Here is a 275,885-nt window from a genome sequence, read left to right on the forward strand (position 1 = left end):
CTCTAAACTGTGACTCTCAACCCTTCTCCCATACTGGTCATTCGTTTGACTAAAGGTTATTAAGCACTGAGCTAGTCTGGGGCAGGTATGAAGGACTCAGTGGGGAATGAGCAGTCCAGACCCTCAGAACTTACTCACTGAGTACAGCCTGCTACTCTCAGCTCTGCACTTTTACTCAAGACCTGCACTGTCCCTGTCTCTTAGTACTTTTTACCCCATCTAACTCGTAGCCAGCCTTCAATGCCCAGCTCAAAGCCTGCCTTCTCCTCAAACCTACCCACAGCCCCATGACCCTTAGGATGGGGCACCTCCCACCTGGCATCCTGGTTCACCTCACTTCAGGTACCTGAGTCGGCCTCACCCTATCTGCAAGCTCTCTGCAGGCAGGCTCTGACCCTTTACTTCTTTGTGCCCTTGTTAACCCCCACCTACACATTTCAGGTTCATTAAAGGCTTGAAATAATGACTTTTTATTAAAGCAGACACAAGTAGGCTTCAAGAGCATTTAAATTCCCAACTTGGTCTTGAGTACAAAGAAACTGAGACCTCACTCTGATTCCTTCACCTGACACCCAAGCACTAATAAGATTCCTACTTCTTAGCTTTTATTTAATTTTTTTCCTCTCCTAGGGCACGCACGGAGACATGAAAGTTGAAGATGAGGGGTCTGCTGCCCGAGGGCCCCTGGGGCACAGGAATGTCCAACTCCAGGGGATGGCCATGGTCCATATCCCTAGTCCCTGCAGAGATTCTGCTTTTCATCCTGCTAGGATGCCCACCCCCAGGACAGCATGAAAAGTCTTCCCGTCTCCAGCAGATGTCTCTGGGGGAGTGTGTTGGGGGCTCTTCTTGACTCCCGCTGTCTGGCAGGGCAGGGGTTAACGGTAAATTGCAACATATCTCTGGGCTGAGTCACCTCCCACTGCCACTCCCCCCAGTTCTCCTCCCCTGAAGTTTTTATAAAGAGGACCAGGGACTGGAGAGTGAGAAGAACTGGAGGTAAGAGCCCCCCACTAGCCCTGCTCCCCCAGCTCCTGGACACCTCAGGGCAGAGGGCACAGACAGCCTCTGAAGCTCCTGCCTGGTGGGATCATGAACTGGCAGCCACTGTGGCTGGGCTTCCTACTCCCCATGACAGTCTCAGGCCGGGCCCTGGGGACTGCAGAGAAGGAGGCAGCAGTGGTGAGTCCCCTGGGAAAGAGGGACCCAGGCCAGGGGAAGGTTGGGGGTACTGCTCCACAGTCCAGTCCAAGCCTCCCTCCTGACCTTCAACCTTCCTGCCTTTCCCTTCCTTCCTCTATTCCTTGATCTACCCCTGCCCATCTCCCACTCCTTCCCCTTCCTCCACCTGAGCCCCTTCCCTAAGGTGCCTCTCTTTTAGTCCTCCCATGTCTGTCCCCTCCTATCCTCACGGGTCTGTCAGGGCTCTTAGAAGCTTTACCCTGAGACTAACCCCCTTCTTATTCTGCTTACCCCTACCACCATCATAGGATTACCTATTGCAATATGGGTACCTACAGAAGACTCTAGAAGGAACTGATGACTTCAGGCCAGAAGATATCATGGAGGCTCTGAGGTGAGAGGTCAGAAGGTGTATGTCTTCAGGGTCAAGGTTGCAAAGTCTTCTTTCCCTCTTCTCATCCCTTCTCTCCCCAGGCCCACCTCTGCCTGACTCAAATCCATGTTGGGGATCTAGGGAAAGGGTAGTATTTAGTCATATCCCACATGAAGTATAATTTATATGTAAAACTATGGGTTGAGTTGTGAACATGATGCCTTTTATAGACATTTAATTCAACATTTATTTCTATTTTGAAGTTTTCTTTTCATATTTTGGATCTAATGGATCATTTTTCTTTCTGCTCTCAGATACGTTCACAGTCCCTTGAAAATCCACAGTGCCTGCAGTACCTGATGGATGAAACTGCCCCAGAGCAGGCTGGGCTGGGAGGGGGGTCCAGCCACCAGGGAGAAGGCTGAGGGAGGACAGGCCCTCAGGTTGGAGCAGTGGTGGGAGAGTCTCCAGAGCATGGGGGGTGGGACACTTCCCCAGAGCAGGAGAAGGTTAGAAATTGCAGTAGGGGAAGAAGGCTACACCTGAGGGGAACCTTACCTAAATACGAGATTGAAGATGGGGGGGGGGGTGACGTTGGAGTATCGCCATTTCTGCAGAACAGAAGAGAAAGTCCCAATTATAAGGATTGGATACTGGAGTGACCCCAACAGCTTCAGAGATTCTATGCCATTCTCAGCTACCACCCTGGGCAGCAGGGGGCCAAAGAGCTATTGCCAGTTGCCAGTCATTCCATATTCCCCTGCCCTGCTGGATCCATCCGTCTCCCTCTTTTCAGAGCTTTTCAGGAAGCATCTGAGCTGCCAGTCTCAGGTCAGCTGGATGACGCCACAAGGGTGCGCATGAGGCAACCCCGTTGTGGCCTAGAGGACCCCTTCAACAAGAGGACTCTTAAATACCTGCTGCTGGGTAAGGACTGAGCCTGGGAAAGGGAGGGAGACGAGGAGGTGGCATGGCACTAGAGTACGGGTGGCATTGGGACAGCCTGGACCAGCTCAGTGTTGATGGATGATCACCTGGTGATTATCTGATTGTCATTTGCCCAGAGGGGTTGTTACATAGCTTTGCTGATTGAGTGCCAGACTCAGGGGAGCTTGCTGGGCTTGGCAGAAGGATCTGTGTTTCTAATCTATTTTCTGGTCTGATAATCAGGTCGCTGGAGAAAGAAGCACCTGAAATTCCGCATCTTGAACTTGCCCTCCACAATCCCATCCCAGACAGCCCGGGCAGCCCTGCTTCAAGCCTTCCAATACTGGAGCAATGTGACCCCGCTGACCTTCCAGGAGGTGCAGGCTGGCTGGGCTGACATCCACCTCTCCTTTCACGGCCGCCGAAGCCTGTACTGCTCCAAAGGCTTTGATGGGCCTGGTAGGCATAAGCTCTCTGCTCACATCTCACAGACCTGAGATTATCTCTGTCCCCTTGAGCCAGTGACTCTGGAACCTTAATGTTCAGGCTGTCCCCTATGTCCAACTGTCTCTAACCACCTTCTAAAATTCCCTTGAGGAGCAGTTGGTCACCTCCCTGGGCCTTACCTAGCCTCCCTTTTGAAGCTCATGCCTTCCTTGTCGGTTTAAGTCCCCTACTGCAGGCGCACCTCAGAGAGGACTGGGCCAGAGAGGAGAGAATGGCTGGGAGGTAAAGGGATAGAGTAATGGGCATCCCCGAGAGAACGTGGGTGATGACAAGGGAATCTGAAAGGAGAGAGAGAGACATCCAAGAGACAGTGAATATACATGGGGGAATTTCAAGGGATTGGAGTAATTGGAGTTTATAACAGGCAGGGGATGGTCCAGCCTAGGAGACTCTGACCTCCCTCCTGTCCACCTTTGCCTCTGTCCAGGGAAGGTCCTGGCCCATGCTGACATCCCAGAGCTGGGCAGCGTGCACTTTGATGAAGATGAGCTCTGGACTGAGAGGACCTACCGGGGGGTTAACCTGCGCATCATTGCAGCCCATGAACTGGGCCACGCCCTGGGGCTTGGGCACTCCCGATACACCCAGGCCCTCATGGCCCCTGTCTACACTGGCTACCGGCCCCACTTCAAACTGCACCCAGATGATGTGGCAGGGATCCAGGCTCTCTATGGTCAGTCCTTTCCGCTAGTGATCACGAGGGTCTTTCTGACCAGCATCTCTTCAGGCTTGAAGAGACAGATCTGACCTCCATGGAGGGAAATGGCTTGGTTTCTTTCGCTTCCTCCTGCCCAGCTGTTCAGGCTTCTTCATTTTCAGGAGCTGTTTTTCTGACACTTTTATGTCTAATCTTCCTTCCAGTCCTCCCTCCCCTGCCATCCACTCTTGGGGATGAAGAATGAACATTCCAGCAAACCTCCTTCCCCCTCTCAAAACTAAAACGTGTCTCCTGCTGATGCCAATATGATCGTGCCTCCCAAGAAGGGAATGTCTCCAGAATTCCCCCTCTCCTCTCCCCAGGGGGCCTCTGAGCCCAACTTACAGAAGACTGGGGAGGCCAGGTGCTCTGAGTTCTCTTCCTGAGCAGCATTACGTTACCTTACAGGCAAGAAGACCCCAGACACAGGGGATGAGGAAGAAGAGACGGAGCTCCCCACTGTACCCCAAGTGCCCACAGAACCCAGTCCCATGCCGGACCCCTGCAGTGGAGAACTGGATGCCATGATGCTGGGTAAGGCCCTTCCCCTCCAGGTTGTAGGCAGGCAGTGAGGGCAGCCCGCTGACCTTGATTGAGACCTGGACAAATGGGAGTGACATGGGACCTTAGCATGAGCAATGGAAGTTAGACACCAGGCAGGGGTTAGTGGGCATGGAAGGAGGCATGTGGCATGGGTTGGGAGGGTTCAGAGCCAAATTAAAGGTGGGCCAGGCAGGCATTTATCTTGGTTGCCACCTTATAGGAGCCACTAAAACACATCTGGAAATACAGCAAGATGGAGAAAACAACATTAACTGGAATGTTTATTAGAGAGGGTATTGTAACTGCATGGAAGGACAACTTGGAAGCCACTCGGGGTGGAAAGTGGGGCCCCCAAGGGGGAGCAGCTATCTGCAGGGCTTTTGTTTTGTTGAGTGGCCCAGAGCTGAAGTGCTCTTAACAATCAAGGAGAACACTGGATCCTCCTTCTCTGCCCTTAATCTTCTCCTTGAATTAAAGTTGAGTGAATTTTTGAGGAATCAGCCTGCCTGAGATACCCACAAGTCTTTATTTGACCCCTGTCTTTTTGACTTGTTGACACACTTTTGCTCTCAGGGCCCCGTGGAAAGACCTATGCCTTCAAGGGGAACTACGTGTGGACTGTGACAGATTCAGGGCTGGGTCCCTTGTTCCGAGTGTCTGCCCTTTGGGAGGGGCTCCCAGGAAATCTGGATGCTGCTGTCTACTCTCCTCGAACACAATGGATTCACTTCTTTAAGGGTAAGGGGACTAGTTTACAGTGTATTACCTGAGGAGGGCCTACCATCAAAGAAGCCATAAAAGTAGAGGGATAGTTGAGAAGTTTCTGACAGGGTAGAATGGAGGAAACAAAAGCTACCACCTGAGGACAGAGGTGACTTGTTCTTTCCTTACACGCTCTCAGGAGACAAGGTGTGGCGCTACATTAATTTCAGGCTGTATCCTGGCTTCCCCAAGATTCTGAATAGAGTAGAACCCAACCTGGATGCAGCTCTCTATTGGCCTCTCAACCAAAAGGTGTTCCTCTTTAAGGTACGAAGTTCAAGAAGGGCAAATCTCTTCTTATTTGGGACGGGATACCTCACACTGAGAAGCAGAGACTTGCTCTTGAAGGGAGACCTCCTGCAGCTGCAGTGGGCTGGAGGTGGACCTCTGGGGGTCCCTAAGCTCTCTCCTCATCCTCCTCTTCTCCCTATCCACCCCACGCCTAGGGCTCCGGGTACTGGCAGTGGGATGAGCTGGCCCGAAACGACTTGAGCCGCTACCCCAAACCAATCAAGGGGTTGTTTACGGGAGTGCCAGACCAGCCCTCAGCTGCTATGAGTTGGCGAGATGGCCGTGTCTACTTCTTCAAGGGCAAACAGTACTGGGCCCTCAACCGGCAGCTTCGAGTAGAGAAAGGCTATCCCAGAGATATTGCCCACAACTGGATGCACTGTCGTCCCCAGACCCCACACACGACCCCATCCGGTGAGGACACCACTCCCTCAGCCACAGGCACTGACCACTGAGCCACAGGAACAATCTTGGATACCACTTCCTCAGCCATAGATACCTTCTTGAACACTGACCCCTCACCCAGAGACACAATCTTGGACATTACCCGCTCAGCCACAGGCCCCACTACCCTTTCATTTCCTGGTAATGTCACCCTCCAGAGGCCTAAGACCTGAATCACATGCCTGCTCACGAGACTGCAGGCGCTGCAGCAGGGGCATGAACCACACAGACCTCAGGCCTCTACATGTCCCAGCCCTAGCCACCACTCCCCTGTGCTCTTCCCCTCCTGAGCAGTGACTCCCTAGCTCTGGGTCAGCCCCCAACTCCATCCACTTCTTCCCTGTCCTAGAGAGCACTTCCAACTGTGTTATCTACTCTCTGGAGGACAGCGGTAGAGGGAAGGCATCAATCAGGCCGTTAGTGGACAGGAGGCAACAGCTGGGAAGCTGGATGCCTGGGCCCTGTTCTTCCTGGATAAAGTGCGAGAGAACAGCATGGCCAGTAAAATGAGCAGGAGCTTTGGAATCCTTGAGAATCACATTTACTTGCTTATGACTTTGGGCAAGTTAATTAACCTTATCTAGCCTTGGATTTCCCATTTGTAAAATGCTAATACCAATCCTTCAGGGTTGTTGCATTAAATGAAATACTGTATGTGAGGTGCCTGGCACACTGTCTGGCACATTTGTGCTTAATAAAAGCTAACTCCATGTTCAAAAGAGAGGACCGAACAGCTCTTCCTCTGGCTGTGTGTGTGTGTACAGCAGTCCAGTCTGATAAGGGTACCTTTATCAGATCTTTAGGGGACAGAGGACTTGTCAGTCTGGCTAACTTTGTTTTGGGGTGCAAAGACAGAAAAGAGTGGCAACAGTAGAGGCCAGACTCCCTGGTTCAGTGTTCAATACCATTTTATTCACATGCTCCCATGTTCTTCCTCCCTCCCGTCATAGCCTCACTGCCCAGGGGAGAGACAGAGCTTCTTTCAGGCTGTCTAGGGAACCAGGGAACAGACTTTGGGCAGGAGAATCAGAGTGGAGAGAGTTAGAACGGTTAGTGGCTGGGACAAAGTTCTGGTTGAGGAAGAGATTTGCATCATCTCCAATGCGCAGCAGAGAAGGCACTTGTCTCTCACGCAGCCCCAAAGACCAGGCTCCTTTGAGCAAAAGGGCAAGACTCTGGCATGTTGGTCAATGCTCTCTCCCTGGAGCAAGAAGCCAGTCTTTGGGGTAGGTGGTGCTGAGCCAGGCACTATCCCGTGGTCTTCTTCACGTTAAGAAGGAGAGAAAGAGAAGCACCACGGAGGACAGACCCCCAACTGAGGTAGCAGAAGGGGGCTTGAGCCTATCAGGTCCGGGGGAAAGGCTGGCCAGGAACCCAACTACCCCCTAATGAGGGGCCTGGGGATTAGGGGGTCCTGGAGCTCCTCTGTGCCCTTCTCCCCAACAAAAAGCTATTAAGTGCTTTAGGAGGCTTCCTGATTTTATATACATCGTACAAAAACAAAACCCCGTATTTTACCATTGTGAGGCACACTGAGGCAGGCATATAAAAGGCTATTTGGGTAAGGGCCTCCTTGGTTTGGAGGGAATTAGGGAGTCAGTTGCTTCAGGGACCAGGGCACCTCTGTTATGGGACAGAGGTAAGTACTCATACTTCCATTCTTCTCCCCTACCCACAAGATTCCTCTCTGTCTTCCCTGAAACATATCCCTACAGGGCTGGTCTGGGTTGAAGCACAGATTCTATCTCCAATCCAAGAGGTGAGGAAGTTTGTGTGTGGGTCCTGTGGGCTCAGACCCTGCCCACCTAGTATTCCCAGGCCCTTGCTAGGGGTGGGGGCATCACTGGAGGTTTAGGTTCAGGTCTGGGTGGAACCAGGTGTGGTGAGGGGTACAGTGGAACCACAGTCAGAATCCAGGTCCAGGATGGTGTGGGGGGCTGTGGCCTGGGTGCCTGGTCCTAGTTGGCGCTCTCGAAGGCTCTGGAGATAACTCTGCAGGGGCACAGGGCAGAGAGGGCAAAGGGAAGGGCCTGGGTCAGAGCCCCCTCCCACCCTGACCATCCCCATGGGCCCTCTGCCCCATCCCCCAGAGTACCCTCTTCCCCCTAACTCACTGGAGCCAGACTGTCAGCAGGGCTCCGGGCATTGTGGGGGAGCTGGCGCCGGTAGCTGCCTTCACAGAGCCCCACCCCAGGGGAGGTCCGGTGCCACTTGGCCTCTTGCTGATGGATCCGAAGGAGTTGGAGATGCCTTCGCTGGTGGCTCAAGACCACTGCTCGGGAGGGGGCAATACAGATTCAGGGAGGCCTCTTTAGACCCTGAACACCACGCCTAAACACACTCACACTCTGGAGAAACCCACTCCATCTCCCTGTTCTGACTCTCTCAAGCCTCACAGTCCCACGAATTATTCCAAAAGAAAGTCTTCTTTGGAATCTTCCTACACTTTCCTCCTGGACTTCCCTGAGATCTTCCTTTCCTTCTATAACAGTCCCCAATAACTCTTTCTTGCTCCTTCTGACAATTTCTCTTCTCATTCTTACCTAGACCTTTGGCTCCTCCAACTCCAACTTTCTTTCAATGCTCCGGCCCATTCACCTTAGACACCTCCGCCCTCCTCCCTCAAGTGTATTTTCCCCCTTCTCCTCAAGTCTGGGAAGTGGGGACATGAGAAGGCACAGGTTGGCTGCTTCTGTCCCATAGCACTAACTCACCATTGGCGTGGCCTCCATGTTCCTCGTCCATGAGCTTCCACTGGGCCAGGGCCCCAAGGGCTCCCAGGGCTGGCCAGGTCCCCAGCAAGACCCAGCTATACCAGCAGAGAGGAGGCAAGGCTGGAAGTGCCTGCAAGCGTTGGCCTAGCCGACTGCCCAGTGCCAGCCCCTCCAGGAAGTAGTCAGCACAGGCGACCAGCACCGCAGCACCCAGCAGGGCTGTGCCCAGAACTGTGAATGGACGTGGCCATCGAAGCGTGAGCAGGGCTCCCAGCAACGCCAGCCCCACCAGCCCCCCGGCCGGCACCCAGGCTGAAGGTGGTTGGTAGACGGGCTCGGTGCTCAGCAGGACCCCGGCGCCCAGAGTTAGGCCTAGCAGGAGACCAGTCAGGAAGAGCCCAACACTGCGAACCAACATGGTGACCAGGCCGCAGAGGAGTCCGATGCCCAGCGCAATGCCCGCGCTCACCTCCAGGCTCAGCTGTGTCTCTAGCACTCGCTCCTTGTGGCACAGCAGGAAGATCACCAGAGCTCCTGACAGCAGGCCCGAGAGAAACATCACTGCCTTGAAGCAGCGGTAGCCTGGGAGGGGAGACAGGAGGAACTGAGAGACAGAAAGGGGGTGTCTATCGGGATGGCTCTGATGAATTAGAAGGAAGAGGACTGGATAACCAGAGGAGCAGAAGACAGGAGCAGCACACCCAGGGACCTCAAGGCAAGGGCAGAAAGGGATCATCTCAGGGAGGGCAGGGACTTTTCAGGAACTATGAGGGGACGGGAGGGAAACTCAGGAGGTAAGATGGATGCATTGAGGGGAGTAGGTATAGAAAGAAGGTTTAGTCCTTCCAGGGATGGTAGCTGGGAAGAAATCAGCACAGACTGATTCAGGTTATTGGGGAAGGGTGAAGAAGCCGTAAGCATGGAGGATAATCTGGGAATGGAGTTTTGAGGTACGAGGGAGGGAGAAGGCAAGTTGAATAGTTGTTGGGGCTGGAGGGTGGTGATGGGGGGGATGGGCGGGTGTCAGAGCTGGAGAGCACGGGTGTGGGAGATGGACAAGAAGAGCTGGCAAGAGCAGCATGGGTCACACTGAAGGTAGACAGTCCCTGATAGAGGAGTAGAGGTGGCCCAGGAGCAATGGAGAAAGTTAGCATCATCCTTGAGGGTGACAGTCTTGGGCAGCTGCCCCCCGGAACCCTGGCCCTGCCCTCACCGAAGCAGCAGTAGATGATTCCAAAGCAGCAGCAAAGAGCACACACCAGGGCAGGTGCCAATTCAGGATTGTCCTGGGGCTCCAAGACACATCTTGGATCTGGAGGCTCTGGGAGTTGTTGATTAAAGGACCTGGGGTCAGAGGTCATGGCCAGGGGCAGCAAGACTTCCTCCATGGCCGAAGAGAAGATGGTCACAGAGGGGGAGGTCAGTATCAGCTCCTCTCATCCATCCATGAATGTCTTGAGGGGGTTGGAAACCTGCAAGGGGGTAGGGAGCAGGAACTCAAGTGCCCATCAATCTTAAGGACTCTGTACGTCTATTTCTTTTGAAGAATGGCCAATTTCAGGAGGGAGCATGGCCCTGCCAGGGTAACTGAAGAAATCTACAGGATTGGACTGAGGGGAGCCAGCTGTATCGTTATCATCCTCTGAAATAAGGACACTAAGTAAAACTTTAACAAAAATCTTATAAGGTAATGAGACTTTGTCTACCCCCTAGCTTTCCAGGGTGGGATGGGAGAAGTAGAAGTCCTAGTTCTGTGGAGGGAGGGGCCTAGGGGCACTAGTGGAACTGGGGGCTAAAGGCCCAGCAGGCTATTCCAGCTGAAAAAAAGCTTGCCCCATCTGCTGCTGGGACTCAATACCACCCCACTGGACTGGGAAGGGTGGGGTCAATGGAGCGGGGAGAAGGAGGAGAAAGAGGAGAGAATGAGTCATGGTGGGATCTCTCCCCAGCTGCTCCAACCCCAGGGAAGGAAGAGAGGAAAAAAACCAGACACCAAAAGAGTTTGGGACAAGGACTCAATTAGAGACAGTCACCCACGCTGTCAGGGTTTTGACGCTTTGGCTTCACGCAGAGATGGAGTTGTTGAGAATACGGGTATCCAGCCACACTCCAGCTCCCACAGCCCCTCATGGACTAAGCAGGCACTTTGCCCACAGACATCTCACATCCTGGTAGCCTCTTGCTCCTCCCCTCAGGACACTGGTGGGACTTTTCCTTCCCCTCTCTTTCCTCAGGGATGTCAGGGCTGCCAGTGGGATTTCAATTCAGTTCCTGAGAGGAGGAGAACACCAAGAGGGGGCTGGCATTGGGGCACTGTGGGAGTGGGGTAGGATGGATGCAGGCACCTTCCTTCAGCTGTCTTTTGGACATCAAGGTCCTAACAGGCTGGAGGGTTGGCTTGGGAAATCCCTGGGGCTCCTCTTCTCAATCCGCTTGGAAGTCTGGGGACCCTAAACAAGGAGAGGTTGGGGAGGGGGTGTTAACTACTCACCACCCTGCCAGGGCTGAGGAGAGGAGGGGGTAGAAGTGCTTCCCTAGACCCCCAGCTGCATCCCTGCCCACAGGTCCTAGGCGTTGGGGCGGCTGTCGGGCGTGGGCACCCCCAGGGCCACTCTGTTCGTTGCCCCCTAAACTCTTGCAAGTTGTAGCCCAAGGCCCGTGAGGTAAATGCAACCAGCTTGGGGGGTGGAGGAAGGGGACAGGGTTGGGGGGGTGACATCACGGGGCGGGCCCCTCCAACTCTTTCCCCTGTGTGTGGGGGTATCCAGTTTGCCTACTGTTCTACCCTGGGACCAGAGACCCCCCAACCATAGCAGAGAAGGGTTTTGGGGGCACCGCAACAGGTTTGGGGTAAAAGTCTCTGAATACTTAGGCGATGACTCGACAACTCGAAGCTCTCAAAGCCCGGACTGGGGTCCCTCCGCACCCCTAGCTCCGGCTTGGTTTCTTCCACTTCCCAGAGAATTGGAGTATTGTCTTCTGGAGAACCTGGTGGTCGGGATCGGGGACCCAGGGAAGGGGCTCTTACTGGTCTGGGGGCGCCGGCGAAGGGTTCATGGGTGCAAAAACTTGCGGAGCAAGACGGGGTCTGGAAGGGGGACTAACAACAGAGAAGTGTGTCGAGGAGGGGACCGACAGAGAGGAAACCCAAGCCTGGTCTGCGTGGGGGCGGGGGCGTGTGTAGACGTCGACTGAACAGCTCGGTATGCAAATAAGATGCAAAGCAGCACGCAGATAAGTGCAGGGCTTTTTGGCGCTCCGCTCCGGTGCTGAGCCCAGCGGAGCTACCCTCCCAGTCCCTCATCCCGGCTCCGTAACGGGGCCTGGGAGCTGCGTCCAGAGGGCAGATCCGGGCCGTGGGAGCTGCAGTTTTACGGGGCAATTCGCCAGCTGGGTCAGGCGCTGGGAAGGCCGAGGGTTGCTGGGAAAGAAAGGGCAACGCAGGAGAGCCAGGGCGGGGGCTGGCCCGGGGCGTCCTCCCCTCCGCATGATACAAAAGGGCCTCTGTCCTCGCTACAGCCAGCAGGGAAGGGATCAGGGCGGTGGCTTCTCTACGCTCCCTGGTTCTGTCTGCAAGGGAAACAGACTGTGGCTCGGTGGCTGTCGTCTATCTTCCAGTCTCGGCAAAACCCAAGAATACAGCCAGAGGAAGCCTGAGAATCTGCCCCCAGTCCGCAGGCGCTGCTGCAGCGCCCACTTGCTTCGCTTTCAGCGGTGCAACTTGGCGGGGATCCTACTCCCGCACGCGGAGGCCGGCGGCAGAGGGCCCTTTAAGGGGCGGGGCCAGTGCTTCCTCAGGACTGCCTCCTTTGATTTGACTCAGCGCTTGCTGGACTGGCTCGCGCCTCCGCCAACCGCTTTTTCTTTTCCTTCCCGTCTCTTCTCTGGTGACCCCGGAAGTGGAAGGGCGTAGATCGGCGGCCGCGGCGGGCACGGAAGACGGAAGCAGAGCGTGAGCGGGAGGCGGAGCCGGGGGAGCTGCTCTCGTAGCTCCCCCTGGCCCTAGGCCCAGCTGCTCGAGGGGGAGGAGTTACCGCCGCTCTTCGGTACGTTACCTTCGCCCCCTCTACCCAGCCCGAGGGTTCCCTGCTAGTCTCTCTAGGGGCAAACCCCAAGCTCCGCCCCCAGGTTTTCCTTAAGGGCTGCACGGTCCCCACCCTTTTCTGGCGGCGTGCGGCCCCCTTTTCCGGCCGTCTTCCCCTTTTTCCCAAGAGTGACCCCAGGACCACGCCCTTTGCGGTACCTCTCTCTTTCCTTGATTCAAGATTATAGCTTTCTGGGGAAAGAAGAAAAACTAAGGGGCTTTGGAGGCGGCGCGGGGGGAGGGGGTGGTGTTGGGGAAGGGAGTGGGGGAGGGATCAGGGTTGTGGTTAATGTAGTATTGGCTTATTGTTAGGGGTAATAAGCCAACAAGGGAGGTGGGTGTATTACATATATCCTCAATTTAAGATTATTTAGCTCTTCTCTTGATCATCCCCACCATGATACCTTTGTTACAGGCATCAGAACTTACCAGGATGGCTGTGACCTAAAATCCTCAGGAAGCCCCCGGGGTCATGGCCCAGAAGCACCCCGGAGAAAGAGGGTTGTGTGGAGCCCACCACAGCGGTGGTGCCTCCCTCAGGACTTTAGGACCCTCTGTGGACCCTGAAATACTTTCATTCTCAGGACTCAGGGACTCAGCGAAGCCTGCTTCTAATGGTACCCGCTGCCTCACAGAGGACTCTAGTCCTAAGTACACACAGCCCCCAAATCCAGCCCACTGGTCGGATCCAAGCCATGGCCCCCCAAGGGGTCCAGGACCCCCTAGGGATGGCGAAGACCCTGATCAGAGTGAGGCATCTTCAGAAGAAGAGTCAGGAGTGGACCAGGAACTCTCAAAAGAGAATGAGGTTGGGTACCAGGAGGATGGGAACCCTTCTTTTCTTTCCATTCCATCTGCTTGCAACTGCCAGGGAACCCCTGGAATCTCTGAAGGGCCTTACTCTCAGGGAGGAGAGAGCTCTTCTAGCAACTTTTGCCACCATTGTACCTCTTCAGCTTTGGGGGAAGATGAAGAATTGGAAGAGGAATATGATGATGAAGAACCTCTTAAATTTACCAGTGATTTTTCACGTGTGCCCAGTGGAAAGAAACCTCCACCCCGGAGACAGCGGCACCGCATTCAGGCCAAGGAGGATACTCGGGAGGGTGGACGCAGAGATCCCAGGACCCCTGGTCGACATCGGCTGGGCCGGAAACGAAGTCAGGCAGATAAGCGCAGAGGCCTGGGGTTGTGGGGAGCAGAGGAACTGTGTCAGCTTGGACAGGCAGGCTTCTGGTGGCTGATCGAACTGCTGGTATTGGTGGGAGAGTATGTGGAAACTTGTGGCCATCTCATCTATGCATGCAGGCAGTTGAAAGGCAGTGATCTGGACCTTTTTCGAGTCTGGGTGGGAGTCTGGGCAGGGCGGCTTGGGGGCTGGGCCCAGGTGATGTTCCAATTTCTGAGCCAAGGTTTATGCTGTGGGACAGGGCTGTTCACCCGTTTTCTTAGGCTACTGGGTGCTTTGCTGCTCCTGGCTCTGGCCCTCTTGTTGGGCTGTCTGCAGTTGGGCTGGCGGTTTCTGGTGGGACTGGGCGACCGGTTGGGCTGGAGGGGTAAAGCCACCTGGCTCTTCTCTTGGCTGGATTCTCCCACCCTGCAGCATTGCCTGGTTCTGCTGAGAGACAGCAGGCCATGGCAGCAGCTGGTAAGAATAGTTCAGTGGGGTTGGCTGGAGTTACCTTGGCTCAAGCAGAGGACTAATAGGCAGGGGAATGCACCGGTAGCAGGTGGGCGCTACTGCCAGCCTGAAGAGGAAGTGGCTCGACTCTTGACCATGGCTGGGGTTCCTGAGGATGAGCTAAACCCTTTCCATGTGTTGGGGGTTGAAGCCACAGCATCAGATGTTGAACTGAAGAAGGCCTATAGGCAGCTGGCAGTGATGGTGAGTACCTTTTCCCTCTGTTTCCTGTTCATCTTTTTTTTTTTTTTAATTTAATTTTATTTATTTTTTTTTTGTGAGGAGATCAGCCCTGTGCTAGCATCTGCCAATCCTCCTCTTTTTTTGCTGAGGAAGACTGGCCCTGGGCTAACATCGATGCCCATCTTCCTCCACTTTATATGGGACGCTGCCACAGCATGGCTTGCCAAACAGTGCGTCGGTGCACACCCGGGATCTGAACCTGCAAACCCCGGGCCGCTGCAGCGGAGCGCGCACACTTAACAGCTTGCGCCACCAGGCCGGCCCCTCCTGTTCATCTTTTGTTCGCATCTTTTATTTTCTGTTCCAATTTTAGGGAGAGTAGAATAAAGGAAAGGCAGAATAGAAAGTCAACCTGAGGCCAAAGAGTAACTTTAATTCTTAGGAAAAAGTCATAAAGACTTTCCCTCCTCTACTATGGAATCTGACTTTCCCTTCATTTTAAGTTTTTTGTCATGAGATTCTTTTTCTTTTTCTTTTTTGTGTGTGTGGGGAAGATCAGCCCTGAGCTAACATCCATGCTAATCCTCCTCTTTTTGCTGAGGAAGACCGGCTCTGAGCTAACATCTATTGCCAATCTTCCTCCTTTTATTCCCCAAAGCCCCAGTAGATAGCTGTATGTCATAGTTGCACATCCTTCTAGTTGCTGTATGTGGGATGTGGCCTCAGCATGGCCGGAGAAGCAGTGCGTCGGTGTGCGCCCAGGATCCGAACCCCGGCCACCAGTAGCAGAGCGCGCGCACTTAACTGCTAAGCCACGGGGCCGGCCCGAGATTCTTTTTCTTAACAAAAAGAAATGAACCTGGTATGTCTAGCAGTGTTGGACTCACTCACCAGGGAATATCCAGGTGAAGTCCCTCTGACTAGGGTGGAGAAGAGGCCTCGTCAGAAGGCCTGGCACTTCCTCTCCTCTGAACAAATGAGGGTTTTTTGAACACGGGGAAATCCATCTATCTGTCCCAGAGAGGCAAGTGTGGACCTAGTGTGGGAACGTTCAGGGAGTGTATGTGATTATTCCAGGACCAGATGCAAGAAAACAAGCTATTTCAAGACCAGCAACCCAGAGTGAGAAAGGGAAGGAGAATGGAACATAAATCATAGAGAGTCATGGTGTATGTGTGTCACACATGAAAATATGGTTGCTTTTATTGATAAAGGGGGGTACAGGTGGGAATTGTGACACACCATATGCTTGAGGGAAATGGTTTAGTACAAGCATGCAATCAAATTGCTATTAGAAGTAGATATTAGGTTGCTATTTTTATGTATGATTGTTATTTCTGTACAAGTAAAACTATATTATGAATATAAGTAATGTGTGTAAATTGCACGGGGGGCCTATTTGACCGAGTTTATGGAACTGGAATGGTAAAATATCAGTGTGCAAATTACCTGAGCGGTTGCATGATACCAAAGAGGAATGAGCAACGGGGTTTCCGAAAATTAACCATTCAAGGCACACTAAAGTACCAGGCCTATACCTTACCAGAGGACTAAATGAGTGCTCGCTTCGGCAGCACATATACTAAAACAGGACTAAATGAATTTGGTGGGAAATGCATGCCCCTTAGTGGATAGCGTGGGATATTCTTAGAGTGGGGAACAACTGCTTACCCTCAAATTGTTACTAATAGTAGAGCTCTTTTCTCACCTTCATGTCTTTCAGCAGACATCCTCTCGTGGGGAATATCATTCTTACAAAAATTCTCATTTTCAACTTGCTTTCTTGGATAGAGATGTGGTTAAGTTCCCTGATCCTCAACACATCTGCCCCACACCCCAAAGTTCTCCCTTGTTCTGGGCCAGAGTGTATCTGTGAGCTTTTTTTTTTTTTTTTTTTTTTGGTGAGGAAGATCAGCCCTGAGCTAACATCCATGCCAATCCTCCTTTTTTTTTTTTTACTGAGGAAGACTGGCCCTGAGCTAACATCTATTGCCACTCCTCCTCCCTTTTTTCCTGTTTTTCTCCCCAAAGCCCCAGTAGATAGCCGTATGTCATAGTTGCACATCCTTCTTAGTTGCTGTACATGGGACGCCACCCCAGCATGGCTGGACAAGCGGTGCGTTGGTGCGCGCCAGGACCCGAACCCCGGCCGCCAGTAGCGGAGCGCGCGCACTCAACCGCTAAGCGACGGGGCCGGCCCCAAGTGGGCTGCTTTTATAGAACCTCTCACTGCCTTTATTAGGCCCCAGAGTGACCATGACTAAAAGGCTGTTCTATAAGCTTGGGAATGTGGGAGATTTAATAGCATTCTGTTTATCTGGCATCAGTCAGGAGACTAGCTTTTTCTTTGCATTTTTGGGGAATGAGGATGGGACCAATCAGGAAGCGAGGATATTATCTGTCTTGGAGAAAAGGCTGAAAAGTGGATAAAAAGCCCGTGAGGATCATAATATGCTATTTCATTTCTGGGACAGAAAGGCAAACTATTGTAGGAAGTTTTGAGTAGATATAAGAATTTTCTAGTTAGAAAATAATGAGTTTGAGGATGTCATATCTTTGGAACTCTTATTTATGATTGACAATAAAGTTAAAACGTGAGGGCTCAGTATGCATGTGCCAGGTAGGGTGACCAATCATCACATTTGCCTGGGATAGAGGGGTTCCTGAGATATGAACTAGCAGAGCTAAAAGTGGGACAATCCCAAGTACACTGGAATGGCGGATCACCTTAGTGCCAGATTCTGTGCTATATATACTTCACAAATATTCTCCTTTAATACTCCCAACAATCCATGATATAGAAAATATTTTATATATATATAAAAGATGTAGCTAATAAGTAACAGAGCTGGGACTTGAACCCAGATCTATCTGCAGAGCCAGAGCAGTTAATCATTAAGCTATACTGGCTCTCTAAAAGGAAGGTGAAAGAGAACCTTTTGATATGAGGTTATTTTGACCCAAGATGGGGAGAGGCTTGGAATGGTTTGTCATAAAATCTTTCTCTTGGTAGGTTCATCCTGACAAAAATCGTCATCCCAGGGCTGAGGAGGCCTTCAAGGTTTTGCGGGCAGCTTGGGACATTGTCAGTAACCCTGAAAGGCGGAAGGAATATGAAATGTAAGTTGGAGATGTGAAATTATCAGGTGGGGTAAATGAATAATCTTCAATAGCAGAGGTTCCTGGACTTGTGGGTGGAGGCCTTCTGAAGTGGAGAGAGCTGAGGTTGCTTGTCTTTCTAGCTGACCAGGCACCTCAAGAGGCCAAAAGATCTGTCTCCCTTTGTCCCTCTGTCAATACCCTCTGACTTACAAAGCCTTTCTTCTCTTAGGAAACGAATGGCAGAGAATGAGCTGAGCCGGTCAGTGAATGAGTTTCTGTCGAAGCTGCAGGATGACCTCAAAGAGGCAATGAATACTATGATGTGCAGCCGATGCCAGGGAAAGCATAGGTATGAAATATGACAGGAATGGGGTAGCCACAGCTTAGGGATCAGGTAGCCAAAGACTTTCCTTGTAAGTATTATTGGTAGTTGTGGGATACAGATGGTGAATGAAAAGACCCTGAGGTTTCTACTTTTGCTATATTGTCAAGAGATTAGGGATTTGAATTAGTAGTAAGAAAAAAAAATTTTAGCTTTAAGATGGAAGGTTGAGGGCAGGGTGTATGTAGGCATATGTAACAACTGAGTGGAGATAATTTTAGATGTTTCATCCATGTTTGTCAGTAACAATGAGACTACAGCAATGCTCTAGGCTTCACAAATTATTAAGGAATTGTCCTTTTTTTGGGTTGCAGGAGGTTTGAAATGGACCGGGAACCTAAGAGTGCCAGATACTGTGCTGAGTGTAATAGGCTGCATCCTGCTGAGGAAGGAGACTTTTGGGCAGAGTCAAGCATGTTGGGCCTCAAGATCACCTACTTTGCGCTGATGGATGGAAAAGTGTATGACATCACAGGTACGCATCTGTCCCCTAGACATATGGGCTCATAAATGCTCAAAACTGTGATGTTTTGGCTAATTATTTCTCATGCTTGCAGAGTGGGCTGGATGCCAGCGTGTGGGAATCTCCCCAGATACTCACAGAGTCCCCTATCACATCTCATTTGGTTCTCGGATTCCAGGCACCAGTGGGCGGCAGAGGTAGGTGGTATTTCTTTCAATAATCTATCTACTATTCTAGTTCTGAATATGGTTTCAGATAACATGCTGTTTAGGACACCTAGATGTCTCACCCTTTAAGAAGTTTGGCAACTAACCCAGTAGATCTTTAACTTAGGTATAAATAGATAACATAGGAAACCATATGACTCTTAATATCTCGTCTCATTATTCTTTCTGTTTTCCTCTCAGAGCCACCCCAGATGCCCCTCCTGCTGACCTTCAGGATTTCTTGAGCCGGATCTTTCAAGTACCCCCAGGCCAGATGTCTAACGGAAACTTCTTTGCAGCTCCTCAGCCTGGCCCTGGGGCCACTGCAGCCTCCAAGCCCAACAGCACAGTACCCAAGGGAGAAGCCAAACCGAAGCGGCGGAAGAAAGTGAGGAGGCCCTTCCAACGTTGACACCCCGTCTCTTCTTTCCTCAGATCAATGTCAGGGAGTCAAAAGGGCTGTGTACAGCACAGGATGGAGTTTGATTTGTTTATTTTTAAATATTTAAAAAAGGGAAAATTTTAAGCTCAAATTGTTCACTCAGTACTTGTAGGAAGCCCTGGAACCACTCTCCCTCCTCCACCAGCACCCAGGAACTGAATCTTGTCTTCTGACAATACCAAAGAAATAGGGGGTGTCTAGAGCAAAGAATCGAGGGCCTGGGCCTGGGCTGGACAGTATTCCCCATAGTGGTGTGGGAACCGGGTATTTCCCTAGGGTCTGTATGCCTTTGTCTTGTCTTTTGCTTCCAGAGCAGATGACTTTTTCTCCTCTTTTTAAACTATCTTAGTTCTTGACCCATTTCAGAAGGGAGCCCCCTCCTTTACTCCAGTATACTAGATAAAAGACAGAACAAGAAAGCATGTAGCCCTAATTATAGGAGATATTTAGAGTTCAGAGAGTGGGAACTCTGAATTTTTCCTCTGACTTTCACCATTGTGGGTCATCACCCAACTTCATGCTTGTTGCTGCAGGGATGGCCAAAACTAGTAATTTTTAAAAAGCGACTCATGCCCTTTGCCCTTGGGTGAGGGGGAAGGATAAAGGGGCTCCCAGCGGCACCCTTATGATCCAAGGGTTTGTATTTTTTTAAGTTTGTTCATATTTGTATGTACATATCTATTTAAAGCCAGGGGATTATCTTTCTATAAATATATAACTGGCAACCTGTATCTTCCCTCTCTTCTTTGCCCATATAGCTGGAGCCCTTTTTCTCATTTGAGAATCCTTTCTCTACTAAGTGTTAGCTGCGCGTGAAGGGCACCTCCTACTGGACCAAGGGAGAGGGGATAAAAAAATACCTTAAAGAAGTTTTGTACAGTAAATCACTGTTCCATCTTTCTTCCCCAGCCTCATGAGGACATCTTCCTACCCTTCCTGCTGACCAAACTGTAGCCATATCTGAAAAAAAATGATCTTTATTATAAGGAACATACATAGCAGAACAGAGCTAGAAGGTAGTGGGGGTGGAAGCTATGGAAAAACTTAATTACCAAACAAAGCTGCCCAAACATGGCTTCCTGCTGTGGATGAGAATGATTTGGTCCTTACCTCACCTGCCTTTCCTGATTCAAAGAAACCTGTTCCTACCAGGGCTTGGCCCAGGGAGCTGCATTTTCCAATCTATTCTCTTCTTGGGAGTTTGGGAAAGGTTGTATAGTTCTGAGGCTTTCAAGACATAGAAGACAGTATGGAGAAGGGAAGGATGTCGCAGTCCTTTGTTCCAACGTCGTCCCCAGCCCCATCCCTCAGTATTTGTTGATGCCAAAGAGACGAACCCCATGGAACTGGGGCAACTTAGGCAGCAGTACGCTGAGCAATGAGGCTGTGTTGATGAGGAAGTGAACAGCATCATGCGTGGTGTAGAAGCTGGCCAGGAGGTAGCTGGGGAGAGAAGAAATAGGTTGAGTGAAGTTGGCCTCCCCTATCCATATTCATGCCTTTCCAGTGACTTTCTCTTCTATTTTAAATGAAATAGTCCTAGGATGTCTGAAATAGTCCAGCTCTAGTAACAGTATTTACTTTGGGGTTGGGGAGATAATCAAATAGCACCTTTAACTGGAGATTTATAAGTTAGTTTGTGTGTGTTTTAATTGTTAATGACATGTGGCAAATGACAGCTGAAGCAGTTTTAGCCTATATGACTGTTAGAGTCCTCTTTGCTTCCACTCCCCACTGTTAGTTTTTACAGATTTACATCAGTTCTACCTTTATTTATTCACTTCTTTTGGAAGTGTAAAATTATTTGGTTTTACTTGGTATTTTATCTTTTCTCAGTCCCCTACCACTAAGGAGGCAGCAAGGGATGCTTGAGTACTGTATTCTACTTTTTACTACTCTCTCTAGATTTAGACCTAGTATACCATAATATCTTCAAAGGGTCTGAATGAGTAGTCTGCTTTTCTAAAGCTTCCCTGTGGGCCTTTGTACCTGGCTCTTGGAGCATCTCCCATATCTCCCCCTGGACTCACAGTACAATAGGAGAGATGCTGAGGAATTTGCGGGAAGAGGTAAATTGGAGCCCGTAGTCCATCTGTTCCCAGTATGTCAGTAGCCGAGCCTTTCCTTGGTCAGGAGTTTCAAAGGGTGTCCCTTTCACAGTATGTAGGAAGATATACATAGCCTGGGAGGAGGGAAGGGGGCAGTGTGAGGGGGCAGAAAGTAGTCCTTCAGCCAAAGAATTATGCTAAGATCCCAAAAGGAAGACATAAATCCCCAAATAATTGATGATTTTATTGTTTTTGGTTTGGAAAGGCCTGGGGTGGGTAAAAGGGCATGGTTTAGTGCTCACCAAGTTATGGATGACGTTGGTCAGGGTCCAGACAACAGGAATGCTGAAGAAAGGGATGCTGAGTAGAACCACATGCAGCAGTCCTACCAAGATGATGTAGGCCAGCCAGATGCCCCGGCTATTCATCACTCGAGTGTTGGGGTTTACTTCGCTGTGTGCCACCCCCACATTCATCCTACCACAGTAGGGGATCAGACAGGAGTCCAACTCAATTTCCTCTCAACCCCTCTTTGAGTTTGTTCCCGAAGTTGTCTTCTGAATAGCCAAAATCCCTTGAACTCTATTAGAATGAAAGAACTTCCCCATCATGCACAAAGGAAAAACTGAAGACTTGGGGGAAAAAACTTAAAAGGCACGAAGAGTCCTCTCTGCATTTTAGAGACATATAATGGTAATTTTTACTCTGATCCTTACACTTCAACTGTAACTTGAAGGAGTAAGCCTAAGCTTGGGGCACCTGCTTCAAGGAGCAAGGGAAACATTAGTATCTCACTTTACTTTCCTGAAGACGTTAATAAGAAATCATGAGAGGTTACATACACCCAGAATTCCAGAAGAGGGTCATGGGAAACAATGAATCATTACGGAGGAGAAAGAAGGGTAAAGCTACTTCTAATCCCCACCTTTTCCTCAGGGGCTTGCCGGTTCTGTCAACCTCTTGGCACGTAAGCAGCCAGCACCCCAATTCCTTCTCTCAAGCCTGGGGCGCTGCCAGACTTTGACCAAGGCTTTTGGATAGGATGAGACCTAAGCTCAGCGTCTCGAGAGATGGAGCCCTAGCCCCGACTTCAGGGGCGGCTCTGGTCGTCTGAACTTGGCCCGTTGATGATGCCTAGTAAGAAGCAGCTCTTATCCGCCCCTCTCTACCTGAAATTCCCTGAATCCTAGTATTGAACCCGCCCTGTGCTCCTCCCAGCTTCCCTCTCTCGTTCGTTGGCTCCCCTCCGGGCTCTCTTCAGCGCTCTTCTCTCGGTATTTAACTCGCCGCCGCTCCACTCACCGCCCCCTCCCCTTTTGCCTCCCACCGTTTTTCTCGGCACCCCGTTCCAGTCTCCCGGCAGCCCCTACCTGCCTGCTTCAGAAGCCCGTCCAGCCTGGGGCGCAGGGCTCGCTTCCACACCTGCGATCTCCAGGAAGCAGCCGCCCTCGCCCATCTGCACTCTCCCGATTGGTGGAGCAGAATCAGCGCTGCTGCCACCCATTGGCTGGCGGTCTGCATTGGAGACGCACAATTGGTCGCCACTTAAGTCGTTCAGAAAGTGCAGAAGCCGCCCTCCACCCTGTCCCACCTTCAGAGACAGGAGGGGAGAGCTGCTTAGAGGAGTGAGAGCGACGCCAGCTGTTGACTAACGGGGAGAGTTGATGGTCCGAGGTGGGAGTAAGAGTGGCAGCGATTGGTCGGCCGTGGCTGGCTGCGCCCAGGCGGGAGCTCCGGGAGGCGGAGGCAGCGGGTGGGGGCCTGGCGGAGTGGAGGGGTAACAAGATGGCGACGGAGACGGTGGAGCTGCACAAGCTAAAGGTAGCGGGAACGGGGAAGGGCTGAGCTGGGCTCTCTGGGGACTGAATTCTGCTGGTGGCTTGCGCCTTTTCCTACATGTTCTCTTTACCGGCTTTTCCACTTCGTTTGCCGGCTCCCCTCGTAGTTCTTTTCTTTTGTGCCTCCTATCTTTCCCATACGCCTTGCCTAATTTCCCATTTCTTCTCACGGCTGTCTGGCGTTATTCCGGCTCCCTTCCTCATCGTTGTGTCGTCCGTTTCCTTTCCCCACCGGCTGGTGTAAGCGCCTTCAACCTGTTATCCTTCCTCCTCGTTTCTCCTCGAAGCTGCATTACGTCAGTGGTCCGCTCCTCTTCGCCCCACGCCGGACCTAGCACCCCTTTTTCTTCCCTGGCTTGATGCTCCCCTGTCTGTCGTCCGAAGCTGAGATTCCCGTTAGCAGGTGGTGGCACCTTTGTGTTTTCCGTCTGTCTAGGTCTCAAACGTGATCCAGAAAATGCTTCCACTCCTTTTTTTAGGTGGGGTTACGCCCCCGGGGCGAACTTTGAAACCTGAGGAGAAGCCTCCGAAGATAGGCCTCCGCGTGGAAGCCTGGGTTTCGGAGACCTTAGAGTTAGTGAAGGCACGGATCCCGCAGACCGAAAAGTTTTCGCGTTCTCTCACGCGGTTCTCTTCCCGCCAGCCTCCCCCCGCCCCCGCCCCCGCATCCCCTACCCGAGGGACAACTCGCTCAGAGCTGGGATGTTTTGGAAAAGCACTTCCGAGGTTAGGGTTATCTCTGTCCCGTTTCATATCGGGGATGGACCTTGCCTCTGTTCGTGTCTCCGCTGGGTGCCACTCTCCACCACAGAAGCTGTTTTAAGTTGTGTCTTTTGGGAATCTTGGTAGTTTTCTCACATTTAGTTGATTATTTTCCTGGAAGAAAAGAGTAGTTTCTTTTAGGGTGAATTGAGAATATCTTGATTAGTTGTCCATTTGTGGTTTCACAAGTAGTTTTCCCATCAGGTGTTTTGGTCACATCGTTCTGGGAACCTTGGATAAACCAGGCTGATTTAGCGGAATCCGAAAACTGATCCTTTAAAAAAAAAAAAAGTGTGAGAGTAAGGATAGGGAGAGCTTCTTTTAGTCACTTATTGGTTGACACCAATTAGCCTTTCTGTGAAAGCTAATGGATTTCTTATGCTTGGATTCTAAAGTATACTAGTGGGTTTTTGTGTTATCCTGGAGTTACTGTCAATTTAGCGGTACTGAAATGTGTAGATTATATCGGTAGTGTCGTAATATCACGATAAGTAAAAAAAATTGAGCAGTCACCTCCATTATATGTATAGTACTTACTTATATAAATTATGTACTGCCATACTGTTATGTATGTTATGAAAGATGTACAGAAAAGGAATTTTTGAATGAATGAGATAAAAAGGAAATATGAATAGAAGATCTAATGTTTTCTTCCGATTAGTCCCATTTTTGAAGCTCCTGAAGTTAAGTCATCAGCCTTGTGACTTGCGTTTGTGGATTTTTGTATTGGTTTATGGAGTTCCTTCTTCCATGAAACCTGTGTTTGTCAGGTCTATATTAAATTTGATTTTGGTTGGATAATGTCCTTTGACCTGATTTCAGGTATTATAGACTGAAAGAGCATGAGGCACTCCTGACAGCCTGAAAAGGATTCACTCTTTTAATCACATTTGCTTGTCTTTGCTTTTTCTCTAGAACACTTCTTAACCTTTTGGAGGTCACAGATATCTTTGAAACTCTGATGAAAGGTATGGACCCTCTGCCCAGAAAAAAGCATGTACACATACTTTGCATGCGATTTGAGGGGCTTCATAAAACTACCTTATAGCCCTGAGGAGTCCATGGACCTCCGGTTAAGAACCCATGCCTTTCATTCTAACTTCCAGGACAGTTAATGTTTGGTTCCACTGTTGATCTTGATGGAGTGATCCTGACTTTTGGGTTGACTTAGGGTTTTATCTCTTTTTTAAAAAGTCTTTCCATTTTTACTAGGAGAATTTGGGGCTTTAGTAGGGTTCTCAGAGGAAAGGAACAAGCTTTGAAGTAGGAAGGAAAAATATTTTCTATCTGAATTGATATGTAAGTTCACGTCAACTGCAAATTTCTGATGATTCTGTAGAAATGCAGTCGTTCTAACACAGTTGGAAAGAGACTGAATTGTGGGTGAAAATTCCTTGAACTGCAATAGTACCAGATCTCCAGTCAATGGTGAGCAAAGGGGCTACTGCAGGGGCTGGCCCCATGGTGTAGTGGTTAAGATCACCTGCTTTGGCGGCCTGGGCACGGACCTGCACAACACCACTCATCAAGCCATGCTGTGGCAGCCTCCCATGTACAAAATAGAGGAGGATTGGCACAGATGTTAGCTCAGGGACAATCTTCCTCAAGCAGAAAGAGGAAGATTGGCAATGGATGTTAGCTCAGGGCCAATCTCCCTCACCAAAAAAAAAAAAGAAGAAGAAAAGGACTACTGCAAGGAGAGAACGACAAGGTCAAAGTGTCAGAACTAGTGTCAGAGTGTTTAGAACAATGAGACATTTGTAATATTGAAGCGTAACGCGTATATGTTACTGGTTGAAGATGGAAAGGAAAGTCGGTGAACTGTGTGACTATAAAGGTAGATTGGAGTGATATTGAAAAGGGCCCTTTAAGTTGTGTAAGGTGTTTAGTGTTTGTCATGTAGGCAGAAGATGGGGAGCCTTTGGAAATTTGAAAGGAGGAGCTGATATGATCAGTTTTGTGTTCTTTTGGCAGTACCGAGAATGGGGTCTGGAGAGGGAGAGATTTCACCGGTTAGATTTTTTTTTTTTTTTAATTTTATTTATTTATTTTTTTCCCCCAAAGCCCCCGTAGATAGTTGCATGTCATAGATGCACATCCCTCCTGCTGCTGTATGTGGGACGCGGCCTCAGCATGGCCGGAGAAGCGGTGCGTCTGCGCGCGCCCGGGATCCGAACCCGGGCCGCCAGCATCGGAGCGCGCGCACTCAACCACCAAGCCATGGGGCCGGCCCTCACCGGTTAGATTTTTATTGTAGTACTCACTCCCCTGCTTAAAACCTTGTAATTATATCCTGCCAATCTTTCCAGCTTATTTTCTCACACTCCAACCACAGTGGCTTTATTTTATTTCATTCCTTAGAATAGCTCTGTTCGTTAATTGCTAACACTTACATAGCATTAACTATATGGCAAACACTGGTCAAAGCTATTTACATAATTAACTGATTTAATTCTCACAATAACCCTATAAGATAAACGCCTCTGTTATCCTCATTTCAAAATTAGAAAAACAGAAGTTCAGAGAGATTAATTAACTTGCCCTAGGTCGCACAGCTAGTAAGTGGTGGCTCAGATCCGGGCAATCTGTCTCCAAAATTTATGTTCTTAGTCACTGTGTACTACTGCCTCTCCTTACTTCAGAACCTAGAACTTTTAACCCATACTTTTGGCTGCAGTGCTCGTGTCACCCCCGTCCGCCATACTTTTGTCAACTTAACTACTGGTTGCCTTTCAGATATCATTTACCCAAGAAACCCTTAGGTAGGAAAGGTTCTCCCTGTCTATGCACATGGTGAGACCACTTTTCTAGGAACCTGTACTTTTTTTTTTTTCGGTTAAACATTATGTGTATGATCATTGATTGCCTTGTTTCTCTACTAGAGTATAAGCTTCATGTGGGCAGAAACTCTTTTTGTTTTGCTTATGATTATTTCCCTGTATCTAAGATAATGCTTGACACGCGGTGAGTACTCAATAATTATTTGTCAAGTGAAACTGGACAGCAGTTTTTTTTTTATTTTTTTCTTACACTTAGTAAGACCTGAAATAAGGTCGTTCCTGTTAGAATGAGAATGAATTTGAAAGAAATTTGGGATATAGAGTTGTAAGTATTTATAGATCAATTGGATGTGGGAGGAATAAAAGATGACTCTAAGGTTTGAGTAGTGATATCTTTAGTCTAGGTTGGGAGGAGGAGAAGCCAGTTTTGTGGAGGAGAGAAGATAAGTTCACTTTTGGGCTTAAGTGTGTTTGAGACATGCTCTTGGAGATATCTAGTAGTCAGTTGGAAATGTGGGTCTCCTGCTCAGGGGCTGAGAGCTAATAACAAAGATTTGAGACTTTTTCAAAAAATATTTATGGAATGCCTGCTATGTGCCGGCTACCATAGGTGCTGGGGATACAGCAATGAACAAAGCAGACAAAATTCTTGCTGTCATGGAGCTTATACTTTACTGGGGGGAAGGCACAATAAGTAAGTAAAATTTATAGTATGTCAAATAGTGTCTGTAGAGAAAAATAGGAAGAGGGGGATAGGGAGTACAGTGGGAAGAAGGGTATTGTAATTTTAAATAGGGTGACTAGGGAAGGCCTCATTGAGAAGGTGATGTTTAAGCAGAGACCTGAAGGAGTGAGCCTTGTGCAAAGTGTTTTAAGAGGACTTTATGGGTGATCATTAGGACTTGGGCTTTTTACCCTTATTGAGATAGGAAACCAATGAAGGATTTTTTAATAGAAGAATGACATGTTCTGACTTAAATTTACAAAAAATCACTTGACTACCTTGTTGAGAGGGAGAGTGAGCGAGCATGAGAGCGGTGTTAGCATCTTGGTAATTAAGATTAGGCTTAAATCAGAGAGACCTGAGCTGGCATATTGACTGCACTCTTTTCTTGCTGTGTGATTTTTTTTAAGCAAATTATTGAATCTCTTTAAGCCTCATTTTCGTAATTTATAAAATGGGATCATAATACCAACCACATAGGCTTGGTGTAAGGATTAAATGAGGAAGTAACATTCAGAGTACTTAGCCCTTTGCCTGGCATGTGTTAATACTTGAAAATAAAGTTGAGTTCCTATTGTATGAAATGTTATAAATGATATAAAACGTCTCTGCCCTTAAAGAGTTTACCGACCAGATCGAGAGATAACAGATGAAAAAGATTTGAATAAAAATTCAAGATTAGTAACCTAGAAGAAATCACAGGGCAATGACTAATTAATGTCAAATGTATTATGTGGTCAGTTGATTAGTCCTTTCTCTGTAGGTTTGATTGGTAGAATGGAAAATGCCTTATTGATACTGAAAAATAAGATTTTTTTGAGTAGGTAATTCATACACAAGTTCACAATTCTAAAGGTACAAGATGGTGTCTGGTAAAAAGTTGCCCTCCTACACTTGTCCTCGACAGCCTTCTTGCCAGATTCAACCTTATCTGTTTCTTGTCTAGGCATCTTGTGTATATACATCATGTGGGGTGGGGGGTGGGGTGTGTGTGTGAGTGCACATTATTTTTTACAGTAATGTCAGTATTTTGTATATAATGTTCTGTAATTTGGTTTTTTTATAATTTTTATTTTTTTAATTTTTTCCCCCAAAGCCCCAGTAGATAGTTGTATATCATAGCTGCACATCCTTCCAGTTGCTGTATGTGGGACGCAGCCTCAGCATGGCTGGAGAAGCGGTGTGTTGGTGCGCGCCTGGGATCCGAACCCGGGCCGCCAGCAGCGGAGCGTGCACACTTAACCGTTAAGCCACGGGGCCAGCCCTATAATTTAGTTTTTTGAAATAGCCTTATGGAGATATAATTCACACAATATACCTTGCTTTTTAAATATCTTCTTTTAAAATATTTTAAAGTCAAATGCATATAAAAATGGGTAAGGTTTGATATTACGTTAGTTCTTATTTGAGGCTTTAAAAGGTTTTTGTTCTGTTAACATAATTGTATCGAAGTGAAAAGTGCGAAAAGAAATGACTTCATTTTCAGCTATTTTGTTTTTACTCCTCTATTTCCCTTTTTTTTTTTTTGAGGAAGATCAACCCTGAGCTAACATCCATGCCAATCCTCCTCTTTTTGCTGAGGAAGACCGGCCCTGAGCTAACATCTATTGCCAATCCTCCTTCTTTTTTTCCCTTTTTCTCCCCAAGGCCCCAGTTGATAGTTGTATGTCATAGTTGCACATCCTTAGTTGCTGTATGTGGGATGCCACCTCAGCACGACCAGACAAGCGGTGTGTCAGTACGCTCCCGGGATCTGAACCCAGGCCACCAGTAGTGGAGCGCACGCACTTAACCACTAAGCCACAGGGCCGGCCCCTCTATTTCCCTTTTGAAATAATGTCCAAGTATATGAGCAGAACCCCTAATATAATAACTGAAGTAATACAACATTATGTAAAAACTATATGTGACATTCTCATTTGACCAGAGAGGGGACATGGAGGTGCTGAGAAGACTGCTAAATGAGCCAGAGACCTAAGGTTAGGGACTAGAGCCCATGGGGGCTGAGATATGCGTGACCAAAGGCAATGGCAAGGTCAGTGGTCAGCAGTGATGAATGCTATCCACGCTAAACAACCAATTAATCCAATCAGTCAGCTCCAAGTCTAGATCAGACTGTACCAGATCAGCATCCTATGCAAAAACCATCACTGACTGTCCATTACTCTGTCATCTGGAAATTTTTGTAAACTTTTGCCTATATCTAGGTGCAATTTTGGGAAGGAAGGAGAAGGGAGGAACAACTCTATTAGAAAGTTGAACTTTAGGGCCGGCCCCGTGGCGTAGTGGTTAAGTGCTTGTGCTCTGCTGCTGGCGGCCTGGGTTCGGCTCCTGGGCGTGCACTGATGCACCACTTGTCAGGCCATGCTGTGGCAGTGTCCCATATAAAGTGGAGGAAGATAGGCACAGATGTTAGCCCAGGGCCAGTCTTCCTCAGCAAAAAGAGGAGGATTGGCATGGATGTTAGCTCAGTGCTGATCTTCCTCACAAAAAAAGAAAAAAAAGAAAGTTGAACTTTGAACTTTGAATTGCCTGAATATTGACCAGAAGATGTTGCTTAAACCAGAGGGAGGGGGGAAGGAATGGAGACTTCTGAGGGAGATTAGGAATTACAGGAAATAAAGAAGCTGTACTGCTTTGTAAAGAAACAGCCGACACCCTCTAAACACACACACACCCACACCCACACCCACACCCACCCACCCACCCACCCAATGATATATTTAAAATGTTAGATGATCTCTTAGTGCATAAGACTTATTTTCCTCTATACTTTTCAGAATTTTTAAACTGTTCTACAGTGAACATGATACTTTTATAACAAACCAACAGAAGTTTTAAAGTGTAACTAAAATCAAAAGACTTATTCTCCAGGAAGCTGAAAGAAAATAAAGAAAAAATAAAGAAATAAAGTACCAACATGGGAAAGATTGAGATTCTGACTTAAGAAATAGACTTTAGGATCACTTAGAGTTTGGATTGCAGATTAATACTATTCAAGGTATGGTCCACAGGCCAGTGCTGGTCCATGAACCAGCTGTTTGTTACTGGTTAGTGATGAGATAAGTAAAAACAATTGAGTAAGCTTTTAGAAACTTATAACAATTTGACATCACTGCTACGTCCAAGTGTATCACCATTTTTCTAGTGACTGGTTTTTATTGTTTTTTACAAAAGTATCAGTCCATGACCTGGTTGGAATATTGTAAAAAGTTGGCAGCTCTGTCAGCCTGCATATTTAAAAATATATTGATCTGTGAAATTCAGAAATATAAGAAGAAAAGATTTTGTCTAATCTTGTCTAATCCTTCAGGCAGTGTCTAACACTTATAAAGTACTTACTAGCTGCCGAGCACTATTCTAAATGCTTTACAAATATTTGCTGGTTTAATCTTCATAACAACACTATGGTATAGGTATTGTTGCATTATCCCCATTTCATAGGAAACTGAGGCACAGAGAGGTTAAATTACTCACCCAAGATTACACAGCCATAAGTGGTATAGCTGGAATTTGAACCCAGGTAGTCTGACTTCAGAGGCCATGTTATGCTATGCAGCCACTCCATACTTTTAGTAGGTTTACTTACCATGTTTCTCAATAGAGGGTGCTGTTGGCTTGTCGAGTAAGACAGTTCTCCACACAGTATCCCTACCTGCCTGCCCCACTCACAGAATATTCCACCTGCCCAATCATTGTAGGACAAAAAGACTCCCCTCTCCATTTCCAAATGCTCCCTTGATTGAAAACCTTTTAGAGATGCCCAGCATATTCCCTTAAAAGTTGTAAAGTTCTTTCTTCTATAGGAATAAGCTTTCTGACTTCTTCTACTGGTTGGTCTTAGATCTGTACTTCAAAACCAGTATTCTTTCAGGCCAAACATCTGCTTGTGTACTGGTCTGCATATAGGGTTTCTGGAGCCTTTTTTTTTTCCTGCTTGTTTTCCTTGGATCAGCATGTCATTATGCTTCTTAAAATAAGAACATAGAGCCCAGTAAGACTGTTACATCATTTAATATAGACTCTATTTTTCAGTTACCCATAAACTAGAATTACCTTGGTGGCAAATCATACTGTTAACCCTCTTTGCACTTGTAATCATCAAAAACCCTCAGGTCTTTGTTCTTTGAATTACTCTTGAGCTAGATCTTGCTCATCTGGTTTTTGAACGATTTAAATTGTTTTGAATATAAGCGTGGTACTTTATAGGTATACCTTATTCTTTCTAAACTGAATCTTCATTTTGGCTCATTGTTCTCCCTGAAGAGCCTCCCCCACCAGCTTAATTCTGTCAGTAATCTATCAATTCTTCCTCTTTCTATTGTCTGCAAAGTTGGTAAGCATACCTGTTATATCTTTAGTCAAATTACTGATTTAAAAATCTTCAACAGAACTCTGTGGTGTGCCATTAGATATTTTTTTCCATTTTGACATAGATCCTTAGTTAATTCGTTGTTGACATTAAGCTAGCCAACACATTACCTAATTCTACAGTGGTCAGACTTGTCTGCATGTATATAGTAGATTGCAATAAAGGATCTGGGAAAATAGATGGTAAGAATAATCTTCTTTTAGATAATTGGATTTTCTACTTAAAGATTCATTCTTTCCATATACTAGCTGATACAGTAATTTTTCAGGAAAAAAACCTTTTTTCCCTCAGAAATAGCTAACAATTTGTAATAATAAGTAGTTGCATGAATAGATCAGAATTTTACTAAAATAGGATATTTATTCTTCACCGTCTGTTAGAAAAGTCCTCTTGCATATTGAATATTGTTAGGGGGCAGTGGACCATCTTTGAGGACCCAGAGGCTTGGTGGGATTAAGAGCAGTAGTTTGGGATTGAACTTTCTTTTCTTTTCCTTTCTTGGGAGAACTACCTCTCCCGCAACCCCCCTCCCACCAGCTCCCCCTAGGTTCATTCTGTTAACTAAGGAAAAGCTTTATTCTGTTTTCTCAGCTTGCTGAACTAAAGCAGGAATGTCTTGCTCGTGGTTTGGAGACCAAGGGAATAAAACAAGATCTCATCAACAGGCTCCAGGCATATCTTGAAGAGCATGGTGAGTGCTTTGTGGAGGCAAAGAGTGATGTGAGTGAGGGGATTAATTTTTAGGCTCTGCCATATGGAAGATTTCTTCTTTTCCGTTAGGTTGTTGGTGATGTACTGTAAGCTCCTAATTAACTGTATCAAGAAAACTCTTGGTCATCCAAAATAGTGGTTATAATGGAAAGAAATACTCCCTCCCCCCTTTTTTTAAGATGTAATTTTATTTCAGGAAATTGGTTAAAAGGAAGTATGATAAAACAGGTATCATTAGACTGAAAATTGGAAGGTTTGGATTCTAATTCCTCTTATGCCAGAAATTTACTAGGTAACTTTGGACAGTCACTGTTTACATGGCTAAGTGTTCTGATTTATGAAATGAGACAGGTGTCTCCACCCTTGAAATCCGTAAACCTAGGTAATCTCTTGTCCCTTCTAGCTCAGACATTCTCTAATTTTGCCTTTTTAAAAACAAAATGAAAACAACTTCTTTTGAGGCGTACTCTTGTTCCAGGTTGTACAAGTCTCCTCTCTAATTTTTATTTGTTTATTCCCTTTTCTTCCCATTCCTTTCCCCCCATCTCCCTCAGGCAGCCATTCTAATGTGATACATATTTTTTGTCTTTGTCCTTGTAAACCATGTAGTGTTGTTTGGTGTACAATATTTTTATATACTTGTCAATGAGGCCATATCCTTACTTTATTTCTTACTTTTTTCTCTAATGTTTTTTTAAAGATGTATTCATGTGGCCTGTGGCTGTGTGGTCATCTAGTTTATTGATTCCAATTTCTGCATACTGTTCTAAGATGTATGGAATCTACCACATTTTACTTAATTCACCCAGTGACAGGCACCTATTTTCCCTCCTGAATTATTTCTTTCATGTTCCTTTATCTTCCCATATGAGAGTCTTTCGGGGACATATACCCAGGAATGGGATTGCTAATTAATATCTAGTCATAAATGTATACTTAATATGACTAAGCATTGCCTAATTGTTTTCTAGAATTGCTCTGTAACTTACACTCTCATCATCAGTGCATGAGGGTTCTTCTGTCTCCTCCACAAACCTAAACTTGACGTTATGGTATCAAGTGGCCTAATTTTTGCTAATCTGTTGGTTGTTTCAGTTTGCATTCCTCTAATTATTAAAAAGTTTAAACACTTATGATGTCCATAGCTCTTTGAGTTTCTCCTTTGTCCATTTTTCTGTTGGAGTTCCGATAACCTGCTTGTTAGTTTGCAGGCATTTCTTATATATTCTAGTAACTATTCCCTTGTTGGTTTTAGACACAAATATCTTCTTTGTCATTTGTTTCTTCTATGGTGTCCTTCCTTAGTTTTGAAAAATCTGCGATATTTTGCATATTACTTTTGCCTCTGGGTTTTTTTTAGAAATCCTTACCCACCACTAAATCTTACAGATATTCTCCCACATTACTTTTTATTAATGTTATAGTTTGACCTCATCACATTTAGTTCTTCAGTCCAACTGGAATTCAACTTTGCATTAATGTTAGGTAGAGAATACACTTTTATCTTCTCCATGTGGAGCAAATTTTATGAACATCAGTTTTGCCTTCATGATTGAATTTTATTTTGGGAAAGCAAAATGATTATAATTTTAGCCTAAGTACAGTGATCAGGATGGTGGTGTAGCAGGGCTTGACCTGAATATTTTAATATTCTTTAGCTGAAGAGGAGGCAAATGAAGAAGATGTACTGGGAGATGAAACAGAGGTGAGTTGGAGAGAGTGAGGTTTGTCATTCGCCTGGCAATGTGCCGCTACCTTGGCCACATTACTTAACATCAGTCATTAGAGGGCTTAAATGCTAATTCGTTAGAGGAGCATAGAGTGGGAATGAAAGTTCTGAAAGAAGGGTTCATTTTGGAGTTTTCATATTCTTGACGAGTATTTACTCTTGATTCATGTTAACCATCTTGTTTCATTGGTTTTAGGAAGAAGAACCAAAGCCCATAGAACTGCCTGTCAAAGAGGAAGAACCCCCTGAAAAAACTGTTGATGTGTAACTATCCCTTTTTTATAATCTGAATACAGAGCAGACAGTTCTGGGTTTTGGGGGGTTTAATGTTTCACTCTGTTTACCTCTTATACATTCCCGTTGGCTTTGTCATTTCCCATTAGATCATACATTTTCAGAAGTGTCTACTTCATTCCAAGTACATGGTCCTAGTCAAGCAAAGTAGTTTGTCTCTGGGTTAGTAATAGATAATTAGGACCAGGAGACTTTTCAAGTACAGACAAAGTTTAGTTCTCCTAGCCTTTGTTGTATCACCATAATAGATGAGTCTCGTTCTGTATAGAGAATCATACAGATTCTCTGCATGTAAGGAATTTTGTAAAGAAGGAGGGTGCTGAGCAAAGGATATGTCTCTTGGGTAACACTGTGTTCTCTATTCCTTTTTGATTGACAGTGGAGGAGGGGAGGACAAAGTACTAGAGTAGAAAGTGGATCTTTTATTATTTATTTATTTTCTTTTTGGTGAAGAGGATCAGCCCTGAGCTAACATCTGATGCCAATCCTCCTCTTTTTTGCTGAGGAAGATTGGTCCTGAGCTAACATCCGTGCCCATCTTCCTCCACTTTATATGGGATGCTGCCACAGCATGGCTTGACAAGCGGTGCATCAGAGTCTGCCCGGGATCCAAACCTGTGAACCCCAGGCCACGGAGTGCACGCACTTAACAGCTGCACCACTGGGCTGGCCCTGAAAGTGGATCTTGATTTATTTAAACCATCCCACAAGGTTGATCATAAACATCTTTTATTTGGGGCTTTTTCCACAAATGTCTGGCTGTCTTATACTCCAGCACATTAAGAACAGATGAGTCCTTTTTAACATTTTTGTTCCTCATAGCTGTATTAATGCCCTTAATTATAAAAGACAATATGCGTACTGGTAAAAAGTTAAACAGTACAGACAGGAGTATATAAATTGAAAATTTAATACCCCTTGTCTCCACCCTCATCTGATTTCTCAGAGATTTTCAATATACTTTATTGGAATATTTTATGTGGTGTGTGTGTTTATGTGTATATAGATACATACACACTGCATATTGTTGGTTTCTTGATTTTTTTCACATCTAGAGATCTTTCTGTATCATCATATAGTAATGTCCTTATTTAAATGTTAATTATATACTAGGCAGGGTTCTAAGTGTTTTACATGTATTCTCAATTTAATCCTCACATCAACCCTATGAAATAGAGATAATTATCCTAGTAAGTGATAGGTCTCTTTTTTTAGATTGTTATTATGGGAAATTGCATGTATATTCAAAAGTTATGAAAGTAGTATAATAGACCCCCATGTACCCATCACCCAGATTTAGTAGTTATCAACTTAGAACCTCATTCTTTCTAGTAGCTAATAGTACTTTATTCTATGGATGAACAATAATTTCACCAGTCTCCTGTTGATGGACATTTAGGTTATTCATAATAGCAAAAAATACAATGCTGCATGTCCTTATGCAACTATTTTTATACTTCTGTAGGTATGTCCATAAGATAAATTCCTAGTAGTGGATTTACTACATTACAGGGAATGTGCATTTAATGTTTTATTAGATTTCGTCAAGTATAATTGCTTTCTAAAGCTTTTTTTAGTTGTCTTCCATCATAGGAGGTTTACGTGCTTTGAGAAAATGGCTTATGGGATAGCTTTAAAATAAAGATATTTTGGGGACTTCTGGGGCAAGAAGAAAGATCTGATAAATACAGTGGTAATTGGCTTGTGTGGGTTAAAAATAATGAAGTTTGAAAATTTGTAGAAGTTCATTATCCTTAGAATATATAAAATTTGTAATTCTCCTGTTTCGAGGGCTTTAATTTTATTAATGAATTTCTAAACAAGGAGATTGAAAGTATGTGGGGGTGATGATTCTGCTTTTTAGAGGGATAGTAGTAGTTAAACTCAAGTATGTACAGAAAGGTTCTGGGTCCCTATAGTTTGGAGAATGTTTTGTATGTGACTGTGGGTAGGAGAGAAATTTCTCAGTGAAGAGAGGAAATTTCCCGTGAGTCCCAGAATGTGATATTTATTACTTGAGCTTAATTGTATTTGAGGGAGTTGGAACATAGCAGAAGGGAACTTCCTCTCTGGGCTTCCTTTTCTGCCATGAGGTGTACTACAATGATGGTGCTTCAAGATGGGAATGTGGAGGAAGTTATTAGCCTGGGGTTGGTGGAGAGGACAGCTTTCTTAATGGCATTGGACTTCAGGTAAAACATTAAACTTCATTGTCCCTTTCTGCTAGAACAAGACAGAGGGTTGAGGGAAGGATGGCCCAAAAGTGGGGAGAATTCAGAAATGTCTTTAGAAGTCAGAATATTCAGTGCAATTTAGGTCCCTTGAACGTTCAAAAGGGGATCCTCTTGCTTCCTCTTTGGCTTGAGGTTCTCCAAAAACATAGCTCTGTGTCTGGTTGGATTTTTTTTTTTAATTTTCTCCATCCCAGGCAGTTAAATATTGTAAGACTTAGTTACGGTCAGCAGGGGGAACCCATTGCTTATCTGTCAGTCCATGGACCTCCAACAAAAGGATGGAGGAGAGAGTAAGTTCCTGTTCCAGAATTGCTTCCTCTGAAAATGCCATTAAACCATTACTGCCTTTCAGGGCATCAAATGGGAAAAGTGTCCAGGATATTGGAACAAAAGCTGCCCATGTCTCTAAATGAGGGACCTTAATGAGACTGGTTATGACCCACAGTTTTATGGGAGCTGTTTGGTGGAAGGTTAATGCCCTTCCATTTATCCTGGGTACTTCCGAATTTGTCTCCCGCCCCTATGGTCCCCCGTCTTTTGTTTTCTCTTAAACCTTTTGACTAGTAACTTACCATGTTTTCCTAATTCAAACTTCCCTTAGCCTTTTTTCTTCTGATTCCCTTTGGCATTTTTATTTGTCCCACTTTGACTATTACAGCTGGAGCTACAGTCCCTGTGGGAGAAATAAGAGATTTATAAAAGAAGGAAACCAGAGCTTGTAGAGCACTCATTAATTGTTGTTGTGGTGCAAGTTGAGAGCTGGTATTTAAATGAGGGTTGGAGGAATAGTCGTTAGTCCAGAAATAAAGTTCCTAAAAGTAAATGAAATGTTTTCCGGTGTCGTTTGACTATTTCCCTTCAGCCCCAATGTATTTAACCAGACCTCTTTCCCGATTACTTTCTTATACTTGAGCAAAGTAGACTAGTCTGTTATTTGAACTCTGATCAGTAGATGATAGTTCAGGGAACTGAAGTTCTAATGGGCTTCATGTGTTTATGGACTAAGGCGGAGTGGAGAGATTTGGGATAGGACATGATGCAGATGAATTTGTATAGAATTCTAAGGTTTCAGTTTAGAGTATTAGTTTTCTGATTTTTAAAATCTTTCTTGGGCCAGCCCCGTGGCTTAGCAGTTAAGTGCGCGCGCTCCGCTGCTGGTGGCCCGGGTTCGGATCCTGGGTGCGCACCAACGCACCACTTGTCCGGCCATGCTGAGGCCGCGTCCCACGTACAGCAACTGGAAGGATGTGCAACTATGACGTACAACTATCTACTGGGGCTTTGGGGGATAAATAAATAAATAAATTTAAAAATCTTTCTTTTCCAGGGCAGCAGAGAAGAAAGTGGTAAAAATTACATCTGAAATACCACAGACTGAGGTAGGTATTCTGCTCCCTAGTAGAAGAGCAGTCTCTCTATATATCTTTCTGTTTCTTACCCTTTATTCTATCTGTATCATCACTTTAAAAAATTTACTCATGGGCAGAAAATTAGTATTGACAGATTTTGGTATTGACACATTTTTCCACCAGCTACATTTGGGAAAATATTTGGGCTGACATATTCACCTTTGAAGAAGCCCAAGTCTTTTTGTATAAGGTCTTATTCTTAGTGGTAACTCTCTAAGATGTTTACAAACTAAGATTAGAGTTTGGGAGGATTGTACCTTGGAAGAGATGAAAAGTAACAGGGAAAGATGTCACTCTCAAGTTACTGCTTGCTAGCTGGTGAGATTAAAATTTCTCTGGATTCTGTTTCATGGTCTCAGAAACTAGATTCTAGTTGAGATCTGTGTTCTTTTCAAGTAGAGATGGTATAGGACAACACAGCCTCATTTCTGACTGAAAGAGTACCACTAGTGTTAGAACCAAGCTGTTCCTTTGATCCCTTTTCAAAGGTCAACCAAACACAGCTTTTGTCTTCTTGGCTTCGTGCTGAATGTGGGTTTTATTTTATTCCTTCCCTTTTGTTTTTGAGGACATGAATGTAATAGTAGTCTTTTTGTGTTTGCTTTCTGGAAATGGTTGTTGAGTTAAACCCTAGGATGGATACAACCTGATATCCTCTAGGATTGTCAGTATTCTCAATTTAGACCTTAAAAAATTACTCCTGATGTTCTAAAGATACACACCTCTAAACAGCTTTTCTCTTAAAAGAAGGAAACCAGAAATTAAATTTTTCTCTTCCTCTTTTTTTGTCTATTATCACTTAGAGAATGCAGAAGAGAGCTGAACGATTCAATGTACCTGTGAGCCTGGAGAGTAAGAAAGCTGCTCGGGCGGCTAGGTGAGTGTCCCCAGCCTTTTAGACCTGAGATAGTGATAGTATGAGGGTATGGGGGTGTGATCGTGGGTTTTAACTATAATTGTTGATTTTAAGTAGAATAGAGGCCTTGCTGAAAAGAAACACTCCTTTGGCTCCATTCAGAGCATCCCTGCTGATTTAGATGTTATAGCTATAGATTGGGTTTTATCAAGCAAGGTTTTTGTAATAGGTAAAAGTCAGGAATTAACTGCTACTCCCAATTCTGATAAGGCTTCCTTTTAGCTTATTCTCTGGACTCTTGGTGAGAAAAAGGGTAAACTGAACCTCTTTCATGGAGTTGTTAGAATTAGCTAATGATTGCAAGGCCTGAGATCACAAGCAAGAAGTGCCATATATACACTTGACACGGAGACAGACAAGCAGGGGTGTGAACAGCTTCCTAAAATTTAGGTTGTTTTTCTTTCTACAGATTTGGGATTTCTTCAGTTCCATCAAAAGGTAAGAATACAGAGACTCTTCTAAGAAAGTTATCTTTATATTCTTTCTTTTGTATCACAGCAGATTTCATTTCTCCAAATGAAGATAAACTTGTTACTCTAGAAGCTTTTAAGAGGTTATAACATTCACTTCTTTGCTTTGGGTAAAATGATACTTAAGCCATCCTGGGCAATTTAGAGAAGGTACTGAAGTTAATGAGAGAATGGGAGGAAGTGCCAACATTTGTTTTCTGTTTCTTGGACGTCTTCAGAGAAGTTTCTGGTACCTAGCTTACTTATTCTGGTGTCTCAAATTAGCATGTAATTATTGTGTACCTGTCCAGTGTTATACTGCCTAGTGTGAGTGGTAAAAGAAAAGAGTATCTTTTACCTCAGCAATCTTACTTCTAGGAATTTACAAGGAAATAATCTTGGATATGCTTAAATATTTAGCCACAATGATTATCACAGCATATTTATAATGATCAGTAACTGGAAACAATATAGTATACAGTAGAGAATTGGTTAAATAAATCTGTACCATAGTATAGTAGAAGACCATGCAGATGTTAAAAATGATGTTGAAGAATATTGGTGAGAAAGATATTAAGTGAAAAAAGCAATTTATAAAATCATTATTATTATTATTTTTTTAAAGTTTTATTTATTCCCCCAAAGCCCCAGTAGATAGTTGTATGTCACAGCTGCACATCCTTCTAGTTGCTGTATGTGGGACGCGGCCTCAGCATGGCCGGAGAAGCGGTGCTTCGGTGCGCGCCCGGGATATGAACCCGGGTCGCCAGCAGCAGAGCGCGCGCACTTAACCGCTAAGCCACGGGGCCGGCCCGCAAGTTATAAAATTATATTAGCAGTACGTTCCCATTTTAGTAATAAAAATGCATATACGGATGGGGAAAAAAGATTAGAAAGATATATACTAAATTGTTAATACTCTTTATCTCTGGAATTTTGAGTGACTTCTTTTTGCTTATCTGTGTTTTTAAAATTTCTACAATGATGGGCCGGCCCCGTGACTTAGCGGTTAAGTGCGTGCGCTCCGCTACTGGCGGCCCGGGTTCGGATCCCGGGCGCGCACCAACGCACCGCTTCTCTGGCCATACTGAGGCCGCGTCCCACATACAGCAACTAGAAGGATGTGCAACTATGACATACAACTATCTACTGGGGCTTTGGGGGAAAAAAATAAAATAAATAAAAAAAAATTAAAAAAAAATTTCTACAATGAATACGTATTTTGTAATAAATTAGGAAAAAAGGTTATTATTTTTAAAAAGAACATAGATATTCCATGTTGTCAGAGACTTAAAATTTGAATGTAGTCTCCTAATCCAATCTAGTCTTCCTAGTGACCTGTCAGGAGTTTCAAGTGTGTTAAGAAAATGTCCCCCAGGGCCGGCCCTGTGGTGCAAGCGGTTAAGTGCGCGCGCTCCACTGCTGTGGCCCGGGGTTCGCCGGTTCAGATCCTGGGCGTGCACCGACGCACCGCTTGTCAAGCCATGCTGTGGCGGCGTCCCATATAAGGTGGAGGAAGATGGGCATGGATGTTAGCCCAGGGCCAACCTTCCTCAAAAAATAAATAAATAAATAAAATGTCCTCCAAAGATCTTGTAGTGTTTTGCTGTGCTTTTTTTTTTTTTTTTGGTGAGGAAGATCAGCCCTGAGCTAACATCCGTGCCAATCCTCCTCTTTTTGCTTAGGAAGACTGGCCCTGAGCTAACATCCGTGCCCATCTTCCTCTACTTTACATGGGACGCCACCACAGCGTGGCCTGAGAAGTGATGCGTTGGTGTGTGCCCGGGATCCGAACCCAGGTCGCCAGCAGCAGAGCGTGTGCACTTAACTACTATGCCACGGGGCCGGCCCCTGCTGTGCTTTTTAAAAGAGCAGCAGAATTCTGGCCACTAATACTACATGTTTTAGAAACAAGATATTTTCTGACTTTTACTTATATTAAGAGAGAGATAATAGGATTGGTGATAATACAGCAAAAATTGTTAAAGACATTAGATGGTGCTCTTTGAGGAAAGACAGAAGTTAAAATTAATACTTAGTCTGAAAAGGAAACCTGATCAATAAAATAATGTATAGGTAACATTTGCCGTATTATTCATATAATTCTAACATCCTAGAACTACAGAGTAGCTCTTGAATGATGGAATTTGACAACATTTAAAAGGAAGTAGTCATTCCTCAGTTTCCTGGGGGGTTGGTTCCAGGAACCCCCAGGAATACCAAAATTCCTGGATGCTCAAGTCCCTTATGTAAAATGGCATAGTCTGTACAGTGAATACATTTGGCCCTCCACGGCCCTCCATATCCGTGAGTAGGAGACCCTCTGATATGGAGGGCTGACTGTGTTGTTATATGAATGAGAACATGAAACACCTAACAGTTCCTAGCACATAAGTTGTGGTAAAAGTTGAATCCATACCTGTATGTTTACAGTGGAGAGTTAGGGAACCAATTACAAGATTGAGATTGCTTAAGATAAAATTCTGAGAAGTTTTAAGTAAATAATTATCGACTAGATTAGAGTTGGAAACTACAGGCCAATTTACTACTTGCTGCTTAGTGATAATTTCAGGACAGAACATTGGCTTTAAGAGGGCATAATTTTAACTCATTTTGATACTAGCTCTGCTCTTTTGTCCAGATGTGATATCTTTCTTTCTCTTTTGTTTTAACAGCTTTATTGAGATATAATTCATATACCATACAATTCATCCATTCAAAGTATAAAATTCAATGTTTTTTAAAGATTTTATTTATTTATTTTTTTCCCCCAAAGCCCCAGTAGATAGTTGTATGTCATAGCTGCACATCTTCTAGTTGCTGTATGTGGGACTCGGCCTCAGGATGGCCGGAGAAGTGGTGCCTCGGTGCGCGCCCGGGATCTGAACCCGGGCCACCAGCATCGGAGTGTGCGCACTTAACCGCCAAACCACGGGGCCGGCCCTCAGTGTTTTTTAAATATATTCACAGGGTTGTGCAACCGTCATCACAGTCTAAATTTAGGACATATTCATTACCCCAAAAAGAAACCTTGTACCCATTAGCAGTTATTTTCCATTCCCTCCCTCCAGCCCCCCCAAGCAGCCACTAATTTTTTCTATATGTATAAATTTGCTTTCATATAAATGGAATAATACAATTCGTGATCTTTTGTGACTGACTTCTTCCACTTAGCGTAATGTATTCAGGGTTCATCCGTGTTGTTATTGGTACTTCATTTCTTTTTATTGTTGGATAATATAATATTCTACTATATGGATATACCACATGTTATCTGTCTCTGTCAGTTGATGGACATTTGAGTTTTTTTCACTTTTGGCTGCTATGGATAATGCTACTGTGAACATTCCTATACAAGTTTTTGGGTGGATGTATGTTTTCATTTCTCTTGGGTATATACCTAGGAGTGGAGTGGAATTGCTATGGTAATTATGTGATCACCATTATATGGTAACTCAGTGTTTAACTTTTTTGTTTTTCTTTTTGTTTTTTTTGAGGGTATTACTTAACAGATTTAAAAGGCACAGCTAAAATATACCAAAGACAGCTGTAAAATAATGTACTCTTGAAGTCTTGTTAAAAGGAAGAAGCCTTTATTATGTGTTTAACTTTTTGAGGAACTGCCAAACTATTTTCCAAAGTGGCTCCACCATTTTATGTTCCCATCAGCAGTGAGTGCAGACATGATCTCTAGATGTAGTCTCTGCTTTTTCTTTCTCATCATTGGATAGAGGACATTTCTCCTATATACTATTTCTGTGCTGTCTAATTCGATTTGAAGACTGTCAGCTTCCTTTATGACTTTTAAAAATAGTAAATAAAACTTTTTTATTTGCTTCTTTAGGCCTGTCATCTGACACCAAACCTATGGTAAGAAATGTTGTTTTATATCTTGAGAGCCAAATCTTAACTCTGGACGGTTAGTTTTAAAGTTAGAGACGACTCCTTCTCCCCAGATCAGAGGAGACTCTGAGATCATATGAGTCTGGTCACTGTTTGTTTTCAGTACAGTGTATTTTGTCCTGAATAAAAAGAATTGTTTGGGGTACTGAGAGATCAGGAAAATTGCCACATCTTCAAAGAAACTATAGACATCTTCCTTCCTACTACTACTCTTGAAAAAATGAATAGATTTTGTTAGCTAGAGGGCAATCCATGTAACTCTTTGTTTTATGGTACTCGAGTTTTAGGCCTTGACCACTGGCTTTGGATAATGTTTAATTCTTAATTACCACAAAAGAATTTGTGGAAGCGACTTATGAGTTCTATTTGTAGATACTGGTCTTTTTCAAGACCTTTTAAATATAATATCAGAGAATAAAGACTAGTAGAATAAGATATAAGAATAAGTAATAAGATTGGGCCAGCCCCATGGCTTAGCGGTTAAGTGAGTGCGCTCCGCTGCTGGCGGCCCGGGTTCGGATCCCGGGCGCGCACCGACACGCCGCTTCTCCGGCCATGCTGAGGCCGCGTCCCACATACAGCAACTAGAAGGACGTGCAGCTATGACATACAACTATCTACTGGGGCTTTGGGGGAAAAATAAATAAATAAATGAAATTATAAAGAATAAGTAATAAGAATAAGGATAAGTAATAAGAATATTACTACCTATTTTTTTTTTAATATTTTTTTGATTTTATTTATTTATTTTTTTCCCCCAAAGCCCCAGTAGATAGTTGTATGTCACAGCTGCACATCCTTCTAGTTGCTGTATGTGGAACGCAGCCTCAGCATGGCCGGAGAAGCGGCGCGCCGGTGCACGCCCGGGATCCGAACCCGGGCCGCCAGCAGCGGAGCGCGTGCACTTAACCGCTAAGCCAAGGGGCCGGCCCTACTACCTATTAAATATAATATCAGAGAATAAAGACTAGTAGAGTAAGACGCTTTCTGGACCATTGTGACTAGTCGGCATGTTTAGAAAATGGAGACAAATGTAGTGAAATATGTTCAGCTTTATGAAATCCTGCTCTTGTGGTTACCGTTCAGTATTGTAAGGGAAAGTGAAATGTTAGTAGTAGTAGTAGTAATGAAAATGTCCCAAATATTCTTATAATAATAAGTGTTACATATCAAGACTTCTGAGAAGAAGGAAGGGAGAAAATTAAGTTGGGTACTCGTGGCAGATGTGTCTTCTGAAGAAAGGAGAGCCGCAGTGATAGTTTCGCTTTGGTAGGAGATAGAGTTAAGAACCACTTAACGGAGACTACATATAGGAATTAATGATTTTGAGCTGTGAATGATGGATGTGTTTGGAGGTGATGATTTAGACATTTGTTTGCTTTTTCAGTGTTTGGCCCACTTTGATCTTAAACCCTCTTTAGGCTCTTGCCACCTTTGATGAATGAAGGAGGCAGGGCTGAATCTTGCACTGCATTCCAGAAGGAGCCTTTTAATAATTAGTGGCATGAATGGGTGCTGCTTAGTTTCCTAATTTGGCACATAGGGTATCTTTGATGTTGATGTTGTAGGCTTATTTGAACTCTTAGCTTTGGTCCATAGTTTCTGTCTTGACTGTATGTTCTGTTTTGATTTTTTTTTTAATATGGGTTTTTTTTCCCCCTGTGTTTTTATAGGTTAACCTGGATAAGCTAAAGGAAAGAGCTCAAAGATTTGGTTTGAATGTCTCTTCAATCTCCAGAAAGGTAAGGTACTGTTTTTGTAACATTAGAGTAGCTTGGGGCCTACATAGGCTGGAAATGACTGTCCTGAGTATATAGCTGGCTACTCAGCACTTCATTTCACACAATCCTTTGACTATCACCCCTCTCACTGACTACTGATTACATTATAGGAATTGTTTCACAAAGCTAATTGTTTTTTTCCACAGATTGTTTTCATAGTTTCCACCCAGGCTGTTAGAGCATGATCTATATTTCTCTTGATTAAGTTGTTGAATTCAGTGATGCTAAAACTTATTACATCTGCTTTAACTTCCAATATAGGCATAATGGAAGTTAAATAATCTGGAGAAGACAATCCTGTCTTTAGGTCAAAGGTACTTAGAAACAAAATTTGCAAGAACAAAAGTGAGAAAATTTTTTCATTCTTTCTGCCTCTCTGCTAACTTATACTGTTTAGTTTATTAAGCAAGATGACTTTGTTGACACCGTGCTATGTGGGCTGATCAGTTCTGCGGGGCATTGTTATGTTTGGAGTTTTGCTAGGCACATTGGAGAAAATGCTAAGGACTCTCCTGTTTGCCTAGAGCAGATAGTTTCTGAATCTTTGTTCTCTGAGAATGAGAACATGTTTTTTTGGTTGTTGAAGTGGTGGCAGGGTTAAGGAAGACTATTTCAAACCAGAAAAACACATCATTTAAAAAAAATCATTATTTCCCACTTGAGTGTAGCTCTCTAGAAATCCATTGTAAAAAACTGAATTGACAGTGGTTATATTTCTCCTCAGGGAAAAAACTCAGCACTAAAAAGTACCCACTTGTTGTGACCCTATGGGACTCACAGCCTTGCACACAACCGTGCTCCATCTTCTTTCCTTTCAGGTTACATTTTTGATGTTTACCAGAAATATAACATCAGGTCTGTGTCCCAGCTTGATGCTAAGACCATAGGTGTTCAGTAGGAGTATTTCCTGGTTTATGTGAAATTTAAGAAAAATTAAGGGTTGAGAGGTAGGCAAAGTATGTGATTCTTAAACCATATGCCACTTAATTGGGAAGAATTATTATAAGCCAAAAGTCATTTATGTTTTGCTAGATGGCCAAGGGGAAGGGTGCCTTGGATCTGGCCCTGGTTCTCATCTATCTCCGTCTTTTGTATATGAGGGCTAGGTGTCTAAGGATGTTAGCAATAACTTCACTCCTCTAGGGAATTGTATGTGTTTGTGTGTTCCATCAAAAATTAAATGTGTTTGTGTGTTCCATCAAAATTAACAAAATTGAATACAATATCTCTTCCTACTTAGCTCATAGGGACACATTCCTGAGAAGAATTTGTCCCTCACTGTATACCGTCCACCTGAGTTATTTTGAGAGCATTTCATTACAGGGATATCAGCCTTTTCTCTTCCCTTCTCTAGAATCTTTCTCCATATTTGACTTGTTTTCATTTTTAGTCCACAGGAGGCTGAGTAAAACACAAAGAGATACATTTATTAACTTGATGACTTTGAGCAAATTGTTTTTACTAAACTTCTTTGGTTCCCATCTGTAAAACCTAACGCTTTGTTTGTGAAGAGTAAATAATTGTATATTTGAAATTACCTAACATAGTGACACTTTGACCCTCAATAAATGTTAGTTTTCTTCCTTCTTTATAGTTCTGTTGGCTAGCTGGCTTTATGACTTTGAGTCAGTTAACTTCTGTGTTTTAGTTGATCATTGATAAGATTTCAGTCCACATTTTAAATCGCTGAAGAGTCGTAATCAGATAGTGGTAATTTGCAGAACTCTGACTATATGAGCTCTGTTCTCTAATAACATTCATTGTCACACATAGGTTTTAGAGTACTGCTTCTCAAATTCTATGGCAAAGAACTGGTTTGTAAAAATTTCCAATTCATTGCAAAGTGGTACTTTCGCAAAATACAATAAAAATGTCACATCAGTGTTAAATTACTCTGCAAGTTTCTAAACACTTTCAATTTCTGGATTTACTGCAGACTGGTAATGAACAGTTTGGGGATGAGCACTAAGAGGCAGACTACATTTTGAGTAGCACTGTACTAGAGTATGTATGATTTCTTCCAGGGATCACTTTGCTTGGAGGGTTGTGACTTTTTGAGATGTCCTCTTTGAGTATAGGTTCCATTTACGTTGATCATAAATCCTGCTTTTCAGAATCATCCTAATTTCAACAGTTTGCTCTAATTTGCCCCATAAACCATTAGAGTGTCACAGAAATGCTGACATTTTGCTGTCTAGACCACCACTGTCCAATAGAACTTTCTATGATGATGGAAATATTCTATAGAATATTATTCTATTGAATAATATGTATTATCTAATACAGTAGTCAAAAGCCACATGTGGGGCCAGCCCAGTGGCGTAGCGGTTAAGTGCGCACGCTCTGCTTTGGCGGCCCGAGGGTTCGCAGGTTCGGGTCCCAGGCGCGCACCAATGCACCACTTGGCAAGCCATGCTGTGGTGGCGTCCCATATAAAGTGGAGGAAAATGGGCACAGATGTTAGCCCAGGGCCAAGCTTCCTCGGCAAAAAGTGGAGGATTGGCATTGGATGTTAGCTCAGGGCTAATCTTCCTCACACACAGACACACACACACACACACACACACACACACACAAGCCACATGTGGTTATTTGATCACTTGAAGTGTAGCTGTGTGACTGAGGAACTGAATTTTTAATTAATTTAAATTTAATAACAACAATAAACAAACACATAGGGACAGAGATTGGATTGGTGGTTACCAGAGGGGAGAGGGGGAGGGAGGAGGGTGAAAGGGATAATTCGGTACATGTGTGTGGTGATGGGTTGTAATTAGTATTTTGGTGGTGAACATGATGTAATCTATGCAGAAATAGAAGTACAATGATGTACACCTGAAATTTTTACAATGTTATAAACCAATGTTACTGCAATAAACAAAAAATTTAAAAAAAAAAAGTAAAAAAAAAAATCTAAATAGCCACATACGTATTGGACAACTCAAGTCTAGCTTATATCTCCCACAGTTGAAAGTAGCATAGAAATCAGACTGTGTATTTGGATTACTGTTTCTGTAGCCCAGAATTTTTTAGTACTTATAGAATTAAGCAGTTTCGGAGTGAATCTGTGGAAGGAGAGAAATTTGAGAAAAGAGAGTAAGAGATAAGAAAAGGAAGTATTCTTTTTTTCTTTTTCTTTTTTTTTTTTTTTTTTTGGCTGAGGAAGATTTGCCCTGAGCTAAGATTTGCCCTGTGGTGGGTCACCACCACAGCATAGCCACCACCGAGTGGTGTAGGTGGGAACTGAACCCGTGCCACCGAAGCGGAGTGCACCAAACTTAACCACCAAGCCACAGGGGTGGCCCCTTTTTTTCTCAAGTAACTTTTTTTTTTAGAACTTGGTGCTCTGGACCCAAATCCTGAAATTATGCTGCTATGTTCTCAGTAAGAGTGGCCTAGTTCAGAGTCTTGTGTTTAACTGTTCTCTATCACCAGAGATGATTTGCTACCTAGTATTTGGTTGGCCAACGTTAGTGGCATGATTAAGTTTGTATTTATGGAACAGCCAGATCAGCACACTTCCCTTCCCCTCATCCTGTGGTCCTGGGTTCCAGTATAGCCTCCTTCTATATAATTTGGTCACCTGTCTTTAAGTTTTACAATTCTCTAGGCACAGATCTCATTCAGTTACATATGATGCAAATAGTGGAGGTTAGCAGGTGTTGTGGAGATACCTCTTCTTTATCCTAGTATCCTAAAAAGGGCAATGAGAAACCCACCTCCTGTCACCTCCATCGTACAGGGTTTGTGTTTGCTTGATCCAGCTTAAGGCCCTAATTGCTTGCTGATTTCTCTTCAGTAGATTCTGCTGCAGCCCAGTGTATATGATAAAGAGAGAAAGTGTGTGAGAGGAAGTGAGCCATGGATCAATAGTGTTTATGACTAATTTTTTTAACTGTCACAATCAGATCATCTCCTCTTCATATTTTAGATTTATGGCTTGAGCATATTACGAATTTGAGGATACCAAATCTCTGCTATTCTTCCTAGGCTGACTTTTGCACGACTGCTCATATATTTTAGTTTTGAGCTCCGCTAGTGTACTGTACACATTAGGCAGTATACAGAAACTTAAAGAAATCTGGCTTCCCTCCCCCCTTAATCATCTTCCCCCTTTCCCCCTGCCCAAGAAAGGCTTGTCCGTTCATGTTTCCAGCTCAAGTCTTAGTGAATAGAATCCTGTTGGTTTAGGATAATGGGAAGTGACAGGGCAAAGAATAGCACTGGCATTTATAGACATTTTTTACACAAGAGGCTGTAAATTGTCCCCTCCAACTCTTTGGACTTTTTGAGGATAGAATGGCATGCCTTTTCTCATATAAGCCTCATGGTGACTATGGGCTGAGAAACCTCCCACCCCCTCAAACAAAACAAAACCCAGATAAATAACCTCTGCCTGGTTGGTTCTGATTGATCACCAGCTCGGTTTTCAGTCTTGTGTTTGACTGGTTGTTTTTTTCTCTGTCAGTTAGTTTTCCATGCCTCCCAAGAGAAGTAGTGTTTGGGTCAGTCCTGTTGGTAAAGACAGGACTTGGCTTGGAACATAGGAAACTGATGTCTGAAAGGAATGAGAGGTGGATAGAAGGACTAGATGGGAAGCCAGCTCAGTTAATATGTGATAGCTGTAGGACATTAGTTTTGGTAAAATACTAAGTCTGGGCTTAGAGTTGTAGTGTTAACTAATGTAGTTTATTTGAGTGGATTCCCCCCCCCCCAAACATTGGCACATTGGGGAAAGTGAAACTTGATACTTTAGGAAATTACAGAAAATACAGCTAGGTTAAGTAAGAAAAAAGAAAAAAAAAAAAACCCAGGCACTAAGCAGAAAACTAGGTGTGGTTTATACTCTTCTCCCTCCCCGAGAATGTGAGGGGCATGTGTTAGTGCTTCTTGAATCTTGATTAGTAGTAGAAAATACAGGCTTTTGTATCCCTGTTGACCTTAGTACATCTTCCTTACTTCTCTACTAGAATATCACTGGGTTTTCCCTACCTGTAGCTTTTCGTATAAGTAACTGTCCTAATGAGTTATCTTAAGGCCTATAATCCCTGAAGGCTACTTTTCCCAGGTTCTTAATTTTTGCCAGTTTTCTTCCCTGATGATTCTCTGTTATAGTGTCAGATTATAAAAAGGTTGAAAACAGAGCCAGCCCTGATGGCTTAGTGGTTAAAAGTTTGGCACTCTCCACTTTGGTGGCCCAGGTTCGGTTCCTGGGGTTCCTGGGCACGGAACCACACCACTTGCCTGTTGGTAGCCATGCTGTGGTGGCGGCTCACATAGAAGAAGTAGAAGGACTTACAACTGGAGTATACAACTATGTACTGGGGCTTTGGGGAGGAAAAAAAAAGAGAGAGAGAGGAAGATTGGCAGCAGATATTAGCTCAGGGCAAATCTTTCCCAGCAAAAAAAAAAAAAAAGGAAAGATTGAAAACAAACTAAATATTCCTCCACTGACCATCTTCTTGTTGTTGAGGCTGGTAGCTAGAAGATTCTTGGGTGGCTGCAGTGCTTAGTTTCATAAGCCTTTCGTATAATTGTAAATTTTTGCTCACCATCGATTAGGCATCAACCACTTCAGAATGAGAGAGATATCGGACTTGCCTTGTTTTTGAGGAGCTTGTCGATGAAATGTGTTCAGATATCAAAAAGGAAACTGGGACAAAAAGTCAGTTCCAAGCACAGCAGGGCACCAGTGTCTCCTAGCATACAGATTTCATTGTGGCTAACTGATGGCAGGCTGGTCTCCATTCAGTCCGTTCTGGAAGGCCTATTTGATTCTATCTAGATTCCCTTCCACCATCTGAAGTAAATGAAGAAATATTTGTTTGTTCCTTTCCTTCAGCAGTGGGTTTTGGTATAAAGGTTAGCCATTGGAACGTGGAGAGAAGGAAGTTCATGCTGTGGATTTAGAAGTTGGTCACCAGCCTTCTCACAAGGTCTATAATGGGGATTTGTTAGAGAGTTTAGGTATGTGTATACAAACCTTTTCCAAAGGAAGAACTGTGGGGCCATGCATAGGACATGGCCAACATGGAACTGTAAGAACCTGAAGAACCATAAGCTATGGTGGAGAGTTTGTTAGAATATTTTTTAACGGGTAGTTGTAGAAGATATACATCCCAGGGTAAGTTGGAAAAGTAGCTTGCTGAGTAGGTTTGGGTTCTTTTCCATCTACATATACTCAAGCAGCAATACCTAGGCCAAGTGCAACACTTAATTCTCTATTCCCCTTTCTCATGGTGCCCCATGAGACTAAGAAAAATGCAGATGGTAGGATTGTAGATGGAAAAAAACTTCAGTGTAGATCCTCTTAGTCATTGCGTTTCATTGATCAAGGGCTTTTGGTGGAATTTCCCCCACTTCATTCTAGATTGTCATTTTTCCCCAAAATGCTTCTTCCACTTTAAAAATTATATTCTTTTACCTTACATTAACTAACAAGAAAAGAAGATAAAAATGGGTTATATATGCAGTAGAGAGAGATAGCAAGTGAGAGTGGCTATCAGAGAGTACGAATTTCAGGAAAAGCCAAAACCCAGCCCCACATAGTCTTCAGCATTTCCTGGAGCATTTAAGGGCCCAAACAAAATTTACCCATTCCTTTAAATCCCCTTCTAATTCAGAATAATTTGAAAATAAATATTTGGCATTTTTTTCTTCTGCCTCCCCCCTTCCAAAAAAATACGTATACTGCTGTTCCTCCACCCGCCCATTGGAACAAACCTTGAGGGAGTGGTGAAGGAGCTGTTTAAAGAGGAAACAATATCTGACCTCAGTTTATCCCCTCATCTGGTTCTTCATTTGTCCCTGCTGAGGAACAGAACTTGTCTTTTGTCTGTAACACAAATACATCTTCACCTCCCTCCCTTCCCACTTTCCCCCACCCGCTCTTCTCACTCCCTTCTATTATGGTTCCAATCAATGATGTCATTATGTGTGCCATTCAACTGCTGTTGAACCACTTGGCTATAGGAATTTGGAAGAGCAAAGAGGCAGAATGGAATTTTTTTCTCTCTTGCCCAGGGCTCTTGAAAATGTATTCTAATTTTAACTAGAGAAATAGGAGTCAGGTGTTCTTTGCTCAACTTCCTCTTCTATCTTTCCACTATGCCCTAACCCTCAAACACACTTTTTATGTAGCTGTGTATGAGGAAAAAATTGGACAGGAAATGTTAGGGATGTAAACTGAACGCTTTAAGAAGTAAAGGTTTAAAAATTGAGGGAAGCAAGATGAAATTTTTGATGCTGTGTCAGCACTTATGCTGGCGTTTTGCCCTGTTTACCGTAAATTGGATCTTTGAGAAGTTTCTGATAGATACTTCTGATACTTCCCTAAAGTACATGATTAAGACCACTAGGATCTTGTACCTTTTCATTTTGTTTTTCTCTCTCTGATTTCATTCATTGAGTTTGAACCCAAACAACCTAGAGGTAAGAAAATTTGTAGTAAGAAAAAAACTCACTCTTTTCTCTCTCTCCTGCTCGATACCCTGCCCCCACCAATGTCGTTGCATTCCTGCTTCTGACATGTCAGAACTGATGACTTTGATAAAAAACAAGTTTTATACCTCTCTGGTCTCCCTGTAGTCTTTGCCCCAAGAGTAAACACAGCTTGGAAAAGGAGGGGAATGCTGGATTCTGTTGAGTATGTTTTACTTTTAAATACCTTCAGTTGTTTTTGCCAGCCAAGTTCTTGGGGTGGGACCATTCTCTGAGTGTCAGTTTAAAAAAAAAAAAAGTGCCACTCTTAGTACATAAGGTAAATATTTTTTAAAACCCACCTGTAAAACACATTATATCTGATTGTATGTCTAGTTTTATGCCTGATTTTGGGGTGACCAGTAGCTGCCCTGGCTTTTCTAAGCAGAGCAGTGTCTGTCTGATCACTCCCAGATACTCTCCCTGGCTGTGGTGAAATGTGAGCTAACCATCTGAATCTAAGTCTACCCATCCTTCACAATCTATACAGGAGGAAAAAGTGTTGAGTGTTTTTTGTTTTGGTTTGTTTTTTTTTGGTGTGTTGTTAGTTTTTTGGAGTGGGGGCAAATTTTGGTATTTGAAGGCTCCTCATGACGTGAGAGCTGTAGCAGTATAGAAATGTTTGAGATGTATTTTAATACTGCTTGAGAGGCTACCACTTGAGTAATACTGTTCTTTGGGCTGACATTAATAAGGAGAGGTAGGGGCCGGCCCCATGACGTAGCGGTTAAGTGCGCACACTCCGCTGCTGGCGGCCCGGGTTCAGATCCCGGGCATGCACTGATGCACCGCCTGTCAGGCCATGCTGTGGCGGCATCCCACATGAAGTGGAGGAAGATGGGCATGGATGTTAGCCCAGGGCCAGTCTTCCTTAGCAAAAAAAGAGGAGGATTGGCATGGATGTTAGCTCAGGGCTGATTTTCCTCAGGGAAAAAAAAAAAAAAGGAGAGGTAACATTTTATTTTAAAAAATACATATGGGTTCAATTTAAGTAAGATTTAATGATTACATAATAATAGTTCATTTTCTTATGTACTCACCAAAATAGCAAAGTTGCTTTTCATGCCTTGATAGCTGAAGCAGGTCTGATAAAATTCTATAGTATTTTGGAGATGGAGAGGGGGATGAAGTATAGGGGGACACTTGGTGATGATGTTTGCAAACTAGCAAAGGCCCTGTTTTTAATAAAATCTGAGGTCCCTTGTTAAAATCTAGAAAATATGAACTCCTTTCCTCCCCAACCTGTCCTTCGCTACTCTTTTCTCTCATTTTAAAAATAGTATTTTAACTAAATCTTGCCTTCTCATCCCCAGAACAGATCTTAGGGCAGAAATAGAAATATATTTTCAGGGTGTGCCAGATTTGGAGTTCATATCAAATTTTTTTTTTAATTTTATTTATTGATTTATTTTTCCCCCAAAGCCCCAGTAGATAGTTGTGTGTCATAGCTGCACATCTGTCTAGTTGCTGTGTGTAGGACGCGGCCTCAGCATGGCCGGAGAAGCGGTGCATTGGTGCGCGCCCGGGATCTGAACCCAGGCCGCCAGCAGCGGAGCACGCGCACTTAACCGCTAAGCCACGGGGCCGGCCCTCAAATATTGATTTTTTTTATTTTTTTTTGAGGAAGATTAGCCATGAGCTAACATCTGTTGCTAGTCTTCCTCCTTTTTTCCTTTTTTTCTCCCCAAAGCCCCAGTAGATAGTTGTATGTCATAGTTGTGCATCCTTCTAGTTGCTGTATGTGGGATGCCGCCTCAGCATGGCTTGATGAGCAGTGATTAGGTCCTCGCCCAGGATCCGAACTGGAGAACCCTGGGCCACCGAAGTGGAGCGTGCTAACTTAACTGCTGCACCACCGGGCCAGCTCCAAAATACTGAATTTTTAAATCCCTAGCAGTGAAGAAGTTACCGAGAAGGAGGTTATGTCTGAAATGCTTGGTGTCTGGATTTTAGAAAGTATTTATTGAGTGAGGTGTTTATTGAGGTATAGAGTAGAGGAGGCAGTTATAAGGTTTTCACTTCATGCTCATGCTGAGGTATAAGATGGTTGAGGAGGAAGAGCAACTGGAAATGAACAGAGCTATGAGATGAGAGGCCTTGTATGATGGGCCTTTTTAGTGCTTTAAAATGAACAAGCAAAATACATGAGCCTTTAGACAAAACTTATCTCTTCTCCTGTCTGTTCTTCACCTCGTTGATATTCCCCCTCTTCATCTGTATCAGTTCTCTAGAAGAAAATACCTTTGTATGCTTGAACCTGTAGCCTCCCTCTTTCCCCCACATACCTGAGGGTGTTCCCTGATCTTGTTTTGGCATGTTCTTCCTGTATTGAACTCCTTTGGTGAGTCTCTCTGTTCCTCTGTTTGAATTCTAAGAAGGCAGCAAGACAGGTGTGCTCCTTAGAGCCAGCTGTGATTCCTTCATAGCTTTCTTTTTTCCTTAACGTCCTTTCAGCTGAGATGTCCTGTTTGTAGGAAGTATAAACCTTTTTGGAAGGCCTCTAATTCTTTTGGGGGGAAATTGGAGTGGAGTAGCAGCCTTATTGGGACTTGATGAGAAAATTGGGGGGGAGGGGCTGTACTTTTTTCAAAGCTATTTGCAGTAGTTCTCAACTATAGCTGCATGTAAGGGTTGCCAGGGGACTCTTTTTCTTTCTTTCTGTTTTTCTTTTTTTTTTGTTTTTTGTTTTTTGTTTTTTTGCTGAGGAAGACTGGCCCTGAGCTAACATCTGTTGCTAATCTTCGTCTATTTTGTATGTGGGTTGCTGCCACAGCATGGCTGATGAGTGGTGTAGGTCCGTGCCCAGGACCGAAACCCACGAACCTGGGCCGCCGAAGCGGAGTACACCAAACTTTAACCACTACGCCACGGGGCCGGCCCTAACCCTTTTTAAAATACAGCTCCCCAGGCTGTTCCTTGTGAGATTCAGATTTCTTAGGTTAGGGTAAAGCCAGAAATATGCATTTTAAAATATTATAGGTGAAAAGAATCTGTTTTCCTAGTGCTCATTGTAAATTTTGATTGCTTGGGTAACTTGTCCTTCATTCTCTATATATTTTGGCTAAGATAGCATTCACCTCCCCTCAAAAGTTTTTAGCTTCCCTCTACTGACTTCTTGACATTTCTGCCAAGCTCTGCATCGCTTATCCTTAAAAGCAGCAGCTTCCTGGCTTTTAAGGGAGGGAGGTGGGGACTTTTAATAGAAACTTGGTTTCCGGGGGTCTCAAGTGTGAAGCCTTCATTTCCTCCACCTGCCTTGCTTTGTCCTACAATCAGCTAGAGCAAGACCGAAACGACCTCCTCTGGGGTTGGAGAGGAGGGGGGGTTGGGGAAAGAGCTCAATTTGGACAAGAGAAAGAAAAAGTGATGGGAACTAGTGACTCAGAAGAGTGTTTGGTTCTGAGCTGGGTTTTGGGGCTTCAAATCCTGTAAGGATAGGAGGAGGTACAGTTTCTGGTGGTCTCTCTTTCTGGTGTAGCTTCAAAGTTCCTGGCACCTTTCTGGCCCTAGAAAATTGATTCTGTTCTCACAGTTGACAGATTGTTGAGTATAGGTAAGATGGTTGTATTGGGAGGTGTATTATGTGTATGTGTGGGGAGTGTTGGAGTATCTCTACTATGTATATGCTAAGATTGTATCCCCTCTGCTGGTCCAGTCCTTCGCCGTTAGTCCTGCCTAAGCTCTGTGCGTTGGTTTTTAAGACCACCCCATGTTCTGTGGCCTGGTTGGCATAAAGACTCAGGAATAAACATGTTCAGATGACTTTCAGAAACTGGGGCGAGGAGGTGACAGCTGTGTGTTTAAGCATTGAAGTGTTTCTGAGAGAAAAACCATCAGTTGCTGTCATTCACCCTGGGAGTATGAAATTGGAAGCCCACTTACCCTGGAGTGTTTCATAACCTTTACCTCTGGGAAGTCAAGGCCATGTCATTATTAATCTACCATCGCCTGAAAGCCCCCAGGCTCTGCTTTTCATCCTGCCGTCAGTCACGTGGCAGTGAGAGTCAGGAAAGTGACCGTAATGCTCCCTCTTTTCCATTTTGCCTATTACCTTACATTCCCTTGGAAAATCGGATTGGGCTGAGAACTATTAACATCTTAGTATGGTAATTCATTTACAAAAAGGGACAGTTGTTTGTTATTTTTGCAAAATGTGACCATCTTAGCTCAGTATCAGCCTCTCTTCTGTCACTCCGACAAGACTTCTGAGAAAATAACTGTTGAAGTGGGATAAATAAAGTGGCAGGGTTTAGGTCCTAATGGGAATATATATGAGACTTTTACATTGTACAGTGTTGGATGTGAACAATAGCTCAGTCATTAAAACAGCTATAGGAGATTGGCCAGCTCCAACTCAACAGCAGTACCTGAGCTTCCCTGAAGTGCCCCTTACTAACTTGTAAGGATATCTCTGACTGAATAGATTGGAATTTCTGCTTCTCATACATGGTGGAAGGAGGGGTGATGAGTGAGTGAGCTTGTTGCACTGACCAGGAAAAATGCCTGGCTTGGTTCATTCTTTTGGTCTCTGAAAATAGTGAGGATATCTCTTATTTGAATTCAGTAAATACTCTAGCTTTGTGTTTTGGGAATTACTGAGTTCAGATTCCCTAAATAAGCCTGGGTTACATTTGGGTCACTGTTTTTGTTTCTCCTAGTTTCTCTTTATGATCCAGAGTGGGGCTGGTAATAAGATTGAAGAGGTGAATGCTTTTAACACACACAGCCCATGGGGCGCTAATTAAATCAAAGCGGGCTCCTTTTGGCAAAGCAAATGACCCCAGCACACTAAGCTTGGAGCGGTATACTTTATTGTATTCAGGGTAAAATTGGTAAGTTTTGAAAAATATTCTCTTGAATTTGAATCTTGAGGACAAGTTGAGTTTGGAAGATAACAAAGCTAGAACTCCATTTTAGGTAAAGATCTTATACTTGATAACTACTCTTTGCCATAAAAAAAGGAAGTCACTTTAGAAAGCATCTATGATATTCAGGCTGCCAGTTGTTGCAGCTGATCTTCCATTTGGGACTTAATTCTTGGGTACAGTGTATGTGCCATGGAAACCATTGACAAGAGCCCTTAATTTAAAATTTCTAGTTATAACCTGGTACCTCCTGCCCCTCTCTTTTTCTTTCTTGGGGAATTGAGGTATTTTTTAATTAATCGCATTATATTTAGAGAGAAATAAGTTCTTAAGGGACTGGAAGCAACCCTGTAACTAACTGCACTTTATCTTGTCTTCTAAGCTTCTACCTCAGGATCTGGGTCTTGGATCTCCATCTCTGGATCTTATGTTTCTCTCTCACCTCAGTACTTCTGGCCTCTCCTTTCTAATAGAAATATTTTCAAAACCATTTGTCAGAGATAGGCCACACATTTGGATCCCAACTTCATAGCAGCCAGTAGAAAGAGGAAAACACAGTTGTGCTATTTACAGTGATTCACAGGGTTCAGAAGATAAAAACTAACGAGTTGCTCAGCAAAAGCATAATTATTTTGGGTCTGGGGACCAGAAAGAAAATTTCCCCATGGGTTCTCATAATACAGTAATGTAATGAACAGTGGCATACATCTTTATAGTAACTCAATTGTGAATTCATAATCCCCGTGAGGTTAAGGATCTTTGTCTTATTCATCTCTCTATTCCCAGTGCCAGAACAGTGCCTGACCCAAAGTAGATACTCAGTGGATATTTGAATGACTAGTGGATGAATGGATTAATCATATGGTTTCAATGTTATTGAAAATGTTGATAGAAACTGATGTCACATAATTCAGTGAAAGCAATTCCTCGAGGGCCTTTAGAGTAGTTGGGATTGGTCTACAGAGTTAGAGGCTGGATCCTTGCTCAGTTCCCTCAGATATTACCTTGTATAAGGATCTTTTTTTGAGTCATTAATTATTAGGGATGATGAAATCAGTAAAGCCTGGCAGCATAGATTTTTTTAGGGTCCCAGAAAGAGAAGATGGTTAATAGTAGCTAGTGGAGAAGACTATGGTTTTGTCTTGTTACTATTCTGCCACACTTTAGCCCTAAATTTAGTCATCTGTCCAAATACTCATTTGCCTTGCAGCTAAAGGGAATTTTCTCATTGCCTTGGTAATGGGTCTGATTCTTACCAACTTCTGATGACTTCACTTCTAATGTAGAAGAACAAATGGCATTGTTAGCTTCAGAATTTTGTTGGTAGTCTCAGACTTTGTTTTAAGGACCTGAAGAAATGTTGCAATAAAAATAATAGCTAATATTTATTGACTACCTCTATACGATAGTTCCTATGTACTAAACACTTTCACACATGTAATTTGTACCTGGGGGAGCCTTGAATGTCCCAGTCTTCTCCCTCAGCAGGTATCATTTTCTTTACATTGCCTGAGGATTTTCCAAATATGAAAGGGAAACAAGGAGAAAAGTGAATTTTAAAAAGTTGAAGATGTCTTCTGAAGGGCTCAGTTTGGAACTATCTTATTCCATAATGGAAAATGCAGTGATAGTGATTCATGGGGATATTTGGCTTTATTAAATATACTTCATGCTTTCTGTCTTGTGTTTTTTGTGTGGGCTCTCTCCTCTTCTGCACAATTCTCTTTCTCATTTTTATCAATGCGCTTTTAAAAAAGAAAAACAAGGCAGTTATTGAGAGATACGAAGAATACGTATGCTGAAATTATTGGCGTCAGTCAGTTGGCTTGCTGTTTAAATCTCGAGTGAGAGGATGGGGTGAGTGAAGTATATGGATCAATCCGAACATCCAGTGCCTGTGTTTAGTTAGTGAGGACAGGTTTCTCCTCTGATTTTGGATGTAAGTTGTATGTTTTTGGGAGTTTTCACTTGATAGGAAATAAGAGCGTTTCAGATTCCTGCACTGTTCTTCCTATACAGGAGCATGCCTGGGAAAAAGAAAGATTTGTTAGTGGTTGAGAGTTTGCGGGAGGGAAGTCGGGGAGGGATGAAGAAGGGAAAGGTTTGCAAATGCATATGACACTGAGCTAGAGGGGTCAGTGCTGCCTGCAGATGCACAGCCCCATTTGTGCACTTGAGCATGGCCTGGGGGAGCATTGGCCTGATGAATGCAGAGAGAGATGCGTTTTGATCGAGGTAATTTTCCTCAGATGGGTCTCACCATCCCATGAATCAAAACCTGTCAGCAAGGAGCTAAAGATGGAGTGAAGTTTATTGTACGTTTGTTTCCATGCGACACCGTCACGCTAGAAGGGTCAAGTGAGAGAGATCATTAGAACTGTGTTGATTTACTGGGCCTGTTGTGCACTTTCCCTGCAGGGCAAGGAGAGAGGCTTTAGGAGGGGAGCTGAGGAGTGCTGGGTGGGGAGGGAAGGGCAGGCATTCACAAAGTGAATAAAACCCTCTGCGAGTCTCTGTGGGTGAGGGGTGGGCAGGCTGTGTAGGGAGTGTGAGGTGGGGGATCTGTATGGTTTTTTTTCCCCTAGAGCCCCTGGTAGATTTGGAGCAGATGCTCTGCCTGGATCTCCGGGAGAGGCACCAGAGATCTAATTTAAAAAGGAAGCTCATGGGGAAATCTCTGATACTAGCCTTAGTAGCTAGAGAAGTACATCCCCCTCCCTTTTTTTCCTCCCTCATTCTTTCCTCACCTTTGAGCTCGAAAGGAAACACAGGAAATTTAAATTAGAATTCAGACTCCTCATTTCAAGATGTAGCAAAATAGAGAACCAGAGGAAAGGCTGTCACACATTCCAAATGGATGTAGGCTTTGTGATGACATTTCTGAAGGGAGCAGCCCTAGGGTTTGTGCTGAGAGAACGGCTGGGTTTTAGGAGTAGCATCTCCCTCTCTGTGATTCGAACTTGAAGTACCCAAGGCACTGAATGGAATGAAAAAAAGTACGTAGTGGTAGTTCAGCAAGATATGGTATTGTCCTCTCTCTACTCAGGAAGGAAATGGGATGCTCCTTTTATTCCCCCTAAAACTTTTTCTTGCTTGGCCTTTTTGAGACTTAGCAAAATGGAGATTTCATCTAGAATATTCTATAGAGGTTCTTATTTTGAAATCTCCATTTATATCCCTTATTCATTTTTATCGTAGTGGTAGTAGACAAAATCAAGAAAACTTTTCCTAATGACTTTGGTAAGGAAAAATATAGTGAGGCCTGTGTTCCTTGGAAACCCTCCTAATTCTTTTATTACAGTTCAACAGATGGAATAGCCAGTTAGCCAAAATTAGAAACAAATTCAGTCGAGAAAATCTTTAGTATAAGATTACTAACTGGAGTTCTTTCCCTAGATCTCTACTTAGTTACAAAGTTGGAGCTATATGGTATGGTAGAAAGGGGATGGGATCCTAGCATTGACCCAAGTTATTGAGTGATGTGGAAGTGGTTGAAGTAGTTCACAACTACTTTTAGCTAAAGGTGTAAGTTCTTCCCTTGGCAAAGTACTTTTTCCATTCTGCTGCTATTCTTCCAAAGAAATGCTTATGTGAGGTACCTGAGGAGATGGTAAAGTTAGGAAAGTGGGTTCTTGAGTAAAATGTCCTGGGTTCCATTCCTGGCTCTGCCACTTACTGTTTGTGTGCGACTTTGGGCAAGTTACTTAATCTCTCTAAGCCTCAGTTTTCTTATCTATGAAATGAATTTTGTTATAGTACCTACTATGTTTAAGATTGTTATAAGAAGTAAATGAGATATTGCATGTAAAGAACTTCATACAGTATTTGGCACATAGTAAGCACTCAAATGTTAGTGGCTGTAATATTATCATCATTATTTTATGATTATTAAAGACAAGAATACTTTTTTTCTTGGAACCTGGCTCAATGTTTTACAGTAGTTTAGTTTACATTAATTATGTGCCCACTATGGATTTGCTGATGGGTATGAAAAAGGCAGAAAAACTATGTAGGCGATATTCTGTTCTAGTAATATACTATGAATAAGTGATAACTCATGTGTAGGAGTTCTTCAGTCCTTCACAACTACCAGCCTTTCTTACTCCCTAGAAGTCAGATGCGGCAAAAGGGAGAAAATGAACATGTTTCTCAGTCTGAAAGAGCCAAAGTAAGACCAAGAAGGTTCTGCCTACTGTGTTCAGAGAGCTGGGCTAGTTAAACAAATTGAACACAGAAAGCTGGATAGCTGCCCTGCTTTCGGCCGAAGAGGTGGCTCCTGTGGTCGTAGGAGCAAAGGCAACTCCTTGGTTGAGGTTGAGAGCAGAAGTATTAAAAAATTCCTCTGTTTCTGTAGGTCTCTTGATTGCCTTTCCTTTTGACTCTGTGGTTTTTGAGACACCCAGAGACACAGATTGCAGGAATATGAACTCTGTGGGGTATAAAAAAAATCCAGGGGCTGGCCCCGTGGCGTAGCGGTTAAGTGCGCGTGCTCTGCTGCTGGCGGCCCGGGTTCGGATCCCGGGCTTGCATCGAGGCACTGCTTGTCAGGCCGTGCTGTGGCGGCATCCCGTATAAGTGGAGAAAGATGAGCACAGATGTTAGCCCAGGGCCAGTCGTCCTCAGCGAAAAAAGAGGAGGATTGACATGGATGTTAGCTCAGGGCTGATCTTCCTCACACAAAAAATAAATAAATAAAAATTACAATTAAAAATTAAAAAAATCCAGCTCAGGAGCACCACACAAAAGTTTGTTCAAAAGTTTGTTTGAGGGGCCGGCCCTGTGGTGTAGTGGTTAAGTGCTTGCGCTCCACTGCTGGCAGCCCGGGTTCGGATCCCGGGCGCACACAGACGCACTGCTTGTCAGGCCATGCTGTGGCGGCGTCCCACATAAAGTGGAGGAAGATGGGCACGATGTTAGCTCAGGGCCAGTCTTCCTCAGCAAAAAGAAGGAAGATTGGCATGAATGTTAGCTCAGGGCTAGTCTTCTTCACACACAAAAAAAAATAATAAAAAAAAAAAAAGGTTTGTTTAAACTCTTTTGACCTGACCTTATGTTGATTACCTTTTGTAAATAAAGTGAGAAAAAACTGTCATGGCCCATGGTGAGGGTGGTTATGTGTGTATGGCGTTGAGGGTCTCTTGAGATATATGAGAGGATAGGATCTTTGTCTAGATGTGCCAAGTTGTAGAAAAATCCTTCTGGGGGAAAAAAACACCCATGGAGCCCACCTGATTGTAAATGTTTACTAATCCTAGGGCTGGGCTTTTGATTACTGGTGACAGGGTATACGGGGAAGATGGAAAAGAAGAAAATAACTGTTAAAGTGGGATAAATAAAGTGGCAGAGTTTAGGTCCTGATGGGAATATATATGAGACTTTTACATTGAACAGTGTTGGGTGCTAACAGTAGCTCAGTCTTTAAAACAGCTATAGGAGAATGGCCAGCTCCAACTCACAGTAAGCTGAAACGTTCTCTCCAGTTTCCAGTTCTCTCCAACCTTCTCTCTGCAGGTGTTATTCAGCAAAGCCTCAGTTTTCCTTGTCTCTGAGCTACAAAAATTTCTTCAGCACAAAAATTTGTTTTATGGATATTTCTTACTGTTTTTTTGACTCTACTTGTCTTATGAGTATTGAGGCCTGACTTAAAATTAAATTTTTAGTCATTCTAGGGACAACATGCTATGGGCTAGCTAGTCTCTTGGATGCTTGGAAAAGATCCAGAGCATCTCTCTCTTAGAGAGTTGACTGCAGCTGTTTACTGGACTCACTTTATTCTCTTTTTTTTGCTGGGAAAGTTCGCCCTGAGCCAACATCTGTTGCCAATCTTCCTCTCTCTCTCTTTTTTTTTTTCCCTCCCTAAAGCCCCAGTACATAGTTGTATAGTCTAATTGTAGGTCCTTCTAGTTCTTCTATGTGAGCCACCACCACAACATGGCTACTGACAGATGAGTGGTGTGGTTCCGCGCCTAGGAACTGAATCGGGGTTGCTGAAGTGGAGTGTGCCGAATTTTAACCACTAGGCCATCAGGGCTGGCTTGACTCACCTTATTCTTTTTTTTTTTTTTTTTTTTTGGTTGGGAAGATTGGCCCTGAGCTAACATCCGTGCCCATCATCCTCCATTTTGTCTGTGGGATGCCGCCACAGCATGGCTTGATGAGCGGTGCATTGGTCTGCACCGGGATTCGAACCTGCGAACCCCAGGCCACTGAAGTGGAGCGTGCGAACTTAACCACTATGCCACTGAGCCAGCCCCTTGACTCACCTTATTCTTATTTCAGAATCATTTCAAACCATTCAGAGCCTTCTATGACTTTGCTTGGGTGTTCATAACACTTGGCTTTCTGTGTAAGTTCTTCAGAAACAGCTCTCTGGCCCCCTTCCCCTTCCCTTCCTTGGCAAGTAAATGGAACTTATAAGTAGTGTTCAACTAGTAGTTTGGGTGCCTTCTACCAACCTGCTCTCTGCAGGTATTATTCAGCAAAGCCTCAGTATTCCTTATCTCTGAACTACAAAAATTTTTCAGCACAAAAATTTGTTTTATGGGTATTTCTTACTATTTTTTTGACTCTACTTGTCTTATGAGTATTGAGGCCTGACTTAAAATTAAGTTTTTAGTCATTCTAGGGACAACATGCTATGGGCTAGCTTATTCAGTTTCCTATCTGTTTTTTCTGTTTCTGTGATCCTTAGTTCTTGGCACAAGGTTGGTTGGCATATCATGACCAATAAGTTATAATTTCATTCCCATTTACCTTGTGAATGGAGGCTAGCTTGTTTCAACCATTTTTTTTGTCCATGAACAGTCTGAAGATGATGAGAAACTGAAAAAGAGGAAGGAGCGATTTGGGATTGTTACAAGTTCAGCTGGAACAGGAACCACAGAAGATACAGAGGTAAAATATATACCCAGAATGCTTCATAGAGCCCTTGAAGTGAAATAAGGGTGAATGAACTAAGTAGAGAAACACTGTTATTTCCCTGGCTTACTTCTTAAAATTTTTTTTTTTTTTTTTTGGTGAGGAAGATCGGCCCTGGACTAACATCTGCCTATCTTCTTTTTGCTGAGGAAGACTGGCCCTGGGCTAACATCCGTGCCCATCTTCCTCCACTTTATGTGGGATGCCGCCACAGCATGGCTTGACAAGCGGTGCGTCAGTGCCTGCCCGGGATTTGAACCCGGCCCGCCAGCAGCGGAGCACACACACTTAACCGCTATGCCACCAGGCGGGCCCCCTCCCTGGCTTACTTCTTAAATGCCCAAATGACAAGATCTTTTGTCCTTTGCTTGATATCTCTTTTCTGGATAAAGTGGCCACACTGAATTCCATCAGTATACTTAATTCAGTGTTAGAACAGGTTAGCCTAGTAAGGAAGAGCGCAAGATTTGGAATCAGATAAGCTTGGATTTGAAAAGTGGCTCTGCCAGGTAGTATTACCATATTACTTACAAGTTATGGTACTTTTCTGAGCCTCAGTTTCATCATCTGGGAAGTGGAGATAATAATACCTACCTCGAAGTGGTATTTTAAGCATGAAATGATTGTATGTAAAAAAGGATGATTCTGTGTAAAATGCTTGACACAATGCCTGTCATAAGTATTCAGTAAGTAGCAATGTCTCTGATTATCTGCTGGGCATATTTCTTAGATCATTTAATGAAGGCCATGTCCAACCCAACACAACTATAGTTGTTCCTAACTCTCCTCTGGAATAGGACAATGGACTCAAATGAGATTTCTTGTTCTTACCACTTTATTTACAAATAGCGGCTTTTTTTTGGTCTTTTTCTTGTAAGGCTTATGTTCATCTATATCCCAGCTTTGCCTGGAGTAACTCACATTCACTGAGACTGAGCCTTGGCAGACTGCTTAAACCACTAACAGACAATATTGGTTTGCTGATTTGAGAGTATTTATAATAGAGACCAAATGTCACCTGAGGTGTACATAAAGAATAGTTGAAATAATGAATATGTTTAGAATTATAGAAACTTCTTGGGTTGCGAGAAATTTGGATTGTTCTTTCTTCAATTTAATCCAGATTTACTTCTTTCCATCTACCTCTGGAGATGACGTCTGAAAAACTATTACCTCACACATTCTCAAAATCTTATAAAGTCTCTTTTTGAATAAATATCAGAGTCATTCTTGTAAATAAACCCTGAAAATTTGAGAATCTGATCAGTTTACACTCTCTACTAGGGGGAAACTAGAAGAGTTTGTATTCTTTGTGCTACTAAATCAGAATGAAGCATTACCTGTTGTAAGTAAATATTGCTGACTGACTTGTCAGGATGAGCTAGAAATAAACTTAGGCTTGTTTTAATTCTAGTTAAAATTACTCCCTCTTTGTCAAGGAAACTGTTGTTAAACCAGCCGTGCTCACTAAGTTCGTACGTTTGGCCTCTCCAAGATAAGGCAGATGAGAATTTTGTTGGGTGGCAGGAAATAGTGGCTTTTTAAAGGAGAGTCAGTGTATGTAAGGGAGTAGTAACTTCTGGGCCTGGTGGAGTTTACATGAACCAGATGACTTTTATTTGATTCCAAAGAATTGTGTTAGTAATCCAGGTAGAGTGGGCTGGGTTTGTATGCACTCAGCTTTTCTTTTTAATCTAAATTAAACCTCCTGTGTGAATGGAATCAAAAAGTCCCTTCTTTGCCCAGGGCAGTGGTTGGAGTGAGGATAAAGGACTCAGTGCTGTTTTGTGAGTCATTCCCAGAACAAAATGGTCTTCCTCTCCCCTCTCCCCATTTTGTGCCCTCTCTCCAGTGCTGCCTCCCTTTAGAGATTCATGTTGGAGAGTACCCTCGCTCCATTTATTTTGTTGGCATTGAAGATTTATATGCCTCTCTGGATTTGGAGGCCTATTAATAGCTGCGGCTTGGGCCTGACTGCCCAGAGGGCATCCCCCTCACCTTCTCTATGAAATAGCATTGGTCAACCCTTTGTCCTCTGAAATCTCCCATCTCTCCACTGACTGGAAGACTTTCCTCAGCCTGTTCAGAGTCTGTTGTTTCCAGGCTAACTTGCTGTAAGGCTGAGTGGCCCTGTCTCCTTCAGGAATCTTTCCATTTTCTACCACTATTCTCCTGTTTCTCTTCCCATCACCTCCACTCTGCACAGTCTTCTCCCCTCCTCACCCTCTTTTTCCACCAAACCTCCTCAGTTCTAACTGGATAACTAGAGAGATTCAGGAATGAAATCTCTGGCTGCCAAGCTAAAGCCTGGGCCTTCCCTCCTTCTTGGACCTTGTGACAGTCCATGTGAGTTTCGATTAAATCAGCCCGCAACCCAGGCCACTGTTGTCTTGCAATCTAATTTTTTTCTTCTTGCTTCTTCTTGACAGGCAAAGAAGAGGAAAAGAGCAGAGCGCTTTGGGATTGCCTAATGAAAAGCTGTTGATGCTTTCCGTTCTCCAGTGGTTTCCATCTCTCTGACTCTTCTTGGTCACATATATACCTAAATGCACAGTCATGTGCCTAGGTCCTGCCTCGAAATGAGGGAGCATGTACCCCAGGTACATCCATGAACTCCAGCAGCAATTTGACATATTGCTGTTCAACTTTAAAGTTGTTGTTGTTGTGTTGTTGTTTTTTAATTATTATTTTGCTTGTTAATAAAAAAAATAGAAAAGAGAACAGTTTGTTTTATTAGGTGCTTGTTTGAGTTCTTAGAGCCAGATTAGACCAGATAAGGGGAGCTTCAGGGGCAGATATTACAAGGAATTAGTCATAATGCCTGTATCCTTTAGAAGAGAGAACAAGGAAAAAGATTGAGTTTATCCCTTTAAGCCTATGTAGTCCCTTCTCTCATACTCACAGGCGTCCTTTTACCTCTACCCTCCATGTAGGGGCCAAATGTCACCCTGAGTCTTTGCTTCAGAAGGTTGACGTGACCCACTGGGATAAAATAGGAAGAACACTGGGTTTTAGGAGGTGCAAAGGATATAAATACAAGGGCTAATGACTGGTAGTATGCTATGGAATGGAGTCCAGAGTCCCTATTCTGGAGTCCAGAAGGGCCCTATTTTTAAGAGTGACCCCGGGGGGCAGCCCCGTGGCGTAGCGGTTAAGTGCGCGTGTTCTGCTGCTGGTGGCCTGGGTTCATACTCCGGGCGCGCACCGACGCGCCGCTTGTCAGGCCATGCTGTGGCGGCGTCCCACATAAAGTGGAGGAAGATGGGCGTGGATGTTAGCCCAGGGCCAGTCTTCCTCAGCAAAAAAGAGGAGGATTGGCATGGATGTTAGCTCAGGGCCGATCTTCCTCACAAAAAAAAAAAAGTGATCTGGTGTGATATTGTTTCGTTTCAGCTTGAAGCCCATGTGTGGGGCCCTGTTGGTTATGCAGTTCAGGAAAGGAGATGAGTTGGGTACCCCTCAGAGCTAGAAGAAAGTGTGGAGATTCAAAGCATGACAGGATGTCAGAGATGTTAAGCATTGTTACCTAGATCATTGGGAGCATAAACAGTGGACTGGAGGCTTCTACTTTCTAATCAAGCCCTGTGCTAATTTGTCTTCTGTTGCAGAAGTATGCTATTGCAGTTTTAGTGGCAATGTTTCTTAAATATTACTAAAATCCATTTTTCTTGCTAAACCTCCTACTTAGAAAAGCTTGGCTTTCCCTAAGCAGGCTGCTTGTTTGCATTTGAAGTTTCACGTAGATGTGAGACCTGCTACTTAATCTTTTTGGATGTATTAGTATAGGGTTTCTCCTCTTAATCTTTGTTTCTGGACATCTATATAAGGTTGGTTTTTGTTTGTTTTTTTGGTAGTAAAACTTAAGAGTCTGGCACCCTAAGTCTTTGGTACCATGATCAGATTCTGTGTTGCTGTGGTGTAATTTCTTGTTCCCATCTCTACTAAAACCTTCTGCCTGGTTTTGTGATTAATGGAGGGGTAATGGTTTGATCCCCTTCCTAACAAGAATCTCTTTCCACAAAGTGTCTTTGGTTGCCGAGGAGGGCAGCAACTTAAGTTTAGGTGCTTTAGGAAAACTGTGCCTTGGAGAGCAGATCCAACGATTGCCTATTTGTTGTGATTTTACACCATTCTAAGACTGTGAGAAGTGAACACAAGGGAACTCTGGTTAAACTTTTCCTTCCCTCTGGCCTCTTCTGTTTGCCTTCCTTTTCTTTTTTCCAGGCCCTGATCTTGAGGCTAGCTATTCCCCTCTCTACTCTATCTGAAAACAGAACGAGAGAGAATTAGTTCTGTTTTGTAGCTTGAGAGAGGTTGTAGATTCAGTAAGGGTTTTCTACCCAAGGATGGTGAAAATAAGAAATAGGTAAAGGAGTAGAGCAGATGCTGATAATGGAGTGGCAGCACTGGGTCTTTCAGAAGTTTTCTTCACTCTATCTCCTTGTCCTCTGTAACCTTTCAGAAAAGTATTCAGCCTTGCCTCCAGGATTCTCTTCCTGAAGCCTCATCATTCTTTGCCCCACTCAACTCACTTTCCCTAAAACTTTGATACAATGTTTCTCAATTTGTGTGAGTTTTTTACTAACTTTTTTCATCCCATTGCAGCAGCTCTTTTTATGTTGGTCAGAAGTCTCTCACCTCCAAGCCTGATCACCAGATCCTCTTCTTCCTGTCTCATTGTGGTCATTCCACACATAACTTTTTGAGCATGAATAGTTCAGGATGCCTATGTCTTTTTAACTAATTCAGTCTTAAAATAGTAAGTCCCTTTAAAGGGAGAACAGGCATCCAGGCTTGCAATTCTTTATCTGGGATCCAAGTACCCTTCCTTCCTATCCCCCAGTCTCCCTAGTGTAGCTAATCAAGATCCAAATGTGTTTAGCTGACTCATGTCTTTTCCCTGTCCTGAAGCTGTGACATTCTCTGCATACCTGGGAGCTCTTAATGAGGGAGTCTATAAAAGATATGGAGGGAACTAGCTTCCTCAGCTGTAAATCGGCACCTTTTTATGGTTCTCTAGGATCATTCTTTTTTTTCCACCATCACTCTAAACGGCCCTTCCCCCCACCTAACTTCTGGGAACTTCTGAAGGTAAAGGCTAAAAGCCTCTGTGGGGTGAGGGCTATAGGGAGGAAGATGTGAATAAGAGCAGGACTTCTTGGTGCTGTGTCCTGTTGCCATGTCTGACATGAGAAACAGATGAGGGGAAGGAAGGATAAGGGCGAATAACTGTTTTTCCCTGTACTTTTCTCTGAGGGCCTCTGACAGGCAATGTCACTTCCCTCTGATTATGGAAATCCACCGGAATCTAACCTCCCCCTCTCTTGCTACATGTCCACACTCTTCTTGGTTTTCCCTCCCAAGGGACTGAAAAATAATGGCAAGTTTCACACCTTTGCAGATTCTTTGAGCCCAGGTGCTCCCAGCTTTATTTCTTTTCCTTTCTCAGTTGTTCCTGCCTTTAGTTTTTCCACCTCTCAGATCACTATTAATAGATTAGAATGGAATATTGTGTAGCAACTACTTAGGTGTAATTCCTTGTTCTACCACACCAGCTCTACTGGCTCCAAGACCCAGGGCAAATTAATCATTCTATGACTCTTTCCAGACTCTGTACCAGTAGCAACCCTATTGCTGTGAGACTTGATACTATCATATTAGATACTCAGCACAATTTGCTTACCATAGTTAGCAAGGTAATCATTCAATAAATATTAGCTCTTAATTTTACTAGGTGATTTACAGTGGAAATACTTTCTTTCCCTGAGCAGGTTCCAGCTAGAGGGTAGGGGGTGCTGAGTGGACTAGTTTGAGTATGCATATGTATGTGCACACCACATATGGAAGTGCATTTGTGGGTTCAGAGAGTGGGAAGAGGTGCGAGGAGTCCCAGTTGCTCCCTTACCCCAGCTCACTGGCAGGAAAGCTGACGTTGTGGCCTGGGGCATTGACTTACCTGCTTCTGCCTCACTAGACCAGAAGCTGTAAATGTCACAGCCTGCTGGTTGTTAGCTTGGGGCCCCTGACATCCAAAAAATGGGCAAAGACAGAGTATAGGATAGCTACTCATGCATTGGGTTGGAGGATGTTTGGGGATAAAAGTCATTTTGCATGGGGCCGGCCCAGTGGCGTAGTGGTTAAGTTCGTGCGTTCCACTTCTGCAGTCCAGGGTTTGCCGGTTCAGATCCTGGGCGCAGACCTACTCACCACTCATCAAACCATGCTGAAGTGGTGTCCCACATAGAAGAACTAGAGGGACCTACAACTAGGATATACAACTATGTACTGGGGCTTTGGGGAGAGAAAAAGAAAAGAAGATTGGCAACAGATGTTAGCTCAGGGCCAATCTTCCTCATAAAAAAAAAAAAGTCATCTTGCAGTCTCATTGGGTGTCCTCTCAACATAGGAAACAATGAACAGTGAGAAAACCTATTTTTAGCCCAGGCCAAAACTAGGGGTAGGTGTGGATAAAGCAGTTCCTTGGGAAGATACAACGTTTAGTACTTTTGTCTTCCCTCAACCTCAGTCTTCTAGTTGGTCTGAGGTGGGGTCACTCTGCTGATAGAACTGATGGGACAGGGACAGCATGGTGGCACACTGAACCCTCAGGGGCCTTGTCCCCCATTTTGGATCAGGTTAATGTCACAAGAGCTTTCCTTCCTTTCTGTAAAATATGAGTTAGGCAAGATACCTTTGCTACCCCCTAACTCTTACACTCTGGGAAGTGTGCTTTAGGCACATGGGAGAAATTTTTATGGTGGAATCCAAGAATATTTGACATGCTTAACCACTCTTGGTACACTGGCAAGTCGATTGGCTATGTTGGTTTGGTTTGTGGATTTGGTGAAACTTTGTTGAGGAAACCTAGGATCAGGGAACTGCAGAATAGGATAGACAGTGGCTGGATCATCTCAAGAGAACTTTTAGATCTTCTGTTCTGTGGAGAGAATTTTTGTAATCTTTGGGACTGTTTTGGATCAAGCTCTCCAGAGAAAATTTGTTCTAGGTGTCCTCCCTCTCCTCTCCTCTGCCCATCCTCCCTTGGGCTGCATGTCCCAGCCTTCATCCCAAATGCCCCTCATGTTTTTCCATCGCTCCACACATCCTATCTTAGTCCTTGAGCACAAGGTTTCATCCTCTGTCAGATCCTCTTCTGTTCCTGGTGTCTGAGGTGTAAATGTGGTGCTTGATTAGGGAGAAGAGCTCATCACTGAATTCTAAACTCTTTGACTGCTTTTATTTTTCTTTTTTCAGGTTCAAGTGCTGGATTGTGTCATGTGACTATCCCAAAACTCAGAGCACCCCATGGCCATCTTTGCCCTCTGTCACATAACTTGAAAACTGCCTGATGGCCTTTTTGCAATGGTTCCCTCCAGGAGGCCTTGATCTCAGTGAAGAAGTCCTTTCCCGGCATTCCAGTGCCCGTCAGCCCCCTACTCCTCAGACACCCTTAACAAACAAAGGCAGTCACACACACGGTGTAACAAATACACAAAGTAAATAATAATTACACTAATTATGATCGGGGAGCACTGGCCAGGTCCACACACATCATAAGGTGGGAGAGGGGGATGCTAGTTCCCACTAGGTCGCTGGGCTATGCCCCTAAGCCTCTTCACCCCATGCCTCTTTGGGGGTGGGTAGGACCAGGGTAATGAGACTTCAACTCATAGATTTATGTTCATAAGAGAAAGACCCCTCCACCAAAGGTCTTTATTTGGTGGTGGTAAAGGGGCATATTGTAAGTGTCCCCCAAGTCTAATGCCCCAGCTCTCTAGAATTTGGGGAAGTCACCTGAGGCCTATTACCCAACCCCTGCCCTGTGCCAAGATCAAGAGACATGGGCATTTGACCTTGGAGGAGCATCTTCTGTTTTTCACTTCTCTGTTCCTCTCCTTCCACCGAGGAAATGTGAAGGATGTTGATGGTCAGGTGTATCTTGTTCTCCAAGATTGGGGCAGAAGGAATGATGAACAGGGCCAGAGAGGAGAGGCTGGGGGTTAGCATTGCTGCTATATGGGAGGAGGCGAGTTAACAGCCCCTGCCCATTTCTGTACCGATAAACCTCATCTCACTTGTTCACTGTGGGAATGGGAATAAGATGCCAAAGCTCACCGTCACCTTCCCAAGGGTGGTCACATACCTTTGCCCCTTCCACTGGCTGGGCCAGGCGGGAGAGTCATGCTCTTGGGAAGAACAAGCCTTCCAGGTCAGCTCTCCAGCTTGGGCTTTACTTTAGTTCAGTACTGTTTGCATCAGACCTATAACTGCTGGCTCTACTTAGAGTGACAATTTTGCTGAAGCTTCTTTCTCCCTCCTCTCCTGACATCCTCTAGGCTCTTGCCTGGAGCCAAGAGGTCTGGTGGTGAGGTTTGGATAGGGTATGGATCAGGAGATTCTCAACTCCTTGGCTTCAGGCACTGTCCAGCCGGGAGGCAGAGGGAAACTTGTACTCTGAAGCCTGCGACTCCTCTAAGCCTCACATCTCTTCGCCACTACTCTGGTGCCCTGGTTATCTGTCCCACAGCGAGAGGTATTTTATGTCCATAAAGTGCCCGTGGTAAGTGCTCAGAATTCATCTCTTGGCTGTGGCGGGTGCTGCTATTTCTCATTCCATCGAGGGGAAGAAACTGAGGCACAGTGAGTCCAGAGGAGGGTGGGTCAGGATTGTAGGAGGAATGAATAGGCCCAGCTAGTGACGTGGAGTGGCAACCCGTCCCTGCCTTCCAAACCAGCGAGTCTCCATCCTTCCCATCCTCTGCTCTAACTGTCCTTGTCAGATGCTTTTCCCTACTGTTTTGTCCCCTCCCTGCTGCCAGGTACTGCTAGATTCCAAAAATAAAAGATAAAAATAATTATAGACACTCTGCTCCCTTGTTCTCCCCCCTTCCACCCTGAGCTTTGGGGTTGGGGGACTAAAATGTCCCCCTTCCAGAATCCCTTCCACCTTGGTCTACTGGCTCTATTCCCTAGCCCAGAGCAGTGATTTGGATTCAAACGCCCTGTAACCTTCAGCCTCCTTTCTTGACTCCTAACCCTTCCCAGATCTGAGGACTCTGGGATTTCTATACTCTTCTTTTATTGACCTGAAGATAGAGGCTGGGAGCAGGGGCATTCCACAGGCTCTTTGGTCTCTCTCTTGGCTGGGGGGAATTTGGGCTTAAGCAGGACACACCCTCTTGCTAAATAACTCAATACTATGAGGGTGGACCCGAGACTTAGTTTAGTGGCTCTCATATAGATCCTGGATGTTGAAGGCTCTCCCCTCAAACCCCCCAGCTTCTAAACCCTAACCTCTTACTGTTTCCGTGAGCGCTGGAATTCAGTTCAACCCGTTTGGCTCAGGAAGGTTAAGTAGGGTGATTATGGATGGGAAACTTCCATGTGTCAGCCCTCTTGCCTTCTACTCCCAATTCCCAACCCTGGAGGCTTTATACAAGTGCTTAAGTAGGTGGGTATTGAGGGAGAACAGGGTTTGGGGAAAAAGGGACAAATGGGGCACAGTGGGCAGGGGCCCTTCTATTTCAGTAAAGCCAAATACCAAAAAATGAAAAGTTACAATAAATAAATAAATAAAATTCCCAAATCCTTGCTTTTGCCCCTGCCCTCACTTCCCTTCCCCCAGCCACTGCTGGAGGGAGAAAGGGAAGAAGCTCCGAATGGACTTCTGATTTCTTCTACTGAGAATGGTAGTCAGGGGATCTCCTCAAACCATACCAAGCCCCTCACCTTGCCAGTGGAAGAAAGGAGGCTTGGTATGGGGCTTTCTCTTACTCCATTTCGATCTCTTTCTCATTGTTTATCTCTGCCTAGTCTCTGTCTCTTCTGCCTCTCTATCCCTTTGCCTTCTCACCGCTGCTCTTTTTGTTCCTCTGTCTCTATCCCTCTGCTCTACCTCTGTCTCTATGTCTTTCTGTCTTCTTGCCAAACCTTCTTATCTGCAAACCTCAAACACTCCCCACCTGACCATGCCCCCTCCTCTTCTCCCTTTCCCCCAAACCCGTCACCCCTCAATCCCCACCTGCCTCCCTCTGTTGTATTGCACACTGCTTGGGCAGGGAACAAGGTGTGATGTTCGTGGGAAGAGGTGGAGGGAGCACTAGGGCCTGGGGGAATGGGGGTCAGGGCTGGGGGTCTAAGGGTAGGATCTGTGGGGGAGGCATACTCTGTCCCCCACCTTAGGAGCAGCCACAGCGATCCACCACCATGCCAGGGATCTTGCCGTAGATAATTTGCTGCTTGTCATTGAAGTAGAGCATGTTGATTGGGGACATCTTGGTGGGGGTACAGCAGGGTCCCGCAGAGCCTCTTGGATTAGCCTGTTGCACCAAGTGGGTGTGCGGATACTTTTGCATGAACATGTACTCGCACTGGCCAGAGCAGTAGTTGGCCTTGTAGCGTTTAGGCGCAATGATCCAGTCCCAGCCGAAAGCCTCAAAGTCCACTGTGAGGGGATATCGGCAGCAGCGGGACTCACTTGAGTGCTCATCACAGTCCAGGCCCAGGTTCCGCCGGGACCGTTTTGTGTTCTCTAGGACTCGAAGCTCCATGAAAGGATGCTGAGGGTGAGGGAGAGGAGAAAGAGATGTGATACAGCCCTGAAGAGCTCCTACTCCCTGTTCCTTTCTCACCTGTCCCTCAACAGGGACATCAGAACAGAGACCATTGACCTCTCAGCTTTTCCACTGCTCCCATCCCCAGCCCATATCTTCTACCCACTTTTCTTGCCAGCTAGCCATCTTTCCTTCAGCTCACCTTCCCTCATTCTCCCTCTCCTGGCAACCTGACCTTCATCAGCCTCGTGGCCCAAGGCCTCATCAACAGCCCATTTTTGAGTTCCCACGGATCTCCCATTAACTCACACCTTCACCCCAAATTCAGTTTCCAGCTGTTGCCTGGCCTGGATCTTCAAAAAGTGATAAGTGCTACTCCCCGTCCCTCCTGAACTCCTCCTCTAGAATCAGCTCCTGGTCCCAGAGAAATAATGCTGGTTCCCAATGCCTTCACATTCCTGGTCTACTTTTTCCAATATCCCACATCCTCAGGGCGAGGTTACACATATCTGCCACCATCTCAGGCTCCCTGCTCACCAGCCCCTCAGCTCCTGGCCCCAGAGAGGTGACAGCCAGGTCTGTGCCACTGGGATCAAAGGCGTTGATCTCGATGCCCCAGTTGCTCTGTGGCTGGCGGAACCAGCTGTGTAACACTTGCTTGAAGTCGATGCTCTGCCAGTGGCCCGAGCGCGAGTGTAGCTCAATCTTGAGTGAGCGGATACGGATGTGACGCCGGCCTCCACCCCCTCCTCCTGCAGTCCCTTCCCCAGTTAGGGGTTTCAGTCGCAAGATTTGCAGGTAGACTGTGGCTGGGCGCGGCACAGGCCGTAGATACACCCAAAGCTGGGCCTTCAGTACCTTTGTGAACATCACCTTGGGGCTGAAGTGGAAATGGCAGCAGAGAGGACTGCCATCTGTCTGCACCGCAGGGTCCGCTGATAAGAGAGAAGGGGGCACAGCATCAGCAAAGGGTTTTTGTGGAGGGGGTCAGCAGCCCTGGGTAACGTTGGCAACTTGGACTCCTCAGCCTGAGTTTTCCAGTTCTTTACCCTTCTCCTGTGCCTGTCTTATTGACGTCCATGTCACTGCTATCCAGAACAGTGCCTCCTCTCTTTCCTGTAGGATGATGGCTCTATCAGGCCTTCCTGATCTGCACCCATTCCCTAATGTATTTGCCTTAATGCATAGGTTCCTCTCTACCAGATAAACTGCAAAGATAGTTATTAGGGAATTCTTCTTCCATCTGCATGCAGCCTTCCCTTCCTCCAACTTTCCCCAGCATGTAGGGCTCCAACTTTTTCTGAACCTTTGATGCTCTTCATAGAAGCCAAACCTCATGTCACACCTGCTATCCTCAGGTCACCTTGCCTCCTTTCTGCTCTGTTTTGTCTGGTGGCCAGGTGGAGCCTGGCACAGCACCCCAAAACAGATGGCCTCAGAGAGTGGATAACCCAGGGTCCAGATAGGGAGCATGGGCTAAATTTATTCCATGAAGTAAACCAGAATTCAGATCTAGGCTGCTTGCATCATTCCCACTAGAAGTAACACACCCAGAAGAATGGAACTACTCAAGCACTTTCTGTGCATCTGACTCCCCAGTCCCCTGACCCTGAGAACAAGTTTCCTCAGCTGCTTCCTCCTCCTCTTCACCATTACCGCCTCAGCTTTTGAGGAAGGGAAAAACCACCTCCATGTTGTTTCCTCCTACTTGCCCAAAGCATCATAAATAATGTTCAACACACCAGATCAACTGTAATCAGTCTTCTTTTCCCCCCTGAGCTTCCTTTGGTTTCTCAGTCCAGTGCCAGTAAGTCTTTACAAAGGTTTAACATCCCAACTTTACATTTTGGCCCATTTCCCCTTGTTCTGGACCATAAATTGACCCTTCTGGGGTCTAAAGGGTGATTCTCAATATCTGCCTCTGCTTCCATTTCAGCTCTTCTCAGTTCCCTTTTCTAATCTCTTAAAATCAGTTGGGAATGCCCTAAATCATGCTTCCATTGGACAGGAATATCCATTCTCACTATAAATAGACTGAGAGAGGAAGAATCAGGAAGGAGCTTCCAGAGCCATGTACATATGATCAGGAAGTCCAGGCCCTTATGTATCGTGCCCAGGTCTGCACAACTTGAGGGGACTTGGCATGTGTGGTCTCCCATCAGCACTCCCCCACCCCCACCCCAGGAGAAGGAGGATCCTCCAAGTGAGATGGGGAGGGAAGTGCTTAATGATCTTCATATATGTAGGACAGGAGACACAAAGTGCCTCTGCAGCTTCCTTTCCTTGGTTCTTCTCTGAGGTCCCAGGGCACTGGTGGTCCTCCCAGCTATCCTCTTGCTGGAGCTGCAGTGATAGTGCAATGGGGTAGGATTTGAGAGTGAGTAGAGATTCAGAGGTTAGGAGAGTCGCTGGGGCAGGGGAGCTGCTGGTGAGACAAAGAGTGACAAGCAACAATCCCAAATAGCATGCTATGTCTAATTTCAGCATAGGGATTTTATTTTCCTGCCGGTCTTCACCATTAGGTACTAATCTCCATAAGGGTGGGCAGTGTGTTGATACTGTCTTTTGCTCACCATTGTAGCTTTAGTGCCTCCCATAGTATCATGCAGTGCTGAATAAACGCATGCTGAATGAACTCCCTAAACTCATGATTTTAAATTATACAGGCAAGTGCCTGAAAGTTCTTTCTGGCATCTAAATACTGGTCTTTGACTACAATTGAAGTGGGTTTAGTCACTGCCTGACTCCTCACTAATCAATATCTGACCTTACCCACCAAACTTCTCAGTGATACAGGTAATAATCCTTGCTTCATAGGAGTGCTGAGCATTAAATAAAGAATGTGAAAATAGTAGTAGCTTCTCAATAGATGTTGGTTTATTGTTTTCTAAGCTCTAAACATACTCCTCTACCTAAGCTGACTCAAGGCTTAGAGATGGGGCACTGGGCACCAGGGCCCCATCTCTAAGTTTTTGGTTCCTTCAGGCAGAGTCCCCCATCCCCACCCCAGGAAATCACCATACACATCTCCCCCACTGGATATGGAGACAGTGGCTACTACAAGGCGGCAGGACGAAGAGGTATGGAGAAGAGAAAGGGGAAGAGAGGAAGAGACTGCAGATGGTAAGGTATATAAGAATAGAGAGGAGACTGTTAGGATGAAGGTAGGGTAGAAGAGAGGCAGAGAAATGGAGGAGAGAAGGAAGAGAGAGGGGAAGATCATGGTGGGAGGAGAAGAAATAAGTTTGGGAGTTGGAAAACACTGGAAGAGAAGAAGGGATGCAAAAGGAGGGAGATAGCTAAGCCTAGTGGGGTAAAGAGAAAGGATAGAAGGATACAGAGGGAGGAACAAAGGAGAAGCAGGTAGAGCCTCAGAGGGAAACAAGGGGCTTGAGAGAGTCCCCAACACACACATAGGCCCAGTTCCCAAGGGGAGGGGAAGGAGCCACATCTGTGTTGGATTGATCGGGCTGGTGGCAGGCAGCAGGTCAGGTTTAGTAGGCGGCGCTGGTCTGGAGAGGTCATTGCACTATTTTCAGCAAAAGCCCAGCCCCCTCCCTGCTCACCCCCCCACCCCCCCACCCCCCTTACACACTCTCCTCACCCTGGCTGGAAGGCCTAGGGGCAGGAGGTTGGGCAGGGAGGGCAGGGGCCTCTTGGTGTAGGGAGGAGAGAGAAACTGAGGGGCTGGGCTTGGCTCCCAGAAGGGCAAGGGGGCTGGGTTCCCAGGAAGAAGGCTGGGGTGGGAGAGCCTGAGAGGGTGGAGGGAACTAGGGCAGGCACTGCAGCCTAGGAGAGGTGGGGGCTGGGGTCCAGGGTTGAGGGCTGGGGGAGGGGAGGAAGGGGGAGGGGAGCGGAGGCCATCTCTGCTGACAAACACCTCCCCCGATTAGCAGAGCACAAGTCTCTTATTAAAGCGGGTCCCTGGGGATTAGACTATAAAAGTCTCTTTTTCCTTTTCCCCTCTCTCCCTCCCCTCCCCTTCGCTCCCCCTCCCTCCCTTAAGAGCTCAGCTTGGCTCTTAAAGGGGACGTACAACACCTGGCTGGAGACCCAGTTCCCTAGTTATCTAAGTCCTGGGGAGGCATGAGGGCACAAGTTAGGGTGGAACCCCACCTGCTGGTGTCCCTCCTCCTCCAACCCCCCAGCCTAACCTGCACTTCTCAATCTGTGCACGCAGAGTCTGTTCACTCCCTGCATCCTCATACCAGGGCTAACTTGGCTCAGGCCCCTCGGTTAAAGGACGCTAGGGGTAGAAAGGGGCAAGGGGAGGTCCACAGCTCCATCACCCATTCTGGAAATCCTCACACACACTACACCACAGAGACCAGAGTATATTTTCTCTTGGTACCCTTCATCTTCTTCCAGCAAACTCTTCCTCAGAATTCCTCTACAACTGTTGCCTAGAATCCCCACCCCCACCCCTGCCCTCAGTCTCAGACTGACCCTAGCTTCTAGAAAGCAGAAGCCTTAAGAACAGTAGGGAAACTGAGGAACCCATGACCAGATCCCAGGCCTTCATGCCCCCAACCCCCGGTTAGTTTCCTAGTCCTTTGAGTTCTCTTTTCTTTACAGCGCTAAGTATTGTGCAGTTAGGGTCTGCAGAAAAACTGGCCGAAGTATGAGGCACTCAGCCTCCAGAAGCACACCTGGGTTCCTGAGCCTCTCCCATGGGGGTGGGCCACTAGGACTCCCCTCAGCTCCCAGCTTTTTATGACCCATCTGCCAATAAACCAGTCTCTCCCCTCTTCTGTTCAGAGCCATAAAACCAAACAGTTGGGCAGGGGGGACTTGGCCAAACCACCAGGGAGTAAGAGAAGGCCTGGTTCCTGGAGTTGGAGGTTGGGGGAAACCTCAGTGGGGGAGGGGAAAAGGGAGTCATCTGACCCTAGGGAGAGCTGGAGGGTTGCAGGAGGGAGTGTTGGCCTGGATTTTCCAGGCCATAAAATTTCAAAGCAGCTCAAGTCTATTAACATGTTCATCTTCCGTTTGGCCAGGGGCTTGGATGCCTGGGTTCCCCCTCCCTCTCCATCTATTTCTTTCTTTTTCTCCCTAGGTCTTCTCTTTCCTCAAGTCCGGTAGTGGGTAGGGGCTGGTGAATAAGGGATGGAACGCTAAGGGTTGAGCAGCCAAATGAGTGCCCTTAGCCCCAGAGCAATGGAGTTGAGTTCTCTGAGCTCGGTCAGTACTGAGAAGGCACAGCGTTTCCAGCCCCTTGGGAGACCGGGTGTCAGAAGGGCTCCGGGTGGAATGGGTGCCAGCTGGGCTGCTGGGAGAGACACAGGGCTCTGGGATCTTATTCCTGGGAGAGGGAGAGGAGCAGCCAGTTCTCTGAAGCCCGGTGGGCGCGTTGCGGAGCCCACGGGGGAAGGGTGGAGAGTTGGTGCCAGGCCACTGGGAGGTGGAGAGCGCTGCAGCCCGGCTGGGACTGCGGGGGTCCCGAAGCCTCCCGATTCTGTTCTCCATCACAGCCCTTCAGGATGGAGTTGCTGCCCCTTCCCGTCCGCTGCGGGCGGCCCCCAGCTTCCCCAGACTGCCCCAACACCGGTCTTTTTCGCACACCCGGGGTAGGAGGCGGTATCTCTCAACTCTCTCCGTCCGCACCCCCACCTCCGGGGACGGGGCGTGCACACAACTCCACAGCCCATCTCTACCGCTCGAAAAACTTCTGTGGAGCAGCCCCCGCCCCTCAATCCGTCAAGTTTTCGCAGAAAAGGCTTCCGGGCAGGAGCAGCCGGGGGAGCGCACCGCCTCCGAGCGAGAGGCGCTCACTTTCCCGGAGCCCGAGCCCGCACCCCAGCGCTCGCGCCCTGCCGCCCACTTACTCTCCTGGGCCATGCTAATGACAGTCTCGGTGGTGGCGTGGTACTCGTCCTCCTCCAGGAAGTCCTCGGGCTGCAGCGCGTCGCCCTGGAAGTCGTGCAGGTCCAGGATCTGCTGCAGCGGCGGCGCCTTGGGCAGCAGCTGCTTCACCACCTCGCGGCTGATGTTGGGCGCCTCCTTGAGCCGCAGTTTGCTCAGGATCTGCGACTTGATGCTCTCCAGGCGCAGCTCGCGGCTGTGCTGCCGCCACACGCACACGGGGCAGCCGTCGGGCTCGGGCGCCACGGACGGGGCCGGCCGGCTCGAGCGCTCCCCCCCGGCCCCCGCCGCCGCCGCCGCCGCCGCCGCCGCCGCCGCGGGGCCCTCGGCCGCCTCCCCCCGGGGCCGCAGCTCCAGGGCGAGGAGCAGGAAGCCCAGCAGCAGCGGGGCCGCGAGCACCATGCTGGAGGGGAGGGGAGGGAGGACTGGGGGGCGGGGACGCCGGAGTCCCGCGGGGAGGGGGCGGAGGGAGGAGGGAGGGAGGAGGAGGGGGTCCGGGCGGCGCGGGATTGGGGGCTGCCCGGCCGAGGGGGGGCCGGGGGGGCCGGGGGCGGCGGGCGCGCGGGCGGGGCGGGCGGGCGGCCGGGGCGGGCGGCTGGGGGGGCCCGAGCCCGGGCCAGGCCCTTTATAGCCCCGGCCCCCGTGTCGTCAGCGGCCGCGATTGGCTGCGGAGCCAACAAAAGAGGCAGCGCTGTCATCCGAGGCGAGAGAGGGAGCCGGAGAGAGCCGAGGAAAAGAGAGAGAGAGAGGGAGGGAGCGAGGGCCCAGAGAGAGATGAAGAGACAGAGATATTGGGGTGGGAAGAGGGGGGAGAGACGGAGAGAGAAAGTCAGAGTTGGAGAGACCAAGGAGAGACAGAGAGAGAAAGGGGGAAGAGACAGATCAGAGACGCAGAGATAGGAACAGCAGGAGGAAGAGGAGAGAGACAAAGGGGAGATGAGAGAGTCAGAGAGGGGAAGACACAGACAGGAGAGACTCAGCTGGAGAGACAGAGATGGAGCAGGAAAGAGGCATAACTACGGAGGAGTTGGAGTGGGGAGAGTCAGAGACAAAGATAGGCAGAGACCCGAGGGAGGAAAGAAGTATGGCTAGACAAGGGGAGGGATGGAGAGGACAGGGGTGCATAGACATGGGAACAGAGGCAGAGGAACTGATGGGACAGAGACCAGAACCCTGGGAAAAAGAGAGAGGGAGTGAAATCAAGAGTGGGGAGGGAGAGAGACAGAGACTGGGAGATACCAAGGAGGCTACTGAGGAAGCAGACCCAGAGGATCAGGGGAGGCAGAGATGGAAAGACAGAGACTCCTGAGGGAAGGAGAGACAGCACAGCAAGGAGTCAGCCTTGGCAGGAGCTCAGAGAGCCAGAGGGGGAGGAGGTGAAAAATTTGAGCCCAGAGGAGCCCCAGCTACCAGAGGTGGCCCAAAGAAGATGTTTCAAGAAGCCATGGAGGGGAGCATCAGGCTGGGCTCATCAGGGATGTCAGGAAGAGGAGGATGGAAGGATTGGACACGGGGGTTAGCCAGGGAGACCAGGACAGGAGGACGCCAGGAACAATCTGAGAGGGTGGAGAGGTGGTGGGAAGCCCTGAGACCAGACGAGGACTTAGATCTGGGAAGAGTGTGAGCTTGAAATTGAGGCTTGAAAGGGATAAGTGAGCCAGCAGGCTGGAAAAGGCAGGAACTGAGGACCACTGGGTGAGGAGTGGGAGGAAGCAGGGCCGGAGACTACTATGCTTGCAAAGGAATCTGGACCTCTGGATTCCTAGCTATACTTTTGGATCTGCAGAGTCTTAGAAATCTGAGAAGGGGCTTGTAGTTGTAGGGGTGAGGATGAGAGAGAGGTCTACCCTCAGATGCCTGAGTTGGAGACAACAGTTGCAAGGGGAGAAACCCAGATGTGGGACTAGCCCTAGACTTCAGGTGTGACCCTGGGTACAGCTAGAAGGCAGAGTAGAAGATTGCCAAGGTACTAAAATGCTCCTGAAGTGCTTCACTTCTGGTTCTGGATACCTCTTCCCAGACCTCAGTTTCTCCAGGCATATTTCCTGTCTAAAGCCCTGGAGGACAATAGACAAATGACCAATAGATTGAAAATGTTTGAGGGGATCAGATCTTGCTCGTTTCCTGGCACACACAATGTTTATTGAATAAATGGATGAACATTATTTGACTTCTCAGGCAGAACAGAGGGACACTGGTTTCCTCTCTGGATTAGAGCCCAATACAGTGTCTTAAAGCTGGCTTGATGGAGCACGAGGCATAAGGACAGAGTTGGGCTGGGGAGCTGGAGTGGAATGAGGAAAGAAAATGGGGTCCAGGTGTGAGGGAGGAAGGTTGGGCTGGGATTAGGAGGACCAAGCTGGGGAACTTTCCGTAGAGATCAGGATCTCTAGGATCCTAGATCCATTTCCGTAGAGAACAGGAACTAAGACCAGAGCAGAATGGGAAAAAAATTTAGACAGCTGATTTCCTCCCTTGCTTTGGTCCAAGACATGGACATCTCAACATTTCATCAAGTTTCTTTATCTATAAAATGAGGATCCCGCTGCCTACTTTCAACTAGTTGTGAGGGTTACATAGTAATCAATCAAGACTGGCCTTCATGGGCTCCTTCATCATGACTCTTTTTCTTTCCTTTCTCATCTCCCAGAGCAGTGATTGCCTTTACAACACATTCTGGCACATCCTTTTCTCCAAAATGTTTCTCTGATGTCACTTCCTCAGCAAAATTGCAAATTCCTTCACAGCAGAGGTGGTGTCACCTTCTCGTTCCTCAGAGGAGGTGACCCAGCCTTCACTCCTCCACCAAACATGTATCTAGTGGTAGGTCTATGAGAGATGCAAAGATAAATAAGACTCAGCCTCTTTCCTCAGGGAACATACAGACTAGACAAGACACTAGGTAAACAGGACCAGCCAAAACTCCAGGCCAGATGCCTCCTTGATATCTCCATCCTGATGTCCTCAGGTACCTCAAACATCACGGGTTAAATAGGATAGATAGAGAACTTCTTCTCTCCCCCTAAATTGTGCCCCCATCTTGCTGTTTTTCATTTTAGTGAATGACACTCAATCATCCAGGCCAGAAACCTGATGTAGCCATTACTCTCTTTCTCTTGATCATCTCTGAATCTTTGCACAAGTCTTTTCCTCTTCCTAGAACAACTCTCCCTCCTATCTCCACTTCCTGCCCTGCTCCTTGGCCAAATTTACTCTTTCTTCAGGTCTTGGTATAGATGAGATTTTAGACATGTCTTCCAGGAGCCCATTCCTGACTCCCAATTCTATGGTAGATGCTCCTCCGAGCCATAGCTGTGCCATTCTGTGGGGTATGGAGGTTAATCACACAGCTTCTAGACTAGGCTGCCTGGGTTCAAGTCTCTTTTTTGGCAGTATGAACTTGGCTCTCTGCCTCAATGTGAGATGGAGATAACAGTATTGTACCTATTTCATAAGGTTATGAGGGTTAACTGCCTGGTGCACAGTTCTAAATGAGTTAATTAGTCATTACTATTACCCCAACTTAGCGCCCTCACATTGTGAGTGAGACCCAAAAGAGCAGCAACTTTTTTCACCAAACTATTACTTAGCTGCCTTGAATAAAGAATGAATGAACCCCGCTAACTGAATCTGGTCAGAGCCAGGTTGGAGAGAGAAAACTGTGTATTTATGGCTATGAGGAGTTGTGAATACCTGCCAAATACCAGAAAGCAAGAGTTGGGGACACCTTATGAGACGGAAAAGATTTCTGCCTCCTGGCTTCCTCCTGATGGGCTCCAGGACTGCGCTTAATCCAATGAGTGGGCAAGACTGCCATCTGGTGGTAGAATATGGAATTTCCACTTCTTGGAAGTGGGAGTAAAACCACATTTTTGTTTTGCATACTTTGCATATTTTCACTTTAGATTTCTACTCCAACAAGTTCTATATTATGATGCATTAAGCCTTGTTCTTGTCTCCAGCCCATCCTAGATCTTGCCTCTTTCCTTGAGTTCCCTCATGCTAGGTACAGTTGGGTTCCCCTGAGTTGCAGGAACTAACCCCTAGGAGGTCTCTTTCAGGAGTTTCAGACTTCCAGCTGCCCTAGACCCGTCCCAAGGAGGAGGTCCTGCTGGCTTTATGGAAAAGGAGTTGGGAGAGATCTGGACATTTATCTCTTTCCTCATCCCAATACAGGCTAACCAGGTTTTGGGGCCCCGCCCACTGTCCTGGTCTCCCTGGCAACTGTCTTTCTGCCAGGGGTGCCCCTCTCCAGGCGTTACCCAGGCAACCTTCAGGCCCGCCTCCTTCAAGGTCCTGACTGTTTCATCGCAAATGTGGGTCGGGGCCTAACGGAGGCATTGAGGTTTGTAGGGTGTGCACTACCGGGAGAGAAGCAGGTGGTGTCCCAGGGGCAGGGGATGAGGTTTCAGGAGCTGCTGGAGGAAAGATGTGCTAGTGTAGCCTTGGGTAGAGGGTCCCTTACATCCTCAGGAAGAGGAACTGCACGTCCTGGGAGCTGGTCACCAGGGTTCCAGGCCAGAGACACCTGGGCCACTCTCAGAGCTGCTGACCCCAGAATGGGCCCCACTGCAAGGAAGAGGGACGGCTGCTGTCCTGCACCCCTACCACACAGGACCCCCCACACCCAAAATGCCTTGTCCATCAGAGCAGGCTCAGTGGGCGGTAACTCAGGATCTCTAACCCCTCTCTTCTCGCTTTTTCCTCCTAAAGTCCCTATTTTTAGGGTCAGTAGACTCATTCCTTGGCATCGTAGGTCTTTCCAAGGAGGGGAAGGGCTGAGTCATTGAGAAGCAGCTGAGGCGACGGGGGGCTTCCCTACGAGGCTTGCTTCCCCCCTCCCAGCAGGAGCCTCTGGAAATGTGGTGTAGGGAGGCTATTCTGGGCTGGGAGTGGTATGTTGGTGGACTGGACCCCTCCCGGGTCTCTGTCCACAAACCCTAAAGCCCCCAGAGAGGACATCACTGTGTAATTACCATCCTCTCCCACACCATGTTCTAAACCCTATAATCATCCTGCCTGGATCACCAGGCAGCCCTGTTAACCTCTTTAACCCCAAGGCCCTGTAAGAGAAGTTGGAGGTTAAGAGGAGGGAGCCAAAGAATTCGTGTTTCGGGGGAGGGGGTAGAGGTGGGACACATATGGGGAGCTCTGAGAATCCTTTGGAGTCACGTCTTCCTTTGCCCCTGGCCTCGCAGAAGACACCCCCACCCCCACCCCCATATCCCCTTATCCTCCAAGGGTAGGCCCAGCCCCCCAACTCCTTGGGTGCACCCTCTTTCCCACCTTCACTCTTGGTCCCCCAGGCCTCCCCACTTCTTCCTGTCTTTCTCACCTATAGTTCCCTCTCCAGGCCCTTGGTGGGGTCCTCCTGGGTGCAGCGGCCAAGGCTGGCCCATTGCCGAGCTATGCTGGAAAGAGGCACCACTATTCCAGATGCTGGTCAAAGAAAAGGAGGGGTCTGAGTGCAAAGTCTGCTTCTCCAGGGACTTCAGCTGGCGGATGTGCTGACCCAGGAGGTGACAAAGCATGATCTAGGCCGCCAGGTGAGGGGAGCTGGTGGGAAGCAGAGGGCAACTGGAGGCAGGAGTGGTCAGAGGGAATCTAATCTCCAGAGAGAGCACAGGGCAGTGAAGGTCAAACTTGTTGCCAGATGAGGGATGTGTGTGTGCCTGTGTGTGTATGGCAATGGTGGGGGTGTGTGAACGGCCAGAAGGTCTGGCTGGGGTCCAGGAGTGGGAACCAGAAATTAGAGATGTGAGGGCAGGACACAGTGGTCTGGGCTCTGCCTGGGGGTGCCAGCGATCCCCACCCATTCAAACTCTGCCTGGTCTTCTCACCCCTAGTTCCCTGAGGTGCAAGACCACACCCATGGGGAGGAATCCCACAGTTGAGCACAGCCTGGGTGAATGTCCCCAAGGCCTTCAATGCTCTGCTGCACCCCCAGCCTGTGCCAGGTGGCCCCCAGCATCCAGGGCTTCTCTTTGCCGTAGCCCTCACCACACTGTATCACAGATTGTGATCACCTTGAAGGCAGAGTCATGTCTTACTCATCTCCATATAGTCCCAGTGCCTGGCATGTTTAGGCTTTCAATACAAAGAAGGATGAACGAATGAATGAATTCTTCCTCAGCCCCTGCCTAGGCCTCTGGGCCTCTCAGCCCCAAGGAACAGACACCTGAGCTCACCACCCCACTGCAGCATTGCCTCTGTCTCATTTCTCGCATGTTCATGTCTGCTCCATCCCGGGAGAAACCGTAGGTGTGTGGGTCTGTGACTCTCAGGTGGAGGCTGCTGCACTCCTGAGCTGGTTCTGGACCAGAACCACACAGCAGCCGGGCTCCTGGCCCAGGCAATGCCCGAGGAGTGGGCTGCCCGCCCTACCCACTCACCAGCTGGACATCTAGATTGACCCTGTTGGTAATAGTGACACCGGCTGGGAGGAGGCTGGGACAAGACCAGGCAAGGGTAGGAAGAACAAGGGGCCAGAAGTCAGGGGCTGGAGGCCCAAGGAGTAGGGAAAGAAATGGGTAAGAACAGAGGAAGAGCCCTGAGGACGGAGCTTGGCAGTGGGGAGTGGGGCAGGGTGGGGTTGGAACAGAGCTGGGCGGTGGGGCTTGAACTGGAGCTCTGGGCCAAGGCCAAAGTGGGTAGGAGGGGCCAAGGGAAGCTGGGTTGTCCCTCCCAACCCTTTCCTTGGCCACCCCAAGTGAGGTGGAGTCCAGATATTTCTCAAAGCAAAATCATTTTAATTCCTGTAAGTCTACAAACAGGGTACGATAAAGCCCTTATCATCTATTTTGTGTGTGTGTGTAAGGAAGATTAGCCCTGAGGTAATATCCGATGCCAATCCCCCTGTTTTTGCCGAGGAAGACCGGCCCTGGGCTAACATCCATCCCCATCTTCCTCTACTTTATATGGGGTGCCGCCACAGCATGGCTTGACAAGTGGTGCGTACCCGGGATCCGAACCTGCGAACCTCGGGCCGCTGAAGTGAAGCGCGCACACTTAACTGCTACACCACTGGCAGGCCACAAGCCTTTATCATCTTAAGGTAACAAAACAGATCCCCTTCATTTCTTCTGTGGGCCTCACAGGCGCCCTGTGGGGCCAGAAAGGGAATAGTTTTCTTCCTGCCTAGCTGGGTGGAAGTCGAGCCTCAGGAAGGTGAGAGTTTAGCCAAAGTCACCCCACCTATGTGTGCTCTCGCACAAGGGCTTCTGACCTCAGGGCACTTGTTGCAGGTGGCAGGCGTGGTGCACCCAGCCCTGGAGTGGGTGTGTCAAGACCCTAGGTCTCACCTGTAGGCTGCCCCTGAGTGGGTGGCTTCGTCTCTCTGAGTTTCCCTTTCCTCGCAGTGAGGATGTAAGGTGACTTTCGCAATGATGATGTTCTCCTGGGCACCACAGTGCGGTGACCTAGCCTTGCCCAGACAGGTTGGGGAGTCAGAGCTGGCCACCACAGTGACTGGAGACCTTTCTCTACGCCCCAGACCCCGCCAGTGCATCTCTAACCCCCTTGATATATCCCTGCAATCTGGGCGCGGTCATCAAGCACCCATGCCTCCCTCATATCCAGAGCTGGGGCCTCTGGATTTAAATCTCAGGCCCCCAGTTCAGATCCAATCCCTTGACCTTAAATTCCAGCCACCACCCTTCCTACCCTCTCCAGCGAAGAGATGGCCTTGATGCTGATGGCTCTTCATTTCCTTTCTCTCTCCCATCCGGGTCTCCTCCTCTTCCTTCTCCCCACCCCTCTCCCTCATGTCTGTTTTCCCTTCTCATCTCCCCGAGCCTCTCCGTCTTTCACCCTCTTCTGTTCCCTCCTGTCTCTCCTCTCCTCTCTCCCAACTCTCCTCTTCCCTCCTCTCCTTCCCCATGTCTCCTCACTCCTTTCTCATGCTCCCCCACCCCCCCTGCAGGTGGCAGTTTCGAGTTCACAGAGGCCTCTCCTTCCAGGGCACCTGAGCCTCATCTCTGAGCCAGCCCCCTGCCGGTGGGGCATGGGCAGGGGGCCTGGTGGCCCTGCTGAGTTGGGGGACAAGGTGTCTGTTCAGCAGGCACTGGGCTCCCTGTCTCCATCTGGCCTTCAGGAGGCTTCGGGCTCTGGCTACAAGCTGCCGTGTGTTGCACTGGGTCTGGCCGATGCCTATGTGCTCTCAGATGGCACCACCTTCGCTTGGGATACTTGTGGCCCCCAAGCCCGGCTGCTGGCGCTGGGTGGAGGCGTGGTGGAGCTGGAGAGAGCCTGGCTCTGCTCTGTGGGGAAGGGCAAGGGTGCCTACCCCAGCTCACCTACCACCAACCAGTGCCAGGCACCCAAGGGACAGTGGCCTGAGCTAATCGGGTGGCTTGGTGGCATGTCTGGATGCCAGGCATTTGGAGCAGGTGCTGGAGGCTCTGAAGGATGTGATGTGAAGGGCCAGATCTGAGGCCAGCTGCCTCCCCTCTCAGAGGCCCTTCCTGGAGCCCAGCAGGCACACAGGGCTCTATGTCAGCTTTCCAGGCTAGGGGAGTGGGTGATTCTTTTTTTTGAAATTGTGTTAAAATATACATAACATTTACCATTTTCTTTTTTTTTTGTGGGGAAGATCAGCTCTGAGCTAACATCCATGCCAATCCTCCTCTTTTTGCTGAGGAAGACTGGCCCTGAGCTAACATCTATTGCCCATCCTCCTCGTTTTTTTTCCCTTTTTCTCCCCAAAGCCCCAGTAGATAGTTGTACGTCGTAGTTGCACACCCTTCTAGTTGCTGTATGTGGGCCGCCGCCTCAGCATGGCCGGAGAAGCAGTGCGTAGGTGCGCGCCCAGATCCGAACTCAGGCCGCCAGGAGTGGAGCACGTGCACTTAACCGCTAAGCCACAGGGCCGGCCCTGCATTTTAATCATTTTTAAGTGCAGTTCAGCGGCACTAAGCACATTCACATTGTTGTGCAACCACAACCATCACCCATCTCTAGAACTTTTTCATCTTCCCAAACTGAAACTGCACCCCCACTGAACTAACTCTCCCTTCCTCCCTCCCCCAGCCTCTGGCCCCCACCATTCTACTCTTGGCTCTACAAATTTGATTAGGAACGTGCCTTTCTTACCCCTCACTTCCAACTCCACACAGGCTTGTTCTCCGGGGTCTCCCTGGCCCTGTCCTTTCCTGTCTCCCCTGGCACCGTTCTTTCTCTCCCATGGCTTGACCAGGCTGCTGCCACCACTCTGCACCTGCTCCTTCTCCTGGTGTTCCTCTCAGACGGCCCCATTCTCCTGACCTTCACCTCAGCTCTGCCCCAGCCCACTTGGATGTCCCCCCTCCCGGGGCCCTGCAGGTGCTCTGGATCCTGCCCTGACACTGCTCTGGAGATGGCCACCCCATCCCATGGCGTTCTCTTGCTTTTCATCCAAATTGACCGTTCTATACTATTGGACGCTTCTGGCCACTGTCGTGAAGTTCTCTTTTCTCTTGGCCTCTGAGAGAGAGGGGAAAAAGCTTGGGCTTTGCAACCCCCAGAGATCTGGGTTCAAATCCTAACACTGCCCGTTCCCAGCTTGGGCTCTGGGCACATCTCTCCCTGTCTCCAAGCCTCAGTTTCCTTATCCCTAAAACAGGACAAGTCATACGGACCTCACAGGGTTGTGGTGAGGATTAAATGAGTAATGGGTATAAGTGCCCAGCACCGTGCCAACGGAGTGCAGGGGTCCAGCTCTGCAACTTCCTTTCCCTCTCACCTCTTCTGCTGGCTGCTCACTCCTCCCCATGTTCCTTAAACAGAAGGCTCTGTCCCCCTCTGTTTTCTTTGTTCTGGCCCTCACCATCTATAGGTTTAGACATCACTTTTTATCTCTGGTCGGACTGCTCTTCTCTCCTCAGTTTCACATCCCCAATTCCTGGGGGGACGTCTCCACCCAGGTGCCCCTTGGGGGACCACCACCTCTTCCCAGGGGGCCCAGGTTGGGAAGCTCTGAGTCGTCTCAGACTCTTGCACTTCCTCGCCCCCTCCCACAGGTAAGCGGTGCTGCAGTCCTTCCGTGTGCCCTCGGAAATGCCTCTGCGACTTCCCTACTCTCCGTGGTTCTGGCCTTCATCGGCTCTTCCTTGGACTGTGGCAGTGATATCCCAGCTATCCTCCAGGTCAGCTGACATTCATTCCTCCTCATTTCAGTATAGCCAATCCCAAGATGGTTCACCATCTCAGTAATGTCCACACTCCCATCACCTTAGAACATTCCCAACACAGCCTTCCAGGTTCTCAACAGTCCTATCACCTAGACTGTCTTCTTTTTGCTTCATATTGTTTTGTAAAGTATTCCAAAGCAATTACAGAAATGACATTTCACCCTTAAATATTTTAGTATGCATCTTTAAAAAATAGAGTACTTTTCCTATATAATCGAATACTATCATCATAGCTAACAAAATTACTTTCTCATGTTGAATTCTCAGCCCATATTCAAATTTCCCCAATTGTTCCCCAAATGTCTTTCACAGTTGGTTTGTTCAAAGATTCAGTCCAAGACCAAGCGTTACACTTGGTTGTTATGCATCTAAAGTTTCTCAATCTTGACTTCAGACCACCTTCCCTCCCGTCCATGTTTTACCACATCCTTCCTGAGCCCTTTGAGCCAGCCAACCCCAACCTACAGGGACTTGTTAAACTACTCCTTTTTTACACTTGGCCCTTTTCTTGTCCCTGGAACTGACAGCTTGCCCCTTTATTCTCTAAGGTCACCTTGGAAATCACCACCCACCTCTGTGAAATCCACTCTTTTTCTTTTTACTTCGGGCAGAGGCACCACCTGTCCCTCCCTCTGAGCTGGTCCAGCTGCCACCAGGGGTTCTGCCTCTGTTCACAGGGTAAGCTTGGTTCTGCCTGGCAGAGGGCAGGGCCTCTGTCTTCCTTGCCCTCCTGGCCCCATGCCTAGCACATGTCTGGCATCTAGGGGCAGCACGATAAAGAAACTGATGAATACTCCTTTTTCCAGCATCTTCACTCCTCCTCCACAGCCTGCCTGCTGTGATAACTGGGGAGCAAGGGCTTGGTGTGTCTTGCTGGAAGGTTGTAATCCCTTCCTGAGAACCCTGAAACTGGTTCTCAGTCCAGCCCAGATCTCCTTCCTTTTGCTCTTACAGTTTCTTTCCTTCTTCGTGTACACACACCAAGACTCCGAAAGTGGTTCTTGAGGCAGGACCATAAGAACCTAAGGGCTGGGGTCCAGGCTGGCAGGGTGGGGCTGGTTCTGTCCCTGGCATGTTTATTCAGCTCCTTCTGGGGACCACCATGGCACACACGGGAGAGAGGCAGCTTGAGCTGCCACACCCCCCTTCCAGCCCTCACCTGGCTTTGCGCTAGGGCATGAGACGGTCTGTCAGCTAGGATGGGATGGGGGAAATCCAGGGATATATGCCATGCCTGCCTTAGTGCCCTCCCCCACGGCTGCACCAAGAAGGACTGAGCCAGGAGAGGTGGGAGCACGGACCTTGTCAATCCTCCCCCATAGGGAAGGACTGGATTCTGATGTGTCATGATTGACTGGGTGGGATGGCCCTGAGAAGGGCTTCCTCCCCTCCTCAGCCCACTACTCAGGAGCTCTAGAAAATGGAGAAGGGACTAAATGAGAGGGGACAGGAACACCCACTCTAGAATGTTGAGGGACTCCCAGGATGTGAGGCCAGGGACTTTCTGGAAGTGTTTATTCTGGCCCCACCCGATCCGAGGGAGCCTAAGGCGCCCTCTGCGGACTGGGGGATGGGGGTGGGGGCTCGAACAGAGATGGAGCCAGAGGCAGGGAGTGGGCTCCGGGTGGGGGACGAGGAGGCCTCTGGCAGACCATCTTGTCACCTTGCCTCAGCTCTGCCTGGCCCGTGCGCTCAGAGGGTAGCTCTGGGCCGCTCGTCTCTCCTTTGGCTCCTTCACGCCTCTTCCGCTTCCCTGAACCGGAGAGAACAAGGCGGCACTCGGTCCGGCTCCTGCCCCGAGTGGGCTGCGGGCGCCAGCAGGGCCCCAGGCGCCCTGAGGTCCTGCCCCGGACACTCCCTGTGCGGGTTGGGGCGCTGTCTTCCCGATAGGGGCCACGTGGCCCTGGCCGGGCGGGGGGCTCCGCCCTCCCCTCGCCGGCCGGGTGACTCAGGCCGCAGCTGTTCCCGCGTCACATGAGGGAGGCTGCCGGCCACTGGGCGGGGGAGGCGGCCGGGGCCCGGGGCGGGGCCGCGGGCGGGGGGCGGGGCCGGAGCGGGGGGCGCCGCTAGAGAGCCCCGGATCGCGGCGGGAGAGGAGCGAGCCTCGGGGAGCCCAGGTGAGGCGCGGCCCCGGCCGGCGCGGCGCGGCGCGGGGCGGGGGCGGCCCGGCAGCTCCCTCCTGCGGGGCTCGCCCGGCCTCCGGAGACCCGCCTGCCCTCCGGCCGCTCCCGAGGCCCTCGCGACTTCGCAACTTTGAAAAGTTCCAGAGCCCGGGCGGGCGGGGCGGGGTGGGGTGGTGGCCGCACTTATTTGGGGGTGGTCAGAGCCCAGGGGACGGTGGCCGGGGGCCGGGCTGGGGCTGAGGACCGATTTTCGGGGCTGGTTGGTGGGGAGGGGGTGTTTGACGCCGGCGGGCCGAGGGTGGGCGTCAGGCCGGGCCCCGGGGGCGCCCTCCGATCGGTCCCGGGCCCCGAGGCGGCGGGGCGGGGTCCGGGCTTCGCGGCGGTCGCCCCCACCTCTCTCCGGCCAGGAAGAGGGGGCTGGGAGACGTGGATCCGACCGCGGGTTTCCGGGTGGGAGGGGCTGGGGATGGGGGCCGGGCAGGGAAGGCCTCGAGGGCCGGCGGGGAGCCCGGAGACCGACGTCCCCCCTCGGCCGGCTCTAATCCTCCTGTTCTCCCCTCGGCCCAGGTCCGGCAGCCATGGCGGTGGAAGGAGGAATGAAATGTGTCAAGTTCTTGCTCTACGTTCTTCTGCTGGCCTTTTGCGTGAGTGGGGAGGGGGCCGGTGCGGGCGCGCTGGCAGGGTGCGGGGAGACCTGGCTCCGGAGTGCTGAGGGCCGAGGGACCAGGAATGAAGGCAGCTGGAGACCAGATGTGGAAGGAAAGCCCAGGAACGGGCCGCAGACAGCACGGCCACCCCCCTCCTCCAGCTTTCAGGGACCTCCGAGGCTGGTTTGGTCCAGAATGGCCAGTCTGGGTGCGCAGCGCCCTCCCCCAAGCCCCTTCTGGCCCTTCCTGTCTGGTGACCCAACCTCTTGTGATAAGGGCAGTGGGGCAACCAGCCAACGCCAACGGCCTGATGCTATCGCCGCGGGGCTTCCCTGCGTTCCCCATCCTCTTCTCTCCAATCTCCCCTGTCCACCCCTCATTCCTCTCCATTCCCTCATCCCTCTTCACCCCTCCAGCTGCTCGGGGGTGGGGAAGCGCTCTGCCTACCTCACTTTGCTCCTGCCCTGGGCTCTTGGCTTGAGAGGCTGCTGTTTGTCCTGGGAGAGCACCCTACTCTTGCCCCCTTTTCCTCCTTTCTTCTCCTCGCTGGCGTCGCTGGCCTGAGGAACCCTAGTCTCAGCTGATGAGGATGGGGCGGGCCTCAGAGGATAGCGCGAGGGCAGTTCTGGGAGCCCTAGAGGGAGCACTGCTCTAGGTTAGGATCATATGCCCTGGGGTCAAGGCTTTCTGGAACTTCTCTTTTTGTATTTGATCAAACTATGGGGCAAGGATGGATCATCCCCCTTGCCCACAGTCAAAAGTTTCCTGGAAGTGTGACAATCTGTTCCCCAGGGATGGGGTTAAGTCTGTGTCCTGGGTGCACCCGCTGCCCTCCAGCATGGGGGGCTGATGGGTTGTGGGTCTGGCCTAACCCTGATGTGCCCTCTGCGCAGGCCTGTGCAGTGGGACTGATCGTTGTGGGTGTAATGGCTCAGATCATCTTGAATCAGGCCAATATCCAGGATGCCACCCCTGGCTGTCTGGTGCCTGTGGTCATCATCGCAGTGGGTGCCTTCCTCTTCCTGGTGGCCTTTGTGGGCTGCTGTGGGGCCTGCAAGGAGAACTACTGTCTTATGATCACAGTGAGTGGGTTATAACGGGGCTGGCGTGGCTGCCTGGGATTGCTGGAGGGCATTTCTATGGAGGGGGCTCACGAGGGTGGGTGAAGTGAGGTGGGTGGGTGAGGAAAACCTTTGTGAGTGTTCCAGAGACTGGTTGGGCCACAGCACGCCCCTCTCACCCAGACTCCAAACCTGATTCCCTCCCTTTGCGCCTGTAGTTTGCCATCTTCCTGTCTCTTATCACGCTGGTGGAGGTGGCTGCAGCCATTGCTGGCTATGTCTTTAGAGAGCAGGTAAGTGGGGACTGAGGGGAGGACCCTGCCCCACAGGCCTGGCTGCTCTGGGGCCCAGGTGCTCAGAGTTCTGACCTGAACAGTGCTCCTCCCTACTGCCAGGTGATGTCAGAATTTAATAAGAAGTTCAAGCAGCAGATGCAGAGTTATCCGCACGACAACCAAACGGCTTTAGTCCTGGACAAGTTGCAGGAGGAAGTGAGTGGGGTTGCTGGGAGCAGGGGTAGTGGGGGAAGAAGAGTCTCATCTCCATATTGAAGGTGGAGGTCCACTCAACAGCCTTCTTCCCCATCTCTCTCCTCTCCTTCAGTTTAAGTGCTGCGGGGCGGCTAATTACACTGACTGGGAGATCATCCCTCTCAAGGTCAATGGCTCAGTCCCTGACTCCTGCTGTGTCAATGTCACTCAGGGCTGCGGGACTAAGCCCACCGAGAAGAGTATCCATACCGAGGTAGGGAGGAGGCTGAGACAGCAGGGGATTTGGGGAACCTGGTGAGAGGGACCAGGGGTGGAGTTGGAGAGGGCTGGGGCTCTGGAAGTTGTGGTCAGGGTTGGGGAGGGGATCTAGGCGTGCTGGGGGTGGAGTGAAAGGTACAGAGGGAGGTGGGTGGGAAGTTTCTGATGGTATTCTTGCCTTATGTGCCTGTCACCCTTCAGGGCTGTGTGGAGAAGATTGGAGGCTGGCTGAGGAAAAATGTGCTGGTGGTGGCTGCCGCAGCCCTGGGTATTGCCTTTGTGGAGGTGAGAGGCGCCCTTGGGACTCAGTCCAGGGCATCTGGGTGGGAGGGGCAGCGGGGAGGAGGGTGCTGAGCAGGAGGTACTGGCCTGGGGAGGGGAGCCCTGGTTGTGTTTGGGGTCTCTTGGGCGGGTCCTGGGTTCCTCACCCTTCTGACCGCTCTCCACGCCCCCTCTATCTTTCCCTCTAGGTCCTGGGAATCGTCTTTGCCTGCTGCCTCGTGAAGAGTATCCGAAGTGGCTATGAGGTGATGTAGGGGGTCTGGTCTCTTCAGCCCCCTCATCTAGGGGAATGGAGTCCTATACTCCAGGTTTTTCAATTAAACGGATTATTTTTCCAGACCGAGAAGAGAGGGAGTCTCAGTTTGTCTTCAGGAGTGATACTTCATCCCTTTTCTCTCCTCATCCATGTTCCCGTCCTCTGGGACCTTGTTCTGTTTGCGCCCCTGGGAAAGGGGGCCTATTTTGGGGGGTGTTGGGAAAGGAGGATTTTGCTGAAGGCGTTTGTTGGGCTGGCAGTGGAAGCGGGGATCTGGAGGCTGTGGCCCCCTGCCCTCCCTGTCTCTTAGTCGTGTGCTGCCAGGCTCAGTGCTGAAGCGTTCCTGAAGCCATCTCCTGCAGAAGTCAAAGGGACTCCCCACAAAGGTCCTCCACGGGAAGAGACCTGCCCACGTCTATCGTGGACATCTTCTCCTTGGTCCTCTGCTCACTTCACAGGGCCCAGCAACTCCCTCCTGCACCCAGCAGGCCTGGCTCCTTTCAGGGTGGTGACCTGTGTGGCCAGTGTCCATCTGTCTTGACTTTGATTAGATGATAGAATTTAGTGGGTATTGTGTTTCTTCCATGGAAACCACCCAGCCTGGCCCCTACCCCTTTTCACCACCTTCCCTCCTGCCTTCAAGAAAAACAGATAATGACCATTTCCACTCCAAACACTGAATTGTGACCTTATTCCACATAGAAAATAAAGGAGACGTCCAACAGTGCCCTCTGGTAGCCATTCCTCCAGGTGCAGCTTCAAAGATGTGATAGTCCCCTTGCGCCCCCTAGTGGGTGCTAGGTGTTTTGCAGGCACTAAACAGGCCAGAGACCCTGGGCAGTAAGTCAGCCGAAGGTAGTTAGCACTTAAATGGGGTCAGTTTCCCACTGGGCACTTCCATTTCTGCCCACCTACGGTGTTTTTTTAATACTCAATAACATTTATTGAGTGCCTATTTTGTGCCAGGCACCCGGCAGTACCAGGGTGGGGACAGAAATAAATCAGTCTTTGTCCTGGAAGAAAAACGTCTTGCTGGAGGGCTGGACTCAGTAGACGGCATGGGCAGGCTTGGGAAGGACCCAGGTGAGCACAGCATCCACCAGGCTGGCTGGGAGGTAGGAGGCTGGCAGCCAGAGCAGCTTGGCGTCCCAGCCTGGGCTGTAGCGGGTCCTGGGGTGACGAGCAGTCAGGGCATGCTCCAGGCACTTGCTCACCTTGGTCAGGTCCGGGTCACAGATCAGGTTCATGATGCGCTGCTGTACTTTCAGGTCTGCAGCCCAAAGGGTGTTATAATCAGTGTCCCTCTCCCACTCCAGCCCATGTCAGGCCCTGTCTTCTGGGTCCTGGGGCTGGTGGCCCAGCAGAGGTGAGAAGGATCCTTAGTCCCCTCCCCAGGTTGGGAGTAGGCAGGTCGCACACGGCCTGCTGTCCTGTGGCATCCCGTCACCCTCACCCCTCCTACCTCCTCCCAGCGGCTGGTGCAAGACAGGCCTTTCTGGCTCTCATTTCCCTTCATTCGTCCCTACGTGGGCTACTCACACTTGGTAAGGAAGGCCTCCCCATAGTGGGCCCTTGTGGCTGGAGGGAGCCGTGCCCAGCAGGCCTGCAGGGCGTCCTCCAGACTCTCCAGGTTTGTCACAGGGGTTTGGAAGAAGCCAGGCTCCACGATGGAGACTCGGATGCCAAAAGAAGCCACGTCCCGCCTGCAGTGGGGGCAGAGGGAGGCTTCTGGGTTCTTGCCCTTCTAGAGAGGAGATCTTTAGGGACCTGGGTGGGGGTGCTGAGATGGGGAAGTTATCACAGACCAGGGACAGGGATCCTGACAGGGAGATCCTTGCTGCCCTGGGGTGAGGGGGGTGTGGGGCACAGGGAGGGAGGTATTCTTAAAAGTTTGTTTTCCTTTATATCCTATGATCTAGAGCAGGGATGGCAAACTTCTTAAAGGGCCATTGCAGACCTAAAAATTAATGATGTTATGTAGGTACTTAAAATGTAAAAAGCAGTATTAGCCGTAGGCGGCTGGCCACATCTGGTCTGAGAACAAGTTGGCCAACTCCTGACCTAGAAGAACCCCATTCCATAGCTCCCAAACACAGCGTTGAGTCCTGAGTGCTGGATATGAAGGGTGTAGACTTGGTATTTGCTGGGGGCAAAGTGGGGCTACCTCCAGCTGCCCTGGCACAGATGCAGAAATCCCAGCATGTGTTCGATGATGCTGACTGGAAAATTAAAAGACTGAGGGAGGGGGATGAACGTAGGTATTGAAATTATTTGCTGAGTGATGGTGACGAAGGCAGGCTTCCTTCAGAATGCAGGCTCGGGGCCGGCCCTGTGGCTTAGCAGTTAAGTGCGCGAGCTCAGCTGCTGGCTGCCCAGGTTCAGATCCCGGGCGCGCACCGACACGCTGCTTCTCCAGCCATGCTGAGGCCGCGTCCCACATACAGCAACTAGAAGGATGTGTAGTTATGACATACAACTATCTACTGGGGCTTTGGGGTAAAAAAAATAAATAAAAATTAAAAAAAAAAGAATGCAGGCTCAGCCCAGGGGACTTGTACTCTTGCTCAAAACTCAGGCCCTGCTCCCGTGCTGTCCTCGTGCTTCTTGGTGCTCTCACGGGGCTTTGAACATGAGAACACTGTCTAAAGATGAGGGCAGGAGAAGATACCGAGGCGCCGCCACAGGCACGCAGACCCGGGGCCAGTCCCAGCGCTTCCACCAACTGGTCGTGTGGTCTTGAGTAAGTCATGTTACTCTAAGGGTACTAATACCTATCCTTATCTCTAAGGGTATTAATACCTGTCCTCATAGGGTTGTTGGGAGAATTAAATGAGAAAATGGTATGTAAAGGTACCAGCTCATCACAAGTAGTAGTTGTTAATAATGATGATAGCAGGCTTTTTGGGAGCATTTTCCCTCTGCCAGGCAGCACTGTTGGGGCCTTACATCTACCTCATTTCACTCCCAACACCTCTGAGGCAAGTCTCCTCACCCCAACTGAACAGATGAGGAATGAACTGGGGTGAAGAGAAGTAACCTATTACGGTCACAAAGCTCGCATGAGAGAAGGCTGGGATCTGGGCCCATGCGGCCGAGCCGTCACTGGCTCCTCAAGGATTCCACTGCGCGGTGCTGTAATCATCTCTGCAGGGCAGACACTGCTTTGGCGAGTGGGAGCCGGGGCCCATAGCCCTCACCTCAGGCTGTCCGAGAAGGCCTCCAGGCCAAACTTGGAGACACAGTAGCCCCCACCATTGGCTGCCAGGCGACCCAGGACACTGGTGATGTTGATCACTCGGCCCCGGGCCTGCTGCAACAGGGGCAGAAGGGCGAGTGTGACCCCGATGGGCCCCAGTGTGTTCACATCCAGCACCCGATGGAAATCATCCCGCGTCAGCCATGGTGTTGGCCCAATGACACCAGCCACACCAGCATTATTCACAAGACCAAAAAGCCCTGTGGGGAGAGGAGACAGATGCTGGGAGCAGGTGAGGCAGTCCAACGGCCCCTCCTTCCCCACAGTCCCTCTGGCTTCCTGCAGCCCTGAAAGTGCACGGCCTACACCGTGTTCCTGGTGGCCCAGCCATACTCACCTGCGTCCCCGACACATGTCTCCACCCACTTGGCTGCCCGCTGGACACTCTGGGGGTCAGTGACATCCAGCAGGGTGGTGTGCAGGCGGGAGGAGGCCACCCGCTGTAGGTCCTCTGCCCCTGAGGGGGTCAGGCAGCTGGCCAGGACTCGGAAGCCTTTCTGGTCCAGTCTCAGTGCCAGGAGCCGCCCGAAGCCTGAGTCACAGCCCGTGATGAAGACGAAGGCATCGCTGGCGGGCAGGCTCTGCCGGTCCCTGAGCAGCCACAGCGCCGCCCAGAGCAAGGCTCCCAGCAACAGAGGCAGCCACATGGCCGGAGCCCCAGTGACCTGCAGGTGGCAGCTGAGGCCGGGCAGGAAGACTTGTTTAGTCTACTCTGGCCCTCAAGCCTTTGCCCCTAATGTCCCCCCAGCTGGAAGTCTCAGGTCCGAGCAGATTGAGAAATTATTTGCTTGGCAGATAATTGGCAAACTGTGGCTCATCTAAGCAAAGCAAAGGTGTGGGCGGACCCTACATTTGTAGCTAACTTAGCGAAAACCTCGAGCCCCGTGTGCAGACGTGCTGCATGAGAGCAGACGGATCTTGTCTGCCATCTTTGCTCCTGCTAAACTAGGGACACCTGAACTGTCAGCCAGGGCTTGTTTTTGGAGACACATACGAGACAAAGAGCCCTGCATTTTAGTCCTTGTGGCCCCCAACCTGCTGTGACGCTGAGCATCTCAGTGCATCTCTGAACCTGTCTTCTCATCTACCAAGTGTGGCTAACACCCACCACGCCCACCTGGGAGTTGGGGAGGACCAAAGGGGTTAATATGTGAGGAAGCATGTTAACAGCTTAAAGCTCTGAGTTATCAAATACTTGCTAGTCTTGTAGTGGCACCCCGCCCCCAGCACCCTGCTTACCTCCTCTGGGGAAAGCTGGCAGCTACTATAAGGCCTGAAACAACTTCTTTTGCTTTGTTTGCGAGACGCTGCTCCCAGTCTTTCAAGCTCCCACACTAGCTACAGCTAAGGCCCAAGTCCACAGCGGGCGGCCCGGATGCCAGAAGTATTAAGTGTGGGTGGGGGAGGGCTTGGGGGAGGGGCCAGGGCTGCTGGGGCTTGGCCCAGGCCAGCGTGCCCAGGCCCTCTTCTTGGCTGTCTTTTTCCCGCTGGGGTTCCTGACCACCTCTGTCATAGACTTCCAGGAGGAGGCGTCTGTCAAGGATGGCAGCTGCCCCTCTGTTGGTGACCTTGGACCTGTCATTCCTCCCCCTTCTCAGTCCCGAAGTGCCCCCACGCCCAAGACTTAATCTCCCACCTGGTCCAGACTCATGACACTGCTTAGCACCAGGCTGGGAGAGGCCACGAGCACGTGGAGAGGCAGAGAGCCAGAGCTGGGACCAGGCCTGCCCTCTCTTATTTCTCCTCTCAGGAAACTGAAGGCCTGAGTTAGGAAGCTTGCAACAGGGCCCACTGACCTTCACAGTTTCCCACCTGCTTCCTCGAAAGGCACCTGCACCAGGCCCGAGGAGGAAAAGCAAGCTGGGATGGTAAGAGGAAGCTGGTTCCACCCTCTATCCAAAAGGTGTCTGTCCCTCAGGGAAAGAGACTTTGAACTTTCCACTCACCCCCACGTGGAGCTAGTAGCTCCTTGAAATGAACCACAGGAAGTGGAGGCTTGTGTTTTATTCATGGCCTGTCAGCCTCCCTCCTACCCTGTGGGGAGGCAGGAGGGGTAGGGGAGAGGGCGAGGGGAGAGGGGCTAGGAGGAGGCAGACTGCAGCTGCCCCTTATAGACGTATTCCAGTGCGGTGGCAATGGTGCGCATGTCCAGTTCGATGCTCCGAGCCCAGTTCTCCACATCCCCAATTTCCTGGGAGGGGAAAGGGGTGGAAACCCGGCAATCAGGGTGGGGAGAGTGTGGTCCCAGGCGATGAGTGGGGGCACTTTCCACCCATCCCCTAGAAAGGGCTTAGCTTGGACCCACCAACTGCTTTTACCTGTTTTTCTAGCTTCTCTGACACTGGGGCCATAGATGGGGTTTCTGGGACCATCCCCACTTCCTCCTTAACCCCAGACCTGAGGTGACCCGACTGGAGGCAACAATGGAGGCCCAGGATGGGGCTGGCGATGTAGGGAGTGGGGCCTACCTTGAGTGCCTGGTTGAAGTTCTCCACCATCCCGATCCACTGGCCTGTCTGCTTGGCAAACTGGGCAGCCTGGATCTGTAGGGTCTTCACCTCATGGTCCAGCTTTCTCTGGTTCACGTAGGCCTGGGCCACACTAGAGGTTGGAGGAGGGAGGAGGTCAACTCACCCAACTGGTGGGGAGTGGTCTCCAAGACTACTATCCCAACGCAAGCGTGGGAGGCCAGCCAGCAGTCAGGCTGAGAAAACCTCGTGAGTTTGGCCATTCTTGGATGTGACGCAAATGAATATCAGAACATGTAAATGAGCCCAGTTCCTTCCTCCCAAGCCCAGGATTCCCAGGACAGCCTAGCTGGGAGCTAAACAAAAACATACCATCTCCTACCCCCAAAGGGGTCCCTGGAGCTGGGTGGGGGAAGGGAGGGTTAACCTGGGGGGACATCCCTCAGGAGGAAGCTGGGTGGGAAAAGGGGGCGTGGGGAAGCTGGGAAAATCCAGCAGCAGGGAAACATCTGGCAGTGATTGGAAGCCCAGAGATCTGTGCAAGAAGTTGGGAAGCGAAATTGGGCCCCTCCCTGAATCTGGGGTGGGATGCAAGAGCAACCCCCCCCCCCCCAGGAACTCCGGGTCAAGAGAAGATCTCCCAGGGGCTGCCCGGCTCTCAGTCTCTCTCCCAACCCTTCTCCTTTCGCCCACACAGAGGAGCGAACACACACACACTCGCTCCCCCTTCCTTCTGCTCTAGGCAACAGTTTTCTTTTCTCTTCAATCACAGTTGGCTGTAGTCACCATTCCTGCCATGAGGTTGGTGTCCCCAACACTCTGCCCACTCCCTCCCACCCCCACCCCCCGCAATAACTGCGCAATAATTGTTCTCCTTTTATTGGCTGGTGAATCTTTCACTCCCCACCCCAAAGCTCTAGGTCAGCCGGGAGACTCCACATCCGGGGCCCCCACCCACTGGAATCTGTGGGGGCTGGAGGGGCAAAGAGTTGGGGGGGTCGAGAGAGTGGGAAGGACACCTGACAGGGGCTGGGATAGATGGGGCCTTTGTTTTCCTTTCCAGGGAATGAGAGGAGCTGTGGGCAGCGACACAAAACCCTTTCTAATCTGGCTTTGGCTTAGCTGCCCTCTAAGCTGAAAGTGGGGTGGCCTCTAGCAAAGGAAGAGAAGAGGGAGAGGCCTGGGCCAGCCTCACAGCACAGCCCAGCAGGCGCCACTGGGGGAGGGAGGAAAGAGGGCAGACCGTGTCCCTTCTCTTTGGGAGACAGCTGGGCCACGGGAAGGAGCTCAGACAGTCATAGCAGGGGGCTCCCAATGCTTCGAGAGATTCCCCTGGGAGGCCCTAAAATCCCAGTTTTTCCTGTTGCCCCTCTGCCTTCTATTATTCACCCCGAGTGAAGGGAGAGGCCTGGAGGGGAGGGAGACCAGAGGCCCCAACCACAGCCTTCTCTTCCCCTAATCTTCCCCAGAGATGAGTAATGAAGATGACAGCCCCCTGGGTGACTCAGTCTCTGGATTCACAAGGAGGCTATTCTACTTGCCCTGTGGTGGAGGCATTATACTGCCTCCTTTCTTCCAACAGTCGGCCTATCAAGTCATCGTCTCTGCACTCTCTGGGTCAATCGGGGTCAAGAGACAATAGTCTTTGCTCCTTCCCAAGGTGGTTGGGAACCACCCTTGGTGGTTACTGGCACTCTCATTTAGGGCTGGAGCAGGGGGTGGTCTCTGGAGACCCAGAAGGAAGGGAAGAGACAGCCTGGCTCTGCTGTAGCTCCTGGCAGAGGTTCTGCCCTCACCCTCACCAGCTGTGCCATCTCTTTCCTGCCAGCTGCTCCCTGGGCCTGCCAAAAGGTGGGAGGTGGAGAAGGAGAGGGTGGTAAGCTGTGGTGAAGGAGGGCGCTCTCCCTCCCACTGAAGTGACAGCTGGACTCGGAGCGGTGAAGGGAGGTGGGCAGATGGCATCAAGTTGTGAGCACCAGAGAAGTTACTGCGGGGAGGGAGCGGGGGAATCTGGCTGCTACCCCAGCCAATGCAGCTGTTCCTCCCTGCCCAATGTTAGGGTCAGGGCTGACGGAGCCTCTCTCCATAAAGCTAAGCTGGGGGGAGGTGGAGGGGGATGACTGGAACATCTCATCGCCTCAAGAGCAGTCTGAGGGCTGGACCTTGCCCGTGCCTTAACTTGGAGGGTCGGGGCGGGAGGTGGTGTTGACGGGAAGAAGTTCCTACCCCACATTGAGGTGATCCACCAAGGCTTCCGTCAGGCAGGTCGCCGCAGTGATAGCCTCTCGCCTCCTCTTCTCTGGGGGAGGGGAGAAAAGGGATTGGAGCAGAGACTTTGTTTTCTGAGGGGTGTTGCCTAAGGTTCCCACTCGTTCATTACTGTTCCGCTAGTTGCAGGAACATCTCAACTGATCTCCGAGTGCCACAGCTGAAAAGGGTTTTGCAAAATATAAAGAGAGCCCTTTCACTTTAGAGGGGAGGACCCTGGGACCCTGAGAGGGGAGGCTACTTGCCCAGGGACGCTAACGAGGCAGTGGCAGCGCCGACTCCAGACTCCCGGGCACTCTTTTCTCACTATCGCGGACTAAGGGCTGGCAGCTTCGGGGTTCCCAGGCCGGACTCAGGAAACCAGGGCCCCACCCCCGTTTCGGTGGTTTCAGGCCTCCAAGAATCCCATCTCTGTCCGGTCCCCAACACCCTCCTCCCCTCAGGAGCGTCCCTTCCCCCCCAGGATGAGAGGCTCCCTGGACCAATCGGCACAGCGTCCCACGAGCAGGGGCGGGACTAAGACGCCAGACACCGAGCGTGGGGACGTCACCGAGGGGGACACGAGTCTTGCCAAAGGGACCAAAGCCCGTTGGCCAGGGAACGGAATCTCCAAAAAGGCTCCCCAGTTCCCTCTCCCCACGCCCGTGCCCCACAGCCCGCGCCCTTCGCCGGATCCGGGCCGTTACTCGAGGTCCCGGCGCCGGCTGCGGCTAGGCCGCGGCGGCGGAGGGGACGGCCGGCTCACCCTGCAGCTCTTTGCGCTCGTTCTGCTTGGCCTGGTGTTCCTTCAGCAGCCGGGACAGCATGGTAGCGTCGGTCTGGAGCTGGGCCGCCCGGCCCCTCCCGCTCCGGAGCTGGGCCGCGCTCCTGGCTCCCGCGGGGCCCGGGTCACGTGACCGTGGTGTCACGTGAGGCCGGGGACCGCCCCTTTTCCGAGATGCCGGGCGGTAGGTGGTGGCGCTCCCGGCTAGCGAGGGAATAGCAGAGGGCTGGCGGCAGGTGAGCTCTTGTCTGTATTGGGGCTCGCTTTTCGGGGAGTGTTGGAAGGACTTTCTTTAGTACCCATATGGCAGAGCCAGGTTGAACATCTCCTCTGGGTCTCAGGCTCCCAGGAGGGTTGGTGTTGCCAGGCTGTCCATCACGCTGCGGTTGGTGCGGGAGCAGAGGCTTCCTGGACTCATTGGAATTCTTTTCCTTCCCTCGCCTTTCCCTCCTGGCAGCTCTGGCCTGTTCTCAGTTGATTCTCAGCTCCCTCCTTCGGGGAGGGAAAGCTTTTCTCTCTTTTCCAGCCCTCTCTCTTCTCGCCTTCCGGCCAAGGTCCCTCCGCTCTGGGTGATCATTGTTGAGAAGAAGCATTTTAGGCACTTCAAGCGGCCTCCTAGATAGCTTTGCTAATTTGGCTGACTACGTGTGGTGAATGTACAATTCCATCTCTGTCCTTTTGTGGTCAGGGAATGCGAACCCATTTCAGTCTTACCAGAAGAGCAAGTGCCGCTGCCAAAGTAAAAGGTAAATTATATAACCCCTCTCTGAACGAAAGAAAAATGCTTCTGGGATTAACTCCAACAAGGAAAAAATTATAAACATCATCAACATATTTTTGCTATTGCAACAACTCTCTGGTGCACCACGCACTAACATGCTGGGTGTCTTTGGGCAAGTTGCTTACCCATTCTGGATTTTGGTTTTCTCCTTAGGAGAATAAGGGATTGGATTAAATGAGTGGTTCTCAACCCTGGCTAAACCTTAGAATTATCTGGGGAAGTTTTAAAAAACGCCTTGGCCCCAGACTAATTAGATCTCTGAGGGGTGGAGCCCAGGCATAAGTATTTTTAAAAAAGTTGTCCAGGTGAATCTGATGTGCATCTGAGGTTGAGAATTACTGGACTAAACCATAAGTAAGGCTATTTCCAACTTTGGCATTCTCTCATTTTGTGATTCAGCTGCATAGGTGAAAACTGATTTCATTGTGTAGGGGGAGGAGAAATGGGTGCTGGTTGAGTTAGAATAAAACATTCTTGAATTTTCTGAGAAAGAGTTGTGGATAACTGATGGATTCATTCAGCTCTCTGCAGAGTAGCATCATAAATCCTGGGAGATGTGCAACCATCAGAGGATTAATGAGTGAAATGGTTGAGTGGCAGCATAAAGCAGAACGTTAAGTGCCAAAATAAAGATTCTGAATAAAAATGTTGGATACTGTGTACGTATGTGTCTATGCTTGTGTGTGTATTATAACTTCTTTTTCCAATATTTCCTGAGTACTTACCATGGGCCAAGCACTTTACATGTATTAATCCTTTTAATCCCTCGAATTTTTAATCCCATCAGAATCCTCTGATGTATTATTATTGTCATCCCCAATTTGTAGATGAAGAATCTGAGGTGCAGAGCGTTAAGTAATAGAGCTCATAAGTGGTAGAGCTGGGATACAAAGCCAGGCCATCTGACTCCAGAGCCTGAGTGTAACCACTGTACTATACTGCAGACACCGTGGGAGGAACCCCAGGAGAGGAGCCCTGTCTCTTGTCACTGTGCCCTTCCAGCTTGTGGGGCATCAGTTGATGGGAATCCTGGCAGGGGAGGAGTGTTTGGGAAGAGGCTTCGCTCCAGAGAGAGGATGATCAATAGAAGCGAGAAGAGTGAGAGCATCGCAGGGCAGCCTGGCCCAGTCCCCAGCCCACTAGCTCCAGCTTCCAACTGCAGTGAGCAAGCAGAATAGAGGCAGATTGGAAGATGCCTGGTGCCTCACTCCCAGAGCTGTGGGGCCTGGGAGAGAAGGGCGGGGTTGGAAGTGGTGCCAGAGGATAGTGACTTGAGGGATGTGAAACAGAGTGCAGGGGCTAATGAGGGGGGTTGGTGTTGGGGGTTTCTGCTGTGAGCCTGTGAATGTTAAGATCAGGCTGATTCAGGGAGACTGTCAGGCCCATCTTGTGTTACCCTCACCCCCTTGGCACAGCCACCTGACATTTTCACAATCAGTATAGAGATGCCAGGAGGCTGCAGACATCAGCTCCACCCTCTTCTCCCACACGCTGGCTATTCCTTTGCCCTAGAGCTGGGCAGAGGACGTGGGAACCTGTATCTGGGGACGCCAGCTGGTCTCTCCAGAGTCATCCTCCATCTGCTCCTTTTCTGGGCCCTTGTTGCTCTCTGTCTAACCTCAGTTTCTGCTGCGGTTGAAGCTCAGCTCCACCTGCCTCTGGTAGAGACCGACACAGCTGCATGCATATCTGGAGAATGACTCTTGAAATTTGAAATCTCTTTCTGCCCACTTCTCTTTACAATTTCCCACCCAGATTATTCTTCCTTTGGATGAATACAACTCCACGCTCCTTTTCTCCACTTATTTCCCTGTTCTTTTGAGGTCTCTTTCAGAGTTAGCTTTAATTACCAAGCTCCAAATTGATTGGCTAGGCCGAACATTAGGGCGGGAAGCTGCTGAGTTAGAGGTTGGGTGAGGACTGAGGGAGGATGTGGAGTGAGTGGAGAAGGCTTCTCACATGGGGAAATCTGGCTGGACTTCAAGAGGGGGGGCCATTGGTGGTGTGGCCAAGTTCTAAATGTTGGCCTGAAGCCAGTGCTCAAAGAAAAGGGGCCCTCAAGACAGTTTAAATGGTTCCCTGTGGGAAGCGACCTCTCAGTCCTTCTCCCCAAGATGCAAAGGTTTCCCTTGGATCCTCAGAGACCAGAGCAGTCAAGTCATTTCCCTAATGTCTCCTCTCAATCACGTCTATATTCTTTCTTTCCCAGCCACTCCCATAGTTCGAGCTTTGGCTACAGCCAGAATTCAGAGGCAGGCAGGAGGATTCCAGTGCTGGAGAGGTGGGTGGGGTGAGAAAGTCCTCATGTTGTGCGTGTTGGGGAGGAAGAGGCTGACCCTGGGACATATGCTCCAAGGCTCTGCTGCCAGATGAGGTGGAGGGAGAAGTTAATGCTGCAGTGTGTGTTCTGGAAGCGTTTGCTTGTAAGCTAGAGACAGCAGCTGGAAAATGTGTGCTCTGGGGGAGCTGAAAAATAGGGCTCCCAGATGGAGGGGAAGAAGGTTGTTGGAGGGGGAAGGGGCTGGAGAAAGCCTTGACTTCCACTCAGACAAGGGCCAAAGTCTTTGCTGGGTTTGGACATTTATCAGTTTTTAAAATGTTTTGAAATTATTTTGAAATCGTTATAGACTCAGGAAGTTGCAAAAATAGTACATGAAGTCCTGTGTACCCTTCACCCAGCTTCCCCCAGTGGTGACAGCTTGTAGAACTGTAGCACAATATTAAAACCAGGAAGGTGACAGAGGTACAGCACTGTTAACTAGCCTACAGGCCTTACTCAATTTTCACCATTGTTTTACATGCATTCATTTGTGTGTGTGTGTGTATGTGTGTGCGTGTGCACGTAGCTCTATGCAGTTTTTTCCCATGTATAGATTCAAATAACCACCACCAAAATCAAGACACAGAGCTCTTCATGACCACGGAGGAACTCCCTGTGCTGTCCTTTACACTCACACCCCCCATCCTTGTCCCCTGGCAATCACTAATCTGTTCTTCTTCTCTATAGTTTTGTCACTTTGAGAATGTTATGTGAGTGGAATTGTACAGTATCAGCATTGGCTTTAATTTAATAAATTCCCAAACTCTTGATTCGAATACAAGAAGTTCTCTGGCAGGTCGTTTATTCTAATGATGAGCTTCCTCCATTCTCTGGATTGCTCTAGCTTCTTCGTTCCCCCCTTCACCTACAGTATTGCTCTCCACCCCAACAACCTGGTCTCATTTCTCTTTCAGGGAAAAATCTATGTGTCTAAACTTACTAGGCTGGTCTAGGGCTCTTGCATGTTCCCTGCCCCCCTTGCCCCACTATTTATAGCCTGGCTAATTTTGGGCAGCCTCTCTCTCTCTTCTTTCCTGCTCCTTCCTCCTGTGGCGGGTGAGGTGACTTCTCAAATATTTGGGCAGAGGAGGTCAGGAGCAGATTCTTGGCATCTGATTTCAGCCTTGGATTTAGCAGGAGCCAGTGGAGTGGAGATGGAGGGAGGCAGAAGCTGCAGGTGCAGAGAGGAAGGCAGCTGGGGCTCTAAAGGCGTTTTGGCTCTGGGTGGAGGTCTGGGCTGAGAATGAGGAGTCCCAACTTCTATCCTGATTTTACTACTTTGTTCTCATACAGCTCTTCTCTATTGTCTGGGGCTGGGAGATAGGAAAGGGATGGAGAAGGCATATCTGGGGGATAACAGAAGTAGGATTCTGGTGCCAGGCTGCTGGCAGCACATGTATTTCTTTGATCACACCTGATTAGAGGGGCTCTAGGCCCCGGGAGGGGATGTCTACAGGTGTAGCGTTGCAGGAGGGAGGCCCAAACCTTCAAATGTACAGGAACTTACCCAGGGCAAGGATGGTCCCAGGGTCAGCAGAGAGAGAGCCTACCTGTTTGTTTGTTAAAGTATAATCCTGGACAAAGAAGTAAGAGAGACAAAGGAACATGGGAAGAGGAATTAGGTAGGACACATGTTGGGGCTTTTAAGAAAGGAAGGGAGAAGAGAGAGAATCTTAATATGATGGTGTGAGGGGCAGAGACAACATTAGAGACATTGAGAAATAGTCTGAGAAAGACTCCTAGTGACAGAGACAAGAAGGGGAACAAAAATAGAGTTTGGGATGAGACAAAACCAGATAGTGAGAGAGAGAAGGGAAAGATGGACGGATGGATACACACAAGACCAACGCCCAGTAAGACAGAGAACCAGGAAGAAGAGGTGGGAGCACGCGGGGGTTCTAGTTGTGCCAAATTATTTCCTATCTCTCCTCCTGGCCCCATTTCTGGATTGGAGTTATAAATAGCAGAGAGTTGGAAAATATGCCCCCTCCCTTTGTTTCAGTCTCAGCCCGGGGGGAAGGGAGAGGAAGAGGGACAGGCCCGCGGGTCCCTGTAGAGATCCCTGCGAAGCCAAAGCCGCACCCAGATACTGCCCCGGTCAGCCCGGGACTCCGCCCCTCCCCCTCTCCCCTTTGGCGAGTGGGAAATGCACAGTGCTGGGAAGGGCCCTGGAGCTGCAGCCGTCCTTCCCATCCCTCTGCCTCTTGGGTCCAATCTCTTTCGTCTTTGCCCTTCGGTGACACCCTACTTTTTTCCTAGCTTAACCTCCTCTTCCTGTGTCACCCTCAATCCTTTTCTTGTTCTCTCCCTTCACTCCATCCCTCGTGGACCAATTCTTGCCCTTCCTTCTCCATCTCTTTCTCTTTCTGTTTCCCTTCTACCTGCCTCCTTTGCTCCCCTCCCCAGACCTGCTGGTTTTTCCCTCTCTTGCCTCTGGCTGTCCTCTGCTCCCCTGAAGGCTAACCACGTGGCTAGCACAGCCGTGCCACAGCCGGGCTCTGGGGGGTGGGATGGGACCGGGTGGGAAGTAGTTTGATTCGAGCAGACTGCGGGATGTTGTATGTGACCACATGGGGAGAAGGGAGCACCAAGCGACCTCCCGGACCCGGGCCGAGACCGCTTCCCTTTCATCTTCTCTCTTTCTGTCTGCCTGTCTCTTCCCAGACTGTCCTTGCCTCATCCACCTTTCATCTCTCTCTTTTCTCTTTTTTGGCCCTTTTCTGTCTGGACTTCTCTGTCCCTCCCTATTCCGACCCGCGGGCTTGGGCATGAGTGGGGAGATGGGGAGGAGGGTGCAGGTGGGGGCGGCGGGAGCGAGGCCGGTTCCCGCCCAGAGCCGCCGGCCGGGCATCCCTTTGCGACGCCGGCGGCCTCCACCTGCCGGGAGCGCGGGGCGGGGCGGGGCGGGGCGGGGCGGGGCGGCCCTGGGGGCGGAGGCGGGAGCCGGAGTGGACGCCCGGCCTGCGGCTGCTGCAGTCGTCCTGGCGGGCGCTGCGGCGGCGGAGCGGCGGCGGAGGGGCGGCGAGGCGAAAGATTGGGAGACCCCTGAAACACCCGAAAGACAGCGGAGACCCGCCTGGGGAGACCTGCGGGCGCGAGCGAGTTTCCTTGCGCTCTTGGGGAGCGCGCGCGGTGTTCGCCCCATGGCCGGGACTCCGGGCCGCGATCCTTGGGGGGCCCCCGGGATTTGTTACCTTCTTGGCTCCCTGCTCGCCGGACTGCTCTCCCCAGGGGCTGTCGCCTTCAATCTGGACGTGATGGGCGCCTTGCGCAAGGAGGGCGAGCCGGGTAGCCTCTTCGGCTTCTCCGTGGCTTTGCACCGGCAGTTGCAGCCCCGACCCCAGAGCTGGTGAGTCACCGCACCCGCCCAGAGTCCCCGAACCCAAGCCACAGATCCCCCCACCCCTACGTTATCTCTGGATCTTCTAACCCCATCAAGACTCAGGCTGTCCACAGATATCCCACACCCCAGCCTTGCCTGGTCTGTCTTGGGTCTGGAGGCGCACCCTCAGGCCCTGAGACCCAGGGTCTTGTTTTGGGGGTGAGCTGGAGAGCAAGGTTCTTGTCTGGGCAGGGAACTGTCTCCGTTTGCCTTTCCCCTCAAGCTGGTACCCTTGCTCTGGTCCCAGGATCTGTGGCTCCCCTCCTTCTTCAGAGGGCTGAATTCCCTCAGGGGGGCCACTGAGCATTTTGTCTCTGCTTATGCAGGAGGAGAGGGAGAGGACAGAGAGGTGGAAGGTGCCATGAGAGGGATGGAGGGTAGACTCCAGAAATAACTTCCTGCCAGAGCATTGTCATGGCATGGGATGAGGGCGGCAGGACACTGGAGGCCAGGAGAGACCTGCCATTCTTGTGCTCAAGATCACAGCGGCGTTGGGAACCGACCTGGGAGGGTCTGGCAACCTGCCAGACCAGGTGGTGTAGTGATAGAGAGTGAAAAACAGAACAGAGACCCCAGAAGTTGTAGCAGCAGCAGCAGCAGTGAAAGAGATCCAGGAAGGATGCTGGCCAGGCGGTTCCCCTTCTTCCTCCTCAGGAAATTTCCAGCTCCAGGAATCTCAGCACTGGGGGAAGGCAGGGAGGAGTGAGGGGCAGAGGACAGTTCTAGTGATTTTCTAATCAGTTCAGGATCCATGGGAGATGGACGCACTTGTGTGCGGGGTCTGTAACTGTCATGCTTCCTGTACCATTGGCTCCAGCTACATGTACAGTTTTAAAAAGAGAAACAAGGGGAAGAAAGCGTCCCACCCCCTCCTGCCAGGGGGCTTCTCTCTCCTAGGCCGGTGCCTAAGCCACACTAAGTGTCCATTACTGGGATCAATGCTGTCCGCAGAGACTGTCTTCTCCCTGCTGCAGTTGGCCTGGGGCAGAGGGTAGGGACAGAGCTCATTTCTCTTCCTGCACTCAGGGAGCAGGGGCTAGCTCTAATCTTTCTTCTTCCATTATCCCTGTCATTAGGGAGCAGGGTCGGTGGTACCCCAGCTTTGGGAGAGATAAAAAGCAACTGACTTCATCTCTTCTTCAGCCTTCTACTCGCTTCCTCCCTCATCTCTGTCTCCCTCCCTCCTTCCTTCCACCATCCGCCAGAGTTCCAGGACTGGAGGCCTTTTTAGGACATGCTGAACTCTCTGAGCTATTTCCAGGCAAATTCTAGGTTATTTTTAATAGCTTGGTCTCTTGTTATTTCCCCCTCTTCTCTGAAGGTGGCCCCTGATTCTGTCTCCCAGAGCCAAGCTGGGGGCATTCCCAGAGGGGCCTGACTGCCTAACCCCCTTTTGCTGCAGCAGGGGGCACTCTGCTGCCTGGTGGCATGTGAGGGTCCAGGTGCCTTGCTCAGTCCCTAGCTTTCAAGCTGCAAGTTGCCTTCCTCAGCGCTTACTGATTGCAAGACCTCACCTGTTTTGATGTCTTTCAGTCTTGCCCCCGGATGAGACTTTGAAGTCTAACCTTCTTTGCTCTGTGGTTTCAGCCTCATTTATGTCCTTCAACTATGAAATGGAGATAAACAATAGTACTACCATACTGAGTTGTTGTGGGGATTAAAAGTTCTTAATATAGTATAGGTAAAACCCTTAGAATAGCTCAAAGCCCATAGTGAGTGCTCTGCAAGTGTTAGTACTATTATTCCTATACCGCGAGCCACAGAGCTGGAGAATAGCTTTAGGTCCTTACAGCGAGCCTGGATCCAAAGGCTTGGCTAGAGCACCCCCAGGCCGAGCCAGCCTTCAGGCCAAGCACCCTCCCCAGAGGGCCACCCAGACTGAGAGAGTCAGAGAGGCTGGACTTGGGAAGGAGCCCTGGAGCGTGTGGAGAATTGAGAGGTTCAGGGGTAGTGGATGACTCCTTCACCTCCGCTTAGCCAGGCTCCCAGGGGTCCCTCTGCCCCCAGCTGCCAACAGGTTTTTGCTTTGCTCTCTGCTGTAGCTGCAGCTGTGGCTACTGTTCTGTCCAGAGGCCTGGGGTGGCTGGGGATTGTGGGATGAAGCCAGGAAAGAATGTGTGGCTGGGGCAGAGGTAGAGGGACTGGAGAGGCTGCCTGTGGGGAGCTTTTGTTCCAGGAGGATGGTCTGTTCTCCACCAAGAATGGGGCTGGGCGTATCTCTGCGTTCAGCTTCTTTCCTCCATGTGGACGCCTCTCCTCCTGCTTACCCTCTAATCTTGACCTCCAGGGGAGATGCGAGCATCGAACACTTACTGTTAGCTTTTCCCCGTGCTTAGCTATGCGCTGACCAGCTGAGGCACTGGGCATCTCTGTGAGTCCACATAAAGTGTGGGTTCGGCAAAGGCATCCAGATGCCTCCTATGGGGCAAGCACAAGGATGAATAAGACAGGCCTGGTCCTCTGAGAGATGGCCATTTCTGTGTCTGGAGGTGGGGGCACTGTGGACTTGTCTGAGTTGGCCATGCCACCCAGTTTCTTTTTCTGCCCTGGGGTACCCTCCCCTCCCCTTCCTCCTCTTCATTTTCTGGAGTGGTCTCACTGTTCTGGAGATGGCCGGTTGTTGGGTGTGGTGGAGAAGGCATGGGTACTGGAGTCAGGCAGATGTGGATTTGAATTCCAGCATACTACTTAATGTCTCTGAGTGAGTTACCTCTTCTGAAAGCCAAGAAAAGAAGCCTTACAGAGGATCATTGTGAAGATTAAGTGAGATAACACATGTAACTTGCCTAGCCTGGTGCCTGGCCATCAGTGGAGAGTGGTAAACGTTCCTCGCATCCTGGCATCTAGCCTGGGGCCTGACCCATAGCAGGTGCTGAATCAATATCACTTCCCTGTCTCACCAGTGCCTGATGCAGGCTCAGCAGCTGATAGGTTCTCAGTAAGCGGTTGTTAGCGAATGGTGTCAAATGTATGCCCTCTTCCCTGCCACTCCCCACCCCCCACCTCTTGACATTGGCTCTGATGAGGGATGACAGCTGCTAAGAGATGAGGAGGAGTTGTGGGAAGGGAGAGTGGCTCTGTGCCCTCCCCTCCTCCTGCCCCGTCAGAACTGGCACAGGTGCCTGTCTGCAGTGCGGCCCCCCGCAGCTTTGGGCCTCGCTCCCCAGCAAGGGAGGGAGGAAGAGAGTGTGGGAGAGAGGCCTCGAGGTTTGTCCTGCTGCCGCTTTTGAGTCTCTCCTTCTGCGAGGATCCTTGGGGCCAGCTGGGTGCCCATCACCTCACCTCACCCCTCCTTCACTCCTGGCCTGGGGGTTCAGCCCCAGGGGACCTGGCAGCCTCCATTCCCGGCACAGTCCTCCCCCGGGGAAGAAGCCTTGGCTGTGATCGTGGAAAATTGTCCTGCCAAGAAAGTTGTAGCTGGGAAAGCGTCTGAGGGGGAGGTAGGAGAGAAGACTGGGTGGGGGCAGGCAGGGGTGGGAAGAATGGGGAAAATCATGGCTGTGGGAGGAGAAGGAAGGATGGGGAAGGGGATTCAGGAGATGGGGGTAGGATTGGAGAGAGAATGAGAAACTTTCCCCCACCACCATGCCAGCCGGAGTGATGACACAGTCCTGGGCTGGCAGGGTTGCTGGGGGCGGGGTGCGTCTTTGATGGGTCGCTGATGAGGGGGTGGGGGAGGCATGCCCATATCTGACCTCTTGCTTGGCCTCCGATGCTGGTCTCTGGGCCATCTCGTGGTGCCAGTCTGGGCCCCTGTTGCCTTTGCTCCCAGCATTCTTGGCATTTCTGGGAGGCTTTCAACTGGACCGGGGTTGGAGAGGAGGGCAGAGCTCGGGGATGGGGCCAGGGGGTGGGGAGGGAAGGCCTGGTCAGGAGCAGGTGCTGGGGACAGGCGGTTCTTTCAAACTAGCAGTGCTGGCCAGGCTGCTTGGGTTGGCGTGTGTGTGTGTGTGTGTGTGTGTGTGTGTGTGTGTGTGTGTGTGTATCGACTGTGCTTGCTGGTTCCTCATCCAGATAGTATGTGCAGACGTAATGTGATGATTGCATGGCCAAGTATACTAATTTGCCCTTGGGACTTGGGAAAACTGACTTTTGGCCCTCTTAGTCCTTCAACAGTCTGCTTGGTACTGAGGGGTTGGGCCTGGGCAGCTCTGGGGAGGTGGAGCCCTCTGGCCGCTAACTCCTGCCCCTGCCCCATCATGCAGGCTGCTGGTGGGCGCTCCCCAGGCCCTGGCTCTGCCTGGGCAGCAAGCGAATCGCACTGGAGGCCTCTTCGCTTGCCCTCTGAGCCTGGAGGAGACTGACTGCTACAGAGTGGACATCGACCGGGGAGGTGCGGGCCCTGTGGGGGTGGAGTGGGGGGAGCATATGAGGAGGGGAGGAGAGGACTTGGCCTCCTCTTCCCTCCCCTAATTCCCAGTGTCCTGCCTCCAGCCGATGTGCAGAAGGAGAGCAAGGAGAACCAGTGGTTGGGAGTCAGTGTTCGGAGCCAGGGGCCTGGGGGCAAGATCGTCGTGAGTACCGCTTTTTGTGACTGTATGCAAGAGTGGTGTGTGTGTGTGTGCACTCTTGAGTGTATGGCGCGTGCATGTCCATAGATGTCTTTACAGGTTGGGCATGTGGTATGATGGTCTGATTCCTAGGCCCTCAGAGAGATATAAAAAAGTGTAAGACATGGTTTGTGTCCTTATAAATTTAAAACCATCTAAACATTCATCCATCTAGCCATTTGCCAACTCTCACTGAGAGCCTTTTAAGCATCAGGCGTTGTGCTCGTTACTGAGAGAAGATGTATACAGACAGGGACGGGCCTGGCCCATGCCTCAAATAGGCTACTGCATGCAATGGAAATTCTCATTCTCTGTTCCTCTGTGTCTGGTTCTCTCTGTATCATCACTAACATGCACAAACACACAATCAATTATACAAGTCACTACAGGGCAGAATATGGCTAATATTAGGTGAATGGCACAGTACCCAGTCTGTAAAAGTCCGAAGAACTCCTGCAGGTGGGGGTGATTTGAGCCAGGCTGTCGAGAATGAGTGGTACCTGGAGAGTAGAGAGGGAGGAAGTTCTTTGCACATGAGGTGGTGGCACGTACAAAGGTCCAGAGACAGGACCAAGCTCGGCATGTTGGGGACGGTCACATTTAGCGTGATCAAGGAGGCACAAGTTGTGTGTGCTGGCTTAGTTGTGCCTGTGGGTGCCCGGGCAGACTGTGGAACAAGGGCTTCTTCCTGCCAGGGCTAGGAAATGGATGCAGACGGGATAGTGGGTTATGTGCATACCTGCCCAACACTGGGCTGGATGGTGGCACTCAAGTGATGCCTGCAAAGGTGTGTGTGCGTGTGTGTGTGTGTGCGTGCGCACGCGTGCACAAACCAGTGTCTGCCAAATGTCTGCGTGTGGGCACATGGCTTGGGCAGGTCCCTGGCCACACAGTGGGATGACCGCTCACCCCTTCCTCCCGCAGACCTGTGCACACCGATATGAGGCGCGGCAGCGCGTAGACCAGATCCTGGAGACGAGGGATGTGATCGGCCGCTGCTTTGTGCTGAGCCAGGACCTGGCCGTCAGGGACGAGTTGGATGGCGGGGAGTGGAAGTTCTGTGAGGGGCGCCCCCAGGGCCATGAACAATTCGGGTTCTGCCAGCAGGGCACAGCCGCTGCCTTCTCCCCCGACAGCCACTACCTCCTCTTTGGGGCCCCAGGAACCTATAACTGGAAGGGTGAGTCACTTCTTGGGAAGGGGAGGAGGCAACCAAAATGTCCTCTTACCTCAGAGACGGGATTGGGGGCAGCACGTGGCCAAGCTTGCCCAAGTTCACTGCCGGGGAGCTCAGGGCACTGCCACGCCTTCACCCCCATCGTGCTCGCGCACACATGGAGGGGTTGTCCCCTCTCCTTGGAATGGCCGAGTGTTCCTCAACACGCTGGCTCGAGCCCCCACATTGCACGGCTGGGCCTGCCTACCCAGCGGGGGCCTGCATGCTCCAACACAGCAGCCCACACCTCATCACCCCCATTCCCGTCTCTGCACACTGCCACTGGCTGAGCTGACACTCGGTGAGTGTGGTGCCGAGTCTGGGGGACCCCAGGAAGCTCGCACTGGGAAGGGGGTGGACATAGGGCTGGAAAGGAGAGGGGGTCCCCATGTGCCTGTCTAACTCAGTGTCCAGCCTGAGGGGTACTCCTCGCTCCCCGCCCTGGCACTAACAGGTCTGTCCTTGCAGGCACCGCCAGGGTGGAGCTCTGTGCGCAGGGCTCAGCGGACCTGGCGCACCTGGACGACGGGCCCTACGAGGCGGGGGGTGAGAAGGAGCAGGACCCCCGCCTCATCCCGGTCCCTGCCAACAGCTACTTTGGTAGGGACCCCTCCTGGCCCAGAGCTGCTCTAACCCTCTGCTCCTCTCTCCTGCCCTCCCACTCCATGCTCCCCTCCTTCCGTCTCCGTCTCTGTCTCTGATTCTTGTCTCTGTGGTCTCTGTGTCGCTCTCATTTTCTTTCTCCACCTCGTCCCTCTTTTACCTTCTTCTTGCCTTTCTGTCCTGCTCTGTCTCCACACCCTGTGGCCCCTCCCCTGGATGTCCCTTCCTGGTGTCCCCCCCCCGGCCCCTGCAGGGTTGCTCTTTGTGACCAGCATTGATAGCTCAGACCCTGACCAGTTGGTGTATAAAACTTTGGACCCTGCTGACCGGCTCCCAGGACCAGCCGGAGACTTGGCCCTGAATAGCTACTTAGGTTTGTAAGCTCCCACCCACGTCCTTCTGGGCCCTAGGGGCTTGGCCTAGCCTCCCCTCCTCTCCTGCCCTCCCCTCCCCGTCAAACACACACCCAGGGAAACACACGTTGGGCCCAAAATACAGAGAAGAGCTGGCCGCAGTGACCAGGGCCAAGAAGAAGAGACCCCAAGGGTGATAGCCTAAGGGGCTGTGAACGGGGGTCTCCATGGAAGAAGAACCAGGTGGGATGAGGGGGACAGGGCTGAGACTGTACTGGGAAGGAAGGAAGCTAGACCTCTGTGGGGACTTTCTCTGTGGAATGGATGGTGGGCACATGCCGGAGAAAGGTCTAGCCATGTTGGTAAGTCCCTCTCATTGTCTCATCGCATCCCTCTGCAGAAGAGGATGAAACAAGGCCTGGGAGATGTTTGGGTGAATCAAGCTCTTCCCCACACCCCCTTGTCTCCCGCCATCCATGTGAAGACTTCCTCTCCCTGCCAGGATGGTGGGAGTGGGGGCAAAGAAGGTGCATTGGATGGATTGGGGCCTCCTGGGTGTGCAGAGGGGAGAGCAGTTCCCTGGGCATTGTGTGGGGGTGCCCTTCCCAGCTCCTGCCAGTGCACTCAGCCTCCTGGCCAGTCATCTGGCCTTCTCAGCCCTTGTGTTTCCCTTTCCTCCCCAGTCCCTAAGGCAGACCTCAAGGCACTTCTTGTGCCAAACTCCAGTCTCTGGGTGTGGGAAGGCTGCCAGGCCCCTGGAGCGGGAGGGAGAGCTGTCCAGCTGTGGGCATGATAACTTGGAGGACACCTCCACCTTTTGGCTCTGGACCTGTGAGGAGGGGCAGGGTAGGGGTGTGACACTGTGACACACCAGTTGTGACACACTCTGGCTCCTGAGTCTTTTGGGAAGTGCTAATTGGTAAGTCACCCCCACCCAGGTTTCTCCATCGACTCGGGGAAGGGTCTGATGCGTGCAGAGGAGCTGAGCTTTGTGGCAGGGGCCCCCCGTGCCAACCACAAGGGTGCTGTGGTCATTCTGCGCAAAGACAGCGCCAGTCGCCTGGTGCCTGAAGTTATGCTGTCCGGGGAGCGCCTGACCTCCGGCTTTGGCTACTCGCTGGCTGTGGCTGACCTGAACAATGATGGGTGAGAGTGGGAGATGGGATGGAGCCTGGGGAGGCTGGGTCCCCGAGGTATGAGGGGCCTCTGGCATCTCCTCCTGACTCCCCTGGCTGGGGAGGATCCCCGCTGACTGTCTCCCTCTCTCCATAGCTGGACAGACCTGGTAGTGGGTGCCCCCTACTTCTTTGAGCGCCAAGAAGAGCTGGGGGGTGCTGTCTATGTGTACATGAACCAGGGCGGTCACTGGGCTGAGGTCACCCCTCTCCGGCTCTGCGGCTCCCCTGACTCTATGTTCGGGATCAGCCTGGCTGTCTTGGGTGACCTCAACCAAGATGGCTTCCCAGGTGTGATGGGGAGCCGGAAAGGCTCAGGGGAGGGAGGGGCAGGGACAGGGGTGGGGACATGCCTCAGAGGTCCAGGGGGGTCTTCTGAGGGCTCAGGGAGAGAAGCAACCTGGGCTCACATCCATTTACCAGGTTTGTGACCTTGGGCATGTACTCAACCTTTCTGAGCTAGTCGTATCTGCAGAGTGGCTGAGAGGATTAAAAATGAAGTATGTAAGGTGCCCAGGATTTAGTAGCCTCTCAATAAAATAGAAAACATGACATGGAACTGAGCGACTGAGGGAAAGCTGGGGTTTGGACCTTGTCACCCCCTAGTCTGTTCACCTTTTTCCCACGCCCACAGACATCGCCGTGGGGGCTCCCTTTGATGGGGATGGGAAAGTCTTCATCTACCACGGGAGCAGCCTGGGGGTTGTCGTCAAACCTTCCCAGGTGAGGGGAGTGGTTGGGATGAGGGAATGGGTTGGGTGGGGTAAGGGGGCATGGCAGCAGCAAGCAGGGGAGGCAGAGGCCTGGGGGTGATGGGCTGGGGGCAGCTGACAGTCTGGTCCTGCAGGTGCTGAAGGGCGAGGCTGTCGGCATAAAGAGCTTCGGCTACTCTCTGTCCGGCAGCCTGGATGTGGATGGGAACCATTACCCTGACCTGCTGGTGGGTTCCCTGGCCGACACGGCCGTGCTCTTCAGGTGAGCCCCTCCCGCTCCTCTGCCTTCTCCCTCCTGAGGCCATGAGCCCCACTACAGTGCCAAATCTGGTGCTGAAGAGTCCGCCCACCTCCCCTCTTTCCCAGCCTCATGTTCTCAAGTTTCTTGTGCCCTTGACTCCCCACTCCCCAGGGCCAGACCTGTCCTCCATGTCTCCCATGAGGTCTTCATTGCTCCACGAACCATTGACCTAGAACAGCCCAACTGTGCTGGTGGCCACTCGGTCTGGTGAGGTGGGATCTAGGGGGAGAGTGGAGTGGGCTCTGGGGTCCAGATTCCCCCTGTTCTCCCTCTCTCTGCCCGGTTTGGGGCTGGGGCATGTGGGGCAGGGTGGAGGTGGGGCCTTGGCCCGTGAGCCTTGCTGGCTCAGGAGCTGCCCTTTGCCCCCACAGTGTGGATCTCAGGGTCTGTTTCAGCTACATTGCAGCACCCAGCAGCTACAGCCCTATTGTGGGTGAGTCAGGTCCCCTTCCCACCTCCCACCCCATTGGGTTTCAGGGTGGGTAACTCTGAGGTGGAGAGAAGGCCGCCCTGGAGACAGGGGCAGACTGGAGCAGGTCCCCAGCTCACTGGCTCCTCTCCCCGCATGCCACAGCCCTGGATTACGTGTTAGACGGGGACACAGACCGCAGGCTCCGGGGCCAGGTCCCCCGTGTGACCTTCCTGAGCCGTGGCCTAGATGACCCCAAGCACCAGGCCTCGGGCACCGTGTGGCTGAAACACCAGCATGACCGAGTCTGTGGAGACACCATGTTCCAGCTACAGGTGAACACTGACCCCTTGGCCTCTGAGGGTCATTGTCATTGCACGATCTCTTTTCCTTGATTCCTCTTCGCTTCTTCCCTAACACATCACACCTCATTCTAAGATCTTGACTTTTGGGAAGCCTCCCTTGTGGGCTGACCTCCTCCTCACCTGCTGCCTTCTTGCATCTCCTTCAAGTTCTACACTCCCTGGAGATGGAGATGGCAGGTTCCCTTCTCACATCTGGTCCTCAAAGCCCTAAATCCTGGATCTCCTCCCCTTTCTACCCCAGTGGCTCTCCTTCCTCCTTGCTCAGTGCTCCACCTCTCTCCTTCAGCTCCATAAGCTTCTCGCCAAGTTTCAGGATCTGTCCTATGTCTGGCTGGGGCTTTGGGCAGGGCTGGGGCCTGGGGAGTGTTCTAGTGTCCACGTCTCTCTTTCCCCTTCCCAGGAGAATGTCAAAGACAAGCTTCGGGCCATTGTGGTGACCCTGTCCTACAGTCTCCAGACCCCTCGGCTCCGGCGACAGGCTCCTGGCCAGGGGCTGCCCCCAGTGGCCCCCATCCTCAATGCCCACCAGCCCAGCACCCAGCGGGTAGAGGTGAGCGTGGGCTCTGGTTGAGCCTGGGAAAAGGAGCTGGGAGGGGCAGTGATCATGGCTCTCACTAGTGGCACTCACTCATGGCTTGCAAAGCTCTTTCACATGTTACTCTAGTAGTTCCTCAGATCTCTAGATGCTGTAACAAGTAGACCTCAGATGTAAAATGGCCCAAACGATCAGCGTTCCTAGTCAGAGGGGACAGTGTTCCTCCATTCCAACAGTCATTCAGGGGCCCGGGCTGGTGGGGGTCTGTCATCTTCAAACGTGGCCCCCAGGGTCCTTGGGTTGTCTCTATCCCTGTCAGCTGGAAGGGAGAGTATGAAGCTCCTTGCATGGTTCCCACGGCCAGCCCGGAAGTGGTGCTCTTCACTTCTCTTCACATTCTAGACCTGGAACTCAGTTACATGCAAAGAAGGCTGGGGAAATGGGGTCTCGCTGTGGACTAGTCTGCTAGTCTCTACCATGGCCTCGTAACACTCCCATCATTTTACTGATGAGGACACAGCTCAGAGAGGTTAAGTGACCAGCTCAACATCACACAGTTAGAAGCAGCAGATCTCAGAGGAGAACCCAGTTGTTAAATCCTGTGATACTTTACCCCACCATACACCTTGGCAACACGTTTGCTCCCCAGGAATGACCCTCAAATCTCTCCCCAGATCCACTTCCTGAAGCAAGGCTGTGGTGAAGACAAGATCTGCCAGAGCAATCTGCAGCTGGTCCACGCCCACTTCTGTGCCCGGGTCAGCGACACGGAGTTCCAGCCTCTGCCCATGTGAGCAGGAGCGAGGGAGTAGGTGGGGTGGGAAGGCAAGAGTTCAGGGGATGGAAGGAAGCCCCCTGGGAGGGCCAGGCAGAGGGGCTGAGCCTGCAGAGGGAGGGCGGAAGGCTGGGAGGACCTGCTGATAATGCAGAGGGCTGCAGGGTAAGGGTCAGTGATGGGGCCACAGGGACTTCCCGGGCAAGGAGTAATGATCCTTCACAATCCATGTGCAAATATTCAGTTTACACACATTTCACTGTTTAGTCTTCACAACCCTGGGAGGTAGGAATTATTATCAGTCCCACTTTATAGATGGAGAATGGAGGCCTAGAGAGGTTAAGTTTCCTGACCCCGGTGAGTAAGTGGTGGAGCTGGGACCAGAATGGAGGTGCCCTGACTCCCAGGCTGGTTCTCTTGAGCGAGCATGGGAAGACCTGAGGCTTGGACGTGTGCGTGAGGAGATTTGGAGGACCCAGGTGGGAGGAGAGCTCAGGGATGGCAGGCAGGCAGTGTGTACTAGGGGAAGGTGGTCAGATCTTAGAGTGAGTGGGATCTGACCCTCCAGGGATGTGGATGGGACAACAGCCCTGTTTGCACTGAGTGGGCAGCCAGTCATCGGCCTAGAGCTGAAGGTCACCAATCTGCCCTCGGACCCAGCCCAGCCCCAGGCTGATGGGGATGATGCCCACGAAGCCCAGCTCCTGGTCACCCTCCCTGCCTCTCTGCACTACTCAGGAGTCCGGGCCCTGGACCCTGTGGTGAGGACCTGGGGCCTGGTGGGGTGGGGTTCTGGGGGGACTCCAGGAGCCCAAGCTGACCTCTCCTTCTCTCCGCACTCCAGGAGAAGCCTCTGTGCCTGTCCAATGAGAACGCCTCCCATGTTGAGTGTGAGCTGGGGAACCCCATGAAGAGGGGTGCCCAGGTTGGCAGATCTGCTCTTATCCACATCTGAGTGGCTCCCTAACCCCTCACCCCTCCGCAAGCCCCTAGTATTTCCTGACTCGAATCTTGCTCCACCCTTGACCCAGGTCACCTTCTACCTCATCCTTAGCACCTCAGGGATCACCATTGAGACCACAGAGCTGGAGGTGGAGCTGCTGTTGGCCACGTGAGCCTGGGGGCCAGGGTGGGGTGATGGTGGGGGCCATTAGATTGATGTCCCCCTGGAAAGAGCTCTGCTGTCCTCATCTGACCCCTTGGGGTGGTGCCTGGGCCCACTGCCCACACCTGCCCTGCCCACAAACCAGGATCAGCGAGCAGGAGCTGCATCCAGTCTCTGCCCGAGCCCGCGTCTTCCTTGAGCTGCCGCTGTCCATCACAGGGTAAGCCAGCCCTGTGGGCACCACCACAGAGGGGCGGACAGTGCCACTCCCAAACCCAGGCCTGGCTCTACCCAGGCCCTCCTGGCTCTCCTGACCCTGCTGGCCCTCCATCAGCCCCGTTTTGGTCCCTCTTTGCCAGGGTGGCCACTCCTCAGCAGCTCTTCTTCTCTGGCGTGGTGCAGGGCGAGAGCGCCATGCGGTCTGAGCGGGATGTGGGCAGCAAGGTCAAGTATGAGGTCACGGTAAGTGTCCTGGTATGTGACCCCTCACGGTCTCCCTCCTTTCTTGGCACAGAGGAGAGGCCGAGACATGTCCCCAGTTCTGGGGCTCTTCTGCCGCATGGCAGCATGGTGGTCCAGCGAGTTCAAGGCCTCCTCCAGCTCCTGGCCCTGGGCTGGGGGCAGGTGTTTGTGCTGGGGCCTCAGTCAGCCAGTTCCTGGTCATCCCTGACTGGACATCTCACCTGTTGGTCTGGGGAGGCCATGATGGCCAGGGATGCTTTTGTGCTGGGGCCCTCAGCTGGGGGATGGGGACATAAGGGGAAAGCTGATGTCTTTCCCCAGACTCTGCTCTTGCTTGGCTGGGCCTCCCCACACCTCCCAGTGACAACTCCAGGTTTTGCTGGGTTTGGGGTGGACAGAGAATGGTGCCTGGCAGGGTCTAGGATCTTGAATCTCTGTTGAAACTATGCTTCCTGAGGCCGTCCCCTCAGCCCTTGTCTCTGTGGATTTAGGGCCCGCTCAGAGCCAAGCTCCCTCCTCCACACTCCCTTGTGCCCACAGGTCTCCAACCAAGGCCAGTCGCTCAACACCCTGGGCTCTGCCTTCCTCAACATCATGTGGCCCCACGAGATTGCCAACGGGAAGTGGCTGCTGTACCCCATGCGGGTGGAGCTGGAGGGCGGGCAGGGGCCAGGGCACAAGGGCCTCTGTTCCCCTAGGCCCAACATCCTCCACCTGGTGAGGCTTAGGCAGGGTGTGTGGGGGCCGCTGAAGCAGAGTGGAGGGCATTAGACTTTGGGAAGGAGGTCATGAGGCTGGGGGCGTGTGTGGAGTGGTGGGCCGAGAGGACGGCGGTGGGGAGGAGATGCCATCGCAGGATTGCTGCGTTTGGAGGGACACTCACTGGGCCCCCTCGCCACATCCAGGACGTGGACAGCAGGGATCGACGGCGGCGGGAGCTGGAGCGGCCGGAGCAGCTGGAGCCTCGTGAGCCGCCAGAGCCCAGCACGTCCTGGTGGCCAGTGTCCTCTGCGGAGAAGAAGAGAAACATCACCCTGGTGAGGGCAGGGCCAGCGTGGGGTGGCCAGAAGGAGGGTGGTGGTGTGACAGAGGATGCCAGAGGAGGGAGCGTGGAGCTTCAGAGTGGTGGGTGTCTAGGGAGGCTGGCCCGTCAAGAGGTGTGATGGTCAGACACCGGGGGCTAATTGACAGGGCAGTTCACATCACACCCGTGAAGCAGCTGCTGATGCCGCACGTCCCCCCACCCGCCAAGCGCTCAATCCAGAGCGGGACCCTTGCCCTGCAGCCAGTGAGATAGCCCCACAGTCGATTCTCCTCACATTTATATGACAGATCACACTTTATAGGGGGTGGCATGGCTTATCCACCTGTGACATCTGTTTGTTGTTCTTTTGAACTCTTTCAGGACAAAAAAGCCAATTTGCATAAGGAAACCTGCTTGATTTTCACAACGTCAAATACACTAAATTTTTTAAAGTTCTAATAATTAAAAGGACAGCATATTATATGTGATTCATTAAGTCTATCCCTTTTGAGCACTTTTACCTCCTTTTTTTCTACTTGTTTCACATAGTTTTGTTCTTTAAGTGGATTTATTGAGCACATTAGCCCATGCTGTATGCTGGTCCCTTCTAGGATGGCGCTGGCAGTGAGTGTGGAGGGGACACAGGTTAGAGGGTATGTGGCCTGGTTGCCAGGAGGTGGATCCCAGGTGTGGAAGGGTGGGCAGTAGAGGCAAGGAGTCAAAGAGATTGTCTGTAGGGGAAGGTAAGCAGTTGGGCCAGCTCTGGTGTCATCTGTCTGGAGGGAGCTCCATTGTCGCCCTGTCCCCCTGGGAGCCCTCAGCTTCCCTGCCCCCCTGAGAGCATGGCATGAGGCAAAACGAAGGCCCCTGGGGATAGTGGGAACTTGCTTGATTATATGGATAGTCCTGCCTTTTCCATGTGACTGATTTCCTCTGAAAGGCCTCCCTTTTTACTAAGAACGTTGAGATTGATTCTTTTTCTTAAAATTGCTTTTAGACAAATTGGCCAGGGATTCTTAAATTGCTCAAAGTGGCAAAATGAAAGATGACTCAAAGAATTCAAACACTCAAAGCCATTCTGTATATGAGGTGTGATAACTGTAACATAATTTTTAGGCAAATGGGCAGTTAGGTGGGATTGGGTCACATGGATTTAGGTCAGGTCTGGAAGGAGCAGGGCCTGAACACTCTGTCCCCCCAGCAGCTCCTGGAGGCAACCTTCTCCTCCTCCAGTGAGTTTGGCTTAGTGTTGGAGTGCGGCTTTGCTGAATATGGACCTGGGTTCAAATATCTGCTCCACCACTCACCATCTTTGCTGGCTGTGTGACCTGAGGCAGGTCACCTGGCCTCTTTGAACTTTAATTTCCTAATTTGAAAAATGGGGATGATAATAATATGTACCTTGCAAGACAGTTGTGAAGCTTAAGTGAGATAAGTAACTTGCAGATAGTAGGTGCACAATCAATGGGACCATCATTGGGTAACATGAGCATCGACTGGGGAGGCTACTCTGCCTACTGCTGTCAAGTGAAAGACCTCTTCCCTATTCCCCACGCATTTCAAAGCCAAATAGCCCAGATTTGGGGTAGGTGGCTATTTTTGACCACAGGGTTAGTTTGGGCAGACTTCCCACAGGAGGGGAGTTTGAGGCCAGGTAAGGAAAATGGGAAGAGATATGAAGGGGAAAAGGGGGTCCAAGTTGTGGGGGCTCATGGAGGGATGGAGTGAAGGCTCCGGGCAGACTCTGTGTCCGTGTGACTGCATTTGTGAGTGTGCTGGGGCCCGGGCAGGCCCAGTGGGGTGGGGCCAAGCGGCTCAGAGCCCTGCCTGTCCTGGTCCCCAGGACTGCGCCCGGGGCACGGCCAACTGCCTGGTGTTCAGCTGCCCTCTCTACAGCTTTGACCGTGCGGCTGTGCTGCATGTCTGGGGCCGCCTCTGGAACAGTACCTTCCTGGAGGTGAGAGCACTGGGGCACTGGGCTGGGCGTTCTCCTCCCCAACTGTCCCTCCGGACGCACTTCTCCTACCTCCTCCCTGTGTAGGTGCAGCACGCACTTAACCCAAGACAGGCAGAAACACCTCTGTGTTGGGCACCATTCCATTCGCAGTGTCAGGAGCTGGGGGGAGGGAGGGAGCAGGGGCATTTAGGAGGAGGGTCTCCTTCCTTCCTCCTTTAGGAGTACTCAGCTGTGAAGTCCCTGGAAGTGATCATCCGAGCCAACATCACCGTGAAATCCTCCGTCAAGAACTTGCTGCTCAGAGATGCCTCGGCGGTGGTGAGCTGCAGGGCCGGGGATGGGAGGCGGGGGAGCTCTTCTCTCCTGCTGCTCCAGCCCTTGACCCCCAACCCTCACTCCACAGACCTCAGTGATGGTGTACTTGGACCCGGCGGCTGTGGTGACAGAAGGAGTCCCCTGGTGGGTCATCCTCCTGGCTGTACTGGCCGGGCTACTGGTGCTGGCACTGCTGGTGCTGCTCATGTGGAAGGTGAGCCTTTGGGAGGGTGGGGCCAGGGGGGGCTGGGCTTCCCTGACAGGCAGGTGGCCTTTCCTACTGTGGTTCTATCACCCACCCACTCACCCATTTATTCAGCAAACCTGCACTGAGCACTTAGCCTGCATGTACCAGGGACTCCATCAGGCCCCAGGCGTGGCAGAGATGAGTCAGATGCAGATCTTGTCCACAGGGATTTGATAGTCCTGTAGGAGAGGTGAGCCTTGTAGTCAAGGACAAGACAGAAGGCTCTGAGTCAAGAAAGTGCAGCTGGAGTTACGAGGAGGGAAAGCTTGAGAGCAGGTGGCCCTGGGAAGGAAACTGTCCAAGAAGGCCAACAACGTGGAGGACTACCTCCAGGGAACTGCCTGCAGGACTGAACTCGGAACCTCCACGTACCAGGCTCTGCATGGAATCATTCTCGTACACACAGTGTAAACAGAATCACGTTCGCATCTGGGGCTCCATGTAAAAGCACACACATGCACGTGTCAGTAGAGGCCATCACATCCATCATCAGAGGTCATACCCTGAGCCACACGCCACAGCCGGGCCATGTGGAACCATGCACATCCTTGGGGCTCTATGGAGAACTGCCCCCCCAACCCTGGACTGATCACAGACAAGCATACCCCTTGCCAGATGTGAGTCATCAGTGGACCAGGCCTCTGGAGCAGCATCCAAACTGTTGGGAACCTGGCCAGTCTTAAGTAGATTGATGCCTTTGTGAAACTGGCTCCAGGGTCCCTGCTCCCTGCTCCCATGGAAGGGGGACAGAGCAGAGATAAAGGCCTCCATCCTTCCTCAATCTTCCCATCCTCCACCCTCTTTTGCTCCCCTCCTCCCTCGACATCCCAGTGTGGCTTCTTCCATCGGAGCAGCCAGAGTTCGTCTTTCCCCACCAACTATTACCGGGCCCGTCTGGCCGTGCAACCCTCGGCCATGGAAGTTGGGGGTCCAGGGACTGTGGGGTAATTGTTGCGTGTGTGCATGTGTGTGCGTGCGTGTGTGCAAATTTGTGTGTGCGTATGTGGGTATGTGTGTGTGTGAATGTCAGTAGAGCTCTCAGCATTCAGGGGACCAGAATGTGCAAGGAAGAAATGAGATTGCATGAGGGTCGTGTAAGTCTTAGGCACTGGCGTGGAGGTTACTATAAGGGTGAGTATACACAGCCTGGGGCGTGTACAGAGGGTTGGGTGAGATCATGGAGTGTGAGCATGTGGACGTGCAGGGAGGTGCCATGCATGTCTTTTCTATGGGCATGAGTGTGCAGAGACAAATGTGCAAGGAGTTGCCATGCAGTCTGAGCATGTAGGAGTCTCGGACAGTCCTGAGTGTGAGTGTGCAAGGGGCACATTTCCACCTTGGTATGGAGGGCCAGCATGCTCTTGAGTTAAGGAGAGGCTAGGCCGCCATATTCATGGATGAGAGGACCCTGCCCCGAGAGGGATGCTGCCCAGTGTACACAGAATATACAGGGTGTATGCGTATGGGGCTTGAGAGGAATCATTCGGAATATGCCGGGGTCTAGGAAGCCATATTTTTCCTCAGATCTCGTTTGTGTTCTGGGGGATGCTATTGGGTCTCTTAAAAAGCTTGGGTGGGTGGAAACCTTTGAGATCAGTGGTCTTGATGTTCCACCTTCAACCCCCTCTTCCAGGTGCCAAGGGAGATGTCCCTTGGTCCTGCACCTTGGGCCCCCTCCTGGTCTTTCTCTTGCTGTGAATGAGAACCTGGGGACCCAGCACTGATGGTGGCACCTGTGGGGCTGCTTACTGCACTAGCTGCTCTCCAACCCATCTCCTTTCTGCTGCAGTTGGTTCTTTCTGTCCCAGGGATGGGGGAGGCAAGGAGCTTTGCTGTGCTGGGCATCTGCTCCAGGGACCTCAGCCCTGCAGGCTCCTGATGTCTGGCCTGGTGTCTTTGCAGGTGGGATTCTTCAAGCGGGCGCGATACCCAGAGGCCACCGTGCCCCAGTACCATGCGGTGAAGATCCCTCGGGAAGACCGACAGCAGTTCAAGGAGGAGAAGACGGGCACCATCCTGAGGAACAACTGGGGCAGCCCCCGGCGGGAGAGCCCCGATGCACATCCCATCCTGGCTGCTGATGGGCACCCTGAACTGGGCTCTGATGGGCATCCTGTGCCAGGCACCGCCTAGCTTCCTCTGTCCCAGCCTGGCTGGGGGTTGCCTCCACCCCTTCCCCAGAGATGGCTCCTTGGGATGAAGAGGGTAGAGTGAGTTTCTGGTGTCCCATTAGGATTTGGCAGGATCTGTTTCCTCGGGCGTAGACCTCTCCCCCCATGAGGAGAACCCCCAAACTTCCCCTTAGAATGCTGTGAGATGAGGGGGGTAAATCAGGGATGGGGTCGGGGGGTAGGGTGAGCAGGACAGCAATGTCCTGATGCAAGGGCGGGGAGAAGGGACCCGTATCCCTCCCTCTCCTATTCACCCAGTATACCCGGACCCCAAGGACCCATCTCCCTGAAAGTGCCTTAGCCCAGAGGGTTGGGGAGCAGGCTGCATTGCTGACTCAGGGGCTCTTCCCTCTCTAGTGTCGCCTCTCCTCTGACCTTAGTTTGCTGCATCAATCTAGTGGATTTTGTCTATTTATTAAAAAGTATTTGGGGACAAAACCTCTGACTTCTTTGCTGAGTCCTGCTCCTTCATGCCTGGGGTCTCCAGGAGAGGCCTGATTCTCTCTGCACACCCCCAGCTCAGGACAAAAGTGGGAGTGGGAGGGAGGGCAGGGGCCTGGCAGGGATGCGTGTATCATGACTTCTGTGACCAGTTCCTTGAGGCGTGTGATGTGGTCTCAGAAGGAGGGGAGGGGAAACTTTACCATGGGAACAAGGGAAAGGAATGGAGAGCTGTCCTGGGGTTGGGTGGGCAAAAATTGGGAGACCCAGTCCAGGAATTTGCAGTTAAGGATATGACAGAGTGTAACTGTTTCCTCCCTGTGGTTAGGGTAGGAATAGAGCTTTTTCATTGTGGAAGGAAGGGTTGAAATTAGAGAGTCCCCCAGAAAGAGGTGGGGGAAGGAGGAGGGGGTAATGGCTTCTCTTTGCCTGGATCCCTCTCAGTAGAAAGTAGATGTGGCCAGTAGGTGGGATTGTTCTGACTGGAGGCAGGACCTGGAGAAGGGTTATTTCACGGCCTTTCCCATGATGTGGGGCCCAACAGGTAACCACTTGATGGGAGGCGGGTGTTGTTCCATTTGGAGTTCAGAGAACTGGGCACGCTCAAGGTCTTTCCAGGTCTCTCTGGTGAGGCAGCAGCCATCCCCGATGTGTTTCCAGGTGGGCTCTAAAACTTGCTGCCACAGGAAGGCCCAGCTTCCCCGCGGCTCAGCCACATGCTCCAAGAAAAAGAACACTCCTCCCTGAGAGAGAGGAGAGAGTTAGTGTCACTTATCTGCTCTATTCCACAACCTTCCTTTAACCTCACCTCCACCCGCTGACCAAGTCTGCTCAAACCTCTTGGTGAAGTGGGAGTTGCCAGTCTGCCAGTTCATGAAGCAAACCATCCTGCTCCTGACTTTTTCTGCAGCCTCCCTCGGAGGGCTCCTACCCTCCCACTCAAAGCGTGTGTGAAGAAGCTCCTGTGAGCGAGTGGGGACGACTGGTGAGAGATCTTTAAGGATGGCCAGAAGGACATCATAGCTGAGGGTGGACAGATGTGGGGATGGAGAAACAGGAGAGGATCTCGCTGTAGACGGAGATGCTCGCCCTGAGCTCCCTCCTGAGGCCCAGACACATACAGCCCGGACGTCTTAGCCAACATCTCCGCCAACTTCCCAGGGAAGCCTCGCACCAAACTCCTGACTGATGCAGGGGTGCCTCCGGCTCTCTTCACTCTTCCCTCCCTGGGTGATCTCATGCACCCCTAGGCTCAGAATTTACCCGCTACAAGCTGATGACTTCCAAATCTGTATCTCCAAGCTGTGTCTTTTTCTGACTTCCAGATCTGGACTTCCAACTGCCTCGACAGCTTCTCTTCTGGCTGTCTCAGTGGCATCTCAGACCCAAAAAGTCCAACACAGGGTTCCTCCCATCTCAGCTACTGGCACGTTCCTCTACCCTCCCCCACTCCCACCACCGGTTGCTCGTGCCAGAAACCTGGAAACCAATCCTAAACTCCTTTCTCTCCACGCCCAGTTCAAATCTTACAGATTCTACTTCCACTAGTATCTCTACCCAGAACACTCCTGTTTTCCTCACTCCCTCCACGATCTGCTTCATCCCCCTGATCTCAATTTAAACATCACTTCCGTGGGTTTGCTCCTCCCCGCCCCCTCCACTGTGTTAGGTGTCTCTCCTGTGTGCTTCCACAGCACCCCATCCAGCCCCACCGAGGCCCTGGTCACCGGCAGGTGGGGGTGGGTGAGTGTCTCACGTGCTAGTGCACCCACCCCGTGCTGGGTGTCCTGGACGCTGCGGGGGGCTGATGCTGCCTCTCCCTGTCCCACGCCCCTGCCTTTCCCATTCTGCTCACCGGCCTCAGCACTCTCTGGACCTCCTGCAGGACCCTCTTCGGGCTCTCCACAGAGCACAGCACCAGGGTGCTGACCACCACATCCATGGAACTGTCAGCCAGCTGCTTCATGTCCTCTCCGGAAGCCACCACAAACTGTTCATATTGGAGATGTCTATTCTCAGCCATACTCTTGGTCAGGAACTTCTCAAAATGGGGGTTTGGGTCTAGGCAGGTGATCCTGCAGCCGGCTGGGTAGAACTCAAAGTTGGCACCAGTGCCGCAGCCCAGCTCCAGCAGGGCCACCTTCCCTGAGGCGCCCATAAGTCCCCTTATCTGGCCAAAGAGCTCTCGTTTCTTGCTTGCCATCATGCGGTTGGTCTTGGCAGTCAGCACAACCATCAGGTAGGGGAAGCAGCTTTTGCACAGGGGCTGCCAGTAGCCCAGCAGAGCCATCAGATGCAGGGGCAGGGTGAGGAGCAGCACCAGCAGCTGCAGGAGTCGGACTAGGGCGTCCATGGCAGACCGGCTCTGAGAGGCGCTTCCGTTGGGGCACTGGCCTTTTCTCTCTGCCCAGCCGTTGCAGACACGAGTCTCTCCTCCCCCTGGGATAGGACTTTGTTCCCTGTCTCCTACTTGGCAATTTCCTCTTCGTCAGGACGTAGTGTGTGTATAGAATCCTCCAGAGGGTACAGGTCCCACAGCCCCACAAGGCTCTTGAACAAATTTTACGTGGGGCAAAGGAAGAGGTGGTGCCAGTGTGTCCTGAGTTTTGGGCGCTCTGCCCAGTTGAGGACAGTGGGGAATGCTGATCATCTCAGAGAGGAGCGGGAAGGGGGAAGGGGCGTATGTCTCCAATCATAGCTTCATGGGGGTCAAACGCTGGGCAGAGCTGACTCAAGGGGCATGTCTTGGCCTCAATCTGTCCTCAGGTTCTGCTCAGGTTCTGTGAGCTGAAATTCTGTTTGGGTTCCCCTGGCACACCCCCAGTGCTTTGTAAACTGTAAAATGCCTTTGCCCCAGATGGAAGCCAAACAGAGCATTCAGGGTGCGACCCGATTGGTCAGAAGAGGAGGGAGGTTGCTGGCCAAAAGAAAGGCATTTTCTCAACTGACTGGTGTTTATTGTCAAATCCAAGGCTTTAGAGCCCCAGAAATAGAAGAAAAGAAGGGCGAAAAAGGCAGAGTAGAGAAGAGTCAGGAGACCCGGGTTCTAGAGTCAGTTCTGCCATTAACTTGCTGTGTTCCTCTGGGCAAGTCTTTTTACTCTCTGGGCTCCAGTTTCTTATCTGTAAAATGGGGAGATGAGGAGAGACTGGATGGGCCTTAGACAGTTTCTAAGGTCTCCTCCTGCTCCCACATTTGTGTGATCTAAGGAGAGTGGGGTAGGAAAGGGAGTAGGAGACCCTAGGCGTCCTCACAGCCCAGGGCGGTACCCCTGAGGCTTTGGGACCAGGCCAGAGACTGCCACTGAGGCAGGGAAGTCTCAGAGACCAGACTTTGGGGTCACAAGCGTCTTAACAGAAAGTCCCCAAATTATTAAGCGGTAGCTTCTCTTTTGGCTGAAACTTCCCTCAGAGTCTTGGGGGAAGCTCCTCATTCACAGTCCCGAAGGCTACCCATCAACTGCCTAGTGGCCAAAGGAAATTTTATTTAGAGAAAAGGAGATCACCACCCTGGCGTTGTGCAAGAGGAAAATTAACGATAGTCTAAAACCTCACGAGCAGCCAGGCAATTCCTGAGTCAGCCGGGACGAGCCACTTTAGGAAAATGTCTTCTCCTATGCAGAGCTTCCAGAGCTGGGGTGGAGAGAGGTTCTGCGACCCCACAGTTAGACACATTCTTCTCTGGGCTTTGCTTCTGCTGTGCCCATAAATAGGCAGCGATTCTCCCCGTAGCAGAGGTGGGAGCTCTTGTCTCCAGGAGGTCACAGACATGTGAGCGAAGATTTGCAGTCCCGCAAGAAAGCAGTGGAGACCGAAGCCTGTTCAGAACGCGATGTGGGCACAGAGCGACTTTCTGGAGTAGTGATGAGAGACGGGAGTAGCCAAGCCAACTGGGGCACAAAAGAGGCACTTCAGAGTAGGGACAGGAAAGGAAGGGTGCTCACTGCAGGGCAAAACCCGGGTGTACGGGACAGACACCGCCTGCACCTTTCTGGAAGGAGTGAGCAGTTTAGTTTCGTGGAGAATGGGGTGTGCTGGAGAAGTGGTGGGAAGTGGGGTCAAGAGTAGTCGCTCCTTAGAGAAGGTTTCTTTTTGTTTTTAAAACAATCGTTAGACCATTTTTTGGAAGGGTAATACATTCAAATCGTACAAAATTTAAAAGATACAAAAGGGATTACAGGGAAAATTCTCACTTCCACTGCAGTCTCCCAACCACTCAGATCCTCTCTCTGGAGGCACTAAATATTACATCATGACTTTCTTGTGAATCCTTCTGCAGGTGGAGATGATCTGTGAATGAGCAGATAACATGCACGCCACACATTTAGAGGCATGTACATATATATGTGTACATATTCCCCTTTCTTTACACAAGTGGTAGTACACACTCATTGTACACACTCTTCTAGACCTTGCTTTATTGGGTTTAGCAGAAACTGCCAAAGAGTTTTCCCAAAAAAAAACACTGCTAAAGAGGCTATCCCAATTTATACTTCTACCAGCAATATTTGGTATTATGTGTCTTTTATTTATTTATTCATTTATTCATTTATTATTATCGACTCACAGATTTCCTATTTTATTCAGTGAGTGGTAACCTAATACATGATTTATTTATTTACATATTTATTGAGGTATAATTATGTATAAGAATGTATCCATATTTACAGTGTACAACTCAATGAGTTTTGACATATGTATACTCTTGTGAAACCATCACCACAATCAAGACAACGAACTGTCTATCAACCATGAAATTTCCTTGTGCCTGTTTGTAATACATTCTTCCCTCTTCCATCTTCATCCTCAGGTAACCACTGGTCTGCTCTCTGTCACTATAGGTTAGTTTGCATTTTCTAGAACTTTATATAAATGGAATCCTACAGTATGTACTCTTTTTGTCTGGCTTATTTCACTCAGCATGATTATTTGAAGATTCATCCACATTGTTGCATGTATCAATAGTTCATTTTATTGCTGAGTAGTATTCCATGTTATGGAAATACAGCAATTATTTATTCATTCAGCTGTTGATGGACATTTGGGTGGTTTCCAGTTTTTGTCTATTACAAATAAAGCTGCTATGAATTTATGTACATGTTTTTGTGTGGACATATGCTTTCATTTCCCTTGGGTAAATACCTGGGTGTGGAATGGCTATTTATTTATTTACTTAAAATGTGTAATTATTCTTTTATTTTGGCAGTGCCATTTACTTTTTTCTATTGTGGTAAAACACACATAACATAAAACTTACCGTCTTAAACATTTTTAAGTGTACACTTCAGCAGTATTAAATACATTCACATTGTTGTGCAGTCATCACCATCATCCATCCCCATAACTGATTTCATCTATATCTATTAAACAATAACTCCCCGTTCTCCCCTCACCTCTTGGCAACCACTATTATACTTTCTGTCTTTATGATTTTGACTACTCTAAGTACTTCATATAAATGGAAAGTACAGTATTTGTCTCTTTGTGACTGGCTTATTTCACTTTAGCATAATGCCCTTGAAATTCATCCAGGTTGTAACATAATGAAGAATTTGTTCCTTATGAAAGCTGAATAATATTTCACTACGTATATACCACATTTTCTTATCCATTCATCCGTCAATGGACACTTGGGTCGTTTCCACGTTTTAGCTACTGTGAATAATGCTGCTATGAACATGGGTGTACAAATATCTCTTTGAGACTGCGATTTTAATTATTTTGGGTATATACCCAGAAGTGGAATTGCTGGATCATATGGTAATTCTATTTTTACTATTTTGAGGATTCACCATACTGTTTTCCACAGGGCTGTACCATTTTACATTCTCGCCAATAGTGCACAAGGATTCCAGTTTCTCCACATCCTCGCCAATGCTTGTTTTCTGTTTTCTTGATGGCAACCATCCTAATGGATGTGAGGTGATATCTCGTTGTAGTTTTTTTTTTTAAATTATTTTATTGAGGTCATATTGGCTTATAAGGTTGTGTAAATTTCAGGTGTATGTTGTTATATTTCAGTTTCTATATAGACTGCATTGTGTTCACCACCAATAGTCTAGTTGTTATCCGTCACCATGCTTATGTGCCCCTTACTCCTTTCACCCTCCCCCCACCCTTCTCTTCTGGTAACCACTCATCTGTTCTCTTTATCGATGTGTTTGAACAAGCTTTCTGCTCCATTCTCCTTCTCTTCTCCCTCTGGAATACCTATAATCCTTATGTTGCATTTCCTAATTGAGTTGGATATTCCTTGGAGAATTTCTTCATTTCTTTTTAGTCATAGTTTTCTCTCCTCCTCCATCTGAAGCATTTCTATACTTATGTCCTTCAGTCTGCTGATTCTCTCCTCCATGATATCAGCTCTGTTATTCAGGGAGTCCAGATTTTTCTTTATCTCATCTGTTGTGTTTTTCATCTCCAACATTTCTGATTGGTTTTTCTTTATAGTTTCAATCTCTTTTGTGAAGAAGTTCCTGATTTCATTGAACTATTTGTATTTTTTGTAACTTGAGTTTTTTTTATGATAGCTATTTTGAATTCTTTGTTATTTAGATTATAAATCTCTGTGCCTTCAGGATTGATTTCTGGGTGCTTGTAATTTTCCTTCTGGTCTGGAGAATTAATATATTTTTTCCTATTGTTTGGTGGCGTGGATTTGTACCTCTGCATAGTGATAGTATCTGGTCACAGCTTCCACCTGCTGCCACTGGGTGGGGGTCAAGAGCTGTGTATTCTGAGGCAACCATGACCCCAGTTCGTTAACTCACAGCTCCTGCTTTTCTTTTTACTTTTCTTTTTTTTTGTGTGTGAGGAAGATCAGCCCTGTGCTAACATCTGTCGCCAATCCTCCTCTTTTTGCTGAGGAAGATTGGCCCTGGGTGGACATCCATGCCCATCTTCCTCTACTTAATATGAGACACCTCCACAGCATGGCTTGACAAGCAGCGTGTTGGTGTGTGCCCGGGATGCAAACCCCGGGCCGCCACAGCAGAGTGCACGCACTTTAACCACTATGTCACTGGGCCGGCCCCTCAGCTGCTGCTTTTCTATCGTATGTACAGGCGCTCTGGCCAACCAGTTGAGCTGGAGTGCCAGGCAGGGGGAGGGGTGCTTTCTTTTGCCTGTGCGGTCCCGGGGGGTGTTTTTGCTCTGCTCTCACTATCTGCTCTCCTGGGGTGCTGGCTTGATGAAGGAACCCCCGCAATAGCTTAGTCACCTCTTGTGGTGCTTTCCCATGGGCTGTGAGAGAACTTGGAGAGCAAAGCTGTTCCCACAGAGTGTTGCCCCTCCCCCCTTTCCTCTCAGAGCCGCGTGTGATTGTGAACCCTGGGTTGCTACCATTGGAGGAGGGAGAGGAGATCCCCTTACCTCCTTCCACTTCCTCTGGGGTTCCAGCACCTCCACCTTCAGACATATGGCTGCGTGGGTCTCTCAGACGTCTTTTGTGTTGTGTAAATGTCCTCTGTTGGTATATGAATGTCCTTCTTGTTGTATCTTAGCAGGGAGAGTCTAAGGAAAGAGCTCACTCTGCCATGATGCTGACGTCTTTATCTATGTGTGTGTTTGTTTATCTTCCACATATGAGTGAAATCATATGGTATTTGTCTTTCTCTCTGTGTACTTATTTCCCTTAGCAAGATCCATCTATGTTGTAACAAATGGCATGATTTTGTCTTTTTTATGGCTGAGTAGTATTCCCTAGTATATATATGCCACATCTTCTTTACCCATTCATCCATTGGTGGGTACTTGGGTTGTTTCCAAGCCTTGGCTATTGTGAATAATGCTGTGATGAACATGCGGTGCATAAAGCTTTTTGAATTATTGATTTCATGTTCTTTGGATAAATACCCAGCATTGGAATAGCTTGATAAATATGGTATTTCTATTTTTAATTTTTTGAGAATTCTCCATACTCTTTCCCATAGTGGCTGCACCAGTTTGCATCCCTCTAGCAGCGTATGAGGGTTCCCTTTTCTCCACATCCTTTCCAACACTTGTTATTTCTTGTCTTGCTAATTATAGCCATTCTGACAGGTGTGAGGTGATATCTCATTGTAGTTTTGATTTGCATTTCCCTAATGATTAGTGATATTGAACATCTTTTCATGTGTTTATTGGCCATTCGTATATCTTCCCTTGAGAAATGTCTTTCAAGTCCTTTGCTCATTTTTGAATTGGATTGTTTGTTTTCTATTGCTGAGTTTTAGGAGTTCTCTATGTATTCTAGATTTTAGTCCTGTATCAGATATATGTTTTGCAAATATTTTCTTCATTTTGTGCATTGTCTTTTTGCTCTGTGGATAGTGTCTTTTGATGTACAAAATTTAAAAATTTTCATGAAGTCTAATCTTCTATTTGATCTTTTGTTACCTGTACCTTTCGTGTCATATCCAAGAAATCATTGCCAAATCCAGTGTCATGAAGATTTTGTCCTCTTTTCTTCGAAGAGCTTCATTGTTTTAGGATTTACATTTAAGTCCTTGATCCATTTTGAGTTAATTTTGTGTGTATGGTGTTAGGTAAGTGTCCAACTTCATTCTTTTGCATGTGGATATCCAGTTTTCCCAGCACCATTTGTTGAAAAGACTGTCCTTCCCCCATTGAATGGTCTTGGCACCCTTGTCAAAAATAATTTGACTATATATATAGGAGGGTGTATTTCTGGGCTCTCTATTCTATTCCATTGTCTATATGTCTGTCTTTATGCTAATACCACACTGTTTTGATTACTGTAACTTTGTAGTAGGTTTTGAAATCAGGAATTGTGAGTCCTTCAGTTTTATTCTTCTTTTTCAAGATTGTTTTGGCCATTCAGGTTCCTTTGAGATCCCATATGAATTTTAAGATACATTGTTCTATTTCTGCAAAAAACATCATTGGAATTTTGATAGGGATTGCATTGAATCTGTGGATCACTTTGGGTAGTATCGACATTTTAACAATATTAAATCTTCCAATCTACGAACATGGGATGTGTTTACATTTATTTATGTCTTCTTTAATTTCTTTTAGCAGTGTTTTGTAATTTCATTGTACATGTCCTTCACCTTCTTGGTTAAGTTAATTCTTTTTTTTTTTTTTTTTGTGAGGAGATCAGCCCTGTGTTAACATCTGCCAATCCTCCTCCTTTTTTGCTGAGGAAGACTGGCCCTGAGCTAACATCCGTGCCCATCTTCCTCCACTTTATATGGGATGCTGCCACAGCATGGCTTGCCAAGCAGTGCGTCGGTGTGTGCCCAGGATCCGAACCGGCGAACCCCGGGCCACCGCAGTGGAGTGCATGCACCTAACCGCTTGTGCCACCGGGCCGGCCCTGGTTAAGTTAATTCTTCAGTATTTTATTCTTTTTGATGCTATTATAGAAGAATTGCTTTTGTAAGTTCCTTTTCAGATTGTTCATTGTTCGTGTATAGAAATGCAACTTAGTTTTGTGTGTTGACTTTGTATTCTGCTACTTTGCTGATTTCATTTCAAACAGCTTTTTTTTTTTTGTGAAATCTTTAGGGTTTTCTATTCATAAGGTCATATCATCTGCGAACAGATAATTTTACTTCTTTCCCAATTTGGGTGCTTTTAATCTCTTTTTCTTTCCTAATTGCTCTGGCTAGAACCTCCAGTACTAAGTGGAATAGAAGTGTTGAAAGGACATCTTTTTCTTGTTCCTTACCTTAGAGGAAAAGTCTTCTGTCTTTCACCAATGAGTGTGACATTTGCTGTGGGCATTTTATTAAGGTTACATTAAATATATTTTAGGGAGAACTGACATATCTTTTTATTGAAGCGTATGTTATGTCTTCCCAATTCTTCATATCTTCTTTTGTCCCCTCAGCAGTGTTTCAAAAATATCTTCAATTTTATTTATTTATTTATTTTTCCCCCAAAGCCCCAGTAGATAGTTGTATGTCACAGCTGTACATCCTTCTAGTTGCTGCATGTGGGACATGGCCTCAGGATGGCTGGAGAAGCGGTGCGTCGGTGCGCGCCCGGGATCCGAACCCGGGCGCCAGCAGCAGAGCACGTGAACTTAACCGCTAAGCCACGAGGCCGGCCCCCAAAATATCTTCAAATCAAAATATTTCTAAGCATTTCTAAACATTTTTAAAGTTTATTTCTAGTTATTTTACTTTTTATGGTTACTATAACAGCAGTCTCTTTTTTATTTATATCTTCTAATTGGTTGCCATTTGCATGTATGTATCATCCCTTTGATTTCTGTATATTTGTTTTGTACCTAGTCATCTTACTAAATTCTCTTATTGTTTATAATAATTGTTTTTGTTTGATTCTTTGGGTTTTCTGGGCATAAAATGATCTGTGCAAATAGTAATTTACCTCTCTCTAATTTTTACAAGTTTTGTTTCTTTCTCTTAACTAGTTCCTCCAGAAAACTGTTAAATAGTAGTATGGATACGGAATTCCTTTTCTTGTTTCTGAAATTAATAGGAATACTTCTGACACTTTCCAACAGGTTACACCTATTTTCTCTCAGCCTTTTGTACTTTGTTCTATGTTGCCGGGGTTAAGAGTCAGCAAACTATGTTTACCTGGCTCCCTTGCTTGCTGGCTTCTTTGTGGGTTCTGCCAATAGTAAGCGTTGGAGGGAGATCAGATTGTGGGAGGAAGAGGGCGTCTTCCTGCTTCCATCTGGACTGGGTGGCAGTTTTTGGCAGTGGTGGTTCTGCGGCAGCAGTGGAGATGGGGTGATTCCAGACTCCATCAGCCTGAGCCAAAGGCAGCACCTTTTCAGCAATTCTAGCTCTGCCCTCTTTGGCAGATTTGGAAATGTTGTGACAGTGTTGACAACAGGAAAGCAGCAGGGGTTTGGGGCCTCCAGCCCAGGGTGTTAGCAGCTTATGATCTGTGGGTATCATCCCTTTTTCCTTTTTGCCCCTTCAAACTTCCTAACCCTTCCCTTTGCTTTAAGACCTTTAAAACCAATTCTTTACATTACATTTCTTCTGTTTGAAACTGATACAGTGACTTCTGTTTGCCTGACTGGACCTTGACTAATGCACCCATCAGGAATGATGTGGACTTTGAGGTTGAGATAAAAACATTTAATCGCGTTCAATAAATATTGAGATGAATGTTTCATGCCAAATCCTCTGTCCTCAAACCTCTTATAACCTCTCTTCTACCCTTATTCTCAATTGATGAATTTGCCTCATACTTTATGATAGAAGCTATCAGATGTAAACTTCTTTATTTTCTATTACAAGACTTACAAATTATCTGCATTTTCTCCCATCTTTCCTCCTGTCAAGGGTCAATCTCTCTAGTTATGTCTAATTATACCCCTTCTCACCTTCTCGATTTCTCACACAACATAGCAGCTTTATTAAGATGTAATTCACAATTCACATACCATAGAATTCATCTGTTTAAATTATACAATTCAGTGGTTTTTGGTATATTCAGAGTTGTGCAGCCATCTCTACTATTAAATTTAGAATATTTTCATCACCCCATGCCTATTAGTCGCTTCCTTTCCCCCCAACTCCCACATCACTATCAACGTACTTTCTTTTTATTTTATTTTATTTATTTATTTTTCCCCCAAAGCCCCAGTAGAGAGTTGTATGTCATAGTCGCACATCCTTCTAGTTGCTGTATGTGGGACACGGCCTCAGCATAGCCGGAGAAGTGGTGCGTCGGTGCGCACCCGGGATCCGAACCTGGGCCGCCAGCAGCGGAGCGCGTGCACCTAACCGCTAAGCCACGGGGCCGGCCCTCAATGTACTTTCTGTCATTATGGATTTACCTATTCTGGACATTTCATGTAAATGGAATCATACTATATGTGGACTTTTGACTGGCTTCTTTCACTTAGCATAGTGTTTCCAAGGTTGACCCATGTTGTAGCATATATCAATGCTTCGTCGTTTTTATGCCCAAGTAACATTCCATTATATAGGTATACTATATTTTGTTTTTGTATTCATTAGTTGATGTTCATTTGGGTTATCACTTTTTGGGTATTATGAACAATGCTGTTATGAATTCTAATCTTAGTTTTATCTTCTCTTTCTCCTAGATCATTAATCTCCACTTCTCTGTGGATCTTTCAACACACTAAAATGCTCTAATATATCTCAGGTTAATAACAAACCAACCCTCTCTTGACTCCATGTCTCCCTTTACCCACCACCCCATTTAATAATCTACTTCACAGTTATACTTCTTAGTCATTTGCTCATGTTATTTCAATCTCCTCACCTTCCATTCACTCTTCCACTCCCTCCAATCCATCGCGCTAATAAAAACTGTTCTTATCAAGGCTTCAGTGACGTCCATATTGCCAGATCTGGTGGATATTCCCTGTTCTTATCTTATTTGACCTCTTAACAGCTTCAGAAACAGCTGGATACTACTTCCTCCTTGAAATATTGCCTCATTTAGGCTGCCCCAACATCACAGTCTTCTTGTTTCTATACCGCTCCTCCAGCTGTTCCTTCTCAGACTCCTTTTTTAGGTCTTTCTTATCTACTCAACCTCTAGATTTTGTTTCTTAGATCTCCCTTTGTTTGCCTTCTCTCATTAAGTAATTTCATCTGTCTTTATGGTTTTAAATATCATGCATATGCTAATTATTCACACGTCTCTTTAGTGCAGACTTTTCCTCTGAGTTTCAGATTTGCGTATCTGGTTATCTACTTGACATCTACCTCAGCATGTCTCCTGGATGTGTCAAATTTAACATGTCTGAAATGGGACTTATGATACACTCCTAATCTCTTGTTTCACTTGCTGCCCATTCTCTTCACCATCTCAATAAATAGTACCATCAGCTGCTCAATTGCCCAAGCAAAAACCTAGGATTTATTTTATTTCTCCTTTTCCCCCTCCCCCTTGTCCTCCCCTCTTTGTCCTCCTCCTCCTCTGTTTTCTTTCTCTCTTTTTAAACTTTGTATAGTGGAAAATTTTGAATATACACAAAAGTTGACAGAATAGTGTAATGCACCCCATGTATACATCATCCAACACCAACAACTATCAACTCATGGTCAATCCTGCCCCACCCGCGTTCTCATTGACTTTCCTCTTCCACTCTTTGACTATTGTTTTGAAGTAAATCCCAGACATCATGTCATTTCATCTGTAAATATTTTAATATATATCTTTAGGGCCGGCCCCGTGGCTTAGCGGTTAAGTGCGAGTGCTCTGCTCCTGGCGGCCTGGGTTCGGATCCCAGGCGCGCACCGACACACCACTTCTCCGGCCATGCTGAGGCCGCGTCCCACATACAGCAACTAGAAGGATGTGTAACTATGACATACAACTATCTACTGGGGCTTTGGGGGTAAAAACAATAAATAAAATCTTTAAAAATATATATATATCTGTAAAAGATACATAACAACAAAAACTGACAATATTATCACACCTAAAAAAGTCAAATATAATTCCTATGACTAATTTTTTTTTTAAAGATTTTATTTATTTATTTATTTTCCCCCCAAAGCCCCAGTAGAGAGTTGTATGTCATAGCTGCACATCCTTCTAGTTGCTGTATGTGGGACGCGGCCTTGCTGAGGCCGGAGAAGTGACTTGGTGCGCGCCCGGGATCCGAACCCGGGCCGCCAGCAGCGGAGCGCGTGCACTTAACCGCTAAGCCACGGGTCCGGCCCCTATGACTCATTTTTGATTTTTCTTTTCCCCTCACTCTTACATCCAAGCCATCTCCAACTCTGTCAGCTCTAATTCTTGGTGTATCTTGATTTCACGCACTTCTTTCATCTCCACTGGCACGACCCGAGAGTAGGCCACAACCCTCCTCTGTCTGGCCCCCTGCAATAGCCTCATAAGTGGTCTCCCCACTTCCACCACCTGCTTACAATCCTTCAGTGGATTCTCATTATCTTTAGCATAAAATCCAAACTCCTTGCTGTGGCCCAAAGCCCTGCATGATCTACCTCTCATGCCGCTCTCCTCTACCCCCCTGCGTCAGCCATACAGTCCTCCTTCCGTTCCTCATACTCGCACCCCTTTTTGCTTCAGGGCCTTTGAACGTGTCGTTTCCTTTGTCCAATATGCTCTTTTTCTCTTCAACAGTCTCCTCCTCCCTCCTGCCTAGTCAACGTTTACTCACCCTTCAGGCCCTAGATCCAGCATCCTTTCCCTCCCCCCGTCTAGGTCACGAGCCCTTAGCCGAGTGTGTAATTAGTGTTTATTGCTGTTTTAATCTGATTGGTATCTGCCCATATGCTCCATAAGAACAAAGATTGTGTCTCTTTTCCTTATCACCACATGTCCGGCACCTAGCATGCTGCCTGGCAAGTAGTAGACACTGAAAACGTGTATGTCAAATAAATAATGAGTAGAATGATCATAATTGATAATTTTAAAAACGTTGGTCTATATTTTAAAATCTGCTGTCTCCTCTGGTGAGTTAGCTCTACAGTGTCAGAGAGCATATTTTCCTCTTCACTGCCATATACTCAGGGCCATTTCCAGTGCCGGTCTCAGGGACCGCTTGACGCATATTTATTGGATGGATGAATAAAAGGTCCATGTCATTGGGAAAAGGATCTATATCGTTGAGAATTGTCTATATCATTGAGGGTCTTATATGCCAACCTACGGGGTTTAGATCTTATCCTACAAGAAATGGGAAGGAGTTATATGGTCTGATTGGCTTGTTGGGAACATCTCTCTGGCGACTGATTTAAAGGAAAAAAGACTGGAGACTGGGGAGACCAGTTGAGAGATGATTTGCAAAGGTCCAATGAAGGGATAATGAGAAATGGAGCAATAACGGTGGGGACAGAGAGGAGATTTGTATAGGAGGTGTTAAGAAGGTAGCATGGATAATTCTTTCTTTTTATTCATTTAAAAAATTTTGTTAAAATATGCATAACATAAAAGTTACCATTTAAATAATTTTTAAGTGTATAGTTCAGTTGCGTTAAGTACATTCCCATTATTGTGCAACCATCACCATCATCCATCTCCAGAACTTTTTGATCTTCCCAATGGAAACTCCATATCCATTAAACAATAACTCCTCATTAGCCCTTGGCAACCACCAAGCATTTATAATTCTTAGCAGATTACTCTGAGACTTCTAACTCTGGTCACTGGATACAATTTACTGGAATAAGGAGATTTGTTTTGAAAGATGGTTTTGGCATTCTGACTTTGAGGTGATGTGTCCAGGGTTCAGTCAAATATATGAATCTGCACCTTCAAAGAGCATTTTAGGCCAGAGATAAATATTCGAGACCCATTGGCGTAGAGGTTGGATCTGGTCCTGAATTCTAAACCAGCAACACTTCCTCTCCTCTCTGATTTGGTTGGATACATCAAAATATCCCCAAGCCAAGTACCTGGGAGCCATTCTTCACACTCCTGTCCTCTCACCCCATCCCCATTCAATCCGTCACTAAATCTTGCCACATTTTTCCAAATACCTTCTAAACATGTCTTGAACCTGCCTCCTCTTTCTTATCCCAACCACAGTGCTTCAGTTCAGGCCCACATCATTTGATTTCTGGACCATGAAAACAGCTTCCTAATGGGTCCTCCTGTTTCTAGTTTTGGCACCTTCAAACCATTCTCCACAGCTATTAAACATGAACATGTCCATGACACACCCGTATTTAAAAATCTGAATAGTTTCCTCATTGTCCACAGGATAAAGTCCAAACTCCTCCATATGGTAGACCGACACCTCGGCCTCTTCTCTGATGCTTTCTCCCTCGCTAACTGTGCTTCTACAATCCCTCCTACCCAGCCGTTTCACACCGGAGCCTCTGCCAGGTGGGTCCCCTACACCTCACTTGGCTCACTCCCTCTTTATGTTAGATTCAGCCCAGGCTTTTCTTTGCCCAGAATGGCTTTCCTGATGACTCTCCAATTCTGATAGGGTTATGGGCCTCTTTTTCCTCCCACAATACACAGCTACTATTATTGTACTTACATGTTGGGCCAAAAATATCTGTTTACATATCTGTCTCCCTTAATGGCCTGTCCACGTATCAAGCACAGAGACTATGTCTTATATATTGCTATAGCTCCAACATGGTAATAGTCAATAATGCTTGCAGAACGATGAATACTGTGAAGGAATCAGCTGAATGAATAGTAAACAAAACACGCAGATAGGAAGCTATTAAGTGAAATTTAAAGCAGAGGTGCATGTGATTACTGCAAAATCTGCGTGAGGTGGACTCCAAATTCTGTGGGCTGGAGTGCACTGAAAGGGAATAAGCTCTCCTCTTCCCCTGGTGGGCATTAGGGCTGTTGTTACTGTGAACTATTTTTTATTTTGCAAAATGGCAGTAATTAGTATTCTAGAACCTTGCTACTCAAAGTGTGTTCCCTGGACCAGCGATATTGGCTTCACCTGGGCATTTGTTAGAAATGCAGATTCTTGGGCCCTACCGCAGACCTACTGAATCTGCATCTACATTTTTAACAAGATCCCCAGGTCACTCACATGTGCATTCAAGTTTGAGAAACACTGTCTTGAGAAACCACTTTATTGGCTGAAAAAGGGGATGGAGCTCATGAGCTCAGGGTCCTTGGACCCTCTCTCTCCTCCAGGAAGCAGTGCTCTGTGGGGCTTGGCTGGCTGGACATTCCAGAGCTCGACTTCAGGAAGGGATGGTGGCAAAGGACTCAACCTAGCAGCTGTGCCCAGAAAGACAGGTCTAGAGACTCAGCACATCTCAGGCAGGATCAAACAGCAGCTGTGTGGGGCCTGGGACTGGGCTTGGCTCAGTAGGCCCAGATGGAGTCCAGCCAGGATCAGGAAGGGGAGGTGTGGCAGGAGGAAGACCTGGAAGGAATTAATAGGCGAGACAGAGGCTTGGTCAGTGAGCACGTGTCAGGGCCAGAGGCTCGGATGAGACAATTCCTGGGTTGGGACAGGAACTGGGCCAGGCCCTCAGCTTCAGGAATGGGGCGAGGCTCAAGGTTGGAGTAAGGGTCAGAAGCTTGAGTGTAAACATCTTTCTTGGTAAGCCAAAGCAATATTGTTACTTTTTGAAGGGGTGGCTGTGCTACAACAATGTGCTTTATTCTGCACTTGGCAGACTTTTGTCTTAGGTCTCATGTGGTTATAAGGACAGTTCATAGGGGGCATGGGGCAGAGTGGTAGAGAGCATGTTCTCTCGCAGCACCCCAAGGTGCTCTTCTTATTATATATATTTGTTGTGTGACCCTTGCATGCACCTTCTTATGTTCAAATATGATGTTTTGGTATTTCACAACAAAAATAATGGAAACCATGGGAAATGAGCTAGAAAGGGAGTTATGGTATGTGTTAAGCAGTACTGAGACTTCCCCTTTTCTTTTGTCAGGGGAGACAGCTGTGGATCAGAATTTGGAGCTTGCATCTGGCCTGGGAGGGGCTATGTGACCTATTAGAGCTAATGCAGGCTTGGGAAGAAGTCAAGTGTTCCTTAGCACAGTTATGTTAGGGTTATCATTTTGCAAGGAATAGGGTCAAAATATATATATGCTTTCTTAATATGAAATCAGATTTTATTGACTTGGGAGAAAAATAAATCCTTGCTTTGATGAGGTGTGCTTGTTTTTTAGGTAATGTGACAAGATTGGCCACAGCACACAGTGTCTACCTCGTTATGAAGTCAGAGATAGCTCCTCCCCTCTTGGGTCTGTAAAATCTGGACAGAGGAAAGCTTCTACTAGCATTTGGCTAAAATCTGAAGCTTGAACATGGGTTGAGAGAGAGGAAGGGTCCACAAGAAACCCTTTTCTTCTTAAGATCTAGGTGTCTAAGCCTCTTTTGCTTGTGTGATACAAGGGAATGATTTATTAAATAAAGCAGCACTTCCAGTCCTCTTAGTCTGGACTGCTCTGTAATAGTTCCCTGCTCAGACAGGAAAAAGTGGTGTGGATCCCCATTATAGCACTGAGGGTGATTTTTTCCCCCGGGGGAAGCCTGGAGAGGCAGAGGACAGTGGTAGGGCTGAGATACGGCCATTGATGGGGGAGGATGCACTTCTCCCACCTCCTTGGGTTTGTGAGGAGGAGCCACCACTTTGGTCCACTGAGCTGCAGATGGCTCTCCTGGCAAGAGAGAACTTGACATTGATTTATCCGAATTCTCACTCCCTTCCTCAAATCGGGGAGCAAAGAACTCCCCAGTAGCACAGAAAGGAGGAGTCTTATTATCACTTGGGGAACCAGGAGAACTATATGGCCTGGGCGTTGTATTCGTGAAGGGCCTCAAGTATAGACTTTGCCTTATTGCCAAATGAGGTCACATTATCTTTCTACTTATTACCTGTATTCAATGTTTTGGTCCGTTAAAAATAAATATCTAAAATATACCAGTATTTTAGTAACTCTGTTTTGGCCTTTCTTCATTTTTTAATACACCCACAGCCACAAAAATGCAAGAGGACTCGTCCTCTCTCAGCCTCTGAGTGGCCCAGCCTGCCACATGCAGGTTATAGATAGAATGTGAAATCAGTTATGACAATTGTAGAAAGTTACTCATGGTTCTGTGTGTTCTGAAAGAGTGTGAAATTGCATTTCCTCCTCTCGTGATAGGCACTAAAACCAAAGGAAAACGATGAGGGCCAGTCTTGTGGACCAACTTACTAATGTCACAAAAGCCTGTGACCCCCACTCCTCACCCCTGAGCTCCAGTCCTGCCCCGCTCCTGAGGCACTTCCTGTCAGGGCTGGCCCTGGTCTCCCATCTCCATACTCCCGAAACTGTGGTGGTGGGGAAGCAGAGGGTTCCTCCTGAGGTTTCATAACTCCAGGATCTGGCAAGAGGCAGATTTTTGTGTCCCTGAAATCATTTTTGGTTGGGTTGTTTCCTTAGGGCCCACTCTCCCCTGAGACCCCAGAGAACTATGAAGGAAGTGTGATCAAAACAAACAAGCAGGAGAAGCACTTCTGGAATGGTAGAGTAAAGACCTCTGAAAATATGCTCCTCCATAAAAACAGTGAGAACACTGACAAAAATGGTCAAAATCAAGTTTTTCAGAAGTCTAGAAATTAACCAAAGGCTTACAATCTAAGGAGTAGTTTTTTCAAGAAAAATGACTGACTCTTGTAAGAACAGAGAGCTTTGTGGTGTTTTAATTTGCCCCATTCCCATCCCCTTTTCCCAGCTCCACGGTAGCCTTGAAACCAGCAGCCTCGGAACCACAGTAACTGCAGCAGCCTAGCAGCCTTGGAGGAGGTAGAATGGATTCAAGCTCCCCAAAGAGCTGGTCCCCAGAGAACTGTCACTATTTGCCCTGTCTGGAAGATCCCTGGAAAAGCCTCATTCACGGGGCTTGTCTTTATTTGGTCAGCGAGGAAATTCCTATCATCAGGGCACTGATCAAATAATTAGTGGCAATGTCTTGATTAAAATTGCAGCTGCCTGAGGCGGCAATATCCATTGGGGCAAACTAGAGGCTGGATAAAATCTTAAAAGGAAAATTTGGGGAAGTCCATAGGGGGCTTTCAAAACCTCTTATTTCTGGGGGTCTAGAACACAACGTGCATGTACAGGGCTATACATCTCTCACCTTTGGCTGACCTTGAGGCTCTGTACAAGCAGGAAATGAAGACTAAGCTAGAGTTGTAAAGTGCTGGAGTATCGAAGTCACGCCCTGACACACACAGCCCCTCAGCAAAGGGTGGGAGATTTAACGGTCGCTCAAAGGCATTTAAGAAAATCTCTGTACAATTATTAGCTGACTGCCAAGCTGGGCAAGCAGACACTTCAGTGGCCACACATCGCAAAGAATACAAACTTTACAGAACTAGTCCAGGAAAGTTACTAAACAAACAAACAATGACAACAAACAGCAACAACAAATATCCCTGAGGGGGTGGGAATCTGATTTCTAGAGTTGCCACACCATACTATTTATTTATTTATTTTTATTTTTTTTCTAAAGGTTTATTTATTTATTTATTTTTTCCGCAAAGCCCCAGTAGATAGTTGTATGTCATAGCTGCACATCCTTCTAGTTGCTGTATGTGGGATGCGGCCTCAGCATGGCCGGAGAAGCGGTGCCTCGGTGCGCGCCCAGGACCGGAACCCGGGCCGCCAGCAGTGGAGCGCGCGCACTTAACCGCTAAGCCACAGGCCGGCCCCACACCATACTATTTAAAGCCTCCAGTTTTCAACAAAAAAATTATGAGATATGCAAAGAAACAGGAGAGTGTGGCCCAAACACAAGAAAAAAAAAGCAATCAATAGGATTGTTTCCTGAAGAAGGCCAGATGTTGGACTTACTAGACGGATGATATTCCCTTATAATCATTTTTTTTTTTTTTAGTGAGGAAGATTAGCCCTGAGGTAACATTTGTTGCCAATCCTCCTCTTTTTGCTGAGGAATATTGGTCCTGGGCTAACATCCATGCCCATCCTCCTCTATTTTATATGTAGGATGCTTGCCACAGCATGGCTTGATAAGTGGTGCATAGGTCCGTGACCAGGATCTGAAACTGCGAACCCCGGGCCGCCAAAGTGGAGCTCACAAACTTAACCACTACACCACCAGGCTGGCCCCTCCCTTATAATAATTTTTATTTCTGTAAGGTTAGTTGTGATGTCCTCTCTTTCATTCTTGATTTTAATATTTTGATTATCTTTCTGGGTCAGTCTAGCTAAAAGTTGGTCAATTTTGTTGATCTTTTCAAAAACTCAACTTTTTGTTTTGTTGATTTTCTCCATTGTTTTTCTATTCTCTATTTCTTTTATTTCCACTTAATGTGTATTATTTCCTTCATGGGAGATTGAATCTCCTATCACTATAAAATGTTCTTCTTTATCTCTATTAACAACTTTTATCTTAAACTCTGTCTTTGTCTGATATTAGTATAGTCACCTAACAACAGAGCCTCAGCATACAGGAAGCAAAACCTGACAGAACTGAAGGGAGAAATAGCCAATAAACAACGATAGTTGGAGACTTCTGTACTCCACTTGCAATAATGGATAGAACAACTGGGAAGATATAGAAATAGGAAAGAAAAGACTTGAGCAGCACTATAAACCAACTAGACCTAACGGACTTCTAGAGAGCATTTCACTCAACAATGGCAGAATACTGTTCTGCTGGATATGAAATGTTCTCCAGGATAGACCGTATATTAGACCATAAAGTAGGGCTCAATCAATTTAAGCACATTAAAACAATACAAAGCATCTTCTCTGACCACAATGGAATTAAATAAAAAATCAATAACAGAAGGAAATTTGGGAAATTCACAAATAGGTAGAAATTAAACAACACATTCCCAAATAACCAAGGAGTCAAAGAAGAAAATTTATAGCTGTAAAAACCTACATATTGAACTTCATCAAAATTAAAAACTTATGTGGTTCTAAGGACACCATCAGTAAAGTGAAAAGACAACCTATAGAATGGGAGAAAATATTTGCAAATTATATATCTGATAAGGATTTGTATCCAGAATATATAAAGAAGTCCTACAGAGCCATCCCTGATGGCCTAGTGGTTAAAGTTCTGTGCGCTTGGGTTCGGTTCCCAGGCATGAAACCACATCACTCCTCTGTCAGCAGCCACAGCTGTGGTGGCGGCTCACAGGGAAGAACCAGAAGAACTTACAACTATACACAACTATGTAGTGGGGCTTTGCGGGGGAGAAAGAAGAAAAAAGGAGGAAGATTGGCAACAGACGTTAGCTTAGGGCAAATCTTTTTTTTTTTAAATAGTTGTTTCTGCCATTTCTTTCTTTCTTTCTTTTTTTTTTTAAACTTTATTTATTTATTTGTCCCCCCAAAGCCCCAGTAGATAGTTGTATGTCATAGCTGCACATCCTTCTAGTTGCTGTATGTGGGACGTGGCCTCAGCATGGCCAAAGAAGTGGTGCGTCGGTGCGCGCCCTGGATCCGAACCCGGGCTGCCAGCAGCGGAGCGTGCGCACTTAACTGCTAAGCCACGGGGCCGGCCCAGGGCAAATCTTCCCCTGCCAAAAAAAAGCAAAACAAAACCAAAACCAAAAAGAATGATGTCAGCTGTGGGTTTGTTTTTTTTTTTTTTTAAAAAAAAAGCAGTCTTACAACTCAATGATAAAAAGACAACCCGACTGAAAAATGAGAAAAGGATTTAAAGACATTTCTCCAACGAACATGTGCAAATGGCCAATGAGCACATGAAAGATGCACAGCATCATTAGCTATTAGGGAAATAAAAATCAAAACCACAATGAGATACCACTTCAAACCCACTAGGATGGGCCAAAGGAAAAAAAAACAAAACACAATAATGGGGGCCGGCCCGCTGGTGTAGTGGTTAAGTTTGTGAGCTCCACTTCAGCGGCCCTGGGTTCGCAGGTTTGCATCCCGGGCATGGACTGATGCACTGCTTATCAAGCCATGCTGTGGTGGTGTCCCATTTAAGTAGAGGAAGACGGGCACGGATGTTAGCCCAGGGCCAATCTTCCTCGGCAAAAAGAGGAGGATTGGCAACAGATGTTAGCTCAGGGCTGATCTTCCTCACCAAAAGAAAAAAAAAAAACAATAAGAAGTGTTGGTTGTGCAGAGATTAGAATCATCATTCATTGCTAGTGGGAATATAAAATAGTACAGCTATTTTGGAAAACTGGCAATTCGTCAAAATATTAAACATAGAACTACCATATAATGCAATAGTTCCATTCCCAGGTATATACCTGAGAGAATTGAAAACATATGTCCACACGAAAATTTATACATGAAAGTTTATAGAAGAATTATTCATAGTGGTCCCAAAGTGTAAACAACCCAAATGCCCATAAACCGATGAATGGATAAATAAAATATGCTATATTCATACAATGGAATATTATTTGGCAATAAAAAGGATTGACATACTGACACATGCTACGACATGGATGAACCTTGAAAACATTATGCTGAAAGAAAGAAGCCAGACACAAAAGACCACATATTGCATGATTCTATTTATAGAAATGTCCAGAATAGGCAAATCCATAAGAGAGATACTGGTTAGTTGTTGCCAGAGGAAGGAGAGAGTGGGAAGTGATTGCTAGGGGGTGTGGAGTTGCTGTTTGAAGTGATAAAAATGTTCTAAAATTAGCTAGTGGTGATGGTTACCCAACCCTGTGAATATACTAAAACCCACTGAACTGAATACTTTAAATGAGTGGATTTTATGGTATATAAATTATACCTTAAAAAAGCTGTAAAAAATAATAAAAATAAGATCAGTTTCCTTCTTTGCCTCTCCACATTAAAAGGAAAATAGAAGCAACGATTTCTGCTCTTGGATCAGTGGTTTTCAGCTGGGGGTGATATTGTCCCCCAAGGGACATCTGGCTATGTCTGGTGACATTTTGTTTGTCACCATTGGGGGAAGGGTGCTACTGGCACCTAGTAGGTAGATGCCAGGGATGCTGCTAAACATTCTACAATTCACAGGATGCCCCCACCACAAACAATGATCTGGCCCAAACATCAATCGTGCCAAGGTTGAGAAATCCTGCCCTAGATCAGCTCCCCCAGGACGGAGCAGGGAGTGTGGTGCGTCCTGGCTCTCCCACAACTGCAGAGGTCCTGTGGTGCGATGGCATCCCCTATGTTGAGGGCAGTTATTAGAACCCAGCCTAGCAAACTCACTGTCAAGGTGGTGGTAAGGACGTGAACCACAGTCATCTCTCTAGGAGGGTCTTGGGAGAAACTTCTGTCTGGTCTCAGCTCTGAGAGGAGCTGTGCTGTCCTCAGTAGTCTGTCTCTGTTATATCTCACGGACATTGTGAACTCTGGAGCTGACCAGACTTTTCTTTTCTGGTTGGCTGCTAAATAGTTTTGAGCCAAACTTGTGGCCCATCCTAAGAAAGGCATAGGTCTTATATTTTATGTTTTTTAGTTTCATTCCTGGCTCCATTTTATATCCTTACTTTTCTTTTCCTAAAATTTATTTTCTTTCTCTTTATTTCTTTTGTTTTTACTTTTAATTTTTGCCATCTTATAGTGTTGTGTATGTCTTGGTAAGCTATTTATGCTGTGCCACGAGAAACAAGATACTGAATAAACACATGTGAACAATGAGTCTCTCCTTGGTTCTGGGATGGAAGTAGGAGGTAGAAGGGGGCAGATAATGGGGCAGGGTGGTGGGGTGGTGTTAACAGAGGCACAGTGAGGACGGTGGGCAGGGACCAATGACCTCCCCATCGGGTGTACTTGTGCTTGTTCCAGAAGCCCGGCTAGGTGGTGAGGGGGCAGAGTGTGAAGAGTAGGGGGATTCTTAGAGGAGGTCAGCTGTTCCAGGGTTGCTGTGTAGGACACTGTGGCCTCTTGGTGTTGGAAGGAGCTGGGCTTTCAGAGGACAAGTGGTGGATGTGGGGACAGAGCTGGTAGGAGCGGGGGCCCCAGATGGACAGGACCAGGTGGTATACTGAAGTGTCCTGGATGGGGAGCCAGGGATTTGCCTTCTAGGTTTCAAGTCCCAGTTCCACCCTTGTTGGCCAAGTGACTGCAGTTACGTGGCTCCTTAGTTTCCCCGTCACTAAAACAGGGTAGTAACATCCGCTAGGTCTATCTCTGGGGATGGCGTGAGGACCAAACCAGGTAATGAAAGGAAATTGCTGAAGTGCTCTATTCGTTGCTAGGCTGCAAATTTTTAATTTTTTTTTAAATGTTGAGGGACAAAAATAATTGTGGAGTTATGGTGGCCCTGATTACCGCTGTGCTGGTGAAGACGTTCTCATTTGGAGCAGGTAATTACTGTTGCAGAGGCACTGGGGGCTGTGGAGCTGGGGAGTGGGCCTGAGGGAAACAGAGAGATTGGCTGACCCCGGGGTACTAATTAAAACTTACACAGCATCCATGGGGAGAAAGTATTTGTTAATCATTCAGTTGCATTCAGATGTGTGCCAGTGACTACTTAGAGTTTTAGAGTTAGAAGAATCTTGAGGGCTGGAGAGGCCAGTACCCTCCCCAAGCTCTCTCTCTCAGGAGCTCTTAGTACCCAGGAGATCTTCACTCTCCCATTTTCCCTACAAAGAGAAAGCTTGGCCCAGGAAAGTCAAGAAGGTCTGGAGTTCAGGGTACATGGATTTCTCAGACTTGTGTGCTTTCTCATGATCTCTAGGAGGGAGGCCACTACAATTCTAGTGTCTCGGGTCCAGTCACAGTGTCTTCAGCTGAGGCCAATTTCATCTTTTAACCTTTGCGGGGTTGGCTAACAACCACTCGTCCCCTTTGTCTCATTTTCATATTATTCTTCAGTTCTTTTCCCTCTCCTTGGCTCCCCCATGTCCCCCATCAACACACACTCCAGATACTGCAGCCAACCAGTTTCTATTTTCATCTGAATAAAAAAGTAGTTCTGAGAAAGGTCGGAGGACCTGACCAAGAAAGCCCTCTCCTTGCCCTCAAGGCTGGGAGAGGAGGGCCTCTAAGTCTTCTCCCCAAAAGCAGTCTACTTTCAAGATACTTTTCCTTGGATCTCAGGCTTTCTTTGATCTTGGTATACCTTGGGTAGCTTTTTTTGGTTTTGAAATTTGATTGTCTTCCCAGTTCAGGCTGAAAATGGACATAGTAAACTCATCTTGCCTATCTCCCCTGATTCATGTGAAATAATGCTGATTTTTATTATACACCAGACATTGTGTAAGTGCTTTTCATACATTATGTTAATTCTTGCAACAACCCTATGAGGTAGGAATTATCTTTGTCTCACAGGCGAGAAAACCGAGCCTCTGAGAGGTTCAACAGTGTGCCCACGGTCACACGGCTTGCAGGTGGTGAAGCTGGGGTCTAACCTGGGAAGTGGTCAGTGGCAGGCGGTTGAGGTAGAGAGGGCACTGGACTGGGGGTTAGAGGCTTGGGTTTGAATCCTGGCTCCATCACTGACTGATGGGACCTTGGGCTAGTCACACACCTCACCTCTCTGGGTCTCAGCCTCCACATCGGCAAAGAGGTGACGAGAATGCCTGGCTCAGTAGGTGGATGACGGGATTCCATGCATGTGATTACTCAACCTAGTGCTAGACTCAGGAGAGGCTCAGGCAGTGTCCACTGCAGGAGATGTGCACGTGTGTGGTTGGCAGCCCCTCAGCTGGCCCCCAGCGATCCCCACCTCCTGGTGTTCAAGCCCTCATGTAACCTTCTCCTTCAAAATGGAGACCTCAGTTCCTTGTCGTGTGGGCCCCTCGGTTGCGCAGCTCACACCTTGGCAGACGCCTTCCCACTGAGCAAGCGAGAGAGAGAGAGAGAGGGAGCAAGACAGAAATCTCAGTCTTTCTGTGACCTGGACATTTTGGGGCCAGAATCAGTGACTCACTTCTAACCAATAGTGCACAGCAAAAGTGATGGAATTTCACTTTTGAGATTAGGTTACAGAAAGACTGTGACTTCCATCTTGTTCACTCTCTCTCACTCTCTCCCTTGCTCACTCACTCGGAGGGAAGGCAGCTGCCACGGTGTGAGCTGCCCTGTGAAGATGCCCACAGGGCAAGGAACTGATGTCCCCAGCCAGGGAGCACCTGAGGGCTGACAACAGCCCTGTGAGCCTAGAAGCAGACCCCCTCCCAGTGGAGCCTTAGATAAGGACAGCCTGGCTGCCATCTTGATTACAGTCTTGTGAGAGCCACAGGAACCCAGCTAAGCCACGCCTGGATTCGTGACTCAGAAACCATGAGTTAATAAATGTTTCTTGCTTTAAGTTACTAAGTTTTGAGATAATAATGGAAGGGGTGATGTGGTTTCTCTGGGAGAACCAGGGGAGATTTCTCAGAGGAGGTGTGCCTGTGCTGGGCCTAGAAGGGTGGACAGGATGTAAACTTGAGGTGGAGAAAGATCTCAGGCAGAAGACCAGCAAACAGGTGTGTTCCAGGGATGTGAAATCTGGTTTGGTCCTCCAAACCACCCCACCTAACGTATATACTTGGATGGAAACGTCCTGCCTGAGGCCAGAGTTGGCTCTTCCGTGTCAGGGGTCCACCTCTTCACAGGGCCTGTGGCCTTGGTCCCGTGCTGCTCAGACCTTGCCCTTTGGTGCTGTGGCACAAGCCCCCTGGCGCTCAGGCCACTGCCACCTCAGGGGCATCGGGGAAGTCCCTCCCTTGTCTCTGGCCACGCTGTCCCCTCTCCTGCCAATGCTACCTCTTACAGCATCTCTGCTCCTCCCTCAGTGTGCTGGCTCCCCCTCCCCAGGATCCGGGTAGAGGCCTAGACATTGAGCTCTGCTGGAGTGTGGGAGAGGTTCTTGGTTGGGGCAGGTCCTTTCCTGGTTCCCTGGGCTTCCTGTGCTGGGGGAGGCTGGGGGCTCGTGGCTTGAGCTCTGCCTATTTGTAGGATGTCTCATCCCCTAGTGGCCTCATATGTCCATCTGAGCCTTGAACACTGGACTGCAGGGAAGTATGTCCCTGGGATCTTGCACCCGCTGAAGCACCCTTGGTCCCTCAGGGCCCAGCTGTGGTGCCTTACACGGCCAACCGCCTCTTTCTTCCTTTAAACTCTTTGATCTCTGACTCTAACCTCAAGGCTCTGCAAACGGGCAGGCGTCAATCTGAGAAGCTCCTATTACCTGCGGGGATTACCCTGGGGTTTTACTGGCTACTCTTCCTATGTGTAGCATGGTCCCTGCACACACACACACACGTGTATGTAACACATGCACACACAAGGCACACCTGCATACACATGTATGCACACACAACACACGTGCACACACACATGCACACACACGTGCACACACACATGCACACAGAGTTGCAGAAGATGGGTAGGTGGGACAGAGGCCCAGAGAGAGCATTAGACGTGGAGCCTGGAGACATGGGTTCCAGCCCTAGCTCTGACCATTGGTGACTGTGGAAAAATCATATCCCCTCTCCTTCTTTGTTTCCTCTTTTGTAACACTATGGAATTTGAACAGATGTCTCCAGGGCATCTTCTTTCTGTGATCTAGATGCAGACACATTACAAAGACATGTGGGGTGGGGGTTGGGTTTGGAGGCTGGATTTATAGCATTCAGTTACACTGGTTTTGGGGGCAGATAGACCGTGTTTGAGCAGCAGTCAGACTGCGTGACCTTAGACAAGGTACTTCCTCTCTCACCCATTTCCTCATCTGTAGGGTGGGATTAAGTAAACCTTGTTGTGTCAGGATTAAGCGAGGTGATTTATGCAACAATGCCATGCACTATAAATGACATATGTTATTCCTGGTCTCAGCTCTGCCCTTAATTCACTGAGCTGTCTTGGGTAAACCAAAGCTTTTCTAGATCTCAGTTTTCTCCTCTGTAGACTGGAGTTTGGATGAACAAAATATGTTCGAGGAATCTTCCTTTTACGGTCTCCTCACCCAGCTCAGAGTGGGGATGACGTGGAACTTGACTATTCAGAGATTCACCGCACGGGGGCGATGTGATCTCATTTTGAGCAAACTCCAGAGAATTATGCTGCGTTTTAGAAAACAAGTCTGCCTTTTGGGGTCCATTTCCCAGACTCTCTATTCCATCCTCTCCTGTTTTTTTATTTCTAACTATTGTTAATTGGAAATTGCAGAAACCCTCAACATCGTAAATCTGGAAACAACCTAAGTACCCATCACTCCCGTTTTACTCACAGCCTGTCTATGATGCGTATGTTTGAAAAATGCATGCCGACAATCAGAAACATTCACTCTTGATCCACTTGCAAAATTAAACCATTGATAAAAACATTTTCAAAGATGTAAGTAGGCAAAATTGGTTGAAAATAAATTAGAGTTAATATGTTAAAACAAATTCCATCTTTTTCTTCTAATGTTTTATAATTATTTTTTCCTATTGTATGATCAATGATCAAAATTATATTAAAAAAACCACAAAACAAAAACCATAATGGCCACTCTAAGTTCATTCCATTTAGAGCCTCTCATAGTTAATACTTTGGTGTATATCTATCTTAATCTCTCTATCTCTCTCTCTATCTGAATATATATTTTATATTGAGAGTTTACTGTTTTTCACCTTGCTTTTATCACTTAATATATTGTAAACATCTTTCCATGTCAATAAATTAATTTTTAAAAATAAACATTTTATTGTAAAATAGCTTTAGATTTACAGAAAGTTGCAAAGATAGTACATGTAGTTCCCATAGACCCCACCTCCAGTTTCCTTTATTAGTAACATCTTAAATTAGTATGAACATTTGTCACAATTAGTGAACCAATATTGACACATTATTATTAACTGAGATTCACACTTTATTCAGATTTCCTTAGTTTTTGCCTTAGGTCTTTCTTCTCTTCTAGGATACCAAATTACATTTAGTTGTTAGTTTCTCAGACGTTCCTTGCTTTGGATGACCTTGACAGTTTTGAGGATTATTGGTCAAATACTTTGTAACATGTCTCTCTATTAGAATTTGATGTTTTTCTTATGATGAGACTGGAGTTATGGGTTTTAGGAGGATGGCCATAGAGGTGACGTGCCATTCTCATCACATCAGATCAAAGCTACAGACGTCAACGTGATTTGATGCTGTTGATATTGACCGTGATCACCCGGTTGAGGCGGCGTTTGTCAGGTTGCTCCACTGTAAAGTTACTCTTTTCCTCCTTCTTTCTAGAAAGTCACTATGTGTAGCCCCCACTTAAGGCGTGGGGAGTTATGCTTCCCTTCCTTGAGGGTGGACTATCTACATAAATTATTTGAAATTCTTAATAAATAAACTTTTTGCAGCCTAAAACAGAAAATAACCCAAACAAGAAACTACCTTGAATTAGGAAGATCTCCACAGAACACTAAACAGGAGGTGCACCTGTAGCAAAGAATTTGCAAAGCAATTTCTCTCTGGTCTTTATTCACTGAGCCACTAGGGCTCGAGCTATCCTCTTGGTCACCTCTGTCGTCCCCTGCTGTCGGGGACATCATTTACCCAAGCTGAGATCTGGGTGTTTCCTATTCCTAAAGCCTTCCTCAGCAGCTGGGGAGAGGGTTGAACCCCTGGGCTGGGTTGGGAAGTTCTACCAGAAGTCAGACCTGTTGCTATTTTAGCAATTTCTTTTCTTTGAGTATCAGCACTGTTTTACAAAAGGATTTTGAAAAAGTGTTTTCCAGGTGCTGGAAAAAAGAAGCCTGGGGGCTAACTCTGGGAATGGTCCACGGGCAGAGGGCAGCCCTTGGGGTAGTGGGTGGAGCAGTTCGGCAGGTAGACACTGGCCAGGGAGCTGGAACGCTTGGTTTCGGAGCCCGGCTTCATTCAGACCTTGCTGAGGGACCCTGGACACATCCCAACCTGTCTGCATGGTGGTCTCTTCGTCATCCTTGGAGTGCGGACTGCAGACTCCAGGCCTGACAGCAGGGAATTCCGAGGGGCTTCAACACCGTGCTGGGGCAGGAGGAAACGGCTTCCTTCTCTCTGGTCCCCAGACAAAACTGCCTTCCCCCTTCTTCAGCTTCCCCTGCCCCCCTCCCTCCCTGTCCTCTGCTCTGGGAATCAGGCTCTTGCAGGGATTGAGCTTCTGTGGCGTGCTGCTGGGGAGCGGCCTACTGAGGGCGGTGGGGACCCAGGTGCAGCTAGAAGCCCCACCCGCCTTTTCCCCGCAGCCTCCGACCCTGCAGCTTCTCTTTCTCTCTCTGGCTCTTGTTGTCACTCCAGCTCCTCCCTTGCCTCGAGGTGAATCCATCTTTCTTCCGGTCTCCTTCTGCCAGCTGTATTTATTCTGGCTGTTAGCCCACCTTTCTGCCCATTTTCTCCACTGCTTTCTCTAAGGGAGCACTTCCGCCTGTCCCAGCTCTTTGCTCCTAGAACCTAGAACTCTGGGTGAGTGGAACAAATCACCCTGCTGTCGTTCAAGGTCCCAGCCTCGGGGAAGTCTGCCATTGCCCCTCACCTCCACCGCTTTATCTGCTTGCTTTCTGAGGAGTTTTCTGGGAGGTCATCTCTAGCAGCCCAGGTGCTCACCTGTCCCACTCCTAAGTGGGATGTTCTTGTGGACTATTCCACGTCTTTCTTGCTGCAGCCAGAGCCTGTGTCTTTGCCTGGCTGTCTCCTACTGCTGCAGAGCCCTCTCTTGGCTCCTCCATCCAGTCTGGCCTTGGGGACATGGGAGGTGGCAATGGCACAGCAGTAACTGAGTTTGTTTTGCTGGGGTTCTCAGACTTTGGTTCCCTTCAGGGCCCTCTGTTTTGGGGGGTGCTCTGCATCTACCTGGTCACCTTGCTGGGCAACTCCCTGATCATCCTCCTCACGCTGGCAGACCCTGCCCTGCGCTCGCCCATGTATTTCTTCCTTCGCCACTTCTCCATGGTGGAGATCCTCTACACCACAACCATCGTGCCCAGGATGCTGGCTGATCTCCTCTCCTCCTGCCCCACCATCCCACCTGCCAGCTGCTTCACCCAGCTGTATTTCTTTGCCCTCTTTGGCATCGCCGAATGCTGCTTGCTCACTGCCATGGCCTATGACCGCTATGCTGCCATCTGCCGGCCACTGCATTATGCCACCCTGATGAACCAGGGAGCCTGCGCGAGCATGGTGGGGACCTCCTACCTCATGGGCATCATCACCGGCACCACTCACTCTGTCTTCATCTTCACTTTGCCTTTCCATGGTGCCAACACCATCCATCACTTCCTGTGTGACATTCTGCCTGTGCTGAGACTGGCTAGTGCGAGCACCTTCTGGGGTGAAGTGGGCAATCTTGCCATCACGATAGCTTTTATCTTGACCCCCTTCTCACTGATCATAGCCTCCTATGCCTGTATCCTTGCCACCATCCTCGGGGTTGCGACATCCCAGGGACGTCGAAAAGTCTTCTCTACCTGTTCCTCCCACCTGTTCGTGGTCGTACTCTTTTTTGGGACTGGGACTGTTGCTTACATGAGGCCTTGGGCAGGCTCCTCTCAGGACGTGGACCAGATCCTTGCCCTCTTCTACACAGTTGTCACTCCTATGTTCAACCCTTTTGTCTACACTCTGAGGAGCAAGGAGGTCACAGGGGCAATAAGGCGGCTCGTGAAGAGATACCTTTGGAGCCCTTGATCCTCTTCGTTCTTGAAGATAAGGGCAATCCTTGGATACTCTCAAGGAGGAGGGAGAAGCTGGGACCTGCAGTTCCCAAGGGTCTGGTGGTGCTCTGCGTGGTGTGAGTGTGGGTTCCTTGGCTTGCCCAGCTCGAGGGCCCAGGGCACTGACATGCTGTCAGAGCTCTGCTTCCAGGGCCTGTTCTTATGGCCTTGACCTGACTTGCTTGTCAGGGGACAAGCAAGAGCCGGGGAAACATGCACTTGAGGGAAGGTGAGGAGGAAAGGCAGCTGTGCCCATCTCATGTGAGGACTGAGCAATTCCTGATCTTTCCTGAGGTCCAGAACCTTCCTGGGGCTGGTTCCTGGAGACATCACTCTTGCTCTTTCTCCCAGACTCCCCGTTACCAGCCTTTGTCTCTGACATTGGTTGCCTCTGGTACAACAAGAGCTCCTTTACTCCAGGTGTGAGCTCTGATCTGGGCAGGAACAGGGGCAGATCTGGCTTTGGCAGCTCAGGCGCCACGTCTTGCTTGGTGCTGCTTTAGGTCTGGAAGCATCTGTCTAGTTAATTTGCTTCTGACTTACAATTTCTCTCCTGGTATCCCTGAGACGTTGATATTCTCTCCTTAGCTTCTTTCTCATCCACTGGCTGACTTGCTCTTCACTTTCTCCTCTGGTCCTAGGGTAGAAATGCACATATATCTCTCTCCCCGACTCTGATCAGAAGGTCCAACCTGGCCCCTAGACTCCCAAGATGATGCTTTTGTTTCTTGCAAACTGTCCACTATTTCTACTTGGAGTCCACCTTAACTTGCTGCCAGCGGGAGCCAGCACTGTGTTACTCTTCTTGGGAAGCTGTTCTTGCTCGCTCATGAACTCTCCTTCAGCGATAAGCCACGGGAGGGAACAGCACGTGCAGGGACATCTCTCTCAAGGCACATTAACTGGGGGCCTGTAGGAGAGCATTGATTTTCTTTTCCAGTTTATAAAAATGACACTGCTAATTGCAGCGAATTTTGCCTCCAGAAGAAAAGAAAACAACTGTTAACATTTTGGTGTTAATAATGTCCTCGGGAAATTATTGCAGTCTTGTTTCCCTCTGTATATGTATATATACATATTTTTAAAAACTAAAAATGGGATTGTATTGTCTAAATTGTTCTGTAAATTTTACTTTCCACTTTATTATGCTATATGATAGCATTTTACCATATAAATAGATTTCTAAAGCATGATTTTAATATCATATAGTATCCTACTGTGTGGATATACTATAACTTTAAGAAATCTCCTATTATTGGAATTATAATTTTTTTGTTATAAGTATTAGTGATAGATATCATTGCACTTGTATCTCTGTATACTTATCTTATGCTTTTCTGAGTACAAACTTCTAGAAATGGAATTGCTGAGTCAAAACAAATGCACAGTTTTAAAGCTTTTGAAACATATTGCCAAATTGCCCCACAAAAGATTATTTATTGTTTTACAGTCTAATTGAGGGCAGTTCAATTTTCAGGGCAAGGAAATGGACTAAAAGTCAAGAATGAGTTGCAGTTAGATAGCCTGGGGAAGTGAAGGATGGGGGAGGAATGGATATTTAATATTCTTATAATGCAGAGAGGATCTGATGAGGAGGACATGAACTCACTTTCCCTCCATCTGCCAACGACTGGATGGGACATACTTGGACTGAGGGTGCAACATGAAGTATCAACATTAAACCTAAGGAATGACTTTCTGGTGGAGTTGGTATGTGAACAAGACAAAGCGAGAGGCTTTTTCCTCATTGTTCTGATCTGGGGGTGGAGAAAAGAGAAGGAGGATGTGATGAAATCGCACTGGCTCTGTCCCGGGTGGCTTCACCCTTCTCTGACCTGAGATGGTGACCATTGGGTCTGAAGGCTGAGGTCCTCTATTTTCAGGGTCGCCAGATAGAGTTGCCAGAAAAATACCGGGTGCCTCGTTAAATTTGAATTTCAGATAAACAACAATTTTTTTGGTATAAGTGTGTCCCATGAAATCTTTGGGTGGAGGGATTTAGCACCGTTTTACCTCTCTGGGGAAAGAAATACTTGGGACATACTTACATTAAAAAACTATTCATCATTCATCAGAAAATCAAATTTAATTAGATGTCTTGTATTTTTATTTGCTAAATCTGGTGACTCTATCCCTAGGTGCTGTTCAAGCAGGGCTGGCACTGCAGTTGGAGGTGAGGATCTAAGTAAAAAGCTTTGATCACCTCCATTCAGGGAGAAGGAAGCCACTTGGGAAATAGAGTAGCTTCCTCTGATGTGAGTTCTTTGTTTGACCAGAGACCCACTTTTAGTACTTGTGTGAATATTGGCCCTCCTGTAAGTGCAAAAGAGGATATGGAAGGCTGGGGAGGGTGGAGGAGCCCATGTCTATCCTTGGGAATAAGGGGCATTAAAGAGTAGAATAGAGTCCCTTATTTTATTGGAAAGTCTAAGAGTGGAGACTATGGAGCTGGCTAAGGCAGGCTGAGTAGAAGCCTGGTAATAGATGGCAATATGGTGCAGTGGTTTAGAGCTTGGCTTTGGTGTTAGGCGAGTCCAAGATCACCCTGACTGACATTTACTATCTGTAAGATCTTGGGAGATTTCTTAACATTTTCATGCCTTAATTTCCTTATCTGTAAAATTATGATTATGTACTTTCTGTGCTTCACAGGATTGTTGTGAGGATTAAATACAACCTTCCTTAGTCATTCTTTATTATATAATCACTTAGTATTATCTTAAATCAACTTGTTTATTTGTTTATGGTTTCACTAAAATATATGTCCCGTAAAGGAGGGATGTGCCTGTCTTGTTCACCAGTGTATTCCTAGTGCCTGGCACTGCATGGATGTTCAAGAAATATTTACTGAATAGGTAAATAAATAAATATAAGAAAACTGCTTATACAGTGCATAGCAAATAGTGAAGTCTCAACTAATCTATTTTGATTACTGCTATGATTGCTACTACTATCATTGCATCTCTAGGAACTTCAATGATGACCTCATTGTGGTTTTTAGATGTCTTATTCGGCACATGTGTGTGGTGATGGGTTGTAATTAGTATTTGGGTGGTGAACACGATGTAATCTATGCAGAAATAGAAGTATAATGATGTACACCTGAAATTTATACAATGTTATAAACCAAAGTTGCTGCAATAAACAAAAAATTAAAAAAAAAAATTGAGGATCATTAAAAAGAATTCCTCTACAGGCAGGCCCGGTGGAGCAAGTGGTTAAGTGCGCGCGCTCTGCTTTGGTGGCCCAGGGTTCCCAGGTTCAGAATCCCGGGCGCACACCGACGCACCACTTGTTAAGCCATGCTGTGGCAGTGTCCCATATAGAGTAGAGGAAGATGGGCACAGATGTTAGCTCAGGGCTGTTCTTCCTCAGCAAAAAGAGGAGGATTGGCAACGGATGTTAGCTCAGGGCTCATCTTCATCACAAAAAAAAAAAAAAAAAAGAATTCACCTAAAGTTGCTGGAAAGTCTAAAATGCGTTATGTTGAAGAGAAGTAAGGGAGAAGCTGTGTGTGGGATTTTGAAGAGAGGGGATTTGGAAAAGAGGAAATCTTGGTGTAAGCTGTGGAGTGGAGAAAACTGAGAAGGGATCAGATGGGCCATTCCCTGTGGGCCATTGGAGAGAAGGAACAAAACGGGTAGCAAGTGAACTATTCTAGGGCAGAGAAAAACTGATTGTGGTGGCTCACAGAGTTGATCAGAACCCTGGAGAACCAGGCTTAGAAAGTGATCAGGAGCTAAGAGAAGCTTAGAGAACAAAACTGCAGTCAAGTTCATACCACAGGGGTGGTCTGGTTAGGATGTTGTTTGCATCACCACCCTGGTTATTGGTGACTCCTCTGGTACTGTGTGGTGCTGCTGCATCTGAGCCCTGGATGCCACCACTGCCATCACCAAATGAATTGTAAACCTTCCTCTACTCTTTGCACCACTTGCACCTGATTTAAAGTCTTAGCAGATGCATCCATTGGGACTAGCTAAGGTCACAAGCCTGTGTCTTGGCTGTCAGAGTTTAGGGAAAGCCAGTATTTTGGCTGTATTGGCTTCTGTAGGGGATGGTGCAGTTTTGTCTCCCACGAAGCTCTTCACCACCAGATCAAAGTAAATGGCAAGTGACTTCCCAGCAGTGGAGGTAACTGGGTTAGCTGGTGAGGAGAAGCCCCTTTTGTTGAGTTCATGCACCGCCTCCTTTCCTGCCATTGAGGCCATTCTATTCACAGGCTCATTAAGAAAGAACTGGATGTGATTTGCTGGGAAAGGAGGTAGATGCAACTTTCTTGTGTCTTCAGGACATGCTTGGGCCCCATCTAAATTTAGTACTTCCTCTTGTTTTTTTTTTTTTTTAAAGATTTATTTATTTATTTATTTATTTATTTTCCCCCCAAAGCCCCAGTAGATAGTTGTATGTCATAGCTGCACATCCTTCTAGTTGCTGCATGTGGGACGCGGCCTCAGTGTGGCCGGAGAAGTGGTGCGTCGGTGCGCGCCTGGGATCCGAACCCGGGCCGCCAGCAGCGAAGCGCGCACTTAACCGCTAAGCCACGGGGCAGGCCTGTACTTCCTCTTGTTGAAGAAGTGCTATTGGGAATATCTAACCTTTAGGCTGGGTCCATTAAATTACATCCAATCTATGCTGAGCAATACAGTTCAATAGTCACCTGCTGTCCAATGGTCAGATGCTCAGTATATACTGTTGCCTACAAGAGGCCCAAGAACAGTTTCACAAAAGGATACTAATTATTTGCCCAAAAAGGCAAGGTTTGGCTCCCAAATCTGTGATTCGCTTCTTGGACCTACCACGGGTTCCAGTGCCACCAACGCTGAGCATCTTAGGGTCCACTGGATAGTCCATAAGGCCCAGATGGCAGAAATGCAACCTAGACCAGCTAGAGAGACTTTTCTCGCTCTGGCTTTTAAGACATCTGATAAGTGGTTTGAAGCAGCGCAACCGAATGGGCTATATGTTGCTTCCCAAATCCAGAGAAACACAGGAGGTCTTTGTCTTACTATAGAGAGAAAAAGGTGAGGCAATTTGTCCTTAACATTTGAGGAGATGTGTTGACATCCCCAGAAAACCTCCACTGGGGTGACAGACCCCTAAATTTGATGGGATTTATCATTTACTCTTCGGTATGAATGCACATCTAGAATTCCTGCCATTTGCTTCTCTGCGGGTGCTACCAGCATAGTCTCATCAATATAACGGGCCAGCGTAGCATCCTCTCTAGGATGGTGAGATGATCAAGATGCCTGTGGATTAAATGGTGGTGCAGAGCTAGAGTCGATGTAATTCTGAGGCAAGACAAGAAAGGTGAATGTCTATCCTTTCCAAGAGAAAGCATACTGATTCTGGGGTGTTTTCCACTTACAGGATAAGGAAAAATGCATTTTTTACTCATTATTTGCATACCCAGTCCAGGGGAGAAGTAGTTTTCTGGCGGTCCAACTGTCCTGCTCTTCCTCCTCTGTGCCACTAATCTTTTCTTCCGCCTGTCACTCTGTTTATTCTCCTTAGTGTCTTGTCTGTCCTCATCTTCCTCCTTTCTCTAAACTCACATGATCAGAGGGGAAATTCACGTATAGGAAGTTAAAAGTGCGGGCTCTAGCATTGAGAACTCAAGTCTGTTACTCCCTAGCTCTGTTACTGAGGGAAAGTTGTTCAACATCTCTGTGCTTTGGTTTCCTCATCTTGTTGAAATTGATATAATAAGAGAGTCTCCTTAGAGGTGGATCTATTGCGAAGCTTAAGCTTTTCGGGCTCTTCACTTGTACGGGCTCCTTACAAGGGCCCGGAAGGAGCTCTAGCAATTGGTTCCTATGGTCATATGTTCTTATAGAAATTGCAAAAGTGATATATTTTAACTGCAATATGTTGTGACTTCTGTCTCTCTCCACTGTGACTTCCTCTCTGTCCCATTTCCCCTTGTTGTGGGTGATATTGAAGTGGCCATGGATATTTTTGGATCTAAGGCAAAGTTGAGCTGGGGACAGATTAAGTTTGAGTTTGGTGGGATGTGTTTATGTGGTTCACAGTTACTTTTGAGTGTAGTTAAGTTATTGCTGTAGTGTATACTTGTATATTGCTAGTATAGCTAAGTTACTGTTGATACAGGAATGACTTCCAGGAATGCGCCTTCTACACCCTGTGCCATTTCACTCAGCATTGCGACACAAAGTATAGCCCCAAAGGTTGTATTATGATAAAAATGTGTCTGATGGTGCCTGGCACTGAAAATATGTGGGTAGTGGAGGAGAAACAAGGTGGGAAATGTATGGATTGGGAAGTTAGCCTACGGAAAAGAACTCTTTCAATGGTCACATGTGTAAAGTTGTGAGCAAGGATTTGATTTTCATCCTCTAAGTAAAAAAAAATATTCTTTCCTGTCAGAAATGTACTTGGTAATGCAAGAACATTTAAAAGTATAAACGTGCCATTAATTTTTTTTCTTCTTTTTATGAGAGTGGCGTATTTGATTAAGCTCAACTACTTCATTTTAACTGAAATTCGAAAAAATGTTTTGCATGTATCAATAAGAAAAGTGAGAAACTATAGACACCTGATTTGGATGTATATGAAGTTACCTGCTTTGGTCATCTTCAAATTTATTTATGAAAGAACTGAGAGAAATCCAGGTGAAAATAATGAAATAGGAAACAAAAACGATAAAGATGAATGATGAAATCAATAGAAATTATTCTTTTTTTTTTTTTTTGTGGGGAAAACTGGCCTTGAGCTAACAACCGCTGCCAATCCTCCTCTTTTTGCTAAGGAAGTTGGCCCTGGGCTAACATCCCTGCCCGTTCTCCTCTACTTTATATGTGGGATGCCTGCCACAGCATGGCTTGACAAATGGTGTGTAGGTCCACGCCAGGGATCCAAACCTGTGAACCCCGGGCTGCCGAAGCAGAGCACGTGAACTTAACCACTACACCACCAGGCTGGCCCCAGAAATTATTCTTATGTTGAGAAACGAATTGTAACAAAAAACTCAAATTGTATTAGAAGCTGTAATTCATTAAGAGAAAGAGATTTTGCATGAAGTATAGGCTCTTGGATTATTTGACAAGCTATTTCTGACAGAGTATTTTCCAAATGTTGCTGCAGTAATCTCTCTCATCCCACACGCACTGCTGCAATGTGACCTTGCCATTCCCATATATCAAGAGGTGGAGTCTAATCCCCCTACCCTTAAATCTGGGCTGGCCTTAGTGGCCCACTTGTAACCAATAGAATGTGGTGGAAATGATGCTGTGTGACTTCCACGGTTAGGTCAGAAGAAGCCGCACAGCTTCTGTATGTTTTCTTGGAATGCTTGCTCTGGATGTTTTCTCTTGGGCGACTCCCTCTTGGAATCCAGCTGCTATGCTGTGAGAAGCTCAAACCACATGGAGATATCATGCGTAGGGGTTCTGGTCAACAAATCCAGTCATTGCAGGAACTCTACATGTGAATGAAGAAACCGTTAGATGATTCTTCTTCCAGCTGTTCAAGTCACTTCTAGCTATTGAGTCTTCCTAGCCGATGACACAGACGTTGTGGACCAGAGACAAGCCATCCTTTTGTGCTCTGTCTAAATTCCTGATCTCCAGAAATTATGAGCATAACAAAATGATTGTTGTTTGACGCCACTAGATTTGGAGTGGTTTGTTACGCAGCAATAGATAACTTGAACATCATCCAATTGATGAAGAGGAGTGAGTTATATAAATACATTGGAAAAAGATTTAGATTTCTTGCTGATTAGACATAAAACACTGACATCAAAGAAGAAAACACAAAATTTAATATGCTACTGCAGTGAGAACCTTGAAGACAAACTGGCTAGTGAGTGAGGTCAGTTCAAAGACTATTTAAGATAATTCACTGCACAAAACAGCATGGTACTGGCACAAAAACAGACACACAGATCAATGGAATAGAATCGAAAGCCCAGAAATAAACCCACACATCTATGGACAGCTAATCTTTGACAAAGGAGCCAAGAACATACAATGGGGAAAAGAAAGTCTCTTCAACAAATGGTGTTGGGAAAACTGGATAGCCACAGGCAAAAAAATGAAAGTAGACCCTTACCTTACACCATGCACAAAAATTAACTCCAAATGGATTAAAGACTTGAATGTAAGACCTGAAACTATGAAACTTCTAGAAGAAAACATAGGCAGTACGCTCTTCCACATCGGTCTTAGCAACATCTTTTCAAACACCACATCTGACCGGGCAAGAGAAACAATAGAAAAAATAAACAAATGGGACTACATCAAACTAAAAAGCTTCTGCACAGCAAAGGAAACCATCAACAAAACGAAAAGACAACCTAGCAATTGGGAGAAGATATTTGCAAACCATACATCTGATAAAGGCTTAATCTCCAAAATATATAAAGAACTCATGCATCTCAACAACAAAAAAACTACCAACCCAATTAAAAAATGGGCAAAAGACCTGAACAGACATTTCTCCAAAGAAGATATACAGATGGCCAACAGACACATGAAAAGATGTTCAAAATCACTAACTATCAGGGAAATGCAAATCAAAACTACAATGAGATATCACCTCACGCCCGTCAGAATGGCTATAACTAACAAGACAGGAAACAATATGTGTTGGAGAGGATGTGGAGAGAAGGGAACTCTCATACACTGCTGGTGGGAGTGCAAACTGGTGCAGCCACTATGGAAAACAGTATGGAGATTCCTCAAAAAATCAAGGATAGAACTACCATATGATCCAGCTATTCCACTGCTGGGTATTTATCCAAAGAACTTGAAAACACCAATTTGCAAAGGTACATGTACCCCTGTGTTCATTGCAGCGTTATTCACAATAGCCAAGACTTGGAAGCAACCTAAGTGCCCATCAAGGGACGAATGGATAAAGAAGATGTGGTGTATATACACAATGGAATACTACTCAGCCATAAGAAACGATGAAATCCAGGCATTTGTGACAACATGGATGGACATTGAGGGTATAATGCAAAGTGAAATAAGTCAGAGGGAGAAGGTCAAATACCGTATGATTTCCTTCATTAAGTAGTAGATAATAACAACAATAAACAAACACATAGGGACAGAGATTGGATTGGTGGTTACCAGAGGGGAAGGGGGGAGGGAGGAGGGTGAAAGGGATAATTTGGTACATGTGTGTGGTGATGGGTTGTAATTAGTATTTTGGTGGTGAACATGATGTAGTCCATGCAGAAATAGAAGTACAATGATGTACACCAGAAATTTTTACAATGTTATAAACCAATAAAAAAAAAAAGAGTAAGATAATTCACTGCACAAGAAAACATGAAACATTGTGAAAATTTACAACTAATATATGAAAGAAACTTGATAGAGGTTTGACCAAATCTGACAACAATCTTAAAAGTTTACATAAAATTACCAATAATGAATGGTGAAGTTGAAAACACCTAAACTATCAATAAAAGAACAGCAAATTTCAATTGACCATGCTAGGGGAAAGACAAATCATCTTTCTAATCTGTCCACAGAAAGTGTATCATAAAATTGTCATCATATGAACACAAAGGCAGTCAAAGAGTACATAGTAAAAAATGCAGGAAAAAAGGAATCATAGAGGTGATCAGGCAGTCAATTAACAAAAATATATTATTTTTCTGGATAGTATGACATTTGTGGCATTTGCCAGTTTAAAAAACTTTTTAATTTCAATAATTTCTTTTTTCATTCTAAGTAAACATTTGTACCTAGTTTTACATTTATACTTTTGTCTTATTTTATTAAATAGGGATGTCTCAAATTATATAAGCTTTTGGTCACACAAAATGGGGATCCAGCCCTGTACTTACCACATAGGGTTTTTATGGGAATTAAATAAGACAATTACTAGTTGAGAGGTTACTATCATGTTACCATACTAATATAGGATGTACTCAAACAACATTAGCTATTATTACTCATTCTGGCTCAATTGTCTTTCCGCGCTTCCTGTTCCGGCCCTTGCCCGAACTTACTTTATGCCTCCAATTTCTACCAGCCCACCACACTGTATCTCTCCCTTTGTTTCAATAGAGAGCGTGCTGGAACCACCTGGATTCCAGTCACAGCAGCGGGATTTGTAACTGGTGGACATTTGTCTTGTTTTCTGTCATTCCAACACCTTTTGAACATCGCTCTAATGGTTAGGAAGTTTTCTCCTTATGAGTCCTCTCTCCCCGAAGGAGAGGCCAGAAGACTTGCTTTCCCAGCTACATTTGCAGCTAGGGCACCAGCACGTGGCTGTGGTTCTGCTGGTCAGACTCATCTGCATGACACTTGGATTTGGAGCTGAGCAATGTGGCCGAGGGGGACGCAGAATTTACTGTGTGGAGATCATGTGGGGGAGGTGTCTGGCTCTTGGGTGCAGCTGTGGCAGAGTTCTAACGTCTTGTCCCGAGTGCCATCGGTATGTGTTGGGCAGTGCTGTGTGACCTGAGCTCCTGGTGTCAGTGGTGTGGATCCTGGAGCCACCCCTGTGGGTGTTGAATGTCATCCCTCCCTGCACCGCTGAGGACCCTGGCTCTCTGCATCCCCTGGAGACTCTGTGCATTGCTAAATCTTTGAATAATTCCTCTCTGCTTAAGATGATCAGGGTGGACTCTCCTGTTTGCAACTAGACACACTGACTGATACCCTGGTTAGTGGTCTCGTTTCTGCTGCTGTTATCTATTCTTCACACCACAGCTAGAATGAGCTTTTGAAAACTCAAATCCAATCTTGTCTCTCAGGATGAGTCCTCAGTTCTTACATGACCTCCAACATCCTTCATGACCTGTGCTGGGTGGAGGTGGGAGCATACCTACTGCCGTGCTTTTTGGGTTTCCACAAGATGAAGGGAAATTTTATTCCACTCCTAGAAGGGAACAAGGGTAGAAACACCTCCTGCCTTTCTCTCTAGCCCCTCACTCTCTTCTTCACGGGAAGGGGAGTGAACTGACTGACTGATGACACTGTAGGAAGCATTTTTGCCCATGTGTGGCCTAAGCCCTCTGGCTCTTTCTCAGGCTGGCCTGCCTTAGGCTGCACCTGCTCTTTTCTCCTTCAGGTGGTGGGCTTGGGGCAGGCCTGCTTGGAGTGACCTGTCCTTTTTACAGATCCTCTGCCCATAAATGGGGGCTGGTGGTAAACTCGGGGAGCAGGAAGCTCAGTTTGACCTTGGGTTCAAGCCTTATCCTCCAATCCAGCTTGACTAGTAATGAAGCTGAAATTCTGTTCCCTATCTAATTCCAGTGTTTTTTCTTAGGGGTAGAGAACCCAAAAGGGAGAGACGTGTGGTTAACTGGACCTCTTCAAACCCCAACAACTTTGATCACTTCTCATATATCCCTCCTCTCTTGTCGCTTCCCCGTGGCTCACATACTCGATTATGGTGAACACCTTGCAGCTCTTGGAATGGCCACACTTTCGCTCACCTATGGACCTTTGCACATCCTATCCCTTTTCTTACTTCGTCCCCTGGATAACTTCTCCTTGTTATTCAGGCTTCAGTTAAGATATCCCCTCCTCCCTGAAGCGTTCTCCGTCCCTCTCAGGCAGGATTAGGGACCTCTCCTTTGTGCTCCTTACCATCTTCTCTTGGTGCTATCTTTGGTACATGTCTCATATAAAATTGTAAGATTGTATTTGACTCTTAATCAGTCTGTCTCTCCCATTAGGTTGTGTTTTATTCTCCTTTGTGCCAAATTTCTGGCACACAGAGTGACCTTGTATTTTCTGAATGACTGTATTAAACTTGAGCTTTCTAAAGGGTGCATCATGGCCCACTGGAAGGCCACATGGAGGGGAAGGGTTCTCTAAGAGAGTGATACTCTTAGCCTTTTGTTTCTACATGTATGGGGTCTTGGAATGGATAGAGCTCCCAGGCCCATTGCATCTGGCCATAAGTAGCCTTGCCTGGGGTTCCTCAGGGGGAACCCTAAAAGGAGTGGGGTTTGGTGATGCACTCTGAGGTTTCTGCAGTTGCTGAGCAAAATGAGTGATAGCCCCTGCTTGGTCTCAGTAGGCTGAGGTTTTCTGCAGCTTTCACAGCTACTCCAGCAGCCAGTTCCTGAGTGTCCTGCTGCCCACTGAGGATGAGGGGCTTGTGGAGCTGGGTAGGGGTTGGGCTTCTATGTTCCTAGGAAATATGGTGTACAGCCCAAGGTGTGGCCCTCAGGGGTTGGAGGGTGATTAGTCCAGGGGGCTTTCTCTCCTAGTGGTCCTGAATCTCTGTCTTCATGTATATCCAATACTTCTGTCTCTTACCTGCTGATGCACCCTACCATGGTATCTAGGCTGGCTGCATGGTGGCTGCTCTGACAATGCATGTACATTCTGTACATTAGAGCTCCAACACTATTGTATTGAAACACTTGACATGAACAAGTATGATTGGATATGAAATCCTTTTTCATGATTACAAGAATTTTCAACATTACCACTTGTCAATGAAAGATAAGGATGAGCTAGTAATTATAAATATATATTTACATATAATTTGAACTATTGAAATATTTTGAATGACTTTAAAAAAGTTTTACATTTTTTATCAACCACTTCTGTGAGTAGTTTTCTTTGACGGTGACTATCAGTTATTTTAAGAAATCAATACTTAAAGAACTTGATCAGGAGATGTTTAGTCCTTTTTTAAGTACAAAACCTAATAGAAAAATTATGTTCACAAAAGCAAAGTCAAGTTTCTTATAAAAATGTAAATATTTTATTTGGAAGTTTAATGTAAAACCAGTATTTAAAAACTTCCATATTACTGTATATATTATTTTCCTTGCAATTATTTAGTAAAATGAGTGCGCAATGAATTTTTTTCCATCAAGCCCTATCTAGATGCCTCCAAAGCCCCTTCAGTTTCCTCTGGTGTGCCATTCAAATACTAGTACTTTCTAGGTGTGCCATGATGTGAGGAAGGTTGGAAGTACTACCTGAGCCACTTCTTCCAGGAAGCCTTCCAGAAACACTCTCAAACTGTAATCAATCGTTAACCTTCCAAAACATGTTTACACGTCTTTATAATTACTCTGATTATATGTTTCTGCTGCTTGGTTTTCTTTCCACTCCATTCTCCCCATGAGCACCCCCTAGGAGCCCCAGGAGGACAAGGACCTTATCAGTTATTTTCTGAATATCAGGGGTGCTTTATAGCTTTGGGCTCCTTGAGTCTGTGTCTGCTTGTCTGAGGATATTCTCTGACCTCAAGTTCCCGTGGCTGGTCTTTCTAAACAGGGTCTAGACAGTTTCATTCCCAGTACACCAGGGTTAAGGTTTTCCCTCTGCTGCCTCCAGCCTCCAAACCAATTGTATCAGTCAGAATTCTTGACAGTGACAAAAGCTGTCTGGATGAGGAAGCAGAAAAATAATTGCTTAACAAAATATAGTGTTTTGGGGAGGGTTGGGGACCATGTCAGAGGCTAAGCTCCCAAGAGTAAATCCCAAACGTGATCTGGTCAGTTGAGGAAATCGCTGGTGCTGCCACCAGGGACCAGACGCCACTTCTATGCCAGAAACTTGCTGCTGCAGCCTTCTTTGCTGTCGTCCAAGAGAGAGTACTGCTCGCTGCCTCTTGTGTGCACCAGCTACTCAGGCAAAGTCAGGCGTGGGGGCATCAGACTGGTGGAACCAGGTCACATGCTGGGGTGGGTAGGAAGTGTTCTCAGCTCAACAGAGGGAGATGGTTGTTCCCCACCAGACTACTGAAGTGGAGAATTCTCCAAACATTGAAAGAGGATCAAATTCTGGGTGGCCACAATGAGTGTTGGGTCCACTCTCCAGGTCCTTTTCAGGATGGCCTCAGAGCTTCGCCCAGTCTGAGGTGCTGGGGAAGGGGTATGGGATCAAGCTGATGGCACATGTTGAGAAGAGAACAGGAAAGCGAGAGAGATCCCTCTTGTCCAGTTGGACATGTTATCGCCAGTTATGGATGATGTCATAAATCAAGGGTGGGGAAAGGCAGGGAAGAATATTCATGTGGAATATGTCAAGGAGGAATAGCTCCCTGTCTTCTAAAAGGCATCCAGAGCATAAGACTGTGATGTGTTTCTGGGAAAAAACTGGGTCAAAGGGCCAGGCAAACTCCCCCATGGACTCTGGGTGGGTTACTTAGTTGGATGTCAAGTTCATAGACATCTGCCTTCATGACCAACAAAGACCTCTGATTACTGGTGTAGCCATGACAATCACCTTGCTCAAAGATCCAGAACAATCTAGATGACACTAGATGTTCTTCCCCGTAGGCAGCATTCCCTTCCATTCTACTTTGTCTTAATAACTCATGCTCTGATAGTGAGTCTGGGGTGCTGGATAGGAGGTAAGATATACCTTTATCTGTGTTTTAATTCCAACACTTTCTGCCAGGAAGCCTTGTTTCTTTGAGGTGCTGCATAGTTTCCATTAGGCTGGGAGGAGGAGCAGTCGGTGAGTGAGCAGACATCCCCTGAGTCCCTTCATGGTGAGGAGACCTGTGTCTTCACCTTGTGCCGCAGGGCTCCTGCCACCTCCTTGTTCCGAAGGGTGTAGGTGATGGGGTTGAGCATGGGTGTGATGACTGTATAGAAAAGGCTGAGGACACGGTCCGTGGTGACAGCGGAGCCTTCCCGGGGCCGGATGTAGGTGATGCTGGCTGTTCCAAAGAAGAGGAAGATCACGAGCAGGTGGGAGGAGAAGGTAGAGAAGATCTTGCGGCGGCTCTGGGTGGAGGCCGTTGCCAGGATGGTACTCAGGATGCGGGCGTAAGAGGTGACAATCAGAGAGAAGGGGATCATGATGAAGACCACAGTGGCTGTCATCACAGAGATCTCGCTTCTGTGCTTCCCAGCACTTGCCAGCCTCAGGACGGGCAGGATGTCACAGAGGAAGTGTGGGATGATTGGATGGCTGAGGAAAGGCAGAGTGAAGATGAGGGAGGAATGGGTGGTGGCTGTGATGATGCCCATGAGCCAGGAGGTGCCCACCATGGCGACGCAGGCCCTCCAGTTCATGAGGCTGGGGTAGTGCAGGGGCTGGCAGATGGCGGCGTAGCGGTCGTAGGCCATGGCCGTGAGCAGACAGCACTCTGAGATGCCTAGGACAATGAAGATGTACATCTGGGCTGCACAGCCCTGGAAGGAGATGGTCCGGGGGTGCAGGGAAGCCAGGTCAACCAAGGTCCTGGGCAGGATGTGTGTGGTATAGAGGAGCTCCACCACCGAGAGGTGGCACAGGAAGAAGTACATGGGTGAGTGCAGGGCAGGGCTTGTCTGCGTGAGGAGGATGATCACAGAGTTACCCAGCAAGGTGACGAGGTAGACCAGAAGCACTACCCAGAACAGGAGGCCCTTCAGGGCCCTGAGGTCAGAGAATCCCAGAAGGAGGAATGCAGGTAGAGTCTGATTTTCCTTAGCCATTACTCCAGGCTAAAACCTACGGCACAGCCAAGAAAGAGAAGTTTGTACGGAAACAATCAGCAGTTCTGTAATTTAGTAAAGCACTTTTTATATAGTCCCTCTCATATCAACCGAGACAGGTTGAGTCTTCACTTTATGGATGAGGCCCTGGGTCTCAGAGGGATTAAATAATTTGCCTGAGGTAATACCCAGGGAGTGGCAGGCCTGGGGCTTGACTCAACGTTTCTTGACTCCAAATTCCATGCATTTTCCACTGTTCCCTCTGCTCTGGTTCCTGTGTCCAGAGCTCGACTCCCATATGTGCAGACCCTAGCCCTGTACTTTGGGTCTTTCTCCAGAGTGAGGATGGAGCAGCTGGTATGTCCTGCGCCCCTTGGTAATCCTTGGACTGAAACCCCAGCCTGAAAGAAACTATGTAGCACTCCCATTGTGGACTTAGCCAGAGACTGTCCCAAGCTGGTTTCTAATGATCTCCATGGTGGGCTGTGGATTTAGAATGTCATGCAATGGTGTGACTGTGATACTTCCCAATTGTATCATGCTTCGGGATTCTGTAGAATCCTTTTCACAGATTATTAGGTTCTGGCACCTGCCCAGTGAGGGGAGTGCAGCAGGGACTGGCCATATTGTACCTTACTCTCCTCTCCTCTGGGCCCCTGTGATTGGCTACACCACCTGCTATGTTTCAGCACACTCTGTTCTCCCAGGACTCCATGAATTTCCACAGAGTGTGCCCCCTGCAGGGAATGTTTGTATTCATTCTATTAAAATCCTACTCATCCTTCAAATCTCAGCTCAAATTCCACCTACCCTATGGCAGCTTCTCTGCTCCTCATGGTCAGAAATAATTACACATGGCATCTCAGGATTAAAAGTGACCTTAAGGGTCATATATTCAGCGAGACAATGCTTGGATCTTATCTACAGCATCTTAGAAGGATGCTGTGCAGTGTCTGTTTGAACATCTCCAGCGATGGGGAACACATCCTCTATTGAGGTAGCCCTGTCTAGCTTTGCCCTCCTCTGCCAGTAAGGAAAGTCTTCATTATATTGGTCTTGGCTAAATTCTTAGTATCTTACAGAATGTCTAACCCCTCTTGCACCAGACAGCCCTTCAAGTATTTGAAGAAGGCACCTTCATCCGTGCTCTCATGAGACATTGCTTGTGGCGCAGTCCCAGCACTTTTTAGAGACCAATCTCCCCTGTAAGATCCTGCAGGACAAGCTGGGGAGGTGGCAAGGGGCGTCTGTTTTAACAGTTGCTGGTGTTTCCCAAGTGCCTGGCCCCTGCGAGGCACTGTGCTAAAGGGCTCACCATCCATTAAATCATCGGATCTTCACCATCACACTCTGACATGGAAACCTTTATTTTCTCCATTTTGCAGATGAGGAAGTGGAAGTCCAGACAGTATTAGTAACTTTCTCAGAGTCACACATCCAGTAAGTGGGAGAATTGGGGCTCCAATCCAGTCCTACCTAACTCCAGAGCTTGTGCTCTTCATCACTACGTTATCAACTGCCCAGGAGGTTAGTTTAATCACCAGAATAACCAGCACGGCACCTTGCGCATGCCACGTGTTCAGCTAAATGTTTGCTGGGTGAATGAATGACCCCCAGTTATAAAGACCAGGGAATGATGAACAGGAAGATTAAGTGATTTGCCCAAAGTTAGGCAGCTAGTGAGACGAAGATGGGACACCTGGCCCAAGTCTTTCAGAAGTCTGGCTTCCAAGATTTGCGGAACTTTTATCACCCCCATTCACCTGCACGTGAGGTTAGTCCAGCCACCTTCGTCTTTATGCTGGAGTGTCTCAAACTTTTGGCCCATTGCTTGTAGATCTAACCTTCCTCCCACCCTCGCTTTGCCCTCTCACCATATATTTTTGCCTTAAGTCATTTACTCTATAGCTTTCAATTTTGAGATCGCTGTGTGCTGGGCATTGTGCAGTATCTCAGTCGACGTCATAACAACTCTAGTGATAATTGTTATTTTGTCATTGCGGGTAAGGAACCAGAGATCCAAGAGCTGAAATTACTTACCCCAGATCACAGGATTAGTGAGTGGCAGAACCAGAATTGTGACTTGGAGCCTGAGGTTTCAGCCACCAGACCTACTGCACCTCCAGTGAGGCCGACAGCCTCACCCTACACTTCTGGGAGATCAAGGTTCTGGGATGTGAACTCACATCTAGTCAGTGTGGACAGAAGTAGTATCTGAGCCCACTGGTCCCCTTCCCTTCTGCCGGTAACGCTGCAGATGCCCACATCACTTAGATAACCTATGGGAGAGGTCTCTCTGTTTTCAAATTTTTAAAATGTTATTTTTGTAATTAAAATATTTAAGAAGTGTTTGGACTAAAGTCATCTATGATTTCACCACCTTAGTTAAGCTATTTTCTTACTTGTATATTGCCCTGAAGTCTTTGTCCCACTGCAAACTTATTTTACACGCTTGTCATCATAGTGTATGTACTATTTTGTCTTTTTCTTTCCTTTTCAATGCTTGCTGGAAGAATTTTGCAATGAGATCACATAGCATTCTGAATGATCCTTTTTACAATTCTTGTAGTAGTTCATTGAGTTTCTGCACTACCATTTAACAAACACTTCTCATCTCTTGCAATTTAATCTCTTCCATTTTTTTTTGCGACTTTAGACAGTGATGCAAACAATATCTTTGTGTATGTCTCATTTTGCTTCTGTTAACTTATTCCCTTAGGATAAATTTCTAGGAGTGGGATAATTGGCTAAGGGTACAGACATTTTTATGGGTCTTCTCACGTAGTATATATTTTTGGATTTCCTTTCACTGGACACGAGTGGCAATCCCAGACTTCCTTCCCCGAGTAAAGCTGGATTCTCCCTGATCTTGTCTGTCCTCGTGAAGGTCTCTCCCTCCACATCCATCTCGTCTTTGCCATACTGTGAGCGTCTCCTCACTCTCAGTCCATTAATTACATTGTCCCCAATGTATTGTCTGTGAGTGTGGAGAGAAAAGTTTCTCTTCAATCCTCTGCTCTTCTCTTCTTGGTTCGCCAGCTCCCATCATCCCTGTTTCCGCTCTGCCTCTGTTAATTTCCTTCTTCAACTTCTCTTATCTGCCATACATCCTGATGCAGTTGGGACAATCTTCAGAGACACACTGGCCCTGAGGCCACTGTTATCCTTTTCAAAGCCTCCCACAGAGGAACAGAGAGAAGGACAGAGAGTCCTTCTGGGTCACGGAAACGGACTGAGGCTCTTTTTTAAAAAAAATTTATTTTTAATTGTGGTAAAAAACACGTAATGTAAAATTTACTATCTTAACCATTTTTTTGGTACAGTTCAATAGTGTTAAGTATATTCACGTTGTTGTACAAGAAATCTCCAGAACTTTTTCATCTTGCAAAACTAAAACTCTATCCATAAAACAAGTCCCCTGTGACTCTTTTTAAAGCAGACCTCCCCACCCCCACCATAAGTCTTAGTGAGACAGGCAGATGGATAAATTGATCAGCTAATGGGTGTGTGGATGGAGTGACAGATAACTGGACTGGACTAGAATGTAGCTCTTGAGGGGTAGATTTGTCATATTGGGGGCAAGGGAGCTGGGATTCTGGCACCTACTGGGGGAGGTGGGAAATGAGGAGAAGACAGCCTTTATTAAGTCAGGGAGGTCTTGGGGAGCACAGCCAGAAACTCACCTTTGTTCTTTCAGATTTTTTTTTGCCTGAAGTATTAATGGGAGCTGTTCAGGGGATACCCTGTGTGTGTGTGTGTGTGTGTGTGTGTGTGTGTGTGTGTGTGTGTGTTGGGGAGGGTATGGGCAGCAAAGGAGGATGCAGGCAGCTCCATCTGTGGGCTCTGAGGTGGGGACCATTAATAGAAACCTGAGAAAGAACACCCTAAGTTTTCATCAGACACTGACCATAGACAGTATGGAGACGATGAATGCCCACCTGATTTTCATACTTCTAGTAATCCCACAGACCAGCACACACTGCCCACGGCCTCACTCCAACATTTCAATACACACACCTCATCCTATTAGACACACTGCAAACATACATATCACACGATTTCCACACTTATTACATGGTATGGTGCACCTACTCACTCACACAGTCAAAGGTTTTCGTATTCTGAGTATATACACACTTGCCTTTCTGTACTACGTGAAGTTTTATCTGGGAGAAATTGTCCAGGGCTCCCTGTCTCCTTCTCATCCCTTCTCCCTGTCCAGCCAGGCTGGTGGCACCTGAACCACACCTCTGCAAATGCAATAGTAGAGATTTGGGAACCCTCACCAGGACTCTTTTCTCCCATGACCAGGGACCGGTATTGGCTCCCAGCCCACAGAGAAAGGGCCCTGATATACCCTCTCTTCCTCTTCCCTCTCTATGCCTGGAAGCATCTAGCCTTGTTAGGGAAAGGGCCAATGCTGCCCAGCACTGTGTGGGGCACTTACCTGGGGGAGATGGAAATGGCCACCCAGCCAGGGCAGGGCTGCTGGGCACAGGCTTGGGCTCTGCTGTTCCCTTCCTCCTCTCCAGAAATTTTGGCCTCTGTGGTGCCCATAGTTATTCTCCAGCTGCTGTTGTTCCTCCACCCCGTGGGGGTGGGACCTGGGAGGCCCTGACTCTTGGGGTTTCCCTGGGTAACTGAGTTGAGGTATTGTCATTGGCCAGGCGATTCTGCCTGGGTCCCCAATGCCTGCTGTATCCTCTGTCCTCCCCTTATCTCTTTTCCCTTGGCCAACCTGTGTCCTTCTCCCTTTCCTCACACCTCATTCCCTACCTGGCTAACTTCCACCTCCTCACTCATTGTAGGGTCTCCTTGGTCACAAATGGCACGAGATTTGAGGGTCTCCCTCCCTTATGTCTAGAATCTCACCATGCGTAATTTGTTCCTCTGTGTGAAACCTTGGCTTCCTGTTAAATATAGATGCTTATTGAATATTCTAGAAGTTAATAACAGTGAGGTATGATTTAGTCACATTGATCTCCATACTTGGTTTGCTTTTTACATGGAAAGTGTTCCAGTGAAGTCATTGCCTGTCTGGTTGCCAGAGTTCATGGCAGGGAAGACAGCGTTTCCATCAACTCCAGGTCTCTCGTGTTACTGCAGATGTCGTTAGTGGGGTCCTTATACAGAGAGTCAAGCCTTCTGAACATTTTCACTCTGGGAACGGTGGTGACATTTGGGAGTAGAGCAGAGGTGTTATGTGAAAAGGCCTGGGCCTTGCCCTCAACTTCTGGTACTTTCTAGTTGACACTTGCTGTCTCCACTTCTTATCTCCCATTTTCTCCATTTGTCTCTACAACTTCACTGATTCTCTCCTGTCAAGATCACCAACAACCCCATGTTGCCAAATCCAATGGCTAATTTTCAGTCTTCCTCTTACTTAATCTCTCAGCAGTATTTCACACATCTGATCCTCTCTCCTTGAATCCCTTTCTTTTTTACCTTATGTGACTCCCAAACATACATCTTTGGCCCTGGTCTCTCCTTGTGTATATAAATGAGTATCTCCCCTTAGATGCCCTAGAGGCACCTCAGACTTACCATGGCCCAGTAGAACTCTTGCTCCTCTCCCAGCTTCCCTATCACAGTAAGAGGCCTGTTACCACCCAGTTGCTCACATCAAAAATCTAGCTGCCCATTTTTTCTTTTTTTTTGTGTGTGGAAGACTAGCCCTGAGCTAACACCTGTTGCCAATCCTCCTCTTTTTCGCTGAAGAAGATTGGCCCTGGGCTAACATCCGTGCCCATCTTCCTCTACTTTATGTGGGATGCCTGCCACAGCATGGCTTCATGAGTGGTGCATAGGTCTGCCCGTGGGATCCGAACCTGCGAATCCCGGGCCGCCAGAAGCAGAGTGGGGGAACTTAACCACTACGCCACCAGGCTGGCCCTCTAGCTGTTCATTTTAATTCATTTATTTTCTTAACACTCCACATTCAATTTCTCAGCAACTCCTGTCAGTTCTGCCTCAAAAATTTAATCCCAAGCAACCACCTCTCATCATTGTTACTGCTAAAATCCTAGTCCAGCAAATTGTCCCTCACTGGGACCATTCCTTTTCTCTACCCTGTGTCCAGCCAGCTGGTGTGATTTTCTCCAAATACAAGTGAGATGACGTCATTCACCTCCTTTAACCTTCCAATAGCTCAATAGCTTGTCATTTTAGGTAGAAAAAACTGCAAACTCCTTCCCTTGATTTATAAGACCCTAATGATTTGATCCCTGTGTATTAAGCCTTTCTTTTTAGCGTGAGGTTTTGATATCTGGGGCCTTATTGACCCTGGGTAGACTGCCCCTCCTGGGGAGAGCTAAGTCCTAGAGATAACAAATGACTCACCTGCACACATGCCTTTCATAGGCAAACCAACCAATGCAGAGTCCATACCCTCAGCCACGACCCTCATTTGGTTCCACACTCTGGGCCAATATTCCCCTGCTCAGTCACCCCAGGGCCAGGTACCAGACAACTAGAGACAGGTCCTGAACCCAGAGCCTATTGAAATTATTCAAACTAGCTAATCCTAAACCTGCCTAGTCTGCTTACCCTGCCTCACTCACTCCTCTGCATGAAAACCACAATAAAGGCTCTTGCCCACATTACCCCTCACTGTCTCTGCCTCCTGGTGGACCCTGGTGCTTCTCCCTGTGGCTCTTCCTGGGGTGGCATGCCCCTCTCCTCTTGGGAACTGTGAGAAACAAACTATCTTTTCAATGGCAATTGACTCCTGACCTGTTGCCCTCACCACATTGCAACAACAATAACAAAACCTACATTTCAAAACACTCTGCTCCTGTCTTCCTGGTCCACTATGCTCCAGCGGCATTAGCTTTCTTTCTCCTCCTTAAACACACTTCAGCTTGCTTGCTCTTGCTGTTGCCTCTGTTCAGAGGCTCTTACCCTAGATCCTCCCACAGGCGCCTTCTCATTATTCAAGTCTCAGCTCAAATTTCAGTTGTTTAGAAAGAGTTTCTCAAACTGCCCTGGGTATATTGGCACCACATGCTGATCACCCTGTTTCATATTCTTTATTGCATGTGTTTCCATCAGGATTATAGTGTTTGCTGTTTTGTTTGGGTGTTTAGTATATGTCTTCCCAGAAAGTGTGATCCTTGCAGGCAGGGACTTTGTTTTGCTCGTAGCTGTTGCCTCAGAGCTTGGAAGAGGAGTTGGTAGTAGCTTAGCAGCTGTGCTTTGACCGTTGTTACAGATTGGCCGTTCAATTCCATCCCACCTCTTTCCCAGCACGCCTTTCTGTGTCCTGGAGTCTACAAAGCCAAAGATGGCTTTCCCCAAACTCCCTCACTCTACTCGTGTCCTAGTTTCCACCAAGCTGAGGTTCCTGTGTGAGATGCGAAAGGTAGAGAAGCGAAGCAGAGGCTGTACTTCTCTTGCTTCTGCTGCTTCTCCTGGCAAATTCAGTTGTGGTTTTCCAAGGCAGTGGTAGCAGAGGTCTCAAGCACTGTGGGCACCAAGAGTCAGGGTCTGGGCGTCCATTTTGCCTGGCATGGATAGAGGTGGAGTTGATGTGTTTTTGGAGGCAGAAGCTGGGGCAGTGGCTTCTTAATGCCCCACCTTCCTGATCTTGGCAGTGGTAGCAGATCTATAGTGTTCTAAAGCTTATTCCTAGAAGCTTAGCTGAGAATCTTCTCTTTCAGTTCTTCCATTAATTTTGTGTTGTAAGTCCCTATATATCTGAATTAAATACATTTCTGCTTAAACTAGGGAGAGTGGTATCTGTTATCTGCAGTTGAACTCTGACTGATACACTCATACAGTATTTATTACCAGAAATGGCTGCAATGGTGGGAATATAGGATGGATCATTTGATCTCACTGGGTTTAAAGACAGTGAGGATCCAAGTTTCATCAGAGGACAGAGAAACTGGTAGTCTTTGGCTTTCAGTTGTGAAACAGTTACATAAATGATTAACTACTGTCACCTGAAGTGCCACTGCATGGTATTATGGATGGATGCAAAGAACTAAATGACAGTGGGTTGGGCTGTTGTTCATAACTGCTGTAGACGGCTCAAAGAACGAAACTAACGGGTTCAGGATTTTAGATTTTCAGCTAAACACACAAAACTCCTAGTTTTCCAGGGGCCCAGAGCCAAAGAGGGCTCCTGGCTGATCCAGGTGGCAATGCAGGTCTGCCACTGCTTATAATGACTAAGGGGATCTGAAGATGTTAGGACTGCTGGGGCTGAATTAATGCTGTTTGGAGCCTGTAGAAAGCTCCAATCACAGGAGAATTATGGTGGAGGCTCCAAAGGGTTCAGAGAAAAATCATGCCCTCTTCAGCAAATAACAGTGTACTTTTGAGAAATGACTCCTTGTTTGTTATTTGGTTCCCAGAAGAAGATGAACATCTGACCGTGGGGCACCAGGTGATCACGCAACTGGAGCTGCCCTTCATGACCTGGATGTTTTCTGATCGGTAAAGCCGTAGATCTCAGTGGCAATACTTTTCCTGATAATACTGTCCTTTAGTGTGGTGTTTTGGAATTCTGCAGAAACCCCTTTTCACAGATCATTACATCCTTGCAGCAGCCCTTTGGAGAGGAGGGGCAGGTATTGGCCATTTTGTTATCCACCCCTTTTTCCCCTAGCTCTTTGCACCTTGGGAACCCTGAGATCAGCCACACTCAGCTGTTCTCTAAACTTACGCTGAAGTTCTTTCAAATTTTCATGTATTTACAATCATTGTTCCTATTGTATGGAGTATTATCAATAATTTTATTAAAATCCACTTATTCTTCAAGATTCAGCTCAAATTCCAGATTTTCTATGAGAGCCACCTTTGCTTCTCTTTATCAGAAGTAATTACCCATGAAAGCTGAAAGGGACCTTTGAGGTCATATAGCCTTTGATGAATCATATAATCTTCAAGTTGATTTTTCTTTTGTAGTTTGAAATTACTTATTTTTTAATTTTTTCAATTATTTTATTAAGATCATAATGGTTTATCACATTGTCTAATTTCAGGGGAACATTATTATTTATCGATTTCTGTAGAGACTGCATTGTGCTCACCACCTGTAGTCTAATTTTTATCTGTCACCATACATATGTGCCTCTTTACTCCTTTTGCATAGCCTCCTGCCCCCTTCCCGTCTGGTCACCACTAATCTATTCTCTTCATCAATGTGTTTGTTTATCTTCCACTTATGAGTGAAATCATGCAGTATTTGTCTTTCTCTGTCTGGCTTATTTCGTGTAACATCATACCCTCAAGGTCCGTGCACATTGCTGCAAATGGTACGATTTTGTCTTTTTTTTATGGCTGAGTAGTATTCTGTTGTATATATATACCACATCTTCTTTGTGCATTCATCTGCAGAAAGGCACTTGGGGTGCTTCCACATCTTAGCTACTGTGAATAAAGTTGCATTGAACATAGAGATGCATAAATCTCTTTGAATTGTTGATTTTGTGTTCTTTGGATAAATTCCCAGTAGTGGGATAGCTGGATCATATGGTATTTCTATTTTTAATTTTTTGAGATGGCTGCATACTGTTTTCCATAGTGGCTGCACCAGTTTGCATTCCTACCAGCAACGTGTGAGGGTTCCCTTTTCTCCACATCCTCTCCAACGTAGTTATTTTTTGTCTTGTTAATTATAGCCTCTCTGAGAGGTGTAGAGTGATATCTCATTGTATTTCCCTAATAATTAGTGATGTTGAACTTCTTTTCACGTGCCTGTTGGCCATCTGTATATCTTCCTTGGAAAAATGTCTGTTCAAATCCTCTGCCATTTTTTTTTCTTTTTTGTGAGGAAGATCAGCCCTGAGCTAACATCCGATGCCAATCCTCCTCTTTTTTGCTGAGGAAGATTGGCCTCGGGCTAACATCCATGTCCATTTTCTTCTACTTTATATGGGACGCTGCCACAGCATGGCTTGACAAGCGGTGCGTCCTTGCGCATCCAGGATCTGAACCTGTGAACCTCAGGCCGCCGAAGCAGAACACGTGCACTTAACCGCTGCACCACTGGGTCAGCCCTCCTCTGCCATTTTTTGATTGGGTTGTTTGTTTTTTTGTTGTTGAGTTGTATGAGTTCTTTATATATTTTGGAAATTAATCCCTTGTTGGATACATGATTTGCAAATATTTTCTCCCAGTTGGTGGATTGTCTTTTCGTTTCATTCATGATTTCCTTTGTGTTGAAGAAGCTTTTTACTTTGATGTAGTCCCATTTGGTAATTTTTTCTTTTTTTTCCCTTGCCTGAGTAGACATCATATTCGAAAAGGTGCTGTGCTGCTAAGACTGATGTCAAAGAGTGTACTGCCTATATTTTCTTCTAGGAGTTTTATGGTTTCAGGTCTTACATTCATGTCTTTAATCTATTTGAGTTAATTTTTGTGTATGGAGCAAGATAATGGTCTACTTTCATTCTTTTGCATGTGGCTGTCCAGTTTTGCCAACACCACTTATTTATTTATTTTTTGAGAGGAAGATCGGCCCTGAGCTAACATCTGCCAATCCTCCTCTTTTTGCTGAGGAAGACTGGCTCTGGGCTAACATCCATGCCCGTCTTCCTCCACTTGATATGGGATGCCGCCACAGCATGGCTTGACAAGCGGTGCATTGGTGCCTGCCCGGGATACGAACTGGCGAACCCCCGGCCACCGCAGCAGAGCATGCCACGCTTAACTGCTTGTGCCACCTGGCCGGCCCCCTTGCCAACACCGTTTATTGAAGAGACTTTCTTTTCTCCATTGTATGTTCTTCGCTGCTTTGTCAAAGACTAACTGACCATAGATGTGTGGTTTTTATTTCTGGGCTTTCAAGTCTGTTCCATTGATCTGTGTGTCTGTTTTTGCGCCAGTACCATGCTGTTTTGATTATTATAGTTTTGTACTATATTTTGAAGTCAGGGATTGTGATGCTACAGCTTTGTGTTTTTTTCTCAGGATTGCTTTGTCTATTTGGAGTCTTTTGTTGTTCCATCTAAATTTTAGGTTTCTTAGTTCTATTTCCGTGAAGAATGTCCTTGGGATTCTGATTGGGATTGCATAAAATCTGTAGATTGCTTTAGGTGATATGGAAAGTTTATGTTTATTCTTTCAATCATAAGCATGGAATATCTTTCCATTTTTTCGTTTCTTCTTCAGTTTCTTTCAATAATGTCTTATAGTGTACAGGTCTTTTACCTCTTTGATTAAATTTATTCCTAGATATTTTATTATTTTTGTTGTGATTGTGAATGGGATTGTATTCTTGACTTCTCTTTCTGTTAGTTTGTTATTAGTGTATAGAATTTCAACTGATTTTCGTTAAGTTGATTTTGTACCCTTCAACTTTGCTGTAGTTGTTGATTATTTCTAATAGTTTTCCAATGGATTCGTTAGGGTTTTCTATATATTGAATCATGTCATCTGCACACAGTGAGAGTTTCACTTCTTCCTTTCCAATTTGGATTCCTTTTACTTTTTTTATTGCCTGATTGCTCTGGCCAAAACCTCCAGTACTATGTTGAACAGGAGAGGCAAGAGTGGACTCTCTGTCTTGTTCCTGTTCTCAGAGGGATGGCTCTTAGTTTTTCATGGTTGAGTATGATATGGGCTGTGGTTTTGTCATATATGGCCTTATTTATGTTGAGATACTTTCCTTCTATACCCATTTTGTTGAGAATTTTTATCGTAAATGGATGTTGGATCTCGTCAAATGCTTTGTCTGCATCTCCTGAGATGATCATGTGATTCTTATTCCTCATTTTGTTAATGTGGTGTATCACATTGATTGATTTGTGGATGTTGGACCATCCCTGTGTCCCTGGTATAAATCCCGCTTGATCACGGTGTATGAAGCTTTTAATGTATTGCTCTATTTGGTTTGCCAATATTTTGTTGAAGATTTTTACATCAATTTTCATCAGGGATCTTGGCCTGTAATTTTCCTTCTCTGTGTTGTCCTTGCCTGGTTTTGGTATTAGGGTAATGTTGGCCTCATAGAATGAGTTAGGAAGCAATCCATCTTCTTCAGTTTTTTGGAATAGTTTGAGAAGGATAGGTATTAAATCTTCTTTGAACATTTGGTAGAATTCACCAGAGAAGCCATCTGGTCCTGGACTTTTGTTTTTTGGAAGGTTTTTGATTACTGTTTCAATCCCTTTACTTGTGACTGGTCTATTCAGATTCTCTGTTTCTTCTTGATTCAGTTTTGGGAGGTTGTATGAGTCTAAGAATTTATTTATTTCTTCTGGTTATCCAATTTGTTGGCATATAGTCTTTTATAGTATTCTCTTATAATCTTTTGTATTTCTGTGATATCTGTTGCAATTTCTCCTCTTTCATTTCTAATTTTGTTTATCTGAGCTTTCTCTCTTTTTTTCTTAGTGAGTCTGGCTAAGGGTTTGTCAATTTTGTTTGTCTTCTCAAAGAACCAGCTTTTAGTTTCATTGATCCTTTCTACTGTTTTTTCTTTCTTTTATATTTCTGTTTCATTTATTTCTGCTCTTTTGTTATTTGTTTCCTTCTTCTGACTTTGGGCTTTGTTTCTTCTTCTTTTTCTAGTTCTGTTAGGTATAGTTTAAGATTACTTATTTTAATTATTAATTACTTATTTAATTATTACTTTGAGATTTTTCTTGTTTGTTGAGGTGGGCCTGTATTGCTATGAATTTCCTGTTAGAACTGCTTTTCCTGTATCTCATTAGAGTTTGTGTGTTGTATTTTCATTCTCATTTGACTCCAGGTATCTTTTAGTTTCTCCTTTGATTTCTTCTTTGATCCAATGGTTGTTCAGTAGCATGTTGTTTAGTCTTCACATATTCGTGATTTTTTAGCTTTTTTCTTGTAGTTGATTTTGAGTTTCATAGCATTGTGGGCAGAAAACATGCTTGATATTATTTCAATCTTCTTAAATTTATTGAGGCTTGTCTGGTTTCCCAACATATGGTCTATCTTTGAGAATGTTCCATGTGCACTTGATAAGAATGTGTATTCTGCTGCTTTTGGATATATATATCTATTAAGTCCATCTGCTCAAATGTTTCATTTAAATCCACTATTTCCTTTTTGACCTTCTGTGCGGATGATCTATCCATTGATGTAAGTGGGGTATTGAGGTCCCCTACTATTATTGTGTTGCTGTTAATTTTGCCCTTTAGGTCTGTTAATAGTTGCTTTACATAATTTGGTGCTCCTGCGTTAGGTGCATATATGTTCATAAGTGTTATGTCCTCTTGGTGGAAAGTCCTTTTTATCATTATATACTGCCCCTCTTTGTCTCTCATAGTCTTTTTTATCTTGAAGTCTGCTTTGTCTGATATAAGTATGGCAACATCTGCTTTCTTTTGTTTGCCATTTGCTTGGAGTATCATATTCCATCCCTTCACTCTGAGCCTGTTTGTCTTTAGAGCTGAGATGTGTTTCCTGGAGGCAGCCTATTGTTGGGTCTTATTTTTCAATCCATCCAGCTACTTTGTGTCTTTTGATTGGAGAATTCAATCCATTTACATTTAATGTGATTATTGATATATAAGGGCATAATACTGACATTTTTTCTCTTGTTTTCCAGTTGTTATATATTTCCATTGTTTCTCTTCCTTTGTATTTTTGAGTGCCGTTTCATTTTGGTGATTTACTGTGGTGTTTTTCTCTTTTATTATGAATTGTGGCTCTGTTCTGATCTTTTGCTGAGTGGTTACTGTGAGGTTTGTATAAAAGATCTCATAGATGAGATAGTCCATTTTCTGATAGCCTCTTACCTTCATTAGCCTAAGCAGGTTCCATCCCTTTCCTCTTCCCCTTCTGAGTTATTGTTGTTACAAATTATTCTGTTTCGTGTTGTGAGCTTGTGACTAAGTTGAAGTGTTTATAGTACTTTTGATGCTTTCTTTCTCTTTCTCTTTTAATTTATAATTAAATATTTGCTACCCTATTCTGAAAGAGAGCTGCAGCTTTATGGTTTTATTTGTGTATTTACCTCCTTGTTCAAAACTTTGTAGAATTTTTCCTTTTTGTTTGAGGTATGAGGGCATCCTTGATCATCTCTTGTGGGGGAGGTCTAGTGGCAATGAAGTCTCTCAACTTTTGTTTGTCTGGGAAAGTTTTCATTTACCCATTGTATCTGAAAGATAGTTTTGCTTGATAGAGTTTTCTTGGCTGAAAGTTTTTGTCTTTCGGCATTTGGAATATATCAGTCCACTCTCTCCTAGCCTGTAAGGTGTCTACTGAGAAATCTGCTGAAAGCCTGATAGGGGTTCCTTTGTTGGTTATTTTCTTCTGCCTTGCTGTCCTTAATATATTTTTCTTTGCTATTGACTTTTGCCAGTTTTACTATTATATGCCTTAAAGAAGGTCTTTTAGCATTGATGTAATTAGGAGTTCTATTGGCTTCATGTATTTGTAAGTCCCATTCCTTCCCCAGGTTTGGGAAGTTCTCAGCTATTATTTCTTTGAACAAGCTCTCTGCTCCTTTCTCCCTCTGGAATACCTCTAACTTACATGTTGCTTTTCCTAACTGAGTCAGATATTTCTCCAAGAATTCCTTCATTTTTAAAAAATCTTAGATCTTTCTCCTCCTCCACCTGAAGTATTTCTGTATTTCTATCCTCTAAATCACTAATTCTTTCCTCCATAAGCTCAGCTCTATTTTTTAAGGATTGTATAATATTTTTTATCTCATTAGTTGTTTTTTTCTTATCCAGAATTTCTGCTTGTTTTTTCCTTTATAGTTTTAATCTCTTTGGTGAAGTATTCCTTCTTCTCATTAATTTTTTCCTGAGCTCATTGAATTGTCTTTCTGAGTTTTCTTGAAACTCATTGAGTTTCTTTATGACAGGTACTTTCAATTCTGTGTCATTTAGATTATAAGTTTCTGTGACTTCAGGGTTGGATTCTGGAGACTTGTCATTTTCCTTCTGCTCTGAATTGCTGCTGTAGTTTCTCATGGTGTTTGATGAACTAATCCTTTGTTTGCACATTTGTGGCACTTTCAGGTCGCAGATTACACCTGCTACCACTGGGGGGAAGGAGGAGCTGTGTTTCTGATCCCACCCTGTCTGCTGGAAGTTGTGCGGGTATGGTGGGTGCTCCTACCAGCCAAATAAGCATTTGCATGTGGGCTCAGGGCTGCTGCCACCTCTTCTTAGAGTTGTTCCTAGATGCATTCTTCCTTGCAGGACTGCAACAGCACTCTGAGTGTTCCCTACTGGGAAAGCATTTGTGTGTGTGCACAGGGCTGCTGGGGAAGGGTCTGGAAGTTTTCACCTATCTCCACTACTTCTTGGAGGCCCAGTCCATCCATCTTCAGATATATAGCTGCATGGGTGTCTCAGGCATTCTTTTGTGCTGTGTGGGTATCCTCCATTGGTCAATGAATGTCCATTTAGCTGTAGTTCAAAGGGGGAGAGATAAAGGGAACAGCTCACTCTGCCATGCTGCTGATGTCACTCCTCTAAGCCATTATTTCATTAAGTAAAATTTTTGCCCCTTTTCCTCTCTCTTTTCCTTCTGGGACTCCAATAATGTATAGATTGTTTCTCTGAATGATATCACATAATTTATTTTGGTTTTCTTCACTCTTTTTCATTTTTTTCTTTGACTCCTCTGAATTTGGAATTTAAGTAATGAGAAGCCATCTGAGGGTTTTAAGAAACAGAGTGACATGATATGATTTATATTTTAAAAAGGTCAAACTATGTTAAGTTGTTTTCCCCATTTTATCTCACCTCAGCTTTCATGGCTGTAATTTGCTCTGCCAAATTTCCTTAGCCAATCCTGTTTATAACTTGGCTGTCCTTTGGAAAATATGTCACATATTCTAGCCTACAGGGTGTTCTCATCTTTTGCACACAAATTCTCATGTTCTCTTTTCCTTCTATGTGTGTGAGAAGGTCACACTTCTTAGATCCTTTGCAGTTATTAACTCATTTTGGCCAGTGAGTTTTGGGTGGAGCATTTGATTGTAGGTTTCAGACATTCTAGTTCTGTGAATTTCCTGCTGTGACCCTTGAAGTATCTCGTGTGGAGATGGTAGCATAATGAGAAGATTCAGAAAGACCACATGGAGCAGATTGTGTTGCTGAACCACATTATATGTATATACTATGAGAGATTATAAACTTTTGTTATTTAATCCACTGAGATTTTGGGGATGTTTGCTACTACAGTACACCAGTACACCACTTCTCTTAATTACATTTTAGTAGGAAGAAAGACTTAAAATCAAACAATTTAATTCCTAACAGTCGATTTTAGATATAAAAGATAGATTTATGGGGAAAATATTTTTTAAAAATGTATTTTTGGCTATTAGACTTTTGAAAACATGCTTAGACTACTTTCACAAAAATTTGACTCTGTTTTTAATTTATTTACCTATAAATATCTCTGAGAAAAGGAGAAAATAGCTCTTAGAATAATATTAAATGAGGTAACATTAAAAGAAGATTTATTTGTGGATGTCTCTACAAAGAAATTACTGTGTGGTTCAAAATTTGCTTAGAAGTGTTCAGAGGAGAAAGAGTTTGGCCCTTTAAAAAACAAGTAGGTAATAGAAAAGCTTATGAAAATTACTTGAACCTTATGTAGTAAAAACATCATTCACTCATTTATGTATTCTTTTACTGATAACATTTATTGAGTGCCTATTATGGGCATGGCACTGTGTTATATGCTGTAAGGCCATCACTCCTGCCCTCAAGCCTAGGAACCATAGCCATTGACTGTAGCTCAGAAAGAAAATGAATAGAGAGGAGGGAGCACAGTTAGCAGTGGATATGAGCATCCTTGTTCATAACTTAATCCTAATTGGAAGCTTATTGGGGATAAGGGTGGAGGAAACATACTGCTTTCTCAGGTCCCATGCTCTTGGGGTCTTTCTGTTCCTTCTTAAAGAGAAAACAATAAAAGACTCACATTGTTCAAAAGAGATATGGACACAGAAAAGAGAAACTTCTTAGGGGAATTCAGGAGCCATAGATGGAATAATATGGGCCTTTGTATGCTTTCAACTTCCTAGAGAGATTCACGTCCCAAAGGATTCTAACCAAAGCTTGTTGAGAGCTTGGAAAAAGTGGGAAACAGACAGAAAGCCAAGGCTACATAAATACTCAGAAACACTTAGGAGAGTGAACCTTAAAACCAGTTAGAATTGGTGGTGGGTTGTATTGCTCGGTAGTTTAGCTATTACTACTGGCACCAGACAGATTTGGCTTCTAATTCTAATTTGGGCACTCATCTGTGTGACCTTGTACAAGTTTTTTCAACTCTTTAAGCTTCAGTTTCCTCATCTGTAAAATAGAGTGGAATCTCCAAGCCAATCAAATATGTCCATATGAGGCATACCTTGCTAATTCATTGCTCTCAGTATATAAACTCTCAAATGATCCAGGTTCTTTAGTTAAAAAACAAAATTAGTTTTGGGCTCCCTCATTCATTTATCCATCCATCACATCTATCCATCCATTATTTATTCACCTATTCGACAACTAATTATTGAGCACCTGTCATTGCTTGGCATTGCAGATGCAATTGTGATCAAGAAGATATTATCCCTGCACTTCTGGATCTTACAGACTAGACGTGAGTACAGACTAAATATATAACCATTACTGTGACATACTAGTAACGACAAAGCACAAGTACTAGTAATGAGAAACCACAGGAAACATAACTTGGAGGCTGTTTTTCTTTTCATTTCTCCACTCTTGAAATTCCATTTTAATGTTCTCTAACTTTTCAGCTCCCAACTGCCAGTAACCCACTACAGTCTGACTTCTTCCTACCCCACCTCCAATGTCCACATGTGCTGAAAATGGCTGAGATTAACAGCAACATCCGAATTGTTAGTTCTCATACTTTCATTCTTTATATTAATTGCTCTCTGCGACATTTCACATTTCCAACCACCTATGTTTCTTCAGACATTCTCTTCCCATAAATTCAGCAGATCTATCACCTTTCTTATTTTCCCTTCTGCCTCTTCTGCTCTTTATATTTGGGGAGGATCCTTAGAGTTTAATAGTTGAACTTCTTCTTTACTTGCTTCTATTCATGACCTTCTCTATTGCCACAACATGAATTACCATCTACATGATAAGGATTGCTAAATCCATAAATCTGGCCCCAAATCGAGATGCCTTGACATTATGTGCTTTTAATTTATTTAAAATGGGATTTAACTTAATTCAAAACTACAGCTATCATCTCTGCAACTTTTTTCCTTCTCTTTTTTATTTCATTGAAATTAATGACAACATTTACTCAATCCCGTTGGATTGAAATTTTGTGCTCCTACCAGCGATATTCTTTCTACCCAAATTTCTCTTTCTCTGTTTTTGCTTGTTTGACTTATTCCTACTTGTCAACACTCAGTTTAACTGGCATCCTCTCTGAAAACATTTATTGACTCTCTAACTCAGATTGAGTTGCTTGTTCATTTATAAGACCTTGATCGTTTCTTTATATGAAGACTTAACAGTTTGTAATTTGTTTATTTCAAAGTCTCTCTCACTGGACTGGAGTTTAGCTCTTTATTGAATATTGAGTAATTGGCAGAGAGCTTGGCACATAATAAGGACTCATTCATTAAGGCTTTAATTCTGAAATTCTGTAAAGATTCACAAGCTTTTGGACTGTATCCTTGAAGGCTTGTTTTACCTGTTGGTTCCTTAGAGTGTAAATGAAGGGGTTCAACAAAGGCACAACTGAAGTAAAGAGTAGAGCTACTCCCTTGTTGAATGTGTCCCCTTCTTTTGCTGAGGGCTTAACATAAATGAAGAAGCAGCTTCCATAAGAGAGAGAGATGACAATCATGTGGGAAGAACAAGTGGAAAAGGCTTTTGTTCTTTGCTGGGCAGAGGGGAGATTCAGACTAGTCCTGATGATGAATGTGTAGGAGAGAATCACTAGCACCACAGTGACCACCAGGGTCACAGATGCAACAAGAAAGACAATCTTCTGTATGAGGCTTGTGTCTGAACAGGAGAGTTCCTGAAGGGGCCCATAGTCACAGAAATAATGATTCAGCCTGTTGGATGAACAAAAGTCCAGCTGACTCATCAGAGTGATTGGTGGTATAATAACCATTAACCCAGCCAGCCAAGAGCAGAAAACCAGCTGGATGCAGACTCTGCTGCTCATGATGTTCGTGTAATGCAGGGGTTTACGTATGGCCATATAGCGGTCATAGGACATGACAACCAGAAGACAAAACTCTGTTGCTCCAAGGAATATGGCAAAGAAATACTGAGTGAAGCAGCCAGCAAAGCTGATACTCTTGTTCCCTGTTGTGATGCTGATCAGGACCCTGGGAATGAAGACGTTTGTGAAGGAAAGTTCTAAGAAGGAGAAGTTCTGGAGAAAGAAATACATGGGAGTCTGAAGGTGGGGGTCCAGCAAGGTGAGGATGAGGATAGTCAGATTTCCGATGATGCTGAGTAAATAGGCAAGGAACAGAAAGGTGAAAGCCACCACCTGGAGTTCAGGAACATCTGTTAGACCCAGCAGGATGAACTCGGTCAATATGGTTTTATTTTTCATTGTTGAAAAATTTTTGAGTCTCAAGGTAAAAAAAATGATAATAATAAGGGGTGAGAAAGGAAGAGGTGCTCTGAAATGGACAGGTGAAATCTGAAGAGAACAGAAGGAGATGGACCATGAACTTTTCCTGTGATGACAGGATCCAGACCAGTGACCCACTTAATGGTGTTGGATCCTTCCCAGTCCCATTTGCCCTGTATAGAAAAGTTCTTGTCATTATTTCCCCACATGGTACTTTCCCCAGTGCCAATACGAAACAAGCGTCTGCCTCATAGATGATGTTCAAAAACTGTGGAATGAGTTAATAAAAGAATGCCTCCAGCAGCTGCCTCCTTCCAGAAATTACTAGCTTTCTTCCCCCTGTATTCACTTTCTTTACTTTCCACTGATTCTATTCATTGTCCTACTTCCTTTTCTGCTTAACTCTTCTCAAAATTGCTGTTTTTGTTACTCTTCCCTGCTGTTTCTGTTTTTATTTTTCATCTAATTATAGCAGCCTCTCATTTTCCTTCTGGTCCAACTCCCTGAATTCCCTTGATGCCAAAAATTCCAGCTCCTCACTTCTTCCCAGTGGATCCTCCAAGCTTCTCTGCCCATGTCTGTCCATTAGAATTCAAAGATCTGGGCCGGCCCCGTGGCTTAGCGGTTAAGTGCGCACGCTCCGCTACTGGCGGCCCGGGTTCGGATCCCGGGCGCACACCGACGCACTGCTTCTCCAGCCATGCTGAGGCCGCGTCCCACATACAGCAACTAGAAGGACGTGCAACTATGACATACAACTATCTACTGGGGCTTTGGGGGAAAAAAAAAATTAAAAAAAATTTAGAATTCAAAGATCTGTGTAGTATCAGGATTATGTCATTCTGTCCTTTGAACTGTTACACATACCTGTCTAGGGCTCAGTAAATATCAGATTAGAATAAAAATCTTCATTTACTTACTCAAATGCATTCAGAATCTTGAGATTTAGAGTTTTTGCTTTCCCATCAGGATAAGGAGATTCTATTACATTCCAAGGAAATTTTAGGAACTTTCCTTCCCTTATCTACTTCATACCCTGGGACCCCTTCCCCAGCAGCAGAGACCCTGAAGAACAAGAGAGTAGGGAAGAGGGTTCTGGGTCCTCCACTGCCCTGTGTGTGACTATGCCCAAGTTAAGCCCCAACATGTGAGAGGAAAGCTGCTAACTCCCAGCTCTAGCCACGGGCCCCTGGCCCCCTGCTTTCCTGCTCAGCAGAGCCCCTCCCATCAGAGATTACCAGGAGGTGCACTGGGGAGGTGGCTACTGGCTGGCCCAAGCGAAGAGCAGAGGCATCAGGGAAATGCTTCACTGGTGGGGGCGAGGGCGGGGCGGTGCCAAGTGAGGTGGAGCATTCCTTGTATTTTTGGTTGCACTGACTAGCCACTGAAGGAGTGGGGGGCAGCGGAGGTCCTGGGGCAGCCCCTTTCTTATTCCTGTATGCCCCTTCTAAAATCACCTTTTCTGTCAGATAAACCTCAAGACTTTTAATTTTTTTTGAGATCTTTTTTTCCTTTTAAATAAGAGGTGGATTAAAGAATATTTTAACTGACTTTATATTATGCATAAATATTTATATTTTATCTAAAAAAAGAATATTTAAAGAAGGAGTTCTTAACTAGGGATCCGTTAATTTGTAGAACAGATTTGCTATGTGTGTGAATCCACTAAATCATGTGTAAATTTTGTGTATGTGGGTATAGAAATTTTATGGGGAAAGTATACCAAACTATAATCGGGTTTTCTAGGAGACTCCATATTTAAGCACTTCAAGAGCATTTCAAGTCTCTACTGATTTGTGAGATCATGTGGTTAAAGACTCACATTATATGGAAGTGTCTTTATTGATTTATTCAAGACATTTTCTGTGTATTATTTTTATAAACATTTATAAGGCAGTGGCTTTCAAGCATTTTGACCATAACACATTCTACATTTTATATCGTTTTCTGGCAAACATGTATATATCTAATTTAAATAAAAGTTTCACAGAACTCTGCTTACTTACTACATGTGATACAATCTGATATATTTTATTCTATTTTAAAATTTCTCCACATGCTGGTTGCAATCCACTAAATTGATTCCATAACCTATTAGTGGCTTGCAGTCACAGCTAGAGTCAGGGATCAAGAATAGTTACACAATACTCTGGATGCCCTTGCCCTCCTGGTTACCAACCTGGAATCTTCAGAGAGTGGTTGAGTATTCACATCTGCGTCAGTTTCAGGCTTTACAAACACAGAGAAGTAAAATCAATGAAGCTATAAACAGGGAACATACTTCCTCACTTGACTATCCAAATGGCTATAGTGGGATTTTAGTCTTGAATATTCTTAGAGGTGAATAAAAATTGTAAAGCCACATAAGTACAAAATAATATAAAATTTATTACATTTTCAACATTATCTGCCACCAAGTCCTTTCCTACATTTTATGAAAATAACAAAAACTTCCAGGGCTTCTATCAGTAAGAAATGGTCTTCTGCTGTCCCTTATCTGTTTAGTGGGGATTTGCCTACTTCTATTCTTCCACTAATTCAGACTGGAGCCGAATCAGAGTTTTTGGATATTCTGTCTTTTTAAAGTGGAGCCGTAAATAGGAGGCTAAAAGAAGGACTTTGAGAAGTAGAGAAGCCCTGGATTTTTCTATTCTAGGAGGAGTGAGGTTAATGATCTCAGAAGGCAGAATATGCCCTCCCTCTCCCACCCCAGATTATACTTTACCCAGAGTGACAGGGATTATATTTGCTCTATTGAGAGCATGCACTGGGGAAGCAATTGAGTGAAGAAGCACAAGCCGCCCTGGGGAATCCTTGTTTGGAACAGGCTAAGAATGTCCTTTGTTGACAACTTTGGGAACAAACTTTAAACATGTGGCTAAGGGATGAGGGTCCAGAAAGACTAGCTTGGAGGTGAGGTTGGGGTGGGTAGCAAGAGAGCATCAGCTGCAGAGAAGAGGAAGACTATGGAGTCTCGGCATCTGCCTTCTCCAGTGGGTAGGCATAGCTGTACCTGGCTGTGAACAAGCACTTAGGTGGAACTGTTTGCAGATCAGGAAGGTCCTGAAAAGCCACATTTTTCTAAACATCACTAGCTTGGTTGTAATTAGCCCATTTGTAGCCTATTGGCTAAAGAAAATAAGCAGTAATTTTCGTTTTTTTGGAATGTGCATGCAGAAATGAAACATAAAACAGATAAAAGTGGAGTGCTCAAACTGAGGTAGGGGTGGGAACTCATATTGGCCTGGCAGTCACTTCTGAGAAAACGCTTGTAAATTTCCAGTTTAAGATAGTGAAGAACTTGTTAAGACGCGTACATATTAACTGGGAGAGCTAACCCTTTGCCACCCAAAAACACCTTCGCAGCAGTTGATTTATCAGGTTAGTCATCTATTGATCAATAGAGTATAAACACCAGGAAAACCAATGCTAGCCTTGGGAACAAAAGGCCAGATTTAGGGACAAAATACCCACGACACAAATGTCTTACAAATGGCTTCCCCAGATGTGGTTTCATATAATTCTCACAACAGTGATGAGGCCCAGAAGGGAAATGTGATCTAACAAAATGTGACATAATAATCAACTCCATCTTGAATGACACAGAAACTTTATCTCTCTGAATCTCACTTTTTTGTTCTATAAAATGGGGATCATAATGCCCATTAAATAGACTTAGAATTGTTAAGGGCATAGATCCCTATGTGGTACGTAGTATATGCCCCACAAATATTTCCCATTTTCTCTTCTCCAATGAGGGAATTACTATGGTTTTGATTTGCATTTCCTTTTGGTTTTGATTTGCATTTCCCTGATAGTTAGTGATATTGAGCATCTTTTCATATACCTGTTGGCCATTTGTATGTCTTTTTAGGAGAACTGCCCTTTCAAGTCCTTTGTCCATTTGTTGTTTGGGTTATTTATTTATTTGTTTGGTTTTTTATTTATTTACTATTGAGTTGTAGGAGTTGCTTATATATTTTGAATATTAATCCCTTATTGTATATGGTTTGCAAATATTTTTCTCCCACTCTGTGGGTTGACTTTTCACTCTGTTGATTGTTTCCTTTGCTGTGCAGAAACTTTTTAGTCTGATGCTGTCCCACCCATCTATTTTCGCTTCTGTTGCCTGTGCTTTTGGTTTAAATCCAAAAAATCACTGCCCAGACCTCTAAGAAGGTTTCACTTATGTTTTCTTCTTGTGGTTTTATGGTTTTATGCTTAACTCTTTAATCTATTTTGAGTTGATTTTTGTACGTGGCATGAGATAAGGGCCCAATCTCATTCTTCTGCATATTCCTAACACCATTTATTGAAGAGACTATCCTTTCCCCACTGTGTGTTCTTGGCATGCCTGTTAAAGATCAGTTGACAGTAGATGTGTGGATTTATTTCTGAGCTCTCAATTCTGTTCCCTTGTTCTATGTCTGTTTTTACACCAGTGCTATAAACAGTACTATACTGTTTGATTACTGAAGCTTTGTAATATATCTTGAAATCAGGGAGTGTGATGCCTCCAGGTTTGTTATTCTTGCTCAAGATAACTTTGGCTATTTCAGGGTCTTTTGTGGTTCCATATGAATTTTAGGATTGCTTTTTCTATTTCTGTAAAGAATGACTTTGGAAATTTGTTATGTATTGCATTGAATCTGTAGACCACTTTGGATACTATGAACATTTTAACAATATTAATTTGTCCAATCCATGAATGTGGGATATGTTTCCATTTATCTGTCTTCTTTAATTTCCTTCATTAATGTTTTGTAATTTTCAGAGTAGAAGTCTTTCACCTCTTTGGTTAAATTTATTCCTAAGTATTTTATTATTTTTGTTTCTATAAATAATAGAATTGTTTTCTTAATTTCCCTTTTGGATGGTTCATTGTTTATTTATAGAAATGCAATTGATTTTGTATATTAATTTTGTGTGCTGCATCTTTACTCAATTCATTATTAGTTTTAACAGTTTTTTTTGTTGAATCTTTAAAGTTTTCTACAGATACGATCATGTCATCTGCAAACAGAGATAATTTTACTTCTTCTTATGATTTGGATGCCTTTTATTTCTTTTTCTTGTCTAATTGTTCTGGCTAGGACTTCCAATACTATGTTGAGTAGGAGTGGTAAGAGTGGGAACCCTTGTTTTATACCAGATCCCAGAAGAAAAGCTTTCAGTTTTTCTCCATTGATTACGATGTTAGCGTGGTCTTGTCATATATTATGGCCTTTATTGTGTTGAGATAAGCTCCTACTATACCGATTTTGTTGAGAGTTTTTATCATGAATGGATGTTGAATTTTGTCAAATGCTCTTTCTGCCTTTATTGAGATGATCATGTGGTTTTTTTCTTTCATTCTGTTAATGTGGTATATCACATAGATTGATTTGCATGTGTTGAATCATCTTTGCATCCTAGGGAAAAATCCCATGTTGGCCATGGGGTACGGTTCTTTCAATGTGCTGTTAAATTTGAGTTGTTAGTATTTTGTTGAGGACTTTTGCATCTATGTTCATCAGGGATATTGGCCTGTGGTTTTCTTTGTTTTGTTCTGGCTTTGGTTTGGTTCTGGCTTTGGTATCAGAGTGACACTGGCCTGATGAAATATGTTTGGAAGCATTCTTTCTTCTTCTATTTTTTTAGAAGAGTTTAAGAAGAATTGGTATCAATCCTTTGAATGTTTGGTAGAATTCACCAGTGAAGCCATCTGTACCCAGATTTCTTTGTTGAGAGGTTTTTGATTCAATCTCCTTTATTTTTATTGGTCTATTCAGATTTTCTATTTCTTGTCTTCTTCTTTTTTTTTTTTTTTGACGAGGAAGATTGGCCCTGAGCTAACATCTGTTGTCAATCTTCCTCTTTTTGCTTGAGGAAGATTCCCCATAAGCTAACATCTGTGTCAATCCTCCTCTATTTTGTATATAGGATGCCTGCCACAGCATTGCTTGATGAGCAGTGTGTAGGTCTGCACCCAGGATCCGAACTTGCAAACACTGGGCTGCTGAAGTGGAGCACGCAAACTTAACCTCTACACCACCAGGCCAGCCCCTTTCTATTTCTTCTTGATTCAATTTTGGTAGCTTATATGTGCTTAGAAACTTGTCTATTTCTTCTAGGTTATCCAATATTTTCCTTTTTTCTTAATGTAAACATTTAGTTCTTTAAATTTCCCTTCAACTCTCCTGTAGCTGCATCTCACATATTTTAAATGTTGTATTTACTTTTTCATTCAGTGCTAAGTATTTTTGTTTCCTTTTAGACTTCCTCTTTGACCCATGGATTATTTAGAAGTTGTTGTTTAATTTCCAAGTGCTCAGAGATTTTTCCTGTTGTCTTTTTGTTACTGTTTTCTAGTTTCTTTCCATTATGGTCAGAGAACATACTCTGTATGACTTCAATTCATTTAAATCATACAGTGCATGAATTGTGGGGGTTTGTTTTCTGGATTAGAATATGTTCTATCTTGGTGAATGTTCTATAGGTGATTGAAGAAAATGTGTATTCTGTTCTTATTGGGTGGAGTGTTCTATAAATGTCAATTAAATCCTGTTGGCTGATTGTGTTATTCAGATATTTAATGTATTTGTTCATTTTGTCTAGTTGTTATATCATTTGTTGAAAGGCAGGTGTTAACTTACCAACTATAATTTTAGACTTGTCTATTTCTTCTCTTAGTTATATCAGTTTTTGCTTCAAGGATTTTGAAGCTCTACTATTTGGTGTGTACACATTAGGTCTTCCAGGTGGAGTGATCCTTTTATCATTATGTAATGTCCCTTTGCTTCCCGTTTGTGATTTTCTTTGCTTCTGTCTACTTTACTAATACTAATACTAATACTACTTTACTAATACTAATATAGCCATTTCTGCTTTTTTCTTGATTTTTCACTGTGTATCTTTCTTCATCCTTTTAATTTCAACCTATGTATGTTGTTGAATTTGAACTGAGTTTCTAGTAACATCACATGATTGGTTTTTTAAAAAGAATCCACTCTCCCAATTCCTCTGTTTTAATTGAGGCATTTAAATCATTTAAATTTAAGATAATTATTTATATGCTCAGACTTAAGTCTGCTTTATTATTTGTTTTTGTTTATTATTTGTTTTTCCTTTGTTGCTTCTATTTTTTGTTTTTATGTGGGATTTCATCTTGACTAATTTATTAAGTCAGTATTTTTGATGGTATCACTTTGTATAATTTTCTTAGTGGTTGCTCTGGGTATTACAAGATACATATGTTACTTATCACAGTCTACCGGTATTGATGTTTTAGCATTTCAAGCAAAATGTGGAAACCTTACTTCTATTTAGATTCCTTTACCCTCCCCTCTTTTAAATATCATTGTCTTGAGTATCAGATGATGTTATATTTTTGTTTTAGTTATCACATATGTTTTATCAAACTCTTGGGGATAAGGACAGTTTATTTTATTTACCCATATTTCTGCTCTTTCCATTGTTCTTTCTTCTTTCCTGTTGCACCAAGATTGCTTATTTTATCCTTTCCTTTCTGTTTGAAGAACTTCTTTTACATATTCTTTAATGGTAGGTCTGCCATTGCCAAATATTTTTAGTTTTCCTTGGTCTGAGAATATCTTTCTTGCCCTTTCATTCCTGAAGAATAATTTTACCCTATATAGAATTTACAGTTTACAGTTTTTTCTTTCAGTACTTCAAAATGTTGTGCCACTGCCTCTGGACTCCAGTGTTTCAGATGAGAAATCCACCTGCCCAATTGCTGAGCATAGTCTGCAGCTTTGCCCATGCAGGGAGCTCAGCCAGCGATCTTGCCTAATCACGGAGCATAGCCTAAGACCCAACCTGGTCAGGGAACCTGGAGAGTGACCCTGGCCAACTGCAGAGCACAGCCTTCAGCCCCACTCAACTGCAAAGTACAGCTGGAGGCTCTGCCCAACGAGGGACCCGGGCCAGGTACCTCGCCCAACGGTAGAGCACAGCCAGTGGCGTGTCTGATCATGGAGCACAGCCTGAGGCCCTGCCCAATGGTGAAGCCCTGCCTGCAGCCCTGTCTTAATGAGGAGTCCAGCCAGCAGCACCAATCTGCCAGCAAGGAGAGCCTGAGGCCCCACCGGATCAGGGGCAACTATGGATCCCAGTTTGCAGCCCTGCCCGAACCTGGAGTCCAACCAACGACACTCTAATACTGTAACGGTGGTGTGTAAATCACTTTCAACCCAGTTTAAAAGTAAAAAAAAAAATCCCAATAAATACAGCTAGAATAATTGGTTATTGGCTACACATTATAAAAAAGAGGTAAATTATAACATCAATAACCTAAGATGTGGGGAGAAGGAAGAAGTAAGTATAGAGTTTATGGGTGCTATCAAAGTTAAGCTGTTATCAGCTTAAAATAGACTGTTATACCTATAAGATGTTTTATGTAAATGTTTTGTGTTGGTCTCAGCCTATGGATAGTGATGCTATCAGCTAGGAATGCCTGGGGGCACTCACCTGGGCCCTACTGACATTAAGGTTTGGATTGCCAAGGTATCCATTTGATTGCCAAGTATCTACCTGGTACTACTTGTAGTGAGCTCCACAGACATTGCCCAGACTGGAGCCAATGTTGTGGCTGGATCAGCTCTTGTGGTTCTTATTATTACTGCAAGAAGTACCTCAGCAACAACCATCATGAAACTTTGAAAAAATAAGGTTTATACTCACAAGTCCTGGAGGTACATAGCATGCTTAGGGCCACACAGCGAGGTCCTGGGTAGAGAGTTGTGGGTAGAGAGAGAGTTGGAACCTGGGGTTCTCCCTTTATTGGGATTGAGGGTGGGGTGCCTAGGGTTTTGCGGGTTCATTTTTTATTGGTGAATTGAAAACATAAGAGCAGGAAGTAAAGCACAGGAAGGGAAAAGCAAGTGGTCAGTTACCTGGGTCACCCAGGCTTTCTAAAAGAGGAACTTCATGGGGGGTGTAGCCTAGCTCTGTATTTAGCTGTGTAGCTGGCAATCTGTTTATTCCAGATGGATATCTTTGAAATGGATACCTCAGTAATCAAAACCTTAATGTCAGGCACTGACATTACAACAAAAAAAGCTAATTGTCAAGCACTTAACACTGCTGTAAGCATCATGGTAACCACAAAGGAAAGGCCTATAGTACGCACACAAAAGATTAAATAATGGAATCAAAGCATACTACCACAAATTTCATCAAATCACAAAGGAAAACAGCAAGAGAGAAAGAAAGGAAGAAAGGAACTACGAAACAGTCAGAAAACCATTAATAAAATGGCAATACAGGATTCTTCCTCTATCCAGTGGTAGAGCATTCCTATGAAACCTTCCATAAGTTGAAACGGCGTAAAATGAAGAGGCAATTACCATTAATTTATATGGGAAATTTTTTTGAGCATTCTCAGACCCAAAAAATTACCTACCATTCATATTAAATAACACATAAAACCTAAAATAACACTAACTTATAGGAAAAGCAGGAATAATGTGATAAACACACAGCCTGTATAGAGTAGAAATAATGTATATGCTGTGTAGTTTCACTTCCAGCATCAGGAAGACAGTGAGCACACTGAAAGGTTGAGAGGTGGTGGTGGTGACGGTGGTGTGTTAGGCTGAGTCATCGGAGGTTGGGGCGGTGGGAGGTACAGAAGACTGGGGTTTAGGAGAGAGAAGAAGAGGGTCAACTATTAACATCTCATCGTCTCTGAATGCATCAGGGCAGGTAGATCACGCAAGTTTACACCTTCATCTATGTCTGCCTGCCTCGATGTCAAAGTTCGAGGTTTGTTGTCTGCTGTGGCTGATGTGGCTCACATGGAAGGCTTGAAATACAACAGTATGCTTGACTTCTTAGCGTCTATAATGGCTTGCTGCAAAACAAATACTGAATGCTATTTTCACTTTCTCCCTTTTTTGTAAAAGTGAAAATCCTCCTCAGATTTCTTTCAGTTAGCAAAAACAGGTACTAATTTAGGTCTTTCATAAAATCGAAGTGGTGTAAAGCAAACTTTCTGAGAGCAGGGGAAATCTGTAGTAAGTCTTTAGCTACCAATAATTACTATGAATGTAAATGGATTAATTTTCCAATCAAAAGACATAGAATGGCAAAATGGATAAAAAACAAGATCCGACGATATGCAGCCTACAAATGATGCACTTCAGCTTTAAAGACACACATAAGCTGAAAGTTACAGGATGTAAAAAGATATTCCAAGCAAATGGTTACCAAAACAGAGCAGAGGTAGCTATACTTATATTAGATAAAGTAGACTTTGAGGTAAAAATTATCACAAGAGACAAAGAAGGTCATTATGTAATGATAAGGGGTTAATTCATCAAGATAATATAACAATTGTAAATATTTGTGCATTGACACTGGAGCATCTGCATATAAAACAAATATAAACAGAATAAAAAGGAGAAATAAATTGCAATACAATAATAGTAGGGGACTTTAATGCCCAGCAGCAATGGATAGATCATTCAGACAGAAAAAAAAAAAAAGAAAACAATGGATTTCAACAACACTGTAGACCAAATAGACCTAAAAGACATACAGAACATTCCATCTAACAGCAGCAGAATACACATTCTTCTCGAATACTCATGGGATATTCTTCAGGATAGATTATGTTAGGCCACAAAGCAATCTTTTCCAACCACAATGGTATGAAACTGGAAGTCAATAACAGATGGAAAATTGGAAAATTTCACAAATACATGGAAATTAAAAAACACACTGCTGAGTTCCACTTATATGTGGAAATTAAAAAAGCTGAACTCATAGAAACCAAGAGTAGACTGGTGGTTGCCAGGGGCTTGGGGTTGGATGAAATGCAAAGATGTTGGTTAAAGGGTACAAACTTCCACTTGTAAGATGAGTAAGTTCTGGACGTCTAATGTACAGCATGGTGACTATAGTTTACAATACTGCATTGTATACTTAAAATTTGCTGAGGATAGATCTTAAGCATTCTCTCAACAAAACCAAAAAAAAAAAAACATTATATGAGGTGATGGATATGTTAATTAACCTTATTGTGGTAATCACTCCCCTATCTATCTATCTATCTATCTATCTATCTATCTATCTATACTATATAGACTATATATATATCTCAAATCATCACATTGTATACCTCAAACTTACACATCATTTTATGTCAATTATATTTCAATAAAGCTGGAAATGGACTTCCTTGTGGTTTTCCCCATGTGGCCACATTTATCACTACCTAACTTTATAACACTCTTTTCATATCTTGTTTCATTGATTTCTACGTACAGCTCACACAAAAAAACAATAAGTCAGTGATGAGAAACCACAGAGCAGTAACAATGTCCATCTTGGTGGGACTTATACAATACCTACAGCTTGAGATTTTGTTTTAGATTTTTCCATTTTTTACCTACATGTTGAGCATATTTGGAAATCTGACAATCAACTTCTTCCCCTTGGTGGATTTTCATCTTTAAACAGTTGTGCATTTTTTTCTTCAAATATTTGCCTTGTTAGAAATATCATTTACAACTGATTGTGTTTCCAAATGTCTTTACAGCATATTAATTAAAGATAAAGCTAATATTCTCAGGTCTGTTTCAGTGAAATATTTTTTGTTGCTGTTCTTGGAGGAATAGCATGATATCTTCTGGCCACCATGTCTTATGATCACTATGTGACCATCTGCAACCCTGCACATTATGCCACCATCATAAACAACAGAATCTGCAGGATCCTTGTCTATTGCAAATGAATAACAGCATTAGTGGCTGGCCTTTAACTCTTGTGGTTCTCTGTTTGGGATTCCATGATTCTATAATCATCGACCGTTTTGTCCATGATAGCTCTTTAATCCTACACAGCTCAATTTCTGACACATGGTTAGCAGGGCCAATGGTTATTGTTTCTGCTGTGTTAACCTTATTCGTGATCCTCTTGTTCTCTGTGAATATCATAAAAACAATAAAAAAATCCCCTCTATTCAACAAAGAAAAAAGGCCTTTTTTACCCATCCTTTTCAAAAGATTGTGGTCACCAATGGAGGTTGCATAATTTTCTATATCAAACCTTCAGCAAAAGAAAGGGATTGCCATTAGCAAAGGAGTGTCAATGCTCATTATTTTGATTTGCCCATGTTGGACAACTTCACTTTTACTTTGAGAACAGGACAAGTTAAATAAGCCTTCCATGATTTAATCAAAAGAATGGCATGTGTCTCAAAGAAATAAGCCCATGTAAAAGCTCATGAATTTAATGAACATTTAGCAATTTTCCAGTTTCCTGAAGGTTCTAATCTATTTTGACTTTTCCTCATTTACAATTCAATCAAGTTAATGTCCTCAAAGTCTTTTAAGTGTTTTATCAGGAAACCAGCCTGATCAAGTCATTCCTTTTACCTCCTTGAAAAGATTTTGTTCCATAGAATTCTCCCATTACAAGTATAAGAAAAAAAATATTTATAGGAAAAATAAGTCTTTCCTCCTCTACGACTCAAGCTTAGCAACAAAGCAAAACAAGTAAGCATGCTATAGTGTATACAGAAGTTGAATTATAATGTGTATACATGAAAATTATTTAATGTTATAAACCAATGTTAGCCCAATTGAAAAAGGAAATTTTATAAAAACATTTAAGTATGAACTTGCAGGAAAATGTTTCTTCCAATTCCAACTTACCAAAGTTATGAGAGAAATAACTGAAAAAAAGTAATATAGTAAAAATTTCAGTGTTCCCTGGAAGAAATGAAACACTTAAAATCAAGGAAACACAAAATGTAGTCCTTATTACACTCAAGAAATAAAACAAATTGAAAAGATCTTGAGGACAAAAATATCAACCATATGGAAAAAGCTACAGTGATGAGATAAAAAGGGATATTGGAAGCACTAAGAGAACAAACTGAGGACAAAATAACTCCGTCACATAATTAAGGAAAACATTGGAATTTCTTACTAACAGCACAGCCATAGTTGAAAACTGAATTACTCTCTTAAAGGAAATGTTAGTGATAAAAGCCATCATTGAAGCATATAAAAACAAAGTTATTCTAGATCAATTAGTTGGGGAGGAAACATAGTAAAGACTTTTTGTTCACAAAATTCTGTTTTCTCTGTTCTCCATATTAATAAAATCATAGCCTGACACATGACTTACTCAGCTACGCAAAATTTCCAAGGCTTTCCCACAAGTGGATGTGGCGATATGACTATGTTCTCTCTAATTTAATGTGAATGGAAGTGATGTTTCACTTCTGGTTAGTGACTTAAGACAAGCTCAAACCTCCTCACTGCTCCCTTTTCCCCTCCATTCTTGGAAGGAACTTAGCAGCAACCAACTTTTTAAGTTGTAGTCTAGGGTAATGTTTTAGGGATAGTGGATAAACAAGATGAAAGAAACGTATGTCCTTTAATTATGAGGAAGAGAATTGCTTGCTGATATACTTTCTAGAAAAAATAATTTTTTGTCTTATTTCAGCCTTGGTACTTTTACGTCTTGTTATTAAGCAGTTCTGTCCTTTACATGACTACTAGCAAAACTCATACTACAAGTGAGTGCTGCTATAACAAAAAGCAAAATAGGTGACATTGACTCAGTGGATGGATAACAGGTGGTAATGAAAAATATATTGCAAAACCAAAGCTGGAGACCCTTATTTTGACATAATACAACATTTTATAAAACTGTTAAGTGTGATGACTTGCTTATTGAGCCTCTAGCTCTATGGGCCATGGTAAGCATGGTTGAAAAGAGCAAGTGTTTGTTAGATGTTCTCTGCTCATTTTAACTAATGATTACAAGAAAGATTTGAACTCAGACAATAAGTGGTTGGTTTGTAACTGGATTAGAGAGTAAGAGAGATTGCAAATATTAGGGATATGACAGATTTGCAAGAGCTGACTGCTTCTGGACCCTAAACTGTCCCACTCAAGTCTATTATTTCAGATGGTCCCTCAAAGTAGATGCCATTAAGTTTGGAGAGGCGTCAGGAGAAGTAAGTGAAGAAATAAAGCAGGTGTAAGAATTAAGTCTGAGAGATGGTGTCAAGGTGGTGGCATAGGTGGACTCTGAACTCACCTCCTCTCACAGACCCCAAAATTTTGCAACTACTCTTTGAACAATTACCCTTCAGAGAGAACTGAAAACCGGATAAAAAGAACCTTCACAACAAGGGAGAGGTGGAAGAGGCAGAAATTCCTTTCTGGAGAGAAAAAAGCCACCTTCAGGCCCCAGCACTTCATGGCCAGCCAGGAGCAGTCTTAAGGTATGAAGCCTTCCCTGGAGGAGTGGGGGATCTGAGCTGGGGAGCGTCACCACAATAAGCAGCTTTTAGACTTAGCACAACCAAGACAAGTGTCATAATATCTGGCTTTGCAGGCTGTGAACAACAACAAGGAATAACCCCAGAAAAGCTATCAGACATAAGGGGAAAAAAAGCCTTCTCTTAAAGGACCCACTCACAAATTCACCCATTTTGGAAAGCAACCTAAAATCACCAGAAAGAAAAGTGCACAGTCCATTGGTGAAAAGAAACTTACTTTATAGGCTCTGGGTGCATCTTGGTGAGAGGTGAGACCACCCCAGGGACTGAGACATTGATGGTAGCCATTATTGTGACCTAGTACAGGCATGCTGACACAGATGCTGGCAGACACCATTGGAGTTCCTCCTCTGGCCTGTTAGTGCAGGAATCTGCCCCAACCACTAGAGCACTGATTTAATCCAGCTCAGCCAGGGCAGGCAGCTCACCCTAGGGACTGGCTCCACCTAACAGCAAGCCCTTGGGCAACTTGTGTCCTGCATATGCAGGGTGCCTGGAACCTCTGTAGCTGGGCGAATGGGTCCACCTCTGGGGGGCAGGGCTTGTGTGAGGGATGGGGCGTGCATTGGTGGAGTGTATGGGGCCTCTGCAGTGGGGTGACTGGGTCAGCTTCAGTAGGTTGAGGCACAAGCCTGGGGCAGGACTGTGTTGACAGGGTGTGTGGCCCTGTGGGCAGTAGGGCTTGTAAGCTGCAGAAGACTTGTGCTTCTCAAACAGCCACATAGGGCATTGGGCCCACCTTCCAAAGCCTGAAAAAACTGGGTGCTCCCATGGCCAGGGCTGGCCCCACTCAGCTGCAATCCTGAGAAAGTTGACAACAGCCTTGCTGGCCAGAGGCCTACAGTGACTGTAATCTAGCAAACAACCACACTTGGGGCCTTCTCACTTAAAAGAAAAACTGCAACAGGAATGTGCAGATTTATTTTTACATATTTTCTATTTTTGCTGCTATTGTAAATGGCATCTTTTAAAGTTATTTTTCTTTATTTCTTGCTCTTAACAGAAACGAAATAGATTTTTGTATATTAATCTTATATCCAACCAGTTTGTTTAACTCTCTTATTACTTATAATTTGTCTGTGATTTATGTTAGGGTTACTAGTAGATAATCATGTATTTTGCACATAATGACAAGTTCATTTATTTATTTAAAATAGTCATAGTTTTATTTATTTATTTTTATATTCTCTGTTTGCCTCAATCTCTAGAACACTGCTGAAGAGAAGAAGTAATATAGGCATTCTTCATTTATCCTTTATTTTGCTTCTAATGTTTCATCATTAGGATAATACTTCCTGTTAGTTTTTGATTAATTGCCTTTATAAGATTGAAGAGGTTTACTTCTATTCTTATTTCCCTAAGAATTAAAAAAATAATAATGGGATATTGAATTTTATACCTCTTTTTTGATAATTTTTCAATTTTAATGTGTCCATATGGTAAGTAACAGTGATACATTTTCTAAAGGTAAACATCTGCCACATATGTAGGAAGGCTCACCCTTTCATTCCTAGTAGTGTTTTTTAATGCCTACTTTACTTACCTGATTAATGTAAACATATTTTGACAATTTTATTTGTCTTTTTAGAGAACCAGTTTTTGGCTTTTTTGATATTCCTTATTGTGTTTTGTTTTAAATTCCATTAATTTTTCATCTATCTTTATTACTTCCTTTCTTCAAATTTCTTTTTATTTATTTTGCCATTCTATATATAACCTCTTGACATGGATGGAGATAATTAATTTCTATCTTTTGTTCTTTTGTAGTATGAATTTTTTCTTCATTTTTTTTATCGTGGTAAAATACACATAAAAAAGGAAGAAAATTCTGACATATACTACAACAGGGTTGAACCTTGAGGACATTACGCTAAGTGAAGTAAGCCAAAAGACACACACTGTATGATTCCACTTATATGAGGTAACTAGAGTAATCAAAATTATAAAGACAGAAAGTAGAAAAGGGGCTGTCAGGGGCTGGGAGGAGAGGGGAATGGGGAGTTATTGTTTAATGGGTGTAGAATTTCAGTTCTACAAGATGAAAAAAGTTATGGAGATGGATGGTGGTGATTGCACAACATTATGAATGTATTTAATACCACTGAATTGTACGCTTAAAAATGGTTAAGATGGTCAATTTCATATTATGTGTACATTACCACAATAAAAAAATTGGAAAAGAAGCATACAGTATAACACCATTATGTAAAATTTAAAACACGACAAACAGTATTATGTATTGTTTGAGGATACACAGGTCTTTAGTAAAAGTATAAAGAAATACAAGGAACCAGAAATGCTCAATTCTAGATAAGGATACGTCTGATGGTTGGGAGGAGATCATGACTGGGAAAGTTACAGGAGGGACTTCTAGTGCTTTGGAAATGTTTAATTTCTTAGGTTTGAGGGGTGGGTATGAAGCTGGGAACCTGGAGGTTACCGTAAATATTCAATAAGATTACCTTTCTACCTTGTTATGAAAAGAAGTTGATCTTGTCAACTGACTGTTTTCCTATTTAACCTGAGGGGTAACTCAAGGGTCACAAGGATTTATGAGCTTGTTTTTACAGAAGAAAGAGAATGCCTTCTAGGACCACCAGATAACCAGCCCCCAGCTGCCATTGCAATTGACACCCAGAAGTCAGATTGCCCAGGTGCCTACTGGGAGTGAAAGAAATGAGGATTACCCCTTTGTTTCTCTGAAACTTCTCCTGCCACACCCCTTAGCTCTGTAAAAACCCCTGCTGTCTTCTCTTGTTAAGGGGGATTTGAGAGAACCCATGCTCCTGCCTTCTTGTCTTGGACAGTTCAAATAAACCTTTCTCCATCTCCAAGCATGTCCTAGCATTTAGCTTACTGGGCATCAGGCACACAAACTTGAGATTAAAAGGTTCAGTATCGGGTACAACATGTTTTATATTATTCTTTATTCCTTTTTGTATGTCTAAAATATTTTCTAATAGGAATTCAAAACCTCACATAACTCCAGCTTGTACATTTCCTTAGGATCCTGAGGATCCCATTATGGGCTGAATTGTATTGCCTTTAAATTCGTATGTTTCAGTCCTAACTCCCAGTACCTTAGAATGTGACTGTATTTGGAGACAGGATCTTTAAAGAGGTAATAAATTAAAATTAGGTCATTAGAATGGGCCCTAATCCAATATGACTGTGTCCTTATAAGAAGAGGAGGTTAGGACACAGACATGCACAGAGGGAACACCAAGTGAAGACACAGGGATAAAATGGCCATATATAACCAAAGGAGAGAGGCTTTGGAAGAAATCACCCCTGCTGGCATCTTGATCTTGAACTTCTAGGTTTCAGAACAATGAGAAAACATATTTCTGTTGTTTAAGCCAAAACAAGCGTATTCTGCAGCTTTGGGGTGCATTTTTCTACACTTATCTGTTATCCAGCTTGTTAATTGTATTGATTGAATCTTCATTTTACTTACTCTTTTTCTGCTTGTTCTATTATATACTGAGAGAAAGACATTAAAACCTTTTAACTCTCTTGTTGGATCTGGCTATTTCAGATATGTATATATCTACATACATAGTCCTTCTAAATACATATACCTTGTAGAAATATTGACAGATCTATCTATTTATATATATGGACATTATCTATCTATCTATCTATCTATCTATCTATCTATCTATCTATCTATCTATATCTATCATCAGAACTATTTGGTTCTTGGCACAGAGCTCCTAAAACTCTTGGAATTTCCTGAGTGATAGGAGTGTCTTGTTATCCTGAGTTTATGCTAATAAGATGACTTAGGGTGGGGACTCTAGATAGCCTCAGCAGAGGTGCTGGAAGGGTGGTGCCCCTGGAGAGGGCATGGAAACTCCATGCCTCCCCACTCCCCATACCTTGCCCTATTAATTTCTTCCATTTGGCTGTTCCTGAGTTGTATCCTTTATAATAAACTGGTAATAATAAACATAGCACTACATAGTACTATGGGCAATATTTGGAAGGACAAACACCAAAATAATAACGTTTTTCATAGTTTCTATGATTTTTTCAGTTTTCATATCTATTTTTGAATTTTTCTATATTAAATATGTTATTAGGTGTTTAATTTTAGATAAGAGGCTATCTTCTTACTCATTGAATTGCATAAACCATGAGTGAACTATAATTAAGAACAAGTTTCTGATTTGTCATTGGAATCTTATTTTTCTACACTTGAACTCTGTTGCTATCATTGAGTCTTTTTCTCTCTAAGGACATGATGCCCATTGGTGCTTGGCTTAGGATTTTTTTGGCAAAGTAAGTTACATTTTAAATTTATTAGAGACTTTTTAATCAGTGCCTCCAAGAACATTTTTGTTCAGTTGTTTTCTGCGCACCTGTTGCAGATGGAGGAAATAAACAGGGTTGTAAGTGTAAAAACCTGCTTTTCCAGAGATAATCAGAATACCTACTTCTGCAGAGTCAGAGAGCCTTCTGAACTCCTTCTTGCTCTTTGAACTTTATTATTTTCCTCTCAGATACCCAGAGCGCACAGAAATATTTCCTAATTTTAAATATGATGGCATTTCTTATAAATTCAGAAACCACATGTTTCTACGTGGTGAGCATAGGATCCTAAGGGCAAGGGGCTGGGAATGCACCGAGATGATCCTACCGGTGTCTTTCTGTTCAACTGTGAGGCTCACTGAGGTCATTTGAAGTGTAGCTTCCTGGTGAAACAATGAAGAGTGTCAAAGGTAAGTACTGGGATGTTTTCAGGCCAGGCACATTTCCACAGGTGATTTATAGAGAAAGTATTTGTGATTATGTTTCACTTTAGTAAAACAAATGAATTTCTAGTTTCAATATTTATTTGTTTTTGGTATTTTATTAAGACAGTCAGTCATTCCTGAAATTGTTTATAGAGCACACGAACATTCACCAGATCAAAATTGTGGGCAGGACTCATTTTATGCCTCATTAAATTGGTGCAATCCCATGTACAATAATTTGATTGACACCCAGAAAAAATTTTCCTAATCTCTCTCTCTCTACTTCTCCTTCTCTCTCTTTCTCTGTTTCTGTCCCTCATTTATCTATCAATTTATATCCCATTTATTTCAGCCACCATTGGTAAACATTCTATTTTTTAAAATCCCCCCTCTTTCAGTACTGGTATCACCTACTTGCAAACTTTGTCTCATAAACCCAGGCTAATGAGGCTTTTCCTATCAGGACATCAGTAACCCAGCAACATAGTGTAGTAAATCTGTACTTGGTGGGAGTTGATACTATTCACCTCACAAAGACAGAAAGGAGCTTCTATTTCTCAGTTCCAGGGGGCCTACACTTCATAGATATTTGTGGGGTATATTAAAAAAGAGTGAAAGCCACTTAGAAAACAAACTAACTTGTCTTATGAGAAGATCCATTTTTTAAAAATTCCCTAATGTGAAAGAATTTGAAAACCTAGAACAGTACAGTCAATAGAAATATAGTGTGAGCCACATTTGTCATTTTAAATTTTCTAGTAGTACCATGAAAAAGGTAAAAAGAAACAGATGATCTTAATTTTAATAATGTATTTTATTTAACTCCATATATCCAAAATATTAAGATTTCAACATGTATTCAGTATAAAATTATAAATGGTATATTTTATACAATTGTTCTTTAAGTCTTGAAATCTGATGTGTATTTCAGTTATAGCACATCTCAGTTTGAACTAGCCACATCTCAAGTGGTCAATAGACATATGTGGCCAGTAGCTACTGTATCGGACAGTGGAGGCCTAGAACAATGAATGAAGTTAGCAAATAGTTAAATAGACCAATGTAACTAATTAGGTTATTTCAAGAACAAGTATTGTGTTGCTATTGCTCAGACCCGGAGTTACCGTGTACTTCGGCATTGGTCTTAATATCACATTGGAAGACAAACTGAGTAGAGATAAATTGTATTAACAAAAAGAGAAAGTCAATTATCTGCTTGGCAGATATGGTATTTTATTTTTGAATATGTAGATTAACATGTTTCCTAAAGTTAAAACTATATAAAGCATATATTGATGGAAGTGTCACTCCCTAATAGTATTTTTGTTCTTTTTTTTTAATATGGGGGAATACCAGAATATGCTGATGAAATAGATCTAGAAAAGTGGAAAAAATTGATAAGGCAGGAAGAGAGAGAGAGAGAGCGAGACATGCTTCTTGTAGAGCTAAGTGCCTTCTTGAGATGGTGAGAGACACTGGCTTCAGAAAATAAGAAAAATAAAACCAAATATGTGTATAATGTTAATTATGTGCTCCGTACCATTGTAAGCATGTTACATGGTTTATCTCATTTAAACCTCACAGTAACACTATGATGTAGCATTCCTCTTAAATCCACTTTATAGATTAGGAAACTGGAAGCACAGAGAGATTAAATGACTTGCTCAAGTTCACTCAGCTAGTAGATGACAGAGATATGATTTGAACCCAGACAAACTGTTCCAAGGTCCATATACCTAATCCCTGTGCATTACAGCAACATGTATCACACTTCTGTTGTCATGAAGAAATGAAAGCAAAGTATGTCTTGATATCTTTCAGCTATTTATAGTTTTTCCCCATGGTTTTTCAAATTATATTAAAATAATCATGCATCAAAGCCCTCACTGCTGAGGACAGAGATGGAAAATAAGGGAATAACAGGACTTAGAGAAAGTCAGGAGAAAGAGTATTCAAATGACTATTTTCTGGGAGAAATCTAACTTGACTTTTAAACAATGCCTAGTTCACTAGAGGAGGGATCTGGAGAGTCTAGATAGGGCATAATCACCATCCTCCATATATTTGCATTTTATCAGGTACCACAACTTGAAGCGAAGGAATTTTAGGATTTAGTTTTTGAGTCCAAAATTTTGGAATAAAGCTTCTCTATGACCCATCAAAGTATAGCTCAAAAGCAGTCAATCCCTGATCCAATAGGGGAAATCACAACCAAGGTATGGACTTAAAAAAAAATGAATTGGAAAGAGTGCTGTGAATTGGGAGATCCTGGAATATTTAAAACAGTTTCAATAGCACTAATTTTCAAGAGAAACTTCCCATAAGCTTGGCTTCCCTGTGTTTCATTTCAGTGGGGTTGAGGGAATTACATCAAAAGCCAATTATCAAGTTAAAGAAGGAAATGCATGTGACTGGCTTTGCTTGGAATTCATAGACATCGTCTGATTCTGTTATATTTTGACATTGCTCCTTAGATCCAATTTCTTTGACTTTTATGTGAAGATTGAGCAATAGTATGAAGTCAGTGATGAGAAACCATTGGGCAATAACGACGTTCATCATACTGGGTTTGACAAATGACCCACAACTAGAGATTTTGGTTTTTATCTTTCTGTTTATCACATATACATTAAGTGTAATGGGGAATCTGACCATAATTTTTCTAATTTTGGTGGATTCTCACTTAAAAAAAGCTATGTATTTTTTTCTTCAAAATTTCTCTTTCTTAGAAATCTCATTCACAACTGCCTGTGTCCCCACATACCTGTACATCATATCAAGCGGGGACAGAACCATCACCATCAAAGCCTGCTTCAGCCAAATACTTTTTGTTGTCCTCTTTGCAGCTACAGAATTTATCCTCTTGGCTGTGATGTCCTATGACCGCTATGTGGCCGTCTGCAAACCCCTGCATTACGTGACCATCGTGAGCAGCAGAGTCTGCAGAAATCTCATCCTCAGTTGTTGGGTATCAGGTCTATTGATTATCCTCCCACCTCGTGGCCTGAGCCTCCATCTGGAATTCTGTGACTCAATTATTGGCCATTTTTTCTGTGATGCTTCTCCAATCCTGAAGAATTCATGTTCAGATACATGGTTTATAGAGCAGCTGGTTATAGTCTGTGCTGTGTTGACCTTCATAATGACCCTTGTGTGTGTAGTTCTGTCTTACATATACATCATTAGGACAATTCTATGATTACCCTCTGCCCAGCAAAGGGAAAAAGACTTCTCCACCTGTTCTTCCCACATGATTGTGGTTTCCATCACGTGTGGCAGCTGCATTTTTATGTATATCAAACCTGCAGCTAAGGATAAAGCGGCCGTTAATAAGGCAGTTTCTCTGCTCACTAAATCTGTTGCCCCCTTGTTGAACCCCTTTATTTATACCCTGAGAAATAAACAAGTAAAACAGTCTTTCCATGACAACTTGAAAAGGCTTGCATTTCTTTCAAAGAAATATTAGATTCTCACATTGAGAATTTAAATTAAAACAAAAATTAAGTTATCAGCATATGGATGGAAATTGAGCCTTTGGAGCTGTGCAGTCTCATAATGTTGAGGAGCAATAAAGGTAGTTGAGAGGAAAGTCTAAGAAAGAACTGTGAGGGACCCAGCATTATGCAGGTGGATATTTCTCTACTTTTCTGAAACATCTATGTCTTCCTAATCTACATTTCAATCAACTCCTTTTTAGTCTTCCCAAATATGCGTTAGTCATTAATCTTGTGTGTTCGATCTATTCTGTCCATGTCACTGCTTTCCCCTTCTTGCAATACAGCCTCTTTCAAAGTGCTTTCCCTTTTCAGGAGCATAAGGACATTGATTTTTAGGAACTGTAAAGCTGCCTTCATCTTCAAATCCGCCTTATTAATGCTGCCTCACAATAAATATGTAGATTTGAACAAAATTATAGTAATATTCCTTGCCACTTCTAATCTGAACTTATTAAAACATATGCAAGAAATCATTAACGTAAAGAAAAATGTAACCAAATAGTCTTTAATGATGATTGATAGACTTCCTCTTCTGAGTAATCATTCCAAAAACACGTACTAAAGCCAGGTACACAAAAATCATTGACTAAAGACATCAGATTGTGGCTGAAACAATGAGGACCAGAGGGGCTGAGATTCTGGAAAGGGCAGAAATGTGGAAGGATGAACCGAATGTAAATAGCTGCTTTTGCCCTTGAGGGCATTATCAGATTCTTGACTGTGGTGGATTAAAGATACTTGCAAATTCTTTGTTACTTTCCCAATCAGAAGATGTAGTTTCTTTCCTCTCCCCTTGAATCTTGACTGGCTCTGTGACTTGACTTTGACCAATAGAATGTGGCAGAAGTGAAGTTGTGTGACTTCAGAGATTAAGTCATTGGAGCCTTGTAGCTTCCATCTTCCTTTTTGAAATGTACGCTCTGGGGGAATCCAGGTGTCATGTGGGAAGTTCAAATACCCTGAGCTTGCCATGCAATGAGAGATCCCAAGCTGACCTTACAAAGGGGCTGTGTAGAGAGAGATATTTGGTCAGCCCCCCTCTCATCCAGCCATCTTACCTGTGGTGACATGTGACTGAAGAAGCCATCTTGGATATCAGTTCAGTTCAGCTTTCACATGATTTAAAATCCTGCCACCACCTATTAACAACGAAATGAAAGACCCGTGTTAGAACAACTCAGTTGACCCTTGCCAAGTCCTAGAACTATAAGTCTTAAGAAATAGTTTTATCCACAAAATTTGGGGTGATATGTTATACACAGCAATAGACATTCAAAAGTAGGGTACAGGGAAAGTGCTTTGCCTGGGCAATGGGCTACCAGGGAACCAGCAGAACTCTTGGTGGTCTTGTAAGGCTAGAGAAACCATACTGGATACTTGAGATGCTCGAATGAAAAATCTTCAAGCTGTAGAATTTTGAGTTTCTTCCTTTCTGTATGTACAGTATATTTCAAAAAATGTTAACTAGGGGCCGGCCCAGTGGCATAGTGGTTAAGCTTGTGTGCTCTGCTTCGGCAGGCAGCCCGGGGTTCGCAGGTTTGGATCCTAGTGCGGACTTATGCATCACTTATCAAGCCATGCTACGGCAGGCATCCCACATGTAAAGTAGAGGAAGATGGGCATGGATGTTAGCCCAGGGCCAATCTTCCTCAGCAAAAAGAAGAGGATTGCCAATGGATGTTAGCTCAGGACTAATCTTTCTCACCAAAAAAAAAAAAAAAAAAAAAGTTAACTAAAAACTTAAAAAAACCTCCAAAACTTAGATATAAAAATAATGGATCGGGTCGGCCCCGTGGCTCAGCGGTTAAGTGCGTGCACTCCGCTGCTGGCGGCCCGGGTTGGGATCCCGGGCGTGCACCGATGCACCGCTTCTCCCGCCACGCTGAGGCTGTGTCCCACATACAGCAACTAGAAGGATGTGCAGCAATGACATACAACTGTCTACTGGTGCTTTGGGGGGGAAAATAAATAAATAAAATTATAAAAAAAAATAATGGATCAAAAATAATTTTAGCCCCAATGAAAATATATTGCATTTTCAAAGATTATAATAAGAATGGTAGAAGGCTGGAGGAAATATATGTAATGGAGAGACTCTAAGTTGATTAAGAAAGCCAGTTTTCAGTCAGACTATTAAGTGTCTGACGTTTTATATATTATTGCTAATTCTCAAAACATTTTACAATGTAATTTTAAAATCTTGTTTTGCATTTAGAGAAAATGAGACTCATGGAAGTTAAGTAGTTTTATAAGTGATGGATCAATGATCAAATCCACTTTTTTGTGACTCCAAAGCTATGTTAATATCAGTACCTGGTATTGCCTCAGAGAAGCACATTGTGTTAATGATGTAATTTGAAGGCTGACTCAAGAAAAGCCTACATTTACTGAGATAAGCAATATTTAAATCATGACAATGCCAAAAGATTCTAGAACAATTTTCTAAGTTTAAAGGTTCAAGACTAATTAATTATTTAAGATATAATACATCACCGTTTTAATGTAAGAATTTTTATTTGTATTTTTTGGCTTTATTCAGGTATAATTGACAAAGAAAATGTTAAGATATTTAAAGTGTACATTGTGATGATTTGATATACATGTACATTGTGAAAGAATTCCTCCTATCTAGTTAATTAACATATCCATCAATTCCCACATTTATCTTTTTTGTGTGTGTGTGAGAGCATTTAAGTTCTACTCTCTTAGCAAATTTCAGTTATACAATATACAATGTTATTAACTATAGTCACCATGTTATACATTGGATCCTTGGACTTTATTCATCTTATAGCTGAAGGTTTTTACCCCTTTACCAACCTCTCCCTATTTCTGCCAACCACCTAGCGCTTGGCAACTGCTTTTATACTCTCTGTTTCTATGAGTCTGACTTTTTAATTAGATTTTACATATAAGTGATACCATGCAGTATTTGTCTTTCACTCTCTGACTTACCTCACTTAGCAAAATGCCCTCAGGGTCCATCCGTGTTGTTGCAAATGGCAGGATTTCCTTCTTTCTCATGGGTGAATAATACTCCATTGTATATACATACCACATCTTCTTTATCCGTTCATCTACCAATGGACACTTAGGTTGCTTCCATATCTTGGCTATTGTGAATTATGCTTCAATGAACATGGGAGTGCAGATATTTCTCTGAGATCCTATTTTTGTTTCCTTTGGATATATACACTGAAGTGGGATTGCTGAATCATATGGTAGTTCTATTTGTAATTTTTTTTTGGGGGGAGGAAGATTAGCCCTGAGCTAACATCTGTTGCCAATCCTCCTCTTTTTGCTGAGGAAGATTGGCCCTGGGATAACATCCATGCCCGTCTTCCTCTACTTTATATGGGATGCTGCCACAGCATGGCTTGACAGATGGCGTGTCAGTCTGCACCTGGGATCAGAACCTGTGAACCCTGGGCTGCTGAAGCAGAGCTTGTGAACTTAACCCCTATACCACTGGGCCGGCCCCTATTCGTAAATTTTTTAGGAACTTCCATCCTGTTTTCCATCATGGCTGCACCAATTTACATTCCCAAGAACTGTGCACTATGGTTCTTTTTTCTCACCATCCTCTCCAACTCTTACCTGCTGTCTTTTTTATTTGCTTATTTTTAATTTTTCAACTTTTTATTGAGATATAATTGACATATAATATTATACTTGTTTAAGGTGTACAACATAATGTTTCGATATTTGCATATATTGCAAAATGTTCACCACAATAAATCTAATTAACATCCATCAGCACTTGTAGTTGCAAAGATTTTTTTTCTTGTGATGAGAACTTTTAAGATTTACTCTTTTAGCTCTTTCCAAATATACAATATGGTATTATTAACTATAGTCACCATGCTGTACATTGTTTCCTCGGGACTTACTTATTTTATAACTGGAAGTTTGTACCTTTTGACTACCTTCACCTATTTTACCTACACCTCCACTTGCTCCCCAACCTCTGGCAACCACCAGTCTGTTCTCTGTACCTATGAGGTTGGTTGTTTGCTTTTTTTTTTAGACTTCACATATAAGTGAGATCCTACAGTATTTGTCTTTCTCTGTCTGACTTATTTCACTTGGCTTAATGCCCTCAAGTTCCATTCACGTTGTTGTGAATGGCAAGATTTCATTCTTTTTTGTGGCTAAATAATATTCCATCATATATACACACACACACACACACACACACACACACACACACACACACACACACACCATGTTTTCTTTATCCATTAGTCCATTGATGGACACTTAGGTTGCTTCTGTGTCTTCTATGTCTTGTCTATTATAAATAATGCTGCAATGAACACAGAGTGCATATATCTTTTCAAGTTAATGTTTTCATTTGCTTTAGATAAATACTCAGAAACGGAATTGCTAGATCATATGGTAGTTCTCTTTTTAATTTTTTGAGGAACCTCTGTACTGTTTTACACAGTGACTGAACCAAGTCACATTCCCACCAATGGTGCACAAGGGTTCCCTTTTCTCCACATCCTTGCCAATACCAATAATCTTTTGCCTTTTTGATAACAGCCATTCTAACAGGTGTGAGGTGATATTTCATTGTGGTTTTGATTTGCATTTCCCTGATGATTAGTGATGTTGAGCACCTTTTCATGTACCTGTTGTCCATCTGTATGTCTTCTTTGGAAAAAATGTCTTTTTAGATCCTCTGCCCATTTTTTATTGGGATTATTTGTTTTTATTTGTTATTGAGTTATATAAGTTCTTTATATGTTTTGGATATTAGCTCCTTATCAGATATATGATTTGCAAAAATTTCCTCCCATTTGGTAGGTTGCCTTTTCGTTTTGTTGATGTTTTCCTATGCTGTGCAGAAGCTTTTTAGTTTGATGTAGTTGTACTTGTTTATTTTTCCTATTGTTGCCTTTGCTTTTGGTGCCAAATCCAAAAAATCATCACCAAGACTGACGTCGAGGAGCTTACTGCTTATGTTTTCTTCCAGGAGTTTTATGGTTTCGAGTCTTACATTCAAATCTTTAATCCATTTTGAGTTAATTTTTGTGTATGGTGTGAGATAGTGGTTCAGTTTCCTTCTCTTGCATGTTGTTGTCCACTTTCCAAACACCATTTATTATTTAATATTGACTGTATGTTCATTGTATATTCTTGGCTCCTTTGTTGTAAATTAATTGACTGTATACGTGTGTGTTTATTTCTGGGTTCTCTATTTTGTTTCATTTGATCTGTGTTTGTTCTTGTGCCAATACCATACTGTTTTGATTACTATAGCTTTGTATATGCCTACCACACTCTTATGGCTGACTTAAAAATTGAAAAATTATGTTTTAGTCATTAAGGGAATGAATAAATGGTCAGAATATTCTCACAAAACACCTCTAGTTTATTTGGTTGAAATGACAAGTTCTATCAATCATTCAAAAATTAATTATTTCAAAAACCCTTCCAGAGAATAGGAGAGGTATCCCCAACTCACTGTAGCAATAACTCAATATCAAACCTGACAAAGACTGTCAAGAATAGAAAATTATAGAGGAATCTCACTTATAAACATTGACGCAGAAACCGGGAAGAAAGTATCAGTAAACCAAGTCAGTGATATATTACAGTATAATATAGCCCAACAAAGATGTATTCATCTCAGAAATGCGAGGTTGATTTAATATTGGAAAATCTAGTTATGTCTTACCACTTTAATTGAATTAAAAGAGAAATATGATGATCTCCATCCATATAGAAAAGGCATCGGTAAAAATCAATATCCATTCATTAATGATTAAAAAATCTTAGTAAGCTAGGAACAGAAAGGCACTTCCTTAACACGATTAAAGAAAACCTACAGCAAACACCATAGTGAAATATAAATACTGGCTTCTATCTCTCTCTCTCTCTCTCTTTTTTTTTTCGGTGGGGAAGATTGGCCCTGAGCTAACATCCATTGCCAAGCTCCCTCTTTTTGCTGAGGAAGATTAGCTCTGAGCTGACATCTGTGCCCATCTTCCTCTATTTTGTATACGGGATGCTGCCACAGCATGGCTTGATGAACAGTGCGTATGTCCCTGCCCTGGATCCGAACCCGCGACCCCCGGACCGCTGAAGCGTAGCATGCTCACTTAACCACTACGCCACTGGACCAGCCCCCTTATATCTCTTTTTATTGAAATAGAAAGAAAGATGTTTACCATGCATTTTAATGCAAAAAAGCAAACTAAAATGCTGTGTGGAATATTATAATTAAAATGTGTGTGTATGTATAAATATGGACAACATTTGAAAGGACAAACACTAAAATAGTAATGTTTATTTCCGGATGTTAGAGTTTATATGACTTTCTAGAATTCTATAATTGAGTTAAACCATTTGAATTTTTCTATATTACATCTGTATTATGCCTTTAATTTTAGATAAAAAGGCTATCTTCTAACTCATTGCACTGCTTAAATCATGTGTGAGTAAATAATGAAGAATAGTTTCTGATTTGTAATTAGAATCCCATTTTTCTATGGCTGGATTGGGTTTGTTACTTTTATCGATCTTTTTCTCTCTAAGGACATTAACTCCATTGGTGCTTGGGTTGGGATTTTTTGCAAAATAAATTATATTTTAGATTCATTAGAGACTTTTGATTCAGGGCCTCCAAGGACTTTTTTTTTTCCTGTGGACCATTACAGATGTAGAATGTAAAGAAGGTCTTTAATGTAAAAATCTGTTTGCCCATAGAAAGCCAGAACACCTAATTTTGCAGAGCTAAAGAGGCTTCTTAATTTCTCTTTGTTTTTGAACTTTATCTTCCATTCAGGTACCCAGAGTGCACATTAACATTTCCTAATTTAAAAATAGGGTTGTATATTTTATAATTCAGAAAACATGTGTATATTCACAGTGAATATGGATTCCTGAGGGTAAAGGGTTAGAAACGCACTTAGACACTCCTACTGGTATGTTTTTGTTCAAATGGAGGTTCATTTAGGTACACCTTCCGAGTGAAATAATGAAGACCTTCCAAGTGAAATAATGAAGAACGTGAAATGTAAGTACTGGTGTTTTACTAGTCATGTACTTTTCTATTTGTAAATGATGGAGAAGATATTTATGTTTCACTCTATACAATATGTTTCACTCTATATAAAATGTTTCACTCCATATTTTCACTCTAGGAAAGGAAATAAAGTATTAGTTTCAAACTTTATTTTTGGTATTTTCTTAGGAGAATCAGTAATTTCTGAGATTATTTATAGAGCAAACGAATCTTCCTCAGATTGAAAATGTGGACCGGACTAATTTTATGCATCATTAAATTGATGGAGTTCCAGGTACAGAGGTTTGATTGGCATAAAGAAACAACTCCCCAGATGTTTTCAAAACTTTCACATTGTCTATCTCTGTCTGTCTGTCTGTCTTTTTTAACTATCAAGTGTCTATCTGTATATCTATCTGTTCCATGTATCTCAATTACCAATGGTAAAGATACCATATTTTAAAAAGTCTCCCCCTTTTTCACCACGAGTTTCACGTATCTGCCTACTATCTGTCTTATAAACTCAGGTTAATTTCTTCTTTGACTTTTCTTTTTTTTTTTTATAATGATATCTACAAGCTTGGCATTGTACTAGGGAACTCTACCTAGTGGAAGCTGGTACTATCCACTCACTGCACAAAGATAAGAGCTTAATTTCCTTAATGCAGGGAACATACACTTGAGAGATACTGTGGGCAATAATAAAAGACACTGAAGTTTATTCAGACACCAAACTAATTCAGCCTTATGAGGATCTTTTTTTTAATTCTCTAATGAGAGAAGACACAAAACTTTATAGCAACTCTAGCCAATAGAAATATAATATGAGCCATGTTTGCAATTTAAAAATTTCCAGTAGTACCATGTAAAAAAGTGAAAAGAAACAAGCAAAATTAATTTTAATTGTATATTTTCATGATCTCAATATATCCAGAATATTATCAATTCAACATGTAATCATAATAAAATTATTGAGATAATTTATATTAATTTTTCTTACTGTCTTCCAAACATTGTATGTATTTTACAGTTGCTGCAAATCTCAATCAGACCAGCCACATTTTATGTTCTCAATATCTGTATGTGGCTAGTGGCTACTGTATTGGACAGTGGAGACCTAGAACATGGATTGAAGATAGCAAAGAGTTGAATAGACCAATGTAATAAATTAGGTGTTTGAGAGCAACTATTATGTTGCTCTTGCCCAGACCCTGAGTGGCTGCGTAGTTGGCCATGGTCTTAATAATTATCACATTGATGGATAACCTGAGTAGACAAAAGTTGTATTAAGAAAGAGAACGTCAATTATCTGCTTAGAAGATATGGAACAGAAAAAAAATCCAGAACATTTGTTCATTTTTCCTCTTCATCAGAGTGAATGTCTTTGGTCCATTAAAAATATAATTTAGGGGCCGGCCCGGTGGCGCAAGCGGTTAGGTGCGCGCGCTCCGCTGCGGCGGCCCGGGGTTCGCTGGTTCGGATCCCGGGCGCGCACCGACGCACTGCTTGGTAGGCCATGCTGTGGCGGCGTCCCATATAAAGTGGAGGAAGATGGGCACGGATGTTAGCCCAGGGCCGTCTTCCTCAGCAAAAAAAAAAGAAAAAGAGGAGGATTGGCGGATGTTAGCTCAGGGCTGATCTCCTCACACACACACACACACACAAAAAAAAAATATATATAATTTAATATACACTGGCAAAAAGCATCTCAGGAAAGGCTTTCTATTGTCCACTTTCTCATGTAAATGTTCTCACACCTTCTGTCACTAAGGTGAAAAATCCTGCTGTAGAGACTTACTTCTTCCTTTATATTTAATATGTCTGTTTAAATGATTCTGGTTGTGAAAGGGTAAAAGCTAGTAATTCAGCAAAATTTGTCAAGCAAAATCTATGGCAGACACTATTCTCAGTGCTGGGTATAAAGGAGAGTGTAAGATATTTAAGATCCTTGCCCAAGTAGAACTTATATTATAGGTGGTAAGGGAAGGGAAAACAGATAATTTCAGACTGTGTTGATTATTATGAAGAAGTAAGAAAGGCTGATGTAAATTTGAGTGTCTGGAGGGTGGGGAGCCTCACCAAATTTGGTGGTCAGGGGAGAGGCCTGTGAGTAGGTGACCTTTGAGCTGAGCCCACAGTGACAAGCTGCATCCAGTAGTGTGCAGACAGAAGCACAATCTAGGCAGATGGTTCAGTATGTGCAAAGGCCAAAGTAGGACTGCCTTGAGGATCAGAGAGAAAGTCAGATAACTAGGGTGTGGCCAAATAAAGTGGGAATTATAGGAGATGGCTAGTAGGCTATGGCGTAGACTGTGTTCTGTGAATGATGGGAAGCTATTGTTGTATGTTAAGTTAGGGAGCGACATGGACTAACGAACATTTAAAAAAAAGCTGCCATGAAGGAAATAGTTGTAGAGATGGGGCAAGATTGAAAACAGAGAGATCAGTTCAGAGAGAGATGATGGGAGTTTTGTGTAGTGTGCTGGCATTTGTGAGCTGTTGTTGAATTAGAGATGTATTTCAATTAGAAAAGACAGTGTTTGCTGATATACTGGTATGGGGGTGAGGGAAAGTAAAGAGCCATGTGTATCTCTTAAGGTTTGTTTTGAATAACTGGCTGATAGTGTTTCCATTTACTGAGCTCCAGGGGAGGAAAATCTGGGTGGGGAACCCAAGAATTTCACTTACGTATGTTAAAGAAGCATTTGACATAAAAACGGACATTAAGTATGAAATATATATATATAAATTTTATCTATATCTATCTATCTACCTGTCTGTCTATCTATCTATCTATCTATCATCTATCTATCTATGTATCTATCTATGTATCTATCTATGTATCTATCTATCATCTATTTATCTGTCATCTATCTAAACGTCATTAAGATTTAGAGAGCATTTAAATTATGTGATTGGAAAAGAGTACCTTGGAAGAGTATGTAGATATGAAAGCAAAACGGTGGAATGGGCTCTTCAATATTTGTACGTTGGTATAAGAGAAATACACTGAAAAGCAGAAAACAGAGAGCTATGAATAATATAAGGAATATGATAGAAAAGGAGCCAAGACTAGATAGAAAGAGAAGCTTTTTAAGTATAATTGAGTTTGAATTCCATAATTGAAGTTTACTCCCTTTGATAATAAGGAGGTGACTGGCTCCTTTGATAAAAGAAGTTTTTTTTTTTTTTTTCGTGAGGAAGATCAGCCCTGAGCTAACATCCGTGCTAATCCTCCTCTTTTGCTGAGGAAGACCAGCTCTGAGCTAACATCTATTGCCAAACCTCCTCCTTTTTTTTTTTTTGTTCCCCAAAGCCCCAGTAGATAGTTGTATGTCATAGTCGCACATCCTTCTAGTTGCTGTATGTGGGACGTGGCCTCAGCATGGCTGGAGAAGCGGTGCATCGGTGCGCGCTGGGGATCCGAACCTGGGCTGCCAGTAGCGGAGCGTGTGCACTTGACCGCTAAGCCACGGGGCCGGCCCTGATAAAAGAAATTTTGATGCTACAGTAGGGTGGAGGCGAGATGAAGTAGGAAGAAGGGTGAAATGGGGAGTTGCTCTCAACAGGTATAAAATTTCAGTTATGCGAGATGAATAAGTTCTAGAGATCTGTTGTACAACCTGGTACCTATAATTAACAATACTGCATTGTGCACTTAAAAATGTGATAAGAGAGTAGATCTCATACAGTGTTCTTACCACAATAAAAAATCTAACTGAAGAAGTAATAGAAAACATTAATGTTCCAATAACAATAAAATTCTTCCCATGAGGAAAAAAAAGAGTGATTTTATTTCCTTCCTTTAAATCAAGGAAATTAAAACAGACTGGATTACCCCTTTGGAGGAAAGTTGCTGTTAAATAGGGTAGAAAAATGAGGTGATAGATTGGGAGTAATGATAGTGTGAGGTTTTCCTTTAAATTTAACTTTTTGTTTGGAAATAATTTCAAATTTACAGAAAACTTGCAAAATTAAGACTAGTATCAAGAATATGTGAATACCCAGTTGCATCTATTGTTAATATTTACCCCCTTTACTTTATCATTTGCTGTCTCTCTTCATAACAGATTTTTCATGACACATGTGAGGGTAGAATACATATATCATGGCCGTTTACTGCTGTACCTCCAAGTGCCTCAGTGTGTATGTCCCAAGAATAGGGGTATTTACTTGAAAAACCACAGTACTGTTATCAACTTCAGTAAATAAAATACTGATACAATAATTTTATCTAATTTAATCTAATTTACCACCCATAGTTCAGTTTTGTCACTGACCCGATAACATCCTTAATAGAATTTTTCTCCCTTCCACACAGTATCCAAATTGGGTCAGGTATTTCATTTAGCTGTCAGGATTCTTCAGCCTCCTTTATTTGGAATATTTCCACAGCTTATTTATTTTTTTGAGATGGACATTTTTGTAGCATATATTCTCCCTCCACCCCCTTTTATCTTCTCTTTTTTTTTTCCTTTGGTAAGGTGGATTGGCCCTGAGCTAACATCTGTTGCCAGTCTTCCTCTTTTTTGCTGAATAAAATTGGCCCTGAGCTAATATCTGCACCCATCTTCCTCTATTTTGTATGTGGGATGCTCCCACAGCATGGTTTGACGAGTGGTGCATAGATCCGCACCCGGGATCTGAACCTGTGAAACCTGGGCAGCCAAAGTGGAGTGTGCGAACTTAACCACTATGCTACTGGGCCAGGCCCACTCCCTTTTCTCAATAGAACTTCCTCAGTTTGGGTTTCTCTGATGTTCTCTCATGATTCAGTTCAGGTTATTCATTCTCAGCTGGCGTACTATGTGGTGTTATGCCATTCTCAGGGTGACATGTTTGATCACGAGGTCAAGTGGTCCTTTTTCTCCACTGTAATATTACTACGCTTCCCTTGTAACTAATAAGCAGTCTATGAGAATATACCTTAAAATGATGCAAGGATCATTCCACTATAAGCAAGACCCTGCCCTTCTCTTCAACTTATAATTGATATGTTGATTGCTTCTATGGACTCATGAATTCCTAGTTTTCAATGGCTTATAATTCATTGTTGTACTTAATAATCATGGTGCTCAAATGTCCACATTGTGTCAATGGGCCCTCCTTCAAGCTGGCTTCTGTGGACCTTGTGATAAGCCCCATTGTTTATTTGAAGATTTCCTGACTTTCTGGCATAACAAAGATGTTGCATGCTCACATTGTACCTACTCTACCTCAGTCCTGGATCAGCTAATTTTTTAGGGCGCCCTGGTTCATTTTAATGGAAAACATAGATACAAATCTGGGCTCTAGGTGAGTCAGTGCTACCGGGGTGTCTTTCTTCTTAGTAATTTTAGTGGTCTGAGGAAATATAAGCAAGCATATAAATGTATAATACAGTATACAAATATGTGCACATATATGCATGCATATATACATGCGTACATACACATGTGCATATATAGATGTATATACACCTTCATATACATATAGGAGGAATTATGAATTCACACTGATACCTCCAATTCCAGTCCATCCACTCAGGGTTCATTCTTGTTTCCCCCCCAATCCATAATTGTATCTTCCTAATTTTTGGGTGAAAACTCGGACAATCAGCATGTTACTCATTTGCTCTGTCCTATAATAGACCTAAAATATTTCAGCATAGCTTTGCCCATACTGCTACAAAAAACAAGCCGACTAAAAAGGGCTCAGGATTTGTCTACAATTCTTCCTGACCTCCTCTCAGACCAAGACTGAGGGGCTACAGCTAGATAATATGTTCATAAGCACTTGGATTAGTCCTTTCTTTTCCCCCATTGGTATGGTTAAGGTATTCATTTGAGATAAAAATGGGTTGATTTTTTTCAATTTGTTTCAGTTGTAGGTCCTCCTTCTCATCTTTATTGATTTAAATTGATTTTATTTTTGAATATTAATATTAAAAAGTTTCCAAAGGTCAAAACTATGTTAAAAGTATGTGATAGAAGTGTCACCCCCTAATGGGAAGGGTTTAACAAAATTATATAGGGACTATCAGAGCATGTTTGTATAATGATGATAGTAACCTAGAAAAGTGGAAGAAATTAACGATGTAAAAAGCAGAGAGGAAGAGTTGCTACTTGAAGAGTTAAATGCCTTAAGGTGATTAGATATTGGTTTCAGAAAAAAAAATAATAGCTGTGCAGTCCTTATTATTTCCTTAGTACTTGTATAGGCATATTACATGGCTTATGTCATTTAAACCTCTCAGGAACTCTATGATGTAGTATTATCACTAACCTCATTTTAAAGATTAGGAAATTGGGAGCACAGATTGGTTAAATGACTTGCCCATGGTCGCTCAGCTAGTAGATGAATGACAGAGACATGATTCGAACCCAGAAAAACTACTTCTAGCTTCCCTGTGGTACCTTATCTTCCCTGTGGTAAATTCAGTGGAGGTGAGGGTATAACTTCGTGAAAGACAAATTCTCAGGTTACAGAAGGAGCAGCTTGTGACTGGGTTTAATTGTTACTTAGAACCGCTGTTTGATCCTGTCATATTGAACATTGTTCCTCAGATCCAATTTCTGTGATTTTCATGCGAAGATTGAGCAATAGCGTGAAGTCAGTGATGAGAAACCATTCGGCAATAACGACGTTCATCATACTGGGTTTGACAAATGACCCACAACTAGAGATGTTGGTTTTTATCTTTCTGTTTATCACATATACGTTAAGTGTAATTGGGAATCTGACCATAATTTCTCTCATTTTGGTGGATTCTAATTTAAAGAAAGCTATGTATTTTTTTCTTCAAAATTTCTCTTTCTTAGAAATCTCATTCACAACTGCCTGTGTCCCCACATACCTGTACATCATATCAAGCGGGGACAGAACCATCACCATCAAAGCCTGCTTCAGCCAAATATTTTTTGTTGTCCTCTTTGCAGCTACAGAATTTTTCCTCTTGGCTGTGATGTCCTATGACCGCTATGTGGCCATCTGCAAACCCCTGCATTACGTGACCATCATGAACAGCAGAGTCTGCAGGAATCTCATCCTCAGTTGTTGGGTATCAGGTCTATTGATTATCCTCCCGCCTCTTGGCCTGAGCCTCCATTTGGAATTCTGTGACTCAGTTATTGACCATTTTTTCTGTGATGCTTCTCCAATCCTGAAGAATTCATGTTCAGATACATGGTTTATAGAGCAGCTGGTTATAGTCTGTGCTGTGTTGACCTTTATATTGACCCTTGTGTGTGTAGTTCTGTCCTACATATATATCATTATGACAATTCTAAGATTACCCTCTGTCCAGCAAAGGAAAAAAGCCTTCTCCACCTGTTCTTCACAATTGATTGTGGTTTCCATCACGTATGGCAGCTGCATTTTCACGTATATCAAACCTTCAGCTAAGGATGAAGTGGCCATTAATAAGGCAGTTTTTCTTCTCACCTCATCTGTTGCCCCGTTGTTGAACCCCTTCATTTATACCCTGAGAAATAAACAAGTAAAGCGGTCTTTCCACGACACTCTCAAAAGATTTGTATTTCATTCAAAGAAACAGTAGAACAGTATACTGGGAACTCAAAATAAAAGATATGTCAGTGGAATATGGATGGAAATAGAAGCCATGAGAATGCTTTTGGTGAGCATTAAAGATAGTTGAGAAGAATGTCTAAGAAAGCACGTTGAAGGACCCAGCATTATGTAGATGGACATTCTCTACTCCCCTGAAATTGCTAACTCTTTATATGTCTTCCTAATTTGCAATCCAAGCAACTCTCGTTAGTCTTCTGCAATAGGAATTAGTCATTAGTCCTGCATGGGGAAACTATCCTGGACATGTCTCTCCTTTCCCCTTTTGCTGCACCATCTCTTTTGCAGAGTCTTCCCTTTTCAAGCAGCTAAGTACATTGATTTTCAGGAAATGTAAAGCTGCCTTCATCTTCAATTCAGCCACATCAATTCTGTCTTCACAATAAATATCACGAGAATTTGTACAAAATGAGATTCTAATATTCCTTGCCAATTCCTATCTGAATGTACTAAAATTATGATAAAAAATGACTGACAAAAATGCAGCAATACAAAGAGAAATCACAATATAGCCTTTAAAGATTATTGATAATCGATACATTTTTCTCCTCTGAATAATTGTCCTCATTTCAGACCATCTGCAGTTGACATTTGTGCACCTTTGTCACAAAGCCATCCAGCAATGGTCTGATAGTCAAAGTATTTGATGGACATTTTATATATCCAAGCGGTGGAACTTATACTGCTGAGTGTATTTTGTAAATCAACGTTTTAAGTATGTGCAATATTTCTACTGCTTGAATGAGTTGTTCCCAATAAGGAACTGCCACCATTAGGGGGTGGTATTGGGATGAGTGAACAATCTGGGAGCCTCACTAGGCTCCCCTGGCCCTGACATGTGGGTTAATGTAAATCAGTGAAGGATAGGAGGGGCAAAAGAAATCACTATACTGATTAAAGAGCTGGTAAAATCAGGAATGCTTCAGAAAATCATCCAAATAATTTTACAGACTGCCCTCCAATGAGGCCATTAGTCTTTTTTGTTTGTTTACATGTTTGGAGGGTGTTAATCTTTCATTTATTCAGTGTCATAAATAAAGTTCAGGTGTTTCCTTAGGTGTATGTAGCAGGAAATATTGTCTTCTATAAGAACTTTGGGCCAAAATAACATGTTATCTCCATCCCGTTTCATAAATTGGTTACATTCAAGCAAACAACTGCTTTAGAATACAAGTAGATAGGAATGAAATTTTGCATTTTGATTAAAATGTCTTATTTTTAAACAATTTTCTGAAACTTTAATATCAACATCTACCTTTTTCTGTAGAACTACAGTGCTTTGTAAATTCTTACCCATAGTTACCCGAATACATTACAGTAAAATTTAAGGTCTTGGTAAAATAGCAGACTGTTGTATGATTAATATTACAGGTGTTTTTGTCTATGTCTCCACCGTGTATTTTAGTTTAACCACTACTATCTAATTCACTCAATGACGTATCACATAATCATGATTTGTCCTTAAATTTAGCTTTTCTTTATTGGGAAACTTTTGATTACTGATTCAATATCCTTACTCATTATTGGTCTGTTCATATTTTCTATTTCTTCATGATTCAGTCTTGGTAGCTTGTATGTTTCTAAGAATTTATCCATTTCTTCTAGATTTTTCAATTTGTTGGTGTATAATTATTCCTAGTAGTCTCCTATGGTCCTTTGTATTTCTGTGGTGTCAGTTGTAGTGTCTTCTCTTTAATTTTTGATTTTTAAATTGGAGTTTTCTCTCTGTTTTCTTAGTCTAGCTAAAGGTTTGCCAATTCTGTTTATCTTTCCAAACGACCAGCTCTTAGTTTCATTGATCTTTTCTATTGTTTCGGGTCTCTATGTCATTGATTTATGTTGTGATATCTGGTATTCTCTCCTTCTGCTAGATTTGTGCTTAGTTTTTTTTTTTTTAATAATTCTTTCAAGTGTAAAATTATGTTATTTTTTGAGATTTTTCTTTTTTCTTAATATAGGCATTTATTGCTATAAACTTCCCTCTTAGAACTTCTTTTTGTGCATCCCATATTTTGGTATATTGTGTTTCCATTTTCGTTTTTTTGATATCCCTTTTAATGTCTTCTTTGACCCGTTGGTTGTTCAGGAGTTTGTTGTCTAATTTCCACATATTTGTGAATTTTCCAGTTTTCCTCCTGTTATTGATTTCCAGTTTCATGCATTTCTGGTCAGAAAAGATGCTTGGTATGATTTAACTCCTCTTAAATTTTCTAAGACTTGTTTTGTGACCTAACATATGATCTACCTTGTAGAATGCTCCATTTGTGCTTGAGAAAAATGTGTATTTTGCTGCTGTTGGATGGAATGTTCTGCATATGACTGTTAAGTCCATTTGGTCTCAAGCATAGTTCAAGTCCAGTGTTTTGTATTGGATTTTGTCTGCATCATCTATCCATTGTTAAAAGTGGGGTATTGAAGTCCACCACTATTATTGTATTGTTGTCTCTTTCTCCCTTCAAGTCTGTTAGTATTTGCTTAAGGTATTTAGGTGCTCCAATGTTGGGTGCATATATATTTACAATTGGTAAATTATAAATTGATAAATAGACCCCTCTGTCATTATATAATGACCTTCTTTGAATCTTGTTACAGTTTTTGGCTTAAAATTTACTTTGCCTCATGTAAGTGTAACTACTCCTGCTCTCTTTTGATTTCCATTTGCCTGGAATATCTTTTTCCATCCCTTTACTTTGAGTTTATATGTGTCTTTGCAGCTGACGTGAATCTCTTGTAGGCAGCATCTAGTTGGGTCTTATTTTTTAAATCCGTTCAGCCAATCTGTTCCTTTTGATTGGAGAATTTAATCTATTTAAATATAAATTAATTTTTTGATAGGTAAGGACTTACTAATGCCATCTGTTTTCTGGCTGTTTTAAAGTTTCTTTGTCCTTTTCTTCCTCTCTTTTTCTCTTCGTTTATGAATAGATGATTTTCTGTAGGAGTGTGCTTTGATTCTCTTTATCTTTTGTGTATCTTCTGTAGGTTTTTGCTTAGTGATTACCATGAGGCTTACATAAAACAGCTTATAGATATAACAGTCTATTAAGCTAATAACAACTTAACTTTAATTGCACAGAAAAACTATCCTTTTATTCCCCTCCACATTTTAAGTTTTTAATATTACAATTTATCTCTTTTTATATAGTGTCCATTGATAAATTATTGTAGCTATAGTTATTTTTAATACTTTTATCCATAAACCTATATACTAGTGTTAAGTGATTAGCATAACACAATATTACAGTATTAGAGCATTGTGAGTTTGACTATATACTTCAGAAGTATATAGAAATATGAAAACATATTTTCATTTGTTTTCCTGTTACTAATTAGCATCCTTTCATATCAGTTTGAAGAATTCCTTTTAGCATTGCTTGTGAGGCACGTCTAGTGGTTTCCCTCAGCTTTCTTTGTTTGGGAATGTTCTTATCTCTCCTTCATTTCTGAAGGATAACTTTGCTGGGTGAAATATTCGTGGTTGGCAGTTTTTTCTTCCAGCACTTTGAATATATCATCATACTCTTTCTTGGCCTGTAAGGTTTTTGCTGAGAGACCCACTGATAGCCTTATGGGATTTCTCTTGTTATGTGAGCGGTTTCTTTTTTTCTGTTGCTGCTTTTGAAATTCTCCCTTTGTCTTTGATTTTAGACACATTTGTTATAACACGTTTTGGAGAATGTTTTGGGTTGAAATTAGGAAGGGACCTATGAGCGTCATAAACATGGATGTCCAGATCTCTCCCCAGTTTCGGGAAGTTCTCAGTCATTATTTCTTTGAATAAGCTTTCTACTTTTTTGTCTTTCTGCATCTTTCTCTTCTGAGACTCTAATAATGTGCGATTGTTTCTCTAATGGTAGCCCATAGTTTACATAGGTTTTCTTCACTCTTTTTCATCCTTTTCTCTTCTCCTCCAGAAAATTTAAAATTATCTGACCTCTACTTGCAGATTCTTTGTTCTGTTTTATCCAGTCTGCTGTTGATGCTCACTATTGCCTTTTTAATTTTATTCATTGTATTCTTAAGCTCTAGAATTTCTGTTTGGTTCTTTTTTATGATTTCTAGCTCTGTGTTAAACTTCTCATTTTGTTCATGTATTGTTTTTCTGATTTTGTCGAATTGTCTTTTTGTGATTTCTTATAGCTCACTGAGATTCCTTAAAACAACTATTTTAAACTCTTTTTGGGCAAATTGGAGATCTCCATTTCTTTGGGGTTATTACTGGAAGATGATTGTGTTCCTTCGTTGGTGTCATGACTCCTTGATTTTTCATGTTCCTTGAAGTCCTCCATTGGTGTCTTCACATTTGAGGAAGCAGTCACCTCCAGTCTTTACGACTTTCTTCAGGAGAGAAATACATTCCTTTTGTCCTGTTAAGGATTCTGAGGCTCTGTCAGAACTTTTTTTATCTATATGCCTGCTCCATGCTTTTGTTCCCTCTTGTGGGGGAATTTTTAAGACTGTATTCCTTCTCTGGATCCTGCAAAGCCAGGCTGGGAGCTGACAGCTTCTGTTGTTTGCTTTCCCTAGGGCAGTGCTGAATGTTCAATATTGTGTGCTTCCTTCCAGGTCCATAGAGTCAGGCCAGCTTTCTGCACATGCTTACCAGCTATCTGCAAAGGCTCTCTCTCACGACTGTCAGGGGAATGCACAGGGAGCCAGGCAAAGGGTGGGAGGCTGTGTGATTGAGACTTGCAGAACATTGGGAGGGCCCATGTATTAGTTAGGAGGATCTGCAGGTGAGTCCTCCAAGCAGTTAGTAGGATCCATGTCCCTTTGATATGTTTTGTTCCAAGCCCTGGCTGCCATTCTTCCAGCTGCTTACTGCCCCCGAGTCACGCAGTTTGCCACTCAGTATTCTGGATGGAGCAATAAAGAAATGTGCCTCTTTGGGAGTTCCCAGACAGCTGAGAAGCTAGGTGCTCACTCACACTCTCACTTTCCCCCCTTGTGAGAAATCACAGGCATAAAATGTCTCTCTTGGCACTGAGCTGTGCCACCTTGGCAGAGGGATGATGTGGAGAAAGTAAAACTGTTCCTCTTACTCTCAAGTGTTCAATCTCAGTTTTTTTGTTTTACTCCAATGGTCTGGAATTTCCCCAGTGGACACTCAGACTTCCACAAAGGCACTCTCGTCCATGTGTGATTGTCAAAACTGTTGTTCTTTGAGGGGAAGAGGGTAGAAAACCTATGCTGGCATGTTTATGATGTCACTCATTCCTCATTTTCAACCTTTTAATATCCTATTGCTTTATGTGTGTCTCTTATATACAACACATTGCTGCATTTATTTATTTTTGTTTTTAATCCAATTTGAGGATCATTTTCCTTTTTTATTATGAGATTTATTGATATATTCTTTTTATTTATTTATTTATTTTTATATATTCTTTGTTTTTTTTTGGAGAGGAATAGTCACCCTGAGCTAACATCTATTGCCAATTTTCTTCTTTTTGCTGAGGAAGATTGGCCCTGGGCTAATATCTGTGCCCATATTCCTCTTCTTTATGTGTGGGATGCCTGCCACAGCATGGCTTAATAAGTGGTGGATAGGTCTGCATCAAGGATCTGAACCTGCACACCCCGGGCCGCCAAAGTAGAGCACGTGAACTCAATCACTATGCTACTGGGCTGGCCCCAATATATTCTTTTTATAATTACTATTACAGTAGGATGGATTTCTGCCAGCTTATTCTATATATTTCATTTATTCTATTTGTTATCATTCTTTTATCCCTTCCTATCTTTCGTTGGATGGATTCTTTTTATTTTGTTGATTTGAAAGTTATAAATTCTATTTTATTTTCAGGATGGATACCTTAACTTAAGATTCATCCTTGCTCACTTTCATCTACTGATTTCTTAAACTTATATGTTTCTGTTTCTTTCTTGGATCACAACAAATATATTACCTTTTTTGTATGTTACTTTGGTCTTTCTTTACAACCCCACTATGTACGTGTTTTCTAGAATTTTAGTTCTGGTGATGGATATAGAATTTCTTTCTGTCATTTTTCTTTGAGTCTTACTTTTTTTTGTATGTACCATATATATAACATATATATGATTTTATATATATGGTTATGTACTTTTTTTATTGATGTCATAATAGTTTATAACATTGTGAGACTCCAGTTGTACATTATTATTTGTCAGTCGCTGTATAAATGCGCCCCTTCACCCCTTGTGCCCATCCCCCAACTCCCTTCGCCCTGGTAACCACCCAACTGTTCTCTCTGTCCACGTGTTAGTTTATATTCCACATATGAGAGAGGTCATACAGTGTTTGTCTTCCTCTGTCTGGCTTATTTCACTTAACATAATACCCTCCAGGTCCGTCCATGTTGTTGCAAATGGGACGATTTTGTCTTTTTTATGGCTCAGTAGTATTCCATTGTATATATATACCACATCTTCTTTATCCAATCATTTGTTGATGGACACTTGGGTTGCTTCCATGTCTTGGCTATAGTGAATAATGCTGCAATGAACATAGGGGTGCTAATTCAGCTTGGTGGCTCTCTATGATGGTTTTCTCTTTATTTATCATTTGTGTCTTTGTCGCACCAGCTGTTGTGCTTGGTGGGTGGAAGCTCCCCTCTGGGACTGAGCCAGCCACTCCCTGGGACTGGGTGGCATTGTGGTTTTGCCCACCAGATGAGAGAGTGATCACACGGAGGCTCAGGGCTACTGCCGCCCATTCTCACAGTCCTGCTGAGACATGCTTCCCACCCTTGGGGCCGCAGCAGTACTATGGGTGTTCACGGAAGCTGGGAGCTTGTTCGCCTGTGCGGCAGCTCAGCCGCCCTCTGCTCCTAGGTAGCACCGGCCTTTGTTCTTGGTGGGAGGGGCTCCCCCACTGGGCCCAAGCCTGTGCTGCTCTCTGTGGGCTGCATGGCCCTGAGGGCTCTCCCGCTAGGTGGGGAAGTGATCACACTGGGGGCTCAGGGCTGCCGTCACCTGTTTCCACAGTCACACTGAGGTACACCCCCACCCTCGGGGCCACAGGGGTGCTATGATTGCTCTAGCCAGGAAAGTAGTCACACACGTGCGCTGGACTGCCTGGGGTCCAGAGGATGCTGACCTATCTCCACCACCTCCTGGGAGGGGTAGTCCATTCGCCTTCAGATATACAGCTGCTTGGGTCTCTCAGGCATCCTGGTGTGCTGTGTGGGCGTCCTCCGCTGATCGATGAATGTCCTTTTAGTTGTAGTTCGAAGGGGGAGAGACACAGAAAACAGCTCGCTCCACCATGTTGCTGACATCACTGGTCGAGTCTTACTTTTCAAAAAGATATAAACATACTTTATATGATTAATATGTTATATTATCATTTTTATGTTTCATATTATTTGCATCATTTTTCTGAGTTTATTTATCCTCTTCTTTGAGTACTTCTTTCTTTTCTTTTTATTCTTTTTGGTGAGGAAGATTGTCCCTGAGCTAACATATGTGCTAATCTTTCCTCTATTTTGTATGTGGAATGCCGCTACAGCATGGCTTAATGAGCGGTGTGTAAGGTTCATGCCCAGGATCTGAACCCGCTAACCCTGGGCAGCTGGAGCGGAGCACACAAACTTAATCACTACACCACTGGGCCAGCCCGTGAGTATTTCTTTTATTTTTTATTTTTTTAAATTTTGATTTGTGAGGTTTTTTTTGTAAGGAAGATCAACCCTGAGCTAACATCCATGCCAATCCTCCTCTTTTTGCTGAGGAAGACTGGCCCTGGGCTAACATCTGTCCCTATCTTCCTCCACTTTATATGGGACACTGCCACAGCATGGCCTGACAAGCAGTGTGTTGGTGTGCGCCCGGGATCCAAACCTGGGCCACCAGCAGCGGAGCGTGTGCACTTAACTGCTATGCCATGGGGCTGGCCCCCATGAATATTTCTTTTAAAAGTGTTTTTTTAAAAAATTTGTTCTTTGTATTGCCAGCCTCTTGAGGTGTTCTTTTATTTTACCATCACATTTGAATGTCTTATTTTTTATGGTATCTATTTTCCTTATATATCCCATCTCAGCATACTCAGAGATATCCATCTTTCTCTGTTAAAGACACTAGGTTATTATTTCCTTCTTTTCTCTTCCCTCTTCTCTTCACTTGTAACTCTTATTATCGAGGTTAAATTTGGCATCTACTCCTGTATCTTGGTGCCTACTTAGCTATCTACCTACTTCTATAATCTAATCTCTTTATTGTTTTCTGTTGTTTTTTGGGAGAGTTTATCAGATCTCTAATCTCAGAGAGTTTATCACTATTTTTGTTTTGGTTCTATGTCTCCTGGTATTAGCCTCATCTGTTTTATTCTTTATTTCATTTATTATGTTTTTCAGCAGTATTTTTTTTTACCTTGTTATTTTTATGATGTTTTGTGCTTTTTATCAGTGTCTTTCTGAAGAAATTATACTTATTTTAAATTCTTGATGTTTCTGTTCCAACAATTCCTCTTTGCATCATATGTTGTCTGGTGTGTAATCTTGCGCCCGCTGCTGCCACAGTGGATATATTCCTCGAATGGGTGATTTTTATTTTGACTTATGAACTCGTGACCTCTGTATAGCTTTGGCTATACTGTCTAGTGATGTGTATTGGCAGAAGCTTAAGCCCTGGTTTGTGATGCTCTGCATGAATTTTAAAAAATGATGAAGATGATCTGCAGGCCAGAGAGCCCAGGTCATTATAGAAATGTTCTTATCTTACATGGTTTCTTGAAAAATTCTCTTGTTTTCTTTTGAATTTTATTTTAAACTCTTTGCAAAAAGCACCACTGGGAGAAGACTACATGTTTAGATTTGTAATCCGTAAGTCCACAACCTCGGGGGTTTAGGGAGAGAGGAGAGAGGAATGAATGCTGAAGAGTGACAGATCAGCCCTCAGTTGTTGCATTATCTCCTTACTCTATCACTGCACTGATGTTATCCTGAGAATGTTAGGCAGGTAAAGCTGGTTATTTTTATTCTTGTCTGCAGTGGTGACAGGTTGGATAAAACCCACCAACTTATACATTTAGACACTTGAACATTCCAAGAGCTCAGCTGCAGAATCAGCAATCTCATTCCTTTGCTTATGTATGACTTGAAGTGTGTTCCTAGTATGTATTAACATAAAGCCAGCTTAGATGAACAGTTCCAGAAGAGCTTGACTTGTCTTGTTTTTGGACAAGCTCATTTAGAAGCTGATACATTCCTTCCCAAAGTAATTTCTAAATGCTTGTATTATGAAGGCTGGGTCAAGACTTTGCTAGTGTTCTTGAACTTTGATTTACACCAAGTACTCTTCTTCTTGATCTCAACATACTCAGAGACATCCAGGACACATGGAGTTGATGGTAGCCCAGTCCTCACAATCTGCTGCCTTGTGTTATGATTGGCTTTATCTGAAGCCTGGGTAAGACCTTCACAGATCTGGCTATCCAAGGATGTAACTGGACATAAGAGGAATGGAAATAAGCAGTTCTTGCTGCAAAGGGATTTGAAGTAGGATAGCTAACATCTTTACAGTCCCAATTATATCAGAACAGTCAATTGTATCTAGACTGAACCAGTTAAGCCCCAGTTTCTTGAAAAAAGATATTGTCTACCATTATCATACAGTTATAATGGGTATCATTTACTAAACACTTAATAAGTGATGGCTTTTTAAATGTTTTGCACCTATTATCTCATTTAATGCTCAAAACTATCCTATAAGACAGACACGATTGTTATCCAAATTTTAGAGTTGAGAAAAGTAAGCCTTAGAGAGGTCAGTAACTATTCCAAGGAGACCCTGGTAGAAGGTTGAGAATCTGGGATGTGAACTCAAGACAATATTTTTAACCACTGTATGGCATTGTCTTCCACTTCACCATAGGTTTTGGTAGAAATGTAGATTTGGGGGAACTTAATGATTCAGATGTGGCTGTTTAAGAACATTTCTCTACCAATTAATAAGTAGCTCAATGAATTTGGAGTAAATTGAAAGTCATCACTAATCTCTAGGTTAGCTTTTAAAGAAAACCAGATACTCAAAATAGCAATGGCTTTACATAAAAGGCCTTTTATTAAAAATGTTATACACTCTTCAATATTTTCTGAGGTTCTGGAAATTTTCGCTCATGATCAATCCAATACATGTTCGTTAAATGCCTAAGAAGCATCATTCCACTCAATGTTATTACCGCATAGAGAGCATGTGAATACACCAGATGATGTTCCACTTGTACCCCAAACAGTAAACACCATTCTACAATGCATTAGGATATAACTAAACTATGAGCAAGTACTCAGATTTCCAAAATGTCCTTAGTTCAATGACGTCGAGGCCTTCCCACCACCTATTCAAATTCCAGTTTTTGTTACCCTGAATCCATGTGTGGAGTTCTTTGTAGGGTAGTCTATTCCCAGTTGATTGCTAAGTCATAATTTGGAACATTCTAGATATAAAACTGTATTGATAGTTTATATCTGTTTTCACTTTGTGAAACAGGCGTCCATGGTTTATGTTAAAAATAAAAGCAAAAATTTTGAAGAAAGTTCAAAGAATGGAGCCATATCACAGAATTTGCCCTTTCTAATATCTAATAAAATTAAACAAAAAGATGAAAATAAAACCACAATAGAAAAAAAGTCACCAGAAATTACCAGAGAGAGAGGGGGAGATCTCAGCCATTAGCTTAAAAAGATGTCAGCTATGAAAAGCAACAGTAGATCCTGTCTAGAAGGAGGGAGAGGTTTCCAACCCTGCCTGTAGAAACCTCTTCTAATATAACTTCCCGAAAATGGATATGTACGTTGACAAAATATTGAGAGTTTTTACCTCAATTGGAGAAAAGTGGAGCAAATGTATATCTTTTTAAAAATTGTTCCTTTATGGAAGGATGAAAGTTGTAACAGCTAAAGTTGAAAGATAAATGAAAAAGGGAAGGAGAATCAAAATTATTGACACTTGGAGAGAAGCATAGTCTCCAGGATCCATGATAAAGAACAATGCCAATGCTAGAGTTCCTTCAAAACAATGATAATAATATCACTTCCTTTCTTAAAACTTCTCTTGACTCACCAATGTCCAAATAATTCCCTAGTTTGTCATTGAACACTTTCACGATCTGGTCTCTCTTTGTCACTCTAAATTCTTAACTTCCTACTCTCCTAAATAAGCAGTATGTTTTGCCTCTCAAATTTCAAGTCATTTCCAGAAAACAGTTAATTCTTTCCAATTTTTCTTTCTATAGATTCTCGTTCATCCTTCTCTAATAACACTTACCATGTTATTTTATTTTATGTAAACTTATTACATAAATTTACAGTTTATACACCTTTCTATCACACTAGACTGTAGATTCCTTGAAATTAACATATATTTCTTATGCCTTTCATATTTTTATCCCCAAGGGCCAGTTCAGCACTTGAAATATAGTACACTTAATACATATTTGTTAAGTGAAATATATTTTCACTGAAACGTATTCTGTTTTTTAAATCTTCACTATCTTTTTGATGGTGTCTTTGAATGCTCGCTTCACTTGCTGATTTCTTAGAGTGTAAATGAAGGGGTTTAACAAGGGAGTAACTGAAGTAATGAGCACAGCTATTCCTTTGTTAAAAGCACCTTCCTCTTTTGCAGAAGGATTAATGTACATAAACATGCAGCTGCCATAAGAGAGGGAGATGACAATCATGTGGGAGGAACAAGTGGAAAAAGCCTTTGTCCTTTGCTGGGCAGAAGGGATGCTCAGAATGGTCCTGATAATATATGTATAAGAAAGTGTCACCAGCACCAGAGTAACCACCAGAGTCACAGCCGCCACGAAGGTGACCACCAGTTCCAAGAGGCTTGTGTCTGAGCAGGCAAGCTCCAGGAGTGGCCCATAGTCACAGAAATAGTGATTCAGCACATTGGACGCACAGAAATCCACCTGGCTCATCAGGATGAATGGGGGAAAGATGGCTAGGACTCCCCCCAGCCAGGAGCAGAACACGAGTTGTAGGCAGACTCTGCTGCTCATGATGGTCAGGTAATGCAGGGGTTTGCAGATGGCCACATAGCGGTCGTAGGACACAGAAGCCAGGAGGTAAAACTCTGCTGCCCCGAGGAGTATAGCAAAAAAATACTGGGTCAGGCATCCGGCAAAGCTGATGACCTTATTTCCTGTTATCATGCTGGTCAGAAATCTGGGAATAAAAATGGATGTGAAGGAAATTTCTAAGAAGGAGAAATTCCGGAGGAAGAAGTACATGGGGGTCTGGAGGTGGGGGTCTACTAGAGTGAGTATGATGATGGTCAGATTTCCTAGGACACTTAGCATGTAGGTGAGGAACAGAAAGATGAACATCACAACCTGGACTTCAGGTTGGTTTGTGAGGCCCAAAAGAATGAACTCAGTAAATGTGGTCCTGTTTTTCATTGTTGACCTTTAGTAGATCTAAAGGGAAAAGGTGAGAATGAAGAAAACCAAAGTTTCTCAGGGTGGGAGAGATAAAGCTGATTGTAATCAACAGCATCAGGGTCATACATCACTCTCCATCCAGTTGGCCCAAACCAGTGTCTCACTGGACTGGACTTGGTTTCATGGAAGCCCCATATCTTCTATGTAAGTGACCTTATTCTTAAAGTCTTTGTAATTCCTCAAGTTGATCTATTCCTGGACACTTAAAAGAATCTATTACAGAATAATTCCTCAAATGTTTTTGAAAAGAATACATTTTTGAACCTATCCTTTCCTCCCAAAATGTTTATGAAATCTCCATCTTTAATCCCTTTCCTCTGATTCTCTTAATGTCTTCTACTTCTGTGCTCTTGGTAGAAATATCTCTAGTTGATTCTGTTTTCTATACTTTCCTTTCCCTTCCTCGGGCTTTTTTCTTTCTCTGTGCTTTTTTCTCCTCCCTGTACTATTTGATGCTTCTCTGGGTATCTGCCAAAGGTCCTCAATATCTCCATTACTGTCCCAATCTCTAACTTCCCGTTTTCAGAAACCAATGGGAATTTCCCCACACAGGTAATGCTGATGATCTTGAGGCATAATTGATTTTTTTCTTTTATTTTTTTTATTGATGTTTTAATAGTTTATAACATTGTGAAATTTTGGGTTGTACATTTTTGTTTGACCATCACCATATATATGTCTCCCTTCACCCCTTGTGCCCACCCCTCAACCACACTGCCCCTGGTAACCACAATACAGTTTTCTCTGTCCATGTGTTGGTTTATATTCCACATATGAGTCAGATCATACAGTGTTTGTCTTTATCTTTCTGGCTTATTTCACTTAACATAATACCCTCCAGGCCCATCCATGTTGTTGCAAATGGGACGATGTTGTCTTTTTTATGGCTGAGTAGTATTCCATTGTATATATTTATACCACTTCTTCTTGATCCAATCGTCAGTTGAGGGACACTTAGGTTGCTTCCACTTGTTGGCTATAGTGAATAATGCTGTAATGAACATAGGGGTGCATAAGCCTCTTTGGATTGTTGATTTCAGGTTCATTGGATAGATTCCCAGTAGTGGGATAGCTGGATCATAGGGCATCTCTATTTTTAATTCTTTGAGGAATCTCCATACCGTTTTCCATAGGGGCTGCACCAGTTTGCATTCCCACCAGCTGTGTATGAGTGTTCCTGTTTCTCCACATCTTCTCCAACATTTGTTGTCTTTTGTCTTGGTGATTATAGCCATTCTAACGGGGGTGAGGTGATATCTTAGTGTTGTTTTGATTTGCATTTTTCTGATGATTAGTGATGTTGAACATCTTTTCATATGCCTATTGGTCATCTGCATATCTTCTTTGGAGAAGTGTCTGTTCATTTCCTCTGCCCATTTTTTGATCGGGTTGTTTGTTTTTTTGTTGTTCAGTTGTGTGAGTTCTTTCTATATTATGGAGATTAACCCCTTGTGAGATATATGTTTTGCAAATATTTTCTCCCAGCTGGTGGGTTGTCTGTTCATCTTGATTCTGGTTTTGTTTGTCTTGTAGAAGCTCTTTAATCTGATAAAGTCCCACTTGCTTATTTTTTCTTTAATTTCCCTAGTCTGGGTAGGCATGTCATCTGAAAGGATTCCTTTATGACCAATGTCAAATAGTGTGTTGCCTATATTTTCTTCTATGAGTTTTATAGTTTCAGATCTCACCTTCAGGTCTTTGATCCATTTTGAGTTAATTTTTGTGACTGGCGATAGCACATGGTCCACTTTCATTCTTTTGCACGTGACTGTCCAGTTTTCCCAACACCGTTTATTGAAGAGACTTTCCTTTCTCCATTGTATGTTCTTAGCTCCTTTGTCGAAAATTAGCTGTCCGTATATGTGTGGTTTTATTTCTGGGCTTTCAATTCTGTTCCATTGATCTGTGTGTCTGTTTTTGTATCAGTACCATGCTGTTTTGATTACTATTGCTTTGTAGTATGTTTTGAAGTCAGGGATTGTGATGCCTCCAGCTTTGTTCTTTTTTCTTAGGATTGCTTTAGCTATTCGGGGTCTTTTGTTGCCCCATATGAATTTTAGTATTCTTTTTTCTATTTCCGTGAAGAATGTCATTGGGATTCTGATTGGGATTGCATTGAATCTGTAGATTGCTTTAGGTAATATAGACATTTTAACTATGTTTATTCTTCCAATCCATGTGCATGGGATGTCTTTCCATTTCTTTATGTCATCATCAATTTCTTTCAATAATGTCTTGTAGTTTTCATTGTATAGGTCTTTCACCTCCTTGGTAAGATTTATTCCTAGATATTTTATTCTTTTTGATGCATTTTAAATGGTATTATCTTTTTAACTCTCTTTCTGTTAGTTCATAATTGATTTTTTAAAAGTATTATTTACCTTTCTGGTTTTCTTTTTTTATTGAACCATAGTTGACATATAATATTGTATTAGTTTCAGGTGTATAACATAGTGATTTGACATTTATTTACATTATGAAGTGATCACCCTGATAAGACTGGTTAGCATCTGTCCTCATACAAAGTTATTACAATATTTTTTACTATATTTCCTATGCTGTGCATTCCATTCCCATGACTAATTTATTTTATGACTGGAAGTTTGTACCTTTAATCTCCTTCACTCATTTCGTCCTTCCCCTCACCCTCCACTCTTCTGGCAACCACCAGTTTGTTCCCTGTACCTATGAGTCTGTTTCTGTTTTGCTTTGTTTGTTCGTTTGTTTTGTTTTTTTAGATTCCATATGTATGTGAAATAATACAGTGTTCTTTTTTCTATGCCTGGCTTATTTCACTTATAGTAATGCCCTCTAGCTTCATCCATGTGGTCACAAATAGGAAGATTTCATTCTTTTTTATGGCTGAGTAATATTCCATTGTGTATATATACCTCATCTTCTTTATCCAAATAATACATCTTTGCTAGGATGTGGAGAAAAGGGAACCGTCATGCACTGTTGGTGGGAATGTAAATTAGTGCAACCACTATGGAAAACAGTATGGAGCTTACTCAAAAAATTAAAAATAGAACTACCATTTCTGCTAGTTCTGGATATTTGTCTGAAGAAAGTGAAAACACTACTTTTAAAATACATGTGCACCTCTATGTTCAATGCAGCTTTATTTATAATAGCTAGGATATGGAAGCAGCCTAAGTGTCTATCTGTATATGAATGCATTATTGATTTTTTCCTACACCCCCACTTCTTTTATAGCATGAATTTGTAATAGGCCTTTAGGACTTTAAGATCTTGGTTCAGTACTCTCTCACTTTATATTGTAAGCCTCTTTGTCTACATGAACAAGGCTCAGGCATCAACAAATCATATTAATCAGCATTTTCTTATATGTTTCTCTACCACGTTCACAGTCTCTTAGGCACTGATTTGGGATATATATCTGAGAATAGAGATCTTGAAAGATCCACAGGCAGCATCTCAGAGTGGATTTTGCTCAAAGTTTTAAAGAGTCTTCAATGGCAAACTCAGGATGACAGTTTATCATGCCTCAAACTTTCCAGTCCTCTATTCTTGCCACATAGAAACTAGAAAGGGGACATCCACATTTCTGACAATGAAGGTCTTTTGTAGATAAATTGGTAATCCCCAAGGGAAGAAATTTGGGTGGTAGTATCCTGTGTGCATCTTAAGATTTTTCTGATTAAAAGACAAAGATAATATAAAAGGCCCCTCTAATTCACATGAATATGGGTTAGAAAAATGATATCCTCACATCGTTCTTGTCAATCTCCCCATTATTCCATACATCTTTGGAAGCACCAGGTGATGTTAAAAATTGATCTGGATCCCCTACAGCCCACCCTTCCATGTTTGTACTAACCTGTTGTCTTTGGCAAGTACTGCATTTTCATCCAGATTTTCACAATTGATTGATTTCACGATTGTTGTTTATGGGACAATCACATCAGTGACTAAAAACACAGGGCTCACACCCTCGATGATCTGAATGACTGCAGTGGGCTGTTTACCTTGTTGTTCCTAAGAGTTAAGTCAAAGATGAGATGTGCCACATGAGTCTCCAAGCAGTGTAAAATGTAACATGTTTTCTATTGGCTCCCATCCACATCCTACCCTTCTCTCAAGAGAGAACCAAGTTTTCAGGTCTTAACTAGGAAGGAAGTACTTTACCTCCCATTCTATGAATCCAAACTGTAATTAAATCATAGTTTCTGAGAGACATGGTCCTTCACTTGTGTAATAAAAAAGAAAAACTAATAATCAAATAAGCCCTTTCCTGCAGCAATGGTAGAATTAGAAGAGAGGACTTTAAATAGACTGAAAATTCCTTAATATTTCTGTTCTAAGAGAGATTGTTGTGAAGCCCTTAGAAGGCAGGGTATGGGCTTCTTTGCAGTTTCTATGTTAGCCAGAGTGACACACGTTTTATCTGCTCTTTTTAGAGAAGGCACATGGGGATCAATTTCCTGAAGAAGCTAAAGACGCCCTGTGGACCCAAGTTCATAAGATACAAATGAACCGCAATTGTTGACGACTTTGGGAACAAGTTGTAAACATATAGCTGAGGAGAGAAGGTCCAGAGAGACCATGATAAGGGTTCCATGAGAGAATCGGCCCCAGCCATGAGGTTTGTGAAGTTGAGAGCAATGTTGTGAGACCCCTGAGGATCGGTATGCTTGGGCTAGTCATTGTTCCTATTATTTCTCCCCTCAATAACCCAATTTGGCCAGTGCCCAAAACTGATATAAATGAACGTCACTTCACAGGGGCTTACCACAACCTTAATGCCATGGTATCCTCCATTAATACCTGCATACTTCATATTACTGAAATTAATACTCCATCTAATCAGCAACTGGAAAATATTTTGCTGTTATGGATTTGGCTAATAGGTCCTAATCTGTGCATAGTGCTTCTCCCTCTCAGAAGCAATTTGCCTTCACGTTTGAAGGAACAATACGTTTTTACTTGCCTTCCCATGGGATATTTCAACAGCCTGCCAATGCACGTTAACTTTGCAGGCAAGATCTTAACCACATCCAACTTATTCTAGGAACACAGATATGACATGATATTGATAACATCCTGCTGCAAGGAAATGCAAAGGATCCACTCACATGGGATGTACAAGCACTTGTCACAGAACCTTCCAATCAAGATTGGGCCATTGCATCCTATAAAACTCAAGGCCTTGCTACTTCTGTAGTTTCTGAACATATTCATCAGCCTAGGAATGACTCATACGGTAAGTAACCAACTCTCACTTTCATCAGCACTTCCTACTTTAAAGTAGACTCAGCATTTACTATGTTTATTTGGGTTTCAGAAGCGACATGTTCCTCATTTACAAATTTTATTTAAGTCCATTATGGTGGTACTCACAAATTGGCTCAATTTTAATGGGTCACCCAACAACAAAAGGCTCTAGAATCTGTCTAAATTGCAAAAAAAAGGCACTCACATTAGTGTCCTACCCAAAGACTCCTTCACGGCAGCAGCTTCAACAACCTCCTCTCATTCCTTCTGGAGTTCCTGGATCAGCCATGGTGACCATAAATTGTTCATGGGTTTTTGGTGCATGAAACTGTATTCCTTGGCTGCACCCACACACCATTAGGATGGCAAGTGTTGGCTGCATACTGGCCCTTCTTGAGATAAATGCTATCACATGTCCTGAGCCTGTGACTCTCTGCACCCAACTGTCCATTATGACTTGGATCATTGAGGCAGCGCCCCACAAACTTGGCCTGGCCACAGACACCTCATTATTAAAATAAACATGGTGGGGCTGGCCTGGTGGTGAAGCAGTTATGTTCACAGCTCTGCTTTGGTGTCCCGGGGTTTGCCAGTTTGGATCCTGGGCACGGACCTATGCACCACTCATCAAGTCATGCTGAGGTGGTGTCCCCCATAGAATAGCTAGAAGGATGGATGTACAACTACGACATACAACTATCTACTGGGGCTTTGGGGAGTAAAAAGGAAAAAAGGAGGAATATTGGCAACAGTTGTTAGCTCAGGGCCAATCTTCCTCAAAAAAAAAAAATTAAAAAATGAACATACTACTTTTAGAACCAAACCTGGGTCCCCGGCATATCCCACCTACAGGAGGAAATGGTTTCCATGTCCTCAATCCTTTGCTAGATGCAATGGTGCCTGAAGAGGTCACCCCCTTTCCATATCTATTGGCCACCTGGGGAGCCCCTTGGGATCAACTGAGTGATATGAAAAGGGAGTTTGATACTTTATAGATGTCAGCACCACCATCATACATGATGGAGCCCACTGAAGAGCTGATGCATTCCATTCTCTAGATGGGACATACCTAATCAAGGATGAGATCCAAAGGTCAGCAGAGTCATCTTAGCACTAGAGCATGTCTGGCCAACAATTGGCCCCTTCTGCACATTTTTATAGACTCTTGGTCCATTGTCAACAGTATAGCCATCTGGTCAGCCAGTGGCAGCAACAACAATTCCTTATCCAAGGTGTTGCCTCCTTTCCAATGGGGTAAAGAACTCTGGGAATTTCTTGCCTCACAGATACCCAAAATACAAATAAAGGCCACATGTGTTCTCCACGTACTAAAATAAATTTTCAGAGACTCATTGCAATGAGTAGGCTGATAAATTGGCTTGGATTTTTGAGACACATACTGGCACATCTTCAGATTTGTCACCTATGGCAGCTGCATCTTCATCTACCTCAAACCTTCAGGGAAGGAAGGAGTGGCCATTAATTAGGTCATGTTGATGCTCACTACTTCAGTTGCCCCTTTGCTTAACCCATTCATTTATACCCTTCAAAACAAACAAGGGATAGAAGCCTTCAAATACACAATAAAATGGATTGCATTTCTCACAAAAAAGTAAGATGCTATCGATGATTGAGGCTCAGTTGAATTTAAATCTGAATAACTCATGAACATCTTTTATGAATCTGCCAAATGTATGATTTGTTCATACTCTATAGATTGATCAATCCGCTTCCTTCTGGAACATTTTTGTCTTATAATCAGAAAACCACAATCAAGTTATTTTGTTCTCCTTTTTGCTTATTTTATGTAAAATAGTTCCTTCAATAAATGCATGAACCTGAGACTGGATCCCCAAAATACCCAATGTCATCAATAGAAATGAAAATAAACAAAATTTCATCTCTAGCCTTATGGCCTTCTCATGATATGTATTCTAAATTCCAGAAACCATTTCTCACTTATTGGGAATACTTTAACGTCTAGCCTGTAAAAATTCAAGAGTAATTAAAGGTCATGCACTGAAGCTCTAAAAGTTATCAAAACAAAATTGTGCACTCTAGCCCTCTCATTATTAAAGTCTAGGGGAGAGACGTCAACAAGATGGAGACACAGATCATTCCCAATTCAGTCCCCCTCACGCAAAGCCCAAATATCAACTATCCATAGACTAGACACCATTGCGAATATCCCAGAATCTGGGATTGTGGCTGAAGAACCTCCCTGCACCACAGATTCCCAGAAGGACTCCATTAGAAGAGTAAGAAGATGGTTTCACTTTGACTGCATCACCCCTCCCCAGGCTGGCACAGCACTGTGCCAAGAGGGCCCCTCTGGGCCTACCATTTCTTCAGTGGGAAAAAGAGAGCCCCAAGAGGACATCAAGCTTCACCAACATTGCAGAACACTTCCTGGGAGGCCCAGTTGAGTCTCGCCTCATGAGGATTACTGGAGGAATCCTTGGGACTAGACCACCAGGGATCAGATAGAGATGGAGGAGGGAGATAGGGCTTATAACAACAAGTGCTCAGATCTTGGAGGACCTTGTTCCTGATAGCAGTGGTGCCTGAGCAGAGATCCTAGCCAATAGTTCATCTACAGAGCTGAGTTGGTGGCCCTATAGGGGCAGAGGCAGGTTGGCAGTTCTGCCTGATTTGTGTTCCTGGTCAATGGGCTATATCAGCTGTGGAGCCCATTTTACATCCCTTTCTGGGCAGGAAAGCAAGTTCAATGCCTGCCCAACTGCTGAGCATAAGCTCCAGTCCCACCCCATTGGGAATCCTGGCCGCAGATGTCTCGTAGCCATGGAGCACATTCTATTGCCCACCTAGGTGGGCAGCAATTTCGAAGCCTGCCCAATTGCTGAACAGAACCTCCAGTCCTGATCCACCAGGAATCCTGCCCAGAGAACCCAGGCAGCTTAGAGCCCATCCAACAGCCTGCCTTAGCAGGGACCCAAGCCAGCAGCCCTGCCCAACTGTTGAGCATAGCCTCTGGCCCCATATAACCAGGGAGCCTGAATAGAGACCCTGGGAAGCCTCAGAACCCAATCTAAGTACTGGCCAGCCATGAAGCCTATCCCACAACCCCACCCAGCAGCAGATCTCAGCCTTTGGCCTTATGTGATTGCTGAACACAGCCTGTGAACACACCCAGGCAGAGAGCACAGCCAGGGACCCTGCCCAATCACAGGGCACAGTCTCCACCCCACCCAACTGAGTGGCACAGCTGGAAACTCCTTCCAACCAGAGATCCCAACCAATGCCCTCCCCCAACAGCAGAGCAGAGCCTACCCAATCGGGAATCCCAGCCTGTAGCTCTGCCCAAATTCAGGCATAGCCTATGGCCCTGGGAAGTCACAGAGAACAACCTGATGCCTTGTCTCACAGCAAAGCCCTGCCTGGAGCCCCAACTGAACTTGGAGTTTAGCCAGCAGCACCAGCCAGTTAAGGAGCACAGCCTGAGGCTCCACCCAACCAGGAGCATTTGCTGAGCCCACCCCACAACTCTGTTCAATCATGGAGTATAACCAGTAGCATCGCTCTGCCAGAGAACATGCCCTGCAACATTGCTCACTAGAGGTGATTGCAGAGCTCAGCTAGTGTTCCCACCTGACTTTGGAGCACAGCCAGCAGCCCCAACCAACAGGGATCCCACCCAGTGATCCCACTCTAACATGGATCCCAGCTAGCAGGTCCACCAAACTATGGAGCCCGGTCAGAGACACCACCCCAACCTCAGAGCACAGGTGTGGCCTCACCCACCTAGAGGCCCTGATAGCAAGTTCTGCCTGGCCATGACACTACCAGCTGACCCATCCATCACCCCAGGCTGGAGTAACTGGTGATGGTCTTTCCTTGCCATACTGAACCAGTAAAGGCAGGTTTTGAAATCTGCTACGGAGTTATGTGTTTTTCTATTTTCCAGTCTTTTACTTTTTGTTTTTTGATTCACTCTTTTTTTGTTGCTATTATCTTTTTTTATTGATATCTTAATAGTTTATAACATTGTGAAATTTTGGTTGTACATTATTGTTTGTCAGTCACCAAATAAATGCCTCCCTTCACCACTTGTGCCCACCCTCCAACCCCATTGCCCCTGGTAACGACCATATAGTTCTCTCTGTCTGTGTGTTTGTTTATATTCCACATGTGAGTGCAAACATGTGGTATTTGTCTTTCTCTCTCTGGCTATTTGCTTAACTTAATACCCTCCAGGTCCATCCATGTTGCAAATGGGACGATTTTGTCTTTTTTATTGCTGAACAGTGCTCCATTGTATATATATAGACCACATCTTCTTTATGCAATCATCAGCTAGGGACACTTGAGTTGCTTCCACTTCTTGGCTACAGTGAATAATGCTGCAAGGAACATAGGGGTGCATAAGCCTCTTTAGATTGTTGATTTCAGGTTTGTTGGATAGATACCCAGTAGTGGGATAGCTGGATCATAGGGTATTTCTATGTTTAATTTTTTGAGGAATCTCCATACTGTTTTCCATAGAGGCTGCACCAGTTTGCATTCCCACCAGCAGTGAATGAGGGTTCCTGTTTCTCCACATCCTCTCCAACATTTGTTTTTTTTGTCTTGGTGATTATGGCCATTCTAACGGTGTAAGGTGATATCTTAGTGTAGTTTTGATTTGCATTTTCCCGATGATTAGTGATGTTGAACATCTTTTCATATGCCTATTGGCCATCCGTACATCTTCCTTGGGAAAGTACCTGTTCATATCCTCTGCCCATTTTTTGATCGAGTTGTTTGTTTTTTTGTTGTTCAATTGTGTGAGTTCTTTATATATTATGGAGATCAACCCCTTGTCCAATACATGATTTGCAAATATTTTCTTCCAGCTGGTGGGGTGTCTCTTCATTTTGATCCTGGTTCCGCTTACCCTCTAGAAGCTCTTTAATCTGATGAAGTCCTACTTGTTTATTTTTTCTTTGGTTTCCCTTGTCCGAGTAGACATGGTATTGGAAAAGATTCCTTTATGACCAATGTCAAATAGTGTACTGCCTATATTTTCTTCTAGGAGTTTTATAGTTTTAGGTCTCACTTTCAGGTGTTTCATCCATTTTGAGTTAATTTTTGTGAATGGCAAAAGCAGATGGTCTACTTTCATTCTTTTGCATGTGGCTGTCCAGTTTTCCCAGCACTGTTTATTGAAGAGACTTTCCTTCTCCACTGTATGTTCTTTGTTTTTGTCTAGAATTTACTTTTTTTATTTTTAAAAATTTTTTGTTTATTGTGGTAACATTGATTTATAACATTGTATAAATTTCAGGTGTACATCATTATACTTCTATTTCTGCATGGATTACATCATGTTCTCATATTCACCACCCAAATACTAATTACAACCCATGACCACACACATGTGCCTAATTATCCCTTTTGCCTTCCTCCCTCCCCCCTCCCCTCTGGTAACCAGAGAGGAATCCAATCTCTGTCTCTATGTGTTTGTTTGTTGTTGTTATTATCTACTACTTAATGAGGGAAATCATCCAGTATTTGACCTTCTCCCTCTGACTTATTTCACTTTGCATTATACCCTCAATGTCCATCCATGTTGTCACAAATGGCTGGATTTCATCGTTTCTTAAGGCTGAGTAGTATTCCATCGTGTATATATACCACATCTTCTTTATCCATTCGTCCCTTAATGGGCACTTAGGTTGCTTCCAAGTCTTGGCTATTGTGAATAACGCTGCAATGAACACAGGGGTGCATGTATCTTTACACATTGGTGTTTTCAAGTTCTTTGGGTAAATACCCAGCAGTGGAATAGCTGGATTATATGGTAGTTCTATCCTTAATTTTTTGAGGAATCTCCATACTGTTTTCCATAGTGGCTGCACCAGTTTGCACTCCCACCAGCAGTGCATGAGAATTCCCTTCTCTCCACATCCTCTCCAACACTTGTTGTTTCCTGTCTTGTTAATTATAGCCATTCTGACGGGCGTGAGGTGATATCTCATTGTAGTTTTGATTTGCATTTCCCTGATAGTTAATGATGTTGAACATCTTTTCATGTGCCTATTGGCCATCTGTATATCTTCTTCGGAGAAACGTCTGTTCAGGTCTTTTGCCCATTTTTTAATTGGGTTGTTAGTTTTTTTGTCATTGAGATGCATGAGTTCTTTATATATTTTGGAGATTAACCCCTTATCAGATGTATGGTTTGCAAATATCTTCTCCCATCCATTGCATGTTCTTAGCCCCTTTGTTGAAGATTATCTGTCTGTAGATGTATGGTTTTATTTCTGGGATTTCAATTCTGTTCCATTGATCTGTGTGTCTGTTTTTGTACCAGTACCATGCTGTTTTGATTACTATTGCTTTGTAGTATGTTTTGAAGTCAGGGATTGTGATGCCTCCAGCTTTCTTCTTTTTTCTTAGGATTACTTTAGCTATTCGGGGTCTTTTGTTGTCCCATACGAATTTTAGTATTCTTTGTTCTGTTTCTGTGAAGAATATCACTGAGATTCTGATAGGGATTGCATTGAATCTGTAGATTGCTTTAGGCAACATAGACATTTTAAGTATGTTTATTCTTCAATCCATGTGCCTGGGATATCTTTCCATTTCTTTATGTCATCATCGATTTCTTTCAATAATGTCTTATAGTTTTCATTGTATTGGTCTTTCACCTCCTTGGTTAAATTTATTCCTAGGTATTTTATTCTTTTGGTTGCAATTGTAAATGGGATTATCTTTTTGAGTTCTCTTTCTGTTAGTTCATTATTAACATACAGAAATGCAACTGATTTTTGTGAGTTGATTTTGTACCCTGCAACTTTGCTGTTGTTGTTGATTATTTTTAATAGTTTTCCAATGGATTCTTTAGGGTTTTCTATATATAAAATCATGTCATCTGCCAATAGTGAGAGTTTCACTTCTTCATTGCCTATTTGGATTCTTTTTATTCCTTTTCCTTGCCTAATTGCTCTGGCCAAAACCTCCAGTAGTATGTTGAATAAGAGGGGCAAAGAATGGGCACTCTTGTCTTGTTCCTGTTCTCAGCCATCTCAAAGATGGCTTTCAGACTTTCCCCATTGAGTATGATGTTGGCTGTGGGTTTGTCATATACGGCCTTATTATGTTGAAGTACTTTCCTTCTATAACCATTTTCTTGAGAGTTTTTATCATAAATGGATGTTGGATCTTGTCAAATGCCTTCTCTGCATCTATTGAGATGATCATGCGGTTTTTATTCCTCATTTTGTTAATGTGGTGTATCATGTTGATTGATTTGTGGATGTTGAACCATCCCTGCATCCCTGGTATAAATTCCACTTGGTCATGGTGTATGATCTTTTTAACATATTGCTGTATTCGGTTTGCCAATATTTTGTTGAGGATTTTTGCATCTATGTTCATCAGAAATGTTGGCCTGTAGTTTTCCTTCTTTGTATTGTCCCTGTCTGGCTTTGGTATCAGGATGATGTTGGCCTCATAGAGTGTGTTAGGAAGTGTTCCATCTTCCTCTATATTTTGGAATAGTTTGACAAGGATAGGTGTTAAATCTTCTTTGAATGTTTGGTAAAATTCTCCAGAGAAGCCATCTGGTCCTGGAATTTTATTTTTTGGGAGGTTTTTGATTATTGTTTCAATCTCTTTACTTGTGATTGGTCTATTCAGATTCTCTATTTCTTCTTGGTTCAGTTTTGGGAGGTTGTATGAGTATAAGAATTTTCCATTTTGTCTAGATTGTCCAATTTGTTGGAATATGGTTTTTCATAGTATTCTGTTATAATCCTTTATATTGCTGTGGTATCCGTTGTAATTTCTCCTTTTTCATTTCTAATTTTATTTATTTGAGCCTTCTCTCTTTTTTTCTTAGTGAGTCTGGCTAAAGGTTTGTCAATTTTGTTTATCTTCTCAAAGAACCAACTCTTTGTTTCATTGATCCTTTCTACTGTTTTTTTGGTTTCAATTTCATTTATTTCTCTTCTAATTTTTATTATTTATATTCTTCTGCTGACTTTGGGCTTTGTTTGTTCTTCTTTTTCTAGTTCTGTTAGGCATAGTTTAAGATTGCTTATTTGGGATTTTTCTTGTTTGTTAAGGTCGGCCTGTATTACTATGAGTTTCCCTCTCAGGACTGCTTTTGCTGCATCCCATATGAGTTGGTATGGTGTATCTTCATTTTCATTTGTCTCCAGACATTTTTGGATTTCTCCTTTAATTTCATCAATGATCCATTGGTTGTTTGGTAGCATTTTGTTTAATCTCCACATCTTTGTCACTTTCCCAGTTATTTTCTTGTAGTTGATTTCCAGTTTCATAGCATTATGATCAGAGAAATGTTTGTTATGATTTCAATCTTCTTAAATTTATAGAGGTTTGCCTTGTTTCCCAACATATGGTCTATCCTTGAGAATGTTCCATGCATGCTTGAGAGCAATGTGTAGTCTTCTGTTTTTGAGTGGAGTGCTCTGTATATGTCTATTGAGTCCATCTCATCTAGTTTTTTGTTTAAGTCCACTATTTCCTTACTGACTTTTTGTCTGGATGATCAATCATTGATATAAATGGGGTATTAAGATCCTCTACTATTATTGTGTTGTTGTTAATATCTCCTTTTAGGTTTGTTGATAGTTGCTTTATGTACTTTGTGCTCCTATTTGGGTGCATATATATTTATAATTGATATGTCTTCTTGGTGGAGTGTCCCTTTTATCATTATATGATATCCCTCTTTTTCTCTCATTACCTGTTTTATCTTGAAGTCTACTTTGTCTGATATAAATATGGCAACACCTGCTTTCTTTTGTTTGCCATTGGCCTGGAGTATTGTCTTCCATCCTTTCACTCTGAGCCTGAGTTTGTCTTTAGAGCTGAGATGTATTTCCTGGAGGCAGCATACTGTTGGGTCTTGCTTTTTAATGCATCCCACCACTCTGTGTCTTTTGATTGGAGAACTCAATCCATTTACATGTAGAGTGATTATTGATATATGAGGGCTTAACATTGCTATTTTATTGCTTATTTTCTGGTTCTTTTGTATTTCCTTTGTTTCTCGTCCTGTGTGTTTTGGACTACCAATTCAGTTTGGTAGTTCTTTATGATGACTCTTTTTGTTTTATCTTTATTTATCATATGTGATTCTGTTCTGATTATTTGTTTAGTGGTTACCTTCAGGTTTGTATGAAAAATCTCATGGATGAGTTAGTCCATTATCTGATGACCTCTTATTTTCTTAGACTAAGTTGATTTGATCCCTTTCCTCTTCCCCTTCTAAGTTATTATTGTCACAACTTATTCCATCTTGTGTTGTGAGTGTGCATTTAAAGTGATGAGGTTATATTTATGTTTGGTGTTTTCCTTCCCTTAATCTTTGGTTTTGGTAATTATGTGTTTGCTAACCTATTCTGATAGACAGCTTCTATTTTTCTGATTTTGTCTACCTATTTTTCTCCTTCCTAGAAGCTTTGTATCCCCTTTCTCTTTTTTTTTAGGCATGAGGGCCTTCTTGAGCATTTCTTGTAGTGTGGGTCTTGTGGCCATGAACTCCCTTCGCTTTCATTTGTCTGGTAAAGTTATTATTTCTCCATCGTATTTGAAGGATATTTTTGCTGGATAGAGTATTCTTGGCTGAAAGGTTTTGTCTTTCAGAATTGTGAAGATATCATTCCAATATCTCCTAGCCTGTAAAGTTTCTCTTGAGAAATCTGCCAAAAGCCTAATGGGAATTCCTTTGTACATTATCTGTTGTTTTTGTCTAGCTGCCCTTAATATGGTTTCTTTGTCATTGACTTTTGCCAGCTTTACTATTGTATGCCTTAGAGAGGTTCTTTTCTTGTTGATATATTTAGGCAATCAATTGGCTTCATTCACTGGTATTTCCAGCTCCTTCCCCAGATTTGGGAAGTTCTAAGATATTATTTCCTTGAACAAGCTCTGTGTTCCTTTTTCCCTCGCTTCTCCCTCAGGAATACCTATAATCCTGATGTTGCATTTCCTAATTGAGTTGGATATTTCTCAGAGAACTTCTTCATTTCTTTTTAGTCTTAGTTCTCTCTCCTCCTCTATCTGGAGCATTTCTGCATTCCTATCCTCAATAATGCTAATTCTTTTCTCCATATTGTCAGCTCTGTTCTTTAAAGATTCCAGATTTTCCTTTATCTCCTCCATTGTTTTTCATCTCCAACAATACTGATTGGTTTTTCTTTATGGTTTCAATCTCTTTTGTGAAGAAATTCCTGATATCATTGAATTGTTTATCTGTGTTTTCTTGTAATTTGTTGAGATTTTTTATGACAGCTATTTTGAATTCTCTGTCATTTAAGTTATAAATTTCTGTGCCTTCAGGGTTGATTTCTGGGTGCCTGTCATTTTCCTTCTGGTCTGGAGATTTAGTATACTTTTGCATTGTGCCTGCTGATGTTGGCTTGTTTTTCCTCATCCTAAAAATACCTGGTTGCAGTTTGCACATGCTGCCACTGGGTGGGGGTCAAGGGCTGTGAATTCTGAGTCCACTAGGATCCATGTGCGCTCTGGCCAGCTGAAACCACAGGCGTGAAGGGGGGAGGGGCTCTCTCTTTTGCCTGCCCAATCCTGGGGGTCTTCTCGTTCTTCACTTGCTATCTGCTCTCCTGGGGGTGCTCAGATGTTCATGGCACTCCCGCTACAATTCTGTCTCCTTCATATGGGAATTTCCCACAGGCTGTGAGAGAACTTGGAGAGTGACGGCTTTCCCGCAGAGGGCCACCCCTCCCCCTGCGGGAGCCTTGGACCTGGGTGGCAGATCAGATGGGGAGGGGGAGGATTTCTCCTTACCTCTCCCCACTTTCTCCACGGGCTCCAGCACATCCATTCTCAGATGTGCAGCTGCGTGGGTCTCTCAGATGTCCTCCTGTGCTGTGTGAGTGTCCTTTGTTGGTGTGTGAATGTCGAATGTCGTTTTTGTTGAATCTTATCCAGGGAGAGTTTACAGGAACGCCAGCTCCACCATGATGCTGATGTCACTTGCTCCCAGTCTTTTACTTTTAACATATATGTACATTTATATTTCAAAGGGATTCCAAGTACAGCATCTGGTTGGGCTTTGTATTTCATCTGATATGACAATCTTTACATCTTTAGGTTTACACTTACCATCTTATTGCTTGTTTTCTGTTTTTTCCCATCTATTCACACTCGCTACAATGTCTAAAATGAAAAGGAAAAGGAATATCATGTGTTGCTGAGGATTTGGAGCAACCAGAATTCTCATACCTGACTAGTGTGAGAGTTAATTAGTATCATGACTTTGGAGATCTGTTTCTGGTACTTGTTATCACTAAACATACACTAGGATCCAATACTATCACTCCTAAGTATATAATAGTGAAGCAAAAGGAATATATACGTCCATCAAATGAAATGTACAAGAGTGTTCTTAGCAGCTTTGTTTATAGTATCCCCAAACTGGACTCACCCTAATGATCTTAAATAGTAAAAATAATAAATAAATTTTTATATATTAATGTGATGAGAATGACCAAACTATAACTATATGAAACAACATGTATAAAGATCATAAATACAATTTTTGATGCAAGAAACTGGAAACTGTATGATTTCATTTATATAAAGTTCAAAGAAAGTTGAAAACAATTAATGCAACTACAAAGGTCGAGATTAATGTCACCTTTGGACAAGGAGCTATTCTTGGGTATGAAGGGTGAGTCTTTGGTAATAATCTATCTATTGTTCTGGCTATGGTTACATGGATGCATTCACTGTTTGAAAATTCAGTAAAGCATGCATTTATCTGTATACATGATATACACAGATTAAGAGTATTTTATAGCTATTAATGCTATCCTTCCCTCCAAGGAAGATATACAAATGACCAATAAGCACCTGAAAAGAAGCTGAATATCATTAATTATCATGGAAATGCAAATAAAATGCACAATGAGATACCACTTCATACCCACTAAGATGGCTGGAATGAAGAAGTCAGATAATAACAAGTGTTGACAAAATTGTGGAGAACTAGGAGTCCTCATACGCTGCAGGTGGGAATGTAAAGTGTACAGCCACTTTGGAAAACAGTCTGGCAGTTCCTCAAATGATTAAACACAGAGTTATCATGTGACTTTCCTCATACCAATTCCATTCCTAAATATATACCCAAGAGGAATGAAAACATATGCCCACTCAAAAACTCATACACAATTTGTTTATAGCAGCCTTATTCATGGTAGCCAAAAGGTGGAAAGCACCCAAATGGCCACCAATAGATGAATGAGTAAATAAAATGTGGTATAGCGATGTGTCTTTTTATTTCAAAGGGATCCCTAGTACAGCATATAGTTGGGCCTTATACTTTATTCAATATGGCAATCTCTGCATGGTTGGTTTATATTTACTACTATGGTGAATATTACTTGGCCATAAAAAGCAATAAAGTACTGATACATGCTACAACTTGGATGAACCTTGAAAACATTATGCTAAGTGATATAAGCCAGTTACCACCACCAAATATCATATGATTTCATTCATATGAAAGCCCAGAATAGGGAAATGTATAAAGACAGAAAGTAGATTAGTGGTTGCTTAGGGCTGGGAGGGGGAGGTGAGTAGTGAGTGATAGCTAAAAGGTACAGGGCTTCTTTCTGTGGTGATGAAAATATTCTAAAATTGACTATGGTGATGGTGGCACATATGTGTGAATATACCAAAAGCCATTGACTCATACACTTTAAATGGGTAAATTGTATGGTATAGGTATTATGTCTCAATAAAGCAGTTAAAAAAATCTTGTCAATTACGTTACAAGAAAGGACTATTTCAGGATAATTTCACTTGTGATCAAACACACAAACTTACAAAATGTTAGCAAAATTAACCCAGTGATATATGAAAAAGATGGTAAACCAAGATAAACTTTGATTAATTCCTGCGATCCAAGGCTAGTTTGAGATTTGAAAATCAATTAATGTAATTTATCACACTAATAGAATATGAATAAAAATCATATGATTCTGTCAATAGTTTTAATAAAATTCCATATCTATTCATGATAAAGCCCTTTAGCAGGTTAAAAAAGAGAAGTTCTCTAATCTGATAAACTATACCCAAATACCCACAAATTCCTAGCTAACATGAACTTAATTTTGAAATATTGATAGTTTACCTCTGAGATCAGGAACAAGCAAGGATCTTTGATGTTGTCACTTCTGCTCAACATTGTGCTGGAGGCCCTAGCCAGAGCAATAAATCAAGAGAAAGGGATAAAAGATACAACAATTTTAAAGGAATGCATAAAACTGCATTTATTTAGAGGTGTAATTATTTTTATGTGGAAAATCCAAAATAATCTAAGAAAAACATTAGAATTTATTAGGGAACTTATAGTTCATAGATACAAAGTCAATGTATGATAATCAATTTTGCTTATATATCCTAGAAATGAAAAAATTAGAAGATAAATATTTTAAATGGTTTCCTTTACAATAGCACCCAAAACAATGAATATTTATAAATAAATCTAAAGAGTCATGTGCAATAATTCTAAACACACAGACATACGTGCTCCTAAAATAAAAACCTATATAATATTGAAAGAAATTAAAGAATAAGTAAATAAATGAAAGGGGATACCATGTTAATGGACTGGAAGACTCAATACTCTAAAAATGTAAATTGTTCCCAAACTGACCCATTGATTTAAAGCAAACTCCACCAAAATCCTAGTAAATTATTTTTGTGTAAATTGACAATCTGATTCTAAAATTTATATGGAAATGCAGAGGATCAAGACTAGAAAAACACTTCTGAAAGAGAACAAAATTATGTTAGCAATAGTATAGAAAAATAGACCCCTAGGATAGAACAGGAAGTGCAGAACAGACCCATGTGAATGTGCCCCTGCCTCCGTTTCTCCAAGCCTTTCTCTGTATCCCTGCTTCCCTTGGGCTCTCCTTCCCTGCCTCAACCCCTATCTCCCCCTGCCCAGTAGAAGCTCCAGTATTGCTGTTGTTGAGGGCCTGCCCTCCTCTCTCAATAACTGACCCACATTTATAAGAGATCTGAAGGCATATCCACGGTGAGTGTGATTGCTGCAATGCTATGAGGGTGTATGGAATTGTGAGTATTTATTTTGGATGAGGAGAGGGGCTACAAGCCAGTACAGGCAGTTACGTGTACATGTTGATTCTCTGGCTCCAGCTCAGACTTCTCAGTTCTCAGCTACCAGGCTTTATGAAAAGCTGCCACTGCTGAGCACTGTGGAAGGCTGGGGGTGATCTCTGGGCTTATGATACAGTGCTGGATACTGTGCACAATACACCCAGGTCTTTCATTCTTGATAAGCAGAAGGACACATTGAGTTTATCAAGGTCCCTGCATGTTTTGAGTGTGAAATAGCAGTAGTTGAGTTATGAAATAGCAGTTATTAATGGATATATGAATACTAATTAGTTTTACCTTAATAGGACCACTGGATGAACTATACGATCAGTAGAATGAAATAAAATAAAGGTTAATTCTCGTAATTATTGAACTAAGACATATTGAGGACTAATAATCAGAAATCTGGGGAGGAGTGACTTGTTTAGATCATATGAGTTTGTCCTGTGACAGAAATCATCAGATGGCCCCAGCATTTAGACAATGTAAAGAAAATATGATGAGAATCAGATTGTTATTTTATCATCTGAGTTTTTTTCTCTCTATTTTTTTTCTGCTGAAATTGATGCTATTGTGACTGCATTTCTTATCTCGGTGGACACCGTCCCATAAGTGCTGGTTAATTTTCTTTCTTTTCTTTTTTTTTTGCCAAATTAAATCACTGTAGATTCGTCAGCGGTTTGAATAGGGTCACCAAGGACATTTTTGTTTTTCACTTAATTATTCCCTGTGCACTTAGGCAGATAAACCCAATAAAGCGCATGCCATTTCTATTAATGAAAATTTGTACAGCAACACATTTCTTTGCACAGAGAGGTCAGACCATCATCCCTTCCACAGCCGGGAGAATTGCTGGCGTTTATTTGCTGTTGTTTGTCCATTTGTCAGTCACAGAGTTCAGGAAGATATTATTTAATAGTTTAATAAGAGATAGGAACTCTCATCAGATTCCATTTCAGACTTGGTGATGAAAAGAGCAAAGGGGGCTGTTCTCTGTGCCAAAGCATATCACCTCTTACTGTAACAGCATGTTGGGCTTAAAAGTATGCAGAAGTTAACTCAAAATTATAGCCACTAGCACCTAGTATTTCTCAGTGTTTGGGTTAAATTTCCCAGAAAGTGATGGGGAACCACTAGAAAGTAAGTATGAAATGTTTGTCATTTATGTGCCTAAGGGTTTGGGAACTGGAACCTTGGAAGTTGTGTAAAAGCAGGCTGTGTGTAAGGCTGTGAGTTTAGATATTTCTGCTAGAAACTCTAAGTTCAAGAAGTACCTCCATGTTCAGAGAGGATTTGAAGAGTAATCTCTGAGCTGCCACTTTGTTCTTTTTACGACATGGTAAATCTGATAATGACCCTTGAGCACTGCTCTTGGAAGAGATCAGAATTAAGGACAAGACCAGATATGTAACAACTGGGAAGTGTAGTCACTGCCACAGTGTAACGATTTAATGAGAGAGGCCCAAAAAGGATATCAAAAAGTATTTCTCCCTTTTTCATTGACTCTTAGAATATCAAGGTTAGAAATAATTTCAAAGGGGCAACCACTCATTTAAAACACCCTGCTAAATGGTTATTTAACTTATCCTTGAACATTCCAGTCCATCCCTTGGGCAGCCTCAGTCTTAAAAGAATCCATAATAATTAAAGTCATGTTAATTAGGTTAGACTACATTCTAGGATTTGGAGCCTCTGATGTTAATTGTTCTTTTACTGGTGTGTTCAGTCAAATAACTTAGATAAAAGTGTGAAATAAGTATGTGATTATTATTAATTTAAAACATTATATGGTCAGGGAAATATAATGATGATGATTTTGTACTTAAGCGACCAATTTGAATAAAGTGGTGTATCTCACTTATAAGAAAAATACCAATGAAACATCTAGCAGTTAGGATTATCTTGTCAGTAAAAAATATTAAAAATGATACCCCAAATAATAATGCCCAAACCCCCAAGGCTTTGGGAAACAGAGATTCAGACTTGCAAATGGTGGGCGTATGCACTGGGACACATTTTCTAAAGGAGTAGTTTTGCAATAAGTGTTGGAAGCCCTTTATTCAATATTTCTTTTTTGACCAGTTTTTAAATGTGAAATTAATCTGATGAGGACAAAAAGATTTATATACAAGAGTGCTCTCTAAAACATTGTTATATAACAAATTGAAGAAACCTTAATGCTCAATATTAGAAATATTAATTTTATAATTTTATTTCTTACATGAATGGATATAACAAGTAAAATTGTGTTTTTGAAGAATATTTAATGACATGAGGAAAATCCATTGTAAGTGCTTTAGTGCTTTAAAAATAAGTGAATGGGTAAAGTGAGGTTAAGTGAAGAAAACATCGTGTTATTTACAATATAATATTAATTTTATAAAATACAAATAACAGCATTACATAATTGTATATGTACAAACAGGTTGTAAATAAACACAACAAGATGTTAATAAGGATGAACAGTGTGTGATGTGATTGAAGGATATTTTCCTTTCTTTCTTATACTTTTTTATTGGTTCTAGATGAATGTAAGTGAATATGTACTCATTTTATTATGTTTTTACCTGTTTTACCTAATTTAAAATTATCCTTGATAGCAGGAAGTGAAACAGTCATGGCCTAAAACTCCAGTATTATATAATATTTCCTTCTACTAATGATTTTCCACCTTCAGTAATCATTTAAACAATGATGTGAAATTATGTACAAATCTCATTCCAGCAATTTCCTTCAAATTAAGGACACAGGATTATATACTTTTATAATGTATGATGGTGTACCACCCAGGGATACTAATGGGGGATTGGGGTATTGGCCGGCATGAAGGCATTGGGTTATGCAGGTAAAGGAGCTGAAGAGAACAGCAGAGGCACAAAGTGGGAAGATGCGTGGCTCTCAAGAAACACTCGTGTCTTAGCCTAGCAGAGCAATCTCTGCATGAGCACGCATTATTTGTTTGCTGACACTCAGGCAAACCCTTTATCCCATAGGCCTAGGTCAGCAGCCTCCTCCTATGAAGGCATCTATAAACCCTATCACACTGTGGCAACTCTCCTCAGTAGAAATGATGCCTTCCCTAAGCACAGAGGGAAACAGCACTTAAGGTATTTTGTGGGAAATATTTTAAAGCATCACATAAAAAAAATTCATATTACAAAATAATTGGTGTCTCACGGGGAGATTTCATTCTAGTCGTTTATTTAAGAAACGCAGATACCCCAGACATACTGTTTGCTACTAAGAAACATTTGGAAAGCTAACATTTTAATTAATTCAATCATTAGAATTGACTAAGGATGAGAAATTGCCCCAAATCCTAAAATTACATCTTTCCTGGAAACACTTAAGCTTTGGATCCAGTTTGACCTGAGTTAGATTCCAGCTCTGGCACTTCTGAGAACTACAATATTGCCCCAATCGCTGGGAAAGGTAAGTGATTAGGTAGGAAATGTGAGAGATAAAACTACTAAGGGCTTCCTGGAAGGTGGTGAAACGGTGGCTTCTTTGACATGATCCTCAAAAGAAGGGAGGCAGTCTTGTACGAAAACTCATAAGGATGGATTGGGATTTTTCAACTTTTAAGAATATCCACACCTCGGCCGACCCCGTGGCTTAGTGGTTAAGTGCGCGTGCTCTGCTGCTGGCGGCCTGGGCCCGGATCCCGGGCGCGCACCGAGGCACCGCTTCTCCGGCCATGCTGAGGCCGCGTCCCACATACAGCAACTAGAAGGATGTGCAGCTATGACATACAACTATCTACTGGGGCTTTGGGGGGGGAAAATAAATAAATAAAATCTTTAAAAAAAAAAAAAAAGAAGATCCACACCTAATAGCCAACTTTTATTTATTCCTCATGTCATATTTAATCCTTGTTACGTATTAATGCCTGATAATAACTGTTTTTTGGGGGAATAAGCATAGTCTGAGTCTATCGTAGGGCCAGAGTGCTGAAGAGTAAATAGGTGTCCTGAAGCAATGACAGAGGCAGCAATGGTTGGTGACATTCCCGAGGGCAAAGTGAGTCTTCAGAGAAATGAATCATGGCAAAGAAGTCAACTCTTTCTCCAAGTGGTCTTCTCCTTCCTCTGCCCATCTGGAGGATATACATTATGTTATTAATGGAGTTGTCAAGTAGCCTCAGAAGGCATTTGGGAGCTGAAATGTCTGTGCATAAACTACAAAACCCCAATAAGGATCAGGGAAGCCTAAGGACAGGCTAGTCTCTGGGAAAGATCTTCAGAACATCCCATTTGTCAGTATTCTGGGAAGGCTTGAGATGGGTGGGACATTAGACAACAGATGAGTGTCAAAATAGGAATTCAGGAAAGGAAACAAAACAGAGGCTTTTCAACTGAAACATGGGAGGGACACAGACTTAAATATTTCAGCATATTATCATAAAAGGGGAACAGAGAAGAAGTTCTAGAGGAGTTTGGGACTCCAGAAATTTCATCATAACTCTGTGCTACTGCTGTCAGGTCACCCAAACAGAAAAAGATTCTTTAGGGTGTTGGGGAGATTAAGGAATTATCTGAAGGGAACAAGTGTTGCAAAGCATGGAAAATAACACAGTTAAGCCACTGGTGGTATTATATGTATTATATTACCATAGGGTATGAGAATGGGATTTGCTGATATGCTGTCCTGACAGATGGGGAGATAAAATTTTTAGACAGATGTTTTCTATTTATGAACATTTATGGATCTCTTGCTCTACACTGAGGACTGGGGATACCATAATGGCTGCCCTAATCTCAGAGGACTGTGGGATCCTTGTGGTATTTTCTATCTACTTTAAAACTGGTCCTGTAACTGGAGTGGAAGTGAAAGTTCAGATAGGTATTTTCCATAAACCACATTCTGAAGACCAAGGTAAAGCAGTGTCCAGGAAAATGAGGCCCAATGCAATCACTTCTACACCTTATTATTGAGGATCAAATAAAAGTTTAGAAATGTGCTTCTCCTGGCTGGCTTGGCTACTTTTCTCTATACAGCTTATTGAAATATTATTTTTATATTCTACTCCTCAGATTCAAAGTTTATGATTTCTTAATACAGACTCATTATATATCTGAAGACAGCGATGAAAAATCATTCTGCAATTACAAGATTCATCCTACTAGGACTAACAGATGACCCACAACTACAGGTTTTTCTTTCAGTATTTCTGTTTCTCACCTACATTTTCACTGTTGCTGGAAATCTGATCATTATCCTCCTCACTCTGGTGGATTCTCACCTTAAAACACCCATGTACTTTTTCCTTCGGAATTTCTCCATCTTAGAAATAATATTTACAACTGTCTGTGTTCCTCGATTTCTGTACAGCATGACGACTGGGGACAAAAGTGTTACCTACAATGCTTGTGCCATCCAATTATTTTTTGTCATCCTCATTGGGGCAACGGAATTTTTTCTTCTGACTGCCGTGTCCTATGACCGCTATGTGGCCATCTGCAAGCCCCTGCACTACAGCACTATCATGAATGAAAGGGTGTGCACCATTCTGGTCCTTTGCTGTTGGCTGGTGGGGTTAATTGTCATACTCCCACCGCTTAGCCTGGGAGTTCAGCTAGATTTTTGTAACTCTAATCTCGTTGACCATTTTGGCTGTGATGCGTCTCCCCTTCTGACGATTGTATGCTCAGACACTCAATTTGTAGAGCAACTTGTTTTAATCATGGCTGTGCTGACCCTCATATTGACACTAGTCTGTGTAATCATGTCCTACACATACATCATCAAGACTATTTTAAGACTCCCTTCAGCTCAGCAAAGAAAAAAGGCTTTCTCCACCTGTTCTTCTCACATGATTGTAGTTTCCATCACATATGGAAGTTGCATCTTCATCTATATCAAACCAGCAAAGGAAGGAGTGGCCATTAACAAGGTGGTGTCATTGCTCAACACCTCAGTTATCCCTTTGATGAACCCTTTCATTTATACTCTCAGGAATAAGCAAGTCAAACAAGCCTTCAAGGACTCAATAAAAAAGATGGCGTTTCTTTCAAAGAATTAGGAAACTAAAAAGATTTTTAAAAATAAAAAAAAATAAGTATTTCATCTTTTACTATGTGTTCTAATTCAAATCTGCAGTACAGTACTGAAGTAACAGTCTGATTAACCACCACACTTTCTTTTCTGCTCCTCTTAGAACCACAGACTGAAGTAAGCATTATGGCCTTACTTCAAATAGATCTTCTTACATAATGGTTCACTTTCATAACTGAGCATAAATATAGATTTCCAGAAAGTCCAAACGACACCTTGCAATCCTTATGTCTGAAACACAAAAAGGCAGTAACAAAAATTTGAGTTATTTTCATCCATTAATTTCTTTAAATTCATAGCTTTTTTGACACAAAAAATATTTATCTCAGTATTGCTTCCTGGTCTAGCATCTACCAACTGAAGAAGAATGAGTAGATGTAATTTGTTTCTCAATTTTTTTGTAATGCACACCACTCTACTCAGGCTAAGATGGAACTATTTCATTACACTAATTTGTTATTAAAGTGGAACTATGCAAAGTGAAATAAGTCAGAGGAGAAGGTCAAATACCATATGATCTCACTCATTAAGTAGTAGATAATAACAACAACAAACAAACAGATAGAGAGAGAGATTGAATTGGTGGTTACCAGAGGGGAAGGGAGGAGGGATGACGGCGAAAGGGATAATTAGGCTCATGTGTATGGTGATGGATTGTAATTAGTATTTGGGTGGTGAACATGAGAACATGATGTAATCCATGCAGAAATAGAAGTATAATGATGTACACCTGAAATTTATACAATGTTATAAAACAATGTTATAACATTGGTTATAATGTCAATAAACAAAAAACAAAACAAAACAAACAAACAAACAAAAAAAGTGGAAATTTTTCGGTGTTTTAAATTATTTATTTTTGGCATTACAGCCCTCTATTTTTTCCAGTTTTCTTGAGATATAATTGACATATAACATTGTATAAGTTTATGGTATACAACATAATGATTTGATATATGTATGTATTGAGAAATGATTATCACAAAATGTTAGTTAACACCTATCACCTCCCATAGTCACCATTCTTTTTCTTGTGATGAGGATTTTCTAAGATCTACTCTCTGAGCAACTTTCAAATAAACAATACAGTATTGTTAACTATAGTCATCATGTTGTACATTATACTCCCAGAACTTATTTATCTTATAACTGGAAGTTTGTACCTTTGGACCACCTTCACCCATTTCCCCCACCCCCCACCTCCCACCACCGGCAACAACCAATCTGTTCTCTGTTCCTATGCAGCTTGTTTTTTCGAATCCACATATAAGTGACATCATACAATATTTGTCTTTTTCTGTCTGACATTTTGTTTAACATAATGCCCTCAAGGTCCACCCACGTTGTTGAAATTGGCAGGATTTCCTTCTTTTTTAGGATTGAATAATATATGTATATATAAAATGTAAAATACAAATATATAAAAATATAAATCATATTATATTAATATATAATATGATTAATATTAATATAATATAATTATATAAATAATACAAAAATATAAATAAATATATATGTGATATAAAATTTTGTGATATTATATATATATATATATCACATTTCCTTTATCCATTCATCCATTGATGGACATTCAGGTTGTTTCCATGTCTTGGCTATTGTAAATAATGCTGCAATAAACATGGGTGCGAAGATATCTCTTTGAGATACTGGTTTCATTTCCTTTGAGTATATACCCAGAAGAGGGATTGCAGGATCATGTGATAGTTCTATTTTTAATTTTTAAAGAAATCTTCACACTGTTTTCCATAATAGCTATACCAATTTACATTCCCACCAACAGAGTATCAGGGTTCCCTTTTCTCTACATCCTTACCAACACTTGTTATCTTCTGTTTTTTTACTATAGCCATCCTAACAGGTATGAGGTAATATCTCATTGAGGTTTTGATTTGCATTTCCCTGATGATTAATAATATTGAGCAACTTTTCACCTACCTGTTGGCCATTCGTATGTCTTCTTTGGAAAAAATGTCTATTCAGGTCCTTTGCCCATTTTTTAATTGGATTGTTGAGGTTTTTGCTATTGAGTTGTAGGAGTTCCTTATATATTTTGGATATTAACCTGTTATCAGATATGTTGTTTGCAAATATTTTGTCTCATTCTATAGGTTGTGTTTTCATTTTGCTGATTGTTTCCTTTGCTGTGCTTAAGCTTTTTAGTTTAATTTAGTCTCGCTTGTTTAATTTTGCTTTTGTTGTCTGAGCTTTTGGTGTTATAACCAAAACATTATTGCCAAGGTCAATGTCAAGGAGATTTTACCCTATGTTTTTTTCTAGGAGGTTTAAACATTCAGGTCTTATGTTTAAGTTTTATATTTGTTTTGAGCTGATTTTTGTGTATGGTGTGATATAATGGTCCAGTTTTATTCTTTTGCATGTGGATATTCAGTTTTCCCAACATCATTTAGTGAAGGGACTATTCTTTCCCCATTGTGGTTGCTCGTCTATTTCAGTCCTAGAGACATTATGGTCTTTTAGCCAACATCGAGATCTCTGTGTTTCAAATCTTTCAGCTTTGCTGGCCACTATAGTAACAACACTTACCTTATTTCTTGGGTTTAAGTGCTGCCACCTGACCCCTACACTCCATGGTCTTATCATCCCATTGAATTCAAGGAGCCCTTTTCAATAGCACCATCTCCTATTGTCATCCCTGGACTTTAGAGAATGGTCACTACAGAGCATTTCAGGAAGCCAAGGCTCCTCGTCAACAATGCATTTCCCAAAGGCTGATGAATGGAATGTCCTCTGGAATTTCCTGGGCTATTGTTAGAGTAGATGAGCAAGTCTCATATAATAAATCTACTCCAGTATCCCAATCACCTTAACTCTTTGGATGCCCTCCTCAATAGCAGAAGGAGGAAGTTCTGGAATCTCAACTTCATTCAGTGCAGGGCACATTTGAGCCAAGTAGAGTCATGTCCAGCAACTTGAGAGACCAGCATTCACATTAGTAAATTCAACCCAATCCAATGTTTCTTCTCACTTTACCCTAATTCTAAAACTCTTATGATGCATTCCCCTAGATGTTCCTCAGGTTTCTGTTGGTACAAATTAGCTGTCTTGAAATTCTTTATGGTGTGTATGGTACCTCCTTCCAGGTCATACTGTGTACCCAACGCCCTGGAGTATGTTTGAACTTGAGTCTGGTTATTGGACTCCAAGCAATTTGATAAAGGGGGGGTAGGTCTTGAACAGTTCTGCAACCTCCTGCAAGAAAAATACCTCAAAGGAGGCGATTACAGTTTCTTCAGGCAAGAAGAGATAAAACACTTGAGACAGGCTGTAAATGTCTGCTTTTCTGGCAAAGGTGGATAGGTAGAATATGGGGCTTCAATGGTGTCTAACCATATGTGCACTCTAGTAACCCCTGGAGATTGTGAATTCAATTTGCGTAGAAATAAAGTCATCCACAAGATTAGACTTGGGTTGGTTTCCAGAAGTTTCAATCCTGTAGCTACAGGAGAGACTGGTTTCTTTTAGAGAAGTCATAGTTTTCTAGCTTCTTTTTCATACTTTGAGACGGGCACTTAAAATCCTGAGATGATAACTTTTCTTTCTCTAAGTTCTCCAGACGAAAACTGGGACCTTGTCACTGTAGCCAAATCAGTGAACACAATGACAAGCAATTGAGGAAAAGAGAGAGTAATTTATTAATTTGCCAGCAAATGAGGAAGTGGCAGGCTCATGCCTTGAAGACCACTGTCCTCCTGAAGCACTAGCAGTTAGGGTTTTTAAAGGGAAGTTCATGGGAAAGAATGTGCTGTCTACGTGACTGTAGACAACTGGTGGGGCAGTTATGCAAGGGTCTCAAATGTTCAGGCTCTGGTTCAGCTGTTATCTTCACATGCAACAAGAGTTCCTGTGTTCTATTGATCAATCTTCCTGTATCACCAGAAATTGAGCCCTGGGGGAGAAAGGAAGCTGCTGAAGATAATTGTAGGCAATAGGGAATAAGGTTTCAATTAAGGAGAAGAGGGCTTATAGGACTTTTTGTTTTTCCTCTGTTACAATATCCCCACTGTCAATTTTCACTTTCCATTTCAATGGGAGCATGGGTGGCGAGGTTCGTCTGGCTACTTCCTGCTGTCTGGGGACATCGTCCAGGGTCTTGAGAATCGAAAATTTGCACCTGTGTTGGAGAGAAGTCAAGATGGCAGCATAAGCAGACCCTGAACTCACCTCCTCCT

The 275,885-nt window shown here is 44.6% G+C and overlaps 17 protein-coding genes and 1 pseudogene across 31 annotated transcripts; 9 read left to right on the forward strand and 9 right to left on the reverse strand.

The window, feature by feature from the left end:
• Nucleotides 1-954: 954 nt before the first annotated feature.
• Nucleotides 955-6,457, forward strand: MMP19 (matrix metallopeptidase 19). Of its 2 annotated transcripts, none has more exons than XM_058558004.1 (9): nucleotides 955-999; nucleotides 1,491-1,576; nucleotides 2,352-2,482; nucleotides 2,726-2,941; nucleotides 3,417-3,662; nucleotides 4,095-4,220; nucleotides 4,803-4,967; nucleotides 5,131-5,258; nucleotides 5,438-6,457. In XM_058558004.1, the coding sequence occupies exons 2-9, from the start codon at nucleotides 1,563-1,565 to the stop codon at nucleotides 5,735-5,737; spliced, it is 1,326 nt and encodes a 441-aa protein (XP_058413987.1). In that variant the 5' UTR covers nucleotides 955-999; nucleotides 1,491-1,562; the 3' UTR covers nucleotides 5,738-6,457. The 2 variants fall into 2 exon arrangements, with proteins under 2 accessions (XP_058413987.1, XP_058413986.1); XM_058558003.1 differs by lacking the exon at nucleotides 955-999 and adding an exon at nucleotides 1,009-1,182.
• On the reverse strand, nucleotides 6,442-11,682 carry LOC131415947 (transmembrane protein 198-like). Of its 4 annotated transcripts, XM_058558009.1 has the most exons (6): nucleotides 11,309-11,682; nucleotides 10,786-10,890; nucleotides 9,654-9,912; nucleotides 8,441-9,022; nucleotides 7,841-7,998; nucleotides 6,442-7,718 (listed from the first exon to the last, which is right to left on the reverse strand). In XM_058558009.1, the coding sequence occupies exons 3-6, from the start codon at nucleotides 9,826-9,828 to the stop codon at nucleotides 7,584-7,586; spliced, it is 1,050 nt and encodes a 349-aa protein (XP_058413992.1). In that variant the 5' UTR covers nucleotides 9,829-9,912; nucleotides 10,786-10,890; nucleotides 11,309-11,682; the 3' UTR covers nucleotides 6,442-7,583. The 4 variants fall into 4 exon arrangements, with proteins under 4 accessions (XP_058413992.1, XP_058413989.1, XP_058413991.1 ...); XM_058558006.1 differs by lacking the exons at nucleotides 10,786-10,890; nucleotides 11,309-11,682 and adding an exon at nucleotides 10,932-11,129; XM_058558008.1 differs by lacking the exon at nucleotides 11,309-11,682 and having other exon boundaries at nucleotides 10,786-11,129.
• Nucleotides 11,683-12,145: 463 nt separating this feature from the next.
• Nucleotides 12,146-19,714, forward strand: DNAJC14 (DnaJ heat shock protein family (Hsp40) member C14). Its single transcript, XM_058558002.1, has 7 exons — nucleotides 12,146-12,486; nucleotides 12,940-14,409; nucleotides 17,402-17,508; nucleotides 17,720-17,839; nucleotides 18,187-18,347; nucleotides 18,430-18,532; nucleotides 18,743-19,714. The coding sequence occupies exons 2-7, from the start codon at nucleotides 12,997-12,999 to the stop codon at nucleotides 18,951-18,953; spliced, it is 2,115 nt and encodes a 704-aa protein (XP_058413985.1). The 5' UTR covers nucleotides 12,146-12,486; nucleotides 12,940-12,996; the 3' UTR covers nucleotides 18,954-19,714.
• A 230-nt stretch (nucleotides 19,715-19,944) lies between these two features.
• ORMDL2 (ORMDL sphingolipid biosynthesis regulator 2) lies at nucleotides 19,945-22,592 on the reverse strand. 3 transcript variants are annotated; one of them, XM_058558020.1, is made up of 4 exons: nucleotides 22,402-22,592; nucleotides 21,334-21,508; nucleotides 21,014-21,165; nucleotides 19,945-20,426 (listed from the first exon to the last, which is right to left on the reverse strand). In XM_058558020.1, exons 1-4 carry the CDS (start codon nucleotides 22,533-22,535, stop codon nucleotides 20,291-20,293), a joined length of 597 nt encoding a protein of 198 aa, XP_058414003.1. In that variant the 5' UTR covers nucleotides 22,536-22,592; the 3' UTR covers nucleotides 19,945-20,290. The 3 variants fall into 3 exon arrangements, with proteins under 3 accessions (XP_058414003.1, XP_058414005.1, XP_058414004.1); XM_058558022.1 differs by having other exon boundaries at nucleotides 22,406-22,480; XM_058558021.1 differs by having other exon boundaries at nucleotides 21,334-21,613; nucleotides 22,402-22,424.
• A 133-nt stretch (nucleotides 22,593-22,725) lies between these two features.
• Nucleotides 22,726-66,916, forward strand: SARNP (SAP domain containing ribonucleoprotein). The gene is made up of 11 exons (XM_058558017.1): nucleotides 22,726-22,852; nucleotides 32,099-32,198; nucleotides 33,877-33,923; nucleotides 34,144-34,211; nucleotides 37,803-37,854; nucleotides 38,688-38,761; nucleotides 39,210-39,238; nucleotides 43,094-43,119; nucleotides 44,826-44,894; nucleotides 64,082-64,171; nucleotides 66,625-66,916. Exons 1-11 carry the CDS (start codon nucleotides 22,817-22,819, stop codon nucleotides 66,664-66,666), a joined length of 633 nt encoding a protein of 210 aa, XP_058414000.1. The 5' UTR covers nucleotides 22,726-22,816; the 3' UTR covers nucleotides 66,667-66,916.
• Nucleotides 66,917-71,678: 4,762 nt separating this feature from the next.
• GDF11 (growth differentiation factor 11) lies at nucleotides 71,679-81,162 on the reverse strand. Its single transcript, XM_058558005.1, has 3 exons — nucleotides 80,574-81,162; nucleotides 75,286-75,683; nucleotides 71,679-74,754 (listed from the first exon to the last, which is right to left on the reverse strand). Exons 1-3 carry the CDS (start codon nucleotides 81,010-81,012, stop codon nucleotides 74,374-74,376), a joined length of 1,218 nt encoding a protein of 405 aa, XP_058413988.1. The 5' UTR covers nucleotides 81,013-81,162; the 3' UTR covers nucleotides 71,679-74,373.
• An 11,654-nt stretch (nucleotides 81,163-92,816) lies between these two features.
• Nucleotides 92,817-95,978, forward strand: CD63 (CD63 molecule). The gene is made up of 8 exons (XM_058558015.1): nucleotides 92,817-92,893; nucleotides 93,467-93,543; nucleotides 94,440-94,628; nucleotides 94,826-94,900; nucleotides 95,003-95,098; nucleotides 95,211-95,351; nucleotides 95,558-95,641; nucleotides 95,827-95,978. The coding sequence occupies exons 2-8, from the start codon at nucleotides 93,478-93,480 to the stop codon at nucleotides 95,890-95,892; spliced, it is 717 nt and encodes a 238-aa protein (XP_058413998.1). The 5' UTR covers nucleotides 92,817-92,893; nucleotides 93,467-93,477; the 3' UTR covers nucleotides 95,893-95,978.
• Nucleotides 95,979-96,839: 861 nt separating this feature from the next.
• On the reverse strand, nucleotides 96,840-101,073 carry RDH5 (retinol dehydrogenase 5). 2 transcript variants are annotated; one of them, XM_058558012.1, is made up of 5 exons: nucleotides 100,390-101,073; nucleotides 99,488-99,828; nucleotides 99,092-99,350; nucleotides 97,434-97,597; nucleotides 96,840-97,164 (listed from the first exon to the last, which is right to left on the reverse strand). In XM_058558012.1, the coding sequence occupies exons 2-5, from the start codon at nucleotides 99,795-99,797 to the stop codon at nucleotides 96,941-96,943; spliced, it is 957 nt and encodes a 318-aa protein (XP_058413995.1). In that variant the 5' UTR covers nucleotides 99,798-99,828; nucleotides 100,390-101,073; the 3' UTR covers nucleotides 96,840-96,940. The 2 variants fall into 2 exon arrangements, with proteins under 2 accessions (XP_058413995.1, XP_058413994.1); XM_058558011.1 differs by having other exon boundaries at nucleotides 99,488-101,073.
• Nucleotides 101,074-101,139: 66 nt separating this feature from the next.
• Nucleotides 101,140-104,768, reverse strand: BLOC1S1 (biogenesis of lysosomal organelles complex 1 subunit 1). The gene is made up of 4 exons (XM_058558023.1): nucleotides 104,632-104,768; nucleotides 103,845-103,917; nucleotides 101,619-101,751; nucleotides 101,140-101,341 (listed from the first exon to the last, which is right to left on the reverse strand). The coding sequence occupies exons 1-4, from the start codon at nucleotides 104,690-104,692 to the stop codon at nucleotides 101,231-101,233; spliced, it is 378 nt and encodes a 125-aa protein (XP_058414006.1). The 5' UTR covers nucleotides 104,693-104,768; the 3' UTR covers nucleotides 101,140-101,230.
• A 5,957-nt stretch (nucleotides 104,769-110,725) lies between these two features.
• On the forward strand, nucleotides 110,726-129,581 carry ITGA7 (integrin subunit alpha 7). 8 transcript variants are annotated; one of them, XM_058557996.1, is made up of 26 exons: nucleotides 110,726-111,099; nucleotides 115,338-115,465; nucleotides 115,567-115,646; nucleotides 116,607-116,862; nucleotides 117,367-117,498; nucleotides 117,755-117,874; nucleotides 118,793-119,000; nucleotides 119,127-119,320; nucleotides 119,664-119,752; nucleotides 119,877-120,004; nucleotides 120,155-120,250; nucleotides 120,415-120,476; nucleotides 120,618-120,787; nucleotides 121,218-121,367; nucleotides 122,027-122,142; nucleotides 122,696-122,888; nucleotides 122,972-123,052; nucleotides 123,159-123,238; nucleotides 123,378-123,452; nucleotides 123,592-123,694; nucleotides 124,235-124,411; nucleotides 124,600-124,731; nucleotides 126,562-126,675; nucleotides 126,895-126,993; nucleotides 127,079-127,204; nucleotides 129,140-129,581. In XM_058557996.1, exons 1-26 carry the CDS (start codon nucleotides 110,894-110,896, stop codon nucleotides 129,368-129,370), a joined length of 3,546 nt encoding a protein of 1,181 aa, XP_058413979.1. In that variant the 5' UTR covers nucleotides 110,726-110,893; the 3' UTR covers nucleotides 129,371-129,581. The 8 variants fall into 8 exon arrangements, with proteins under 8 accessions (XP_058413979.1, XP_058413980.1, XP_058413976.1 ...); XM_058557993.1 differs by having other exon boundaries at nucleotides 110,832-111,099; nucleotides 121,218-121,361; XM_058557997.1 differs by lacking the exon at nucleotides 117,367-117,498 and having other exon boundaries at nucleotides 110,816-111,099.
• Nucleotides 129,582-130,263: 682 nt separating this feature from the next.
• On the reverse strand, nucleotides 130,264-132,202 carry TMT1B (thiol methyltransferase 1B). The gene is made up of 2 exons (XM_058558025.1): nucleotides 131,705-132,202; nucleotides 130,264-130,592 (listed from the first exon to the last, which is right to left on the reverse strand). Exons 1-2 carry the CDS (start codon nucleotides 132,200-132,202, stop codon nucleotides 130,356-130,358), a joined length of 735 nt encoding a protein of 244 aa, XP_058414008.1. The 3' UTR covers nucleotides 130,264-130,355.
• A 28,639-nt stretch (nucleotides 132,203-160,841) lies between these two features.
• Nucleotides 160,842-161,780, forward strand: LOC131415950 (olfactory receptor 10P22-like). The gene has a single exon (XM_058558014.1). It carries the CDS (start codon nucleotides 160,842-160,844, stop codon nucleotides 161,778-161,780), a length of 939 nt encoding a protein of 312 aa, XP_058413997.1.
• A 14,478-nt stretch (nucleotides 161,781-176,258) lies between these two features.
• Nucleotides 176,259-177,197, reverse strand: LOC131415949 (olfactory receptor 10P1-like). Its single transcript, XM_058558013.1, has one exon. It carries the CDS (start codon nucleotides 177,195-177,197, stop codon nucleotides 176,259-176,261), a length of 939 nt encoding a protein of 312 aa, XP_058413996.1.
• Nucleotides 177,198-195,737: 18,540 nt separating this feature from the next.
• LOC131416511 (olfactory receptor 2AP1) lies at nucleotides 195,738-196,691 on the reverse strand. The gene has a single exon (XM_058559193.1). The coding sequence runs from the start codon at nucleotides 196,689-196,691 to the stop codon at nucleotides 195,738-195,740; it is 954 nt and encodes a 317-aa protein (XP_058415176.1).
• Nucleotides 196,692-218,268: 21,577 nt separating this feature from the next.
• On the forward strand, nucleotides 218,269-219,219 carry LOC131416512 (olfactory receptor 6C2-like; annotated as a pseudogene).
• Nucleotides 219,220-232,827: 13,608 nt separating this feature from the next.
• Nucleotides 232,828-233,799, forward strand: LOC131416513 (olfactory receptor 6C2-like). Its single transcript, XM_058559194.1, has one exon. The coding sequence runs from the start codon at nucleotides 232,828-232,830 to the stop codon at nucleotides 233,797-233,799; it is 972 nt and encodes a 323-aa protein (XP_058415177.1).
• An 11,487-nt stretch (nucleotides 233,800-245,286) lies between these two features.
• On the reverse strand, nucleotides 245,287-246,216 carry LOC131415636 (olfactory receptor 6C4-like). The gene has a single exon (XM_058557463.1). The coding sequence runs from the start codon at nucleotides 246,214-246,216 to the stop codon at nucleotides 245,287-245,289; it is 930 nt and encodes a 309-aa protein (XP_058413446.1).
• Nucleotides 246,217-270,706: 24,490 nt separating this feature from the next.
• LOC131415637 (olfactory receptor 6C2-like) lies at nucleotides 270,707-271,642 on the forward strand. The gene has a single exon (XM_058557464.1). It carries the CDS (start codon nucleotides 270,707-270,709, stop codon nucleotides 271,640-271,642), a length of 936 nt encoding a protein of 311 aa, XP_058413447.1.
• The last annotated feature ends 4,243 nt before the right edge of the window (nucleotides 271,643-275,885 follow it).

This window comes from Diceros bicornis, chromosome 17, assembly GCF_020826845.1.
Source record: "Diceros bicornis minor isolate mBicDic1 chromosome 17, mDicBic1.mat.cur, whole genome shotgun sequence".
In the NCBI taxonomy this organism is placed as follows: Eukaryota; Metazoa; Chordata; class Mammalia; order Perissodactyla; family Rhinocerotidae; genus Diceros; species Diceros bicornis.

Excerpts from the sequence above, each read along its gene's own strand:
- SARNP (XM_058558017.1), top strand. The coding sequence starts at position 22,817 with ATGGCGACGGAGACGGTGGAGCTGCACAAGCTAAAG. Across the intron at positions 43,120-44,825 it reads CATCTGACACCAAACCTATG|GTTAACCTGGATAAGCTAAA; the intron begins GTAAGAAATGTT and ends GTGTTTTTATAG. Across the intron at positions 44,895-64,081 it reads TCTCTTCAATCTCCAGAAAG|TCTGAAGATGATGAGAAACT; the intron begins GTAAGGTACTGT and ends GTCCATGAACAG.
- CD63 (XM_058558015.1), top strand. The coding sequence starts at position 93,478 with ATGGCGGTGGAAGGAGGAATGAAATGTGTCAAGTTCTTGCTCTACGTT. Across the intron at positions 93,544-94,439 it reads TTCTTCTGCTGGCCTTTTGC|GCCTGTGCAGTGGGACTGAT; the intron begins GTGAGTGGGGAG and ends CCCTCTGCGCAG. Across the intron at positions 95,642-95,826 it reads TGGGTATTGCCTTTGTGGAG|GTCCTGGGAATCGTCTTTGC; the intron begins GTGAGAGGCGCC and ends CTTTCCCTCTAG.
- LOC131415949 (XM_058558013.1), bottom strand. The coding sequence starts at position 177,197 with ATGGCTAAGGAAAATCAGACTCTACCTGCATTCCTCCTTCTGGGATTC.
- LOC131416513 (XM_058559194.1), top strand. The coding sequence starts at position 232,828 with ATGCGAAGATTGAGCAATAGCGTGAAGTCAGTGATGAGAAACCATTCG.
- RDH5 (XM_058558012.1), bottom strand. The coding sequence starts at position 99,797 with ATGTGGCTGCCTCTGTTGCTGGGAGCCTTGCTCTGGGCGGCGCTGTGG. Across the intron at positions 99,351-99,487 it reads GACATGTGTCGGGGACGCAG|GGCTTTTTGGTCTTGTGAAT; the intron begins GTGAGTATGGCT and ends CTCTCCCCACAG. Across the intron at positions 97,165-97,433 it reads GGAGGCCTTCCTTACCAAGT|ACCTGAAAGTACAGCAGCGC; the intron begins GTGAGTAGCCCA and ends TTTGGGCTGCAG.
- LOC131415637 (XM_058557464.1), top strand. The coding sequence starts at position 270,707 with ATGAAAAATCATTCTGCAATTACAAGATTCATCCTACTAGGACTAACA.
- TMT1B (XM_058558025.1), bottom strand. The coding sequence starts at position 132,202 with ATGGACGCCCTAGTCCGACTCCTGCAGCTGCTGGTGCTGCTCCTCACC. Across the intron at positions 130,593-131,704 it reads TCCAGAGAGTGCTGAGGCCG|GGAGGAGTGTTCTTTTTCTT; the intron begins GTGAGCAGAATG and ends CCTCTCTCTCAG.
- MMP19 (XM_058558003.1), top strand. The coding sequence starts at position 1,093 with ATGAACTGGCAGCCACTGTGGCTGGGCTTCCTACTCCCCATGACAGTC. Across the intron at positions 1,183-1,490 it reads CAGAGAAGGAGGCAGCAGTG|GATTACCTATTGCAATATGG; the intron begins GTGAGTCCCCTG and ends CCACCATCATAG. Across the intron at positions 2,483-2,725 it reads TCTTAAATACCTGCTGCTGG|GTCGCTGGAGAAAGAAGCAC; the intron begins GTAAGGACTGAG and ends TCTGATAATCAG.
- LOC131415950 (XM_058558014.1), top strand. The coding sequence starts at position 160,842 with ATGGGAGGTGGCAATGGCACAGCAGTAACTGAGTTTGTTTTGCTGGGG.
- LOC131415947 (XM_058558009.1), bottom strand. The coding sequence starts at position 9,828 with ATGGAGGAAGTCTTGCTGCCCCTGGCCATGACCTCTGACCCCAGGTCC. Across the intron at positions 7,999-8,440 it reads ACATGGAGGCCACGCCAATG|TGGTCTTGAGCCACCAGCGA; the intron begins GTGAGTTAGTGC and ends CCTCCCGAGCAG. Across the intron at positions 7,719-7,840 it reads CTGCTGACAGTCTGGCTCCA|AGTTATCTCCAGAGCCTTCG; the intron begins GTGAGTTAGGGG and ends GTGCCCCTGCAG.
- LOC131416511 (XM_058559193.1), bottom strand. The coding sequence starts at position 196,691 with ATGAAAAATAAAACCATATTGACCGAGTTCATCCTGCTGGGTCTAACA.
- LOC131415636 (XM_058557463.1), bottom strand. The coding sequence starts at position 246,216 with ATGAAAAACAGGACCACATTTACTGAGTTCATTCTTTTGGGCCTCACA.
- GDF11 (XM_058558005.1), bottom strand. The coding sequence starts at position 81,012 with ATGGTGCTCGCGGCCCCGCTGCTGCTGGGCTTCCTGCTCCTCGCCCTG. Across the intron at positions 75,684-80,573 it reads CATTAGCATGGCCCAGGAGA|CGGACCCTGCGGTGCAGACA; the intron begins GTAAGTGGGCGG and ends CTCTCTTATCAG. Across the intron at positions 74,755-75,285 it reads GGCCAGGAGCTGAGGGGCTG|CATCCTTTCATGGAGCTTCG; the intron begins GTGAGCAGGGAG and ends CCTCACCCTCAG.
- ORMDL2 (XM_058558020.1), bottom strand. The coding sequence starts at position 22,535 with ATGGGTGGCAGCAGCGCTGATTCTGCTCCACCAATCGGGAGAGTGCAG. Across the intron at positions 21,509-22,401 it reads CGGGCTTCTGAAGCAGGCAG|GATGAATGTGGGGGTGGCAC; the intron begins GTAGGGGCTGCC and ends CTACTGTGGTAG. Across the intron at positions 21,166-21,333 it reads CCAACGTCATCCATAACTTG|GCTATGTATATCTTCCTACA; the intron begins GTGAGCACTAAA and ends CCCTCCTCCCAG.
- ITGA7 (XM_058557996.1), top strand. The coding sequence starts at position 110,894 with ATGGCCGGGACTCCGGGCCGCGATCCTTGGGGGGCCCCCGGGATTTGT. Across the intron at positions 119,753-119,876 it reads TTGTCGTCAAACCTTCCCAG|GTGCTGAAGGGCGAGGCTGT; the intron begins GTGAGGGGAGTG and ends CTGGTCCTGCAG. Across the intron at positions 123,053-123,158 it reads CCATGAAGAGGGGTGCCCAG|GTCACCTTCTACCTCATCCT; the intron begins GTTGGCAGATCT and ends CCCTTGACCCAG.
- BLOC1S1 (XM_058558023.1), bottom strand. The coding sequence starts at position 104,692 with ATGCTGTCCCGGCTGCTGAAGGAACACCAGGCCAAGCAGAACGAGCGC. Across the intron at positions 103,918-104,631 it reads CGAGCGCAAAGAGCTGCAGG|AGAAGAGGAGGCGAGAGGCT; the intron begins GTGAGCCGGCCG and ends CCCCTCCCCCAG. Across the intron at positions 101,752-103,844 it reads GTGGATCACCTCAATGTGGG|TGTGGCCCAGGCCTACGTGA; the intron begins GTAGGAACTTCT and ends TCCAACCTCTAG.
- DNAJC14 (XM_058558002.1), top strand. The coding sequence starts at position 12,997 with ATGGCCCAGAAGCACCCCGGAGAAAGAGGGTTGTGTGGAGCCCACCAC. Across the intron at positions 14,410-17,401 it reads ATAGGCAGCTGGCAGTGATG|GTTCATCCTGACAAAAATCG; the intron begins GTGAGTACCTTT and ends TTCTCTTGGTAG. Across the intron at positions 18,348-18,429 it reads AAAAGTGTATGACATCACAG|AGTGGGCTGGATGCCAGCGT; the intron begins GTACGCATCTGT and ends TCATGCTTGCAG.